Genomic DNA, 264,581 nt, shown 5'->3' with positions numbered 1-264,581 from the left:
GATGTCAAATGCAAATTTCTCGGTGGAGTTGTTCGATGGATCCGGTCATTTTGGCATGTGGCAAGGCGATGTGTTAGACGTTTTATTCCAACAAGGTCTAGACATCGCCATTGAGGAAGAAAAGCCCGAATATATGGAGGAGAAAGAATGGGGAACAATCAATCGTTTGGCGTGCATCACGATTCGATCTTGTCTTTCCAGGGAGCAGAAGTATGTCTACAAGAACGAGACTTCTGCAAGTAAGATGTGGAAAGCTTTGGAGGAAAAATTCTTGAAGAAAAGCTCTCAGAATCGTCTCATCATGAAGAAAAGATTGTTCAGATTTGATTATCAACCAGGCACCAGTCTGAATGAACACATCACTGCGTTCAATGAGCTAGTGGAAGACTTATTGGGCATGGATGAAACCTTCAAAGATGAAGATTTGGCTTTGATGTTTTTGTCATCTCTTCCAGATGAATTTGAGCACCTTGAGACAACGTTACTTCATGGTAAGGATAATGTTACCCTTAAAGATGTAACTGCTGCTTTGTATAGTTATGAACTCAGGAAGAAAACCAAGAAGGAGAGCAAATACGAAGCAGCGGAGACCATGGTGGCAAGAGGTCGCTCGAAAAGTCAAAAGCCAAAGTGGAGAGGGAGATCAAAGTCGAAGTCCAGACTGGGAAAAGATGAATGTGCCTTTTGTCATGAGAAAGACCATTGGAAGAAAGATTGTCCGAAGCTGAAGAAGAAAGGAAAAGCTGCTCCAGATGCATGTGTTGCAGAGCATGATGCACATGACTCTGACATATCATTGGTTGCTTCATCAACAACATTCCATTCCGATGAGTGGATATTATATTCGGGTTGCACCTATCATATGTCCCCTAATCGGGAGTGGTTCTCCGATTTAGTGGAACTAAATGCAGGAGTTGTTTATATGGGCAATGATAATGCCTGTAAAACTGTTGAGATAGGTTCAATTCGATTGAAGAATCAAGATGGATCAACCAGAGTTCTGGCGGATGTCCGATACGTGCTCAGTTTAAAGAAAAATCGTATATCGTTGGGAGCCTTAGAATCCAAAAGTTCAGTAGTCACTATGAGAGATGGAGTTTTAAAAGTCACATATGGCGCACTTGTGATGATGAAGGGCATCAGGAAAAATAATTTGTATTACTACCAAGGTAGTACAATTATTGGAGCAGTTGCAGCAGCTTCCGGAGGTGATGATTTAGACGCAACCCAGTTGTGGCATATGCGGTTGGGACATGCTGGAGAGAAATCCTTGCAAATTCTGGCAAAGAAAGGATTGTTGAAAGGTACAAAGGCTTGCAAATTGAACTTTTGCGAGCATTGTGTTTTGGGAAAGCAGAAGAAAGTGAAGTTTGGCACCACTATATATAATACAAAAGGTATTGTAGATTATATTCACTCAGATGTATGGGGTCTTTCAAAGACATCGTCTTTGGGAGGAAACCATTATTTTGTAACTTTTATAGATGACTTTTCCAGAAGAGTTTGGGTGTATCCGATGAAGTCTAAAGATGAAGTGCTTCAAGTTTTCCTGAAATGGAAAAATATGATCGAGAACCAGACTGGTAGAAAGATCAAACGTCTTAGGACGGACAATGCAGGAGAATATAAAAGTGACCCATTCTTTGACGTTTGCCATGAGTATGGTATTGTTCGACACTTCACTGTTAGACATACACCACAACAGAATGGGGTGGCAGAGCGTATGAATCGAACACTATTGGAGAAAGTTCGATGTATGTTGTCTAATGCTGGGTTAGGCAAGGCATTTTGGGCTGAGGCTGTGACATATGCTGGCCATCTCATTAATCGTCTGCCGTCATCAGCGATAGGAGGAAAAACACCATTTGAGGTATGGTTTGGAAAACCTGCTACTGATTATGATTCCTTACATATATTTGGATCCACTGCTTATTATCATGTGAAGGAATCCAACCTTGATCCGAGAGCAAAGAAGGCTCTCTTTATGGGAATCACCCATGGCGTGAAGGGATTCCGCCTTTGGTGTTTAGACACCAAGAAGATAATTTGTAGCAGAGATGTTACCTTTGATGAATCTGCCTTAGTAAAGAAGGTAACAAGTGAAGCTGTCCAGACAAGTAGTACTCCGCAGCAGGTGGAGCATACTCCAAAACAGGTGGAGTTTCAGCAGATGAAGATCCCAGAAGTTGATGCAGCTGATTCTTCAACTCCAATAGAAGAATCAGAAGATGAAGAGGTTCAAACCCAAGAACCATTGGAGACACCAGAAACACTTGCAGTTACAAGGCCAAGGAGATAAATTCGTAGACCTGCTCGATTTGTTGATATGGTGGCCTATGCTCTTCCAGTTGTTGATGATGATATCCCTATCACATACCAAGAAGCAATACAAAGCTTGAAAAGTGATAAGTGGAAAAGTGTCATGGATGAAGAAATGCAATCTCTCCAAAAGAACAACACTTGGAAACTGGCACAATTACCGAAAGGTAAAAGAGCCATTGGATGCAAGTGGGTATTTGTAAAGAAAGATGGATCTCATAACAAGAAAGATGTTCGCTACAAGGCACGGTTGGTAGCTAAAGGCTACGCTCAAAAGGAGGGAATCGACTACAATGAAGTATTTTCCCCTGTTATGAAGCATTCCTCCATTAGAATATTGTTGGCCTTGGTAGCACAGTTGAATTTGGAGCTAGCTCAACTTGATGTAAAGACGGCTTTCTTGCACGGTGATTTAGAAGAGGAGATCTATATGACTCAGCCAGAAGGATACAAAGATGGTGGTTGTGAGAAATGGGTTTGTAAGCTGAACAAATCGCTATATGGATTGAAGCAATCTCCGAGGCAGTGGTACAAGCGATTTGATAGCTTTATGAGGAGGCAAAAGTATACTAGAAGCAAATATGATCATTGTGTGTATTTGCAAAAGCTCAAAGATGGATCTTTCATTTATCTTCTCTTGTACGTTGACGATATGTTGATCGCTTCGAAGAGTCAAAAGGAGATAGACAAATTAAAGGCTCAGTTGAATCAAGAGTTTGAGATGAAAGATCTAGGTGAGGCCAAGAAGATTCTTGGTATAGAGATAAGCAGAGATAGACAGAGACGGAAGCTTTGTTTAACACAAAAACAGTATCTGAGAAAGGTATTACAATGTTTTGGCATGAATGAAAATACCAAACATGTAAGTATCCCTTTGGCTTCTCATTTGAAACTTAGTTCTCAATTATCTCCTAAAACTAACGAAGAACGAGTGTATATGGCAAAAGTTCCATATGCTAATGCAGTTGGGAGCTTGATGTATGCAATGATGTGTACGCGTCCTGACATTTCACAAGCAGTTGGAGTTGTGAGCAGGTACATGCATGATCCTGGAGAAGGACATTGGCAAGCTGTGAAATTGATTCTACGGTATCTCCAACAAACCGTGGATGTTGGTTTAGTTTTTAAACAGGATGAAGCACTTGGTCAGTGTATGGTTGGATATGTTGATTCCGATTATGCTGGTGATTTTGATAAGCGTCGATCAACTACTGGGTATTTGTTTACTCTTGCTAAAGCCCCAGTAAGTTGGAAGTCTACATTGCAATCTACGGTGGCCTTGTCTACTACAAAGGCATAATACATGGCAGTTTCAGAGGCTGTAAAGGAAGCAATTTGGCTTAACGGGTTGATGGAAGACTTGGGAGTTGTTCAAAGTCACATTAGTCTCTATTGTGACAGTCAGAGCGCTATTCACTTGGCGAAAAATCAAGTGTACCATTCAAGGACTAAGCATATCGACGTGAGGTATTACTTTGTGCGGGAGATCTTTGAAGAAGGAAAGATTCTACTTCAGAAAATTGCGACATCAGAAAATCCTGCAGATATGATGACCAAGGTGGTAACAGTAATCAAGTTCAATCATTGTTTGAACTTGATTAACATCCTGAAAGTATGAACACCTTCGGGTGTGTGGCGCTTGTGAGCGCAATTAGAGGCACTACAAATTTGGGGAGTTGAAGAAGTTGAGTAGGCTTGGTAATTTCAAGCCAAGGTGGAGATTTGTTAGATTTGTCTAGAAATTAAGTTGATAAGTTGGAAATTTCATCTTGGTTGGTGGCCAACTTATTGAAATTTCATCTTGGTTGGTGGCCAAACTTTGAACATGTGAATTTCATATTTGGTGGCTAACTTGTACACATTGGAAAATTCTTTGGTAGGTGGCCAAACTTTGAACATATTGTTCTTGAAACTCAACTATAAATAGGCCTAAGTATTTCCATTAGAAAGCATCTCAAAAACAAGTTCTCTCTTCCTCTTGTATTCTTCATTCTCTCACTTTGGGAATTCCAAAGAATTTCATTTGTTGTAATATTGGCGATATAGTGAAGTTATCATCCGGTGTGGTGCCCGAGGAGTAGACGATATTCTCGTCGAACCTCGTAAATTTGGTGTGTTCTCTCCTTTATTGTTTTTTATTCGTTTCTTTTCCATTGTGTTTCAATATTCAATAGTTTGACAGGTTTATCCGATGTGCAACCTTTGGTGGTTTTAATCTTGACATTTTAGATCAATTTTAAAACTACGTTCGTGTGGGAAATAACCCGTTTTCCCCAACAGAGACGTTGATGTAACTCGTGAGTCATGTTTTTTATTGTCGCTGGGAATTTACTATAGTCACACACAAGCCATGGATTTTACAGCAAGAAATAGGCTCGCTCGTTTTCAAGGGTCACTCATTTTTCCTCCGGGGGGAATTCCAAGTTTGAATCACCCCTCGACAAGGGTGATTCAACTTCAACATAATTTTCGCAAGTATTAACACTAATATCGTATTTAGTTCCTATAGTTTAATAAAACATCTAATATGATACATGTTCTTTGCTAAAATAGCAAACATAATACTTTAATAAAACGTTTAATGTGATATATGTACTTACATAAAGTAAATGACCTACTAAGAGATTTGTTATTATTTCTTGAAGTTTCATGTTCAAGAACGAGCTATACAAGGATATGATCATTCCTATAATTGGAAATATCACAACTGGTCCAACCTTATTCAACCCATCAACTACAGGCCCAACAACCTGGCAGTCTAGATTGCAGGGGCCGTCGAACCTATTGCAGGTCCAATATAATCTTACAACATCATACGTTTTAAATCAGTCTTAAGCTCTTAAAAGATGTTTTACTAGTTGCATAGTTATTCAAGTAATTTCTATGTGTGCTGACTTTTGATTATTTTCACTCTCATACTATTTTAATTATTTTGTTTCTTATGGTCAATTCATCATTTCATTATACGAGGCATTGTAAAAAATTCAGTCCACAAGGTATTTTTGATAATTTTATGTACCAATATTTGTTTAAAATTAACAATGCTTTAGGATTTAACATTATTTTTATGATAATTCATATTATTCAAATTTTAAATTTACATAGTTATAATTTATACAATCAAGCAATTTTGAATTATTAACATATAATTATATTATAATAAAAAAACATATGGAAATGGAAGGAAAAAAAGGTAATTTCTTATGTGTCAATAGAATTGCCTCCAAATCGATAATATAATGATTTCTTTGTACATTTTTTACCACGATCCTACTGACCTCATGTTTACCGTATTTAATTATGAACACGTTATATTTTTTTATATATATCATCATTTCTCGTTAGATTACATTATCATATTACATTGAGAAATTTAAATTTATGTTTATTTTTTTTAATAATGTTGGTTTATCAAACGTCTAATATAAACCATAAATTTAATTATTACCTAATTTCTCGGTGGGCCTTTATCCCACTACATATAAAAAGAAACAGAAAGGGGAATTGATTCGAAATTACTCACAAGATTAAAGCCTATCAACCATATTTCATTAATTTTCTTAATAATAATTCTTCCAAAAACACATGTAATCAAGCAATTAACACTAGGAGTCTTGGAAGACTATGATCATGTTGACTTAGAACTTGCCGACAATACCTTAACTTATATATACTTAATTTATACTGTCCATGTATGACCACCTATTTAGACCTTAAAGTTAACAACTGATCTATAGGTCTTTCCGGGCTCCCATCCCGCCGGAATGACACTGGTTGCCACGATGGTATTGCCAGAGTCGAGCGACGTTAGCCTGATCGAGAACGGAGCCCGCAACCTGGAACCGGCGTCAAGTTTCCATACGGCACCCCAGGATTGTTTCATTGGTTGCCAGGAGTCAGTGTCAAGCGCCTGTTTCAGGTCAACCGAAGCGAGTTCACCGTCACCATCTTCATACTCAATCAGGGTGGCGAAATAGCTGGGGTTGGAACCCGAATCAATGTGGAATGCAATTGTCGTTCCAGGATAGTTACATTCAACTCTGCAAATAATTAGAAAAATTGAAGTGTTTTTTTATACAGAAAAAAAAGACATTTGGTTAAGGCTTTAGTTTTTTTTTTCTTACTTTCTATATTGAATTTGCAAGACTCCAGCGTCACGGAGATTCTCAGCCTGGCCTGACTTTGCCATGGCACCAAAAGAAGTACCACTTAAATCGAAATGAGTCGACTCAGAAACACAGCCGGGGCATTCATCGGTGATTACTACGGTCGCAGGTTTTCCCGAACAGGCTGAATTACTCGTGCATTTTACCTGCAATTCAACCACATACATATTAGCTTGTATGTGTATGCACAGCTGTAGAATATGTAAAGAAATTTCGAGCACCTCATAACAGGCTCCACATCCTTTACCGGATTTGTACAGAGAAGGGCCTCCGGCGGATACCAATGAAGAAAACGGGGCTCGTGCCACGCCATCTCCATAGCCACAAGAGCCACCTAAGTAGACAAAAAATGTTAAATTTCAATACATGGCTAAACGGTCTCAATTATTCTCCGTGCTGGTCATTACCATCGCTTCCGGCCCCTGTGGGGCTGCCGTACCACGTTGCTCCGGCAGGGGACCAACCATACTCGGATGCCGCCAATGAGGCATTAATGAGCTTAGGGTAGAATCCATGGCAGCTGTTGAGTAACACTGAAAACGTGGCAGCAAAAGTTAAAAGGAAGAACGTGCTTTGAAGGGTTGTAAAAGCCATCGAAGCCAACTTTTAGCAGTCGAGCGGAGCAGTTTAAGCTGAGTTTTTGGTGATGGATTTAGCAGACGACGGACTGGGTATTTATGGAGGAAAGGCCAGTGCATGGTTTTCTAATGCAACCAGTTGGTAGATGCCACGTGTACGTATGATGGGATCGTTTAGGCATTATTTTCTTCAGGAGCAAGTCAAAAAAGGAAGATCCTTGAGATACGAAGTAATTAGACTTATTGTAAAATGGTTTAGTATCTGATATGGTATAAAAGATTTTCTCCACATTAGCTAGAAAAGGGGGGGAGCCTTTGCTCTTACTAAGATTAAAATGGACTTAATTAATAATAAACAAAGATCAGAATTACGTATGATGTTGACAAGTTGTAAATTAACTTGAAAGGTCTGTTTGAGAATGTGAAGTTTTAGGGATTTTACATGTATTTTTAATTTCTATGTATGTTTATGTATAAACGGTGCATCACGGAAGCAATGCTCCGTTCTCTCTGGAATCTTTCCATCTTCAGTTTTCAGTCAAATGAAATTTCTTTAAGAACGGCAAGTTTTATTTCTAGTACACTCTATCGTTTAAGCTTTCTTTCAATGAAATAAAAATTATTACGTCAATATAAATCGATGTTGTCCATTGTTGACGGTTTATATCTTTTGATTTGAATAGAAAGTCGTGACGGAGAGACACAAATTTATAGAGAAATGAAGAATATGAAAGTGGAAAAAATGCCATGAAATCTCTATTCTCAGTCGTAGATGATGGATATTTACAGTGACATTAATCATATGATTATTATGATTATTTGTAAGTCAGCATGTTAAATAGATCGAATCGTTGTAATCTTAAATTTTATTACGATGGATTATGTAGATTTATCAAAAATCGTTGATTGTACCCTATAAATAACGCCATCAATGATTTAGTAATGGATATATTCCTGAATTTTGAAGCTTATAAATAAGTAGCTTTATAGATTAGAGAATAGGATTATCAATTAGGGTACAATAAAGGATCCCAAAAAATATAGAAATGTCTCTTCCAATCAACGAAAAAATCATTCTATTCCTTATTTTTAAAAATTAATCCATCGATAACTCTTCACGTAAATCATAAAAGGTGAATTATAAATTATCCTCTTCATTATTTTCTTTCGTATCCTCTAAATCATCACTAACTATCATCACACTTGTTGTACATTGATATGTCTGCTTTAATTTAAAATTAAAACGTTTCAATGAAATAATATGGAAAACAAAGATCATTTTTACAATTTTCATCTCATTTTTATTTTTTAGTTATGTTATCCTTCAAAATTTACATTCATCAAACAATATATCAAGTATTTAATTTTTAAAAAAAAAATCCAAACATATTTACAATTTAAATTCAACACCTAACTTTTAATATTTTAACACGTAAACTTTCAACATTATTATTTTTAACTTATCAAACAACTAATTTTAACATAGTCGTGTGTTGACGAAAACGGGTAAAGAAAACGAAAGAACACGAGAATTTTACGAGGTTCGGCAATGTGCTTACGTCCTCGGTGCCTAGGCGGCGCTAGAATTTTATTCAATGATATTTTAGGTCTAGGTTACATCTCTATTTATAATAGAAAAACCCTGGTACATAATTACAAAATCAACCCTGTACCGTACCGCGGGGGGCTACGCCCCCGCACCCTCAACCCACATAATTTGTAACCCCACAACGAGACTTTCTTTGTAAGGACAGTTGATGTTCGCTGCGTTCTCTTCGCTCACTCCGCTCCATCTCCTGTCCTCTTTACTGGTATATTTATGAGCCATACCTAACAAATCTCCACCTTGGCGAATATCCTGCCCCTTGGAAACTTCAATGTGGGTTGGGTTACCTTGTTTCTTTAACAACTCGAAACATTCAACAAGTCCAAGCAATGCTTGAACTTGTCTGTCGTAACTGGCTTGGTGAACATATCAGCGGCATTCTCATCAGTATGTACCTTCTGAAACAAAACCTCTCCAGATGCAACCAACTCTCTGATCTTGTGGAACCTTACATCAATATGTTTAGTTCTAGCACGATACACCTGATTCTTAGCCAAGTGAATAGCACTTTGATTATCACAAAGCAACTGAACTCCACCTTGTTGAACACCCAACTCCTTCACTAAACCAGTAAGCCATAAAGCTTCTTTTGCAGCTTCAGCCGCTGCCATGTATTCAGCTTCAGTTGTAGATAGTGCCACGACAGATTGAACAGTAGACTTCCAGCAAATAGGCCCTCCACCAAGAGTAAACACATACCCTGTCGTAGATCTTCTATTATCCAAGTCACCTGCATAATCTGAATCCACATATCCTACAACCAAAGGATTATCCCGCTGACTCCCAAAAACAATTCCATGTCCCACAGTACCCTTTAAGTATCGAAAGATCCACTTGACTTCATCCCAATGTTGCTTACCAGGTTTAGACATGTACTTACAAACTTGACTAACATCATGAGCTAAATCAGGACGAGTACATACCATCGCATACATCAAGCAGCCAACAGCATTAGAATACGGAACCTTTGTCATATTTTCAGCTTCCTTATCTGTCTTAGGGCACTGTTCTGATGAGAGCTTAAAGTGATTCGCCAATGGAGTGCTAACTGGTTTCGCGCTGCTCATCGCAAACCTTTCTAGCATTTTCTCAACATAACCCCGTTGAGATAGCCGCAGTTTCCTTGAGTCTCTGTCCCTGCAAATTTCCATTCCAAGAATTTTCTTTGCAGCACCTAAATCTTTCATATCAAATTCCTGACTCAATAAAGTTTTCAAACCGATAACATCATCCATGTTCTTCGCAGCAATCAACATATCATCAACATACAGTAATAGAAAAATAAAAGAACCATCATCAAGGCTCTTAACATAGACACAACAATCATACTCACATCGGTTGTAGCCAATCTTGATCATATAGGAGTCAAACCGTTTATACCACTGTCTCGGAGACTGTTTTAACCGTACAAAGATTTCTTCAATCTGCAAACTAAATGCTCGTTTCCAGGTTGAGTGAAACCTTCAGGTTGCCGCATGTAGATCTGCTCCTCTAAATCACCATGCAAAAAAGCAGTTTTAACATCCATCTGCTCTAAATGCAAATCCCAACTAGCCACCAATGCAAGTACTGCTCGGATTGAAGTGTGCCTGACCACAGGAGAAAAGATTTCATCATAATCAACTCCTTTCTGCTGTGAAAAACCCTTCGCTACCAAACGAGCCTTGAACTTCTCCCCCTCTTTTTCTGTTACTGCTGGTTTCTTCTTATACACCCATTTGCAACCAATCGGCTTCTTACCCTCAGGAAGGGGAACTAACTCCCATGTGTGATTGTGATTCAAAGACTCCATCTCCTCAACCATGGCTGCCATCCACTTGTCGTTTTCCTGACTAGTAACGGCATCATGAAAAGTAACTGGATCATCACTGCTAACAGTAAGTGCAAAAGATACAAAGTCTTCAAAACCCAATCTGTTCGGAGGCTTTATATTCGTCCGTCTCACCCTGTCTCTGGCGAGACAATAATCCTGCAAATCATCCGTAGTGGAACCACCAGAAGTCGGTTGAGAAGTTTCTGGTTTCTCAACTGGAAACTGCTCGAAATCTACCACTGTCGTGTCTTGCTTCTGCTGCAACATAGACTGTTCATCAAAAACGACATCTCTACTAATCACAACTTTCTTCGCAACGGGATCCCAGAACTTGAATCCTTTTACACCTTTCTTATAACCCAGAAAAATGCACTCCTTCGATTTTGCATCAAGTTTGGATCTCTCATCAGCAGGTACATGTACATAAGCAGGACAACCAAAAATCCGTAAGTTATCAAAACTAACATCATGACCAGTCCATACCTCTTCTGCAACTTTCCCAGCCAGCGATGCCCTTGGCGATCTGTTGATAAGGTAACACGCCATGTTAACAGCCTCAGCCCAGAAGTGTTTGGGAAGCCCCGCATTCAACCGCAGACATCTGGCTCTTTCATTCAACGACATGTTCATTCGTTCCGCAACACCATTCTGTTGTGGTGTCTTGCGCACTGTAAAATGCCTCTGAATCCCATGCTCCTTACAGAATTGTAGGAACTGTGAATCTGTGTACTCCGTACCATTGTCAGACCGCAAACACTTGAGTTTTCGTCCTGTTTGGTTTTCTACCTCAGCTTTCCACAGCTTGAACTTCTCAAAAACTTCAGATTTCTGTTTCAAAAAATACACCCAAACTTTCCGTGAAAAATCATCAATAAAAGTAACATAGTACCTAGATCCACCCAAAGACGATGTCGTGGAAGGCCCCCATACATCAGAATGCACATAATCAAGAATCCCTTGAGTTGTGTGCTTCGCAGTCTTGAAACGGACTTTAGTCTGTTTACCAAGAACACAATACTTGCAAAAATCGAGCTTACAGCTTTTGACACCATGCAACAAGTTTCTCTTGGGTAATTCTGCCATACCACGTTCACTAAGATGAGCAAGGCGCATATGCCACAATTTTGTCGTATCATCACAGGACTCAACAGAGTGAACTCCACCTGCAACGGTACTCCCTAACAATCTATAGATATTCCCTGCAGTCATCTTGCCTTTCATCACAGTCAATGCTCCTTTAACAATCCGAATGGTTTCCCTATCCTCGTCAGCCTTAGGGATAAAACCATTCTTGTGCAAAGTGCCCAAGGAAATCAAATTCTTCTTCAAGTCTGGGATATGTCGAACACCACTCAATGTCCGAACGGAGCCATCGTGCATCTTAATTCTGACATCACCAATACCAACAATATTGCAACATCGATCATCACCCAAATAAACCGAACCAGAATTAACCGGCCTGTATGTCGAAAACCATTCCCTATTTGGCGTGATGTGATAAGAACATCCAGAATCAAGAATCCAAGCATCCGTCAATTGTGTCGTTGAAATAGAAAGCATATCACCCTCACTGCAATCAGAAGTATCATCCTCGACCACGTTCACAGACTTGGATGAGCCATCACGCTTCTCATCAGTCTGCTTTTTCAACTTCGGACAGTCTCGCTTTATATGTCCCGCCTCCTTGCACTTGTAACAGTGAATCGTCTTCTTATCCCTGGATTTGGATCTGGAATTCCGCTTCCGGACCCTACCTTCTCTGGCTTCCGTCCACGATCTCGATTACCCTTGACATATAAGCTATCGGCTTGAGAGCTTTCCCCTGCATTCTGCTTCCGCTGGTTGTGAGCCAACAAGGCTGCAGTAATCTCCTCAACGTTGATAGTCTCTTTTCCATATGTAAGAGTAGTCACCATGTGTTCGTAAGAGGAAGGCAACGAACACAACAGAATCATCGCTCTGTCTTCATCCTCAATTTTCACATCAAGCCGAGCCAGATCAGAAACGATTTGATTGAAGACATTCACGTGTTGCGCCAAATCGTGATCGTCCTGCATCTTCAGCCCATACAGCCGCTGCTTCAGATACAGTTTTGTCGTTAAGGATTTGGACATAAACTGACTTTCCAACTTCCTCCAAATTTCATCTGGAGACGATAGATGCATGACGTGATACATGACCTCGTCCGCCAAGCATAATCGTATGGTTCCTGCCGCTCGCTGCTGCAATTCTTCCCAATCTTCCTCATCCATCGACGCCGGCTTTATAGGTCGCAAAGCCTTCAAGATCCCTTGCTGCGCCAATAGATCCTTCACCCTCGTTTGCCATAATCCGAAGTTACCCTGACCATCGAATTTCGCGACTTCGAATTTTGCTCCTGACATCTGATACCAATTGTTGACGAAAACGGGTAAAGAAAACGAAAGAACACGAGAATTTTACGAGGTTCGGCAATGTGCTTACGTCCTCGGTGCCTAGGCGGCGCTAGAATTTTATTCAATGATATTTTAGGTCTAGGTTACATCTCTATTTATAATAGAAAAACCCTGGTACATAATTACAAAATCAACCCTGTACCGTACCGCAGGGGCTACGCCCCCGCACCCTCAACCCACATAATTTGTAACCCCACAACGAGACTTTCTTTGTAAGGACAGTTGATGTTCGCTGCGTTCGCTTCGCTCACTCCGCTCCATCTCCTGTCCTCTTTACTGGTATATTTATGAGCCATACCTAACATCGTGGAATGGGGTTACATCAATTAGACTTGCTTGTTTCCAGGCATATTGTTGTGTAAGAAACCACCACCTGATTTATATATTGACAGCGATAAAGGACACATATTTTTATATTAAAAAGTGAATTTATAAAATTTTATAAATCTATTTAAAAGATAAAAATATATCATCGATAAAAATATAAAACAAAATCTAAATTATATAAAAAATTAAAATTATTGAAAAAACAATTGTTCTCGATCTCCCTTTTCCGTCCATCCTAAGGGTGATAATAGAGAGTGCATTATCAGTTAGAAATATTTTGATTTTTTTTTTGTGAATATGAGTATTACAAAATGTAAATAATATTTACTATTGATTTTGGAGAAGTATATAAGTATTATATATATATAAAATTATATATTAAAAAAATCCCAGGCGGTTACGTTTCGATATGTGGGGGTCCACTGGGGCGGTTAACGTCGGATAGAGACGGGTCCGATTCAGAAATTTGGTATCTCGCGTTTCTAATCGTGAGCCTTTGTCCCTCAATTAAAGGGATACGCTTAATTAACTTCGAATTAATTAGTCTCAACGCACACAAGATTTGCGGCTTACAAAGGCGGTCGTTAATTTTGCCGTTGATGGTGGTTATGAGCCGTTGAATCATCCCGATCCAGCGGTTCATGGTCTTTCAAATACCACCGCACGTAATACTCCAAGTTTACTTTCTTCTTAAATTAAATTTTACTATTCAATTTTAACCTTAACTTTGTTTTGGTCGTTAAATTTTTTAAAAATTTCAATATAATAACTTAATTTGAAAGATCGATTAAAGCTTCTATTTGAAGGTCTCAACGGTTAAGATGCCCCTCTTATGACAAGGAGCAACACATTTATATTTGGATTTTATCCAAACGACAGACGATGGAGACCAGAGATATAGAAATCTAAGCATTCAACATTAGATTCGTGGAGTTTAAGATATTTTCCAATTAAACAGACACTGGGATCATGTTTATGAGGGCGAAACGAGTTTGATAATAAATTTTTAGATTCATCGGTTATCATAGAAGATGACTAACTGTGGTTGAAATAATAGTCAATGATGGTTAGAATCTGGGTTGGTTCGGGAGAAGAAGAGAAAATGAGAAAATAAATATGATTTTTTTTTAATATGGATCCAAAATGATTTTGTGGTGTAAATGTAGCTTTTTGTAGGGATTCAAAAGGATGTCATTTCGACGTAAATTGCCATATTATCGTAGCAGTTGTGATTTATTGATGGAGTGAATAAAGATCAACCTTTAAAGTTAAGTGATCAAATTAAAACTTTTCAGAATCTAAAAATCAAAATGAGAGTAAGATTAAAATTGAGTGGTGAAACTTATCATTTATCTTTTAAAAGGAAAAAAGGGTGGTGACAATGAATGCTTTTGATTTTTGATCCAATACTTTGTTTTACATGGAAAATAATAGGATTGATATCTTAAAGAAATGTATTTATACTTTTATATTTTGTCAAATGGTTAGCCAATGACGAGTTTAATTTAATAATGGGATGTATATTGAACAAATAGTTTATTTTTTTTATTAAAAATATAGTTTGAGTTAATTAAGCTGAGACGGCTCACATGGTGAGCCCTTAATTACGAACAAGCAAGGTGACCGATACTGCACGTGGCCATCACTTTCATGCTGAAGAACATACTCCAACTGCAACAAATTTGGGTTTAAAAAGAACAAATCAAAATGTGTATATACTTATTCTAGGGACTCGACACAATTTTCAGCTGATGAAGTAATGGTTTGAGATTTAGGGTTTAGGGTTTTGTATTTCATGCATATTAATGGTTATATTTTATTTTATTAATCTGTGGTAAGTAGATGCAGTATCTGTTTAAACATAATTCTCAGCCTTTTGATATTAAAAGCTCACACCACTAACATTTATGGTACTTGAACCTGAAACGAAACAACAACAATTCTTTTATTATCGAGATCGTTTGATTAGTAATTTTGAAGAATGGCAGTTTATCTTTCTCTTTCTCCCTGACGTAAATGTGGGTCTCATTTCAATACTCAGTATTTTTCATTTCAATTCATTTAGTCCTTTCGCCTTACCTATTGCGAGTAGATCCCGGAAAATTATTAATTATTGAAGAATTGCACATGCATGGTTGAAAATAAATTCGTATTACTTGCTAGATTAATCACAAAAACAGGATATGATTACGTTTTTTGACGTTGAAATGCACACATTTAGCAAATCAATTAGACATGATTAATAAAAAACGGCTAACGCTGAAAAAAGAAACGGAATAGAAAATTAGAAGCTTGCATATGAATATAGATAGGTTTATTATCAGGTATATTGATAGTGAATTTCTTAAAAAATTAGGGATGGACATGGGTCGGGTCGGGTAGAGTCAATTTTTGGTCCACCCAACCCGGTCCGAAAATTATACATCCTCTATTACATCCGAACTCGACCTGAAAAATATACACCTTTCGTTTGACTCGAATTTGACCTATCTTTTTTAGTTAAAGTTCAAACTCGACCCAACATGAAATCATATATTTATTAAAAATATATTACTTTTATTCGATAAAAATAGGGATTTATTGAAAAATAATATATATTGAGGAATATTTTGCAATTATCCCTAAATATATAAGGTAAATATATATATTTTTGGGTCGGTTGAGTATTTTTCAACCTAAATCCGACTGACCCGACCCAAACATAACCTCTAAAAAATCCAATCCGACCCGAACCTAAAATCTTTTTTAAAAAATCCAACTCATCAATCAGGTCTAGTCAAGCTAGAACCCTTCGGATTCGGATCCCATGCCCTTCCCTAGTTAAGATAGTAACAAGTGTTTATGCTTTGTTGGTTTAATTCGGAAATTGCTATTGAAGGTTGGGTCTATTTGGGTGGCTTGGGTGCATGCGTACATTGTGAAGCAGAATTCTTTATGTCTTGCTCCCAGGGAAGTAGCTGGACTTGGAGATGTCTTCTACAGCTTCGAGCTAGAGCAGGTATGATTCATGGCTTGTCGGGGACTTCTTTTTCTTCCTACGTTTGATTTGGGATGAGCTGAGGGTGCATCGTGTGAAAATTCCTTGGGGTAGGCTTGTATGGCATTCGGGTCACGTCCTTAAATTTTCTGTGATAGCTTTGATGGCGGTTCTTGATGGGCTGACGACTAAGGCTCGGCTTTTGTCTTTCGGGTTGCAGATTGACGGACTGTGTGAGTTTTGTTCTAAAGTGTTGGAGTCGAGGGACCACTTGTTTTTTACTTCTTGTTTAACAAAAGTTGTTTGGGCTGGTGTCTTGGGGCTGTGCAATCAGTCGATAGTTGTTCTTGATTGGAATGAGGAGTTTCTTTGGGCTTGTCGGCAGCTGAAAGGCAGGTCTTTATTATCTGCTTTGCTTCGTCTTGCTTGGAATTATTACATCACGATGATTTGGAGGGAGCGGAATAATAGACACTTCGAGGGGTCGCGGCTTCTGTGGATAGCTTGGTGGATCGGATTAGGGAGGCAGTTCGGTTGCCATTTAGTGGGTTAAAAGTTAATTCCGGTGGTCCTGTAAATAGTGCTTGGTGTACAGGGTGGGGATTGATTGTTTAAATTGTCCTGTTCTTTTTTATTGTTTGGTTTTTTCATGGGTGTATAGGGGCTGTTTTGCTTAGGATGTTTGTTGTTCTGTGGTTGAGTTTGGAATATAAAGCAAATTCATCCAAATATATATGTATGTGTGTGTGTGATTTTTTAAACTAATGAAAATTAATTTTATTTAATAAAAAATATGTAATACAATAAAATTTCAATCCCATAAACTAAAAATATATAAAAACTAAAATAGACTAATTATATTAACCATCCATTTCTACTAAAATCATCAAAGAACATAATTTAGTCATTAAATAATAAAAATATGATCATATATGAAAAAGATTAAAAAATTGGATCAAACTAAAAAAAATAAAAGATATGAACAAATACCATTGTTGACGGTGAAGGATAAGTACCATCAACACTAAGGATGCATTTAGTTCACGGAATGTATGATAACTTTTGGGGGCGTTTGGATGGGAGAATGTGGGATTCCCATAAGAATGGAATTCACATTCTCCCGTTCCGGGAATGAAATTCCCGGTAATGTAAGATTACCAATAGTGGATTTTTTTGGGTATATTACCGGGAATGTCATTACCTCCATTTCCTTATGTATTGTTGGATTACCAGCGTTTTAGACTAAAATGCCCTTAATTTTTTTTCAAAAATATCATTCTTCTGTCATTGAATAATAAAAATTCTACGAATGTTAAATTACAAATTTATCCTTAAACTATTTTAGATTTACAAAAAAAAAGTCTATAATTAAAATTTTATATGAAGTTCAGGGGTTAAAATAAAAATTTACCCTTTCATTAAACCTTTTTAGATTTTCAATTTTATAAAAAAAATTATATAAATTTTATAAATTTAAATTTTTTAAAGAAAATATATAAATATTTCCCAACTTGTTAAAAAAAACAAATATATAATAAGGATAATTTGGTCAAATATACATTCCAATAATCTTTTATTCCTTTAACCAAACACGGTAATATTATATTCCTGCTAAACCAACCAAACACAAAATACAACATTCCCAGTAATCATATTCCCTGGTAGTCTTACATTCCCACTTGTAATCTTACATTTTCACTGGTAATCTTACATTCCGTGAACCAAACGCACCCTGGGAATAAGATTATCGGAATGTAACATTACTTTGGGAATGTTGTATTACCATGTTTGGTTTGCTTAGCAGGAATGTAAGATTACAGTGTTTAGTTGGAGGAATATAAGATTACTTGGATGCATATTTTTACCAAATTATCCTTGTGATATATATTTTTAACAAGTAAAACTTTAATATTAAATTGCAAATATTTGAATAAAAATCTATAAAAATATTTTAATTATTACACTATCTTTTTTTTAATTAAGCTAAGGTGATTACAAATAGTATATGTTCTAAATATACTCTCAACCATTTGACAATGAACGTTCAATCACTCTGCTACAGTCGTTGGTGCTCGAACTCATGACCTATCGAAACAACAATAATTCCTTTAACCGCTGAGGTAAGTTAGTTTGTGCAATTATTACGCTATCTAAGTTTAAAGAAAAATACATTTAAATTATAATTAGTATATTAGTACATTAAACTTATAACTTTAAATAATTTTTATAAGTATCATATTTATTTATATAAAATATAATATAATATAAAAAACAATATTGTAATCTCGAGTGGACACATATATTATTTTTTAATGTATAAAATCTATTTTTAATAACTCAAAATTAAATATTATTTAAATAATTATATTTTTACAATAATAATATTTTCACCTCATGAAATTATAAAATAATTAATATACTAAGTATTAAAAATATAAAACAATTTTAACTACTCAAATTTATTAATATTTATTAAATTAAACTCTTTGTATATTATTATTATTAAGTTTATAATTTTGAGTAAAACACGGAGAATAAGAATTGAGAATGATCCATATGAAAAAAAATTATTATTTCAGGGATATTTATGTCCAAAGTGGTGGGAATTGTTCATTACCTAAGAATTTGAAGGTAATGGCATTCCCACCATTTTAACAAAAAAATGCTACTATTGGTAATAAGTTATTAGTTGATAATGATATTTTTCATGAACCAAACATGAAAATAAAATTCCGGAAAAGATCATCCCCGAAACAAACACCCCCTAATATGAAAACAAGTACAACCACAATTATATGTTACAAACTGACTTTATCACAACTTAAACGTAGCATATTGTGATGATTACAGATATCTATCAATGTGAGATAATTGAATCGATGGTCTAAATTAGAGGTATGTCAACAAGATAACTAAATAAATGAGATGGTGACAAATTTAATCTTGAAAAAGAGAGAAAACCATGATTCAAGAGGATAAAAGAACCCAACAACATTTATTAGAGAATGGAAATATATATTAAACAAAATAACAACAAAAAATAAAAATTAAAGAGATAAAAGGAAAAAAGAGAGAAGAAGAAACGAATATGAATGACAACATAACCAGAGTTATGTGAAAAATATAAGGAACCAAAATTTAATTTACATTTTTAAAACGAATAGTTAATTAAAAATAAATGAATCTAAAAAGTTATAAATCAATATATTTGAATTATTTAGGATTTAAATCAAATAAAATATAAAACAAAAATTATCCTAAGACTTACTTTTAGTATTCACGAGACTCAAATTCAAAATTTGATTTAAAAAGACACTGGACCCAACCGGCATCTTTATGTATCTGTTGAATGTTTTGGGTTGAGACCCCATTGTAGGGCTCGGAAGGTCCAGAGCCCTTCAGCTTGGTATCTAATGTAAAGGGCTTCATTCTTCTGCTTCTTTATCTTCTTCTTTTTTGTCTTAATTATAAAATAAGTGTCCAAACTATAGCCTTTTTCATGAATTAGTGTCTAAACTATATTTTGAATGATCTTGGTGCCTAAAGTTACAAACGTTATCATTTTAGGTGTTTGAACCGTCAATGGCGTTATTTTCCTCCATTAAGTGACACATATCACATTATGATTATTTTAAACATTTTATTTAAAAATAAAATTATATTTAAAAAACAAAGAAATTTTGAAATAACACAAAAACTTTAAAAACCTTCATTTCAACCCCTAAACTCATGTTGGTCGCTGCCCTTTGCGTTGCCAAAGTTCCACCCGACCTCACCTTCCTCTGAATACCAAAACCCCTATGAAATTCCAACTGATCGACAACGAATCGGCGTTTGTAACGGAGAAAATTGATGTCGTTCACGGTCCTGACACCTAAAGTGGTAACGTTTGTAACTTTAGGCATTGAGATCATTCAAAAAATAGTTTAGACACCTATTCATGAAAAAACAGTATAATTTAGACACTTAGTTTATAATTAAGCCAATTTTAATAGATAAAGGCTTCATTCTTGTTGTATTGGGGTAGTTCTGCGGTGCGGCGCCTAAAAAACGGCTAATATACGACGTGACCGGTTAAAATTTAGACCGGTTATGTTATATTATTTAACCGGAAATATTATAAAGTACAATAACATACTAAGTAGCGCTTATATAATGTAATAGGTAGGCTTATATTTACCTATTTTATAAGTAAACCGGTATATTTATACCGATAGCATTGCAAATTTACCTATTACATTATAATATGTTGAAAGTGTCCATACTTTTTATAAAAATGATCGATAATTTTTTTAAAGTTATGTAATTTATGTTTCAATTTTTTTTAATAGTGTTTCATGTTTTCCACCTACAATATTAATTTAATAATTTCATTTACATAAAAAATTATTTGATTGTTTTGATATTTTATAAAATAATATTTAGAATTTAAATTTAACAATATTAACCAAAGATAATAATAAATATGTAATATATATATTTATTGTTTTTAATTTAATAATAATATATATCGTAACGTAAAAAATAAATCATTAGATGCCTATAATTACTAAATTAATATCTTAAAACTCACTCAAAAGATAAGCTTAAATTAATGTTTTCCACAGTGAAAAAAGTATGGACACTTTTATAAAAAGGATAGATACTTTACAAATACCTATTACATTATATAAACGATACCTATTACATTATATAAGCGCTACCTATTACATCATATTTTTACTTATTATATTGAAAGTGTACATACTTTTTATAAAAATGATCGATACTTTTTTTAAAGTTATGTAATTTATGTTTCAATTTTTTTTAATAGTGTTTCAGTTTTCCACCTACAATATTAATTAATAATTTCATTTACACAAAAATTATTTGATTGTTTTGATATTTTATAAAATAATATTTAGAATTTAAATTTAACAATATTAACCAAAGATAATAATAAATATGTAATATATATGTTTATTGTTTTTAATTTAATAATAATATATATCTTAACGTAAAAAATAAATCATTAGACGCCTATAATTACTAAATTAATATCTTAAAACTCACTCAAAAGATAACCTTAAATTAATGTTTTCCACAGTGAAAAAAGTATGGACACTTTTATAAAAAGGATAGACACTTTACAATATAATCACTACCTATTACATTATATAAACGATACCTATTACATTATATAAGCGCTACCTATTACATCATATTTTTACTTATTATATTGAAAGTGTCCATACTTTTTATAAAAATGATCGATACTTTTTTTAAAGTTATGTAATTTATGTTTCAATTTTTTTTAATAGTGTTTCATGTTTTCCACCTACAATATTAATTTAATAATTTCATTTACATAAAAAATTATTTGATTGTTTTGATATTTTATAAAATAATATTTAGAATTTAAATTTAACAATATTAACCAAAGATAATAATAAATATGTAATATATATGTTTATTGTTTTTAATTTAATAATAATATATATCGTAACGTAAAAAATAAATCATTAGTCGCATATAATTACTAAATTAATATTTTAAAACTCACTCAAAAGATAACCTTAAATTAATGTTTTCCACAGTGAAAAAAGTATGGACACTTTTATAAAAATGATAGATACTTTATAACTACCTATTACATTATATAAACGATACATATTACATTATATAAGCGCTACCTATTACATCATATTTTTACCTATTATATTGAAAGTGTCCATACTTTTTATAAAAAGGATCGATACTTTTTTTAAAGTTATGTAATTTATGTTTCAATTTTTTTAATAGTGTTTCATGTTTTCCACCTACAATATTAATGTAATAATTTCATTTACACAAAAAATTATTTGATTGTTTTGATATTTTATAAAATAATATTTAGAATTTAAATTTAACAATATTAACCAAAGATAATAATAAATATATTTTCACAGTGAAATAAGTATGGACACTTTTATAAAAAAAAATAGATACTTTACAATATAACTGGTAAAAATATGACAAAACCAGATTCATTATGACAAAACCGGTAAAATTTACTTGATATGTTAAAAGTATGGACACTTTTATAAAAAGAATAGATACTTACCGATAACCAAAGTTTACCGGTTACCAAATTTTTTAATAGTTTTTCATATTTTCTACCTAAAACATTATTAGTTGTCAACATAATAGGTACCGCTAAACCGAATTTATTAAATACATTTTAATGTATCCGGTACTGCCGTATATTAGCCGTATATTAACCCGCCTTTCCAGAGACAAACCCGTTGTATTGTTAGCGGCCAATGGGCCAACTGATATGCAATAAGTGATATTATTGTATAAGTAAAACGTAACTCACTCGACTCAACTTGATCGAACACTCATAATTGATTATAGTTTAACGTCAATGCGAGCTCGGAGTAATAACCTTTTTCTCATGAGCTCCAAGCCACACAACTTGTGTTTACGATAACAATGCAATCGAGTTAAGATTCCATCAAATTCATACTTGTTTAGTGGTAGCAAAATAACATGTATTTGCCATGTGCAGAGAGGATGAACTCACAATCCATGGCAGAACAGGTTGAAGAAAAAGGTGACATTGCAGCCTTCCTTTTTAACTGATGTCTCTGTCGTTTTTCTACTAACCCAACCTCCCGACCTACCTTTTGTCTATCTCTAATCTCCTGCTCGTGATACATTATATTATTGATAATTTCGGAAAGAATAAAGCTTTCTTTTTATATGCAAAATGGCCACCATTTGTTTTGTCTTAAGGCCGAACCCTACCACCCAACAATATTAAAAAGAAAAAAGATATCTTTTTTCTTTCTGGGGAAATTAAGGCCGTACATCACCATCGTTAGTGGAATAACTCTTCTCACCTACTGCAGCATCTCAATGATTAATGGTTAAGCATTATTTGCCTCTTGTTTATATGCTGAACAAGTTTTAGTTGCAGTTTATGGTGGTGGCCTTTACCATTTGCTTTAAATAAAGAGAATAACTTTGTTACATAAATTGAATGTTCTTCATCCAAGTTTCAACTAACTGCATTTCATTACGTCAATGGACATGTCATTACTCAGAAGTTGACAGCTACACATATTTATTGTACTCGTAACTAATCTTTAGCACAACTTCGGACGGACCAACAAATATACATCAAATCTTTACCAAAAAAAAAAAACCCAGAGAAACAGAGAAAGACTAGTCTGCAGGTCATAACAGCATAGCAAAATGATAATGGGAAGAATGGAAATTCCCTGAATGATGTAATTATTACAACAAAATACGAGCAATGGAGTTGTGTCTTGTTTCTTTAACCTGTTTTGATTTGATTTCTTCAGCACATCTTAGAGTCTTCTCGATGTGGTATCCCCCTCCAATGCTCACTTCCCTCTCTAAGTGACTGCAGTAGCTCTCGAATACACTCACGTTCACATGCAACTTGAAATCCATCAAGAACAAAAACTCAACCTCCAATTCATTCAGTTCCTTCGTTGTCAATCCCCCTACTCGTGCAAAGTAGGAATTCCTGTAGTTCCTGCTCCATACGAAACACCAACACCATTACAGCATTGTGTACTGTAAAAAGATATAATACTGGCAAGAGAAGAGGAGGGAAAAAAGATACTCACGTGTCTTCAACATACTTGGAAGCGACCATAATGATAGTTATGAGAAGCCTGTGTACGTTTCTCGCATCGACACGGAACCATGGATTTGCCTGGCAGAAGCGATCGATATACACGTATGCGACCACATAAATGGATGGTCCGGCTTTGGTGTACTTGAAGATCCTTTCTAGGTAGGACTGAATTGTCATGTCCGGTGTCTCGTGGCAATCGAAAACTCTGCTTCTGAAATCTTTTGTGAAGAACGTCCATTCACAGTTGTTGGCGATCCTTTGGTTTCTGGCCATCGTTCTCTCGATGAGAGAAGCTAAGACTGAGATCACCAATGGGGTGTCTGCATCGTTCTGGTAGGAGTAGGAGTAGAGATCGGATCGAAGCTTTCTTGGAGAGATTGTAAGGGAAGATGCGGCCATTTGTTTGAGTTCAGGCGAAAGATACAGGCTGTGAGGTTTATTGAGGGGGATTATATAGTGGGATTGATTTAGTTGGTAATGTAAAGAAAGATGGGACAGTGAATAAAGAAAGAGAGATGAAATTAGCCAACATTATACATATAATTAGAGTTAAAGGTTCCACCACAGTTGAGATTAAAGAGAAAGCAGATAAGGTTGATTGATTTGTGTAGGGTTGTTTAAAAATATCCGATCTGATTGATTTAGTTTGTTGATCCCTCGACCAGAATCTAAAAAATCGGATAATTTTCTAAAAAGATTATCTGACCGGACTGGATATCCAACCTATGATTTTTACCTGGTAGTTGGGTTGGGTTTGGTGCAAAAAAAAATTATAATCAGGTACCCGAGCCGATCCAATAATTTTAATTTTATATATATATAATACTAACTTCAAATCAATAAGTTTTGTGTATGGATCATATATTATGAACTTTTAAATTTTCATGTATTATGTATTTTTTTTAAATTAAATTAAAAAGTTATATATATATGAACTAGGTATATGTGACCAAAAAATGTGAATATCTGAATTTTACGAGTATCTAGATTTAACGGGCTAGATTATGAGTCGAACAAATATACTATCCGAAGAATTAGATATATGGTATTTCGAGTAACCGAAACTGCAGGTACCCGATTTTAAACCCCTAGTTTTGTGTACCTCAAACCATATCCTTTGGTTAAATAACGTAGAGGTAAGTGACCGACAGAGGGATGAAGGCAAAGGATGGGCAGTGAACAGAAAGACGCAGCTTCGTGCTGTCAAGATTTGGACCCATAAAAACAAGACGCCCTTAGGATTAGGGAGATGTGTTCTATTGCAATTCTGCTAGTTATTGTTGGCCATTTTTCTCAAGGTTGCATTGCTCTTTAGAGTTTCGAGCTTCTTGTCCTTTTTTTTCATTGGAACAGTTTCAGTAAGTGTGGCTTTCCATGATTTAGGGATAGTCTTCGTTCAAGTTTTAGTAGCGGGTGTTGTTTAGTTGATGTGTTGGGTTGGAGTTTGGTTTGTACGATGTTACAGTTTTGTGTGTTTTTTTTATTATTACCACCTCAATGCACATTATTTTTTCCTTTATTTAGAGTTAAAAAATCAAAGGTTTTGCAGTTTTAGACTTTAGGACTTTTTGGTGTTTTAAAAAATCAAAGATTTTTTAGTTTTAAAAATTATAAAGAAAATTGGAAATCAAATTATATGTCGTGTATTTTTTTTTTATAGAAAGTCACTAGTTTTATTAAAAATAAAAAATATTCAAAATTACAATGAAGATTTATAAACATATTCATAAATATAAAATATAATTATGATATTTTTTTTTATTACCATTTAGACAATAACTAGCCACCTAAATTATATAAGGGCCAAAGAAAGAAAAAGTTAAAATAAAAATACGAACAATCTGACTGCATCGGTAAACGAACCACAAAAGGAGATGAAGTTGTTTGAAAGATCACCAATAAATCGTAAATCAGAGTCAAGCGACATGAGAAAACTATCCTCGAACGCAAAACACGTATCCAACTCAATCATAGAGTCCAAAGATGGGAATATCATCATGATAAGAAATAAGCGACATCTTGATCAGTCGTGACATGTCAAATCCAACCTTGAGAAAAAATAAACAAAAACAACACAAAAAATCGTAGGCTACAAAAAGACAGAGAAAAACATGCCATAAAGACAGAGATAAACGTATCATAAAGGCATAGAACATGTCACAAAGATATAATTATTCTTATTGAAAATTTAAAAGAAAATAAAGAAAAATAACCAACATTAAAACTGGTGTCGCAGTCGGTTAAATAAAATTAAAAGAAGAAAAAGTTAGATTGATCAATAAATTTAATAGAAAAATTTGTAAAGAAGAAAAAGAAAAGAAAAGGGAGGAGGAAGAAAGTGATCGTATGTTCTTATATGTCAAGTATTTCTTAAATAATAGATTTTTATTTTATTAGTATTAATATGCAACTTTAAAATAATAACGAAACAAAATTTTATATATTTATTTTAATAAAAAATCTTAGTGATATAAAGTAAAATATAAATATAATATAGACATATTTTGCATGTTACTTGAAGCACACCGACACTAAATTCACCTTATCTCTCGGTTGGTATATTTATTAAAAATATGAATGTATTTTAGAAATTAAAAGTGTATTTTAGAATAATAAGTGTAGTAAGGAAATACAACCATTACGTATTATTATACCAATTCAATACTATATAAAGAAAACATATTATTTTATACATTTGCAAGCGGCCAAACCCTAAAATATTGGAATCATCATAAATCACTATTGATTAAATTCTCACCATCAAAATCAAAATTATAAAATTGAAGTAACGAAAGAAAACGATTTTAAGATAATATCAAATCAAATCTTAAAATTTCGAAAACCATACGAAAGTGTTCATATCTCAATGTCAATCTTTAACAATAGACGCACATACCAAGCAATATCTGTGATAAATAAATTATTATTATTCTTTGAAGTCCTGAGTTTGGATACTAGAAATGTTAGGAATTTTTTTTATATAACTACCAATATCTGTTCTATTGATCGACTTATCCGGATCGGGTATTGCAGAGGCAAGAACGATCCTCCCAACCTAGTTTACTCAATTCACAATCGCCTGGATTCGAACCCCTAACTTTGCTTAAGGGATCTAGTACTTCATCCTACTACATTAATTGGTTGTTGGTAAAACCATAAATTTATCAATATAAAATATAGAATTTCAACCTAAAATCAATATAAGAAAACTGAGGTTAAATAAGACTAAACATCATAAACTGTTTAATAATATTTTAAAAACCGAACTGAATGCAGCGTTAAGGTTAAGCGTGTTCATTATAAATATCCAATAATTTTTAGGGTAAATTACGCATTTAGTATCTAAGCTATCAGTTTTGATCCGTTTTAGTATCTAAATTAAAAAAAGTCAACGTTAAATTTTGAACAGATGTACTAAAATGAAACAAAAGCTATAAATTTTAATGGTGGAATTCTACAATGAAACAAAAACTAAACTTTATGTATTGTTTTGAAAAAAAACTAAAAGTTTAAATACTAAAATGAAAAAAAACTAATAGTTTAGGTACCAAACGTATAGTTATCCTAAATTTTAATTGGGTTAATAGAATAAATAATTCAGATCAAGTATTTTTTGAACACCTCTAATTAAGATTCACTTGAATGAAATTGGCAAAATTGGCCCAATAGCCAATAGGCTATGTTGGTAAAAAAATTGGTCCATTAGGCCATCTTCAAAATTAATTTGAGATATATGACATTTGGTACAGTGACTTGGAACTTATCACGTCAACATGTCAAGTTTCAATAAAATATATATATTTTTTATTAAAATTCGTTACTCGAATAAAAAATATTACTCGGGCAAACTCGTCATGCCGGTACTATAACATTTATCGTAGATCCCTAAAATAAAATCTGAGTTAGACTAATGGGCTATTTTTTTACCCGCTTGGCTTATTGGGTCAATTTTGTCAATGAAATTTGCACCAACTGAGCCCGGTAGAACTTGGTTAGCTTGGCCCAACTGTACAAACATTGGCCCAACATCACCAGCCGTACAAATTAGCAGAACATGTATGTGCATGGATGAAAGTTGTGCTTTCTTGGCAAACAAACACCATCTCAACAACCTTAACCCAATAGTTTTTCAAATATTTTCCTTTTAACGTCAAATCACATGCTGAAACTGGGAAAACCCACAAAAATTTCAAAGCTTATTTTCTTTGTATTTGTCCATGGGGAATAAATGGTGCATTCTTTTTTGATAATAAAAGCATTTTCATATAACAAATAGGAATGGCAACAGGTCGGGTTCGGGGTGGGTTTTACTCGTTTCGTATCCGAACTCGAAATGAATCCCTGACCCTGACCCGATTCCCGACGGATTTTTTATCGGGGTGCTCCATCGGGGATTTTTTTTGCCCCGTTCCCGAATCCGACCCAAAATATTATACCTAAACCCGAACCCGAAAATATTTTATATATAATTAATATAAAATATATACAATATTCTATATATAATTAATATAAAATATATAAAATATTATATATATATATATATATATATATATATATAATCGGGGCGGGGCGGAGATACCTTGCCCCGAACCCGACTCGAAAAAATCTCCGAAAAAAATTCCCGAACCCGACCTGACCCGAACTTAATCGGATTTCAGATTTTTCCGTCAGGTTTGGGTCATACTGCCATCCCTAATAACAAATCCAAGTGCTTCCTACTCTTACACGTATTTCCGGAATATTGCACGGTTTTCACCAAAAAGTCTGCAACATAATTCGCTGCACGGGAAACATGCTGGATTTGAGTTTGCCGATTATGATTGTCTTAGCTCAAGTTGGAAACTTTGCTTGAGCTCTTCAACTTCAACTATGGGTTGCGGAAAACACCGTACAAGGGATTCAAATTGTAATTGCTGTCGTATATTCGGTATTATCACATTTATTGTAATCGATGATATAACATATATTAATATGTCGATTGCAGATGTCGAAGTCATACAATAACGGTCGCAAATGACACTATTATTGTCATATCGTGGACCGTACCTTTTTGTTTTTGTGTTGTTACCTCTAAGATTGGTAAAGCCACATGTAAAAGCTGCGAGTTATACCTACTGACGTAGTTGCATGGGTTTGGTTTTGGCCACGGTATTACTTGATTTTAAAGCAGAAGCAGTCATGTTGCTTGGGTTTTAATGAACTTGTCCATAAATTGCAACTTAAAAGGATAAAGAAATTCCAACTCTCAATTGCAGGACATAATAAGCAACATCCATTTAAATGCAGATGCTTAACATGAAACCTCGCGTTAAAAAATTAACGGAATTCAAAGATTCAATTATCAAAATAAGACATGTCGAAAATAAAATTGAAAAAGATGTAATTTTTTAAAATTGGTGATTAAAATCAAACAAATCGAATCAATGTTGTTTATCCTTTAAAGAATTTTGGGAGTTAAGTTGCTGGCAAAGGGAAAAGCAGCAAGCTTCAAAGGTTGAAAAAGAAAATCTTATCCCACACATAAAGATGGGTTACTTATGAATCACAGGTTTCAAGCGACAACAGCTTTTAAAGTACACCACCAAATTATTATGGCAATAATTACAAAATTACAAAAATGAAACCAAGTGTTTCTCAAGATTAATTAGCTTTAGAATTTTGTATTAGATTTTTCAAAATTTTGTTCTGACCTCAGAATCCACCAAATCCACACAAGACAAACCCTAGTTCTAGCTTCATCTACCCTCATTATCATAAGATCTTCAACTTAAAGCCAAGAGCACACCAATTTGCTTAATAAGTTGTTCAAACATTTTAGTTTCAGAGACCGGACACTAGAGCATGTTATTTACAAGCCAAGATGCAGCAATATTTCCACCGTCCTCTCACCGCCGCCGCCGCCCCATCAACTTCGCCGCCATCGGAGCCTGATTTAACATCTTTCCAGCCACTTTCCTTGGACCCCACCGCACCGGATTACACCTCCCTCCTCTCCGACGAACTCTTACTCAACGTTTTCTCCAAGCTTCCCATCTCTCAACATGTCTCCAATTCCTTGGTCTGCAAACGCTGGTTGTACCTCCACGGCCGGTTGGTGCAGTCCCTTAAAGTTACAGATTGGTCGTTTCTTACTTCGGGTCGGGTATTTAACCGGTTCCCCAATCTAACCGATTTAGACTTGGTCCGTTCGTGTATTGGGGTGTCAAAGTGTTCCGGCACTATATTAACCCACAAAACTATGTCGGTTCATGTCGATACTGGTTTTACTCTCGGCGGATTTCTCGAGAAAACGGCGTTGTTGCCGTCAAATGAGGTCGACGAAGGGCTTACGACGATAGCCGAAAAGTACCCGAATTTACAGAGATTATTGGCGATTGGTGCCAGCGAGCGAGGGTTGTTAAGAATAGCCGAGGAGTGTTCCACGTTGCAGGAATTGGAGCTACATCGTGGAGGGGATTTGGCTTTGAAGGCCCTTTCGGGGATTAAAAATTTACAGGTAGTGAAACTGATTGGGTTCATTGATGTGTTGTACAACTCGACGATTTCAGATATTGGGTTAACGCTGTTGGCTCAAGGGTGTAGAAGATTAGTTAAGCTCGAGCTCTGTGGGTGTGAAGGGAGCTATGATGGGGTTAAGGCGATTGGGCAGTGTTGTCAAATGCTCGAAGAGTTGACCCTTTCTGAACATAGAATGGATGGTGGGTGGTTAGCTGGGCTCTCGTTTTGTGGGAACTTGAAGACCCTGAGGCTTCGGTTTTGTAAAAGTATTGATAAGTGGCCAGGCGCAGATGAGCATTTGGGGTCTTGTTTGACTCTCCAAGAGTTGCACTTGCAGGGCTGTCAAATTCGGGAGACGCAGAGTGTTAAAGCTTTGTTCTTGGTTTGCCAGAATGTTAGGGATATTGTTTTACATGATTGTTTTGGCTTGGAGGATGATGTGTTTGGCCTCGCAAGCATTTGTAGGTACGAGTCTCCTTTTCCATTTTCAATAGGATCATTTCTTTTACTTTGATTGCTGTGATTCATGTGTAGTTTCGGATGCTTAACTAAAGCTAGCTGCCAACCTTTGATTCATAGAGAGTACTTGTTTTATGTTTCATAATGCATTGTTAGTTTGTAGGAAACTAGTGATCTTATTAGAGAATATGACTTTGATAGTTGATTTAGGGCCAGTTTGTAGGAAACCGGTAATATTTTCGGTAATAACATAGCAATGAATTTGTGGAAAGTTCACAATCCAAATGACCAAGTGGACATTTCCTTGCTCTTGATGCTTAATAGTTTGAAATGTCTCAGTGATCTGTTCATGGTGTGGCTTCGAAATCAGTTTACAACCATTTTCTGCTCTCCCTATTCGAAATCTGACGGCGGGTATGCATTGTTATTTTCTGTAACTTTATAGGAGAGTGAAGCTTCTTTCTTTGAAAGGATGCTCGTTGCTAACTATAAAAGGTTTGGAATCGGTAGTGATTTCATGGAAAGAGCTTCAACGATTGAGAGTGATGTCGTGTCGTAATATAAAGGATACTGAAATCACACCCGAATTGGCAACCTTGTTTTCTACATTGAAAGAGCTGAAATGGAGACCGGATTCCCGGTCTCTGCTATCGTCGAGTCTTGCAGGGACTGGAATGGGGAAGAAAGGGGACAGATTCTTCAAGAGATGGAAGGATTGACCGTGCTGCTCGATTCCACACAATCTGGTTTTGAAGCAGCTGCAAAAAGAGATGTGAAAAGAAACAAGTGTAAACACCGTAGGATTCAACAATCACAATCCATGTTCCCGAACTTGATGCGTTCATGATGATGATAACGGGGGAGGAACTGCCATTCTTACACTCATGTAGCCAGCTTATCAGAGTTTGTCATATGAATTGTTTGATGGAGTCGTTCCTGTATAGCCCTGTGTGCCAACATCTAACAATAGTTACTTTGTTAAATGTATTTTAGTGGCAGTGGTCATTTTTTTCTAGTTTCGTTAACAAGTAATCATCTGACTTGTTAGTTGATGTAAACGGAAGGGTTAATAATGTAGTTCATTGTTCTTACGCTCTTTGTTCGAAGTTCAAACTCACTGAAGTGAGGTTTTAATGGGTTAATTATTTTGCCCCAATTCGTGCCGTTGGATATGAGGACGCGTGGCGGAAATTGATTTGTAACTGCTGCGTGGAAATACCCAGCTACTCCGCCCATAGAAAACCTAAGGTGAAAAGCCCACAACTTGCCAATAATAAAATACAGGAGACAGGACTAGTACGTGTCAAAGATATTAAACAGACATCCTAAAGCTTGCGCATCCGAATCCCGAGTCGACTCAGGCGAGTTTCTCCTCTCCCTCTCTTTCTTTGACATTCTACTAGATTTGCTGTTTATCGTACAGACGATGGATTTTTCTCCTACTCACATCTGATTTGGTTAAGATCGATCCACTGCATTCTTTACATCGTTTTTATCATTCGTTACTTAAGATCCTCTAAGATTAGGATTTTTCGAAAGCGTTCAGATATGATTATCGTAGGATTGATTTAGTAAATGCGTATACCTCTTATATTGAAATATGTTTTGATTCGATCGAATCTTAAAATTTGGTTGTTTGAATTCTATGATTTTATCTCTTTTGGTGTTTCAATTAGGGCACTAAGATTTCAGATCAAATTTTGGTTGTTTTGAATTGATCATATGTTGTATATCTTCTACACAATTTCTTTATTTATATCATCTGGTATTTTTTGAAACTTTCTTGTGTTCCTTGAAAAAAAATTCTATTTGCTGAATTCAGAAACAATATTTCTCTATATGTTTATCTAGCATTGAGAATTGAAGTTGGTTGTTACAGAAATGGCAACCGGAACAGCACCGCCAAGAGGAAGTTCAGCAGCCGCTGCGAACATGAGGAGGAGGAGAACGACGAGCGGTGCTGGTGCCTCGGGAGGAGCTGCCGGCACAATGCTTCAGTTTTACACGGATGATGCTCCGGGACTCAAGATCTCCCCAAATGTGGTGCTTGTCATGAGCATTGGTTTCATTGCTTTCGTTGCCATTCTCCATGTCATGGGCAAGTTGTACTTTGTTCGTAAGGAGTGAGACACGCCTTCTTCAATGCCTTCCTGAAATAACAGTACCAAACCGAGTTAAATGTTGTGTTCTTTCAATTTTGCTTCATAAATGGATTTTCATTTGATTTCACTAATATACTCGCACTAGATCTCAGTACCTAATTCCCTTCCTTGACTTTCTTAATTTCTAATTGTAGTTTGTCAGCAAAGTTGTTTCTTTTCTTTCTCTGCAAATTTTCTAAGAGAGTTAAACAAGCAAAAAAAACACATATGAAGCAAAATTCATGAAGATGAACAACAAACTAAGCATACAAATGCAAAGAAAACAGAGAAATTTACAAGGAAAAAAAATCCATTTCTCGAATTTTTTTTTTCCCTTCATGTTAATCTATGCAGTATTATGGTTTATGTGTAACCCATTTTACTGTTCTGATTCAAATGGATATAGGATATTTGGTCAGGTTCCTAAAACCTAGTTGAACTGGTTCATGTCCCACTGAGCAAGGCCTGTACAACTACAAGAAAAGAGAGCAACGAATAAGGGTTGAAGCTGAATTGGTTCAGGTCATACTGAGAATTTCTTTAAGGGACAACCTTTAAGTATTCAAAGTGACAAATGACAGTCATTAGAGTCTGAATTAGCAACACAAATACCTTAAGTTTTGGTTGTCAAGTACCTCTTTCAGCATGTCGAATACAGCTCAAGAGTGATCTTTCAGTTCAATTTCATTCCTCAATGCCCTGCCAAAATCCAATTCATCCTTCAGTATTTGGTGCTTCAATTCTGGTAACAAATTAGGACGTTATCACCGATGACTGCAAAATGTTTAGCATATCTTGTGTAGTTGTGTACGAATACCAGATCGAATATCGGCATGCATAAAAGTATACCTTGTAGCCAAGGGCGGATCCAGCCAGAAATTTTTTCTAGGGAGGGCACATATACGTTAAATATATAAAATTTTTGAACGAGGTAGGCATAAATAAAATTTCAAGATAGACATTGTTAATAATATATCTCATAATTGAAGAAAATTCAAATTTTAAGATGGGAATAATAATTTTTTAAAGTGAACAGTATTAATAAAATAGATGATTAATCAAAGAAAATTCGAATTTTAGAAATGTACGTTCGCCTCCTCAGCCCTTAATTTGATAATTAAAGCAGGACACTTTTTGCTTGTCAAAACCCAAAAGTTTTCCACAATCTTTCTCGTTCACCGACCGTGATATCTCCAGGGAAATTATTTAATCAATGATTCCATAACCCATTTCTAAAGAAATCATCTTTAAACAGATTACACTCACAAAACGAAGATCTCCTTTAAACAACTCACCGCTCAAGAGACTTGGAAAGACCAAACCCAGATTTGTAATTCGATGGAATCAGACCTGTAAAACTTCAGGGGGGAAAACATAAAAAAATATTTAAACCATTTCTTGATTTATGCATGTCATCCTTGCGCAGAGGCCATGTTAATCTTCTATGTATCGTTCCAATTTTATCAAATGTCCCTGACGAGACAAGCGGAGGTGGTTGGTTGATTCTCATAAACTGTTGGTTTTCTTCTTCCCTGTATAATGTGGGATATTTAGTCGGCTCCCAACTAAATCCTGAACTAGACTCATCTCAACGTTACGATTTCCGAACATTAGGGCTGGCCTAGACATGGGCGTCCCACAAAACAAAAGCCATGGGCTTGTAGATGTAGTTGAAGAATAAACTGGTCCAGAAGTAATATAAAATCAGATGAACTTTGAACCGGATAAAATAGCCCAAGAGTCTATTATTATTATAATAATAACAATAATTGTTATTATTAATAAACGTAACAGTACAACAACAACAAAACCCTAACCCTATTCTCATATACAATGAAAGTAAGGGGGAGGTAGGATAATAGGCTACCCCCAACGTCAGGTTGAGAGCAGTTTCCGTGAGAGACCTCTGGTAGTCAGAAAATTAAAAATAAAGATAAAATGTAATGCATGTATATATAAATAAATAATTACATAGTTGAACAGTCTCCATATGCAGTCTACATATGCGCGTCTGTAATGGGAAGTAATCCCTGCAAGTAACTCCCTGCGTAAAAAGCTCTGCATATAAATAGAAACGTAAGATCCGACTAAAATTAAAAAGATGAAACATGAAGAAAATGATACACAGAAGTCAACGAGAACAAGCAACGTGAAGGAATATAGTCAAAAGGGTTAAAACCTAAACCAAGACAACACTACTCCGCTACCCTAGTTCTAAGCCTTCATAAATTCCAATGATAGAAACGTATAAAAAGTGGAAGTCATGGAATTACTACGAAGACATTAAAAGAAGACAAAGATGATTCACCGTATGGATATGACCCGCACTACTCGGCTACCTTGGTCTTAAGTCTCCATATTTTCCTACCAGAGGTTATGTACTCGGTAAGGGCTAAATCCTTCAAATCATATCTTAATCAGTATTCCCACTTCCGCCTTGGTCGTCCTCTCCTTCTGACACCGTCGACTATAATCGACTCTAGTAGGTCTAAAAGTTTATGTCGGTATCCATTCATAATAAGACTTCATTTAAGACACTTTAAATTATTTTAGTAGGTCTTTTATTTAAAATACGACTTTTAAAAGCTTTTACAAATTTTATTACGTTAATATTACCTTATTAATGTAGGGTTTACAAACTTCTAGGGGCTTTTAATTTCCTTTTAGATGTCAACAGTACCACCTGAATGAATGGAAGTAGGGGTGTAAACGAGTCGAGTTGAGTTCAAGTATTGTTGAATTCGATTCGACTTAAAAACTCTGAAATGGAGTTTGACTCGAAAACTCGTAAGTCTAAAATTTTCAAGCTCGACTCGAACTCGAAATCATGAACTGGAGCTCGTTAAAGCTCGACATGAAAAAAAGATCTTAAACTTAATTTGATTGAAGTCTCAAACTCGAATTCGAACTCGAACCTGAACCTTAAATAAATACAAATCTTATATTGCATTTAAAAAAAACTAACAAGTAACACATAAATATAAATATTATTAATAATTTATTTTTTTTTAAAAAATCTTAATATATATTATATTTTCGAGTTGTTCACGAGCTTTTCAAATCGAATATCAAATCTCAAATCAAACTCAAACTCGAATCAAATATTTATCAAACTTTGACAGAATAAATTTAGTAACTCTCGATTTGTGTGGTCTCACCACCCTAAACGAAAGTGCGGCTATCAATCATACTCTTTATTTAACTGGACACTTTTCTGAAGTTACACGTGAAGAGTGAAAACCCAATTTCCGGGGCGGGGGGTCCGTTTCAGCTGTCGATGCGTTGCGGTGCGTCACGTGGAAAGTCACTCTCATCACTCGTAACCTTTTCATTTTCAACGAGAGTTAAAGCTGCTGGTAGCTCAACTGAAACCCAAGCTAAATATTTAATGACTTTTACTTGTTTTATGAAAACAAAATTCCTACAAAAAAAAAAAACCCTCGAAACGCTGCTACCCCATCGAACGTGATTACAATAACTTTCGCACGTCAGCACACCTCGAAGTCACGTTGTTTACGGTGGTGCTGACGACACACCTGCTGCTCCTTCTGCCTCCGCAGCTCCATCACCTTCCGGTGGGAGTTCGAGTGTTGACTCAGCACAAATGTTGGACTCGCTGCGGGTCGGTATTCCGGTACAAGCCGACCCGATTTATAACGAACCCCACACGCGTTGCACAATGTCTTTGGTCCTAATGGCCCCGTCCGCCACTGCGGTGTCTTCTCCGACGAGCAGTGCGAGCACCGTCTCACCCCTCCCTCTGCCGCTGGGCATGTCTGACGTTGTTGGATTTCCCTTTTTGTCTTTGACGACTTTCCCGTTAAAGTAGCTGCCGTCGCCGCTTCCGACATGTCCGTCTTCCAGTTTGTTCCGTTTAGTGTTGCTGTTGTTACCGCTCTCGACCGCTTGCTTCGAGCTTTGCTTAAAAACGAGGAGTGATGATCATTTTTGGGGTTAAAGATTCCGGGGAGCGTGCACGATGGGAAGTCGGTGAAGGAATCCTCTACGAACTGCGACAACCACTCCAGCTCAGCCACATCATCATCACTCTGTAAACAAACAAACAAAATGAACACCACAATTTAATCTTGTAACTGAAAACAAAACAAAACAAAACCTAAATGGTATTAACCGGGAGCAAAGTTCTTACGGGAAGGCAAAGCCCGTGGGTAAAGTCCATAGAGAAAGTGGGAGCAACGGTGCAAGCGGAGGAGGAGGAGGAGGAAGCGATTTCAGAAGGAGGGAATTGATCATTGTTGGTGGAATCGGAAGCGGAGGGGAAAAGCTCATCGTTGGACAAATCCAAAAGATCATCAACATCTATTTGTTCCGAAGTTGGAAGCCCGTACACATCCATCTCTTCTTCTCTCAATCACACTATACACTGATGCCTGAATCCTTTTACCCTTAAAAGAAATGCCCAGAGAGGGTGAGTGATTATTATATGAAATGCATGGGAAGAGGGGGCAGAGGAACGTGCGAGAAGAGTATTTGTTTTCTTTTTAATGGGATCTGTAATCTATTTATTATAAAAATAGATTAAAAAAAGATTGATGTTGTAAATGCAGCCCTTCATGCATGCATGTGTAGTTTTATAATATAATATAATATATACTGTGGTAGAAGTAAAATAATTAATTAATGCTAGTAGTAAATAAGAACAAATGCATGGATGGTTGGGTTGATGGAGAAATGGGTGGCATCCCCACTTGTTGCTACTACTGGACATGCGCTGGGCATAAATTAAACCTACACTCACCATTGTTTTCTAAATGTTATATATATTATATTATGTCTTAGATTATTTCACTGATTACCTAATACAAGAAGGTTATTGTTGATGAAAGAAATGGAGTTGTAGCAGTTTTAAGCGGTTCATTTTTTTTATTTGATTGAAGAGTTGTGACCGTTGATTTTCTAAATGTAAAAGAGAAATATAAATAAACAAGAGAAAATGATGAATAATGGTATTAGAAATGAGAGTTTTTTTTTTCAGAAAGAGAGATAGACTCTAGTTTTAATTTTGGATGGAATTTATATACGGATATTTAAAGCTTGTGTTAGACTTAGGGTATTGATGGTTATTTTTGTAGGTCGATAAGGTGAGTATATAAGGAGGTCGTGTAATATTAGATTTAGCGACGATGAGACCGAAAACAGTTATTAAGTCAAAAGACTATAGTTATGTAAAAGATATGAAACTATGAAGATTTTTAGAAATTTCGAAAGTAGGAAGATTGACATCAAAGTTACAATAAACATAAGAGATACAACAATTGTCTCAATACTAATTGAAGTATTAATAATTTTTTACACGGCCAAACTCATAATTTGACTTAATAATTTATTAAATTAAATAATTAAATCATATACATGATGTGTACAATTAAACTAATACGTGAATTCATTAGATAAAAAACTAACAACAGCAATTAACTGCAAATAAAGTAGACCTAAACCCAGTTATCCTAGTTATCCCGGCGTTTACCTTTTCGTTTAGGTTATAAAACAAACATTGTATTACTAACATTTACTAAAACACATGGTCCTTTCAACGTCATTCTGCCACTACTCTGAATTTTTTAAGCTTTTAAATGTAGACAAAGCAATGGGAGAGAAAGAAAAAAGAGTTGGTGCAACTTGGTGTATGTATATTTACATGAAAACTAAGATAGTAAATGGCTTGCTTCATGTTCAAGAGATATATATGCATGGAGGCTGGCAGGCATGCATGGTGCTGCAATCAGTGGTGGATCCACATAGTGGACACGTGATTACTTTAAAATTCAATTTTTTTCTATTAGTTACTTATTTTACTGATAGTGCTAACTCTTAAACGGACGATGCACACCTAAAAATTTTATTTATACCATGAATCTGTCCATGACTGTAATCAAGATGAAAGGGACCACTTTTCTTTTATTACCTAATGGAAAAAGAAAAAGAAAATATTAGAGAAGAGAGAGACGGGATGTGTTCACGTTGACTGTGATTTTATCATGCCCCACACCATTTTTAAATACCGGAGGGAGAAGAAGAGTTTTTTTTTAACCCAAATACTTTCACCGACAACTGCCATTTTCTTCATCTTACTGCCTCTTTTATTTGTTTTAAACTTAAAAAAAATAGGTTAATTAATTTATAAGAAGCTGGAAAATTGGTAACTAGTACTTAATAGAAGGAATAAAACAAATTTTAGTCCACATTGAACTTTAAACTTAATTTTTCACCTTCTTTTTAGTCTTTTTTACTGATATAATGTACCGCTGAAATAGCACATCATCGAATTTAAAATCAGTATAAATTAAAATAAATTTTGATTAAATTAAATAATGTCAAGTTTAGAGGAGTAACCTGGGGAATAAAAATTGGTTTATCCCAATAATAGAATAAAGGATTAAGGGCATCTATATAGGGTAGACAGATGAGCAAAAGGGATCAGAGAAAATGATGAGTTGAGTTAGTGATGTAAGATCAGGTAATCGATCAAGTCGGGTCCTGTCAAGATAGGTCAAATCAGATATAGGTCGTATCAGGTTCGGATCAAGTCGGGTACAGGTTAAATCAGTTCGAGTCATTTTCAGGTTGATTTTATCATTATATTTGGTTCGGGTTCGGATCGAGTTAATTTAAGTTCGGATTGATGTCAGTTCATGTCAAAACAATTTAAGTCCGAATTAGTTAAATTCCATGTTAATTTAGGTTCGGATGGACTTCAGGTCGGATCTAGTTCAGATCGGGTCACATCATTATTAGACAAAATTCAGGTAGGATCTTACCAGGTACGGATTAACTTTAGGTCGGGTCATTTTTGGGTTAATTATTTTTCGTATTTCATGAACAATGAATTGTAATTTTAATTTGTATATGATTTTGAGTAAATTAAAAAAATTATATAAATAATTAAGGGACAATTTTGATAAAAATATATTTTAACTGAATAAATTGAACAAGCATAAAATAAAAAACAAAAATTTAAATAAACTAAACAATACACATGGATGAGAGATCAAATTGTAATAATTATAAAATACGAAGTTGAAATTAATATAAAAACGGATGAGGGATCAAATCAAAAATTATTACAAAAACATAAATAAGTATGAACCAATTTTAGGTATAAATAAAATTTTAAGGACTAAATTGAATAAATATAAAATTATAAATTTAAATTTAAATAAATTAAACAAGACAGAGGGATTAAATTAAAATAATAGTAAATGTAAGGAAAAATTATAAAATAAAATGAATTGCATTCATTTCAAAGGTTGAATGTTATGATAATATAATGCATGACATGTATACATATATTATAATGTATATTATACTTATGCACGCATTATAAGTATATACTTATATAAGTACACATTATATTTATAATGTATATATATATATATAATATGTATAATGAATGTCATGATAATATAATTCATGTATATATAATGTATATTATACATTTATATTTATGCATTCATTATGTTTATATACTTATATAAGTATAATGTACACTTTTATATATATAAAGTAATTATGCACATTAAAGAAGGAAGGGAAAATTAAAAATAGTTAGAATGTATATAGGATTAAATTGCATTGAATTGAAAATTAAAGGAGAGATTCATAATTAAATCATGACTGAAATAAATGAAAGCAAAAACAGATTACAAAATAGTAAAACTCTAATTGTTGAAGGAGCACAAGCTTAATTAAGTCAAAATATTTTTTTGGACATAAAGTCTCGCCGTTCCTGCTTCAAAATTCAAAAAAACAAAAACAAAATTTCCCTAAAAAACAAGTACCAATTTTTCTTTTAAAAAATTCTCGTATACTCATGTCATGTGAATATATATATATATATATATATATATTATTTTAAATTAATGTTTAAATTTGAAAATTTTAAATTTTCAACCTCAAGTAAATTTGTCTTTTGTATATATTTTAAAATTTTAAGCTAAATTATATTTAAATTATTAATTAATTATTACATAAAAATAAGTTAAACTTATAAATATTTAAATTAATTTTATATAATCTAATAAAATCATGTTCAATAAATAAATTATTTAATGAAATTAATTTAATGATTATAATTAAGATTTATAATATAAGAATTATAATTAATATAAAAAGTAAATTTATTAATTTAATTATCATAACTAATAATTTGTTTTAATTTTTTAAAAGTAATCATATTAATTATCATAGTTTATTATAAATTCAAAATCTCACAACTTTATCAAAATCTCATAATTTTATCAATTGTAACTTATAAGTCAGATAAATATCAGATCAGTTCAATAATAAGTCGGATCATTTACAGGTTGAGTCAATTACATATCATATTTATAACAGGTCGTGTAATATCAGTTATTTACCTGATTAATCTCGGGTTCGAGTTTATATCATGTCGGATGTAGGTCGGGTTCAATCATCACATTATCAGGTCGTTCTCAGGTCGAGTGCAGATCATGTACAGGTCGTAAATTTCCAAATCCAACTTGGATTCAGATGAACGCCAGTTCAAACTTAAATCAATTTCGTATCATCACCACCTCAAATTAAAAACAATTTTAATTTAAATCGATTTCAATCAATTTTACAGATCAAATCAATTTTTTACATCCCTCCGTTGAGTGGCTAGATGTTTTGGCATTGGTGTAAGAACTACGGCGGAATCACGTGACACAAACGTTGGTGATCCCAAAGCAACGGCACGTGCATAGCCATGTGGCTATAACAACAAAAAAAATATAGTACTAAATAATAGTAGTGCTGATAGCATAAAATAATATCTTTGATAAACAAAAATATAGCATAAAATAATATACTCCCATGTTATGGTATGACGAAGTAATAAATAACGTACGTGATTAATAGAGTTGTAAACATAGTTAAAGGCCTTTCCACTAAGAATCAAAGAAGATTAGAGCTTGTTTAAAGAACCTCTCCACTGGCATTAAAGACTCCAACGGAGGTAACATAAGATTTGATACGAAATAAATATGATATTATTTGTATATTTTTTAATCCACATGAAATTATTTTATTGGTGTCTACAAAATTAGATTTTTAGATCCACCCCAGAATTGAGGGGTGTGTGGGTTGCTGACATGGGTCTTGAGTAAGAAATGGGTTCGGGTCCAATTTGATTTAGGCTCAGGTTTTCTCAATTTTTTTTGGGACAAAACCGGTGTCTATAGATCCGTCAGAAATTTGGACAATGACCTCACGATGCCAGGCAGGTATTACATCGTCTCTAAAATTATTTTAGGATTTATGGTATTTCTTACATTAATTTGAAATTCATCACGTTGACGTGATGAATTTACCATGTACTTACAGCATTTGCCGCACATTCCGAAATAAAATTCGGGTTAATTTAATGGATTATTTTTTTTACGTGCTTGACTTACTGGGTGAATTTCACCCCTCACAAGCTCTATTCCTAGCTCTCTTATTAGCCAGCACGAATGTTGTATCACACAAAAGAATCAGAAAGCATGTGTAGGAATTAATTGTTGATTTAGCGACCCTTTATGCATTTATTTTTCAATCGGAGGGTCTGCTTGGACTTTATTTCCAACAATAGTTGATGTATAAACGAGTTTACATAATGATTAAGTACAACCGACAACCCTTGCTTAGCTATAACTTAAATTTCGTGAATCCGAGGCCAAATCTTCAAAGAAAAGAAATCAAATTAAGGTCGAGTTAGTTAGGAATAAAAAAGGACAAATAGTAGTGGTTTATTAGATGTGAGTGATTAATATAATCTAATTAAACTTGCCTAATTTTAAAAGCATGCGCGGTTGCTTTGCCAACCCTGCTCTAACCCTTTACTTAATTAGCCTCTGGCTATAGGATCATCCTCGTTTATTTTCAAACTGACTCTTCTTACTCAATTTGACCCCTTGAATCCCATCGAAGTCTCCCGCTGTCAACCACTGCAAACCACTATCGTCGGTTATCGTCGATCATTTTTATCAATAACCGTCGGATACTAAACTTTTTAGTACACTCTTTTTTAGTCTCCTAACACGAATTCAATGTTCGTTTCAATAGAAATATCTCGAGTATAGAACTCTTTGAATTCTTTTATAACTAAACCATAATAATAAAGTTACCATTAATATTCCTTTAAAAATAAGGACACTACAAAGTTTAAATCAATATTATAATCAAATCCATAAATATTTTATTTATAATATTATTCTTTTGTTTACTTATTTTTGTTGTCTTATTTTCTACGTAATTTGAGAGTAACAAGTAGAAAGAGAAACAAAGGAGAAAATTTAAAGAAAATTATTAGTATATTTAAAATTATATTTATTATAACTATAATTAAGATATAAGTAAAATATTAACAATTGTTGGATTTGGTCCAGTGATTGGGCGCGCTCCTTAACCCCGACAATCTTAGGTTCAAATCCTCACCGTCTGATTGGAAATTATTTTAAATTTTTTAATTAAAATTATAATTAAATTAATAAATTTTAAATATTGACTATTAAATTTATTATTATTATTTAATTAAAATTAGATTGATTGAGTGCGTAAATATGAAGTACCAAATATGAAAATATATAAATTTACTTAACTAACACATCAATATTTCTGATAAAAAGTTTACTATCAATGGTTTGATTGATACCATTTTAATAATTAAGTTATTTGATCAAAAAAAATTAATAGTTTGATGATCAAAATAGAATTAATTCTTTAATCTTGTGATTATACATGTAATTTAACCATTATATTGTTCAGTATGTCTTGAATTTTGATATAAAAACTGAAATTACAATTGATTTAAATACTTTTACATATGCTTTAAGAAATATTTATTTGGAAGTTGGGACTTCATATTAAAAAGAGTTCGCTTAATTTAGGAGTCTTAAAGAGGCGAATGTAACGAACCCTCAAAAGATCAATGAGCTGATTCAAGTGATGAGTAACTTGATATCGTTTAAGTAATGTTTCGGATTCAAATTTTTGTGTATACAAAAAATCTACACTGAGAGACTCACCCATCAAAGTCAGATGTGATACGTGAATCGATCCGGATTAATCAAGATTAAACCTTAAAACCGGGAGAGTAACAAAAAAAAAACATGAACACAAAAGATTTTTCATGCATATTTTTCCACTAAGAAATCAAGGAATGTGGACGTGCCACAATCAGGGTGCGATATATAAAACAATGAACACGATAATTTGAGTGTCGCACATTTCGGATATCATATGTTGTGTGCTATGGTTAAAATTTGATTTTAATACTTTGAGAGTATTGTGGTTCTGTGGATAAAAAAAATATTATGTAAAATATAGTATTTTATATTGTGAAAAAAATAAACACTATTTTGAGTGATCTAGAAAAATTTTGGGCATGGCATGTTGAATGTCGTGCATAAACTTTAGGCACAATATGTTAAATGTTGTGAACAAAATATTCAACACGACACATTAATTATTATTGTTGATAAAATATTAGACGCAATTCATCAAATGTCGTAAAAATCAAATATATTGCATTAAAAATATAGCGAATAAAATATTAAATGTATCATATTAAAAACATTGGTAAAAAAAACACATTAAAAACTAATAGATAAAATGTTAAACACAAATTTCACGTTAAAAGAAATCGTAAAACGACAGTTGGAAAATGACCTATAAATCATAACTATTTCTTACATGTATAACATGATTTAAAGGTTCAAAATACAATATTATAAAGAAGTTTTGTTTCTTAACTTTTTCTTAGGGGGTGTTTGGTTCAAGGATTATGGGATTCCCATGGGATGGGAATCCAACATTCTCATGTTTAGTTGGCCGGGAATCTCATTCCCGGTAATGTTTTATTACTAATAGTAGATTTTTTTGTGTATATTACCGGGAATGTCATTACCTCCATTCCCTTAGGTATTATAACATTACCGACGTTTTGGACTAAAATGCACTTAAATTTTTATTTTTTTTTCAAAAATATTATTCTTCTGTCATTGAATAATAAAAATTCTACAAAGGTTAAATTACAAATTTATCCTTAAATTATTTTAGATTTACAAAAAAAATATATAATTAAAATTTTATATGAAGTTCAGGGGTTAAAATTTTTTTTACCCTTTCATTAAACTTTTTTTATATTTTTAATTTTGTAAAAAAATTATATAAATATTATGAATTTAATTTTTTAAAGAAAATATATAAATATTTTACAATTTGTAATATTATACAAATATATAATAAGGACAATTTGGTTAAATATACATTTCAATAATCTTTTATTCCTTTAACCAAACACGGTAATCTTACATACCTGCTAAAACAACCAAACACAAAATACAACATTCCTAGTAATCCTATTCCCTGATAATCTTTTATTCTCAGTGATAATCTTACATTCCGTGAACCAAACGCACCGTTAGTGTACAAATGTTTTCCCTCTCTGATCAAACACGAGGCATACTCATATTATCACGAGTTAGAGTTTCGATTAGGTCATCTGTATAATCCTGCATTTAATTAACGACCTACATCGACGATTGAAATTAAAATTTATCTATAAAATTAGAGTAATCTAATACTATAAAACTTGTTTTTGTGATGACGGTGGCCGGAGAGAGGAGGACAAAAAATGGGGAGAAAAGAATAGGTGAATTCCGGCCCACACAGGTCATAACTGTCATTTTAAGGTTTGAATACGAAGGTTAACATCTCTCTGCAACTGAAAACGACTGCAAGCAACTTGTGGTCTACCTCTGAAAGATAATAGTAATTTATTATCTCTATATAAAAGAAGAAAAATGTGTTCATACACTGGCTCTGAAATTGAATCCATGATATATAGTTATGCTTCTCTCCTAGTTATCTCTCTTTCTTTCTTGTTCCTTTTTCTCTCTTCAGCCAAAATCTTGTGCCTTTCTTCGTCGTTGTGATCATCAGAATTCAACGCCGTCAATAATGGTGGATCTTCAACCTGTTTGCTGCATGTGCGGCGACGTCGGTTTCCCTGACAAACTCTTCCGCTGCATCAAATGCCTCCACCGATTTCAACACTCGTATGGATCTTTCTCTTTTTCAGCATCTCCATAATATACGTATGTCTAAACACATATGGATTTATCACATGATGATGATGATGATGGGGAATGATAGCTAGCTACTCTTTGTTCGTCTTATCATCATCATCACAGGTAGATAACACCCATCTCCACCGAGCACCACCCAATAACAACCACCACCACCAAACATAATGGTTTTGTTAGTGTATATGAATGTATTCATCATACTCATAAATGTTTCCCCCCCTCCTTGTATTTCATGGGTTGAAACTCGAACGATTTCTTGATTCTGCAGGTATTGCAGTAACTACTACAGCGATTTGGCGGAACCGGTTGAACTGTGTGATTGGTGCCAGAGCGAAGAAAGAAACCCAAAGCAAGGAAGCTCTTCAAAGAAATCATCGGCCGGTAACGAAGCCGGAGCTATGAACCGATCCGAGTATTCCGGTGACAAATTCAAGCAAGAGAGTGGCGATCACAAAGGAAAGAGCAGTGGAACCCCTTCTCCAAGGCCCACGACACGCAGGTACAAGCTTCTCAAGGATGTCATGTGTTGAAAACACTTGAAAAACAATTCAAATAAAGGGTTTATGTTAGCAAGACCTGTTTATAAGTTGCGTTTTCCTTTCAGTGTCAAGGATGATGAATGAATTTGTTGGCAGTATACGGTTTTCACTTTTTCAGTATGTTTTGCTAATAAAATAATGTAATTTTGATCGAACTGGATCCTTGGCACAGGCTTTTAAGCTTTTCTCTTCTATCCGTTTGTTCCCAGTGCTTAAGGCTAGAGTTTGTAACATTGTGTATGCATGAATGGTGAGAGAGAGGTTTTTCGTGCATGAAAATGTTGGATCAGCTAATTATAATATAGGCTGAATGCTCACGCCAGTCTGATTATTTATCTAGATAATCTAGCTAGGGTTTATTTCAAGGCAATAACCTCCATCCCTGTCTCTTATGGAGAATTGAATGCGCTTAAATGGTCGCCTCTTGGCCAAAGAATTCATGGTACCTAAAGCTGCAAAAGTTCTACAAATTCATTGAAAGACTTCAATGGCTAGACCCTCCATTATTATGGGTACCTAAAGCTAGCTGGGACAGGAAAAGGACAGTGAGAGTTTATTTGAGCAAATTGTAGCTCCTAGGGCCCTTCATTTAAGTCATTTGGTGTTTATATTTCTTACTATTTGTATTGTACTGCAGTGTTGTAGTATCAAATCTCCCTCGAGCACAAAACAAAATTAAGCTGATAAGGGTCCTTGCAGTGTATTATGAGAAACCTATAAACAAACCCATATTTTCTTTTCTTCTTTGTACTTTCTCTTCCATGAGGTTTTGGTCTGACTCTCGTCATGTGAGTTCCTGTTTTGAAGAAGGAAAAGTTACCATTAATGAAACAATAATGACTGGATTATTCTATTGTGGATTTTACTCCTTTTTTTTCTTTCTTTCTTTCAAAACAATCAATCATTAATTGTAACCACATGGTCGCAGCTGCTTTCACTGGCTCTCTCTCCCACCTTCCATTGTCCTACTTACAAGCAAGCCGTTGCAATTCTGGAACTTTGAATCGAAGATAAACATGCAACTGTCAAATCTTGATGGTTATGTGGCTTACCTTAAAAAATGGATGTAATACTCTACATCAGTACGACATATAATCGACCGATAAAAGTGCTACACGAAATCATCAGAGTGATTAACCAAAAATTTTATTTGACATACTCAATGGAAAAACATTTATTTGAAACTGCTTTAAATAATATAAACATCAACATTTATACAAATCAGTTTACCTGCTACACCTCCCAATAATAATAAAACAAAATATACAAACCATCTCTTAAATAAATCATGACTCAAATATACAAAATAGGGAATTTAGCTATACATGCCCTCTAAGAATTCAAGACGTACTCTACTCTGAATCTGGTTTAGGTCACTTTTGGTCAAAAGGCTTCTCTACTGCTTTTCACCTAATCTGCGTAAGGAAACAAATTTCAAACACTGAGTTAATTAACCCAGTGCCACGCTAACAACTAAAACATACAAGGGGTACAATAACATGCTCATACAACTGATAAAAAGGTATAATGAGTCTATCAAATCTCAGTCATTAGTGAGTATCCTTTCCATACTCACTCTCTACTCTATGGTAGACATCATGGTGCGGCTGAGGGATCTCTGTATCTCGGAGCTCACACACCCCTCTAGTCTACCGAGGATGTGATCCCCGGAATATCTGCATCAGATATCGCACCTTGACTATCCCACCCCTTGCGAGTATTGGACCTTGCACCCTAGCTAGTCAGTTTACAGTGTCTTGCGCATTCCCTAAGAATATCCGGATTGATTCTATACTTTAAAACCCTGAACGAAAGAAACTCGGGTGTCTGAATCGTTTCCCAAGCATCAAACAAGTCTAGTCTTATGCCGCCCTAATTATTATCGTTTCTACGTTTGACTAAGTGTTATTATTGTTCCCACTTGTAGTCTTATTTGAGAGTAATTATAGAGTTCTTGGGAACCTCATTTCCTTATTACATACCCCTAAAAATAATTAACTTAAAATGTACGCTGGTATTGATACTGGCCTTTCAGTATCGGTACTGACCTTTTAGTATCAATACTTTACCATATGTATCGATACTTTACTCTAATTTCAGAAGCTTTAAAAGGAAATAGTATCAATACTCATCGTCTAGTATCGATACTTCTAAGCTAAGGTAATGATACTAAATGGGGTATTAATACCAAATTTTGATTCGATGTTTTGAAAATAATCTCAGTATCGATACTGCTATGGGGAGTATCGATACTTTTACCCTGGGTATCGATACTTCCATGAATACCGATACCAAATTTAACTTTGATGTTTTCAAAAATTCCCTAATATCGATACCCCTTGAAGGAGTATCGATACTCCTGTTAAAACTAAACCAATTTTTACTCTTCTTGAAGAACAATATCGGTACTGTTTTTACAGTACCGATACCCTTGCTCGAAAATGACTTACTTAGGCTCGAATTTCACATTCAATCTCACCCACATGGCTACAATGAGGTTCTCAATTGTTATAAATGCCTTATGTGATTAATATGGGATATTAATAAGGCTTTATAACATATTAAAAACAAAAACATAGCATCTACCATGATCATGTCCATCAAGCTTTAATCTGAATCTTTATGCTACCAAGGACTACATATGACCCACTAAAGAGTATGGCAAAGTTGCAAGTGTAGTTACCTTGTATTCTTGGTTAAATGCAAAGCCCAACTCACTCCATAGGAGCTTTCTCTTTTCCCTTGGCCTTTGAGCTTTCACCCACTTCTTTCACTAATCAAGGATAAGAAAAAGGAGTTTCTAAATTAACTATGTAATGGAAATAAGGAGTAGAGCACTTCTTAGAACCGGAATCTAACAAAAACAGCCTAGAATCCTTGGTTCTAATAAACCTCCAAAAAACTCATTTTTAAAACCATGGTGAAAATCTTGCAAAATGGAGCTTGAATTGAAGCTAGAAGGATGTATTCAAAATCTTACCTTGGTTTAACCAAACTAGAATTGGATATGAGCTGTTGTGTTGATGTTGAGATTAGACTTTGAACCTGTTTTTGAGATCTATGACCCACTGATCACTGGTATCTTACAGAGAATGGTGAACCTCTTCTTGCCCACCTGACCCTAGAGAAGATGTTGAAGAATTCACATCTCCCTCAAACATCTTCAATTCATTTTATTCTGGTGGAACTTCTGAAAAAGAGTTGCGCCCGAGAACAGGGTTTAAAATAGCGGGATGAAAACGCAATAGTGTCCGCTATTTCGCGGTAGCGCCATCATCCGAAATCGAAATCCGGGAAAATCACGGTGGATAGCAAATTCACGCCAAAACCTGTCGATCACGTTCGCAATCTAACGGGTAACGGTGAATAGCGCCGATAACGGGACGCTATTACCGTTATCTACCGTTAATAACGGTGGCCGACGATCGAGAGGCTTGGAGCCTCCATAGTGAGCGACGTTCGTGAGATGGAGATGGAGTTGCGTTCATGAGATGGAGAGGGAGAGAAATAGAAGAGATGAAGTACAGACATGGGTATTGTTTTAGGTTTTATTAATTTATTTTTGGATTAATTTCATTTAAGTCTCCCATCTTTAGTCGCATATTTGTATTTTTTTCATTGAATTTGGACTATTGTGAATTTTATTCTGGATCATATGGTCTGATCATGAAAATTTACCTTACGTTTTGCTTAAGTGTTTATTAAGAAGTTTTAGGATTAATCCTTCTTAGGTCCTTAACATTTATGCACCTTTTTATGAAATAGTCACCCCTTCCTCATTTTTTTAATTATTTTGAATATAATGCTCTAGTTTCATTAGTTTTATTTTAATCACTCATTTATATATTTTTTATTTCGAAATTAGCTATGATATTTTTATTTTCTTTTATTTTGGTCACTGTTTTATTTATAATCTACTCAATGTTATTATTTTATTTTGATCTCTATGCTTTACTTTATTATATTTTAGTCATTTAATTCTATATTTTAATATTCTGAATTATTTTATTTTAGGCCTTATATTATGATAATTTAAAATAAATAAATACCCTACTTAGAAAAGCCTAAAAAATCAAATAATTTACATTGTTTACGTTTTTGTTTTGTTTTCTTTGTTAAACTATATTATATATATGTCAATTTCGCTTAGAAAATATTTTAAAAATCATTAAAATGATTCATTATAATTATAATTATTTTTATTATGCTTTAATATAAGTTGTACAAAATAAAAAAAAATTCACGACCGCGACACCCGCAGTGAACGCGATGGCATCCGTTATGTCTGCAACCGCGATAAACGCGACACGACCGAAAACGTGACCACGAACGTTATTTAAAACCCTGCCCGAGAAACATCCAGTTTGGTAACTCTGATGTTGGACAAAAGAATTAGACTGAATATCATTCTCTCGACAGAGACTGTAAAGTTGCTGTTTTCTAGACGGATGCAGGATAAAGCTTTTCAAGTTCTTGTATTACTATATGATAACGGCTATATGGTTGATATGGAAGACTTGGTTTATTTCCTTTGCCAGAGCAAAATGCTTTTAGAGGCGTGCAAGATGATGCAATTTAGTTTGGAAAAGCACCAAACTGTTGATATTGGAATGTGCTGCACAGTCATATAAGGTCTTTGTAATAACAGGAGACTGTCAGAAGCATTTGGTTTGTACTATGAACTGGTGGAGATGCCTTGAAAATTTGAAAATGGCATTAGAAGCAGGAGGAAGGTTAGATGAAGCTGAGTTTGTATCAATGAGAATGCCGAATCAGTTGCAGGTTAACGAAGCTTCAAAATTCAGCACCAGGATGCCAAAATTTCGGCAGCAATGATTCTGTTGGAACTTTTTTATAATTTGGTTCATTTTCCAAAGTGTCAAACAGGTCCAAGTATCTTAACCAAAGGAGTTTTTTAGGTTCATCTGAAGTATTGACTTTGAAATAGGTGGATCCTTCAAGATAGGATTCACTTAGTTCTTCAACACTCTAATATTTGATGTCATGTCTCATAAGGTGGGATGATACCCTAATCCCTTGTTTCAACGAGATGATGAACTGTTTAAGATGCTGTGTTGTTTTTGTAAGAATGACCTATGTTTCACTCACAGGGTCCTGCTGCCTGGGCTCGTTTCTTTTTCCCAATATTTTGCAGAGACAATTAAGAAATTTCATAGATAAATATCCCAGTAACTCCTGTTATACATTTTTTGGTGAACTTGTTATATTCATCATAAATTTCATCCATAAATATAATCTAGGAGAATCAAGTTGCAGGAAGTCAGGCATATCATTTAAGCCAACCACGAAACAGTGGCGTATAGCTGAAGTCTTAAATAAATCCACTTATTATGAGGGTCTATTCTTCTGCAGCATTCCAGACACAAAGAAGGATAGGATTCTGAAAAGTGGCCAAGTCTTCCGACTTCAAGGGCTAAAATTCAAGGCTACTGGTGGTTTATTTATTTTATTGTGCAAGTAAGTATCCGATCCCAAGATACTTCATTTGAGAATACTAAAAAAGAGAAAAATGAGAGGGATGTGGATAAGGAGATTTTTCCAAATTTTCATTTTGTTCTTTTATTCATCCGAAGAGGATGAAGAAGGGTTTCCTTACATTTAAGTTGTAAATCCTATATTAGTTAGGTGGATCTAAAGAAGTAAAAGACTGCTGTCTTGAGAGCTTTCAGACCTGTAACAACTTTTGCCCAAAATATTAGAAAGCCACCTTTTCATGATAGGCTTTCTTGAAACCAAACTCTCTCCAAGAACAGCCCAACCTTTCCTTTATATTCTTTGCTCCTGAAAATACTTACATTATTAAACTTTTTCAAAAGATAGGTATCTTCTTTCCAGCGCTGCTGAAGATGTCAAAGACTGACAATAACGATGCTCCATGGCACCGTCTCGAGCGCGATTCCACTCCAGGGAAGGCAGCAGTGCTTGCCATTGGCAAGGCCTTTCCGGGTCAACTCATTCCTCAAGAATACTTGGTGCAGGGCTACATACGTGATACAAAATGCCAAGATGTCACCATCAAAGAGAAACTGGAACGTTTATGTAAGCAAAACTCTGTTTCACGCCTCAGTAACTACGAGCATTTATTAACCCTACTCGTTTGAAAATGATATAATGTGTTTCATTTTTGTAGGTAAAACGACTACAGTGAAGACTAGGTACACAGTGATGTGCAAGGAGGTTTTAGATGAATACCCGGAATTGGCAACCGAGGGTTCACCAACAATCAAACAAAGGCTTGAAATAGCAAACCCGGCAGTTGTTGAGATGGCATTGCAAGCAAGCCTAGCTTGCATAAAGGAATGGGGGAGGCCTGCTACTGATATCACCCATGTCATATATGTTTCTTCCAGTGAAATACGTTTACCCGGGGGTGATCTTTACCTTGCTAGCGAACTTGGCTTAAGAAATGATGTTAATCGGGTAATGCTTTACTTTCTTGGTTGTTACGGTGGTGCCACTGGCCTTCGAGTAGCTAAAGACATAGCTGAAAACAATCCAGGAAGTCGGATTCTACTAACTACCTCAGAAACTACCATCCTTGGTTTTCGACCTCCAAACAAAGCACGGCCTTATGATCTTGTGGGTGCAGCACTTTTTGGGGATGGAGCAGCAGCAGTGATCATCGGAACCAATCCAGTAACGGGCAAAGAATCTCCTTTCATGGAACTCAGCTATGCAGTCCAACAGTTTCTGCCAGGGACACAACACGTTGTTGATGGGTGCCTTACTGAAGAAGGCATAAACTTCAAACTTGGCAGAGACCTTCCGCAAAAGATCGAAGACAACATCGAGGCATTCTGCAGGAGACTCATGTCAAAGGCTAGTTTGACAGAATTCAATGACTTGTTTTGGGCAGTTCATCCTGGAGGACCGGCAATACTTAACCGATTGGAGAACACTCTGAAACTGAAAGAGGGGAAACTAGAATGTAGCAGGAGAGCATTGAAGGACTATGGAAATGTGAGCAGCAATACCATATTCTATGTCATGGAATACATGAGGGAAGAGTTGAAGAGAGAGGGAAGGGAAGAATGGGGCCTTGCCTTGGCATTTGGTCCTGGAATTACATTTGAAGGCATTCTTCTTCGCAGCCTGTAATACACATGCCATTCATATTGAGAAGTTTGCCTTTGTTTTCTAATTTTTATAATGCCAACAGAAACTTATTAACTCTCTCTCTCTCTCTCTCTATATATATATATATATATCCATGTATTTTTTTTTCATATTTATATATATATATATATATAAGTATATGTTGATTTCTTGTCAAGTTTCAATTTACTTTTCAGCTAGTGTTTATTTCTTCTTTATATATATATATATATATTGGGGGGGGGGGGTAAACTTCAACAGGGTAATCCAGCAAAAGGTTATAAATTGAATCTCCAATTCTCATTCGTCTGTTGCTTTTCTATATATCAGGTTGATATTAATCCAATACATCAGGGTAATACATTGCTTTATATAATATATATATAGTTTTTGTTAAAAAATTAAAAGATGTCAATTATCATTAAGAAGAAGAAAAAGGAAGCGAAGTCAACAAAAGATGGGGAGAGGGACAAGAGGCGGAGATGGAGAAGAGGTTGGGCGGATATAAAGGGAGAAAATGATGGTATGGGATGGGTGAAAGGAGAACATGGGGAGTGTAAAAGAGGGGAAAAAAAGAGAAAAAAAAACACAAATGAAGAAGGGAGACGCCGGCGGTCATTAACCAACCTGAAGGCTGGAACCGTCATCAGCAGGCCTGATATCTTTGGTTTTGGCTTTTATGAAAAAGCAATGATCTGTAAAGATTAATTTATATTTACAGTCATACATTCCAACCATCTGAGTCATAGATTTGATGAAATTATTGATGTCTTCGTCACGTTCACAGGTGCGGTCAATAAAATAAATTCCAAATATATGGTATCTTGCTAATTCACAATTCCAGAATAAGTTTGACGGGTACAATCAACTCAATGATATCAAATACTTTTTGTGGCACAAACAATATTCCCAATAACAATGATGAAAACAAAGTTCTGTTCCAGTCTGTCTGATACCACTAGAGGTTGTATTTACAAGGGCGGTGGCACTGAGTAGGGTATACGAACAAACTATAATGCAAACATCATCAGAACCTGTAGTTCAGTCGAGTAAAGAATACGACGAAGGGTTATTACCATGCACTAGGTACACATTTACAAGCAGTGGCTTCCGCATTACAGGTATACCAGATAATGTACCAGCTGCAAGTTAAATATATTCCAAAAAAAGCGATTCAACTGAGTCAGGTAGCAAGAATGAGGAACATATATAGTACAGACACAAAGATACTTCATAAAAAATTTAGGTTTAAAGTCTCAAGACCCCATAGGTACTGCTGGACTTCCAAAATTTTGAACATTGCAGAATTAAGTGCAGGGGTCACCGATATAATTCCTTGCTTGGATAATACAAAGCAGGTTTCAGGTGGTACAAAGACCGAAAAAGAAAGAAATGAAGGTTTAGCCATACTCATTTGTTGGAATTCCAGAGGCTACAAATTTCAAGAACAATAAATTGGATCTAAAGCTAAGAAAGCCTTCAGTTATTGGATCTAAAGCCAAGCCTTCAGTTATTGATGGTTTACCTCTAATTAAGTGCTGGTGCTGCCAAGATCAAAGTCCATGGTGTAGTCATACTCAATTGTTGGAATTACAGAGGCTACAAATTTCAAGAACAAGAAAAGATACCTGCAATAATTGAATTGAAAATTCATGAGGAAAATGTCACAGCATGTCAAAACTGAGAGAATTGCTATACAACAACAATTGAAGTAGTTGCACTAATCCTTCCAAAAGTACAAGCGTACCACATTTCTAAGAGGGTAAGAGAAAAATATTTTGACTGCATAGATGTTTTCTAAAGAAAGAAGGGTCAATTGAAAGCAATTTAGTATTAAATGAGGGGCCAGAAGTCTTACTTATCAACTTCAGGTTCTACTCCTCGTGACATAAGCACATCAATGATCTTTTTCATCACGGCACCATGTCTGCATGGATGCACAGATGCATGCTTCCCAGGTAGATGAGGATGGTCCTCAATAGTAACCTGAACCCGGGTAATTGAGGATAAAGTAAAAGACATTTTCAAAGTTCATTAAGGAGTGTGCGGATAAAATAATGAGATGAGAACACTGAAATCCATATTCCTGCCCATTAACAATTAATGAGAGAGAATCTAAATTAATAAATATGACATACCGTTTTGTGTGCATGATCCTGACTAACATCCTCCAGAACAAGCTCTGGTTGTAAAAGCATCCTCGACTATTATCAAATTCAGAAGAGGACAATTATTTGCAGCTAAATGAATAAATTTGATACTTGATTAAACAAATATAAATAATTACAAATAGGAATTATCCAAATCCAACACCTACCTCATCATACCCAGTAAGCCATACACGAGGAGTTTGATAGTATTTATCATACCTAAAAATGATAATGTCCGGCAAGTTTGAGTTTTCATAAGAACATGCATATTCTGAAAATAAATCTTAAGCAAGTTTGCAGGCACCAGAATTTCCTTACGTGATGCTGACATCATATGTTCGGGTCCGTAAAATATTGTCATCATCAGGTTCTTGAGCAACAAGATATGTCGGTTGTAAAGTTGCCTACATTGATCAGACACACATTATCTCAGAACACAAACATTAGAACCACTAAGAAGGAAATAAGAAATTAGAATTGATATCCACAAGGACAGGTTTGTTAAGCATAAAATTATATCCCTGCACCTAATCGCAACATAATCTTTCCTTTCCTTTCTGTCTCTCTATTTTCCCCCACCCACCCTCACCCATATTGAACAAGATATGTAATATTAAGATAGTACAGGAAACTGGTTGATAAGCTTAGAACTTCAATACAAGGCTAATCTACATCAATTGGTTACAAAATGGAAAAGGAGAAACAAAATAAAAACCAGTTGCTCAGATAGTTTTTGCGTCTCAGAAATCAAATAAATTTCTAAACACTTACTGCATCAGTCTCAACAAGATTGTCAGCTTCTTCATAATCAGCCATGTCGGGTATATCATCTTCATCTTCCCCACCCCCAAAACATGAAGGTATTGATCTTACAGTTTCATTCTGTCTGATTCCTAGGGTCTCCATCGAAGGCAGGTTTTCCTCCACGTCACTTCTATCTGCTAGGAAGATGAGTTGTGTAAAGCCCAGATTTCCATATTAGAATCCAAACAAGTACAATCTCAGAGGAATATAATACCTTTGGGTTTCCCATGAGTCGCCAACCAACCATCATTGTCTTCATTGTCAAGAAGAACCTCTCCTCCAGCAGCCTCATATTCTTCTTCCACTGATGCAGCCCTCCTTAGGCAAGGGACTAACCGCGAAATGATCAAATAGTATTAGTGTATTACTATTACTAATCATGATTTACAATTCAAAGGGAAAGCAATAGACCAGACAAGAAAAGAAAAAAAAAAATGGTAGTCAATTTACCATTTCTTGTAATCAAGTACTGCTTTTCAGCTGGCAAATAGGCCTTCCTCTTGCCTGGCTCTCCTGATTCCCTAACATTCATAACAATCTACTGAATCAAATTGTTATACCATGACTCAAGAAGCTAAACTACACTTTTACCCCAAAATACTAATCCATTGATATCGATATACGACAAGAAAATAAAGATTGATTCAGATAAATCTAAAACCATCAAAACAAAGTTACAAACTTAAAAATAAAGCACGTATATTGATAGCATGGAGAAGATACCAAGACCAGGTAGGGCATTTGGAGACGAGATTATCACCGGCCAGGATGAACTCGGACACACTCAGAACTCCTTTCTCCTTAAAAGCAGAGACGGTTCGGGGGACTGTAATTCTCTCCACAGTTCCTTTGAATGCTTCATGAATCCTCTGAGAAAGTACCATATTTTTCGATTTTCGTAATTCAATTCAATATACGACCAGAGGAGAGACGATAATCAAAGCCCTAGCGATTCGATCGAAGTCGAAGATCGAAACCCCAAAGATCCGTACGGACGTTGTATCGAGAGAGAATCGAATGGTTATGCCTGGGTTGGAAAAAAGAATACGCTGTGGCGTGTGATTTCTCCTATCCGTGAGACCATTGGCCCACATCCCTAGTTTTCAAACCAATGGTCTGTCAATCGGACGGCTCTGGTTGATTGGGTGTAAGTGTTGGTTACGGCTCTCGATTAAAACCTTGTCAAGCCTTAATTGAAATAAAAAAGAAATCTTATCCCCAAAATAAAGCAAAAATAGAAAAATAGTATTTTTTTGTGTGTGCAAAAATCATCGTTAAAAACTATGGATTATGAATATAATAAATGCTCAAGAGGTCCTTGTACTATAAGATTAAGAGTGAATTAGTCCTATCGCAACGTCCCGAAAAATTGAGAGTTTTATTTTAGGGGTTCGTTTCGACTAAAAATCATAATGATTCAAAGGAGTCGCCATCAATATTTGTTTAGGATGTAATTGGATCACCCAAAAAAAATTATCTTAATAAAATTTAAATTTTAAAATTATTAAAATAACGTCTTGATCTACTTTCGAGAACAATAGGTTACACAGTATTTTGGAACTGAGCTTTCCAACATCAGGGGTTACAACAAAGAAACTATGAACCTCCCCTCGCAAAGCAAGGATTCTCCACAACCCCCAGCTCACATAATTACTAGCCTCAAAGCTCCAAAAATCGGAGCTACCCATAAGTGAACATTAGTATATAACTCATTTGAAATTATTTCACATTACACTTATGGCAATTAACAATATCAAATTTTTATTTTCAATTCCATAAAATTTGTCTACATGGTACCATGATCAACACACATTTAAACACCAAATTCATGGTTAAAACACATATAACATCTTTTAAATTTTCATTTTAGTCGAAGTTCAGTTTTAACTGATTTTCATAATTATGCATGTTTTAAACAAATTACCTACACATATGACATTTACACAATAATATATTTACCCAATCTGAACTTATAATATGCATTGAATTATCGATAATTATGTTACTTTCTCTTTCTCCTTGACTTTAGAAGTTGTTACCACTTATTGAACTTTAAATACACATTTAAACAAGTTAATCCAACACTAATTTCATAATCAAATCTGAACTTATAATATGCATTGAATTATCGATAATTATGTTACTTTCTCATTCTCCCTGACTTTAGAAGTTGTTACCACTTATTGAACGTTAATTACAAACTATCTAGAAATGGCTCACAATTAATGAAACGTACGCCAAACTGTCACTACACGTGCCCATGTCACTGCTTTAAAATTTTCAACGTGTAAACAGGGGAACAAGTGACGTTTTTATTTTTACTCGACCAATAATACCGTCACTAATAAAAGTTTTTACGGTTGAAAGCTCAAGCTGTGTTTTCAGTGTCCCTTCCTATGACTCATTAAAGAACAAATGAGTGTCCTTTTTCTCATATATATATATATATATATATATATATATATATGGGGTAAGGGGAGGTAAGATAGTAAACTATCTCCAACACCAGGTTAAGAGCAGCTTCCGTAAGAGATCTCTGAATTATAAAATGCCCTCCGTGAGACTCGATCGCACGACCTCAAGATTAAGAACCTTGTGCTTTACCAACTGAGCTGGATGATCATTTCATTATGACTCAGAACAAATTGTGTTTATCTATTTAATTTAAAAAAAATGTAATACGTTAATTAATTATATTTTATGAATATTAGTGTTAAAAAAATTCTTCCTCGGGAGTCGTGAGATTCCAATGTGGTTAACTTCTATATTGTTGTCTTTTGGTGGCGTTGCATTTTCTTTGAAACGTTATCTATGATTAAGAAAGAGCGAACCCAGTTCCCAATAATTCTACCTAAAGACAAAAATTTAACCCACATTATTAGGTACCTGGTGGGTCTATTAGTTTATGACACTGTTTACTCTATATTTCGTCTCTTCTGCCCCAATTTTGGCTTAATTATATCCTAATTATGTGATGGGAAATAGAATATAAGGAGATAATGACGCTGATGTCATTTTCCACTAACAAAGAGTCTTTTCTTTTGGGGTATAGTTGCCCTACTTTGCCACAATAACACACTCTTTGTCTTTGCCAATTTTCAATATTTCACCCAGAATAAGATTTTTTTAATATTTTTACTTATTATAAGATAATATGTGTTTAAGAATTTTTAATTTATTGATAATGTAAACATCCTTTATAGACGTTGTTGTTTAAATTTAAAACTTGAGATCAACATTCTCTTTTACTATTTAAGTCATTTGATGGGTTTAATCTGATTTTTTATTAACTACTTAGATTTTGATTTTATTATTTAAGTGTGTAACTCTATCAAAAGATTAAAAATTAAATTCAAAAAACAGTCCTAATAGTAAAAAAATATTGATCTCCTTATATCATTCGAGTTCGAATAATTTTATCTACTCTATCAAAGTAATAAAATGGAGGATATTTTTTAACTTTGAGAATAACATTAGCTAGATTATGCTTTCACTTTGTTTGGGAATCTCCCTTTGGTTTCTTTTAGATAAATGCATGATGGAAAGAAAAAGAGATGATGTTGGGCAACACCATCACCGTCTCTCTAATTCCATTTAAGAGAAAGAACATGATTTTGCCTGGATATTATTCACCCTACGTTGAATTTGAGTTTGGATTTTTTTTTCCAACCTATAGACAGACATGTTATCTTTTTCTTTTCTGTTCTGTTCAGACAAATAATTTTAGTTAATCACTTTAGTCTTTAAAGCCAGTTGAGTGGAAAGTTCCATTGCGATAAGGCATTGTTGTTGTTAATTTTTAATGAGGTATCTGCTGCAGTAAAGTTGGAAAGTAGAATTTATCGTTTCTGGTAAACAATTAGAACAAAGAACAAAATCTGGGTTGAAGTATACAATTAATTTCATATATATTACAGATGAGATTTAACCTTTTTTTTAACTGTCTGAAGTCTGAACTAAAGTGGAAAAGACAAAACTTGACAATTCAAAAGCGAGGTGGAATATTATTTGTGTGGAGAGATGAATGATTTTCAAAGTTGGAGATATTGACCATGAAAATGATTACATTTACTGAGATGGTGTGAATGTGATCTTCCTAGTAATAATACCAGGAGAATGGCTCCTCCATCCGGAACCCAGAATCGACTTCTACTTGCCATGCTGATGAAGAATAAGAGCAGAACCCATCGCTTCGGTCCATGGCATCGGTCATGAGATCGGGCAGATCAAACAACGAATCGTCGTCCTTAATGGAGGGTGAACTTGATGACTCGAGTACGTTGTTGGATAAATGTGAAACAGTGAGTTCTTCTCGTCTTAGACCAGCTTCGGTTTTGGTCTCGAGGAATGTCGCGGCGGCTGCTTCAGACGCGGCTACTTGGATGTCCTTGGGAGACGTACTGGCGGGGCGTGGGAGCTCCTTTTCAAGTTCAGGGAAATTAAGGTAAGCCGAGCTTCCCTTAATGGCAAGTGCAGCCACATCATGAGCACGAGCAGCCATTTCGGCAGTCGGGTATGTCCCAAGCCATATCCTCGATTTCTTCCTCGGTTCTCGAATTTCAGACACCCATGTACCCCAGCTCCGCATACGCACCCCACGGTACGTCGCATGCTTGCTATCATTGTTACCACCACTCCTTTGTCTTTTCCTGTTCTCCTTATCATTTTCCATGTCTCCAGCTTTCTTGGACCTTTTACCAGCTACACGCGAGAATGTTGTGGAAGCGGAAGAGGAGGAGGAGGAGGAAGAAGAAGTGGCGATGGTAGAGACGACGGAAGAAGAGCTGAGCAAGTTGTTAGAACTACGAGAAGCATCATTCTCGATGTTGATATCTCTGTCCAATTCCATCAGAGGTTATAGGCCTAGTTGCAAGTAAAGTAAAAGACTTAAAAAGAGAGAATTTCAGAGTGAAATGGCATATACAATAGTGGTCTCTAGAGGTATTTTATGATTCTTAATTCCTCATAATCATGTAAGGAAAGCAAGAATTAAAGAAGGCGGGGGCCCCATGGCATATATATCAATATTACAAAGTCATTACAGCTCAGCTACTTTGTTTCCCATGTGGCACATTAAAATAGGATTACCAATCCAAGAAAATTTTATGTTGACAACATAAATTTTTAAATAGGATGGGTATAAATAAAATTTTATGTTGGGCATCATCCATAAAATAAGTAACTAATCGAAGAAAATTCAGATTTCAAGATAGACATAAAAAATTTTAGAATAAACACCATCAATAAAATAAATAACTAATCTAAAAAAATTCGAATTACCAACCTTTCGTTACGCTACTGCCTACCTATCAATTTCATTTTGTTTATTTCAAAGGGTCACCTCTTTTGTTGAACACCGCACATTAAAAATCTGGTGGTTTGATTAAACAAAACCGGCCAATGGAAATCTTACCATTGTGATAGAATCTGCAGCATTATGTACATATAACATAAACAAACACCAGATTGTCAAACTGGTTTCAAAACCAGACATGGAAAGCGAACACGTGGGTCGTGTTACAAAGGAAGAGAACATCTGATCTGATGCATATATGAACAGTGATTAACGAATCCCCCGTATTGATTAACTCGCTAATCATCATTTGAAGAAGGTATCAAGGGAGAGGAAATATGCCCTTTTTTTTCTTATGGTTACTGTTCATTACAATTGAACACACATGACACATGCCTGTGGGGTCCTCGTAAGCAATATGATTCCAGATTTCCTGTTAGTTCTAACGACTCAACTGGGCAGAAAAAATATCCCATTTTTCTATTTTTCTGTCAAATTACAACCTGTGTTGAGATAGAAAGATGGAGACAAGATGATTCCAATTTGCTCATACTTTTCCCCTCCCTTTGGCCGTTCAACCGTATGCATGTTAAATATGAACTCATCCAATACTTTTAATCCTAATCGAGTAATATAGATATAGAAACGTGATATTTTAATGTTGTTATCTTCGCCTCTGTGTCTTGTCTGTTCTTCATTCTGCAATATTTGGGCTGTAAATTGACCAACAACCATCTGTCTATCATCTCAGGGCTGTAATTTTTGTAATATTTGAATAATCATACAGAGAAATCTTGTGGGAGGCCTTTGTCTTCGTAGTGCACTTTATTTCTCCACACAATCTTAAGCATTAATGATGAAAATTCTGAAGAGATACAGCAGCCCAGTTAAGGACACCCGGACCACCCTAATTGTTCCTTGTTTTAAGGAGTCCGAATAGACTGCATGTTTCATGCTTTCCTTCCCCTACGTTGCCTGGTCCAAACCACCCTAATTGATGTTTGCATGTTTTATAATGAGCATTAACAGGCTAGTTAAGTCTAATCAAGTTAATTTGTTCTGCATGCTAATTATAGATATTTCAACAGATGATCTAAAGATACTCTTAACTCTTCAGTAGCTGAAGTTCACTGCAAATTAACATGCAGATGATCTGGTTGCTTCTTCTTCCTTTCTTAATTCATAACAAATAATTCCCCCCCTTTTGTTGCTCTTTTTCTTCTTTTGGCTACTTGGTGGAAAAGATGATTCATAATTTCTGCAAAAAAAAAATCTTTGATTTCATATTATTTTCCTTGTTTGTCTTTAGAAAAAGATAGTCCCACACACAAATATCAAATAAACTAAAGTAAACCGCCATGAAAGTAAACCAAAGCAGGGATGGGCTATCCATGTCCACCATGGGATGCATAGGATTTTATCGAGGCACCTGACAAAAGAAGGAATATATATTTCTTTTTCAATCGAAAAAGCAAATAAATATCAATCTGAAATTAAAAAAAATTGTTGAAAATGGGTAATCATTATCAAAGCTTTAAAGGTGGCTCCGCCTTTACGAATTCCAATCAATACACAATCGATCACGTGTTTCAGAACATACATAGGCACTTGTATTTGACCGACTCTTTTTCTTAAGATCATCTTTTTATTCCGTCCCTCATTTTTTTAAAGAGAAGTGAAGAAATAAGTACGCGTTTGGTTTGCCGGAATCCCTTAGAATTAGAGGGAATTAGAATTCAATTCTATCACTTTTCTATGTTTGGTTCAAGTTTTCAAAATGGGGAAATGGAATTAAATTCTATCAAAGGAGGGAAAGTAAATTTAATCCATAACATGATGAATGAAATTGAAATCCTTTGGAGGAGAGAATATGAAATTTGATCATACTACCCTCATCAATTTTTTGGTATTCGGGTCGGGTTTTTTTAAGTTTAATATTCGGGTCGGGTTTTTTTAAGTTTGATAATCGTGTCGGGCTTTTTTAAGTGTAATATTCGGGTCGGGTTTAGGATGAAAAAATACCCGACCCGACCCGAAAAATATATAATTTTGCCTTATATATTTAGAAATAATTACAATAATACCCCTCTCTATATAATTTTTTTCAATTAAGTCACTGTTTCTATTGAATAAAAATAATTTTATTATTATTTCGGGGCGGGACGGGTTTCTAATTCATATATTCGGGTGGGTCGGGTGAAACTTTATTTTGGTCTGGTCAGGTCGGATCTCTGGTGAAGGTTCCCTTGTTCTCAGGTTGGGTCGGGTGGACCAAAAACCCAACCTATGACCATCCCTAATTGAGATAATTTTAACTTATGATGTTTATTAGTATGATTTTTATAATTTATTGAAATGAATAATCAATCAATAAAATGAAAATTTAATCTTTTTTTATTTTTTTATAATATATTACTACATGTAAGTTATAAAACAAACTAAAATTAAGCAAAAAAAAATAAGAAGGGCAATTCTGTCATTTTATATTATTGAGATCAAATTCATCTGACATGTCTGTGAACCAAACAGAATATGAAATTGGATTCTAATTCAATTTTCTGCCAACCAAACATGTTTCAGATTCAAATTCCAATTCTTACATATTCTAATTCCTTCACATATTTCAATTCCCTTATAAACATTCCAGTGAACCAAACGTCACCTAAGAGTTCTAAATGCTCCTACACAACACAGAGCCCTTCGATATGCAGAACATCGGAAACAGGCTCAGGTGGTTCCTGAAACACATGAAGACCAGAGCTAACGGCGCCACGCAATCCGCCATCTTATTCCTTTCCCTAATAACAAACACAATCGCCATGCTCCAATTTCGACGCATAAATTCAATGATATGCGGAGTCATCATCCACACATATCTCGTTATATTTTTATTTTGATTACTTAATTATCCTTTTTAACGTTATATTTTATTTTTATTTTTATCGTTTGTAATTAATTTTGACGGCTTACCTAATCGAGATAATGATATGGCATATTGTAATGATAATTTTAATTCAAAAATAATTCAAGAAATTTATTTAATTTTGGGTTTAGTACTTAAATTATCATTTTTAGTTCGTTTTATTATCTAATTTTTCAATTTTCTCAAAATTATACCTAATGTTTAGTTTTTGTTTCATTTTAATACATCGCCGTTAAAAACTTAACGCATTAGTATGTAACCTATAGTTTTTGGTTCGTTTAGTACCTAACTTTCAATATTTTCAAAACTTAACATTAAATTTTGATCGGGTGTACTAAAATGAAACAAAAGCTGAACTTTAGGTATAGTTTTAAAAAAATTTGAAAATTTAGGTACTAAAACTTATAGTTTAGATACTAAATACATAATTTACCCTTAATTTTATTTAACCTCAAATTTCTTCCATTTTTCATCCTCCTAACCTGCCGAAGAAACAACACAGCAAATTGAATTAACAAATCGAAATAAATGTTGACCTTTTGTGATGAATGAAAAAGTAAAAATCAAATCCAATGGGAACATAACAAGTTTTATAGTCTTTGTCTATCAAGAAATTCAAAATTAAATTAGACCCATTTTCATGAGAAAACAATTGAATTTCTTGTTAGAAATAGAGGATAAATTATGGTGTGTGTGTGTGTGTTTTTTCTTTGGATTGATTCTAAATTGGAAAATCGTCATTGTTTTGAATGACAAGCGTTTTCCCAGAAAAAAAAATATGCCAAAAATGCTTTTACAAGATAGAGAAAGGTCTAAAAGATTGAGTCAATACATGTTTGGATGCTGAGAAAATGCATTGAAACAAATCAGAAAGTTATGATTTTTTTAGTAGATTCAATACAAACGGAGTAAGAAGAAAAAGAATTGGACGAGAAATCCAAGGAAATGTGTTTTAAATCAAAATTAAAAACCTACTCTACTAAACATAGAACAGAAACTTAGAATTGGAATAATGAGATTCCTTATATCTCTATAAAAGCAAATAACATAAATTTCAAAAGAAAAATGTAAAAAAAAAACAACAATTAACAATAATATTCCTTGATTTCAAATCAAAATGACATGAACCTAAAATTAATACAAATCATAGATAATCTATAAAAGTATTGATCTTCTTCCAGAATTCATACTATTTGTGGTACTTCAGCGATGATGTGTTGCTTCTTCTTTTTCAGTCTAAAAATGTCATTTTTTAATAATACGTAGAATTATAAGGTAACATATGTTTATAATATTTCTTAATTATTGATAATATGTATACACTCGCAAACATAAATGTTTGAACCAAAACCCCCACAGAGAACAAAATATGTTTAATCAATAAAATCACTTAAAGTGTTCAAAAAATACTAATTTTATTTGATTTCAAGTACCAAACACTTGATATGTGACTTTGCAACTTCAGCACATGAATGGAACAGCAAATAAAATACAAGAAACAAGTCAGCACTGTAATTGCAGAAACGTTAAACAAAAGTCAAATATCCTTTGCCCTAGCTAGGATTAATGTGATGGACTAGGCAGCGGCTCCATTTGATCAAACATGTCAGCTGGGAAATCATCGAAGAAGGCATCCGGGGTCATGGGGTTCTCAGTTTCTTCCTTTGAACCAAACCCACCGCTTGTCACCGGTTCAAGAAATGTCTGCTCCACGTTTAAATTTCCACCGTCAAGTTCATCCATAGGAGCAAACACTTGAGAAAAGTAAGGGTCCTCGAATTTAGCCAAAAGGTCCTGGCTTTCCAGTGGTAATGTGATGTACGGTTGGGGCTGCTGGATTTGATGGAAGAAGGCCTGAGCTTGAGCCTCGGCATATGGGATTTTCCTTCGAGACATAAGCTCAAGCTGAGCAATGTTTGCATCCAGTTTAATAGTCGGCTGAGAGTTGTCAAGGTAGGATGATGAGCAAGATTGTCCTTGGAGTATGATAATTCCTCCATTGATGAGCTCAACTTCGGAGCCTTGAATTCGACCCAAAAAAACAACATAACCATAACAAAAGGATTAAACTTTAACATCTAAACCACTCAAGATTCTCTGTTGTTACAGAAGAAACCATGACGAATTGACGACACTCATTAGTGTAAGTGAACAGAATTTTCCTAAGAAAGATTACAGAGTTTTCTTTGAGTCAACTAATCAAACGCATTGTATGGAATATTAATCAGCAAATGACAAAGGGATTTAGATAATCCTAGAAACCCTGGAAATTGAAGAGATTGGAGTAGGTTTACCTCCATACAGGAACATCATGAACGCCAATAATTTCCTTTTTTACTTTGAGTGACCTGGAGGAGGAAGAAGAGATTGTCCCCGAATTCTGCAAAATCCTAACCAGTTTCTTCTGCCTACTGCTCCAAAAATTATTGACGTCATTATCAGTCCTCTCAGACAAAAACGTAGCAATTTTAGCCCATTTGTTCCCAAACTATGCCTGCAATTCTATCACCACCCTTTCTTCGTCTGCTGTGAACTTACACCCACTAAAAATATTCAAACAAAGAATTGCACGCGAATTACAAATAAGTAGTGGAAAATTAAAGTAAGAGAGGGTAGTAGGGGTTTACTAACTTCTTCAAGTTAGGTCTAAGTTTGTTAACCCAACGAAGACGACAAGATTTGCCGGTTCGTTGCAGAAAGCCTTTGGATCGAATGGAGCTCCAGTCTCGGGGGCCGTATTTCCTGACATGATTGATTAGTACCTGGTCTTCTTCGGCCTTCCATGGCCCTTTCCTTATCTGACTCATCTCTACTCGCTTCCCTTCCATTGCCCTAATGAAACTGCACGAGGGAAAGGCGCCTTCTCTTCTCTGTTTGAAGGATTTTGGTCTGATGTTTTTTATCTGAAAATCTGACTCGTGTCATCTTTGTTTTTATGTTCTCCTCCTTTAGGTAATGACGGTTACTACCACTATCCTCCGCCAATCTCCCCACGTTCCCATTTTTTTCCACTCGTTCAAAAATGGCAATATTATATTAGGATAACTGAAGTCTTCAATTTGTTTTGGGAAGGCAATGTGGTGACGATGCGACGACTGTATATGTAGAAATTGATTCATCTCCGGACGAAGAATAAGTAAATTTATTTTCGAAAGATCAAGAGCTCTAACGATTCGAAGTTCTTCATCCCTTGATTCGCACCCATAACAAACTAAAATAAGGCTATAAACATATATGGAGAGGGTGTAACCTCCATCGACCGCTTGCTTCAATAAATGTAGATCGAAGTTTAAATTTGTTCCACTAAAAAAATTAAACATACCTTCTCTATATAAAACTTGAGGGTTGTTAGCATGAAGGCATCTCTGGTGAATCATCTTTTCGGGTTGAAAATACGGCATGATGCTAATAATTTTCATGAAAACATTCTAAAAAATGTAATCCTGATCGGCAGTTCTATAAAAACTCTTGCAACTCAACTGTGCGTTGACGAAATCAAGGACGAAGTTAGAAGCAACATGAAGTAGAATCTTTGTTAACATTTCTATCGGAAATTCGGCAATATTAAAAAACATTTTTTTCATTTTGCTTTGAAAGTGGTTTAGGAAACTTTGCAAAATGGGTGGGGATTTATAAGAAGCCTCGCACCCGTACCGAAGCTTTTCACATCATGGACCTCGCTTTTCCCAGGATTGAAAAGGCACGACGCTTTAAATCGAATAAAATCCCACGATTCAGATGGAACTCGCGTTCCACAGGACGCGAGGTACTAATTAATGTAAAAAAACCCCATAAAATCAATAAATTTGTACCAAATATGGAGTTATTGTTATTTTAAAAACCCTGAAGCCTAAAAAATGGATTGATAGAAATTTTCGTTGAGTAATCTGAGATGTTAAACGAAACATTTGTGAAAAATTTTGAGATTACAAGCGTAGTTTTGCAACTTATATTTCGAAACTGATGTGAACACATATGAGAAACTGCAAACATGGTACGATTTATGTAAATAACTTAAGAGGTTTTTACATTTTAATTTCAACGCACAGTAGGGGAAATGAGAAATAGATGTTGCCTTCCATAATAAATGGATACCGCCGCGCCAGAGAAACGCAAAGGAAAACGTGGTCTTCTTTCTTCGTATAATCGGTATTAAGCATAAATGAAAAAGCGCATAACGGTTTCTCAAAAGGTGTTCGCGTGGACCCAATTCTTGAATAAAGAGCTCAGAAAGCCCAAACGAAAATTTAAATGCCACCAGAAGAGGATGCCTTAGCACTGTTCTTGGTACATTCGGTACAAAATGCAAAGGAAAAAAATGCAGCACTATTTCGAGAAGTATGCAAAGGAAATTAAAATCCCACCAAAAAGAGGATGCATTTTTCAAACCGTCACTTGAAGCATGAGTGTTCGATCATTAGTTGTTTGGGTGGTCGTGTGCCATTAGGATTTTAATTGATTGGTGGCGATCTATGATGATAAGAGGATTGAAATTATGATTTTTTGAGATTTTTTAAAAAAAAAATGGGTTTAAAAAAATAATTTTAAGTATTTTTAGAAAAAAAAATACAATTTTATATGTCAAACTCGTGCAAATAATGATTGTTACTATATATACACCTAAATGTATAACGTCGTAAATATTAAATACCTATTTTTAATAATAAAAGTCTATCTAAAAATTTAAATCATTAACTTAATTTTCTCTTTCAATATTCTGATGTTGTCTTCTTTTCTTCTTTTGTTTTTTATTTAGCCGACGGTGGCACCAATCTTAATATTGGTTGCCAATAGTTGGTGATTTTTATTTTTCTTGTTCTTTTTCATATTATGTCTTTGTTTTTTTTTCTTGAGTCTTTTTCACTTTTAAAATAAAATATGTCATTGTGATACATTTTCGCTGTTCTTCTGGCACACTTTTTTCTCTGCTCTTGTGGCACGTTCCTTATGGTTTTCGACAAGTTTTCCGCATACTTATGCGGTCGTGTTGGTGTTTCTACAAATATCCCCACGGCATTTGTTTTGCTTGGCTTGTCGATAATCACGTATTGTCAGATCCCCTCTTTTGCAAATGGTCGTCTGTCTATACAATCAGAATTGTATAGCGAGCAGTCTGCCAAACTGTTTCATTCGCTCACTGTTCTTTTATTACATCGTAAAACGTCTCGCTCGACAGAGATAAGGAGTTTTATGAAGGTTACTGGATTGTTTTGATGTTTGGAATATTTAATTCTCTTCGTATCTTTGAGCTTAATTTTTCAATTTTATGTATGAGTTTTTTGTGACTACTGCTCCAATTTTCCCTTTAGATGTGTTGTAATTTTTATCCCTTCATTTTTATTAATGAAATTCAATTGCCATTATTCAAAACAAATAAAAAAAATGTTAGATATGTAAAATTAACTTAATGTATTGTTTCAACACTTATTTTTACACTAAGCCAACTTGAAAGCCTGTAATTAGACCTAGGGTGAGTTTTCTGGGTCAGTAGTCGGGCCCGGTCAAGGTTTGGATTTAAATTTTTTCTGCCGGGCGACTTGGGCCAGTTAGATAATTTAAATGTATTTTATATAATTTAATATTATATTTTTTTTAAATTAAAAAATGAGTATTATGAGTTGGTCGGGTACGGACCTGAGAAAAATTCTATAATTGGAGTTGAAGAGAAGTTTAGAGATCTTACAAAAAAAATTTTTGATTTTTTTAATCATTAATATCAAATTAATTAATTAATTAATTAAAATCGAATATTATATATCTTAATTTATAAGAATAATGTATTAATATAATTTATTATATTTTTAAATTCAAATTCAAATTTTTAATTTTATTTTAAAAATGTAATAATATTATCATTAAACTAACCAAATGTTAGTGGTCATCTTCTTCTTTAATGTAGCCAACAAAACGTAGTGTCTGGTTTTGCAGATAAAATGAAGTCAAGAATTACATTATAATAAATCGTATGATTGATTTAAGTGGTAAACAGTTTGATATCGTTTAAGTAAGTTTTCGAGTTTGAATTATTATGTATACAAAAAATATCCTATTGAGAGACTCACTCACCAAAGTTAAATATACGATGCGTTCGACCTAAATTTATCAAAACAAAATCTTAAAATCGAGAGGATAAAAAAATCCATTATAGTCAGTGTGTTGTACCATGGGCTTTTTGAGTCATCGTATTCATATTCTACTTGGATCTCCCTCTTCTCACGTATCTACTAATGATTGAAGCTTAGCAGCCATTGTTGAGCTTTGAGGATTCTATAACAATTAAATACACAAACATGTTATAATTAAAATGTGACAAAAAAAATATCCCATCATTACTGATGTTACCTTAAGCTGGCATCGGCAGGCTCCAAATTTTACTTTTATCTTCCCTTCATTACAAATTATATTATTATTATTATTTGTGAACCAAAATGCTACCAAGTTGGAGCTTAAACATTATGAATGATTGTTTGCTCGACAGATTTTGGTCTTAATTATATTCCTTTTTTAACACGTGACTTTAAATGGCTCGCATTATTAATTATTCCTTTTTTATTATATGTATCTTTTCAAATTTTAGAATTGTTACATTTAAAATATTTTATTACAGCAAATAACAATATTTATATTTATATTTTGGTTTTTATATGTTTCTTTTATACTTATTAAAATAAATCAGTTAATTTTATTAATTATTTTAAAAAATATATATATTATTTTTCTTAATCAAATATATCTTCTAAAATTACATATTAATATAATATATAACTTATAATACGGAAGTGTATTTAAAAGATCATATAATTCAATTTAACAATGATTTTAATTATTAAATAATAAAACAATGGAAATGGTTGAATGGTAATTTATAGGGTTAAGGGTACCCCAATGATTGAGGTGTCTCGTGGGAATGGAACGAGTTGACAGTTCTCAATAACAAAAGCATGACCACGTGTCATGCCCAACATCCTTCACACGTGGCGGACTGCACATGCCTCTGCATTTTTATATTATTTATAAAGTTAATCATATCTCTTCCTCCATTTAAACACTATAAGCGTGCGTTTAATTCATAGAATATAGTATTATCTTCGGTAATAGGATTATCGAAATGTAACATTATTTTATACATTATTGAGAATGTTGCATTGTTGTGTTTGGTTTGTTTAGCATGAATGTAAGATTATAGTATTTGGTTAAATGAATAAAAGATTATTAGAATGTATATTTTATCATATTGTCCTTATTATATATTTTTTTAACGAGTTGAATTCTAAATATTCAAATAAATATATCATAGAAAATAAAATTTTACTATTTTTTAAATATATTTCTTTATAAAATTTAAATTCATTAAATTTATATAATTTTTTATAAAATTTAAAAGATAAACATGTTTAATGAAAGGGTTTAATTTTATTTTAACCCCTGAACTTCATATAAAATTCTAATTGTAGACTTTTTTGTAAATCTAAAATAATTTAAGGATAAATTTACAATTTAACCTTCATATAAAATATTTTTATTCAACGACAGAAATGTTGGGGTTCTACAAAAATTGTTTTAAGAGTATTTTAGTCTAAAATAATTTAAGGATAAATTTACAATTTAACCTTCATAATAATTTAAGGATAAATTTACAATTTAACCTTCATATAAAATTGTTTTGTAGACTTCATTTATTGTTGGCTATACTTAAAATGTTGGGGTTTTACTAGGCATGTAAATGAATTGATTGGACACGAATGAGGGTATGTTTATGTTTGTTCGTTTAACTTTAACCGAACAAGCGAACATACATAAACAACTAAACGAATGAATTTTTTTGTTTGTGTTCGTTCATTAAGAAATTTAACTTGTTCATATTCGTTCGTTTAAATGATAACGAACATAAATGAACGAACGCAACAAACGAACGTAAACGAACATAAACAAACGAACATAAAATTAATTGAGTTTATATTTGAGAATATATTTTTTTCTTTTCAAATGATTTTAGGATTAATATTTTCTTTAATTGATTTGAGCACTCTTTACTTGGGTTTACAATTAATTGAGTTCAAAATACTAATGAATTTAAGGTTAATTAAGTCTTTATATTTCGAACGGGTCTGGAGAATATAAATGAACATAATATCGAACGTTCACGAATGTAAATAAATAAACAAGCCTTTTGTTCGTGTTCGTTTGTTTAATTAAACGAACATAAAATCTTATTCATGCTTATTCGTTTAATAAATAAACAAATTTCCCACTAAACGGTGGACAAACAATTCACTTAACCTTCGATGTAATTTATTTTTTGAAAAAGATTTTTCAATTACTTGTTGAGCTCAATTAAATACAAAAGAATGTGAAGGGTTTAATTTTTTTTTTAAATATTGTGAAATTGGTGATGAAGTTCTTGAATATGGTATATGTTGTGCTTAGTGATGATAACAATAACCGAAACAACGTCTAAAGGAAAATATGTATAGATAATTAGTGACTAATATGTCACTAATATGTCACATCAATATTGATTAACGGCATGTAAAGATAACGATTGTTAACGAATTAAAAATTTAATGATTATATTATAATTTTTAAAAGTTCAATAGTCAAAATGCAAACATGCTAAAAAAACAGTGACTATATATTTATACAGTATACCCTTAAAATTTTCAAATAATTAGTGGAATTTTTAACCTTAACAGGAAAATATGTATAAAACAGAAAAAACTTTTGCATTACGTGCCCAAAGAGGAAGAATCTTAATCATGATGATATAATGCTAAGAAGAACAGGTGAAAAGGATAAAAGTAGAAATTTGAATGTCTTCATCATTGCCTATATGCTGCTAACAAACATAATAATTGCCATGCCCTCACCACTGAGTTTCGAGAATTATAATGATCTTTGAACCGGCACCAACAGCCCTGGCCCAGGAGAAAATATATATAGTCGTATTAAATTTTAAGTGTTGATTAACTAGTCTAATGATATATTTAAGCATGTTTAATGATGTGACGGTGAATCCAGGAGATTGTTAAGGATTAGAGTTGGGACGAAATCACGTGGAGGGACCCCGCCGGGACGGTGCACGGTGGGGAAGTGTCGGCTGGTGGTGGAATCCACGGTGGCCAGGAAACACACGTGGAACAGCTATAGCTTGCACACGTGAGGTAAACTTAATCATATAAACGACAATCTCCCTCATTCTCGAATCATTGTGCTAAGTTCCCCTCCCCCACAACTTGAGCTCATCTCATTATCGACCACCTTATATTATATCCCATAATCATGTAATAAAGATTTCATTATTTAACGCATGTATATTTTATAAATATAATTATTCGGATCTAAAATATCTAAAAATTATACCTTAATATAATGTAACAACGACAAATTTCCGTTTACTCTCAATGTATATTTCGACGTCTTAATATTGTTTAGTCATTCAAATTCATTAGCAATCCTTTTAAATTTTGTCTGAAAAACCCAAGCACATACACATTTTAAATATCGGACGATATTTCCATTTACAGTTTAGAAACATGAGAAAAATCACACATAAAGAATATACACATATAATACGCGTCAAAAACGCCTACACATGAAATGATCGTCCATAGTAACACATGTATGCAACAGACTTGTCCTATACCGTTCAACATAGAAGATAATAAAAAACTTAAATAGGTGTCCTAAGTGGTTAACGCGGGTATGAGTGTGAAATATTAATAAGTTGAAAAAATTTAAACATATACTACCTTGTAATTAAGGGCGGACCGAGAAAGCGGGTAGGCTAGTCGTCCCCTTGAAATTTTAAATCATCATGTATTTTTTATTTTTATATGTATTTTCTTTTAAAAATTTCTTTTTTGGCATACTAAAATTTTATAAATTCGTCATTTCTTAAGATTTTAAAAGTTCGTCCCTAATATAAAATCATATGTTCATCCCTACTTGTAATTACCCCATATTATCAAAAAGAAGTTTTACACTTTCATACACCAATAGAATCAAAATTTGATATCAATTACAGTTTCATTATAGTAAAAGTTATATTGACATTAATTTATAAGTCAATTAATTACTTTCAAGTTTCATCTGGTAGGAGTATTATTTTTCAACAAATTATAAATGATTTGGTTAAAAATATTTTATTTATTTTAATAATAAATTATAAATGATTTGTTTAAATATATTTTATTTATTTTAGAATCTAATATTCACTAAAATCTACAATCCACGTTATTAATTTCAAATCTAAATTTACACATATTCTTTTATATATCGGGACTAACTGATGTATCTAAATCTCTATTTATCAGTAGAAGTTGATTTAAGTGGTATATAATTTGATATTGTTTAAACGTCTTTTGAGTTTTTTTGTATACAAAAATTTATTTTTAAGAGATTAAATCATCAAAATTAAATGTACATGTTAGTAGATTCAGATTAATTAAGACAAAACATTTAAATTGTTGGAAAAAATCTCTGATTTGCTGAGCTCGGGAGAGCTGGGAATGAGAATGGCGCGTGAAGTATCGAAAGCTGAGTTGGAGAAACATAAAATCCCGGAAAGAGAGAGGTATCCAATGACTGTAGTGGACAAGTGGGTGTCTGGTCTGGTCGTGTAGAGGCAAAAGTGACACGCACGAGAGCCATCTTGGGACCACGTATCGCCACGTGGCTAGATACCCACATGGCCATGCACGTGAACTCATGTGTGCCTCCCACGTGACTCAAAACCCACCCCCAATCTTATCCTTCTTTTCAATCCCTTTCGGCATTCTCTAACCCCAAACTCACTCAAAGTTTACCCTATGCCAAGCCAGCGCTAAAAAAAAAATTAAACGAAGCTTCCACATTATCAAATAACAAGCTTTCATGGCAAAGTTTAAGATTTTGTTAAAGTAGTTATAAGCTAATATTAATTCAAAATATTTTTTAATTATTGATAATTTATATACATCTCACAAATGTAACTGATTAGTGGAAGTTGGAGGGATCCTCTTTCGATGAGAATCAAGGCTTGCAAGGGATTCAAAAAGAAGCCAACCCTGCATGTGATGGCACACATGTTTCAGATTTTTTACAAGATTCGTTAGGTGCTGGACTTTGGGACTAACATCACATTACACACTGAAAATCAATCTTCAACTTGATAATACTACTTTTAAAAAAATACTAAACATTTCTGCAGATTGAAACATAAGTTCTGCATAGTGTTTCTCATAGTTTTGGTTTTTTCGGGTGATACGATCAATGGTAACAGTTTATACAAACCTCAAGAAATTAGCCCTAAACGGGGTACTTGATTGCATTCAAAGGTTGAGGACATTGCCTCGCAAATGATTACCTTAATGATCTGGTTATTTATTTATTTAACGCGTGTGGCTCCAGCGTGTGGGGGTTTGTAGAAGCTTTACCTGTCCAATTAGTCAACGGTCGACGAGCGAAAAAGCCGCTTTTTAAAGGACGCCTGAATAGTAATAATGAACAGAGAAGAAAAAATAGAAAAACCCTCCGGACAAAAACTTAACCGCGGTTAAAAGGACTTAACATTAATAAAAATATCTCTGTTACAGCTTACAGGTACTTTTTTACCCTTTTGTAACGGTTAAATCTGAACCATGGTAACCAAGGTTGAGTTCAGTCATGCAAGTGGAAGGAAGAGAAAAGCCATATATAATGATGATTGAGCCAATACGGTCACTGACACAAGTCATGATTGAATCTATACCCATCTGTCTCTTTCCCTGGCTCTGTTATATCTCTACATAAAGTCCCATCCTTACAGTGTTCTGCTGCCCCAAAACCAAAAGGCTGTTGTTAAAGACCACCTCTAGCTGCTAAAGCTCAAGTCATTTTCTACCCTTCTTTTCTTACGTTTTGCGTTTTCTCATAATCCAAACACAGAAGCAAAAGAAGGGGGGGGGGGAGGAGGTTAAAAAGGTTAGAACTTTGATTGGTTTTACTCAGGAAAGTTGAGTTTTTTGTTTTTATTTTTTTGTTGCTTTTGAAAGAAGGAGAGATATGGGTGATAAAGATGACGGTTTGGGGTTGAGCTTGAGCTTGGGATGTGCTCAAAATCAGCCTTCTTTGAAGTTAAATCTCATGCCTTTAGATTCACCACGCATGCAAAATCTTCAGCCCAGGAACACTTGGAATGAGCTGTTTCCGTCTTATGGTATCTCCTTGTACCTTTACACCTTCGTGTTTGTAAAACGGTCGACTTTGAAGGAAACACTATTTGAAACAGTTTGCTACTGTTTATGACATGGTTTTATGACCAAAGTTTTTACATTTTCCCCAGCTTTTAGAAACATTAAATCATAAATCTCGTATTCAGATCTGACGTTTGTAATGCCTTACCATCTTTACGTTGCACGTCCTTTGCATATTCACAAGTAAACTTTGAACTTCAATACTAGACAGCGTTTTGTGGTTGATGAAATGAATATTATTATGACTCATGAATATGCATGCAGATCGACACTTGTATACGAGGTCATTTCTTCGAGGAATTGATGTAAACCGGGCTGTCAGAACTGTCGATTGCGAGGAGGAGGGCGTCGTGTCGTCGCCGAACAGCACCATTTCTAGCATAAGTGGAAAGAGGAACGAAAGAGATGACGTGGGTGATGAAACCGAGGCCGAGAGACCATCTTGCTCCCAGGCTAGCGATGATGAAAATGGTGCCGCCGGGGATGCTTCCAGAAAGAAACTCAGGCTTTGCAAGGAACAGTCCTTGTTGCTCGAAGAGACCTTCAAGGAACACAGCACCCTTAATCCGGTCAGTGGCTTCTTTTCAATAGAATTTCTTTTTAGGGGTTGTTTCGTACTTTGGTCTTGATGGGGAAAATGTTGATCTTGTGTAGAAACAAAAGTTGGCACTGGCAAAAGAATTGAATCTCAGGCCTAGGCAAGTGGAGGTTTGGTTCCAGAACAGAAGGGCCAGGTGAGTCGTCAAGGGTATTTTGGGGATATTGTGAAAGTGCAGTTAACCATTTTTGAATCCTTGATAGACCCCTCTATTAATGGCTTTGATTAGGAGGTGTCCTTTTCGGCTCAAGAAAAACTTTTTAAGGGATTCTGCTGTTGCTTTAAGTGTTATACGTTTAACTCATCTCTTAGATTTAATGGCTAAGTGATTAATGAGCAACTTAAAGGCTAAAGCTATCTACAAAAGTAAATCTTTAGATTCAGTAGGCTCTGAGTTTGGTCATTAAATGTAAATAACAGAGATCCCTGCAATTCTAGAGAACTGGTTTAAGCAAAGAAAATGGCAAAAATATTTGCTGGGTTATTGTTATCTGGTGTTACTTTTTGTGGTTGTTTTGGTATGTAAATAGATGTCTATAGGGAGAGCTAGGGGACCCCCATGAAACAAAATCTGGAATAAAATCTCTCAAATGCATGGAATTCAATTGGTGCAGGACAAAGTTGAAGCAGACGGAAGTTGACTGTGACGATCTCAAGAGATGTTGCGAGAATCTGACCGAGGACAATAGGAGATTGCAGAAGGAAGTGCAAGATCTTAGAGCATTAAAATTATCCCCACAGCTCTACATGCACATGAACCCTCCCACTACCCTCACTATGTGCCCGTCTTGTGAGCGCGTGGCAGTTTCTTCTTGGTCGCCGATGTCATCCTCTACCGTAGCGGCCTCCTCCACCCCAGCCCCCTCTTCGGCCGTTCCGAACCAACAACAGCCGTTGCCTGTTAGTCCTTGGGCAGCAATGCAGATTAGGGTACCCTTTAATCCTGCCTCTGCATCTAGATCATAGTCACATCTATGAACAATGCTGGTGGGTACTGATTAGGGTACCATTTTTATTAAAGTCCTGTTTCTTTTTGGACTATGAAAAGGGGATGCAAAGGGTGGAGTAGTGATAGATGCTTATGTTTATCGGTAAGCAGGGGAAGAAGATAAGGAAGTAGGAGATAAGAATCTGAATCTCTTTCGGTTAATATTATTGTGATGTGTTTTCTTGAAAGACAGGTGAGAAGCAGAAATGGAAGGATGGGGTTAACATCAACAGATTCTAATGAAGGAATAATAAAGATATGGAAGGATAAGATTTTGTTTTATTAACCCTTTTATGAACTTATTGGTAAGCTTTTTCCATGTGAATTGTTGTCCAATGAAACTTTGGTCAGATTCTCATTTCCAGCTGCTTTCTATGGTTCTGTCAACTCTTTTTGGCAACAACAAAGACCGCAAGGGTTTTGGTTTAGTTAAACCTCAAAGGACTCAAATCAAATCCAACTAATTTCCAAAATGATTTTTTAATCCTGTCGTATAATGCATTCAACAGTTTTCTGGGAAAATGATGCTATCGGCATCAATCATCATTGAACTTTAAATAGAAATGAAATGATGGTATCTACCACTAAATGAGTACTGTGCATCACTGCCTTTTGATTTTGGTCTTGTTTCATGCAAACAAGTTTTGACATTCGAAAGAGAGAGTTTAAGAGTACCCAGCAAACGAAATGATTCACACGGCCAGAAAATATAATATCAGAAGTACTCCTTTAAGCCCCAAAATTGAACACTTCGGGCTCTTCTGTGAGATGTTACCCTGAAAAGGTAAGATCCCATTTGAGCCCACAAGTATAAACAGAATAACACTTTGACAGCAGAAGTTTCCAATAGGCTCAAACACAGCAACATAAGGATTTCAAGTCCCTCAGGAAGCTGTTTTTCTTGCAAGTTCATTACAATCAATGAGTAACAAGATCTATATACTTGTTAATTTATTATAAATTATAGTCTCTCTAATCATTCTTCAATTTGATCAGGCTTTAAAACTGGAGTGACAATTGCAGGCATGGAACAAAATTTGTTTCTCAGACGTGCAGTCATGAGGAGAAAATGCCAAGGGAAGAAGTGCCAATTGGAGTCAAACTGTATTCACAGTGTCTGCAAGAGAACGAAGTATGCATCCAAAACCAACTTTTTCTGTCAGCTTCTCATGAATCTTAAGGCATCTATCACAGGTTGCGGGATCTCCGGTTGACAAGCCTCTATATACGTACCTTGAAGAACATAACAATCATCGTCGTTATCGATTCACGAATGTGCAAACTAAAGAGGAGGTGCCTGTAAGGAAAGCAAATATTTTCCCAGAGCTAGAACAATTCATCAGACAATATTCAACTATAGGAAGAATCTAGTACTATATCTGTTGAATCAATCAGAAAGCAAGTCTGTCATTTGCATCATCCTTTACAAACTAACATGGTTTACGATCAAACTGTTAATCAGTATACATAGTAAAAGAGGAAAATCACATGACAACATAATCCAATGGAGGATTAATTCAACGTATAAAAGTGATCTGCAAAAGAGAGACTCACTTCATAAGAATATCGTAGTACTTGGGATCTAAAGAAAGGAGCATTCCTTCAACATCTTTTACAGCCATTAACGCTTTATGCACAACTGTCCAATTCGCAGACTGCAAATGCCAAAATCCAAAACCAAAAGTTTAACTACTCCTATAATTAAATAAAAGAAATTGAAAAAAAATGTTTTCCTTTTTGGTACCGAACCTTGCAGCGCTCGTCTTGGGGAGGAGAGTCCTCGAGTGCAGTTTGAAGAGCTTCAGCGGGTTTAAACCTGAGATAGGATCAAATCAATCCTACACAATTGGGGTTATATCTATTCATTTTCCAAATTTTAAACGGGACACTTGATTTCGGATTAGAAATTCTTACTGTTTAATTAGGTTCTCGATCTTCCCAGATTTATTCTCGATTTTCGTTAGTATGTTCTCTGCGCTTCCAGGTTCCACAGGCTTCTCTGCTTCAGCCATAATCGCTAATTCACTTACTCCTCTGATCAATAAATCTCACCAAACAAAAAAAAAATCCCGGGAAAGTCCTTTTCCATCTATACGGCGACGTTTAAGGTCTTTTTGACCAAGAAAAGCAACGGTTTTGATTTTTTCCACCCATTGTGGAGCGAAAATGGAGAGGTCAGTTTGATCGTTTACTACAACGGACAAGGGCAATTATTACAAGGGTAAACCACATATATCATCACTCAACTCTCTTTCCACTCCTATTTTGGTCACCTAAATTTAAAACATTTTAATTTAATAATAGAACTTTATAAAAATAGCTTGTTTAGTCCTTAATAAAATCATAAATATAAATTGAATTAAAAATATTTTTTTAGAAAATTACTTTGAACTAAAATGAAATTAAAAGTTGAATATTTAATAGCTTGATTAAAATATTCGATTCAAAGAAGATGAATAGCTCAAATAAAACGAACAACCAAACATGAAAAAATAAAAAAAGATTTTTTTTTTAAAATAATAACACAAAAAATAGATGTTAAATATTTTAATAAATGATATTTATGTGAGTTTCAAATTCTAAAGTAGTATGTATATTTTTTGGGTAACCAAATTTACTAGCTTATTATACACATGTTCTGAGGGGACCGAATTAGAAATTTTTATATTTGAGTGACTAAAATAGGTGCAAGAAAAACGATAAATGATAAACCATATAGTTTACCCTTATTACAATAATCATACTTTTGAAATCTGCTCCCTCTCTCTAACTTTACTCTCTTTGTAAACCAAACTATTTTCCTTGGTTTCAAAGTCTTCCTTTCTTCAATCAATCAATATTGTTTTTATTTTTCATTTTTTTAATCATTCAATTTCCCCCATTTTTAACTCCAAAATGGGAAACGAAACCCTAACGACGACAAAGAAAGCAGAAGTAAAGAAGGTGAGGAACATCTGTTCTTCATCAATGGCAGATTCGCATCCTCGCTTTACAACTAGACCCTCCACAAAAATGGCTAACAGCAGCATGTGCAGGAACAATTACAGCAATAACTACGTACGTTTTGCTGGTAAGATGTTGTTTTTCGCTTTCTTTCTCATTGCAATCCCATCGTTCCCTTCCCAAGCTCCAGATTTCGTGAACCAAACAATATTCAACAAGTTTTGGGAGCTTCTTCACCTTATGTTCATCGGCATTGCTGTTTCTTATGGTCTGTTTTGTCGTAGAAGTGTTGATAATGGTAATCTTGATGATACCCAGTCGTATGTTTCTGGGATGTTCCATGTTTCATCTGTTTTTGAAGACGGTTTTAGTAATTCGATGTACTATAGTGGACAGTGTAATGCTGGGGATTTTAATGTTAAAAACGGTGGCTTTGAAAACTCTTACGAGGAAAATGTTGTTCAAGCTTGGAGTTCTAAGTATTTTCAAGGGGAACCCACGGTTGTGTTGGCTCAACCAAATTGTGGTCTTGAAAAGTATGGTGAGTCAAGTTCTTCTGTAGATTATAAACCTTTGGGGTTGCCTGTTAGGAGTTTAAGATCCAGGGTTGCAAGGCGGGCTAATCCTGAATTTGGGAATGGATCAAGCAAACCTTCTGGTTCACATATGAAGGATTCGTCACAAGGTTCTAATGAGTGTAGAGATAGGGGATTTAGTGGTTTTGCTTCTGAAAATTTGAATGGGAAGTTAAATGAGTGTGATGTTTTACATTTCCCGATTACTCGGACGCCGAGATCTGGAAGGAGGGGTGAGAGAGTTCATAGTAATGTCACGTATCAAGGATCCTACAATTGCTCAAGTGAATCTTCTGGTTCTCAAATGAATGATTCGTCAGCTAGTTCCAATAAGAGTAGAGGTAAGGGATTATATGATTTGGGCTCGGAAAATTTGGAGATATCTAATGAGGCTGATGTTTTAGGTTCCTCAAATTCTCAGCGTTTGAGATCTGGAAGAACGAGAGTGAGAGTTCACAGTAATGTCACATATGAAGGATATAGCCATGGATCAAGTGAATCTTCAGGTTCACAAATGAAGGATTCGTCGGATAGTTCTAATAAGAGTGGAGGTAGAGGATTTGGTAATTTGGGTTCTGAAAATTTGGAGAAGTTTAATGAGAGTGATGTTTTAGGTTCCTCAATCCCTCAGCGCTCAAGATATGTAAGAATGAAAGAGAGAGTTCATCGTAATGTCACATATGAAGGATTTGACAATGGATCAAGTGAATCTTCTGGTTCTAATAAGAGTAGAGGTAGGGCATTTGGTGATTTAGGTTCTGAAAATTTGGAGAAATTTGATGAGAGTGATGTTTTAGGTTCCCTGGTTCCTCCGTGTTCAAGATCAGGGAGAATGAGAGAGGGAGTTCATAGTAATGTCACCTATGAAGGATATGACAATGGATCAAGTGAATCGTTTGGTTCACAAATGAAGGATTGGCCTGATAGTTCTAATAAGAATATAGGTAGAGAATTTGGGGATTTCGGTTCTGAAAATTCAAAGGGGGAGTCTAATAAGAGTGATATATTAGGTTCCCCGATTCCTTGGCGTTCGAGATCTGGAAGAATGAGAGAGAGAATTCATTGTAATGTCACTCGCCCTTCTCATTTCAGGCCTCTATCAGTTGATGAAACACAATTTGAATCTCTCAAATCACGGTCTCTACGATCCACAGTTTCGTTCTCTTCCCAAGTTAGTTCACAGTCGCAGTCACCAAGTAACCTGTCTCCCTCACATTCCAGTTCTTCAGAATCACCAAAGTCCAAAATGAGTGAATTGGTGAAGGAAAGGAGTCCCCATCAGTCTCTTCCGCCTACTTCACCATCGGTACTGAAACCAATGAGTAATAAAGCTTCAGTGAATGCATCATATTCTCGGCAGTATGGTGATGGCTCGATGTTGGGGACCCCTGCAAAGAAATGCTTCAAGGATGAATTGAAGGAATTATGTAACAGAAAAAAGGACGAGTCATTAGGTAGTAGAGAGCAGATTTCTGGTTCCTTAAACTTTGATGCAAAGCCTGCAGCACCCTCTAAAGCATCCTCGAGAGGAAAGTCAGTTCGGACCTTTAGGACTTCCAGAGCTAGTGTCTATACCACTTGTGCAAAGGATGTGGAGGAAAGGCAAGAAGATTATACAAAGGGAAAGTCGAGAATGGGTTCCGATGAAAACAAAGAGGCTTACACAGGTGAAAGTGAGCCAAAAATTGAAGGCCGTAATAATTTCACCATTGGGTTAAACAGGCAGAACCTTGGAGGTGAATCTCATATGCCTAAGCTTATATCCACTGAAAACCAAAAAAAAGAAATACATCTTCCAGAGAATCCCGCTGCAGAGCCAGGAGAAGACTCGGAGAGAGAGAGTGACGATTTTCAAGTAAACTCAGATGAAGAAACCATGTCCGGGATTTTCAGTATAGCGGGATCTGAGGTCGATAGGAAGGCCGGTGAGTTCATAGCCAAGTTCAGAGAGCAGATTAGGCTTCAGAGAGCAACATCAGTGGATACACCAAGAGGGCTCAACATCACTGGTAACTATTTCAGGTGAAAGTAGCTGTAAATTTCTGAGAAGAGGGTAATCGCTATACTGAAATTGAGGATTCTTTATTTTCTTATCTACTTGAATTCAGGTTTCTGCAGAACCTTGTTCAATGGTTATAGAACATGCTTTGGATAGTTCATTTAAAAGCTGGATTTAGCTTTTTACTTTTTCAGCCTTTTGAATTTCCTTTGATTTGATGGATTGGTTTGAGGCAGATATATAGCCCTAAACATGTATCGATCAACATGCTTTGGGTTGGAAAGTTAAACTTTCCAGTATTTGCTTGGAATTGGAAGGGATGGATGTGTGGCAAACTCGGCGATGCTTGCCACCTGTGTCTGTATTTCTTTGGATGAACAGTTTGCATTTGAAAAAAACTGTCATTTATTGTCATCCTAACTAGGCAAAGTAGTTCTTTATTGTCAAGATGTTATTTGGAAAAAAGTTTGCCTTGAAATGATCAACAAATTAATCCCGAACCATTACGAAAACGACACCTCGTGGAGAGGCAGTCTAGTTTATAAGAAATTAAGAATTAACTGCGGATTAAGACCATGTAGATACATATTCTCTATTTATTAGACTGCAAAGATGCCAACAATGTCTAATATAATTCTCTATCGACTAGCACAAATAGATTTATATGCAGGCACTGGCATAAAAGAAAGATAAACTACAAGCCCTACCAAGGATCACAGGTGCCTAATGCGTATCTTCTGCAGGTGCCATATGATAAATGATTGTCTCGTCTGAACTTGGATTTGCATGATACTGTCCGTAAAATGCATAAATAGCAACAGATATTAAGCTGAGGATGACGAATCTAATCCATGCTTCATAGTGCAACTGTGCCAAGAAGAAAAAATAAAGGCTAATTAACACTGGCCAACTTTGATCCATAATTTCTTCGAATTTCAACTCCTTTATCGATTGGTTACATGAATTCAATGCACTAATTCCAAAGGAGTGTAGTCAGGGCATACCTGTGCAAACAGGAAGATGTTGAAAAAGATGCAAACAGAGGGCACAATAGGAACCCATGGACAGGAAAACCCCGGAGCTTCTGAATAATCCTGAGACAAGTACATTAATGGGTTCAAAAAATCTTATTAAGAGGTTTACGATATTCAGCTGACCATTTTAAACACGCAGAAAGTAAAAGTGTGCACTGTGAAAAGCCAAAACTGCAACCAATCTAAACTTGGAACCCATTAACACAAATATATACCAATAAAAGGCTCCATTCTTACTGGCATTGGAAAGCAAAAGTATAAAAACAAAAATATGCATAGAGATAAGTTCATTCACCTGACGGCAATAAAGAGCAGCACAAGCCAATATGGCTATCACCAATGCAACAATCATATAAATAAAGGAAGCACCGACACGATAAAGAACTCCAGTAGCAAAACCACAGCATGCCAGTATGGCAATCCATATGACACCTTCACACCAGGTTGCCATGCATTTTGAAGAATCTTGATTTTCTGTCCTCTTCTTCCAGCGAAGAGTCACAACACATGCAGCAACAACAGAATAGCCAGTCTGAAACAAATCAAAGCATAAAATGAGGTGCAAGTACTTCACAATTTCTCCTTCAAAAAATCAACTTAGTTTATGCAAAAGTACTTCCCTTTGACCCCACAACCATCCAACACAAGCACTTCAATACATTACTTCATGTTGACAAAAACCAACCAATGCACTTTTTAGTTAAAAATTTAGTAGAAAAGAGATAAGTTCTGCAGATACACATCCAGTTCCATCCAAAGCTGAAACATACTACTCCAATAACCTACACATGATACTATGAAATATAGCATATGCTGAAGCAGGTTACACCTAAATTTCTGAGCAATGTAGGTTCAGTATCAATCCTTTTCAAAGTAAAAGGCACGTTAATTTAAGAACATAAATGACCATATACAATTAAGCAAGTACTGGACAAAAACTACTCAAAAAAGAAAAAGAAATGGGCATACCAGTGAGCCAACTGAAAGAATGTGTGATAGGATATGCACATTAAATAGCCCTCCCAAAACAGCAGCAATAATACCAACCCAGACTTGAGAATGAACAGGTGTGTGACGTTTCGGATGCACTTTAGCAAATATTGAAGGCAGTAAACCATCCCTTCCAAGCCCAAGATATAATCGAGACTGCTCAGAGAAACACTATATCAAGCATTTCATCATGTGCACTTAGGAACATGCTACTCAAGAATGATATCATCACATAACAAAAACATAGAAATTCCAAATTAGTTCACCTGAACATATAGACCAACTAGAAGGGTTGTCGTAAGCCCAGCAACAGCTCCAATGCTGATTAAAATAGAAACATATTTCAAACCCTTGGATGTAAAAGCTTCAGCTAAAGGAGCATCTTCTCCCAGCATGTTGTATGGTACCATCCCAGTGATCACCAAGCAAACAGCAATGTATAAAATAATACATACAAGCAGACTTCCCAATATTCCTATCGGTAAATCCCGCTGAAATATCAAAACCAAAACAGGGAAAATATAAAGACTGAAACTACAAATTTCATGCAGACACTATATAGGAATTCGATACAAGATAAACATTATCAACATAAATTACAAAACAATGAAGCATAAGACTTTGTGTTGCTCTCGAAGTAAGAATACCTGAGGTCTCTTTGATTCTTCAGCAGAATTAGCAACCGCATCAAATCCGACGTATGCAAAGAATACCACAGTAGCACCCGTCAATATTTCTTTAAAACCATTGGGAGCAAAAGGAGACCAATTATCTACATCAACTTTGAAAGATCCGACAATGATGACAAAAATAACAATGACAACCTGCAACATGGTTAACACGGAAAACAGTTACCGGCATATTACTAAATTTCGGCCGCAACCCAGTGCAACGGCCTCATTGTAACATTTTTTAAGGTGAACGAGACATCGCAACCATATCCTCAACATAAAATCATAGTTATATTTAGGAAATAAATCAAGTCGTAACTTCTGCAACCTTAATACCGTTACCACTTACCCCCAGTTCACCTTTTCTTTTTCGTCTTTGTTCCTTTCATTATTTATAATATTCCGAAAAGTTCTCTATTATGTTTTTAGTTGATACACACAAAGGGCAAACGTTGATCTTTAAATATTCACAAATCTCATTGGCTTTAGTATCCGAGCACCATTTTTGTCTCTTTTATTAAAAAACTTTCAGAAAGGAAAAACAGATATCATCAGTCGTAAAGAAAGAGAGTACCTTGGTTGTAGTCATGAAAGAATTAACAGCAGAAGACTCCTTAACACCCTGACAGAGAATTATAGTCAAAAGGGCAAGAAGAATCGGAGCCAGAATATTGATAGACAATGTTCCTCCAAATAATTCCTGACCACCATGACCAACCCAGGGAGGTATCTTTCCTTTCAAAGCAGGGATGAGCTCGAAGATGGTAGCCACGTAGCTCGCTAAGCTCCGCGCAATACTAGCAGCCCCAATATGATAATCCAACATCAATTGCATAAACACAAGAAAAGCAGTAATTTCATTGAAGGCCGTATACGCGTACAAGTACGCGCCTCCGACCACGGCGGGGAACCGTGACGCTAACTCAGCATAGCACAGCGCGTTCAACACACAAGATGCTCCCGCGAGTATGAAACTAATAGTCACTCCTGCGACAGATTTGAAATCACCCCATAAGTCAAATTGGGAAATGAAATCCGCGATCCGGTAAAATAAAAGGGAGAGAATTCAGAATCGGTACAGACCAGGACCGGCATCGCGAGCCACGGTTCCGGTAACAACGAATATACCAGCACCGATAGATGCGCCGACGCCGAGTAGGAGGAGATCGAAGACGCTGAGTCTGCGGATAAGGCCATCGCCAGAAGCATCGGCGGAGGGTTTGAGGGTTTTGGCTCTAAGCGCTGATGAGCAAAACTGAGAGAAACAAGAAGTAGAAGATGAGGAGGGAGTGGCGTCTTTATGTGAAGTATCCATAGGTAAGATTCTGTGCCCGCTTTGGTCTTTGATCTTATTTATAATCCGAAAATTCATTGATTAGGTAGAGATAAAACAGCTCGAAATTAGCCATTCATTTTTGCTCTTATATATCTCCATTTTCAACACCAATCAGATATTCTCTCTCCTTCCAAACTACCGTGGGAAAATGAATGAATGAACTGCACAAATGGTCACTAATTTTTTAGTAAATTTTTATTTTCTTCATTGAAGTTTCAAAAATAATACATTGATCACTAACATTATTGATTTGTAACAAATCGGTCATTCATCGGTAACAGCAGTTAATGTGTGTGAAGGAAAATTTATGTGGCTATTAACCTCTTACATGAAAACGTTGACACTGGAAAGTTGTTCTTCACAATGGCATTTGAGGTTAACGACTTTTCAACGTGGAGTTCAACGTTTTCAGGTAAGAGGTTAACGAAAACATAAGTTTTCCGTCACGCACTTTAACTTCTTTTAACTTTGAGTGAACGATTTGTTACAAATCGATAATATTAGTGACCAAATTATTACTTTTGAAACTTCAATTGGGAAAACTAAAATTTATTTAAATATTAGTGACCATTATTATAGTTTACCCAAAAAATACCGCCAGACAACTCCAGTAGCCAGTGGATTTATGAATTTAGTTTAACTTTTGAATTCATTAGATTATTAAATTGATATTATTATATTTAATATCTTAATATATTTTTATATTTTATATGATAATAAAAATAGTATTAATGAAAAAAAAATTAATTATATAAAATTATTGTGATAATGAAATCGATTTAATATTATTAAATTAATTCCAAACTTATGACTATGTAGGATCAACTCTCAAATTAAAATCCTAACTTCCAATCACGTTCAATGTAATCCTTAATTCTATAAAACCTTCTTATTAAGAAACTAGATTTAAATTTCATTCAATTTAATCCTTTAAATTTTAGTCTTTAATTCAATTAAATCCCTTCAACTTGCATTTATTCCAATTAAGTATAAAATTTAAAATTGAGCTAACTTCTAGATCCAATTTTCCTCGGTACTTTCATAGTGAGTTTGATTTACGATTCATCTTTTCTGGTATGGGTAGTAAGTTACGGATAAAAAGTGATTTTTATCTATATGTCTGTCCACATTTTGTTCTATGTTTTTTCTTTTTCTATTTATAAATCTCTTCTCTCGAGACTTATAATTATTCTAGGATCAACTCTTGGATTAAACTGCAAACTTTCACTCACATTCAATATAATCCTTAATTTTATAAAATATACTTGTTAAGCAACCAAATTTAAATTTCATTCAATTTAATCCTTTAAACTTTAGTCTTTAATACAATTAGATCTCGTCAACTTGCATTTATTCCAATTAAGTCTAAAATTTAGCATTGAGCTAACTTCAAGGTCTATTTTATTTGGCCAATACTTTCAGATCGAAACTCAAGATGTGACATAGACTACGAAATCAGCAGAAAAGTGCTATAATCTTGTGAAAGGCCCAGGTTAGTCGTCTACTGTGATAAGCTCGCATCCTGAAACTCGAGGTAAGCTTGGCACCCTTGATTGAATTGGTCGGCTTGTTTCTCATAGAGACCTCATCGTGGGACTAGTTGGCTACGAGTGTGATCACTTGAAGACCTTTACATGTCTTTCGTCGTGCCATTGGGCGAATCCTAGTCTAAATGTCAGTTTTTGTGTACTACATTACATGTTTGGTCCACGATCATTACATCAGTATCGATGAACAACGAGTGAAGTGGCGGTTTACTGTGACTGTGGTTGTGCGTTTGGGGTTTCCCATTTTATGCCTATATTTCCCCATCCATACTTTCATTATTCTTTGGCTAATTTTCGGACTTTTTATTACTAAGCTCAGGTATACAGTACATCATCTTTTTCTCTTTCTTTTTCATTTAGGATCAAAATTATTTAAATCCTTTAAATTCGAGTAGTTATATCATGGGATCAAATTCCATTCAAGAAATAATCAGAAATAATGATTTTTTAAATAAATTTAAAATTAAATATTATAACCTATTTAGCATCTCATTTATCTACGTGCTTGTATTTTAATTATTCAACCATTTCTTTTAAATCATATATAACGTTTTTACTTTTGTATAATGTTGTTAAGCTTGATCGTTGACTAACTAAAAATGATGATGTGATATGGTATAACAATAATTTTAGTCTTCAAGATTTTCACATTCTATCGATTTTGGCCATAATTTAAAATAGTTTGTTAGGTTTGACTCATAAATATACCGGTAAAGAGGATAGGGGATGGAGCGGAGTGAGCGAAGGTACAAGGGTTAATTTTGTAATTATGTACCAAGTTTATCTATTATAAATAGAGATGTAACCTAAATCTATGAGACATTGAATAAAACTTCTAACGCCGCCTAGACACCGAGGATGTAAGCACATTGCTGAACCTCGTTAAAATTATTATGTTCTTTCGTTTTTCTTTACCCGAACATCAACATAGTTTAATAGATCCGCAATAGTTAAAAAAATCTTAACAATTTGATCTTCATTTTATTTTGAAATAATTTAATAATATTTTTTAAATATTGACAATTTATTGAATTATTTGAAATTAAGAAAAAAATAATAAAATGCATAAATAGTATGAGTAAAACTATTATTATACTATGCTACATAATCATTTTTGTTAAGTTAATGATCAAAGTTAACGATGATATATCAAAATAGTAATAAAACATAAAATTAAGTATAATTTCAAAAAATAGTTATATGAATAAAACATAAATATAAAAACAAATCGAATATCAAATAAATAACTTAACATAAACTTTATAAAATATCATAAATATATTCATAAAAAAATCATATACTTAAGAAAACTTAAAATCAAAATAAAATCTCACCAACAAGAGTTGGTTCAAGTGGTAATCAACTTGATATCGCTTAAATACAGTCTAGAGTTAGAGTAGAAAATTATTATTGGGAGACTCAATCACCAAAACTAGGTGTGCGACGTGGGTTAATCCAGATTACTCAAAATAAAACCATGAAATCGGAAGAAAAAAAAAATTAAAATAAAATATCAAAACAACAATAAAATAAAAGCTGCACCCAATGTATTTGAAATGATAATAGAATTACATTTAGTACAATATTACAATCAGTTTTAATGTACTGAATGTAATTATTGTTTTTTTAGGAATTCTCCTGCTATAAAACTCGATTGCCTTGATTACATTTAATGCTTTGAAAAATGAAAGCAAATTAATCAGATGAAATTAAATGATATAGCGCCATTGGATTTACATCGCCCACCAAGCCATTAGATATTAATTCACTTATTTATTGGAATCGGTGTCGTCGAGCTACTGCCATCCACATCGGAAAATGATAAAAAAAGACGACGGCTCAGGCGGTGAGCGACGCCGTGCCACTCTAACGGGTTCCATGCCACCTGAGCCGATCAAGTGAGGGAAATTGAGATTAGCTTTTGATCCACGGATCTTGAAAGCGGCTTTATCGTAAGCCAAAGCTGCATCTTCAGCCGTTTCGTAAGTTCCTAGCCAAACCCTCAACCCATTCTTCTCGGGATCCCTTATCTCCGCCGCGTACTTTCCCCACGGTCTCCTCCTCGCTCCCCTGTATTAATTGCACCCTTTTTTCACTCGCCTCCCGCGGCGGCGGATCCACTATTCCGGACGGAGGACACGCAAAGCTAAATTCTTTGTCAAGGTGAAGGCCGGTGAAGCTGGAAGTAGACCCCCCGTGTAAAGGTGGCCGGTCGAAGGAGACGACGTCGTCTAAACAAGTGAAAGAAGATTCAAAATCATCAGCCAGAATATGGTGGCTAATGGAGTCCAAGAGAGCGAGATCTCCGGATACTGAACTACTCTCAGGCTGATCCCCCGACATTCTTTTCATCAACAGTAAGAAACCAAGGGAATTAAACAAGCAAGCGATCTGTTTAACGGGAAGCTGAAGAAGAAGAGTTGTCGTTTGTTGACATTTATCGCCCCTGAACCTAAAGCTGGGAAAAGTTTGTATAATGTGAAATATCCGTTTCTTCGAAGTTTCGATTTAAATATCAATTGTTATTCCAGCACATGCTTATTATTGTATAATTCGTTGGCATATAAAATTGAGCTACCAACGACGAAGCCAGGCCGAAGGGGGCCACTGCCAAGTTCATGAACACCTGGAGACCAGTTTAGGACTTTCTAGTTACTTGAACAGTCCAGCCAATTTTATTTTGATCCAAATAAGATCGGTAGAGAGATTTTATTAAGAACTTTGTGAGATTTAAACTATAATTTTATCATTTTTTGGTTAAGTACGCCGACCTTTGAATGTTGTTATTTCTATAACTCATCAAGTAATTTCAGTGATAGAAAGAATAATCGTCTTTCCTAATGATCTTAGGTTGAAGCAGTTATATTTATAAAGTGTGTACACAACGTTCATAACTAAAAAATATTATAAAATGATACTATCTTATAATTACCTTGTATCATTTAAGAAAATACCATATATTCGTATAAATAATGATATTTTAATAATTATCACGTATATTACACATATATATACATAATGTTATCGTTTTTTTGTCCTTTAACCCTAAAATAAACCATTTACCTTTTAATTTCATAGAAAAGTATGTAAATAAAAATTAATTTTAAAAAGAAAAAGTGTATTTAACCATCAAATATTTATATTTTTGGCCATCTCTAATAAAAAATTCCTCACTTTATCTATGAATCATCCCTTGTAAGACGATAAACCCTAACCCTAAAGCTGACAAAAGTTTATTGCGGTTAAAACTTGAAAATGGGTTGTCTGGCACTTAATCTGACTCTTCTAAGTTTCAATATTTATTTATAATATGTTAATTGGCTATTCAAACATGTGTTGAAACTGTGAAATTTATTAAGATGTTAAAGTACAAAAGCTACCACACCATTGCTTTCTTTTCTTCTTCTTGATATCAAGTCATCATTGTAATCCTACTTTGTAATTTGGTTAGTAAAATTACAAATATAATTATAACTAAGCGTTAGATAACTAATTTATCTATTTATAATTTCAAGAATTATTGTTGAGAAACAAAATGCAACCCATTTTATAGTTAACGATAGAAAACTAGACAGCTTTCCTGATGAAACTTGCATATCCTAACGAAATTTATAGACCTTCATCCAAGTAAAATTCATGTAAAAGTACTTGTTAATCAAGTTAGGTCAATAAATACCTAATAAACTTTGTTAAAAGGATTAATTATTCTAAAAATTCATGCAATTAATCACTGATATAATCAATACTCAATAGTGAATCACTTGTTTTGCTGAAGTTTATGTTTACTCTATAGATTTTTAGTTTACTTATTACGTTGTCATTAGTTCTGAAATTCGATATTTTTTTGTTACACTGAAATCCGAATTTAAATATATATATTTTTGAGTTAATAAAGAAAATATTTAAAATATATTTTAAATAAATAAAACAGCATGGTTTCCACATGTTTTATAAAAACAAAAGCAAACAATTAGATATTATTATAAAATTCTAAATAGAATCAACTTTTGTGGAAAATTTTACATTCAAATCTTCTGTACAAGCAAGTAGACTTTACCAGTTTATTAGCACAAGTGTCATTATTATTATTTTTAATAATTTAAGGTGATTATAAGGTAGTATTTATTTAGATTTTTTAGTCTATTAATTTAAATTCTATTAGTTTAAATTTAAATAAAATTAGATTTTAATATTTTTAATATTGTAGGTTTGTTTGCTATTCATAAATAGACTGTTTTTTTATAAATTTATAAATAGATGTTTAATTATTCCCAAATTTGTTCGGGTTCAAGAACATATTAGTGACATATTAATTTAATCTTCATAAATATTAAACAAATAAATAAAAATATATAATTTTAAATAGAAAACATATATAATTAGTTCCTTTAAAAGAATAAAAATCAAATACGGACTTAAAAATAAATAGGAGTACGACGCGTGCATTGATCAGGAATTAATGCAAAAAGCAAATGAAACAAAACTATTTTTTTTAATAAAAAGAACAAACGTGGGCACGTTATGGAGCATCGGTGCTTTATTTTATGGAACAAAATACAGCATGTGCTTAATTAAAAATTTCCTTCCCCCACTTCAAAATGTAATTAGTTTAATAATTACGACCGAACGCCGATGGAACATTCAGAGAAATAGATGTCAAATTGTTTCTTTCTTCCTATATAAACCCACAGTACCATTCCCCTGCGCCATGTCTTCACTAAATCACTATCACAAAGCTTGTCGAAATGGACATGGAGATTTTGTCTGAATCAGATTTCAACATCCTTGAATCTTTCCAACGTTTCTTCGATAGTTCTGACGAATCTATACTACCTCCGCCGCCGCCAACGACAACAGTTTCGACCTGCAATAATATCGTTCTTAAACCTTCATATAACCGGAGTTCAAGTTTCAGTGGTGTCTTTTTGAATGAGAGCTGGGGTGATTTGCCTTTAAAGATTGATGATTCCGAAGACATGCTGCTTTACACTACTTTACGCGATGCGGCGAACTCTGGGTGGAGTCCTTTGAACGGCGTTGGTTTGAAAACGGTGACTGAAGCGGTTGAACAAGAGTCATCCAGCGAAGAGAAGGAGAAGATCAACGTGGCGCCTTCGAGGGGGGCGAGTTTTAAAGGGGTGAGGAGAAGGCCGTGGGGGAAGTACGCGGCGGAGATAAGGGATCCTAAGAGGAACGGTTCGAGGATTTGGCTGGGGACTTACGAGACGCCTGAGGATGCTGCATTGGCTTACGATAGAGCCGCTTTCGAAATGCGTGGGGCTAAGGCTAAACTGAACTTCCCTCACTTGATTGGCTGTAGTGATCGGCAGCCACTCAGAGTGGGCTCAAGGCGTCGCTCAATGCAACCTTCAGCTTCCACAATGTCGCAGTCCAAGAGAAGGAAGAGTACAGGTTCAAGTAACTCCACAACTACAGTCGAGCTGCCGGAGAATACAACCTTAGCTGCACCAATGGAGGTGATTCAAATGAGTTCATGGACACCAGCAGACCAGTTTTGGAATTTCTAGTTACTTAAACAGTCCACCGGATCGGACCAGTGCCTAATCCTTGAGTTTCAATATTCTCTTCGAGTATCACTATTATCTCTAGATTGGATAGTTTTAATTTTTCATAAATTCTACTTGACGATTCCGATTTCTTGAATATCACACTCAACTTAAATGTCAACGCTAAAACAATTTTCATGTCTTTAAACCTCCATTGGCTTCGGCATTAGATTTACATTATTTAATCACTAAGCCATTTCTATTTATTGGCTTCTGGCATAGTTAAGCAGCTGCTAATGGGGCTAATGGCTCTGGTTGTGAGCGACGCCGTGGCCCCACTTGATCAGGTTTTATATTAATGCCCAAATTATATATTTTGTGTCTAATAAGTACCGATATTCTTTTTTGTGTTATTCGGGTGCGTAACGTTACAAACGTTAGTACTTTAAGTGTCTAATCTGCCAACGGTGTTAGTTTTTCTTGTTAATTGACACATGTCATTACCTGACAATTTTAAAAAAATTATATAAATTAAAAAAATAAATTATATATATTTTTAAATAGAAAACAAATAAATTTCAAAATAACCTCTAAACTTTAGAAACCTTCATTTCTATCTCTAAACCTACATCGACCGCCACCCTTTGTCTTTGAAGAAGCTCCACCTGACCTCCCCTCCCCCTGTGACCAAAACCCCTATGAAATCGTGATCGGTTGACTACAAATCAACGTTTTAAATCCCGCGAATCCTAGGTTGAAAATCACGATCTCACACGATTCCGATGGTGAATCGGTAACAACTACTGCGACGTATAACTATGATGATGGCAAGAACTACGTCGGCAGTGGTGGTCGTGGCCAGCAGAGAGGGCGGTGATGGTGAATTAAGGTTAGAGTTTGAGATTTTAGGGTTGTTTTATAATATAAAAAAGTTAAGATTTTTTTTATAAATATAATAATTAAAAAAAATCAAAATTATCAGGTTGTGACACGTGTCATTTAATGGGGAAAACTAACTCCGTTGACGGCTCGGACACCTAAAGTACTCACGTTTGTAACGTTATACACCGGATGGGCTAATAAAAATATAGGTACTTATTTGACACAAAATGTATAGTTTGGGCACTTATTTAGGCATTAAGCCTAAATTCTAACCCTAAGATGGACAAAAAGTTATTGCTATCAAAACGAGAATCTAAATGGTACGACAACTTAATTTAAGGTTAGGAAACGACATAGAAAAGACGTAGTCAAAAATATTATAAAAAATATAACATTTTTTGTTGAGAGTAACTTAAAATGTTAATTTTTTTCTTAATATTTTTTGTTGCAAACCTTTTTAGAAACCTTTTTGGTTTATCTTCTTTATAATATTTTCTGCTTAACTAAAAATATTAATCTTTTAACTTTTTAAGTTACACTCAATCGAAAATATTATATTTTTTTATAATAATTTTAGTTACATCTATTATATATATCATTCTTTAGTCCTAAATTAGATTATTGTTGAACAAAATTTATCAGTTAAAACATGAAAAAGGGTTACCTGGCACTTTACGTGATTCTACGAAGTTTCGATCTTTTTTTTTTGTTGAGAAAATCGCCTCAGTGACCAAAAATGCCTTATAATATACGATTTTAACCAACTTTTTTTGGATTTGCCAAAATGACCAACAAAATCGCAACGCGAAATAAAAATCGCAACGCGATCCCCAGAATCGCAAATCAGTTTCCAAAACCGCAACGCGATTCTTGAAAATCGCAATGCGATAGTACAAATTCGCATTGCGATTTTCCAGAATCGCAACGCGAATATGAAAATCGCAACGCGAACACATAAATCGCAACGCGTATCCGTAAACCGCAACGTGTATCCGTAAATAGCAACGCGTATCCGTAAATCGCAATGCGTATCCGTATATCGCAACGCGTATCCGTAAATCGCAACGATAATTCGTAAATCGCAACGAGAATCTGTAAATCGCAACGATAATCCGTAAATCGCAACGAGAATCTGTAAATCACAACACTAAAATTTTGGGTATATAACTACGCAACAGCAGCAAATCATAAACTAAATCCCTAAATCGCAACTCATTCCATCTCCATCTATCACTCTCTCCGGCGACATCCGTTCCTATATCCAACGACATCCTTCCCAATCCGGCAACAGGTTTTAGTTTCGCAGCTCGTCTGTTTAGTAAATTAATTTACAACCATGAAATCATCTAATGTTGATCATGTTTGGATAGATTTGTGTTTTGGAGGGTCATGGGATAATGTTCATGGTGTTTTACAATATATGCCTTTACCCATGAATCTTCAACTAAAATTGTCTTTACAAAAGTTAACTTATGAAACTCTAATGCTACGTGTTTCAAATAAATTGAATTTAGAGCCCCTAAGTGGATTTAGGCTATCTTATCAGAGAAATGGTAAAGTTTATTTGTTAACCGACAATGAAGATGTTGAACGATTCATTGCTTACATTAGTGTTTCACAAGATGATGTTACATTGTATGTTGTTGAACCTAGAGTAGTATTGTTGGGTCAGTAGCGGGTAGTAATCAACTAAGTTTTTCTCAAAACCCACAACCTTTCTCTAATCCAAATCCCAATCAACTTTCAGCACCAAATTTCGGTTTTCGTATTGACCAGTTAGACGATGATGAGCCAACAGAAAAAATTGTGAGTACTAGTCAGTATTCGAAATTTGGTCTTGGTCAATATCCGGACTTTGATATTGGTCAATACATGGATTTTGATGATGTTTCAGAAGAAGAAACAGACCCTGCGTGTAATGATTTTGATATTGGTCAATACCCGAATTTTGATGATGAAACAGCCGTTGCCGAAGAAGGTATTGTTGATGATAATGAGGAGGAAGTTACGACTGTGAATGAACATGTTGAACATCCATTCTGTAATTCATATAATCCTGAAGAAGAAAAGAAGAAGAAAAAGTCCCCGAAGAAAAGAAAATGCCACGGACGTATAACTGGAATATGCCAGAATTACTTCAGATACCGGAAGAAGAGTTGGTAAAGAAAGCAGTTGATTGTTACACAAAAGTTATTCGTATCAAGAAAGATGATTGTTTTGATACAAGGAAGACTTGAAGATAGCTTTGTATACGAAATGTGTGGAAGATGGCTATCAACTAAAAGTTAACAAATCAAGCAAAGATCGTTTCGAAACAAGGTGTATGATTGACAAAAACTGTACGTGGCGTATGATTGCAAAGAGAATAAAAGATTGCGAAATGTTTCAAGTTAGGACTTTTATTGATAAACATACATGTTCAAGAACCCAAGTTTTTCCTCACCATAGACAGGCAAACAAAAGGTGTTGGGTGGTTTTCTGGCTGAGTTAATGTTTTTGAATGGCAGGGTATATCGGGGACATGAAATTATGACTGACATGAATGCTCGGTTCAAGATTAGTATATCATATTCTCAAGCTTGGAGAGCCAAATGTTATGTCTTGGAATTATTGAGGGGGTCGCCAGAAGCATCGTTTGCCCAACTGCCGGCTTATTGTCACAATTTAAAGCTGAAAAATCTTGGTCGGTAACTCATATCAAAACAGATAGATGGACACTTTGAGTTGCTGTTTATCGCCATTGGTGCTACGGTTAGTAAATCAATATAATTTTGTTGACTCATTTTTGTTAGTTACATGCATTTCACATTTAAATGATTATAATTCTTGTGTATATTATTTTGTAGATTCGTTCGTTTATTACTTGCATGCGCCCAGTTATTATAGTTGACGGAGCACATTTGAAAGGTCGATACCTTGGAGTAAACTTATTAGCAGTAGCCATGGATGCTAACAATGAGATATTGCCAATAGCTTACGGGGTTGGCAAATCTGAAACCTCTGATTCATGGACATGGTTTATGGGGCATCTTAGGGATTGCATAGGTCCTATTAGCAATCTGACAATCATATCCGATAGGGCAAACTCAATTGACAACGCTGTTAGAAGGTGTTTCCCAGATGCTTTTCATGGACTTTGTGGTGTTCATTTGTATAGAAATCTAAAATCAAGGTCTGTTGGTATAAAAAAGCACAAATGGACATACTGGAAGGCTGTAAAAGCTTATCGGGAAGTGGATTTCAATAAGCATATAAATTATTTAAGACGTGTTTTGCCTCAGTGTGCTCAAACACTAGAAGATGTCGGGTTTGAAAGATGGTCAAGAGTACATCAACTTGGAGCAAGATATGGTTTCATGACGTCTAATAGTGCAGAATCAATCAACGCTCTAAGTCGTCATTCCCGGAAATTACCCATTACTATGTTAATGGAGTTTTTTCGAGCCTCTATTCAACAGTGGTACTACAAGAAAAGAAACCATGCAGGTATTATTTCTTTGAATTCGTAACTATCATATTTATATATTTTACTAAGTATTGTTTATTTAAATTTACAGGAACATTGGAACATCGTGTTACACCATGGACTGAAAAAAAGATAACGAAACGTGTTGTGAAGTCAACGTCATGGAGAGTTGAACCATGTTCAAACACTTTGTTTCAAGTACTGGATAATAACTTAAATGGGCTAGTCGATCTAAATGCAAAGACGTGTAGTTGTATGAAATGACAAACATCTGGTTATCCGTGTGGCCATGTTATAAAAGTTGCTCTTCATTTAAACCAAGATGATTCAAGCGCATACGCTATGGATTGCTACACTACAGAAGTTTATCGACAGACTTATGCCGAGATTGTCTACCCTATTCCACATCCTTCTGAGTGGACATACCAGATGACTTACAAACAGTTTTGCCACCAGCCATGGACAGAAGGCTACCTGGCCGACCAAAAAGTCACGATCGTATACCGTCTAAGGGTGAAGAGAAAGAGATCGACATGTAGTCGTGCAAGGAAAGTGGTCATACAAGGTTGACATGTGGATCACCAGTGCCATCACAATCATCTTTTCCTCTACCAAAATATGGATCCTCATCAAAATCCAAAGCTCATATGGTGTCAAGCAAAAGGCAATCATCTTTAAAATCTCAATCACAATTGGCTTCACCTTTTGGGACTGTTAACTTAGGTGATTTTTAAATGCAAACGTTGTATTATGTGGATTTTATGTATGAACTTTTAACATTTTCAGTTGAATTAATGACTCAGGCCAACCATTTTGACTTAACCAACTCTTGTTATTCAGTTGTTATCACTTATTAGGCATGCATTTGACTATCGCAACACGGAAATTACAATCGCAACGAGAGAATCGCAATGCGAAATGAAAATCCCAACATGAAAATCGCAATGCGGAAATGAAAATCGCAATGCGAAATGAAAATCGCAATGCGAAATGAAAATCGCAACGAGAGAATCGCAATGCGGAAATGAAAATCGCAATGCGAAATGAAAATCGCAACGAGAGAATCGCAATGCGGAAATGAAAATCGCAATGCGAAATGAAAATCGCAACGAGAGAATCGCAATGCGGAAATGAAAATCGCAATGCGAAATGAAAATCGCAACGAGAGAATCGCAATGCGGAAATGAAAATCGCAATGCGAAATGAAAATCGCATTACGATTCTCTCGTTGCGATTTTCATTATGCATTGCGATTTTCATTTCGCATTGCGATTCTCTCGTTGCGATTTTCATTTCGCATTGCGATTTTCATTTCGCATTGCGATAGTCATTTTTGCCTTCAACATAATGCAGATTGAAATCAACAAAATCAACCATTACATTTCAATCAATTAAACAAGCACAAATAAGAATTATGTTCGCATCAATTACACAAATCAACTTTTACAAATCATCTTTTACAAATCAATTAAACAATCAAAAATAAGCAATAATTCTTATTTCCAATCATCTACTATTGAATCAACTTTTACAAATCAATTAAACAATCAAAAAACAATCAATTAAACTATTGAATCAACTTTTGCAGCCATACATCATTTTCACGCAGTTCACTTCTGAGATTAACCTGCAGAAACCAAACATTTGCTCAAACAACACTTTCTACACATCTAAAACCTACAAACACAAATTATGAATTCTAGGTACTTAACCAAACATTTTCAAACCAAAAGTCTATAAACTTACCAATTGTTTATGGACATTTTTATAACGCGGATGCAGGTAGGCAGCGTCTCGTATATATCGATTTAGCCATATAATTAAGCACATATAACGCTGCTGACCACAAGCTCTGGCTCCTTCCGTTTGTTGTGGCGCGGTCTCGTCTCTAATAACTGTAATATTGAGCTTCTTTGGCTTCTTGTTTCCAGAACGAGTCCAATAATTGATCGCATCCAAGAATTTAGCCAAATGAGAGCTCCATCCCTTAATAATATCTCTTAAATCAGCCAATGATATGTAATTTATCATGCTGTCATACACTATTGTCTTAAGGGATGGGAGCTGAAGCTCGACGAGAGTACCGATCTCCTCACGCAAGGCATTGACCTCATCACGTAACTCATCCCGTGGAGGTGGAGAACAAGGAGATAAATGTCGTGAACTCTTTACCGTCGCCTATCATGAGATGATGGTGGAGAAGAGGCTCGATGATGTGACGGGATAGGTGATGGCTCTCGTTCTAGAGGTGTATAGTCGGGTCGATCGGCTCTGGGTAGGTGATGGCTCTCGAATTGGAGGAAGTGGATGCTGCTCATCATCCGTGCCATCAAAAAAACTCTGACTAGCTTGCCACAATCAGTGGCAAGCTCTTCCTCCGGGGTGTCAGTCTTTGTAATGGAATGTTGGCCTCCTAACAATATAAAAACTCAAACAAAGTTAAACGTTCTATTAATAACTGTGTATATATTATATGAAAGTATTGTGGTTAACTACATTTATTGTCGCATGGTATTAAGTCTTCCCAATCCAACAGATTTTCCTCTTCCAGGAAATAGCCTGGGAATATCATTTGACGTTTTTATTGCATATGTACGCACGGTCATCAAAGGCAGTAGACAACTAGTCCAGTAGCTTTCCATATATACGAACCCCACGGAAACAGATTCATGCATTCAGGTCCTCTACCAATATTATTAGCTCCCGAGGAATAGGTTGTCTGGCCTCTCTGCCTAAAAAGCCGGCATACACAAGTAGTAGAAGGCATACTCGGACAACATCGACGTCATCCATCCGAGTGAAACCATCTTTCTTATTAAACAATTTCTTCAGGTCGTCGACGTGTAGGTTCGGCTTCTCCATTGACTCATCCGGAAAAAAAACCGGGATAACCATGATGGGCGGCGATATGACGTAGTTGTACCGGCCTACATCATCGTGTCCGAATCGTAGACCAGTGATAAGCAGAACTCCTTCCGCCCAAAACAAGTATACACTGGTGGAAAATGAAACCATATCTCTTCCTCACCACGTTGTATACTGTCGGGTAGATTTGATGTCATGGTCTGAAGCCACAAATGGGTCAAATTAGCATCTCCACCCGGATGTTGTACTCTCAGCCATGGCCCGAAGAGGTTTCCTCAAACAATTGTCTTTGTGCAGGTGAAAGCTTCGAAGCAATTGTAGTGGCTAGGCTAACTTTATTCCTTAATGTCAATGAAGCCGAAAAAATTTCTACAAAAACAATAAACATACCAAGTTAGATACCAAAAACTACACTGTGAAGATATACCAAAAACAATAAACATAAAAGTAGTAGTTTATTCTTGAAACTAAAATTTGCAACACTGTTTTGTCTTTTGGTTGAAATGAAAATCGCAACGAGAGAATGACTGTCGCAACGAGAGAAATGAAAAATCGCAACGCGAAATGAAAATCGCAACGAGAGAATCGCAACGCGAAATGAAAATCGCAATGCGATTTTGGTTTCGCGTTGCGATTCTCTCGTTTGCGATTTTCATTTCGCGTTGCGATTTTCATTTTTCGTTGCAGATAGTCATTTTCACGTTGCGATTTTCATTTCTCTCGTTGCGACTCTTCTGCAAATTGAAACTTGAATGGATTGCATTACTTCAACCAAAAGACAGAACAAAGACAAAGACAAATACTAACTTGAAAACGCAACGAGAATAGCAACGCGAAATGAAATCGCAACGAGAGAATCGTAACGCGAAATGAAATCTAAGTGAAATGGTTATATTATTGAAATGACCAGTAAACTTATCATCAGTTTCAATATGAAAAACCTACAATAATGTAAAAATTTCAAAATAAAAATAATTAAAAAAACTAACCCTCGGAGGTGATTTTCCATTTCTGAATATTGTGAGGGATTTCTGACCGTGAATGGTTGTGAGGGATTTCGCCGGAGATGGGGACGGAAATCTTCGGAGATGGGGACGGATTTCGCCGTAGAGAGTGAGATGAGATGGGACTGGAGTTGTGATTTAGGTTTTAGGTTATGAGTTGCGATTACGGGATTTTGTCTTAATATTCGTTTTTGTAATTTGAAAATAAAATACGCGTAGCGATTATAATGGCGCTTTAAAAATCGCGTTGCGATTTACGGATACGCGTTGCGATTTTACGTATTGTCGTTGCGATTTACGGATACGCGTTGCGATATACGGATACACATTGCGATTTACAGATACGCGTTGCGATTTACGGATACACGTTGCGATTTACGGATACGCGTTGCGATTTATGTGTTCGCGTTTGCGATTTCATATTCGCGTTGCGATTCTGGGAAAATCGCAATGCGAATTTGTACTATCGCATTGCGATTTTCAAGAATCGCGTTGCGATTTTGGAAACTGATTTACGATTCTGGGGATCGCGTTGCGATTTTTATTTCGCGTTGCGATTTTGTTGGTCATTTTGGCAAATCCAAAAAAAGTTGGTTAAAATCGTATATTAGAAGGCATTTTTGGTCACTGAGGCGATTTTTTTTTATGATAACAGCAACAAAACGTGCAAAAATTTAATCAGCTATCAGAGCCTCCCCATGCAAAATCGCGGCAACCTCAACAGGCGGTTCCGTGAACGTCATATAACCAACAGGGCCACCTCGTCCCATAGCAGCTAACCTATCAGCAAGACGATTCTGATCACGACAGACATGCTCAACTCTTACTTCCCAATCTCTGGTTCGGAACTCCTGAAAAGCGGTAACCAAACTATGGCCAATTAAGGCGCCTGAATTATTGTTGAAGATTCGAACAACCTCACTATCATCCGTCTCGAGCTTCTCGAGCTGTCGAAATCCTAACCGAATCCTAACCGCCAGGCTGGGATAGAAGATCATGAGCTGCCCAAAGTTCAGCTACTAAAACCGAGCACCTACCTAAACTCCTTAAGAAGCCGAAAATCCAACCTCCCTCGTGATTCCAGATTACACCTCCAGCAGCAGCCCTCTGATCATTTGGATTAACAGCCCCATCTGATTTGGCCTTAACCCAGCCAAAACGAGGACGAGTCCACGAACCTTAAGGACGGAAGCCCCTCGTCCTTGGTCCTGCAGTCTCTTCATTCGCGCGAATAACCTCATCAACAAACCTTTGACATCGAATCAAGAAGCTATCCTTCTCAACATGACAAGGATAAAAAATAATACTACACCTATTCTTCCATAATAACCAACAATAGATAGCAAGTGAATGGGCCAATTGCCATCATCGCTACCAAACCTCCCTGCCGGAGATTCTCCTCTAGCCACTCACGAAAAGGCAGCGAATCGAAGCTGTTAAGATGCGTTCAATTTACAACCCTTAGCCAAAGTCCGGAAGCTACATTACAACGCCTTAGAACATGGCCCATGTTCTCCGCTGCTCTACCACACACCATACAAGTATCCACTAAGGAGAGATGAGGCCTTACCCTTTCGGCATTAGTTAGAAGACGGTCATGAACTACTAGCCAAAGAAACGTTTTAACACTGAACGTGGACAAGGTATTAGATAGATTTTTAAAAAGGACATAAACAAGAAAAAATAGGATTTTTTTTGGCACAATAGGGTAACTCTATTTTTTTTTGGGGTTAAAATAGGGCACACTCTATTTTTTTTGGGGTTAAAATAAGGCAAAAACACTTTTATTTTATGATCTATGAAATTTTCGATAGTGTTTATGGAACTCGTCAGCTCAACGTGACGAATTCTAATAAATTTTTTAATATAAATTTATTATGTCGATGTGACGAATTCCAATAAAATATATATTTGTATTAAATTTTAACACATCAAAATAAAAAAATAAAAAAAAATATTCGAGGTGATAAGTTCTAATCTACTATAACAAATACCGTAAATCTCAAAATAAATTTTCACATGCTCTATTGAGCTAATTTTGTTTTTTGGTTTTAGATTATTGGGAAAAAAAAATATAAATAGTAGTAGTTTAAAGCCCAAAAAGCATGGTATAGTATCAAAACAAAAACTCAGGTTTTAATAGCCCAAAATAGACGGGAAACTTTTTCCCAATAAAGAAGGAACTTCACCGACGGGATGTTTTACTCCGGCACGTGGTAGAGTCCACCGGAGAACTGTGCGGTTGTCTCTTCTATCCACATCAAAATAATACGCCGCGTGTAAGTACTCAACGTCTCTCCTTGAAAGACTTAGCGTGGCAGTGAAATAGACTGCAAGCTTGTGTCGGCTTCATCTTTCAGAATCATTCCCTGTTCGTCAAACGACGTAGTTTCCCAACTACCCCTCAAAAAACACTGAAAACTCAGATCTCCGCCATCTCTATCGGCTCTTCCCTCTGCTATGGCGGAGACCTCTGCTGCCGCAGAGAGGATCGACCTTCCGAGGTCTTCTATGGATAGTCTGCTTTCTAAATCATCATCCGGCGACGTTTCTGATTCTTTAGCTTTGCCAAACGATGTGTCTACCACCGACACTCCCGATCGCAATGATCCTTCCAATTCTTCGCCCAACCCCAGCTACAAAGATGTTGAAATTCAGGTTGCTTTTCCTTTCACTCCCTAATAGCTTAACTCATTTCTTCTTTCCCTTTACAATTGTCCTGAGAAGAAGGCGAGTAAGTAGATTAGGATTATGTTTTGAATCCAATTGTGCTAATTCTTGATTATTATGCCCACTTCCAAAGTAACTACACCATTATTTAGTGCTATTTACTTTCACAGAACTTTTTTCTTTGAAGGTTGCTAATACTAAACTTTCTTTTTTTCTTTTTAGAAATCTATTTAAGCGCTTTTGTTCTCATGGTCAAATTCGTTAACCAGCCACTGAGAAATATGTCTTGCAACTAAAATCCAATAAGAGATAGAAAAGACGATGGTTGATCAATGTTGTTGAACTTGGACTGATCAGATAATGTTGAGAATTTAGTTTTAGAGGATTGAAGACTTCTAGCCCTATGGCTAAATCTGATTCTTTTGAATTTCAGTCACAGTCAGCATTGAGGAGTGAAGAATACCGCCAACTGTTTAGGCTTCCACCCGAAGAGGTGAGAGACTCTAATAAGTTACAATCACTAGCTGTTAGCAATTCTCCTTTGTATTTTGTTTTTGACATTCTTTGGCTTGTAATTACGAAAAATGATTCTTGAGATTGTGTGAAAAGATACTGCCATTTTTTCTATTTTAAATGCTTGTTCATACTTTCTGTTCTACTTTAGGTCTAAATGGTATCTATTGCCATCTTTAAACTTCTTTAAAGTCCCAAAATAAATGATTCTTGTCTTTAGTCTATTCATGATTAGCCTGGGTCAGCAGATCTGGTAGTCTTCTTCTTGTTTGAAGTCTTTGTTCTGTAAGTGCATGCATTCTTTCTCATGATCAGTGTGACAGAAACAATAACACATTGCATGCAAGTAATGCTTAATACCTAAACATTCATATAGCACGGCTGTTATATCCAATCTTTTTAAGTTTACTTTGCTGATAGGTTTGGAAATACTTTCTAATTGAATTGCTTTTATTTGAAATTTCTCACCATCTTGCATTTTTAGAATTCTATCAAAAAAGTAGTTTTTAAACATTTTCTTTTGTCCTCTGCTGCAGTTCCTTGTTCAGGATTTCAACTGTGCGTTCCAGGAGAGTATTCTTCTTCAGGTAATCTACATCTTTACAATGACCTTTACTTCCTTGAAGTTGCATGCTTTAGATGATTTCTATACTCTGCTGCAGGGTCATATGTACCTGTTTGTTCGTTACGTTTGCTTTTATTCCAATATATTTGGATTTGAAACAAAGGTATTCCTCAGAAGTTGGTTTTTATTCTTAGTTTGTTTTCTAGCTTCTTATTTCCCTGGAAACTCTTTTAACGCTAATGTAACAATGATATGATCTTGGAATATCTTATGAGTTCCTTCTGCAGAAAGTCATTGCCTTCAATGAAATTACAAGTGTTAACAGAGCAAAGACTGCCGGAATCTTTCCTAATGCAATAGAAATTTTTGCTGGAGGAAGGAGGGTACTAGTACTTGCCATTCATTTTCTTGTATGTGATTGTTAAGTGTGCAGGCATTAATTCTTCTATATAACTCAACTTTTTGATTTGGCAGTACTTTTTTGCATCATTCATATCTCGTGATGATGCTTTCAAGCTCATTAACGATGGATGGGTGCAGTATGGTAATGGAGCCCAAGAAATTACTGAACAGCAGGTATCTTATATTTCACAGCTTGTCTATTGAAAAAAAATTACTGCTTAGGGTTACTGGTGAAGAGGATTTTTCTGCTTCTTACACTAAAAAATTCATAGGTTATGCAGTAAATGTTAACCAAATCATTTAATACCCCCTTTTGATACAGTACACATGCACATCTTAAATGTGAACAACTGATTTTTCACTGCTTGTTCTTCTTTTGGAGGCAGTTTGTATTGTATGCTAATTTTGTACTCTTGTTCTTTATCTGTATGAAAGGATTTCAGTGAAAATTTTCATTTCATTAAATAAAATTTAAGACATTTTTCTTTAATGTTGTGAATACTTTGAGTTTCATAGGTTAGTAATGGATTGTGTATTTATTCCCACTGGTTATTTTCTAATTCTTTTTATTTTTAGGAATCCATGTCCAAGTCCAGCGCCCAAGAGAATGGCTTTGTTGCAATTGAAAATACTAATAGCTCTAAAAACCTAGTAAATGACAGGGAATCTGCAGACAGGTAGTCTTTATGAACAGAATGGTTTGGGAACCTTCTTGTGAATTCCTTGGAGGATTTTATTTTATGGATGTAAACCTGTGAATTTTTTTATATATGCTCATTTTTCCATACAGGAATGAGGACATTCCCACATTTAGTGGCTCTAAGGTTCCATCCACTTCTGAAACTAATGCAGAAGTAAGTCCTGAATCAGTTATAAATGCTGGGGTTTCAGCATCTGGAGATACTAATTCATGGAAGCCAGAGGATTATGATGCACCGAAGGGTTAGTTTCTGCAATTCTGAATTGTAACTTTCACATGTTCTACATATTATCTCATTTTGAGCTCATCCTTTCTAGTTGTGGTTGTCTAGTTTCTAAAATTATATTGAGCTATCTTAACTACTGGACCTGAAGGAATGATTCTAGTGATAGGCGAACTGGGTTCAATTGAGTCTTCTAACTGATCCTGACCACCTGAAAGCAGGAACTCAACTTCTCTTAATCCCAGCCCAGCGTACTCCCCTTTAAATGTTCCCCTAATATCATGGAAGTGGAAGTCTGTCTCCTCCCCATTAATACCTTCATTCTCTATGCCCTGCAGAAATGATTTCATTCTCTATGCCCTGCAGAAATGATTGCTGCAAAACAGCCTCCTCGATGCCAACTGTTCTTCCCTCTTCAAGCCATGTGTCCCCCTGTTTAGATAATCCTCGAGTGACTGTTCATTTTCATTTCACACATCATCCGGTCACCGTCCTGGTCCTCCGACGATGAATTCTCATTCCAACCATCCTCTAAATCCCCTTCCGATGTCTTCTCCAAAGAATCGCTTGGCTTCTTAAAAACTGAACCCAATTTAATCCTTACCTTGAATGATATCTCATATGAGCCTAATGAAATCATACTCGAAACGTCGAATGGACTTGCCACTCTCACTAACAATCTCGCCGCCGACATATCCTCTCTATTCTTGGTTGACTCCTGAATGCAAACCAGCGATCCCCACCTTCCAGCAAGGCTCTCAAGGAACGCCTCGTGCCAACATAACAGTGGAACTCCATATAGTTCAATCATGCAGTACGCCATTGGAACTCTATCTTCATTCAGAAGAGGTGCCAGCCAATCAAACCAGAATAACAATTCATCTTTCTTATTGTTCCACGTCTCTGATAGCGCTTTAGCCGACTTGAAGGTGATAATACAAGGGTTCCATACATAACCCCTCCTAGCCACCTTCGCTTCGATTCCATCACCAAGTAATACTTTTTGCACCAGTTCCATCTCAAAGGAAGTTTTAATGATCCCTGTTAAAGAACATTTCATCCAACTCGACTCTTCTGGAGGGATACTCTTCTGGAGGGATACGCATCACCCATACATTCCTCATCCCTGTTGCAGCATACATATTACTACTTCTATTCTCCAGGGATCCAAGTTCATCCTTCAACCTCTTATTCGAGACCACTAGTTCCTTATAGGATCTATCATCCCTTAAACTCCTTGAAGACTCGATTCCCTCTCTGATCATCCTCTTCCCATCTCCTGATGACTGTTTAGCTTCCAACTGTACTTTACCTACAGCGACCATTCCCTTTCGAGCCTTCTGATATTTAGCAATCCCCACTGAGACTCTCCTCTCATTGATCCACGATCCACTGACATTCGCAATAGCAGTTTTCAGAGCCGACTCATTTGCAAATTGCACTAAGGCGAAAGTAGAAGCTTTGTACTTTGGTTTGTTCAATACGCTCGGGATAAAGACCCCAATGATTGGACCCTGGTAATGGAATAGTTCCCTTAACGCTCTCCTTGTGACTCTCTTACTCAGATTATCCACGAAGACTGTCCATTCCTCACCAGAGGAAGATTTTCTTTTTGGATTCTCTCTCGCTCTCAGTTATATCTATCTTATATTTTATTTAATTATTGAATAAGAAACCAGTGGTCTGATCGGTTCTAGTCTGGTTCTTACAACATTGATTACAACTTAATTTTTTATGACCTAAATAAGCCCGATATAATTGCAAAATACTGAATATAACCTTAAATCTGAAAGATGGTTTCAAATCAACCTATTAGAAGGCTAAGGGAACTAGGGAAGTCACAACTTAACTGGTTCTGAAGGTATAGAAGTAAACCTAATGGACAGATTATGGAAGCTCATCATTTCTTGTAGAAATGGGCAGAATCATCATCTTTCTGTTGTCAAATGAGGGTATATGTGGCAATAGAGGTAGATGTGTTTAGTTTTGTACCATGAAGGCTTATTTAAAAGCATTTGTGGGCTTTGGTCATAGAAATTTTCAAGTGTTGGAGGAAATAAACTTACATTCTTATTCAGATACAGACATGAGGCCATAAATTCACCGCTTTCTTCCAATGTGCTGAAGGATGATATATTGCATCTAGTTAGTCTCATTTTTATATATGATACTACACTTTCGTTTTTGTAAATGTCATTGCAATCTATGCCTTTTTTGTTATGCAGTTGCTGAATGTTTTACCAAAGTTGCTGAAACCAAGTTCCCGGTAATAAATTGTGAACTCAGTTTCCTAAAGTTCTACCATATTGCAAAATATTTGTAACATTGGTATGTTCTTTTTTAGTCTGAAGTAATGTTTCTTGGGCTGCAGATTAAGGTAGAGGAGTTCTTCAATTTGTTTGTTTCAGATAATGCTGTTAATTTCATTGAATCTTTTCATAGAAGGTGTGGAGATAAAGGTATTCTGCTCTGAATTTTCAAGAATTATATAGTTTCCAAATATGCATTTTATTTATGTTCGTGGAATCACTGTTAATTTTTTATTATATCATATCATACAAGTGATCACTTATTGCAAATAAGCCTTTATGCTTAATAAATGGTTACTTTTACAGAATTTAAGTGCTCTTCATGGCGCCCTCATGATGAATTTGGACATGTCCGTGATGTGTCATTTCAACATCCAATAAAATTATATTTTGGTATTAGTCTTCTTTTATGCCATCCTTTTGTCCTGGAATTATTATTCATGCTGAGATTAGCATCATTTCTTCTAATTGTTGTAATTGTCACAAAGATTTTTTTCTTTTGACTGATTGTGTACTGGTTTAAGTTTCAAGTCAGCTTAATGTTTGCCTTCTTTCAGTGTTAACGGCTTTTGTTTTGTTCAAGGTGCAAAATTTGGTAGCTGCCAGGAGGCCCAGAAATTTCGAATTTACAGAAACAGGTTGATTATATTTTGTGGTGCCTTATATGCTATTTATATTGTTGAAGATGCTGTTTATTTGTTATTCTTATTTCTCTGAAAGGATGCATCATTGGAATGGATTTTTTTTCTCTTGAAATGTTTGATAGTCCAAAACAACTTATAAAATAGTATATGAAATATTATTTCTCTGAAGGTGCGAGTATATTCCAAAACTAGAGCCATTAGTCTGTCTATAGTTTTAGTTAATGCCCAATATTATTGAAGTTGCAGTTGTTGATACACCGAATGATTAAAATATTGTTGTTTCTGGTTGTTATGCTAAAACCAAAATTTTGTCCTAGTATTTTTCTACCCTTTCATTTCACTAAGTAGTTTATTCTTCCATGCATTTAAACACAATGCTCAAACCGGGAATAGGCATCAACTTTTCATCTGTTGATTGGCCGCCTTGACTTTTTTTCCCTTTAGATGTTTTATATTCTTTTTATCCTTGTATAACAATATCACTTTTACTTTGGACAGTCATTTGGTTTTGGAGACATCACAAGAGATCAGTGATGTACCATATGGAGATTATTTCCGTGTAGAGGTACAAGCTAGACCGAATCTCCCTTAAACATGCTTTAATGTGTGAAGTGTTCTACTGCTCTCCATTCCCTAGTTTGTCACTTTTAGGCATAAATTATCCTGTTATTTCTTTAGAAGATTATGGGGTTAGAGTTTTCGGACAGGAAAATTGTACTCTAGCCCTTCAAATTGAGAACTCAAAAACAAAAAGCATGATGATGTGTTTACATCTTATTGGTCTACTTTTATGCAATATATATTGCAGACAAATCTGTGCATTGCATTTCAAGATGTTTAGGTTGGTAATCTTTCTTGATCCAACTCTTTTCTTGCCCCGGTATGGTCAAGGTGGTAAATTATATAATGGTATTAATTATATCGGAACTTGGCGTGTAAGATTTTGAGCTAATTTAAATGGGCATTTTTTTAAAAAAATAATCTGCTTTAGAATTCTTCATATTTGAGTATATTATATATTATGGAGAGTGGAAGAGAGGGTATATGAGCTCCGCTTTCTATGTTTGTGTTTATGTAACAATAAAACTTGTGAAGATGCTGAATGTGAACACTTCTAAGCCGTGGAAAAAGGTAGTCAACAACAGTTATGCTTTTAGTTGTTGTGAAAGATTCCTTGTTTTGTGCATAATCTGTTTCTGTTTTGTTTGTGACACTTTTAGCTCAGTCAAAAATGTGCTTGAAATCATCCTGTATTCAACAGGGGCTTTGGGATGTTGAAAGAGACTGTGATGGCCCACAAGAAGGCTGCGTTTTATGGGTTTATGTTAATGTGGCTTTTAGTAAGAGAACTGTTTGGAAAGGTTTGCCTCTGCTGAGTGATGATGAATCTCTTGTTTATGGGGTGTTTATATGGTTATGCATTTCTTGTCTCATATTTTATTTTCCAAGTTTCTATTGTTCTGACTCCAGTTATAAAGACTTGCATTTACATGTCTCATATTTTAATTGTCTGAAATTTTATTGCAGAAGTGCCAAAATGATATTTCCCTTTAGATTGAACTAGATTATTTATGGTTTGTGGTGGAAGGAATTATTTGACCGGAAATAGGGAAAGAATTTTCGGTAGTTGCAAAACATGTGTCACTTCTAGAATGTTTTGAACTTGTGAATTTGGCAGGCTTTTTGTTCTTAGAAGATGTGCTCCAAGTGATTTATTGCGTTCTTTTTCTTGAACAGCTTAAGTAGTGGACCTTTTGATTTTATATTAATGAATAATGATTATATTTCTTGTTCGTTTCCTCCATCTGATGCCATGCACATGGTACAGGGAAAATAGTGCAGTCTACTTTGGAAGAGTGTCGAGAAGCTTATGCTACATGGATAGACATGGTATTATATTTCTCCTGTATTTTTTGTTTATTTTTAAAGTTTGTTTGAACATTGATCAAAGATTTTTTTATCATTGATGTTTCAGGCACATGAATTGTTGAAGCAGAACACCAATAAACAAGGAGGTTTGAACTCTGAAAATCGGATTTTTTTTTTTTGAAGAATTTCAAGTAGTGAAGTTTATGATCTGGGCAAGTGATATGCAGATATCAGAATTACTGACCATAGCTCCTTTGTTTCAAAACAGGGGTAGATCCTTCTGGAAGCTCAACTGAAAATGGTGAAGTCCAAGTCGAAAGGCAAGTGTCTACCACGGAACCTTCAGAAAGATCTCATAATACAAGTGGTCCAGTAGGGACATTGCAGATGTCTGATTCTCAGGATGTAAACCAACAAATTGGGAATCTTTTGCAAGAAAGTTTGACTAGCGCTTCATCCATCGCGTCGTTGTTAAGAGAGTTTGTGAGTAAATCCTACTCATTCTTGAAACGCCAAGGCTATATTTCACTAGTCTTAGCCGTTGCCTTTGCTGTGATCTTCTTGATGCAGGTTCGTGGTTCCCATTTAACTTATTATCTTAGTTTTAATTCATCGGTTAAGTGATTTCTGTAGTTGCACTCCATAGCTTGTCCATTATAACATGTCAGTCGTACACAGATTTTATCATTCTCTCATCGTATTGTTGGATCCCTTATGACTCGCTTTCCTCTTTTTGGTTTCTAACTGCAGGTAAGCATTGTTCTGCTATTAAACCGACCACAACACTTACATGTGAGTTACCCAGTAGAGTACACGGGTAGCATGATGGGTGGCGGCGGTGGTAGAGAAAGCAGAGCTGAGGCATTGGCTTGGTTGGAGAAGCGGATGCATCACCTTAAAGAAGAGATGACAATGGTCGAAGCTCAGTTAGAGAGGATGCAACATGAGCATTCTGCTTTAAAAGCACTGTTAAAAGAGATGGAGTATCCTAAGAAGCATAATAGATAAAACCTTATTTGTATAGAGTTTTTTCACGGCGAAAAATTTCACATAATCAGTATATGTCTGTAATAGAAATCACGTGATAAACAGCTAGTGCTAATGAAGGACACGGGCATTGAAATTTAATGGCAATTATGTTTTTAATTTTTTGGGTCAAATTTAGGCTTTATTTTCAATCGTAGTTTTGTTTTTGATTCTTAGTTTCCCTCAAAAAAACTAGAAGATAATTTTCTCCCAGAGAAGGATGGTGTGTTCACCCTTACCTGCCATGAGATGAAGCCAAAATGTGGAAGGCTTTTAATTGCGTCTAATTATGTGAAGGAAGAAGAAAAATCTGGTGTAAAAGTTTGAATGTGAACAAAATCGGAGCTTGGAACTGAATTGACTTGAACAATACTTACTGTTAACGGGAAAATTGGCTCAATAGGTCAGATGGGTGAAAAAAATTAGCCATTAGACCATTTTAAAAATTAATTTGGGACATATGGCCAATGTTATAGTGTAGGGTAAACTCGTTAAGGCGAGTGAAAAAATTAGCTATTAGACCATTTCAAAAATTAATTTGGGACTTACGGAAAATGCTACAGGACAGGGTAAACTCATCACGTCCACATGACAAGTTTGCTTAAATGATATTCTTTTATTTAAACTAATCACGCCGAAGTGACGAGTTCTAATAAAATATATTTTTTATTAGATTTTGATGCAACATAGTGACAAGTTTTAATAAAAAATATTTTTTTATTAAAATTCATCAGGTGTCATATTCTAAGTCATTATAGCAAATGCAGCAGTTCTCAAAATAAAAAGAATATGGTGTCATATTAGGTTAAATAATTAACCCGTCTACATTATTGGGCCAAAATTGCCTCTTGTTAACTGATTCAAGCCCATATTTGAAGAGCGTATTGTATTTGATCATCCATTATCCAAATTTTAAAGGCCCATTTTAGTCCCCAAAACGAAATGACTGATGACCTGTGAACTTTTATGTATCGTCTCTCTCCGATTCAGTTTTCACTATTATCAGCCTCTCTCTCTCTCCCTTGCGTGTCGTCTCAATCTGTGATTTTTGGATTTTTCCCTCTTTATTTGCCTCCCTTGTTTCTATCTTCTCACCGCTGACTTTTTGGGTCAATCGGTGCTATATCTCAGTGGTCCAACGCCGAATTTTCATTCGGATTCCGGCGACCCCATTCTCTCTTCAACTCACTATGAATCCTGAATAGTATGTTCTCTCTTTATTTGTATGCCATGCTGTTCAGATTAAGCCTTAATCTATTTATTCGTTAAAAGGCCTAAATTTTGTGTGTATAGGTAATAGTCGGTGTTAAAAGTATAGTGGGACTCTGCTGGACAAGAACGGTTTAGGACACTGCTGGACAAGAACGTTAAAAGCCTCTCTTTATTTTTCCAGTTAGTTTACTGTTTGGTTGAATGTATAGTGGGACACTGCTGGACAAGAACGGTTTAGGACAATCACTAGTAGCTACTACCGTGGGGCTCATGGCATAATCGTGGGTGATCTTTTCATTTTCAACTCACTATGAATCCTGAATAGTATGTTCTCTCTTTATTTGTATGCCATGCTGTTCAGATTAAGCCTTAATCTATTTATTCGTTAAAAGGCCTAAATTTTGTGTGTATAGTAATAGTCGGTGTTAATAGTATAGTGGGACTCTGCTGGACAAGAACGGTTTAGGACACTGCTGGACAAGAACGTTAAAGGCCTCTCTTTATTTTTCCAGTTAGTTTACTGTTTGGTTGAATGTATAGTGGGACACTGCTGGACAAGAACGGTTTAGGACAATCACTAGTAGCTACTACCGTGGGGCTCATGGCATAATCGTGGGTGATCTTTTCATTTTCAACTCACTATGAATCCTGAATAGTATGTTCTCTCTTTATTTGTATGCCATGCTGTTCAGATTAAGCCTTAATCTATTTATTCGTTAAAAGGCCTAAATTTTGTGTGTATAGGTAATAGTCGGTGTTAAAAGTATAGTGGGACTCTGCTGGACAAGAACGGTTTAGGACACTGCTGGACAAGAACGTTAAAGGCCTCTCTTTATTTTTCCAGTTAGTTTACTGTTTGGTTGAATGTATAGTGGGACACTGCTGGACAAGAACGGTTTAGGACAATCACTAGTAGCTACTACCGTGGGGCTCATGGCATAATCGTGGGTGATCTTTTCATTTTCAACTCACTATGAATCCTGAATAGTATGTTCTCTCTTTATTTGTATGCCATGCTGTTCAGATTAAGCCTTAATCTATTTATTCGTTAAAAGGCCTAAATTTTGTGTGTATAGGTAATAGTCGGTGTTAAAAGTATAGTGGGACTCTGCTGGACAAGAACGGTTTAGGACACTGCTGGACAAGAACGTTAAAGGCCTCTCTTTATTTTTCCAGTTAGTTTACTGTTTGGTTGAATGTATAGTGGGACACTGCTGGACAAGAACGGTTTAGGACAATCACTAGTAGCTACTACCGTGGGGCTCATGGCATAATCGTGGGTGATCTTTTCATTTATAGTGTTTGTCCTTTTTTTTTGTAGTTTCATTTCTATTTATGATTGAAAAACTTTAAAATAAGAAAAGTTGTTTAAAAAAATATTTTATCGAAAAGAATTTACAGTGAAAGAATAGACCCTGTCGGCTGTATTATTATCTGTTTTGCGCCTAGGGTTTTGTACACTCTTTCTATATCCTTTTTTAACTTCATTTTGTTTGGTTTCATAATTTAAAATTCTAGTAGAAGTCCTGTTGGAATAAGGTTTTGTGGTTACTAGAAAAGAAAGATAATTTGGAGAAAAAGGGGTTTGGGGGGTGGTTAGTGTCGATTTTTCATTCGAAAAGAAATGAGTAGCTTGAACCCTTTTGATTTGTTGGGAGATGATGATACTGGGGAACTCTCGTTGCTGATCGCTGCTCAGCAAAAGGCTGTCGCAGCCGCCACCGTCACCTCCACAGCTGCTGCCCCAAAGAAAGGCCTGGCAAAGTCTCAAGCTAAGCCGCAGCCTCCTGCTCAGGCTAAGCTTCCCTCCAAGCCTCTCCCTCCTGCACAGGCTGGTAAGTTTTCTCTATGAAAGTTGCTCCCTTTTTTTCAGCTCTGTATCGGGTCTCGATTTTTATGGATTGTGTTAGGTTGAAGTTACCTCTGACGGGTTTTTTAGTGTGTTTAAGTTTATTATGCTTAGGTTTCGTTTTTGGTAAGTCAATGTTGGACTCCGGTTGTTAGAATACCAGTTGTGAGTCATTTTCTAGGTATATAACCATGGAAAGTTTCTTATCTTTATTCAATTATTTCTTAAGAATTAGCAGAGCAAAAGATTCTGAAAAGCATATTGGTTTGCTATTGCTGTCAAGGTGTACTCAACCTGCTGGAATCCTTATATTCCCTTAAAAGCTAAAAGTACTTTCCCGATAAGGCGCATTATGCATGTATATGTTTTTTATTTGTACATCTACATCTACATACATATATGTATAATATAAGCCTCTGATGTATGATAATGATAGTAAACTCCGAAGATTGATCCGCCTTATTATCATACAGAATGTGGACTATTATTATTTTTTGTTGGCTATGATCTCATGTCTGTTGTTGAATAGTCAAGCATTTGGGAGTACAGTGTTGATAGTATCCCTTTCTTCTTAATAAAGGTGCAATTAATGAAACAAACAAAAAAGGAAATTAAAAAGAAGTTCACTCAGATGCCTATCATCTTTTGAAAAAGTGCTAGCAGATGCATCACCTAATGTGCAAGAGGTCCTGAGGGATTTTTGTAGTTTGATGCTAAGGCACAACACCTAAAGTGCATGCCTTAACCATACAAATGAAATCCGAAGGCAGCGGGGAACCTTTGCTTTTATATTATTTGAAAGTGTAAATTGACATTCCATCAGTCCTGTGTTTTGTTTACAAAGTGTTTATGCTTTCAAGGAATGCTGATAATGATAGATTCAATCTCATCTCATGGTTATTCCAGTTACTCAACATGGAATTATAAGTTATAACTAATATTCTAATAGTCAATTATAGTTCTCCTCTATAGTATAAACCATGCATGGCTGAAAGTTCAGTTTTTGAAGATTTCCTGTTCTGTTTCTTGAGCTGTGTTCAAATCGATGCTATTAGATTTCTTGGGCTTATCGTTGATGTCTGTGCGTTTTCTTCTTCATTTTAAGTGAGGGAGGCAAAGAATGAAGGTACTCGTGGTGGAGGCCGTGGTGGACATGGATATGGCCATGGGCGTGGTGGTGGATATAAACGCGATATTTCTAATGATGAGAATTCGTTCAGCAACAGTGTTGTACCTGAAGATGGAGAGACTGGAAAACCCTCTGAAAGGCGTGGCTATGGGGGTCCTAGACCTTATCGTGGTGGTCGCCGTGGTGGTTTCAATAAGGGCGAGGCTGCAGATGGGGAGCGACCTCACAGGTTGTATGAACGCCATAGTGGGACTGGATGCGGGTAAAACAACTTTTGGTTGACACTGGCGTTGATATATTCTGCATATCAGTTTTTTAGCCGAGTCCATAAACTGATGGGTTTTTCTTTTTGTTCATGTCTGCAGAAATGAACTCAAACGGGAAGGCTCTGGTCGTGGAAATTGGGGAACTCAGACTGATGAATTTACTCAGTAAGTTATTTTTAGCGGTTACATATCACTTATTAGTTTCATTCTTCATTCCTCATTGTAATCATAAAATGAAATGACTGCATTGTATTTTTGTTGTTCAGGGTGACTGAAGAAGTTGCCAACGAAGGAGAGAGGAATTTAGGTGATGAAAAGCAAGCAAAAGAGGACGAGGCGGGTGATGCTACAAACGAACCTGGAGAAAAAGAGCCCGAGCCTGAGGACAAGGTAAATGGTTATTTGACGTCTGCAACCTTTGTTAATTATATATGAAAGCTACTAATTTGGCTATTCTTTGAGCCATTCTTTATTTTATGTTTTTATAGGAAATGACTCTTGAGGAGTATGAGAAGGTGCTGGAAGAGAAGAGGAAGGCTCTGCTGGCTCTAAAGACCGAGGAAAGGAAAGTAGATGACAAGGAGTTCGACTCTATGCAGCAGCTTTCAAATAAGAAGAGTAATGATGAGGTCTTCATCAAATTGGTATGACCTTTTGAGAAATCCATCATTAATGACCATACCATATTTTTGGAAAACATTTCTTAATTCCTTATAATTGCCTTCTACAGGGATCTGATAAAGATAAGAGAAAAGAGGCTTATGAGAAGGAAGAGAGAGCAAAAAAGGTATGTTTACTTCTTTCTGTTGACCTATGTTATAACTTGCTTTCTTTTTCCAGTTTCTCCGAGAGACTGCTGGAATTATTTGGTCCGCGATACATTTCTACATCTTAATTGTGCAAATATTCTAAATCAAACTTCCTTGATTTAAGATTTCCTGGTAGTCTTTCTCTTCCATGATTATAAAGCATTTGCACATGTTTTCCTTTCTCTTTTTACTGTTTTGCAAATTTATCCGTAGTTTGCATAATGTCCTTCTGGCATGTACTGATGGTCCATATCCGTATGGTGGTTGTAGTCTGTCAGCATTAATGAATTTCTGAAGCCGGCTGAAGGGGAGAGGTACTATAATCCAAGTGGAAGAGGGCGTGGCCGTGGACGTGGTTCAAGAGGGTTCGGTTGTGACGGTGAAATAAGAAATGTGGGAACACCATCCCTCGAAGACCATGGGCAGTTCCCAATCTTGGGGGGCAAGTGAGATTTCTATTTCTTTGGAACCCCAATCGTGAACTGCATACTTATGTTCTGGAATAGACGGAACTATTTTGCAACTTGTTTTCTTCCAAAAACGATGACCATTGTTGTTCCCTTTTATCTGGAATCAGAGATGCATAGCAGCAGCAACGATTCCTATCATTAATCTCTTTCTTCCTCATTGATGCTCGATCCGTACTTCCACAGTTCGTTGTCTCGACTCTTATGAAGCCGAATCGCCAAAGGCTTTTAATACCTTTAGATTATCTTGGGATGGTAAGGGGCTGCTTGATATTCAAGCAGCAACATCTGAGTTTGGAATTGATTATGATTGAATTTACTTAAAAAAAAATCAGTTTTGTTAACAAATGCAAACCCATGTTTCATTTCAGGGGAACCACAAGAGAGTATTTGATTGTCATTGATAAAATTGATTTCAGTGACACAAACAAATGTAAATCCGTTTTTTTTTTGAATTAATCACTAGTATTTGATCTATTAACCTATTTATCTAGATAGAATATTGCAAAAGCGAGGGAGATGCTCTCAACCCAATTTACTCCATTTGCAAGTATTGGGATTCGAATCTCTAACATTGCTTAAGAAATCTAGTGTTTCATCCTTGAGTTTAGTTAAAAACAGTTGTTTTAGTAAATATGATCCTTGCTCCAAGGGCTCACATTTCGTTTATATCGTGGAGGGGTTTGGTCTAGGGGTACTTATCGAACGAGTCGATAGCGAGTAAGGTAATGCTCGACTCGTGCTCGTTAAAAGATTTTGTTGTTCAACTTGTGCTCATTAAAAAAACTTGTTGTTCGATTTGTGCTCGTTAAGCTCGTTACTCACCTCGTTGCTTATCTCGTTACTCGTAAAGCTTACCAAAATTTTTATCTTATTTTTTTTAATTATATGTAAAATCTATTAATACTATATAAAGCTTAATATAAACGTAAATTGATAAATTTAACAAAAAAAAGTTATCAAAAGAGTGTATAAAACAAATTCAAAATCTAAACTCCAAAATAAAAATTCACAAATATATTAAAACAATACTTAGGGTTTAGTTTTTGTGTGTAGTAAAATAATAATTATTAATTAATATTTTAATATTTTTATTAGAAAATTAATAGATTATTCATTTATCATCTATTAGCAAATTAATGAAATATTTTTTAAGATGACTAGTAAAAAATTATAAAAAAAATAATGAGATGCTCGCGAACTTATCGAGTCGAGTTGGACTTTGCTCGACTCAACTTGTTAAGGTCTCAAACCGAGTTCGAGTTCGAATTGAGTCAGCCCAAATCAAACTTCTATCGAATTTTGATCGAGTCAAATTCGAACAGCTCACGAGCTGCTCAACTTATTAAGCACCCTTAGTTTGATCAACATAAATCTGATTCATCATCCGAATTTAAAGGGCCTATTTTAAGTGATTAATTATGGGATTATGATAGATTTTATATTTTATTTTAATTAAATATGGTATCTATAGTTTTAAAATGTCCAATATAATATATACTCTATCAAAATATTTGGTATGATTATTTTCTTTGTTAAGATGTCTAATATGATAATATATTTTTAAAATGTAAAATATATAATATATTATTTGAGCTATTTAGATTATAATAAGTGTGCTGTTTTTGAATCTTTATTATGTATATTATTATGGTATTTTTATCTCAAAAATATTTTAATAAAATTAGGCAAATAATACAAATGAAATAATTAATTAGTAAAATAACACAAACATAATATTTTAACGTTTTTGTCACATATGCTTGATGAATTTTACGTACACTGTAACAAATGACTTAAATTTCAAAATAAATTTAAGGGGCCCTATTTTACTAATTAGTTATTTCACGTGTATTATTTCCTTAATTTTGCCACATTATTTTATATTATTTTGTTTTAAAGTAAAATGTTAAATCAAAATACCCTAAAAATATAAAATAAATGAATATTTAACTAAATGCTAAAAATAGTTTTTAATAGGATAAATTATGCCTTTCGTATTTAGACTATTAGTTTTAATTTATTTTAGTACTTAAATTTTCAATTTTTTTTAAAATCATACATAACATTTAGTTTTTGTTTCATTTTAATACTTTTTCCGTTAAAAACTTAACGCATTCAATAACTAAACTATCGGTTTTGGTCCGTTTTAATACCTTAAAATGATAACGAGGTAAGAAAAAGAATTGACATCATGTGCTCAAACTGGGGTCTTTTTTCAGGCCCAGGTCCACTACCAAACCCGACTCAAAATCCAGTCAACCAACTATACAAAATTTTTCACGAATCTAACAGAGTACATTCTCCCTTACTCCTTGATTAAATACTCACCTCTCTTTTCCTAAACATCTCAACTACTCATGCTGATTATGGGTGAGTATTGTTCTCTTTTTGAGGTCTATAATTCGAAATGTTATGTCTATAAAGTATATATTAGCTGACTATATTCTCATATGTAATGGGATAAGGGGGAGGTAGGATAGTAAGATGGCCCCCAAAGTCAGAGCAGCTTTCGTGGGAGACCTCCAGTATGAATTGCCTACCGTGGGACTCGATCCCACGACCACAAGATTAAGAGCCTCGCGCTCTACCAATTGTGCTATATAAAGTATATGTGTTATTAATAATAGCTTGCCGGTCCGCATTAACGTTGTAAATTCTTTAGAATTATAGTGGGCAAGGTAGAAAATCGGCCGAACCCACAGCCCACCATCATTGACATTGCTCAAAGTAACCGTGACGGCAAATTTGCTAACAAAATACATTTAAAAGTTTAAATTACCAAATAATTATTGATGGATTAATACATAGAAAGTTATTAGGAGTATGTGTTTAAATTCTAAACAATGGTTTTTATTTATTTTATTTGAAAATAAGTACTAATTTATAATCACTCTAAATTATTTTACAAAAATCATATCAATTTATTAAGTTGAAAAAACTTTTTTTTAACATTTTCAATATTGGAAAAAAAATTAAGAGGAAAAAGTTTATAATAATATATTTTATTATTTTTTATTTTAGAATTTTTAACTAAATAAAATTTTTATTGTTTTAAAAAAATAATAATATAAAAAGTAGTTTGTGAATGTTTATGAAATTGTATTTGACCTAAAATTATGTTTGAAATGTAAAAATATTCTCAAACAATTCATTTTCAACTAAAAATTTATTTTTTTCAAAAACTCAAATCAAGAAGCTAGAAAAATGATGCTTTTATGTTGAAAAAACACGTTTGGAGAAGCATTTTAAAAAAGCTTTATAATAATTTTCATTTTATTTTAAAATAATATTTTATTTTTATAATTTAATTTTAAAAATATAAATATTTTAATAAACAATACTCTCATTTTGGCCTACAATAAATAATATTATTTTAAAACATTATTTTCACATATGACGCGAGATTATAGTTAAAATTAAAATGATGTAAAAAAAAGGGGGTAATCTGGTAAATGCTCACATCAGCACTTTGAGACAAAAATACCCCGAATCTAGGGTTTAGGGATGTGGATATTCTATTGCAAGCGCCGTTGAACTAGGGTTGCGGCCGCGTAGCACGATCCTATATAAACCCCTTAAACTCTCTTCTTTATCGCATAAGCATTGAGCACCGAGGCGGCCATCATTGAGTCGGAAAAGAAAGAGAAGATATGGAGCAAACATTCATCATGATCAAGCCTGATGGCGTCCAAAGGGGTTTGGTAAATACTTCTACTTCCGCTCTTTCAGTTTTTATTTCTTTCATCTTTACTTTCGAAAAAAAAATATTTGTTCTCTAACTTTATCCGATTGTTTGAATTCCTTCAACTGCTACAAATTAAGAAAAGGAAAGATAATACCCCCGGTGTCTGATTTTTTATTTTTCTAAGTAGGACAACTCATTTTCGATTTTCAGCTGCGTGGAAATTAATGAACTTGTTAAGTTCGTAGATCTCTTGGCTAATCTTCTGTACTGGGTAGCATACGAATGCTGTTTTAGTTTTATTTCAAACTTTTTTGCATGTTAAGGCCATGGAATCAAGAACCCTGAGAAATGAATTCCTGAACTATGAAAAATTCACCTGTTTTTCTATTGTAGCATGTTAATTGTTCGACTGTTGGTTAAACAGTGAGATAAACCGTATTTCTTATCAGGATTATTATGCATTTCAGGTTGGTGAGATCATTGGCAGATTTGAGAAGAAAGGCTTCTATTTGAAAGGTAAAACAATCAACTTTCTGATAATTTCCTTTGTTTTTCTTTGTGTTGATTCCCGAGTATTGTTATAATTGATTCTAAAGTACCTTGGAGATTATTGAATGTTCACAACAACACTTCAGTAACATACAAAATCGATGCTTTTCTCTCTCTGTATTGAAATTATTAGAACTATATGCTTTTGGGTGGAATGTTACTTATTTCACTTTGGATCTGCGTAATTTAGGCTTGAAACTCATCACTGTGGATCAATCGTTTGCTGAGAAGCACTATGCAGACCTTTCTGCAAAGCCCTTTTTTAATGGACTTGTGGAGTATATTATCTCTGGTCCCGTTGTTGCCATGATTTGGGAGGGTAAGAATGTTGTTACCACGGGTCGCAAGATTATCGGAGCCACAAACCCTGCTGAGTCTGCTCCTGGAACAATCCGTGGTGACTTTGCAATCGACATTGGCAGGTATTGATAGTTCTTTTATCCTTCCATTTATCAGAATGCTTCTTCTGTTTTGTTATTTACCCTTGATGTGACTATAATTCATGTCAATCCGTTGGTTTTGGTCATCTTTTTTTTTTCCAGGAATGTGATTCATGGAAGTGATTCAGTCGAGAGCGCAAGGAAGGAAATTGCATTGTGGTTCCCAGAAAGCCCTGTTAACTGGCAGAGCAGTGCCCACCCCTGGATCTATGAGTAGATTTTTAGACTAACCGTTGCAGATCATGGTATCATCATGCTTGCCTCTTGTTAGCAAACCTTTTTATGAACTTTTTACCAAGTTGATTATCTTTGGTTATCATATAAGATGGTATTGTTGTGCTCTAGCAGTAACATGATTGAATTGAATTCGGTTTGTATGAATAGAATTTCACTTGGTGACATGTTTGAATTTTATGGTTAGTGGCTTCTATATGTTTGTGGCAGTTCACCTCGAGATTTATGCAACTTATTTGTAAAGAAAAGGGTGGTTCACTCGATTCATTCACCGGATATTTTAGGGTCATGCCGGCTCGATAAATGTTGAGTTTTGATCTTTGCTCGTGCAAGGTGTTAGAGTATTAGAAGTGGGGCAGTGGTTTTATTGCTTTCTTTTCTCTCAATGATTTCTTGTTCTTGACCTTGATCATTTCCCATGGGTTCATAAGATTTAATCTATTTGTGGAGTGTTAGCCGCCAATATGTCCTAAAAGGATCAAGCTATTAAGATTGTGTGGTTTCCATCCTTACTAAAAGGCTTAAACTAAAAAAAGTCCCTAAACTATACTCCTTTTTGCTCTAAGTCCATAAACTATTTTTTTTATCAAAATTAGTCCTTAAATTATTATATGTAACCACTTTAAGTAAGGGTGTAAATGAAACGAGATTGATCGTGAGTTAAGTGAGATCAACTCGTTCAAAGCTTGCTAAATGCTCTACTTGAATGGACTCGACTTGAACTCGAGCTTGATTCGAGTTTTTAACGAGCCGAAACGAGCTTCAATTCATGATTTCAAGTTGAGCTATTACGAGTTAAGTTTAAGACTTTAAGGATTTAAAGTGAACAAATAATAGTTTAGGAGCATAAAGTAAAAAGATTGTATAATTTAGGCTTAATACTAAAATAAATACTTAAATTATAACGTTTTTTACGAATAGATGTTTAATTATTTTTTGACTCATACATGTTATCGTTACAAATATTACTACCTTGGGTATCTCATAAAATTTTGTTACGTAACACGTTATAATCTTAAAATCTTGAAATTTTTATTTTTCTTAAAATATTTAAAAAATAGAAACAACCCCGTGCATTCCCCTCTCCCTCCCCTTTTGTGATTTCAGTTTCATCTTTTTGGAATGATTTGTTCTCATTTTGAAGTTTATTTTCTTGGATTAAATATGTTTTTGTTCTTACCACTTTGATCTATAGATCTTATCAAGCTGAGTTCAAATAGTGGCTTTCGTTCTTAGCACTTCAATCTATACATCTTCTTGAGCCGAGTTCGAATATTTGTGGTTTCTAAATTTAGAGTATGGTACTCGATTTGGGTATGATTAAACATCAATTTTTAAGTTTCGGGATCAACTCAAGCTGTAATTGAGTGCTCTAAGCTTGTGTTAGATTAAATATGTTTATCAATATTTATAGTAAAGCTCAAAGCCGATCTCTATGTCAACAAACCCCACTTTCCCCCTCCCCTTCTCCTCCACCCCCGCCTTTATCTCCCCCTTTTCCTCCCTCCCACCTCCAACTCCCCCTTTTCTGATCCTTCGCCAAAGCGCACGTTGATCTTATTTTTATCTTAACCTAATCGGAAGTCTTGAGATTTTTTTAAATCCATGTCGAATTCGTCTTCTCCCTCTCCTGACCAGGGTCTGCAATCAAACGCATCGCCTTCACCGCCGCCTGAAGTATTGTGGTCTCTCCCGGCGCCTCCACCATCCAGATCTACTCTGGCGGAGACTGCCGCCGTCACTCCCAACCCGAGGCGGCTCCCGCCACCTTGTTGGTCGTACGATGAAACCGTTGCATTGATCGATGCCTACCGCGACAAATGGTACACGCTACGCCGTGGGAATCTCAAGGCCAGCCACTGGCAAGAAGTGACGGAAATCTAATTACAACTCGGATAGTCCGGATGATGAAAACGGTGAAGACGAAGAAGATGGTCAGGAACAAGAATTTTACGACGATGTGTATAAGAACGGAACCCTAAACACGAGAAGCGTGCAAAAATTGTACAGGAATGGGGTTGGAAAAAACGGTGGGAGTGTCAGCGGCAGTGGAGGCGGTGAGGGTAATAGCGGTGGGTTTAGGATTAAGATCCCAACTGGAGTTAGTATAGCACAGCCAGGGCCAAGATATTATGGGAAAATAGATCAGAAGTACGCTGCAAACCCTAATCCCAACCCTAGCCTTAACACGAATTCTCACACTAGTAAGGTTAATTTTGGTGGATCGGGTTCCAGATCAGCTTACGGGACTAGGATTTTAAGAGGGTTTGATGATATGCCTGAGAAAATGGCAGTCTCAGGGAAGAGGGAGAGGGAGAAAGATGCAGTTACTGAGATGGTGTCAGCTATAAAGGTCTTGGGAGATGGGTTTGTAAGGATGGGGCAAATGAAGATGGAAATGGCTAGGGAGATCGAGACGATGCAGATGGAGATGAAGAGAACCGAGGTGATATTGGAGTCGCAGCAGAGAATTGTGGAAGCTTTCGCCAAGGCGGTTTCGGAGAGGAAGAAGGAGCCTAAAAGAATGGCCTCACCTCAGTCTTGATGAATAGTGTTTTCTACCCTTTTGACTACGGACTTGCAAGTTCAAGTTGGTGGAATGTTTACGGTTTTACTTAAATTTCCTGTTTCTTTGTTGATTATTGAGTGATAGGATTACTGTCCAATCTGATCTGCTGTAGCTTTTACATCTTCTTGTGGAACTAATGTAGCTTTTTTGTACTAAACTTTGCACCTAATTATAGTTTTTGTGATTGTAATCTTCATTTAGGCATAAGAACATTGGTCATTTGATTACTCGGTGCATTTTGTTCTTTGATTGCTGTGCTCTGCCATCAAGATCAAATCTTGTAGATGACATGGGAACTTTTTATCTTCAACAAAGCGCTTGGTCTAGGTTTAGGAATCAGCTGGAGGAAATGTGATCAAATTTCATTTTGGGATCAAGAAAGTTGTTCCCAGTTGTTAATAGTCACCGAAGCAGGTGTTTCGGCTTGTATGCATCATTCATTAAACAGCCAATAGGTTACATGGTAGAGTCATTTCATTTTCATAGTGTTATTTAAAACCATTGTGGAACACAATTTTGGTATTGCTTTGTGGATGGCATCAGTATTGGTGGAAGATCAAAGTCTGATGATTCTCTTTCACATTTGCTAAAAGCTTAGTTCTGGAAATAGAGAGATAGATTCATTGAATATCATAAGAAGCCGATTTACAGAACCCAAATTGTTGAAGATATTAGTACATCCCAAATGTGGTTTTCACACTCGATAAAACCAACATAAAAGAATGTAATTAACAAGATGGAGAATGCACATAAGAGGAGAATCAACTTCACACTGCTTTTGCACTTGGAATTTGTTTAGAGAACACGGCATATACTTGCTCTCTTCTTCTGTTTCCTTTGCTTCGCAGGCTGAAAAACCACCTTGATAGCAGCGTCGAATACAGCTTTAACATTCTGCAATTTCCATCACACACACCTAAATGTTAAATGAATGTAAACGTAAAGCAAGAAGATATCATGGAAGCGTTTATAACGGATTGATATTAGAACCTGTTGTGTCTTTGAGCTGCACTCTATGTATGCCACTGCTCCTATTTGCTTCTTTAGTTCAAGACCCTGACATCAAAAGTTAAGATATTGAATACTGGGCTGCAATACAAGTTTAAGATAAGCTATCTGCTACCTCACATGGATTCTTACTCTACATCTTGCTCACTAAATGATGATAAAAATAAGGTTGTGAAACAATGGACTGAACTTTCATTAAAATGTTGGAACCCATCCACTGATTTACGGCCAATACACAGGTTTTATCATTGTCTGTTGCATGTAGCAACCAACGGTGCTACAGACAATAAGAGAATGAAGAGGTACCTGTTCGGTAGAAATAGTACACGCCGCAGGGTAATCCAAGTGGAATTGTCTGTCGTCTCTTAGATCTGCACCGTAATTAAATTTATTAACAGGAGAAGAGCATGCAAACCTTGTCCATGCGTGATAAATATTCAAATGGAGCTTGTAGCTGGAAAATCAAGCGCAATTGAAACCCGGCCACTTGTGTAACTATGTGCATTGATTTCTTTTGTTGCATTTTGTTTATGCTGTTCATATCCAATTACTCGAGAACACACATTGGATTACGATGATGACTTTACGGAGGAAACAAATGGTTGAAAAGAAACAAAAGAAGCCATTTCTATGAATGTAAGAAGTGGAGAAAAGAACAGGACAGAGAGCTTCATGATCTTCAGCTCTAGTTTCTTTTACAGACATCGCTTAATTATTCGGAGCATCTTGAATCTTGATTGATAAGTAATGACATGGATATGGAAGCATCCATTTTCATAAGCGATACAACGAGGAGGAGAGAATCCATCACCTAGTTTGGTTCCCACAAGAACAATGGGCACCGCCCGGGCATAGTGTCTCAGCTCTGGCACCCACTTCTCGAACAAGACCAAGGATCATAAAAGACATGTAAAGGAATCAGAAAACTAGCAGCAAACACATTTCATAAGCCAAGCATAAGGCAAAGAGAACTCCATCAGTATTCAAACTTAAAATAAGTAATGAGATAAAGGAACATACTTTTTTGGATACGTTCTCATAGCTAGGCCTACTTATGAGGGAGAAAGCCAGAAGAAACACGTCGGCTCCTCTGTAACTTAGAGGTCTTAATCTGTTATAGTCTTCCTGACCTAAACATATTATATACAAAATCAACATTATGAAATCCGCTCTGTCCTACATATAAATCAAGTCGCTAAATGAATTTAACTACAAAGTCCACTATTCATTTCATGATGCATGCTTTCACTAATAATTAACATCAAACGGCCATTGAAACATCTTGAACAAGATAAGTACGGATGTAAAAAAAAACGATTTCATGATCCATTGGTGTGTTATAAATTTCGATGTGTATGAAACAACAACAAAAACAAGTTTTTGTTTCAAAGTAGAGCCAAATCGGCCTTATATCTTTTGGCAATTTCAAATTTTGAAACAGCTGGACTAGCATCATTAAGCACACCACAATGGACAATTAGAACTACGGAATTTAGTATGAGAGAAGCAAAGAAGAATATACCAGCAGTATCCCAGAGACCCAAATTGACAGTCTGCCCATCAACCATTACATTGGCGCTAAAGTTATCAAAAACAGTAGGAACATAATCCTGTGAATCATAACACAAGTACCCCAAAACCCCATCACTACAATTTAACAAACAGATTCAGTGCAGAGGAAACAAAAAGAGAGATGAATAATGCAGGGATCAGATTCTCAGAAGATAAAGAAGAGAATGTCATAACACACAGTTGGAAAAGTGTTGCTTGTATAAGATATAAGGAGACAAGTCTTTCCCACAGCTCCATCCCCAACTGTCACGCATTTTATGAATTTTGTTTGCGTTGTAGCAGCTGCCGCCGCCGCTGTTGAAGCTGTTGCAGTACTCATTGTATGAACATAAAACTTGAACTCTAATCAAGCCTGAGTGGTTTCTGGGTTTCTTTTATTCTCCTTTTTCTGCGCCATGATTTGATCAAATGTTAAAATATAGGAGGAGAGAGTCAAGAAAAGTAACAAAAGTGTCTATGAGCTTTCTGAGGAAAGAAAAATAAAGTAAAAATGGTGGATCACTTTAATTTGAGCTGTCAGAGAGGCAAAAGGAGAAAAAAGAAGGCAAAACAAATACTCCAATGTCTAATTTGCTTTCATTTCCACGCGATTTTCGGTTCATGTGAACGTTGGCTCCATTGAATTGATTCCACTTTTGTTTCTTCTTCCTTGTTGTTCATCATACTGGAATTTAGATCTCACCTGTAACACTGATTAGTGTTAAGCACGAGAAGCGACAGCGCGTGGCTCTCTAGAGCTTAAAGATGATAGTGGAATAATTGTCGAGTTTGGACCAACTAAAGGTCAACTTTATGGAATAAACATAAACATTAAAACACTCAATGACGATCGTCACGCGCTTAAACGATTGAAGTTTTTTATAAAACCGGAGAGAATATAATGAGCTATTCGAGTTTAATTTGATTAAAATATATTCAATTCAAGTTTGAATTTAACTTAAAATTTTTAATAAATTAAAACGGATTACTTTAAACCCGGCTCGAAAAACTTATGAATAACTCGAAAAATATAGTGTATTACATTTTTAGTTTTTTGAATTAAATTATTAATAATATTAACATTTATATGTTGTTTGTTAAATGTAATACAAGGTTTTTATATTTAAGGTTTACATTCGACTTCTAGCTTCAATCGAACTAAGTATGTGAATATTTCGAATATAAGATTTTTTGAGCTCGAGTCGAACTTTCATTTTTTATTTTGAGTCTGACTCGAGTTTAATAGTTTTAAGCTCGTAAATTTCGAATTGAGTCAACTTTAGATTTGAATTTTTCTTGTTGAGGATTCGATTTATTTACGACCCTAACTCTTTAGATTTTATCATGAGTTCAACATTTTTTTATTAAACTAAAATAATTATAAAGTAATATTTATTTTAAATACTCTCAACTATTCGATAATAAATATTCAATCACTTTATTATAATTATTGATACTCGAACTCATAATATATATCAACAATTTTAGTTTTGCTTTTTTGAAGAATCCTTTATATATATATATATATATATATTTGCTATTAATAAAAGAAATAAAAGCTGTTTCTTTTTGTTAAAGGTTTCCATTAGATTTATTGACTTTGTGCGCCGCACATGCTACTTTCTTCTCCAACCTCTATTTCCTAATCTATTTATCCAGTTACTGACTTACTGTGGAAGTGAAGACTTTTTTTACCGAGAGTGACGACAGCCTTTGCATAACATGACATAAACAAGACATGTCGCATAGTGTTCCCTTGCCATTCAATATCTTTTAATTAAGTTTATGCAATTATAAAATAATATATATTTCAAATATTTTTAATTATTAACAACAAACATTCAATTATTCTCATAGTCGTTATCACTCATACATATAATTTTTAAAAATAATAATAATTCTTTTAATTATCGAGTAAATTTTTTAGCTCTTTGTACATTTCCCTTTAAATAAACAGAAATCCACCAACACTAATAAAATATACTCTCAATCATTATGAAGTATTAACTCACAAGCATGCTAATCCTTGATTTATGCGTGGTGTATTTGTTTAGTCATTACTAAGTTTGTTTAATCACAGTAGTATATGTTCTAAATACTCTCAATCATTTGGCAATGAACGTTTAATCACTTTGCTGTAGTTGTTGATGCTCGAATATGTGACCTCTAGGAACAACAACGATTCTTTTAACCACTTAGTTAAATTAGTTCGCTTAATGTTTGTTTTGATTTTTTTTTCAAGATTTCGATTTTCGTACAATGTTTAGAATTACTTTTTAAGATTATAAGTTAAATTCAATATATTTTTAGTGTAACCCTTTTTAGTTAAACTCTTACAATGATGACTATCCATACAAGTGGTTCTATATACGTTGTGTAGCATTTTAAGCCACATTTTACAAAAAGTTAGTGATTTGTATAAATTATATTAAACATGCTTTATCTACTATGTTTTTATTTACGAAGTTCTTATTATGTTTTGACGATATTCACGTTAAGTAATAAACACGACGGACGCAAGATTTTATGTTGGGATGAACTTGAATTTTTAAAATTTTAGGGGACAAACTTAAACTTATAAAATTTTAGGGGAGGCGAAAACATATTTTCAATAGAAACACATATAGAAAAATCTAAAATATATAGTAATTTTATATTTTTAAGGGGACGACTGCCCCACCCATCCCCGCTTGGATCCATCTCTGATAGTACGTGTTTGAGTCGTGTCATACTTTATAGAAAAATAGGTTTAGTTTTGTTTATAATACTAGGTATACTTGTGAAGTCATTATGATCTTTATATGTCTTAAATTTTATTTTGGCATTTTTTAATTGTAGTTGATGATTGTTAATGTTTGAGGCATGTTTGTAATGAATTAGAACATTTTAAAAGTTTCTTTATAATTTGATTTGATGATTATGATATCCACATTACTCAATTGATATTGATACTAATCAAAGAGTATCGGTACTTTAAGCAAGTTTTAAAAGATAATATGTTATTTTGGTATTCATACTGTTAACGAGTATCTGTATTATTCTTTTAGTATCGATATCAGTTGTTTGGTATTGATACCGACAATTTGAAATTGTAAAATTATTTTAAAGCTATTTTACTTTGATATGCTTTGCAATGTGACCTCTATGATTGTATGAATTGCAATTCAGTCCTTTGTTTATGAATCGCCGTGAACCATCCTCTCCCCAGTTCAATTCAATGAATGTCTTGAAAATGGCCCCTTGGAGCATGGCCAATGCTATACTTAATTTCCTAGCAGAGGTTTTCGTTTTCAATTCATTTTCTTTTGGCCAAAAAAAGAATCTTGTAAGTGGCACATGCATTATTTAATAACAATCTAGAGGTTAAGCTTGGTTCTCTATGGGGCCTGAGACTTGAGCCTGTCCATGGGAATCCAATAAATTAAAATGAAAACAAAATATCCTAAAACAAGAACTGGATAATAAGAAATCCTTGTTCTGTCTCTCTCTGTATCCCCCCATATTGTCTCCCTTTCCATCTTCATCCACTCTTCCTTCAACCACGAACCTGTTTTTGTTTTTTTGTTCACAAATAGAAGCCGTTTATGCGCCATCCCACCCTGCAAAAACCCTTATTTTCTAATTTCTGGGGATTCTTTTCGGTCTTACATTCATCCAAAAAAGCTTCAATCTTTGTCCCGGCGTTGATATAGGGAAAAAAGTCGGGAGCTTTTGGAATTTGGGGTTCTGGAAATATTATGCATGATAATAACGAGCGAGGAGGAGGGGGAGGACCGTTGGATCGGAAGCGCGTAAACGATGCCCTCGACAAGCATCTAGACAAGTCTACCCCATCCACTTCGAGGGGATTAAGGAATGGCAAAGACAAAGGCGGACACTCTGTTCCTTCAACTTCCGCCGGTAGATCCCACCTTTCTCATCGCGAGTCGCGTTCCAAAGCCGATGGTCAGTTACTTTTCAGTCACTTTCCTTTGTTTCTGTTCCGTCGAATGCATTGGCTTGTTCAATTTGATATGATAGGATAATGACGTTTAGATATATCTGTATTTCCATGTTTGGAAGTTTGAAAATTTTGTATGTTACACCCTTCCATTGAAGTTTTATGTTATCTTTGCTTTATTTGATATAAAAAATTTCAAGTTTTACTTGCCATGTTTAGCTAGGATGTTTTTTTTTCCCATTTATATGGTAAATCTTACATTTGTTTTTCTTATGATGTTTCTATTGAGAAACTCGTATCATTAGTCATTATTGATAGAAACAGGTAGCATAAAATGTGATGTTCTTTTCTATTACTTGTTAATTCCTGCCCTTGATTGCAGAGGAATCTGAAACTGACAGCGAAGAGTCCGATATCAGTGCTTCCGATGGTGATGACGTGTCTTGGATCTCGTGGTTTTGTGGTTTGCGAGGCAATGAGTTTTTTTGTGAAGTTGATGAAGAATACATCCAAGATGACTTTAATCTTTGCGGGTTGAGCGGTCAAGTTCCATATTATGAATACGCTCTTGATTTGATGTTGAATGTTGAATCTTCACATAGTAAGCATTTCACTGACTTTTTTGTGTATAAATTTTGGATGATTTGATATCTATTTGAGGAGTTGCTATTGAATTCCGAAACTTAGGCCGATGTTTGGTAGATGTTTTTGCCTCCTACGCCCATAAATCTTCTCTTTGGTGAGGGGTTAAAGTTCGATAGTTTTTGCTTTTGGACCTTCATGAGGATTCTGGCCTGGAAAGAATTTAGAAGAGTAGATAAAAAAATTATGGGAGATAAGGTGCAAGACAGCCTACTTAATTTTGTTTGTTCGGTTAATTGGGACCCCCCACGTAGACGACTCATCACTGACTCAATAACTCACTGGATGACGATCTGATCATGTTGCAGTTGCCAAACTAGTTATGTACCTTCCTTTTGTAGTGATTGAGTCTTGTTCATTTATCTTGCCGATTCACAATGCTGAACTGCTGTCTTATCTATCAGCCATTAACACGGAACTACTCTTGCTTGAGACAATGCTTGGTTGTTTTGAAGAATATTTTCTCTTTACTTTTGAGTTTTTAGTTTTGCAGATGAATGTTAACATAAGAAATTTGACACCTAGTGAATTGAGGAACTATGTTGTGGCAATTGTTTTAAACCTTGCTTTTTATGGCATTTTTGACCTTATAGTTTGCGGTCATAATGTCGGTATCTAATTACCTACTTTTATCGTGCTTTTAAAAATGCTCTGTATAATATCTCTCGTGTCTTCCTGTACGTGCTTCGAATGTCAAGTTTTTTCTTCTATTAAATACGGTGTCTACTTCTGTGATACTCAAGTAAATCAACAGAAATCAATGGCCATTTGTTCTTGCTATTAAGTAGAAGTCTTTTGGATTTTACAGGCGACATGTTCACCGAAGAACAGAATGAATTGATTGAATCGGCTGCTGAGATGTTATATGGTCTTATACACGTACGTTACATATTAACTAGCAAGGGAATGTCTGCTATGGTAAATATTGCTGTCATTTGTTTTCTCTTTGCTTTACGTTGACTTTGTCGTATATCGTTCTCAAAGTTGTGTACTCGTAACCTCTATCTCAGTTGGAGAAATACAGAAACTACGATTTTGGAAGATTCCCTAGAGTTTATTGCTGTGGACAATCTTGCCTTCCAGTTGGTCAATCCGATATTCCCCGTTCGAGTACTGTGAAAATCTATTGTCCAAAGTGTGAAGATATATATTACCCTAGATCCAAATATCAAGGCAGTATCCTTTATATGTCATGGACTATTTTTCTGTGTTCTGCACTCCCTCTTTTCCCTTGCATATTAAGTTATCCCTACCATGTCTTATATGATTACTTAATTCTTTGAAAAGATAATCATTAGTATCTCTTAGATCATATCGGAACTTGCATCGATTATAAATGTTTTATCCTAGAGGATCAACACGGTGATTCGAATTCCCTTTTATTTTTTACCATAACAATCAGAATTGTCATTATTTGGTTGTACTTATTTCACGACATACGCTCCCGAGTTGGTTTTCGACTTTTTTTTTAATCACATTCTTCACCCAATATAAGATGATGGGTTTGGTGGGTCAAGTCTGCATATACTTTAGTGGGAGGCATGCTATCCTTTTCCCTTGTCTTTGCATTGTAAATATATGCCCATGGTCCCTCCAAAAGATTATGATATCGAAATAATTTTAATATATACATACGCAGTGTCTTTCGGCATGTAAGAGGTATTGCATGTCTTATTAGTTCATATTTCATGTTAGAAAACCATGGTTGTATTACTTTGATTCACAGCTTCGTTTCCTCTGACGTATTTAACAAGATAACGATGGAGCTTACTTTGGGACGACATTTCCGCATCTATTCCAGATGACTTATCTGCACCTAAAGCCACAAAAGCCGATGCAAAAATACGTCCCCAGAGTTTTCGGCTTCAAGATCCACAAGCCCTGAACCGATGTATATCAAGAGTTCATCTTTCATATTGCTGGTTTGCAGAGGCAAATGACTTGAGCTTTGGTGCTTCTTACAAATGCAATGGGATGCCCTGCGGTGTGAGGTGAAGCGGGGTTCCAACTGCGACGGTTGTCACGATAGACATGCTGATATAAAAACGACCTATTTCGAAATACGACTTGTTAGTTGCTGAGCACAAACGCGCGCGCATATATATATATATATATATCTAGAGTTTTATGAAATGTAATTTGATTATATTAATGTATGTTTCTGCGATTTAAATACAACCAACATATATTTTGCTTAACCGCGTGTGGTGACTAACTTCGTTTCCCGAGCCATAACTTGTTGAAGAACCATTGCTCGCTGCCGTCTGCCTCAAAAGGTGTTTCGAGTTTCGACATTAACCCACACGCAAGGGTTGCCCCATGGCTAAATCTATCCAACCAAATTAAGAAAAAGAGACCGACCATCTTCCCAACATGTCATGTTCTGTGATGCGTTCCATGCAGCAGCACATGTCACCATCCTCGGTACTATGTGGCACTTGCCTATCAACATCAAGAGGTTCCCTTTCTTGTCAAAGTCAAAGTAGCTTAAATTATTTTTTTATAAAAAAAATCATTTTTATACAAGTAGGTTCATTATCTCTTATACGTCATCTAAATTTGGCATGTCATTTTCGTTATCGACTTATATAGGTTTCTCAGATTCTTTTTAAAGTGCATGAACTGCCAAAACTAGCTTTGGTATTAACATTTTGATCCCCACCTAAAGATCAATTATCTCTTTTTTATTTGTTTGAAAATCCCAAAATGAGTTGACAAGTTAAAGTTTTCTCTTAATTAATTCGAATCGACTTGAATCGTACATTTAATTTTAGTAAGTGAGTCTTTTAAGTTTTAACAGAAATTTTTATATCTACAATGATTAGAACTTGAGATATACTTATTACTGTTGAAGTTAAAATCCCTACATCCATATAGCCATAAATATTTTCACAAAAACTCACATGTAATCATAAATTATATAAATTTTATTTGTAAATGATGATTAAATTTATATCGAAGAATAATTAATGGATGAAAAAAAATAATACAAGTAACATAACAAGTGAATAATTATATTGAATGACTATGATGAAGGCGGCAGAAAAAGGGAAAATGATTGGTGGGTGGTGGGAGCAATTGGGTAAACCCAAAAATTGTTTGATTGAAGTCATAGGGTCATTATTTTTAGGTATAGAAAAGGGTAAATTATACCTTTTTTCATAGAATTTTTAATCTCTCCTATTTTACTCACCTTACTTTAATTTTTCTACTTTACTCACTGAACTTTATAGATTGAATCATTTTGCTCACTCTGTTGTTAACTTTTTAACGGTGTTATGATATGACACAAGAATCAAAATGAATTATTTTTGAAAAAATCAAATATACACCAAAATGACGTCGTTTCAAATCCTCTTCTTTATAGTTGAGTGAGCAAAATAGGAGAGAGAATAAAGTTCAATGAGGAATAGTATAATTTATACTTTATATTTTCAATTATTTTATATTAAATAATAAAAATAACACATCATCACAACATTAGAGAGTTAATGGCAGAGTGAGCAAAATGATTCAATATGTAAAGTTCAGTGATCAAATTAGAAAAATTGAAAGTATAGTGAGTAAAATATGAGATAGAGTAAAGTTTACTGATGAATGATGAATTTACCCATAAAAATGAAATTGAGGGAATGGCGTTAAAGTAATTTTGATACGAGGAGAGACGGCGCCGACTTAACGAGATCTGAAAAGCGGCGACGAATGCATGTGATAAGAACTACGTGGCCGCATCCCACTGGTAGCTTATAGCAGCCACTTTTTAACAACTCCCGACCGCAACTAAATCTAGATGGGAAGAAAATTTAAAGGGTTTAATTCCGATTTTTACCCATCCAATTCGTAAGAAATTATAATTTAATCCCTTTGTTTTGATTTTCATCCATCCACTTTGTAAAAAAAAAATAAGAATGTAATCCCTTTGCTGCTGTAATTTATCCGATAGAAATGAAGACTATGGCTATAAATAAGTCGAGAAAGATAGCGAGTTCGATTCATCAAAGTTAAGTTAACATTCCAATTGAATTCTCTTAACTCAAACTCAAATTTAACTAGAGTTCTTAAAGAGCCGAAAAAAACTATTTAATACCTGCTTCGAAAAGTTCATGAGCAATAAAAAACAATATATTACAATTTTAAATTAAACTAAATTATTAATAATATAAACATTTATATGTTTTTTTAAATATAATATAAGATTTTTATGCTTTTTAAAGTTTTAGTTTTAATCAAGTTAAGTATGAGAATATTTCAAGTTCAAATCGAACTTGATAGTTTTAAACTTGTGAATTTTTAATGTATACATATATTCAAGAGCTTTCGTGTCGAGTCTAACTTCAAATTTCTACTTTAAATTCAAATTAAGTTTAATAATTTGAAGTTCAGAAAGTTACTATTCAAATTAAACTGAACTTTAAACTTTTTAAATTGAAGCTGCCCGACTCATTTAAAGCACTAACAAAATGTTTATGGTTGTGGATTTTAAAAAATAGGTAAATTATACTATTCTTTACTGACCTATACTATATTTTCTATTTTACTCATTGTATTTGTAATTATTTTAATTTATTCACTGAACTTTCAAATTATTTTTTTTAACACTTCAAATTATTTTATTATTATTTTCATATGTTTTATTATTATTTAATATAAAATAAAAACAAAAGGTGATCGGATGCCACCGACGGTCGTTGTCGACCACTTTAGATGGTGGTTGTTCGGTCCCAAATTTCATGAGTCACTTCTCCTCGATATTGTGAGCCCAAATCCAACCTCTATTTTGTCATAACTTACTCCGAGTTCCACAAATTAGAAATTGAAAGCGGGGAAATCACACGTTTCAGTTGAGATTCACGGGTTTTGAGACATTTTCTGGTGAAACAATAACCATATTCAGACTCAGGGATCGAGATGAACCGACCCATAAAATTTGCGACCAAACGCCCAACGTTTACAGTGGTCGAGGGTGGTCGGAAGTGGTGTTCGACCACTTTTTATTTTATATTTTTAATTATTTTATATTAAATAATAAAAATATCATGTGATATCAAAATAATAATAAAATAATTCAGAGTGATAAAAACAGGAATAATTCGAAAGTTTAATGAGTAAATTAGAAAAATTCAAAGTAAGGTGATAAAAATAAGGAAGAGAGTATAGCTCAGTGAATAATTGTGTAATTTAGCGGAAAAAATTAAATAGATGATGAATTCCACCCTCGCCCTCTTTCTTCTTGTTAGCTTGGACAGTTTTGGAGTGAAGAAGAAGAGAAAATGTCTCCTCTACACACAAATGTAAAGGAAGGAAAATAACCACACACACACACACACAAAACCCAAATTTCCATTCTATTCGAAGCAAAGGGTACGAAGGAAAAGAGTGAATTGTTTCCCACGTATGTAATGCATCAGAAGAAATCCGAAATTCAGATCGGAAAAGAAAGCAGTGGCGTCTCTTCCGGTTTTAATCCCCAACCTTCCACCTTTCCCCGCCACCATCTCCCACTCCACCACCTACAGCATTTCAATTACCACCAGCTATCCGGCCCAACTGCCACGCCCACCACCACCGATACGTCGTCTCCGGTTTACGTTTTCCCTCAGATAGTTACTCAGAGCCCGTCTGAAAATGAAGCCACCACGCCTCCTCCGCCTTCGGCTTCCTCTTCTCCGACCCCTTACAAGAGGTCCCTTCTGACCCAAACGCCATCTCTCACCAAATCCCCAACTTTGTACCGTTTTACCACGCCTCCGCAGTTCAATTCCCGGAATACGGCGCCCTTCTTTTCCTTGTCCGTTGCTGCTAAATCATCCCTTTACGGAATCATCCACCGTTTCAAACACCTGCGTCGTTTTCGAGTTTACATACGCTTAATCCTCCCTCTGTCTCTCTCCTTCTTGTTCTTCTTTGTTTCACCTTCAACCCACTCTTTTCTACTGGATTTCCTAACGGCTTTCGCTTTCTCCGCTGCCCTTGTTTTCTCTCTTAACCTTGCCCTTCCTCGTCTCCCTTCTATTCGGTTGTTCTTAGCCCGTTCGTTTCCAATTAAGCTCAAGCCTTCTTATTCACTATCAAGGTCGCACTTGCCGGTGTTCTGGTCAATTGGGTCTCGGCCGAAATCCGAGAAGGGAGCGAATTCGGGGTGTTGGGTTCAAGTTTATAGCAACGGAGACGTTTACGAAGGGGAATTCCATAAAGGGAAGTGTTCGGGGAGCGGGGTTTATTACTATTATTTGAGTGGACGATACGAGGGGGATTGGATAGACGGTAAGTATGACGGCTATGGGGTCGAAACATGGGCGAGAGGAAGCCGGTATCGAGGGCAGTTTAGGCAGGGCCTTAGGCATGGATTTGGAGTTTATTGGTTCTACACTGGGGATGTTTATGCCGGTGAGTGGTCTAATGGGCAGAGCCATGGCTGTGGAATCCATACCTGCGAGGATGGAAGTCGATATGTTGGCGAATTCAAACGCGGTGTCAAGCATGGATTTGGACATTACCATTTCAGGTAAATTAATATGAATTCTGGGTTTCTCATTGGTGCTTTAAGTGTCAGCTGGTTGTACCATTGTACCTTTCTAGGTCTCATTCTAGGTTTGCCAAGATTCTTGGTGTCCTAATGAATATGCTTAGTAGTTGTTTAGGTTGTAGATTTTGCCCTGTTTTTTTTTTTACATGTATTAGCTTGAATAGCAGACACGTTTCATTCAAGTGCAGCTCAAGCAATGTAGGGAAAGTTCGGTTGTATGTTTGTAAGTACATTTTTGCAGCTGTGAGGGTGGCCTTTTCATTCAAAAGAAATTACTGGATATCTACTTTTGTAAGTGTAGATTTACGGATCTTTTGGTTTAGGAACGGAGATACTTATGCCGGTGAATATTTTGCGGACAAGATGCATGGATTTGGTGTCTATAGCTTCGCAAACGGTCATCGGTACGAGGGTGCTTGGCATGAGGGCAGACGACAAGGGCTTGGAATGTACACGTTTAGAAGTGGGGAAACACAGTCTGGCCATTGGCAAAATGGAATTCTCGACGTCCCGAGCACGCAGAGTTTTACATATCCTGTATCCCCTGTAGCTGTCTACCATTCTAAAGTACTTAACGCCGTTCAGGTACTTTTTGGTGCAGTTGGCTGTATTAATTTTCCCGTCATTAATTTAAATGGTCCCATCTTAGTCACCTGAGCCATTTAATTTCGTGTGGTAGGAAAATAATTGCTGGACCTGATGGCTAACTTTATATGATTCGAATGTATAAAAATGTGAATACCAGGTGTAAATCTAGTTGCATGTACCTCATTCGGCGTAAATAATGTCGAGTAGCCAAATTTCACCAGCATGTCATACAAAATGTTTAGAGGCATGCCTAAATACTTGCATGACTTATTTTGTGGTTAAGAATATCCTTGCAATCTTCATCGTCTTTTCTTCTTCTTCTTTTCTGTCGTATTACATATAATGCAGCAATGTGAAACCGGGGCATGTTAGATTGTTTTGTGTCATATGCAGGAGGCTCGAAGGGCAGCTGAGAAAGCCTACGATGTGGCCAAGGTAGATGAGAGGGTGAACAAGGCGGTAGCTGCAGCTAATAAAGCGGCCAATGCAGCGAGAGCAATAGCGGTTAAAGCAGTCCAAAAGCAGATGGGTCACAACAACTACAAAGACAACACTCCTATTGTGTAAGACTTTTGGCAACACCCTATTAACATTCGAAAATACAATGAGATAGCGGCAAGAAGATGGTAGCTAATGTGGCTTTGTTTTTGAGAGGCCGTGAAGGAAGACGGTTGAAGAGTAGTCAATACTTTTTAACATAAAAAAAAAGCATAGAAGAAGGGGTGGCGAGAGATAGGCACCATTTTCTAGTTAATTTTAGATATCCTTTGTACAGTTCAGTAAAGATGAGCTATATGTGTTATAAAAAGCTGATGATGGAAGCTCATCCAGTCAATGTTGTTGAACTTTAACTGCTCTCTGCAATGAAAAAAAAAACCATACATAACAGTTCCTTATTCTTCCTCAACTTACCTCGGTGGTTAAAAGAATTATTGTTATTTCCAGAGGTCACGAGTTCGAGCACCAACGTCTATAGAGGGTAATTGAGCGTTCATTATCAAATGTTTGGTATTGTATTTAAAACATATACTACTTTGTATTCACATTAGCTTAATCATCTTAGTGTTTAGCCTCGGCCGTTAGAAGTTGAAAGATAAACTACAAAAAAAAAATCTGGAAAATAGAAATCGAAAGTCGAAAGAGAAGAAATGACTAGTGAAATATGCAAATAATCCAACAATTTAAAAAAAACATTATTTACCGACAATCAATTGGTTTAGTGAGATGAGACATTATATATTTTAAGCATGTTTAGGGGTTTAGATTCTATCGTTTACAAATGAAGTAAATTGAGTTTGAAAGATCGTCATAGTCTTTGCAATATCTAATTCAGATTAATTAATTAATAAATGACTTATATCACAAATAAGTACCTAAAGTATTTTAATTTTTTATATAAGTACTTAAAGTATTTTCTGATAAAAATAAATATTTAAAAGTTATGTTTTTAGTCAAAATAGGTACCTAAAGTATTTTATGTCAAGATATGTACCTAAACTATCCAAACCTTTTCATTTAAGTTCTAAAAAAAATTTACACGTGACATTAATTAAAGAATACTTTAAGTACTTGGATAAAAAATTGAATACTTTAAGTATCTATTTTGACAAAAAATATTTTAGGTACTTAAATAAAAAAGATAATACATTTTATGTACTTATTTATTATATAAGCCTTAACGAATTGAATATTGATGGTTATACAACAAAATAAAATGTTAATTTTTAGAATTAAAATAAAGTGTAACGCTAAAGTGATAAATATTATTATGTTAGTTTTATTAATTATCATATGGTGTACATAAATTATAAAATTCAAATTTTATAATAAAATTATTAATTTATTATTTTTTACATTAAATAAATAATGTATATTTATTTATAATTTAAAGAGTTAACAAAAGTCATCTTTTAATTAAATTATTATTTACATATTTTACAAAAAAAATATTAATTTTAAAAATTTTTTATTTTTTACTAAAAATATTTTATTTTTTTAAAATTTAAAAATATTATAAATTCAAATCCACCTCTAAAATTTTAAAAATTGAAATTAACTATTATATTTAAAAAGAAGAAGAAGAGAGAATATTCCAATAAAATGTCGAAAGGAAACTAAATAATTTTTAGAAAGGTTGAATGAAGGCACGACACCCGAAATAACGAAAGTCAATATGAATCATCGAAAACGCGATTTTAATTTTAATTTTTATTTTTTCAACAAAATATACATACGCTCTTCTTTTATTCTATTCCCCTCTTCCAATCAACGCTGATCTCTTCTTCTTTATAAATTCATCCTTTTTCCCCAAATTTGGAAGTGATTTTTAGAATTTGCCTTGTGATTTTGAGGATTGTATCCGCCGCCAGGACCAGGCATGTACCACAATTACCCTCCGCCGATGCTGGTCGACTGTTCCGGATGCCGCACCCCTTTACAGCTCCCGCACGGCGCCCGATCCATACGTTGCGCCATCTGCAAAGCCGTTACCAACATCGCCGACCCCCGATCCGTCCCTCCTCCCTCTCAGCAACCTGCTACTTCCGCCCACGCTCCTCCTCTGCCTTCTTCTTCCCCTCCTTCCCCCTACAACCACGCGCCTCCAGGTGCCCCTCCCCACGCGAACGGTCGGAAAAGGGCGGTGATCTGTGGGATATCGTATAGATATTCAAGGCACGAGCTCAAGGGTTGCGTTAACGACGCAAAGTGCATGCGTTACCTTCTTGTCAATAGGTTTAAGTTTCCCGAATCTTCCATTCTCATGCTCACCGGTAATTTTTTTCTTTATTTATCATTAGATTTCGCATCTTTGAACTGGAATCAATTCTATTGAGCAATATCTGAATAGGCAGTAAATTCTAAGGTTTAAAGATCGAATTTTGACCATTAAGGTGATAGCTACCTCAGAGAATCTTTCGTTTCTGTTTAATGCATTTATTTTATGGTTTTGACTCAACTTTTCTTAATTGTTAATGTGAATCTTACTCGAGATTTCTTAATTCTGTATTAGAGTTAAATTATTAAAAGTGTTAACCTTTTTTTTTTCCTTACGCAGAAGAAGAAACTGATCCCTACAGGCTTCCAACTAAGCATAATATGAGGATGGCTTTATATTGGCTAGTTCAAGGATGTCAACCTGGTGATTCTCTGGTGTTTCACTACTCTGGTCATGGTTCCCGGCAACGGAATTACAATGGTGATGAAGTTGACGGCTATGATGAGACCCTTTGCCCTTTGGATTTCGAAACTCAAGGGATGATTGTTGATGATGAGATAAATGCAACAATTGTTCGACCACTAACTCAGGGGGTTAAGCTTCATGCGATCATTGATGCTTGCCATAGTGGAACTGTATTGGATTTACCATTCCTTTGCAGAATGAACAGGTTTGCTGCTTCCGAACATACTTACGTACCATTAACTTTTTAATTGAGATTCCCTACTTATTTTGTTAGAAACAGAATACCTATTCCATAGAGAATAAATTTAGTTTGCATGTCAGGAAGAAAAGTGTGTTTCATGTTATGCATGTTAGCTGAAGGGAAAAGGTGCTCGAAAGGACCTATTTATGGTTTAGGGTTGACCAGACTTTTCATACCCTTTGGCATTTTAGTTTATGGTTAATTATGCTGTTTTATATTCTTAATTTGAAGACTTGAAGTTGATGCCTTGTTTGATCTAGGGTTGGACAGTATGTATGGGAGGATCATCGTCCTGCATCAGGTTTATGGAAGGGAACAAGTGGTGGTGAAGTAATCTCCTTCAGTGGTTGTGATGATGATCAAACCTCTGCTGATACATCTGTAAGATTCCTGAAAACTGATTGCATGTCTAGAAACTTTAGTTCCGATGACATTTTAGACTTCAAAACTAAAAAAAATGTTGCAATGCTTTGGAGAGCAGGCTCTATCAAAGATTACATCAACTGGTGCCATGACATTCTGCTTCATCCAAGCCTTCGAGCGGGGGCATGGGGCTACATATGGGAGCATTCTCACTGCAATGCGCAATGCTATTCGAAGTGTGGGCGGCGGTGGTGGCGACCTTGTTGGTGGTGCTGTTACATCCCTCGTCACCATGCTTTTGACAGGAGGTAGTACTACCGGACTTGGTGGTGGGCTGAAGCAGGTAATATTTTGATGTTTAATTTAAGTAATGAAAACCTTTCTGCTTCTCTGACTTGTCTGTTTATTTTCCATTCCTATAATACAAAGTGCTTTGATTGTATAGTAGAGCATCTCAAACATGCCATATATCCTGCCAATTAACGTTGTTTGGAACTAACTTTGGTAAAATCTTTGTCGTTAAAACAACCGATACTTTGATCCGATGGCACCTGTACTGTTTTATAATATCAAGTCTTAAGCTAAGTTCATTTTAGAATTTGGAATTTGGCATTGTGAGAAGGCTTGTTTGAGTTTTCAAACCTGGAATATTACAGTGAAACAAAAATTGGCTTCCAGGGACAGGTGAAAAAGCTAAAATGAAGATAATATTTGTTGGTAGTTTCTGACCTTTTTTTGTATTTTTTTCTGTCAACAGGAGCCCCAACTGACAGCATGTCAGCCGTTTGATGTGTATACTAAACCTTTCGTCCTTTGATTTTCTTTTTCTATAAACGTTTATATTGCGCTGTTCGTTAATTGAATGTGTTTGTATCTCTAGATAAGGGTTTGGATTTCATTTGTATTCTGAAAACATATTGGTTGAGCAAGAACTTCCTGGGTTATCCCATCACATTTCCTAGCTATGATTAATAAATCCACGTTTCTCTATGTCTTCAACTTTTAGTTGCTTTGTCCCAATTCTGGAACTGGCTTTCCAGTTAAAAAGTGAATGCATAAAACATATTGGTGAAGTCATTATGCTCGATTTCTCAAATTTTGTGACATTTGAGTAATTTTAATGTTATACGGTTTAGATTTCCATTTTAAGAGTACATGTCCAACACGTTGTACACTTGAGTTGTTTTGTTAGTCAGATTTGTCGAAACCATTTTTGGTTGAAAACGGGAGCCGCCATCAATGGTTTTGGGTTAGGTATGACTTGAGTACCTTTTAATTGGGTCTGAGTTTAAAACTAGATAAAAAAGAGTTGGGGGTCAATTACGTGTGGGAAAGGTTAAAGCACCCTACGACGTCCAAAAATTTGTACCTTTTAAAAATACACGATGTTAATTTTTAAAAGAATTGTGACTACAAATTTAGCCTAATTTTAACCTCACATATGAATGTATTTTTTAAAGAAATATAGTGAATCTCGTTTGGAATCAACAATTTATGTTTGCACCCATTTGAAAAAGAGGTTCACATCATTTAAAGAGGATGTCACCTTGTTATATACAACTAAAAGGTCACAATTCAGCCACTTAGGACACAACCTTTTTTTAGCCGACTTAACAAAATAACATTGCCTCAATTTTCATGGAATGTATTTTTTAAAATGATCAAGCACGAAAATCACACATACCCAATTTCAACAATATGCATCAAAATTATTATTCAAATTCTTAATTAAGGCCAAAAAAAGATAATTATTGAATCACCAAATTATTTCCCTAGACTCTAATTATGAATAAGGATAATTAATGATAGTGTCTAGGCATCAAAACAAAGGACAATTAAAACCAATTAATAAATAATGTGAGTTTAATGACACTAATTATTTAACTTAAATCCAATTATCCATCAATAAATAATTTTAAAAAAACTGGTCGATCATGGTAATCAAAACCCTAATTAAAAGATACATGCCAATTACACCAAATTGAATCGATTTATGCTTTAATTTCAAATTAAAAACTTAGAGATTGTTTGTTTACTTCATAATAATTAAGCGCTGAATGATTCAAATACTGAATAATTCAGAAGCTCTGAATGGTTTGGCTCTGAATGTGACATGTTGTTTGATAACTGGCTCTGAATGATTAAGAATGTACTTCTGTGCTGAACCATTCAACACTGCTTTATTGAATCAATCAGCACTGAATCATTCAGAGGTGTGAAACAAACGCGTTGAATGCTAAACGGTTCAATATTCAGAGCTGAATAGTTCCATTAAGAGTCAAATAAACATCCCCTTATACTCAAAATAAGGGTCAAAACGTGAAATTCCAAAGCCATTAATGGTAGCTTCTATTCCATGCAAATCAACTATGGAAGTCAAAATTACAAAGTACGTACCGAGTATAATTCAACTAATCAAAAGTAATCTTTAACAAAGTCATTGAAATTTGATGACCAATTATGCACAGTAGCCATGTTAAACTCCAGTCGGATAAGCAAGGAAGTAAATCATTAAGCCACGCGTTTCAAAATCAAATTGAAAGCATTAAAGAAACAATCATGTAATTGAAGGCATAGTCGATTTGATCGATATCATCATTCAAATGTCAGATCGGAACAAAGATCTTGACTAAACTAATCGAGCGATTAAAGCCACGAGTATTACCTTCTCCTAGACTGGAAATTCGTCGTTGAACATTAGTTCGCCTGAGATTTGAAGGTTCGCTTGTCATTTTGATGTTTTGGCTTTTTACTTCTCTTAATTCACGGAGCTTTTTTCGTTCTCTTTTCGCATATTCCTCTTCTCAAAGATTTGTACAACATTTGCTACTGTAAATATTTTTTTTTCTATTGAAAATTTAATTTCGCTACCTAAAATGGAATCTTTCCGATATTAACATTTATAGTAGAAAAAATAATATTTTAGGTAATATCCGATATTAATATTTTCGATAGAAAAAATAACATTTTAGGTAGCGCTCTACTGGAAATGTTAAAAAAAATATTAACATTTTCGATAGTGCATTTTCTTAGTCTTGTATTAGGCTGCCTTTCCTTAGACATCTCTAATTTTTCATCCCAATTTTTTATCCTTTTTACAAGGTGTGAAAATGAGTTTAAATAGAGATGTATGAGAGCTGACGGTGAGAGTCCAAATTTTATTGGACTATTGGGAAAGTTGAATTGTAGTGGGATATTAGATTTCATGGGATAAGGTTGTTGTTAGTTTAAAAGATGAGGTGGTGGAAGAGTCCTCCTAATAGAAGAACCCTTGTTAATTTTTTTTCTTCTATTTTTTTGAAAAAAATTAAAAAACAAATGAGCAAGGTTTCCTTTTGATTTTGGGTTGTGTAATATATATGGGTCTAAGTATTAAGCCCGGACAAAATTTATGATTAGAAGATTGTTTAAGATTTTAATTCATGTTTGATCCATATTCTCTTTTAAGGGGTATAACATCTTATTAGAGATTAAGATTGTTTAACATTTTGTGCAAAAATAATTCAAGAGTCACATTAATTTTTTAAAAAAAGCACAAGAACCTCAAATACCATTTTATCTTTTTAAAATATATAGTTTTTCAAATTGATCAATGTAACACACGGCACCACCACTGTTATTAATTTTGAAATGTTTGTTGACATGGACCACTAAAGTGATGACATGTTTCATACTAATTAATTTGGAGCAATTATATATATATATATATTATTCAACTGTATAAATGAGTCTTTTAATTATTCAATTACAAATATATTTGAAAATAAATAATTTATTTTTACGTTAAATAATATAATATAATATTGGTAGTGCTTTATGAAAATTAAATTAAATCAAAATATAAAAGATCTCATATTCCACTAGAACCAAAAGTATGTGCAATTTTAACCCTTGTCCCATTTTGAATAGGTCACGATAATTAGTAGTAGTAGATTAGTAGTAAGGGAGTTAGATATTTTAAAGTGCAAAAAGAAGGAAAAAAAGGCCAATATTTTGGTTGTAAGGGATAGTCCTAAGGATGGAACAAACATACCGTAAATCCTTGGCAAGTACACGACATGCAATACCAATAATTTTAAGAGTAAAATACACAAATGATCCCTTGACCACAAATGCATTGTTTAATTAAATCCTTTTACTATTAAAAATTATATAATGATCTATCAACTATAGCATGTTACTTTGTTGAATCCCTCGACTATTAAAAGTTACGGAATAGCCATCCAATTATTCATATGTTACAAACTCATCATTTTACATTAAAAAATTAATGATCGTTTAAATTGGACGTTAACCTGCTGACTGCAACATGATAAAATATGATCACAAAACCATTTGAGTTGAATATTATTTTTGAGATTCTGAGATCAAATTCTACCATATCTCAGTCAACAGGTTGACATCTAACTCAAAAAATTACAATTTTTAATGAAAAAATGACGAGCTTAAAACATATGAATACTCTAATGACTATTTTATAACTTTTAAACGTCATGAAACTCAACAAAACATCTTATAGTAAGGTGAACATTTGTGTACTATAATACCCTAATTTTAACTACACTGCATTATCTATTTGCCATTTAAACCGTGGAATTTTGCATTATATATAAAACATCTAACATTCATGAATCAGTTGTTTCCGCCACTGCAAACCTGGTGAAACCCATTGAAGATTATTTCATATTGGGTAAACGTGCAAACATAGAAATAGAAGGAAAGAACAACATACTGAGAACAATATCTGGAACCATGAGATAAATCTATGCATCAATGGTGCAGGTTTAAGGAAGAGAAATCGGACAAACAACTAATCAACAAACGTAGTGGCATATGACACTAGCCTGTGAGGGCAGAGTTGAGTGCACTATGCACATCAACTCCAATTTGGGTTTCAGCTTTCTCCAAGTCGGTTGTGGCAGAGCTCAGCTTCGAGGTGAACTCTGCCAGCCCTTTCTGAACAAGATTTGCATCAAGTCGATCAAGTGGCACGGCCTCCACAGCTATTATATCAGCAAAGGAGTTGGCATGGATGAAAACAAAACCACTACTGACGAAATACTTTGTCACTTCATTTCCTTCGTGCACTGATAAAACACCGGGTTTCAGTTCTGCAATTGTTGCTACATGTCCCGGAAGAACACCCATCTGCCCAGTTGTGGCTGGTACTATAACCATGTCAATCTGGGAAACCGATAATTTATTAGGCAAGAATCCAGATAATTTGCAAGAGTTTGTCTATGAGTTTTGCCATTAGCCCATTACTTTCCTTCAAATATTCACTGTTTTTCTAGACCAAGCTTATGGCAAAGGCACCATGAAGATCTGCATTTCTATTTCTATTTTCATTGGCTTAAAATTCAATGGAACAACTTATCATCTCCCGCCGAACCCACACCAAAACCAAAAACGAGTAGAACATAAATAACACCATTCCTCATACCTCTCTCTCTTACTCTCTGTTTCCATTTATCTCTCAAGTGGTCCCGTGGGTCAAGGGCAGTACACTGAATTGTTAATTCATTATTTCACCATTGCTCAAACTTCAATAAGAATAATCACCTAATTCTATGCGCAAAAAGGTAGTATCTATACAAGAAAATTAATAGTAAATTTTGTTGCTTGAGTGACTCAAGTTTAAAAGAAGGGCTAGATATGACCAGATTTACTTTTTGAGAATAATATTCACTGGTGGGTTGTAGTGTTGGAACCTACTGAACGGAATAAAGATGGAATGGAAGAAAAATGTTCGGAATACTGAAATCAAATCACAGCAAGGATTAGCAAAGTTGATCAAGTATCAGCATTAGCACAAAAATGAATGATAGAAACGCAGTTGTTCTTGTAGTTAGGAGCAGTCCTTTAGAATTGCACTTCCCACACTAACCGATCAATATTTATTAGCTGAAATCAATTGTCTTTGGTGCAATTTATGAAAGGTTCCATTCAATGAACAAAATTCAGAGCAAGGCAAATGCTTATGAAAATAAAATATTTATAGCATAATAAGGAACAGTCGAACAGAAAATGTCAACGGATAGGCATTATCATTATCATAGAGTAATAGTAACTGAAATTCATCTGTTACTGTTTTCGCTGAATTACCAGCAACAATCTGACTAAAAGCAAATCCGGCTTTCCAATCACAAATGTTCTATGTATGAGTGGAAACCTAGAAATATCTTAACGAAAAAGAGTGGAAATGCACGAGTTAAAGAATAAAGCATATGCTAACAAAAAGAAAACCATTCACTCTCTATTTGTTTACTCAAGGATTTGAGGACAACAGACTTATCAATGTCGCTGCACTTCTAAGTGCCATTTCTATCGATATCACAATCAATTAAGTCTGATATGATCATTATCTTCTTTATAGAAAAGCAGTAGCGAAACCAGCAAGAACAAGAGACAACAGATACGAAAAAAAATCTCAAACGTTTCTTTTGGGATTTAGTGACGCAGCTAATAAAAGCCTAGAAGACATCCTATTCTCAGTTTCTGAAAACTAAATGAAAATCAACAAAGGCAATATGAATACACTCTAAATGGCAGTGCTATACTACAATTGTCTGTCTTCTAGGGATTTCAATTTTTCCTCAGAATCAGTAACCCGATGAAAAGATGCATTAACATAAAGATTTGACCTTCGCCTTTAATCAGAGAATAGCATAAAATATTCATTCCCGCACTCCTAATCCCAGAAAACAGAATCCAAAACAAAACCCAAAAATCTACCTCTTTGGTGGCCAACTCAGAAGCATAAGGAAGGACGAAATTGACAGTGAGCTTGGAAGGAATGGAGGAAGGAGTAGGGGGACGAGGCTGCATGAAAGACAGAGGAGTTTTGGGAGGGTCCATATTGGGGATCACTTTATTCCACGCATCCGCGAACGCGGCATCAGCTGTCTGATCAGCCGCTGACAGATCGGTAGAGAAGGCTCGAGTCCTCGCCGCTAAAATGGGCCGACGGGCCAATAGTCTCGATGCTTGACGCAACATTGTCGGATTGGTTTGGGGGTGATCGCTCGGCTCTCGCAGGGTCGGAGACGGTGTGGGAGAATTAGGTCTTTCAGTCTCTTTCTTCGTATTTCTGATGCGAAAAAAAAGTTGTACGATCATCTCTTAGGTAAAATATCCGAACCGTTGCGTATCGGCCGATCCCATGGTTTGTAAAATACACGATTGGTCCTTCAGTTATTATTATATCTCTATTTTGAGTCACAAAACCATTTTTATTTAGGATAAAATATACAAATGATCCCTCAACTATATGATGTTACTTTGTTGAGTCCTCCGACTATCAAAAGTTTCAATATACTCCTCCAATTGTTATTTTGTTGAGTTTTTCAATTATTAAAAGTTACAAATGGTCACATGACTATTTATATTCATCATTTTTCGTTAAAATATTGACTACAATCTATTTTGACGTTAATATACTATCTGAGATATGATAAATTTGATCCCAGAATCTCAAACGATTGTTGCATCTCATACAATATATTAACATTCAGATCATATTGTCGATAATTTTTAACATAAAATGACGAGTTTGGAAAATAATGAATACTTAGGTGACGGTTTTATAACTTTTAATAATCAAAAGGATTCAACAAAGCGTCATCCGATAGTCAAAGGATCATTTTGTAACTTTTAATAGTCAAAAGGCTTAATAAAGTAGTATCCTATAGTTAAGGGATCATTTGTGTAATTTACGCTTTTATTTAATTTCTAATATTTACACAACAACATGGGTTATGGAATGCTATAATTAAGAGCGAGCAAGTTCGGTTCAAATTAAAAACTTGATTTTTATTTTCTATTCGAATTGAATTACTTTGATTAATGACTTATAAATTCGATTAGGTTTTAAATATTTTTAAATTCGAATAACTCAACAATTTTTTTTGTAATTAATATATTGATTATTAGATTTACGTCAAATCTCTCAATTATATATATATATATATATTACATATGAAAATATACGAAGAAATAAATATTATTATATATAAACTCTTATTTAGTTCAATACTTAATATATCAATGGACCTTTTTTCCATTTTCTTAAGTTTTTTAATTTTATTCATGTTCAAAAAAAATTTAAAATAATATCTAATAATGGCGTAGTATTTTAACAATTAACAATACGGCATTCACATAATAAAATATTGCCAATGTTATGCACCACAATATAGTGTTAATTACTTAATCATAATTTAATTAATTATAAATTGAAATACCATGTAAATTTCAGATCACAGTGATAAAAAGAACTAAATAATCAAACTAAAAAAAGTATCTAAATTGAGAATAAATATATTAAATTTTAATTCAATTTAAAATCTTTATAATAATACTAAAACCATTCTTTAATATTCGGTAACCATTCTTTAATATTAAATTTCTGATGAGGACGGTTCATCGGACGAGTCCCGATGATAATGAACACTACGATCCGAATTAAACTTCTCGGATCTCGATCTGAAAAGATCCGAAAGGAACGAGAACCTGTTTTTCTTTTTGTAAGACCTGACAGCTTCAAAATCGCCTCTGGCTCCGGTGCCGTGGGTAGGCCCCACCTGAGGAGTGCTGTAAAACCGCTGGTGGTGGATCCAGTCGGCACCGTCGTCTTCAGATTTCCGTCTACTAACGTAAGGAGAAACAGACCGAGGTAAAATCAGCGGCGGTACGTCAGGTTTCCGAAGACTCTCGGCAGCGCGTGCTAATTGAGCTTGGGCGGCGAGGACCGCAAGAAGACGCTGCCGGAGACAAGTGGCGCAGACGCCGACACTGCTGCTAAGGTCAGTCAAAAGATCCTTGCACCTCATTTACTTCAAAAAAAAATTTACACACGCATAAATATATATTATGTACTAAAAAAAGAGAAAAAAACCTTTGGTTTTTATGCAAGTATAAACAGAGTGTACGTAGTCTTAGTATGAATGGCTATGACATGAGCGGGTTTTATGGGAAGAGACCGGATGAAGAAATAAAAAAATGGAATAGTGTGTCCTTTTTTCCAAGTGTTGGGAGAAGACAGAGTGTTTGGGGTTTATCTGTTGGGCTCCTCTTGATTCAGTAGGGAAAATGGAATTATGGAAGTTGTTGCCAAATGTACGGAGGGTCCTCTCCCAGCTGCAATTTAGTAATTAATCCGCCTATAATATTGGGCCAATTTTGCCGATGCTGGTTAGCTCGGGCCAAGCAAATGCTGTCCAGCATACTTTGGGCAAGCCGGTTAGTAATTCAATGGATCATATTACTAAATAGTGCAGAATTAAGACATTAGGAGAATTGAAGTAAAGAGAAGCCTATGTTGTTGTTTCCATACGAAATTGGGTTTCAATAATCTCTTTAACATTAACCCACTCTTTTTGATTTCGTCTATGTTCTTCGTAATAGTTAAATTTTAGAATGAATACCCACAATAACAGTAAGTCAAATAGATCATTCAAATGGATTAAAGTAGCTAGGGGTATTTATGAACCAAGTTTAAACAAACAAAGTTATATTCATGTTTGTTTGTTTATTTTTTAAGGTGTTCGTATTCGATTTGCGTTTGTTTGTCAATTTTTTTAAGGACTTCGTGTTCATGTTCGATTCGTGTTTGTTTAAATATTTAGTATAGTCTTCTTGCTCGTTTATTTATTTTTGAAGGTGTTCATGTTCATTTATTTATTGTTTACGAACATGTTCGCTTAATGTTCGTGAACGTGCTAATTTAACGTTCACAAACATGTTTGTTTATATATTCAATTTTTAGTTTTACCCTTTCATGCTAAAGAAAAACGGCACAATTACGTCATTAGTGTTTAAATTCTTTAAAATTCACAGTTTAAATTTTTAATTTTTATCATATGTTCAATTTAGTCACTACTATCGCCAATATTTAAAATGTGAAAAAAGGGAAAATAAAAATTGGATAAACGAACTTGTTCATGAACATAAATAAACGAGTCGATAAATGAGCTCATAAACGAGCTTGTTCATCGACATAAACGAACAAAACACACACCTGTTCGTGTTCGTTTGTTTATTAAATGAACATAAAAAAATTTATTCATACTCGTTTATTTAGTTTAACAAACTAACGTTATACGAACAATTAATCGAATAATATGTTAATTTATACCCCAAGTAGCTGCACAAAATTATTTCATTAAAAAGTATAGAAATCTTTATAGTCGTCGCCGGTATCTGCACCGCATCGTCCACCACCGACAAGATGCCGGTGAGCCATAGGGTCGTCGGAGGCGTCAAAAGTCCAAATCTATTGGTGGAGACAAGACAAGAACCACGGTTCATCCTACTTTTCAGAGTGGGCCAAGACGGCACAAGTTTGGACAGCGCAACGTTTGAAACGTGCAAGACTTGCCTAGTTTGCCCATTATGTATCCTACCTTTCTTTAATTTTAATTATTCTGGTTGAAATCCATGAAAAATACACAAATCTAAATGCGAATGGAAGTTTGAAAATATAACGTTGGAAGTTGATATTTATTGGGTTTTTTTAAGAAGGAGAAGCTTTGAAGCAACCTAATTTCCTGAATTTTCTTTATAGCTTCTCCTCTCTTCTTGGAAAAAGATTGTTACTCTTTTTTTTAAACACACTTGCAAAGCCCAATGATAATTATCTTCCAGAGTTAGAGGTATAAACACTTGCCTCTTCTTCCTTTTATTATTATTTTAAGAACAAACAAATATTTTTGCTGCGTCTGTTTCGTTAGTAACTTCGGAAGCTCTCTTTTTTTATTGAAGAGGAAATTATTCCCAGAAAAACTTGGCTTTTGGTTCTGTTTTGTTGCCATTTATTTAATGATTTTGAGCTCCTAGGTTATAGATCACTGTTTTGATTGTTATTTCTCTTATAGTAAAGTTAGCTTTTTTCTTGGAATAATCACAGAGCCAAGTTTCTAACCATGCAAGCCATCTCATACAATTCTCCCCCATGCTGTAATTTGAATCGGAGATTACTAGCAAAGAAAAGCTCAAGTAGACAGAAATTAAAGACCCCTTTGTGTAGAAAGCACAGAGTTTTATGCACTAGGGCTCTATCTAGAAGTGGCTCACTGGGATTATCCGATAAAGATCAGCTTTTTTCGAAGAATGTTTACAACGGGAAAGCTTCGAGGCCTTTCGAGGCTCTTGAAGGGGTTTACAATGTTGATTCAAAGGTTTTGAGCGGGAATTATGATGGTTATGTGATTGGTGGTGAAGACGAGGTTGGGGGGATGTCGAAAACCGGGGAGCCGGTGACCAAGGTTTTGATTCCGGGGCTGCCCGACGAGTCCAACGGCGAACGCGGTGCTCGAATAAGCAGTTGTTTCTGGGAGTGGAAACCCAAATTCAATGTGCATTATGAGAAATCGGGTTCCGAAAATTCGAATTCCCCGCCGGTGCTCTTCCTTCCCGGTTTCGGTGTCGGTTCTTTTCATTACGAGAATCAATTGAAGGATCTAGGTCGTGATTATCGGGTTTGGGCGATCGACTTTCTCGGGCAAGGCATGTCATTGCCTTTTGAAGACCCCACTTCCTCTTCTAAGGAGGAGGGTATTACTGAAGGGAAGGATTCGATGTGGGGATTTGGGGATAAAGCTGAACCATGGGCGACCGGTCTGGTTTATTCGATAGATTTATGGCAGGATCAGGTTCGACATTTCGTAGAAGAGGTACAATCACATATCAACTCTAATTCACACGTTTGCATACATGTTTATTCATGTTAGGGAAGTCATGTTCATATGTGAAAACTTGTTTCATCTCAATGTAGTTTTAATTTGTGCTGTCGCTAATCATTCCTGCATAATATTGTTTTTAATCTAGTGCTCTAGCTAACATGGCTTCAGGATTTTGTAATCGTATAACTCGTTAGTTTCAGATAAATTAAATGTAACGGAATCGATAAAAACCTAAGCTCTTTCTCTCGCAGGTCATCGGGGAACCAGTTTACATTGTAGGGAACTCGCTCGGAGGATTTGTTGCTCTATACATTGCAGCTCGCAATCCTGAATTAGTGAAGGGTGTTACACTACTTAATGCTACTCCATTTTGGGGATTTTTTCCAAATCCAATAAAATCTCCGAGGTTAGCGAGGATATTTTCGTGGTCAGGAATGTTTCCTCTACCGGAAAACGTTAGGAAGCTGACAGAATTTGTGTAAGTTCTTTTTCCTCCTTATTTCATGATATGGCCTTCTCACCATGTAAATTAACAGTCCATGACCGTGAAATGTTGTGTTTTTTTAAACACATAAATGTCACATACTAATAATTACCGTATTGCGGTTTCTACTCGGGAAAGAGATGAAGTGATCGTGCAATCGTTTTCTTCGCTTTCTTTACTTTAAATCTCTTCTTGCTCGTTCTTAACTTCTTTTTCCGCCATTTGATTTCAGTTGGCAAAAAATAAGTGATCCTGAAAGTATTGCGGACGTACTTAGACAGGTTTATGCAGATCATTCTATAAATGTTGACAAAGTCTTTTCTTGTATTCTCGAGACAACGCAACACCCTGCTGCTGCTGCATCGTTTGCTTCAATTATGCTTGCTCCTCAAGGAGAGCTGTCTTTCAAGGAGGCTTTATCGAGGTGGGTGGTATGAAATAGCTTGTATGGCCAAATCCATGCCTTCTATGAGGAAGACATACCTATCTGCTTTAAGTTATCGACTTCGTGCTTTTTTTTTTTTTTACTTTCAGGTGTCATATGAACGGTGTGCCTATTTGTCTCGTGTATGGAAAAGAAGACCCCTGGGTAACGCCTGTTTGGGGTCTTCAGGTGAAAAGGCAAGTTCCCGAAGTTCCGTACTATCAGATCAGCCCAGCCGGTCACTGCCCTCATGATGAAGTTCCTGAGGTATGTTATCACTGATAGGCTTGCTTTTCACATCTTACACCGACAACCATTCCTTTTGGCACATAAGAAATCGGTTACGAATTTGTCTTACTAGGATCCTGTAGTATTGTAACTTGTTTTTAAGTTTGTAAAGACAATATGACTGCAAATGTTAACGAAACCGTCGGGTTCGGAGATTAATTTTCTAATGCTTGTTATACTATGTTGCGGTATGCATGCAGGTGGTGAATTATTTGCTACGAGGGTGGATCAGGAATCTGGAATCGAAGGGTGCTGTTGCGTTGCCTATGCTCGATGACTCGGAAATGGAAAGCATACAGAGTAGCATCAGCAAGGACATGGAATTTGTGAGGGAAGGATCAAAAAAATCAGTGAAGGTGCGGTTTTTAGGATCCAAATTCTCACTCTGGAACTTGATAAGATCTTACTTTAAATCTGGGTTTGGGTTTGGCAAGCTAGAAACCAAATCAGCATAGCAGATGATGCAAATTTCAGCGTGTTTATAGTGACATGGTTGAATCGATGTATGATTAATTATTTGATATGTGATGATGGTTTGATAAAATCTTACCCCTTGCTCGGCTTGCATGCACAAAACGTGCGTTGAGAACGGCTGTCTGAAGGAACATCTCATTTTCGATACCACTTTCAATCCACAATTATCGCGTTGGAGAAATCGTGGTCTAATCCGACAGTAATTTCGACATGTTCTTCAACTGAACTCACATCATTAATGTTTTCCATTCACACACCTGACACCACCACCATACAAGAACCATGAAAAAAAAGGCTTCATTGTCTTGGTACGTAAAAAAATAATCAAAACGAAAATGAAATTAACGTAAAATGAGAGTTAAGAAGTAGCATGTGAAAACACAGCTAAATGTTATCGAACATGTCAAGTGAAGCATACGCAATCCATGGCATAATTACTGCTTAAAATATCTTGGGATTCCAATTTGGCGGGATTCTTTCTCCATCAAACATTTACCTCCCTTTCCAATCCCTTTTCTCCCCCGATGTTCACCGTCTACTTTTGCCCTTCAAGCCTTCCCAGATCTGTTCATGAAATGATTAAAGTCTCGAGTCTTGAGGTTTGAGGTAATTACTTGCGAAATCTGTCAAAATTTTGATTTCCAGCTTCGCAAGAAATCGCTTCAAGAATCGAGAGTCGGAAAAAAATACATTTTTTTTGATGGGGTACCTTTCTTGCAAAGCAGAATCTGCAGTCTCTGTAATCTCGGCCTCCAAAACCACCCAGAATTCATCTTCGAAAGCCGACACAAACAAGCATGAAAAACCCATCAAGATCCAACAGTTCGATTACTGTGACCTTGAAGCCGCCACCAATGGATTCTCCGACCGAAGACTTCTAGGCAAAGGTAGCCATGGCGCCGTCTACAAGGCTGTTCTCAAGGGACGCCACGTTGCCATCAAGAGACCGTCTTCGAGGAACCAAGAAACCGGTCACGAAACCGATAACGAGATCGAAATCTTGTCGAAGATTCGGAGTCCCAGATTGGTTAATCTCCTTGGCTTCTCTAATGACGCTAGAGATCGATTATTGGTTGTCGAGTTCATGAGTAACGGCACATTATATGATGTTCTTCACTACAATTCTTCAAGGCCTTTGAATTGGGGTCGAAGAATTCGATTGGCTTTGCAAGTTGCCAAAGCCTTAGAGACGCTGCACTCACAAAAGCCTCCGATCATCCATAGAGATGTTAAATCTGCAAACGTGTTAATCGATGGCAATTTCAATGCAAAGTTGGGTGATTTCGGGTTGGCACTCAGGTGTGTTGTCGATGATTATAAGCTTAGATCAACACCACCAGCTGGTACTATGGGGTATATTGATCCATGTTATGTGACACCTGATAATTTGAGTACAAAAACTGATGTTTTCAGCTTTGGGATCTTGTTGTTAGAGATTATAAGTGGTAGAAAAGCTATCGATGTTGCGCATTCGCCGCCTTCCATCAATGACTGGGCGATTCCTCTTGTGAAGAAAGGGAATATTGTTGCTGTTTATGATCGGAGGATTTCACCTCCCAAGGATCCTATAGTTAGGAAGCAGTTGGCCGTCATTGCGGCTAAATGTGTGAGATCCTATAGGGAGCGTCGGCCGACGATGAACGAGGTGGTTGGTTGGTTAACCGGGATAAGCAAGTTGGTTCCTTTGCATACATGGAATGGTTTCAACAATCCTTGTATGATGGTGGAAACTATGGGGCGTCCGGTTGAATCTAGAAACGTTAAAGAGAGTTCGGATGCAGTCGACGGTACATACGCCGCCAAGGACTCTCGCAGAGTCTATTCCGATTTAGGGTTTAGGAGCAACTTGATGGAACTTATGGGCATCACTAGTATTGATGAGGCTGAGGCTGATGCATCCTGTACTCATAGGTTCGATAACAAAAGATATGGTAACCAACCGAGAGGTCAACATAAGAACATCGGAAACGAGAATTCCGTTTTCGGTTTGAGGAGGAATCATTCAGCCGGGGAAGGTCGTGAGCCCTTTTCGGGGGAAGGCGATGTGTTCTCTCGATCATGCTCCACTTCTCAGGCTGTAGGTGACATTTAGTTCATTATGAAAAATGTTTTACATATATGATTGGCAATGGAGAGTAAAACGCGACACTGTATGTGAGGTTTGTTTTGATGATTTCAACCGGTCCACAATTTCAAGGTTGTTTAAAATTATTAATACGTTGGTGTTCATTTTTCAATGCAAATGCTTGATTCGGACAATGCTAGTGTCCATTTTATAGGTTTTTAATCCAAGGCATATATTCATTCATACACGAGTATCCAAAAACTCATCAGTCGAATCTGCTGTTACAAGAATCGAATAATTGCCAGAGTGGTCCTTTTACTTTTCCCGGAATCTTCAACCAAGTAGTGGTCATCTTCAAGGCTTCCAATCTGCAAACGGAAGCAAGGGATTGTTGTGTGAATGAATGCATGATGATGGGTTTTAGTTTTAAAATCCGAAAATAGTACATACTTTGATGAACCTGTTCTTTGTGCATTCCTGAAATAGTCATGATATTATATAATTCTTTTTGCGGAAAAGCAAAAGATCCCTCATCTTCATGGAGGGGAAAAGTAAACAAAAATGTTTCTGCATTTTGAATATGAAAACTGGAAAATTCACCTTACCTACTTTAGAATGGTCGACTCTCACGGGTTTCTTTATCATTTTTTAGTTGCCTATCTGAAGTTGTTCTAAATATTATTCCCTTGTCACCGATCATTACGTTTTCCAAAAAATACATTTTATTATCTTTTTGGAGGAAGGATGAGTATACAGTGTCCACTACTTTAAGCATCCATATGATCACCAGCACAATGAAAATGCGAAGTCAGAAGATGGGTAAAATATCAACTTCCGAAATGTGAATAACACGAAATAGGTGGAGTTGCTGTTGTATTGAATTTTGGCTGTCCGAGAAAGAGATAGTACAGGCACCCAAGTTGGCTACTCGGGTCCATTCTGTTGAGAGTCATCGACCCCTTATTTTTGAGCTGACAATTTTTTTTTTTTTAAAAAAAGACAATCCCAGCATTAAGACAAGTAGAAAACGATGACCCAGAGCAAAAATTGTTTCAAAAGGTGCAGATGTGGAGAGTTGAGAGGGAATGTGTTCTTCTACCAAATATCGAAAGGGCTTTACAGCTCGGGCAGAGTAGCTTTTTCAAGTAGATATCATCAACACTGTTGAATGAGCCCACCTCTGCCTAATTGTTGGGTGAAGTTTTATCGGGGCACTAGAAAGCCAACCATCACAATGGTCCATGGAAAACCAAATGTCTATTCCATTCATAAAAGCGGAATTTGATCTGGGTTATTCTTTTCATATTTTTTTCTTCAATGACTTGCAACTATTTGCAATAATTAGAGGTGGAATATTTGAAACTAGGCACGAACCAATCTATTAAAGTGGTTAAAGAAATCGTTTTTATTTTTAAAGGTCATGTTTCAAGCATTAGCTACTAGTAGTGGTTAAAGGAATCATTTTTATTTTTAAAGGTCATGTTTCAAGCATCAGTTGATTAAACGTTCATTATTAAACAATTACAAATATTTAAAAATATAATACTTTGTAATCACCTTAGCTTAATAAAAAAATACTTGAAATTAGACCCTAATTAATTAATTCCCCATCAAGACCCAAAAAAAAAGTAACTTGTGAGGAATTGGTTTCTTTTTTGTTTCTTCCCAATTTGTGGAAAATGTGAAACACAAACAAAAGGACCACTTTTGAAGACTCGAGAGCTGAGGTTCAAGAATGGTCTTCGTCCCAACGAATTGAATGCTTTTACTTCAAGACAATTCCGAATAAAGCCAAAAGTTTCACCACCGTCACAAATGGATTTATTTTACAGTCAAATATCATAACTGCACCCTGAGTTTCCCTGGAGCATTCTACAGATCAATTCCGAATCCTCGTGAATGATGTACCAGTGGATAATTCTAAAATACAGCTCAAAAAGAAACTGATGATGATGGAATGGACACAAACAATCAACTCAAATCACAAGAGCATCTTATAAAAAAAAACATTCTGTTTCCATATTAATTGATAAAAAAAATGGAAAGCCATATGGTTGTACAGGTAGGTAATAATGGTCCACGCAGAAACCAAACAATGCAACAACAGCATGTCACTCCAATTTGCTCACTAATGGAAATTCTGGTCCAATAAATGGGGGGTGAAAGTGAAAACTAAGGGAGCCAACCCTACTTTCTCAATACTACAAAATGTCTAACGAGAAAACAATCAAAACATTATGTCCTGACAACTATTTCCACTAACTGCTTTGAAAAAGAGAGAAGAAAAAAGAGTATTAATGTGAAAGGCAAGCATTTTAGCAGCAAGCATGTAATGGACCAAAAGAACCAAAATCCTGCAGAGAGAAGCCATTCTTGTGCACATCAAATGATTTATCAGTGCCCAAGTGCGAGACCGCATGAGGAAAGAAAATTAAGGACTTCGGATTCCATCCTCGGGGATTCCGTGCATTGTCATAGCTTATCTTACGTTCTGCCTTGTCTTTATCATCCGCTTCAGAGTTGCAAGCCAAAAGTTGCACTCATCCCACTCACTCGTAGTAAGAAGAACCTGTTTCAGGGAAGAGATAAAAAGTGAACAAAAATTGAAGCACTTGTAGTTGCCGACATCATGAAGAAATCAGAATAAAAATTCATTCCCCACCATACCTGGATTTGCAGAGCTGTACCAAAATCATTGTTGTCCAATGCCTGGCAGAGCTGAATAAGTTTGTCAGAAGCATTTTTTGAAATGTCTCCACCGTTGAGTTTGGCGAATAAGGCACCAATTTTCTTTGAATTGTCTTCTATTTCACGCTTCTTTGCCGGGTTTGCACGGGCACCTTCCAGTGCTTGGGATGTCTCATTAAAAAGTCTAGTTATGGTAGTGATTACAGGTTTTTGGTGAGCTGAGAGTAGCAAACAAGGTAAAGTCGTTCCCAAAAGTATTTATATCAGCACATACAAATATATATATATATATATATATTCATTTGCTGGCTTGCTGACATCCTTGAACAGATTTGATTGATTTGGGGAGTTCAAAGCCACAGATTAGAGTGGACTATGCAAAAACATGAGGAATAACTATGCAAAGAATATAAAAGAAATTCACAGTTACAATTTTGTGACAATCTATTATATTTCGTAAACATTCTACTAAGGGGTAACAAATTAAAGATAAATATTACTTGTTTTTTTGGATAGTAAAGCACTCGTTCTGGAGTAATTACCAGGTACATTTGATGTATCAGCGGTCTGCACTGTTGGAGCAGCTGCAGGTGCTGCAGCTGGTTGTGTAGGTGCTGGCTGTGCACTGCTGGCTGGTTGCATTGGGCCCATACCAGGTCTTTGAACAGGTGTGTTAGTAACTGGCATAAATCCCCTAGGTGCTGGGTGGGAGCTACAACGTGTGGCATTTTGGGCCAGGACCCGATCCCATTGGTGATGGGACAGGTGTGAATGAACCAGCCCCAGGGGGAGCAGGATAAGTAGGATCAGCAGCACCCTGAAAGCCATGCAAAAGAAATTCAGTATACCAGTACTGAAATAATAACTATGGTATTGACCATAAATTATATGTAAAGATACACACAGGATATAACTGAGAACCCAAGGTAGTTGGCTGTTGGTATTGATCTGCATTTCTTAGAACAGGAGGGTTTGAAGGAACAAATGGCCTAACAGTAGGCTGCGTGGTCTCAGGTGGAGAAGAAAATGTTGTCTGGAAGAACAATAAACTTTTAGTCAAGCATCAAGCTGTATATACTAAATTCAAAAAAAAATCAAGCATTAAGATAAAATAAAAGCTAGAAATAGCTACTAAGCCAGAGTCCAGAGATATAGTGCTCATTTTGAATAGAAAAGAGCATTTTCAATGCAATAGCTAATCTTCTTTCTGTAAATACTCAAGTCATTTCTTCAAAACAGAATATGCAAAATATCAAATCCAAACAAACATATGATGCTGGTTTGGTTCAGATTTTTTATTTTTCCAGTTTTATCCTAAACTAGAGGATCTCAGAGAAAACCAGACTTTAGACATTGGCAATAAAAGCAGTTTCTCGGTAGAAAAACTATCAAGTCAATCAAGATCAAAAGCATTTAGCTGGAAACATTTGCAAACATATAATTGTCCAACGCTAGTTTTAGCCTGGCCTTGCTGTCCTAATTAAATCCAATCTTTCAGTCAAACAACCTCTACTTCTTAGGCAACTACTACCTGAGAATACATCCAAATGGATGGTATGATTCATAGAAAGTGAATGAACATATCCATTAAGCTAATCTGTAACTAAGTGCTGAGATAGCATTCCAGGTCAAAAGTAAAACCAGAAGAAAACAAAAAATATTATTACAACTAAGTCACTGGTTAGAGTCAGCCATCAAATAGAGTTCTGTGCACAAAACGAAATCAAATACAGTATACCTGAGAAATATGAGGAGCTTGGGTTGGAACAAACATGTTGGCAGGCGGTGCTTGAGGCATATACGAGGGAGGAGCATATCCTCCATATGGAGAAAAAGAACGCTGATAACTTTCATTATAAGCACTACCAGGAACACTAGGCTGAATTTGCGAAGCAGCTGAATCCTAAGCAATGATGAAAAGCAACCCCCAAAAAAGCCATCGACAGTATCAGAACAGATTATCAAGGAGTACTCAATCAAAAACAGACCATATTAAAGAAAAGTGCAAGATAAAGCACCGGATATAAATGTTGTGAAGGCTCAAAGGCTGGTCCACCTGTTGGACGAGAGTTCTCAAAAAAAGCAGTTTTAGTTTCTTCCACTGCAAGATAAAAATAGATATCTTCAACAATAATATATTAATGGACACAAAACTTGGCTCACATCAGTAAGCTAATTTCATGTCTTAAAAACATTGCTAGTCAGTAGTCATGAGAAAACGAGTAAAATAGAACGAAAGAACCTTGGACACCAGAAACATGCATCTAATAGCGACTTAATCTAGAGCATCAATGCTTAGCACTCAATAATTTTCTACCAAGTCAACATATTTTGACATGTCACTAGCACAAGCATTTTCACGAGTTATTTGAATAAAATAAATTAGCATGAGTAGATCAAAAACCCATATGCAAAACCATTAAAGCATAAACCATTGTCCTTCATCTAAAGCACATACCATGTTCAGTAGAAAGTGCTATACGATCTTTTAAGATCACTAGTTCGGGTGACAGTTCATCAGAACCCAATAATTCTAAGTATCCCATTGCTGTTGTTAAAAGTCCTTGACTTGCCAAAATTTCAGCATATTTCTCAACGAGCTTGCACAGGGATGCACTAAATCGCTTCTGGCCAGTTGCCAATGCAAGGACAATGGCCTTTTCCATCAAATCCTAGAAGACAATCATCAATTGTCAGATTTCTTCCCAGATTGTTGTTTTCTAGACATTGCTAACTTACCTGGAGAAGATCGACATAAGATTTCCCATCATGTGCAGTTGACAGGCGCCTTGACCAAATCTCTATTGTCTTATCAATATTTCCTGCACACATGTAACAGAAAGTTGCTGCCAGAGTATTCCCATTGACCATTAGTTTTGAAGCAAGCGTATCACAGAGTACAGTCCACTCCTCTCTCTGTGCAAACTGCTCATCGAATATGATTAATAAGTCCGTAATAATAGCAATAACAAGTTATATCATATGTTAATAAAGCACTATACATCATCTAAAATAGAAACTTACTGTACAGAGGAGCGCTAATGTTTCTTTCCAGAATTTCGAAGGCCTGGTGTTGACAAGGCTCATAAGATCATTGTTCACCATTGCAGAGACAACCTAAAGCAGCAGAGTTAACATGATTTCCAAACATACAAAAAAAAGAAAAGCAAATTCGCAGCCAATGTAAAATATAACTCAATAAATGATTAGAACCAGAATTCCTATTTATACAAAGATACATATGATTAAACCATTCACTGCCAAGTAAATATAAAAAGTTAGTTCACCTTCACGTATGGTGAATGGCTCATCTTAAGATACTGATCACGTGTGCTCTCCCATAAGGAGGGACCACCAACATGAGCAATAACTAACGCATCAGCCATTTTATTTGAAGCAATGCAGTAAGAAACTGCTCCCTTATAGTCACCCATCACCAACGCACGTTGTACAGCATCATCAAATGATGGATCTGAGCTTTCCTCCAGTCCGTCTGATTCTTGAGGTATTAAATCTGTGCTAGAAACTGTGCTCTCAACAGCAAAATTATTTTCAGAAGTTGAAACGGGGGTATCAGCTTTGGGACTTGGAAGATTGTTGAAGAAATCTTCCCCATTATCCACTGCAAATGGGGCAGCCTCTTTCTCACCCTCATAGCCCGCCTTGTCTGCCACTTTATCCTCAAGTGTAACATCATTTACAGACTTAGAGAGGTCATCTTTTACAGTATCCTTTTCTTCAGGTGGATTAAAACCAAGATGCATGAGCAACTTTGTCCTGGCTGTCCCATCATCTTCAAACATCACCTTCAAGAAGCCCCAAGTTTCTCGATCATCAGCAGATCTGTATAGAATTCCAAATGAACCACCAAAAGTATTAACTGGTAGAAGCAACAAATTGTTTGACAAAAGAAGAGAACAAAATAACTACAATTCAGATGACATACTCAGACTCTTGAGCTTTCTTTTCGCATAAAACCCTTAATGAAGATCTCTCCGCATTCTGTATCACTGATTCAAATTCAGATGAAGGGCTGACCAGACTTCCTTCAGCATCTAAGTTATGCAAAAACACCTGAAAATAACATATAGGACAATAAATTCCAAAAAAGATGTCAGTACTCGGTGGCATTTAAATATAATATTTTTTTTTTTGGGGGGGGGGGAGGGGAATATTTACCTCAGATGACGCAGGACTACCTAAACCAGATAAGCCGAGGGCGAAATGATACAACTTTTCCTCCAAAACCAAAAGATGCCCCAACAGGACGTTTATACCATTTTGGAGCTCTCAAAGACACTGCAAAAAAGGAAATACCAATGAAAATATATATTCATATTATCTTAGAAACAGAAGTTGTGTTAACAGAGATCAAGAATAATGACTAGAGAGCAGAGTAGACTCATATCCACCAATCTTCCCTACTTATATTGGCAGTCACCCATTTGTTTCTCCTTGACTACCAAAGCTTAATGGAGTAAGGTCAAATATTGATAAAGATGCAATATATACAATCATACATGGAGAACAAACCAGAATCAAATTGAAGGCTGCCAAACAGTTCAAACCAACTCGGCAGTCAAAAATAAAAATATCAGAAATAAAAAAATGAATTACCTGGACCAAAATCGCCCTCCCCAACACCATATCGGCTACAACCCTGCAGACCCAAAAGTGTTAAATCTAGGGTTCAAGGTGGAAAGAGGTCTGAGAGGCATAATTGTTGGTACTGGACAAGTACTGTTTTCTAAAAAAATACCATCAAGAACAATAAGCTTAAAAGAATTTGCCACCTTAAATTACAAAAGAACTAGTCCCAATAAGATACATAACATGCCATCCCTAAACACGTGTATGATAATGACAAGCAAATTGCAGTTGATGTGTCATACAAATGTCCAACTGCTAAGAAATCTTGTTCAACAAAAAAGGTAATTATGATAGAAAAGATAACTTAAACAAGGTCACACCTCAATATTGTAAATGCCAATTTTTCCGTCAAATGATGATGCTGATATTATTCCCGGTATCTTTGGATACCAGTGCACATCAAAGTTCCAGTTGGTACTGGCAGGCAATTCACAGACAACCTATTATCCAAAAGAAAAAAAAATCACAATTCAGAACATTCTTGTCTGATAAAAGAACCGAAAGATCTTCAGAAGAAAAGCCTAAAGCACATATCAACAATTAGCTCATTCACCCACCTCCCCAGTAGCTGTATCCCAACAAATAGTCCGATTGTCTTTGGCACATGTGAGTAAATAAGAGCTGTCAGAGGGACACCATGCCATTGCAATTACACCTGGAACCAAAAATAAAACAATTCCTATTTAACTGCAGACCACAAAAGAGCTAGAAATTAATGCATAAATAGAATAGGGAGATGGATAACTATAAAAAAAATGCATATACAAGCAAATAGACAATATCCTAATTTATCATGGATCATCCAACTACGAAACCTATTCAGTCTTAATATAATTATCAGTCAAACTTTAGGAAGCTAATTACGTACATTTCATATTCTATGGCCAGCAAGCAGCTTAAAAGAAAACAGATAATAAAAAAAATTAGCCCTTCCATTGTAATTGCAATTCTAATTGAAAAAAAAAATAGGTAACTGCTTTTAAAATTCAAGAGAGTGTGAAAAGCAAAATAGAAAATACTCAATAGCATAATTCTTGTATCAAACACAGAAACAAACATCGTAAGCAAAGAAGGTAACAATATCACCAAGTTTAAAACAATGCACTAACTTGTCAAGCACCATTACCTTTTGTGTGCCCTACAAACTCCTTCACTGGTGACATAATATTCCGCATGTCCCAAAGCTGTTTGCAAAAATGCCATAAATTAACAAAATTCCCAACAAATAGGAATCCTCAACAGAAGCAATACCATAAACAAGACCATTACCCTAAGAGCTGGAAAGCCATCTTCATCAGATGCAACAACAAGTTGAGTGGCAACATCAGGATGCCACTGCAAAACAGAACATCGTCTTCTTATGGAATCTGCAAAACTGTAATTAAAAAGGGGAAAAACAGATTAGGTCAAACGATGTGCCATGTCAAAACAGAAGATTTGCTTGGTAGAACATGAAATTTACCTTATCACTGGTTTTTGCTTCTTCAAGTCCCAAACAACTGGAAAGATAAAACAATAAATATTATCTTCCTGGATAAGGCTTAAATAACAAGACAAAAAATCTCTTGTTCATTCATTTACTCACCGGTTGTTCCATTATATGAAGTTGATGCCAATATATGCTGAACCTTGCTATTCCAAGAAAGAAATGAGATTTCACCTTGAGTGGCTGAACCGCTACCCTGTATGATCACCAAAAAACTTTCAGATGCCTCCAGGCGTTTTTCCCTTTCCTTTTTTTTCTTTTCCTTTTCCTTTTTTTTTGGGGGGAGAGTAGACTGATATCCAGAAGAAGAAATAGTATACCTAAAAGGCATGGAACGAATACACAGAAGGAGACACATACCCTAAGAGGAGGAAAATGAGAGGGTTGTGCAGGTGCTACCAAATCCCATATGCAGATTTCACCATCATCTGCCCCAGATGCTAATAAGTTTGGAGCAATTGCATTGAACTCAAGGCCACGAACCTGATACATGGGAAAGGGAAATAGTAAACATACCATGCAATCTTCAAATGCTTGAGAAAAATATCACGTATTTGAATCAAGTGTTTATTACAGAAAATAGAAACTCACAGGCCCTTTGTGCCTTGAAAGATGACTAACAAGAGCTTGTTGTTTTGCCTCGGACCTGGGGAAATGAAGCAAGAACAAATTACTACTTTAATTATATATAGAACCCAAAAGAAAATCTAGTAGTAAATTAGCAAAAAGCTTCTGAAAAGAAAAATATGAAAGTAATCAAGTCCAGATATGTCGAACACAAAGACCCTAAACGACCAGGTAAAAAAGTTGCCACTGCCATAAGGAAGTGTCCCAATAAAAACCAGCTAATTTGGGGAAAAAACCTCCAGAAAGATGAAGTAAATATTTTACTTTCTGACTGTTAGACCCTGACAAAATACAGCATGGTTCTAACATAACCAGATACCAGGAAATAAAAATGTTTACTTCTCTTTAACCAGATTCTATAACTCATTCAGTCATAACCCTGGACACTATAATCTGTCCAAGTTACAATTCAAATACTGAACAAACACAGAAACATAACAAAACAAATATGCCAACATCAGTATTTGGTTCTAAACTACGAACCTCCAATTATCTTTAACCACCATTCCTAATTCCTAACAGCCCAAGAATAACATTGACACACGAGAGAAATGCAAATCATGGCTGTAGCCTACACAAACGGAAATGCAGAAAAGACATAGAACAACAAACCAACATCCATTTTATCCACCTTACTCCAGCTCCACAAACAAACAAAGCACAAAATTTTAACATAGAAGTATATTTCAAATAATAATTCATCCAGAGTAAATTCAAGTTTCAACCAACAATTCATCAAAAAACAGTTACAATAAGTAATCTAAAACTCACAAATCGTGGGCACATTATTACAAAATGAAACCTGAAAAGCCGTAGCCTTGAAATAGCTACAAAATTAGAGAAATCCCGCACCAGAAATAAATCAATGCCGATTAAACAACAGAACAATTTAATCTCAATTAGCTCCAAAGGCACAACATAGTCCCTTCACACAATGTTTTACACTTAAAACCTACAATATATCCAGTTAACTTATAGAACTAAAAAAATACACAGTTAATTGCAAACATTTCCAATTGAATCGAATTCAAAGTTAGATAAATGAAATGTAAGCACAAGAAAATCCGATTTACCGGATCAGGTTTAAGGGATTCCAAAGATCGATGCCGCCATCAACAAGGCCACCAGCAATGAGCCCAAGCGAAAACTCATCGGAACCGGATCCGTTCTTGCCCCAAGCCACGCGGTTAAACCGCTCTGAGCTTGGGCACTCGCCTACGAGGGGAAGCTCGCGATCTTCACTCTGGAAATCAAACTTGAAGATCTCGAGATTCGCCGATGAACTGAAGGACAGATCCACCGCCCCAGCCATCGTCCCTGCCGCCATGTACGGCGCATCCGGCGCCAGTGCCACTGACGCCGATCTACTCACCCCTTTTATACACGCCATTGGATTAAACGAAAGTTTCACGGTTTCCTACCCCCCAAAACGCCTATCAATTTTCTGTAGATACGGTGACAAATAACCAAATAACGAATAACAATTACAAATTATCAGCGCGAATTAATATAAGATCCGGTTCGGAAGAAAACGATGAGATTTTGGACAATTAGGATTTGATCTGATTTTGGAAATTCAGAAAGAGAAGAGGGGATCAACGAGGCAAGAAGATCTTATGAGCGGAACACAGTGTGTTGTTCCCCCCCCCCCTTTTTTCTTTGCGAAGATTTTATATTTCTCTTTCTTAATCTCTTTCTTCTTTGGTCAAATTATGATTTTGGTCTCTTTACTATACTGATTTAGTCTCTATTCTTCGCTTAATTTGATCTCTAAATGTATACTGCGATTAGTTATTCAAAATAATTAATAATTCCAGATAAAATAATGATACATCTGTTTCTTAAAAACAACCCCACGGATCATACTAACATAACTTCTTTCATGTTGGAATAAATATATTTTATAAAATAATCTATTTTAGTATTTTAATCGAAGTAATTACTTGTATTAATTGTTAATTAACATTTAAAAGCGTAGGATTAGATTAGATTAGATTAATAATAGTCAAGTTTCTATTTTGACCATAGCAAAGGACCAAAACATAATTTAAATTGTTATTTCTTGGGTTGAATTTTTACAATAATAAGGTTGGAGAAAAAATTTTTAAATTATTTTTTATTATTATTTAAAATAAAATAGTTGAAAATATAAAGGGTAAATTACATTGTTCATCGTTGAACTTTAATTTATCTCCTATTTTGCTTACCCAACTATAAAATAAAAACATAATGTGGTTGGATGCCACTGTTAGCTACCGTCGACTGCTGTAGATGGTGGTAATTCGGTCTCAAATTTTATGGGTCGCTTCTCCTAGACACCTTGAGTTTGAATTCAACATCTATTTTGTCGGAACTTGCTCTGAAATCCACATATAGGAGATTGAAAGGGCAAAACTTTCGAGATAATGTTCTGAAAAAAATTAATTCACGAGATAAAGCACTCCCAAGATTAATTGCTCAAATAAGGTGAAATCCACAGTGTTGTCGTAGGTCGCCATGCCTTCCGGGCGACCTACTAGGTCGCCATGTCTTCCCGGCGAGCTACAAGAGATTGCATGTGCCATGCACGTCCCAACACGCTGGGCATCCGAGGCCATCCGACCGAGGCCATCCGAACGAACTATGCGAGGGCATCCGAGGGCAACCGAGCGAGCTATGCGAGGGAATCCGAGGGAAGCCGAGCGAGGGTAGGTCGCCCGGAGTGCATGGCGACCTACAAGGTCGCCCGGAGGGCATGACGACCTGCAAGGTCGCCCGGAGGGCATGCCGACCTATGTGTTGGGACGTTCATGTGCCATGCAACACGTTCATTCTCTCTGTTTGAACGTTCATTCTCTCTGTTTGAGCACTCTCTGTTTGAGCAAGGTTAGGTCGCCCGGAGTGCATGGCGACCTACGGCCAACACTGTGGATTTCACCCTATTTGAGCAATTAATCTTGAGAGTGCATTAGCTCGTGAATTAATTTCTTTCAGAACATTATCTCGAAAGTTTCGCCGATTGAAAGTGAGGAAGTTAAATTGTTTTCATAGATATTTACGAATATTGTGATATTTTCATGTGAAACAACCACCATATTCGAACTCAGGGGTTCGAGACAAACTGACCCATGAATTTTGAGTCTGAACGACCACCATCAACAACGATAGACAATGCTCGACGACTGTAATGAGGGGAAAGAAGAAGATTCAAAAAGACGTCGTTTTAGTATATATTTGAGCTTTTTAAAATGACGTCGCTTTGATGTTTGTGTCATTTCATAACACCGTTAAAAAGTTAGCGACTGAGTGAGCAAAATGTTTTAATATGTAAAATTCAGTTAGCAAATTAGAAACTAGAAGTTTAGTGAGCAAAATAGGAGAGAGACTAAAATTTTGTGAGGAACGATATAATCTACTCTAATTTTAATTTGATACGCAATTTGATATAAATATATATGAACAACTCCTCTCTCTTCCATTTTTTTTCTTTACAATTTGTGTCAATTTTATTGATCAATTTAACTTTTTATTCTTTAATTTTATTTAACCGACTGTGACATCGATGTCATGACTGATGAAGATGATGCTTATTTGTTATAATTGTGATATTCATTGCTTTGGACTCTCATATTCATTTAGATAAGCGTTTTTGGGTTATAGCTTTCTCACGTCTCTTAACTCTGATTTGCGATTTGTTGGGAAAACTGTTCTTAGCATGATATTAAGCAAGCTCGTCTTCCTCTTCGATCGGATCTCTCCCAAAGCAACAGACGAAAATCGCATCCAGGGCCTTTTCAGCTCAAATCTACATAGGAAGATTTGGGGAACCCGCATTCAACTTTGCTCGTCTCTGTAACAAGTATATCAGTAACAGTACATACATACATTCGAAAGAATCTGAAATGAACAATATAAAATTGGAAACACAAACAAGCATGAGATACTAGGAACAAGATGAACTGACCTCTCTTGCTTCATTCATCATTGCAATAAAAGTCTGCTCTTCAAATTCAATATCATTCGATATCCGAAGCCTCGCCACCCCTCCAATATCTCCTCGGATTTAAGAAGACCGACACCGATAGCTGCTAGCCAACAACACAGCAGAACATATAAAGGATCCCCTCCTGTCCAAAAAAAAAACACAAAACCCCATCCGAAAATCTTCATTAATTTCATGGTAGAACATAAGAAACTCCAATACTAAGTTACAACAATGTAAAAATAACACAAAACAGAGCATGATTCCATCACTTAGATCCACCAGAAAATACCCAAAACACAACGTTATTAACATAATATTAGTGTAAAAGAGTTCAAAAGGTGAAGAAAATTATGTTGAAAGTCAGCATGCAGTTCGGTGCACATGCACCAAAAGTGTGAAATAAAAAAAATGCAGCCTCAATTGTTGACAAAATGAAAGGGCAAATTACAAACTTTAGTCACTAAAGTTTAGGGTATTTACAAATTGAACCTTAAAGCTTCAACTATAAATACCATAGCTCATTTAGCTTCAAAACCATCCCAAAGCATTCTAGCTTTCTTCCAATACTAGAGAGATTTTAAAGAGTTTCTTGAGAGTTGTTTTCTCCTTTTTATCTAGAGAGAATTATAATTGTTTTCTCCTTGGTAGATCGAGAGAGGTTGTAATTATTATTTTCTCATAGTGAAATTCTTCTACCGTTGTCCGTGGTTTTTACCCTAAATTTTTAGGGGGTTTCCACGTAAATTTTACGTCTCTTTTATCTTCATTTTTATTTTCTCAAATTATCAGTTGCAATTTTGCTCTATCCGATAGCAGTCTTCCGCAACAATTGGTATCCGAGCCAGATTTGAGTGTGTAATATCTGCTTATTGTCTTTGTGGTTGCCACTAAAATGTGGATCCTCCAACATAAGAAAATAAGAAGTTATTACCCATTCTTTGAAGGTTCCAGAGAACTATTCACGATAGTGAAATAGTGGGAGCTATCAATAATAGAAGCTATGGCAACAAAATTTGATATTGAAAATTCAATGGGAGAAATTTCTCATTGTGGAAATTGAAGATGAAGGCCATCATGAGGAAAGACAGTTGTCTAGCAACTATCAGTGAAAGGCCAGTGGATTTCACAGATGACAACAAATGGATCGAAATGGACGGGAATGCTATGGCAAACTTTCATCTAGCATTAGCAGATGAAGTATTGTCAAGCATCGAGGAGAAGAAGACAGCTAAGGAGATATGAGACCATCTCACCAAATTGTACAAGGCCACATCGCTGCACAATAAAATTTTCCTTAAGAGAAAATTCTACACTCTCCGTATGCCATAATCTACTTCAGTGACGGAGCACTTAAGTACACTGAATACTTTATTTTCTCAGCTTACATCCTTAAGCTGTAAAATAAGAGAACAAGAACGTGTTGAACTTCTACTTCAAAGTCTACCGGATTCGTATGATCAACTCATCATCAACTTGACAAACAGTAATGTCACTAGTCTAGTCTTTGATGATGTTGCAGCTGCTGTTCTACAAGAAGAAAATCGGCGCAAGAACAAGGAAGACAGACAAGTAAATCTGCAACAAGCAGAAGCGTTGACAACGATGACAACGATGAGAGGGAGATCAACAGAACGTGGCCAAAGCAGCAGTCACAAACATGGTAGATCGAAGTCGAGGAGCAAGAAGAATTTAAAGTGTTACAACTGTAGAAAGAAGGGTCATTTGAAGAAGGATTGTTGGAGTATAAATAAAAACTCCAATCCACAAAGCAATACCACAAACACTTCAGATGATGGAGATGTTCTATGCTGTGAAGCGTCAACCACCGTGGAAGGAAAACGATTTGCAGATATAGGCTCATTGATTCGGGAGCAACATATCACATGACCTCAAGAAGAGAATGGTTCATCATTATAAACCTGTCTCAGGAGGATCTGTTTATAGTTGCAATGATCATGCCTTAGAGATCGTTGGCGTTGGGAACCATCAAATTGAAGATGTATGACGGAACAATTAAAGTTGTTCGAGATGTGCGGCACGTGAAAGGCCTGAAAAAAATTTATTATCGCTGAAAGGCGAAAAAATAGCTGCAAACTTGTACATGCTGAAGGGAGAGACTTTGGTAGAAGCAGAAGCCTCTGTTACCTCATGTAGTTCAGATTCGGCAATGCTATGGCATCAGAAACTTGGACACATGTCAGAACAAGGAATGAAAGTCCTTGTGGCGCAAAAGCTACTTTCAGGCTTAACAAATGTATCACTTCCTTTGTGTGAGCATTGCATAACAAGTAAGCAGCACCGGTTGAAATTCAACACATCAAATTCTAGAGGCAAAAGTGTTCTAGAATTGGTTCACTCTGACGTATGGCAAGCACCAGTAACGTCCCTAGGTGGAGTAAAATACTTTGTCTCATTTATTGATGACTACTCCAGGAGATGTTGGGTGCACCCTATTAAGAAGAAGTCAGACGTGTTTTCAACTTTCAAAAACTTCAAAGCGCGGGTGGAACTTGATTCTGAAAATAAGATCAAGTGTTTCAGAACAGATAATGGAGGAGAATACACAAGCGAAGAATTTGATGATTTTTGTAGGAAAGAATGCATCAAAAGACAGTTCACAGTGGCGAACACTCCTCAATAAAATGGAGTGGCAGAGCGGATGAACAGAAGAACAAGAGCAAGTTGAGGGATGCAGGCCCAGAAAATCATTCTGGGCAGAGTCAATACTTTTTAATTTTTTTCTTTTTTTGTCCTTATGTGATCTATGTGGTTAGTTTTTATGTCAATAGTTATAGAGAAATGTCATAATTATAATTTAATTTATGGTTATACATGTAAATATTTATTATAATTCTATATATTTTTTATTTTTAATAAAACTAACAACTTTCTGTTTAAAAAAAAGGTTATAGTAAGAACAACAGACACCTTCGTATATTTCCCATAGTTATTCTTTCAAGCATTGTGCATGGTTCTATGTTTCTTTCACAGCCTCATTTCCACGTTCTTTTGTTGTCTCGGATTACACCTCTGCACAGGGGCGGATGCATATGCCTCATAATAGCCAAATGCATACTATCATTTTAGATTAGATATTAAATATAGTTTAATATATTAAAGAAATAAGAAAGAATTTTTTTACATATCCATTATATTAAAAAAAGAGTAATAAAATTTTTGAACCCCAATTCTCGATTTTTGGATCCACCACTGTCACTGCCACTGTCACTGCCCTCTACAACTTGCCTGACCTGACCTGAGAGAGTGCATCGTGCTCCATCGGAGTTGAGCTTGCACCGGCATGGACCAGGTGCTATCTATTTTATTGTGATTTTGCTTCTATACATTCGTTTGTTGTTGTACAATATTTTTTAGGACTCTATTCACCCAGGACCGGTCCAACGAGTTTTAATACTCTGGGCGAGATAATAATTTTATGTCCCTATACTTGTACGGTACAAAAAAACCACCAATTTCTAACCATCCAAGTGCTGTTTGAAGAAACTAACATGCACCATTTGCCATTAAGATCAGTAGTTTCATGTCTTTTTGTCGGGTCGTGGTCGTGGTAATACGTGTCTTCGACACGTCCGCGCGAATACTATCTTTTTAGAGAAAATTCTTAAGAAACAAATGCAATAACGTCGTTGCGATTTTGGACTATCGCAACGAACTTGGAATAAATCGCAACGCGAACTTCGACTATCGCAACGAATTTGTAATAAATCGCAACGCGAACTTCGACTAAATAAATCTTGGAATAAATCGCAACGCGAACTTCGACTAAATAAATCGCAACGCGAACTTCGACTATCACAACGAACTTGGAATAAATCGCAACACGAACTTGGACTATCGTAATGCGAATATGTAAATCGTAATGCGATATTCGAAGTTCGCGTTGCGAATCTGGAAACTGATTTGCGATACCGGAGATCGCGTTGCGAATTATCGATCGCATTGCGATTTAGTTGGTCATTTTGGCAAATCAAAAAAAAGTTGGTTAAAATCGTATATTATAAGTCATTTTTGATCACTGAGGTTATTTTCTCTATTTTTTAGGACTCTATTTACCCAGGACTGGTCCAACGAGTTTTAATGCTCTGTACGAGATAATAATTTTATGTCTCTATACTTTACGGTACAAAAAAAAAACCACCAATTTCTAACCATCCAAGTGCTGTTCGAAGAAACTAACAGGCACCATTTGCCATTAAGATCAGTAGTTTCATGTCTTTTTGTTTTGTTTAAGGAATTCAAGGTCTTCCATTTGCATTTGTACAGCTTCCTTCGACAATGGCTTTAGTTCCGGAACAATGTCTACATCATCACCGCCTTCTGCTACTTTGATTGCCTTGTCCTTGATGAGTTTTTGAATCCTGGATTGCTCAACGGTTGGGAAAACTGTTCTTAGCATGATATTAAGCAAGCTCGTCTTCCTCTTCGATCGGGTATCTCCCAAAGCAACAGACGAAAATCGCATCCAGGGCCTTTCTGTAACAAGTATATCAGCAACAGAACATACATACATTCGAAAGAATCTGAAATGAACAACATAAAATTGGAAACACAAACAAGCATGAGATAATAGGAACAAGATGAACTGACCTCTCTTGCTTCATTCATCATTGCAATAAAAGTCTGCTCTTCAAATTCAATATCATTCTATATCCGAAGCCTCGCCACCCCTCCAATATCTCCTCGGATTTAAGAAGACCGACACCGACAGCTGCTAGCCAACAACACAGCAGAACATACAAAGGATCCCCTCCTGTCCAAAAAAAAAACACAAAACCCCATCCGAAAATCTTCATTAATTTCATGGTAGAACATAAGAAACTCCAATACCAAGTTACAACAATATCAAAATAACACAAAACAGAGCATGATTCCATCACTTACATCCACCAGAAAATACCCAAAACACAACGTTATTAACATAATATTAGTGCAAAAGAGTTCAAAAGGTGAAGAAAATTACTCGGCCTCTCCTCTCTTGGAACTCATACAAGGCTCTGGAATCAGTAACAGTACATTTCTTGCCGACCCTTCTAAATTCGGTGAAATCGTGATATCTCCACCGACTCTGATGCCCCTCAAACATGTTGCCTGAGCTAAGACCCATCTGACACATATATTGGGCCGACCTTGTATTTATCTTTTGCGTAAATCTTTTTCTTCTTTCTGATATTAATTCTCTCTTGATTTCTTCAAGTTCGAAGATTCTCTTATTAATAATATTATTTTCTTTAAATCTCAATACCGAATAAAAACAAAATTATTACATTAGTGTCACATTTAAATAAAATTATAGCGAGAATTATATTAAAAATGAAACTATTAAAACAATGTACTATAAAAACTTTAAACCATTAAAAAATACGATACATGTAATTTTTATTAAACAGATAATGTCATAAATAATCCATGAGTTTCCCAGTAATAAAAATATTGTTATGGGTTCAGTCACTCTAATGTTGTGATCACCTTGACCGTAGAAGATCGTTCTCAGCTTTGCTTACTCTAATGTTGTGGTCACCTTCTTTTACTTGAAACAAAAACAAACGTTCAAACGATGTGAATATTATAGAAATTCATGAAAAATGTCAAATTTTATTAACGTCCTTCAACCTCGTCCCATAATATTCGGGCAATTCATTTATACTTGATATTCTTAATACATATTTTATTCAAATTAAATAATTTTTAACATATCTATATTACTATATAAGGAGTTCATTTTGTCTTAAAAAATTATATTGATATTTATGTAATAAAGATGTGAATATAATTTAAAATAATCCGATTCTAAATTCTAAACCATAAAACTTCATCTCAAAATATATTTAAAAACACAAAAAGAAATGGCTCGTCGGTCACACTTTTATTTTAATTAGTTTGTTAATCGATTGGGTCACGTAGGACAAAGTTCATCTTATCATATGAATTTTTTAAAGATACGATTAATAGAACACATATTTATCTCTAGAGTTAACTATTTGGATGATCATTTATGTTTATATTTTATATATTTTTGGTCATCGATTTAAAAATATATAAGATATACTCACTTTCATTTTTTATTTAATTAAGATATGGTCACCACATGTCAACGTCGTTAACAATTAACAGATTAAGTGACATGATATATTGATATAATCACACATTTGATCTTTATTGTCACCGATATCTGATCTATTGATCGATTAATTCGGATCGGGTACTGCAGAGGAAAGGATGACCCTCTCGACCAGTTTGCTCCATTCGCAATCGCCAAGATTTAAACCCCTAACCTTGCTTAAGTGATATAGTATCTTATCTCACCAGACCAATTGGTTGTTAGTTAATTTATTCTAATTTAATACATTTATTTCCCACTAATTTGTTTTGTTTTACTTTGTTAAATTAAAATGAAATAAATTAAAATAAAGTAAGTTTTCTAATTGAATGGTGATACACGACACGACACTTGGTACCAATGACAGTGACATCTTTCGATTGTAGGATCAAATTTATTAAAAGCACAACTACATCGAGAGAATATGTAAATAACATGGACCAAATACATTATTATACCAAAATATTTAACGATAATTAACTCGTGGTGACCGCATCTTAATTGAATAAGAACGAAAGTGACCATATCTTATATATTTTGAAACCAATGATAAAAATAGATAAAACACAAACATAAATAATTATCCACGTAAATAACCCTATCCGGTACGATATGTTCGTTAGCAAATATGTGTTACTTTAAAAATTACTATAAAATGTAATTACTAGAATGAGAAATATTTTTTTGAGATATTTATTTAAAATTCCTTTGGTGGATGAAAGAAGGAAATATTCCAAATATGGGAAATATTATAACTTTGACACTCCGCTCCAAATCTGGTAAAAGATTCCACCAAATCCATATATATATATATATCTGGTGCTGCAAGTTACCATTTTTGAACACAAATCCGAAGATGCATTTGTATCACCTTCTCAAAAAATGATCAAAAAATCACATTATATATAGCAACCAAGATTCAACAGAGTTTAAACAAATCAAGCAAATTTAACCCATTAATTGATAATTTTTTTTCACTCTTTTTTAAGAGGGGACCACAGAAAAAGAAGGTGGGGTCCAGCATCAGAGACCCAAGACCTGAAAAATGTAAACCTCTCCAAATGTGGCAAAGGAATATATAATGCAAGCACACTGTAAATAGAATTGCAGAGAGCCATGCAGGGAACATGTCGTTTCCAGTTTGAAAACGCCTTGCCTTATTAATTTTTTCCCCATCTTCCCCCGTTCTCTAATTTTGGCAATCCTTTTCTTTCTCTTACTCCCCAAATTAAGCTTTCTCTTCTCTTAGTAATCAAAGCAGGATATTTAAATTCAAACCCAGAAGCGGTTGGTCATTTTTTTTTCAGATTGAAATAATCGTTTTTTTTTTCTGGGTTTTTTGAGAAGAAAGTGAAACAGAGCAGAGAAGAGAAAAATGGGTAGGGGGAAAATAGAGATAAAGAGAATAGAGAATGCTAATAGCAGGCAAGTTACATTCTCCAAGCGGCGTGCGGGTTTGCTTAAGAAGGCTAAGGAACTCGCCATTCTCTGTGATGCCGAGGTTGCTGTCATAATTTTCTCCAATACTGGCAAAATTTTCGAGTATTCCAGCTCTGGGTATGCGTTACATATAAAAAATGAAGATTCTTTCTTTTTATCATTGCATGAGTGTTTTTTTTGGGGATAATATCAGACCGGTGTTTAACAGGGGTCACCGATTGAGAAGTTTAGTGGGTTTTGGGAATTTTAATCTGTTTAAATTCTTGCATGTTCGTTTAGATTTGTTTCTGCTGATAGTTTTGACTTCCTATTATTTTCCATCAATCTCTTTATGAACTTCAATTCTACCTTTTCTTCCCTGTTTTCAGAAGTGTTGCATTTTATGATAGACGGTAACTTTATTATCATTTTAGCATTTTAGCTGGGAAAATGTTTTTTTTTTAGGAAGAAATGACTTTTTGTGAAATTGTGTGTTACCTTGTTATTTCTTGATTGTTGCATTGCATGTGATTTTTGGATTGGAAGTTTAAATGCAAATTTGAAATTTTCACTTTTGGGGGGCTTTTTGTAAATGACATGTTTTCTTGTGAGACACATTAGAGGTTTTGTTTTGAATTGCAAGCATAGAATCGTAATGAGATTTTCAATTTCTCTTTGCTTGCTTGCTTTTATACCTACATCAAGTGAAAAGTTGCATCCCTTTCATATCCCAACTGAGAGTTTCTGATTGAAATTTCAATGGAAACTTGGTATGCCGAACGATTGAGTTTATTGAAATTTTAGATGGTACCTTCTTTGAAGGAGTGGGACATGTTAATCTATGTCGGTTTCTACATGTTAGCTTCGATGATCGCAGATTAGTGAGATAGTGGAAGCATCCGGCTATAGGAGATCATAAAGTGCTTTGCTTTCTTAAGCATTGTTTGTTTCATTGTGTAGATTGGGTTCATAGTTTAATCATTTGTTCATTTGTGCAGCATGAAGAAAACATTTTCCAGGTACAACAAGTGTGTGCAAGGTTCTCCGGAGATACCTCTAATGGAACATAAAGCAGAGGTAATCTGCATTTTATGCTTACAAATACAAACCCTTTTGTCTCGGAACAACATATTTCAACATCATCATCTGTATGTCCTTGTTGTATCTCAAGATGATAATTGGAAGTTAGAATCTAAGACTTAATTGTGTATGGCATGTGGTTACTACCAGTCGAAATAAGTTGACTAAATTTTGTTTTCCAACATGTTTCTGTTTCATTCATATTTATCTTACAATAGTTGTATATGCTGAAAATATTCATTCTGATGATTTCGAGTATACACTTGCTGCAGAAGCAAGACTCTAAGGAGACAGAAAATCTGAAAGATGAAGTTGCAAAGCTGCAAATGAAACAATTGTATGTCGTCTTAAATATCTGTTTGTGTTAACTTTTATATTTTTCTTCTATACAGAGATAGTACTTTCCCTTAAGCTAATTACTTTTCTGACTTTATAGACATCTGTTGGGTAAGAACTTGACCAGCATGAGCTTGAAAGAGCTTGACGTCCTGGAGCAGCAGCTTAGTGAAGGGTTGTCATCTGTGAAGGAGAAGAAGGTTGTATGACATTTTCTCCAAATTCATCAGATCTATTAGGTTTGTTACATATTTCTAGAAACAATCTGTTAACTCGAGAGGCCTTAATACTATATCTACCATTTCAGGAACAAGTGCTTATGGAACAGCTAGAGCAATCGAGAACACAAGTATGTCGGATCCCACTCTGCATGTCTTTGTATTGTCTGAAAACCATGTTTTTGAACAATAAAAAATGGATTCTACGCCTATGGTTATCTCCAACTATAGGCTCATTTTGAAAAGAAAATTTGATATTCACAAGGAGAATGCTTGATCATAGTTGTGCGGAGGCAAGGTCTCATGGAACTTGCAAAACATTTGCTATAAAAACTCGAAGTTACTCTAAACCGAGAATAATAAGGATGGTAGTACGCAAATGGTGGGAACCAGAAGGATGGGAGGAAAGTGGATAGTGGAAAATTTAATGAAAGTAATTTAATTTGTGAAATAACACACTGAAAAGGGCTAAAACATACAGTTCCATGCATCTTTCCTGTTGTATATCTGTCAATGAAGTGGATTAATATATATATATATATATATATATATTTATATTTAAGATTAATTTTTTTTTTAAAAAGTTTAAAATCCCTTCCAGTTAATTAGTTCATCTGAATTTCTGTTTCCAGGAGCAGCGGGCATTGCTTGAGAATGAAACTTTACGCAGACAGGCAAGTCATATTTCTATTGATGAAACCGAAAACCATTCATTATGGGTTGGTATACTCGTAACCTGTTTTTTCTTGTGCCTACTGATGCAGGTTGAGGAGCTAAAAGGTTTCTTTGCATCAGCTGATCACCTGGCCCAATCCTATTTCGAATACTATCCTGTCGAAGGGAAAAATTCTCTCATGAGTCATATTATTCCCAGTCCAGATGGCACCTGTGCTTGCACTGTTGAAAAGGGAGATTCAGACACTACCTTGCATTTAGGGTATATATATCTTATATTTGGGTAGTTTGTTCTCGAGATTAACTCTAACAATGAAGTCATTACTTCATTCCATTCTATTGTGTTGCCCAAGTGTTCCTTGATTGTTTGATATAGGTTGTACTTGCTGACCAAAATGAAGTTGTTGCCCTTTTCACCACTATTGTCCGTTCTCCTAGACTAACTATGTCTGTCTCTGCAATATCAGGTTGCCAAGTGACTATCCCAAAAGAAAGAAACTGGAACGAAAAAGCTGTTCTAATGACTCAGAGAGCCACTTGGGGCCAGCATGATTCTTCCCGAAATGCCGTCCCCTTGGCCCCTAACAGAGATGACAAAAGTTAGATATGGGCATGGTACAATTGAGTCTAGTTCGGTAGTTCTTTTAAAGAACCCTTTGTTCGAATCGAAATTGTCCATCACAGTGAAGTTATAGACGTTTCATATTAGTATATTGGATGTACTTTTAGTACCAACAGTTATTGGGGAAAAAGATATTATATTCGCAAATAGGCTTTCCTTTTTGTATCAAAATGGACTTAGTTTTTTGTTTTTGTTCTACTTCCAGAGTTCTCAATCTTCCCTGCAAGTACAAGTTGCAAGAAAACTGTTCCATTTCCATTAATAATTTTGAAGATAACATATATAAAAAAAGGAGAACAAATGTATGAATGTTTATTTTTTCTATTTACACAAGAAATTGTTAATTCGACGTCATTGCTTGAGTTGACTGACACCGTGAAGCAGTTCATTTCTGGTTGCCAATGCCTTGGAAAACAAGGCATCCACTTGCTTTTCCAATACTTCAATCTCCTCCTCGAAAACACTCAATTTCCCCTCCAAATCCATGGCGGCATCGCTTGTTTTCCCAGAGACAATTGCTGATACAAGTGAACCTGCTGCGCTGTTAAGCTCCTTGACCTCTTTCAACGTCTCACCTTTCTCCACTATAACATCAAACACACATGAATCCATTACATCAATCAATGAAGAAGCTTTATTGAAGCCTGAAATCACTTGTTTCATCTCCAAGTATGGTCTGGTCTCACCCGACAAGGAAGCCAAAACAACCCCAAATACCCAGAACCCAATGCTCTTTATCTCCATCATAGCTTCATTGATTACCCTTTCCTTGCAAGAACCAAACTTCCCCTCGCAATCTTCCTCGTTTAACAATCCCTTGATGTCCTTGCTTGAACTTTGTGGCTGGATTGGCTTGAGATGCTTTATAGCCATGGAAGGTGAATTCTCCACGAGGTTGAGGCCGTGTGCGATTGAAAGCCGAGCATGCGACAGGTGAGAAAGAGAGGAACTGACGGAATTTAGAAGGTCCAGCAAATGCAAGCCGTGGCTGAGATACTCGTCGAGAGAAGCAGCTTCCCAGCTGGTCATTGGGTAGTCCATGTCATCCACTAGCTTTATAAACGCCTTGTTGATCATAGGAAGGAGCTCCAAACATCGTTTGATCCATGAAAATGACAAGATTTTTGATCTGGGTTCCGGATTAAACCACAACAACTGGTTCATGTAATTCGAAACATCGGACCTGAAAGCCTGTAAAGAAGCCGACAAAACATCAACCTCTGCTCGGTGGCGGCGGTGGTGATTTTCCAGCTTGGAGTAGAATTTGCTGAGCTTTTGTACCAAGAGCACCATTGACAACAAAAGAGAAGCTTTTTGGGTTTAGTTTTGATGAAGTTTTTAGTTTGTGTTATGGGTAAGATGCGTTGAAATCTGGGGTTATATATATATATATATATATATATCTTGGAGAGAAGGAAAGTGAAGATGAAGCTGTTGCTTGAGCTCAACAAATACAGGAACAAAAGTTGTAAAACAATAGGCCACTTTTGGACAAATGGTCTTATCCTGTTCTTTTTTGGTGCATTCGGAACACGGTTTTGTAAGGACAATTGGGCGTCTTGAGAGTAATTTGCAAGTAAAGACTGTGTCCTGCCGTTGGATTTTGGAGACCGGGAAACCAGATTACATGTCCTGTAATTAACCTTCAAATGGTTCAGATAATCAATTTTCAGTTCAATCAGTTTGATTAAAAATCTAGTTAAACCGTCCTTTTTTACTGTTTTGAGCTTTTGATCATTATAATAAATATCGAATAAATTTATGTAATTAATAACAATGATTGATTTAAGTGATAAATAATTTGATATCACTTAATTAATTAAGTCTTGAATTTAAGTCATTATATATGTAAAAAATTTCTTTTAAAAAATTTATTCAACAAAGTTAAGTATATAACTCATGTCTTTTTAAATTAGTCAAGGTGATGTCTTGAAATCAGAAGTATATATATATATATATATATATATATATATATATATATATATATATATGTGTGTGTGTGTGAGAGAGAGAGAGAGAGAGATTAAGGTTTTTTGGCACATGAAATGATTAAAAAGTAGCGTGTGGGATGGGAACTAATATTGTCCAGTTATAAACTCGAGTAAAGAACAAATGGGGCTTAGCTGTATGTGCTTGTTCCTACTTCCTACACGTGAAGCAAAGCCATGGGGTTCAACAGCCTGATGCTGCATTGACCAACATCAGAAGCTTCCTACTCACTGGCCGATTACGTGTATATTTTAAAATTTAATTTTTCGATTACTTTATAAAATATTTAATGTCGTATTGAACTAAATAGTTAGTCAGCCTACGATATTGAATGAATTTTGCCCACAAACTTGTAGGGGTGTTTAATCGTACGGGTGTTCAATCAAGGTTCGGTCAACAAATCGAACCGAATTTTTAAAATTTCATTAATCGAATATTTTTAGTTTTAACCGTTAATCGAATAAAAAAAATTTGAAAATAATTAACCGAATCGAACAAAGTTCTGTTAATCGGTCAGTTAACTGAATTAATCAAAATTTTAAATAATATATATTATATTAAATATTTAATTTTTTTGACTAATTCGGTTAATTCGATCAATTAATTTAGTTAAAACCGAAATTTAAATACTACTAAAGTTATTAATATATAAATAATATTTTAAATATTTTAAAATTTTATGTTAATTCGGTTAATTAACTGATTTCAAACTGTATTAACAGTTAACTAAACTTTGAAAAAATCATTAATATTATCCGATTGAATTTAAAATTAAACGACTGATTAACCGAAAATATTTCAATTCAATCGGTTTAACCGATTAACCGAAATTTTTAACACCCCTGCAAACTCGTGCGTTGGATCAGTTCCACACATTTTAGAAAATGATTTCCTAAAACTGTCCCTTTCTTTTCATCCTATTGAAATCTCCTACACGTCTTGGTGGGAAGCAATAGGAAAAATGGCTATTGCTATTAAATTCGATAATTAAAAGTCAAAGGATTACATTTATAATGTTATTTATAAATTTAAATTGATTCTATAATTACTTAGTGTTGTTAAAATGATGACATATACTATAAAAAAGATGACATATAAAGTTTATATTATAAAAATGAATAAATAGTTTAATTCAAATTTTATTGAGCATAATAGAATATTTAAATCATTTTTTGTCCTTTGGTTCTAAAGAATAATCGAGATTAATTGTGTCGTACATCTGATTTTAATAGATGAATCTCTCAATAAATATTTTTGTACATACTCTAAACTCGAAATATTATTTAAACAATGTAAATCTACCTACAACTTGAACTAAACCACTAAATTATTTTTTTTAATGAAAGAAAAATGAATGGTCAATCGCAGACAAAAATCAAGTTAGAAAGGAAAACTGAAGCCGAAATTGACAGTTCTAAAATGGACCGCTCTACAGGATAAGACTGTTAGACGTTTTCTTAGAACTTTATAGAATTAAACGCTGAAATTTCAATGCAACATCTTTAAATAAGAATTAAACCTTTTTTTTATAATAATAAATTAGCTTAAGGGTCATTTTTATCTTTGTAGTTGATTTAATTTATCACTTTCGCCCCTATTATGTTTTTGCATCAATTTAATTTTTGAAGTTAATCGTATCATTTTATATCCTATCACAAACTTAAAACCCTAAATTATAAACCCTGAGTCGTGATTTAGGATTTGTTGTTTTGAGGTTTTGAAGTTATGATTTAGGGTTTAAGTTTTATAATTTAGATTTTAAGTTAGGGTATGGTATAAAACGATGTGATTGAGCAATTTTAAGAGTTAAATTGATGTAGAAACACGATAAGAGTAAAAACGATAAATTGAATGTATTAGTGGGGTGACTTGTCCTCATCTCTGTTTGGTCATAGTTGAGGATACTCTGGGACTCAACTGGATGCCCCAGAGGTTGACATCTGTCAAGCTTGGCGATACAATCAGCTAATTTATCAGCTTCGCGAGGGATCGGTTTAACCTTGATCGTCCACTCACGGATAAGGTAATGTCTAATTCTTCTCATGATCGAAAACTCATGCGGGGAGGATGGAGATCCGAGGCATCTCACTACTGTCGAGTTCAACCGTAATCTAACTCCGAGGGACCAACCTAACTCGAGTCCATCCAAGACTCCCCACAACTCCGCTTGGAGAACTGGACATTGGCCAATATTCCTATAGAGTCCCGAGATCAAGTCGCCATTGTTATTACGGATTGCTCAACACACGCCGCTTCATTCGTTACAGGATCCATAGCTCCGTTTGCTTTTAGCGTAAAGCTATTCGTATCGGGCGCTTTCGAAGGACCAGAATAGCTTGTGCGAGAGCATTTAATCAGCTGAGCCCAGGTTTTGGCAGAGTGAATGGTTGCCGTAGAGGACCAGACTTGCCCTACGAAAATGAAAAAAATTCCTCTTTTTCCACAAGCGCTAAATAATGATGCCAAAGAGTTGCTTCTACTCATACAGTAGTGTCCAATCTTGTAGCATTAGAGAGATTGTAATGTAACCAGTCCAAAAGGGGAAGAGAGAAATACCGTGCCTTTGTTATTAGGAATAACTTGCGTCCAGATCTAGCGCGCCACATGACAATCCCTAAGGACATGGATAATGGATTCACCGCTAGTTCCACACGTCGGACGTTGATCGGAATCTGAGATTCCACGTCTCTTCCGCTCATCATTTGTTATAAGCCAACGTCGGAGTACTAGCAAAATGAAACTCTTGATTCTTTGAGGGCCATTGAACTCCCAATCTAGTTTCCACTTGTTCTCGGCCTCATCCCACCCATCTTGGTTAAGCACTTCAAAAGCTGAACTGACCGTGTAGCCGCCATCATGGGTCCACCGCCAAATGGTACAATCGTGGCCTACATCATCATATATCGTTCTTTAACTAACAAAAATTAACATTAATTGTTATAGTGTTGACATGAGTCGTGATAATTAAATATAATAATATGATGATTTATAGTATTAATTGGACTGAAATTTTAATAATTTTTTACAAAGATTGAAGATGCAATTAATTTATTTAATCTTAAAAGGCAAAAATTATTGAAAATTTTAAATATTATAAAAATTAAATAAAAATTATTGTTTTAAATAGGATGAATAATAATTCATTTATCACCGAAATTATTTGGTTCGTGCGGCTTTACCAATTTTAAATAGTGGGAGAAAATCTAATAAGTCATTGTGGTTGTAATACAATGTCGAGAAACACTAGAATATTTACTCAACCAAAAGCATTTAATTTTTTTAATATTTTAGTTTTATTTTGTTTTTTTATAATTTTTATTTATTTATTTATAAATAAATAAACCTTCAAACTTTTTTTAAAAAAATATTAAGATCTTCATTTAAAAAAAAAAATAATTAAACTCATTTAACACGTTATCATTCATATATAAATCTTCATGTGAGCATTACAATTAAATACCACAAGAACATTGTAATACTTAACGACGCTTTACTGGATAAGGGACAAATATAATAACGGATAAATTACAAATTTAGTAATTTTATTATTTTCTCTCTCCTATTTTATTCATTGTTTTATAATTCTTTTAGTTTACTCATTGAACTTTATTCATTGAATTTTTTTCACTCTATGATGATGTGAATTATTTTATTATTATTTACATATGATAAGGAAATTTTTTATTAATATTTTAATATTATATAGGATATAATAAAAAATAAGCTTAAAAATACTAAATTATACCTTAAAGTTTATATTAAACCCTAGTTCCTATTCCCCAAATCATTTTTAAACCCAATCCCTCCCAACCTTTTTTTGTTCCTTGAATCAGCCGTTCTATCTAGCGTAAGTAAAACTCGACTCGACTTGAAAAACTAATTTTTTCGACTAGACTCGGCTCGAAAAAATTTGCAGTTCAAATCGAGTTGTAAAATATAACTCGAATAACTCAAAATTTTTAGTAATTAGTAGATTGTTTTTTAAGTTTGAGTTGAGTCCTTTGACTTTGTATGATATATGTAAATTAGATATGAAAAAAATACGAAAAAATATATATGTATTGTATATGATTATAAAGTACCATTTAAATTAAAATCAAATAATGTCATAATATTGTAAATATTTACAATTCAATTTAAATAGAAACTCAAAAATTTGAGTCGACTCGAAAAAATTTCAAATCAACTCCGATTTATAAAATAAGACTCTTCAACTCGAATAACTCAAAATTTTTTAACTCGACTCAATCGAAACGCTCACCCCTAGTTCTACCATTTCGAACAAAAGAATTATGTTCTCTCTTCAAAACCCGAAAAATATCCACTTTAATTCTTCACTTGTTGTTTGCACTAAACTACAAAAAGTAACACAAAATCAGCCAATTTGAACCAAAATTTTTCCATTTTCTCTTTAAAGTCACTAAAAATTCCCATTTAGTTGTGTTTTTTCCCCAAAATCAGTGAATACTCACTTTAGCTTTCTTCATTCTTGACTTGTTTATGCACATAATCATTATCCAATGTGAAAGAAAATTACAGAACAAGGCAGCAACATGGAAGAAGAAGAAGACATCGAGGAAAATGGGTTGAAGAAGAAGTTGGTTAAGGAAGGTGGAGGGTTGGATGAAACTGGAACCAAAAAGGGTGGGGGATTGGGGGTTGGAATTTAGGTGTTTTAGATATTTTAATTTTTATTATTTTAAATTATATTTAAAATTAAATATTAATAAATTTTCCACGTCATAATAAAAAATAATAAAATAATCCATGTCATCAAAGTGAAAAAAATTCAATATATAGAGGTTAAATAAGTAAATTAAAAAAAATTAAAAGTACGATGAATAAAATAAGAGAGATAAGATAGTTCATTTACTAAATATATAATTTACCTTATAATAATTTAGGTGGGTAAAAATATGACTTTAGGCCTAATATTTATATATTTTTATCAACTTTCTTACTTATTGGCTAATTTAGCCTTTGAGGATTTGGTTGGCCCCGTAGGTATTCGGCTTCTACCGCAGTCGTTCAGGGCGGCAGGCAGTCCCCTACCGTCGCTACTGTCTTACCGGCGGCTACTCTCATCAAATTTACCATTTTCATAAACAGAATCAAAGCTGCCCATCTTTTCAATTCTTTAACTTCAACTAAACCAAATTCATTAGAAGATTTTAGTGATAAAAAAAATATTTTTTAATAAAATTTTAAATTAGAATAGTTATATTTATAAAGTATATATATTATCAAATATCAAATATGAATTAATGATTGATTATTCCAGTGATCTGGACAAGCCATCCATATTTATTATTATTATTTTTCAGCTTCACCTACTCCACTACTTGTTCAAAATCTGGAAAAAGAAAGTTCTCTTGTTCCAGTTCCATATGATTTTGTTACCTTTGCACACCAAAATGCTCATATTATATTATACTACTGTATAACATGTTCTTTGTACATGCATGGTCGGCTTTCATCTGCATTTTGTCTCCTCCATATTCTTCTTCTACATTAATTATTCCTTTATATTCTTGACGAATTTGATATAAAACAAACTCACTTTTGGATCCAAAAAAAAACCCATCTTTCTCCCTTCTCTTTCTCTCTTGTCCCACAGAAAAACACAATGGACAGATACCCTTTTCTCCATCTTACATTCTTCTTCTTCTTCATTGTTTCATCCATGGTGGCTGCCCCAGTTCATTGCCAGAAGCAAACACAAGCTCTAACCCATCTCTACAGGAACAAGATGAAGGCGAATTCTGGAATCGACAAGTCTCGTTTCAAGCCAATTCATCACATAAAAAAGACCAGTGTACATCCACAGCATGAAATGATGGAAAAAGACAGGATTCGGATGTTGCCCGGACAGCCTCGTGTCTCGTTCGAACAGTACGGTGGCTATATGACTGTGGATAAATCGGCGGGTCGTGCACTTTACTATTATTTCGTGGAGGCTCAGCATTATTCTAAGGAGTCCTTGCCTCTTCTTCTTTGGCTTAATGGAGGTACTTTTGAATGATTGATTGTTCTCTTTTCATTGATACAAATTCTGTTTTTTTTTTTTGGTTTTGTACGATGAAGATGATCCTTCAAGTCACAGGATTCTTATCTGCCTGTATACTTCTGTGTCACTCTCTTTCCTATAATGAGGCCATATTTCTTAATATGACATACGGTCTAAAATTTTATAAATTTATCCTTCAATAAAAAAAATCTAAAGTCCATTGCTAATTTTTTTTATAAACTGTCACACTTTGACTTTATTCCCAATGCACCTAAGTAACTGTTTTTTTTTTATGAAATGCCACAGTGAAAATAGTGATTTGATGGTATGGTTTTGTGACCAGGGCCTGGGTGTTCATCTCTAGCCTATGGAGCAATGGAAGAGCTTGGACCCTTCAGGGTTCATAGCAATGGGAAAACACTTTACAGAAACAGATACTCATGGAACTATGGTAACATTATATTTATAACCACGTGTATCTTATCCGAACCGGATACCGCATAATTTCGTCTCGGAAACCTGAACAACTCTTATTTGAATTGCAGCTGCAAATGTTCTGTTTGTGGAGTCTCCTGCTGGGGTAGGATTTTCATACTCCAACACAACATCAGATTATGACAAGAGTGGTGATAGTAAAACAGCTGTTGACAATTATGTCTTCCTGTTGAACTGGTTGGAGAGATTTCCTGAATACAAGAACAGGGAATTTTACATCGCTGGAGAAAGCTACGAGGGGCATTATGTTCCTCAACTTGCTCACACCATTCTCCAACACAACATCAAAGCTAAGCAAACCCTCATCAATCTCAAAGGAATTCTAGTATTTCTCTCTCTGTCTCTCTATGTTCTGTCTTTTGACCAATAATTCTGTTTTTCCCCCCAACATGAAGACATGATTGAAGCTTAGGACATTATGGTACAGCTGCCATTGTTTGACCTTATTCTTGATGAAAAATGTTGCAGATTGGGAATGCTGTGATCAATGATGAAACTGATAACAAAGGAATGTATGATTACATGGAGAGCCATGCCCTCATTTCAGATGAAACTGCACATGGGATAAACAAATATTGCAGTTTTTCGTCCGAGGAGAGCTTGGAGATCGGAACCAAGTGCCAATCAGCCATGGATGAGATAAGTAGGGATACTTACTACCTTGATATTTACAATATCTATGCCCCTTTATGCCACAATTCCAGTCTCACAGTCATTCCCAAGAAGCCTTCCGTAAGTTAAAACAGCAGTTAAACATCGAACATTCGAACGGTGATGAGTCCGGTAATCTGATTCTTTGATGTTCCATGTAGGTGGTAAGTTTCGACCCGTGCAGCGATGATTACGTACATGCTTATCTAAACAGCGTTGATGTTCAAGAGGCCATGCATGCCAATGTAACGAAGCTCGACCATGATTGGGAACCCTGCAGCGATATCATCAGCAGATGGGGAGATAGCCCATCCACAATCATTCCCCTTCTACAAGAATTAATGGCGAATGGAATAAGAGTGTGGGTTTTCAGGTACTAAAACCATTGCCCTAAACTTAATTTTTATACGTATCATCATTGCGTGTGTAGACGTGGTATGTATTTTATACGATGCAATGTAGCGGCGATACTGATGGGAGAGTACCAGTTACTTCAACCAAGTACACCATTAAGAAGATGAACCTTCCGGTTAAAACTAAGTGGCACCCATGGTACCTTGATGGGGAGGTAAGACTTTTGGGTTAGTTTCAGTTCAAGTCATGTCGGATTATTTTAGATATCGATCGAACATTATCTGTGTGGCAGGTTGGAGGTTTTACCGAGGTGTATGACGGAGACTTAACATTTGCCACCGTAAGGGGAGCGGGGCACCAAGTGCCAAGCTTCCAACCAAAGAGGGCACTTTCATTGATCTGGCATTTTCTCGCCGGAAAACCTCTCCCGGAGACCTCACGTTACGAGTGATTTCCTCTTCTACGTTTCCGATTTCTTTCATTGTTTTAATTGTCTTCAATAGATATCGATTCCGGGAAAATTGTATATCATATCATATCTCCATTTTCTTCTCTCATTGGAATTATTGGACAGGGGAAATACATATACATATAGTGATAATAAATTAGTTTAAGGATCATTTTTATTTTTGTAGTAGATTTAATTTATCACTTTCGCCCCTATTATGTTTTTGCATCAATTTAATTTTTGAAGTTAATCGTATCATTTTATATCCTATCACAAACTTAAAACCCTAAATTATAAACCCTAAGTCGTGATTTAAGATTTATTGTTTTGAGGTTTTGAAGTTGTGATTTAAGGTTTAAGTTTTATAATTTAGATTTTAAGTTAGGGTATGATATAAAACGACGTGATTAAGCAATTTTAAGAGTTAAATTGATGTAGAAACACGATAAGAGTAAAAGCGATAAATTGAATGTATTAGTGGGGTAATTTATCCTCATCTCTGTTTGGTCATAGTTGAGGATACTCTGGGACTCAACTGGATGCCCCAGAGGTTGACATCTGTCAAGCTTGGCGATACAATCAGCTAATTTATCAGCTTCGCGAGGGATCGGTTTAACCTTGATCGTCCACTCACGGCTAAGGTAATGTCTAATTCTTCTCATGATCGAAAACTCATGCGGGGAGGATGGAGATCGGAGGCATCTCACTACTGTCGAGTTCAACCGTAATCTAACTCCGAGGGACCAACCTAACTCGAGTCCATCCAAGACTCCCCACAACTCCGCTTGGAGAACTGGACATTGGCCAATATTCCTATAGAGTCCCGAGATCAAGTCGCCATTGTTATTACGGATTGCTCAACACATGCCGCTTCATTCGTTACAGGATCCATAGCTCCGTTTGCTTTTAGCGTAAAGCTATTCGTATCGGGCGCTTTCGAAGGACCAGAATAGCTTGTGCGAGAGCATTTAATCAGCTGAGCCCAGGTTTTGGCAGAGTGAATGGTTGCCGTAGAGGACCAGACTTGCCCTACGAAAATGAAAAAAATTCCTCTTTTTCCACAAGCGCTAAATAATGATGCCAAAGAGTTGCTTCTACTCATACAGTAGTGTCCAATCTTGTAGCATTAGAGAGATTGTAATGTAACCAGTCCAAAAGGGGAAGAGAGAAATACCGTGCCTTTGTTATTAGGAATAACTTGCGTCCAGATCTAGCGCGCCACATGACAATCCCTAAGGACATGGATAATGGATTCACCGCTAGTTCCACACGTCGGACGTTGATCGGAATCTGAGATTCCACGTCTCTTCCGCTCATCGTTTGTTATAAGCCAACGTCGGAGTACTAGCAAAATGAAACTCTTGATTCTTTGATGGCCATTGAACTCCCAAGCTAGTTTCCACTTGTTCTCGGCCTCATCCCACCCATCTTGGTTAAGCACTTCAAAAGCTGAACTGACCGTGTAGCCGCCATCATGGGTCCACCGCCAAATGGTACAATCGTGGCCTACATCATCATATATCATTCTTTAACTAACAAAAATTAACATTAATTGTTATAGTGTTGACATGAGTCGTGATAATTAAATATAATAATATGGTGATTTATAGTATTAATTGGACTGAAATTTTAATAATTTTTTACAAAGATTGAAGATGCAATTAATTTATTTAATCTTAAAAGGCAAAAATTATTGAAAATTTTAAATATTATAAAAATTAAATAAAAATTATTGTTTTAAATAGGAGGAATAATAATTCATTTACCACCGAAATTATTTGGTTCGTGCGGCTTTACCAATTTTAAATAGTGGGAGAAAATCTAATAAGTCATTGTGGTTGTAATACAATGTCGAGAAACACTAGAATATTTACTCAACCAAAAGCATTTAAATTTTTTAATATTTTAGTTTTATTTTGTTTTTTATAATTTTTATTTATTTATTTATAAATAAATAAACCTTCAAACTTTTTTTAAAAAAATATTAAGATCTTCATTTTTAAAAAAATTAATTAAGCTCATTTAACACGTTATCATTCATATATAAATCTTCATGTGAGCATTACAATTTACAATTAAATACCACAAGAACATTGTAATACTTAACGACGCTTTACTGGATAAGGGACAATATAATAACAGATAAATTACAAATTTAGTAATTTAATTATTTTCTCTCTCCTATTTTATTCATTGTATTTATAATTCTTTTAGTTTACTCCTTGGACTTTATTCATTGAATTTTTTTCACTCTATGATGATGTGAATTATTTTATTATTATTTACATATGATAAGGAAAATTTTTATTAATATTTTAATATTATATAAATTAGATATGAAAAAAATACGAAAAAATATATATGTATTGTATATGATTATAAAGTACCATTTAAATTAAAATCAAATAATGTCATAATATTGTAAATATTTACAATTCAATTTAAATAGAAACTCAAAAATTTGAGTCGACTCGAAAAAATTTCAAATCAACTCCGATTTATAAAATAGGACACTTCAACTCGAATAACTCAAAATTTTTTAACTCGACTCAATCGAAACGCTCACCCCTAGTTCTACCATTTCGAACAAAAAAGAATTATGTTCTCTCTTCAAAACCCGAAAAATATCCACTTTAATTCTTCACTTGTTGTTTGCACTAAACTACAAAAAGTAACACAAAATCAGCCAATTTGAACCAAAATTTTTCCATTTTCTCTTTAAAGTCACTAAAAATTCCCATTTAGTTGTGTTTTTTCCCCAAAATCAGTGAATACTCACTTTAGCTTTCTTCATTCTTGACTTGTTTATGCACATAATCATTATCCAATGTGAAAGAAAATTACAGAACAAGGCAGCAACATGGAAGAAGAAGAAGACATCGAGGAAAATGGGTTGAAGAAGAAGTTGGTTAAGGAAGGTGGAGGGTTGGATGAAACTGGAACCAAAAAGGGTGGGGGATTGGGGGTTGGAATTTAGGTGTTTTAGATATTTTAATTTTTATTATTTTAAATTATATTTAAAATTAAATATTAATAAATTTTCCTCGTCATAATAAAAAATAATAAAATAATCCATGTCATCAAAGTGAAAAATTCAATATATAGAGGTTAAATAAGTAAATTAAAAAAAATTAAAAGTACGATGAATAAAATAAGAGAGATAAGATAGTTCATTTACTAAATATAATTTACCTTATAATAATTTAGGTGGGTAAAAATATGACTTTAGGCCTAATATTTATATATTTTTATCAACTTTCTTACTTATTGGCTAATTTAGCCTTTGAGGATTTGGTTGGCCCCGTAGGTATTCGGCTTCTACCGCAGTCGTTCAGGGCGGCAGGCAGTCCCCTACCGTCGCTACTGTCTTACCGGCGGCTACTCTCATCAAATTTACCATTTTCCTAAACAGAATCAAAGCTGCCCATCTTTTCAATTCTTTAACTTCAACTAAACCAAATTCATTAGAAGATTTTAATGATAAAAAAAATATTTTTTAATAAAATTTTAAATTAGAATAGTTATATTTATAAAGTATATATATTATCAAATATCAAATATGAATTAATGATTGATTATTCCAGTGATCTGGACAAGCCATCCATATTTATTATTATTATTTTTCAGCTTCACCTACTCCACTACTTGTTCAAAATCTGGAAAAAGAAAGTTCTCTTGTTCCAGTTCCATATGATTTTGTTACCTTTGCACACCAAAATGCTCATATTATATTATACTACTGTATAACATGTTCTTTGTACATGCATGGTCGGCTTTCATCTGCATTTTGTCTCCTCCATATTCTTCTTCTACATTAATTATTCCTTTATATTCTTGACGAATTTGATATAAAACAAACTCACTTTTGGATCCAAAAAAAAACCCATCTTTCTCCCTTCTCTTTCTCTCTTGTCCCACAGAAAAACACAATGGACAGATACCCTTTTCTCCTTCTTACATTCTTCTTCTTCTTCATTGTTTCATCCATGGTGGCTGCCCCAGTTCATTGCCAGAAGCAAACACAAGCTCTAACCCATCTCTACAGGAACAAGATGAAGGCGAATTCTGGATTCGACAAGTCTCGTTTCAAGCCAATTCATCACATAAAAAAGAGCAGTGTACATCCACAGCGTGAAATGAAGGAAAAAGACAGGATTCGGATGTTGCCCGGACAGCCTCGTGCCTCGTTCGAACAGTACGGTGGCTATATGACTGTGGATAAATCGGCGGGTCGTGCACTTTACTATTATTTCGTGGAGGCTCAGCATTATTCTAAGGAGTCCTTGCCTCTTCTTCTTTGGCTTAATGGAGGTACTTTTGAATGATTGATTGTTCTCTTTTCATTGATACAAATTCTGTTTTTTTTTTGGTTTTGTACGATGACGATGATCCTTCAAGTCACAGGATTCTTATCTGGCTGTATACTTCTGTGTCACTCTCTTTCCTATAATGAGGCCATATTTCTTAATACGACATACGGTCTAAAATTTTATAAATTTATCCTTTAATAAAAAAAAATCTAATGTCCATTGCTAATTTTTTTTATAAACTGTCACACTTTGACTTTATTCCCAATGCACCTAAGTAACTGTTTTTTTTTATGAAATGCCACAGTGAAAATAGTGAGTTGATGGTATGGTTTTGTGACCAGGGCCTGGGTGTTCATCTCTAGCCTATGGAGCAATGGAAGAGCTTGGACCCTTCAGGGTTCATAGCAATGGGAAAACACTTTACAGAAACAGATACTCATGGAACTATGGTAACATTATATTTATAACCACGTGTATCTTATCCGTTTGTTGAATAACCCGAACCGGATACCGCAGAATTTCGTCTCGGAAACCTGAACAACTCTTTTTTGAATTGCAGCTGCAAATGTTCTGTTTGTGGAGTCTCCTGCTGGGGTAGGATTTTCATACTCCAACGCAACATCAGATTATGAGAAGAGTGGTGATAGTAAAACAGCTGTTGACAATTATGTCTTCCTGTTGAACTGGTTGGTGAGATTTCCTGAATACAAGAACAGGGAATTTTACATCGCTGGAGAAAGCTACGCGGGGCATTATGTTCCTCAACTTGCTCACACCATTCTCCAACACAACATCAAAGCTAATCAAACCCTCATCAATCTCAAAGGAATTCTAGTATTTCTCTCTCTGTCTCTCTATGTTCTGTCTTTTGACCAATAATTCTGTTTTTTTCCACCAACATGAAGACATGATTGAAGCTTAGGACATTATGGTACAGCTGCCATTGTTTGACCTTATTCTTGATGAAAAATGTTGCAGATTGGGAATGCTGTGATCAATGATGAAACTGATAACAAAGGAATGTATGATTAAATGGAGAGCCATGCCCTCATTTCAGATGAAACTGCACATGGGATAAACAAATATTGCAGTTTTTCGTCCGAGGAGAGCTTGGAGATCGGAACCAAGTGCCAATCAGCCATGGATGAGATAAGTAGGGATACTTACTACCTTGATATTTACAATATCTATGCCCCTTTATGCCACAATTCCAGTCTCACAGTCATTCCCAGGAAGCCTTCCGTAAGTTAAAACAGCGGTTAAACATCGAACATTCGAACGGTGATGAGTCCAGTAATCTGATTCTTTGATGTTCCATGTAGGTGGTAAGTTTCGACCCGTGCAGCGATGATTACGTACATGCTTATCTAAACAGGGTTGATGTTCAAGAGGCCATGCATGCCAATGTAACGAAACTCGACCATGATTGGGAACCCTGCAGCGATATCATCAGCAGATGGGGAGATAGCCCATCCACAATCATCCCCCTTCTACAAGAATTAATGGCGAATGGAATAAGAGTGTGGGTTTTCAGGTACTAAAACCATTGCCCTAAACTTAATTTTTATACGTATCATCATTGCGTGTGTAGACGTGGTATGTATTTTATACGATGCAATGTAGCGGCGATACTGATGGGAGAGTACCAGTTACTTCAACCAAGTACACCATTAAGAAGATGAACCTTCCGGTTAAAACTAAGTGGCACCCATGGTACCTTGATGGGGAGGTAAGACTTTTGGGTTAGTTTCAGTTCAAGTCATGTCGGATTATTTTAGATATCGATCGAACATTATCTGTGTGGCAGGTTGGAGGTTTTACCGAGGTGTATGACGGAGACTTAACATTTGCCACCGTAAGGGGAGCGGGGCACCAAGTGCCAAGCTTCCAACCAAAGAGGGCACTTTCATTGATCTGGCATTTTCTCGCCGGAAAACCTCTCCCGGAGACCTCACGTTACGAGTGATTTCCTCTTCTACGTTTCCGATTTCTTTCATTGTTTTAATTGTCTTCAATAGATATCGATTCCGGGAAAATTGTATATCATATCATATCTCCATTTTCTTCTCTCATTGGAATTATTGGACAGGGGAAATACATATACATATAGTGATCCTAAATTATTCAATAAAATGTATTTGGTTTCATTAATTATGTCTACATAGTTAATAAACTTCTCCCAGTCATAATCACCATAATTGAAACAAGAAAAAGAATTTTTCTGAGATATTTCTGAAGAGTGGTCAAGAGTTGCTCGTTCCCATGTTCTTGGAAGGGCCACACACAACTGGCAGTCCAATAACTCAGCAACAGCAGCAAGAAAAGGCTGAAAATTTAATAATACCAGTGTCCCAGTGAAGTTTAACAAGGACTGGTCACCATTTTTAACTCAAAAACTTGTAAAGGGAAAAAAGAAATCAGAGGAAACAAATCTTTGTATTCATCAAGGTAGGTTAATCTCTCAGCTGAAATTTTCTGCAAACACAAATACTTGAACTCGAGACATTGCTCAATCAATAACAAGCTTCTTACCACTTGAATCAAATCCCATTGGTAATACTTTAGATATTCTTATTAATAAAAGTTTTAATTATTTTATTAAAATTGAAAAAGTAAATCAAGAGCCAATTTATAGGAGAAAGCCAAAGTTTAGGGGGAAATTATACCAAAAAAAGTCGGTGGCCAAAAAGCATATCGAAACTGAAGTTAGGGATCAAATTAAAGATCGAAGCTAAATTCAAAAGTTAATTGTATAAAATAAAAAGTCAGGAGATAAATTTCAGCCCATAATTAAAATTAGGGGTCAAATTAAAAATCGGTGCAAATCAGGCTTAAAATATACATTAACCCTTACATTTTACAGTAGGTGTTGCTCTCGTGGATTCCACTTTCGGTGGACGCTATACACTTATCTATTGTACGAATCCAAAGGAGCCATTAAAATCTTGATTTTTTCCGCTTAAGCGTGATATTATTTTTGTTGTTTTGGAAACGGACAACGGTTCTTAATAAAAAAAAATAGCTGCTTCTTGTTCCCATATGTAATAGAGTAAGGGGGAAATAAGATAGTAGGTTGCCCCCAACACTAGGTTGAGAGTAGCTTCCGTAGGACACCTCCGAATTATAAAATACCCTCCATAAGACTCGATCCCACGACCTCAAAATTAAAAACCTTATGCTCTACCAACTAAGCTGAATGGTCATTTCAACTGTTCTTAATAAACATGTTGATAAATTTGGAGTAAATATTCTAATAACTTTTTTCGAGGTTATTTATATAAGGGTTTAATTTTTTTATAGGGAGCCCATAGTTTTATTTAAAAAAGAAAATATCTAAAAGTACAATAAAACTTTTCTAGTATAATCGTAAACGTAAACTAAATTATAATTAAGATATTTTCATATGACCATTAACACAAAAACTAGATACTTAGAGCACACAAGTATCATAAAAGAAAAATGTTCTAACCAATATTCGAATAAAATAAATATACAAATAAATATGACTGCATCGGTAAATGAACCATAAAAGTTGATGAATCTATTGAAATACCATCGAAAATCGCAAATCAAAGTCAAGCGACTTAAGAAAACTATCCACGAGCGCAAAACGCGTATCCAAATCAATCTGAGGGTCAAAAGCAAGGAAGATCAGTAGGATAACAAATAAGCGTTATCTTGATCAGTCGTGACGATATTAAATACAATCATGTGAAAAAAGATAAACGAAAAAAAGGGAAAAAAACCGTAAGCTACAGAAAGACAAAGAAAAACGTATTATAAAGACAGAGAACATGTCGTAATGACATAATTATTCTTATTAAAAAACTAAAAAAAAAATAACCGACGGGCGACAACTAACACCAAAACCAATGCAACTACCGATTAAATAAAATTTAAGGGTTTAATTTTTTAAAATAATAGAATAAAAGTTTAATATATTAAATCCATTTAAATAGAATTTATTCTTTCATTCAATCAAATAAAATGATTAAGATTTTTTCATAAAGGGTCTAACTCTTTCAACTCTACTCAAATAATTAATGGTTTAATTCAAATTGACAATTGATATTATTTTCCAGCATAATAACAACTCTAATATCTAATATTTACCGTTTTATGACTTTAATCCCAATTCTTTTAATCACTTTTACCTCAACCTTTAAAAATTATTAAAATGTTGGACATTAACGTTAAATTTTTTACAACTTCAATGTCAATTCGATACTGTAAACTACATGTTTATCTTTCATCATTAATGACTATTTTTTTCTTTTGGTTGTACTCTCGTTTCCAAAGTTTTACCTTAATTAATCTGAATAGATTCGGGTTACACACCTAATTTTAATGGGAAGTCATCCAACGGAAATTTTGTGCGTACACAAGAACTCGAACTCGAAGCCTATTTAAATAATATCGAGCGGCTTACAATTTAAACCAACCCGTTGTTCATCTTCAATGATTCTTTGATCATAGCTTTTCATCATTTTTTATGCTTGTTTGTCATTCGATTATTAACTTCTAAATCTGAAACATAACTTCTTAAGTGAAGCTAATAGTAGAGTATTAACTCCTTAGAATATCATTAATCTCTAGCATATATTTACATAAAAATAATCTAAAAACAGAAAGCACAGGCGCTTCAATCTATATGAAGGCAAGGGATGTCGCAAATGAGGGACCAGTACTCTCCTTTCTCTTTTCTGCACCTGTCTCGTAAAACCGGACAGCCTGAGATGCGTAACCGTCCCAGTGAGGCCGGTAGTGCCGTCTTCGGCAGAAGCCAGAGCTTACGGCACCCTTCAATCTGCAATTCTTGTAGATCTACGAGGTTCTCCAGCTCCCTGGACAGATATTCCAAGTTCTCGAGTCGTTCCAGGCAAAGACTGGTTAATGTCGAAGGAAGTATTACACCCTCGTACGGAAACGAAACAAAATCTGTAGCAGGACATGTACCGATAATTTTGAGTTCCGTAAGAAAATTGAGTTTGTCCAGGCCCCACTCCGACATTGGCTGCTTCAGATTTACCCAGTTGCTCAACTCGAGCGAAGTTATGTTGGGCGGAAAACCACCCTCTGGAATCGATCTCAGAGCCACACAGTCTGACAAACTCAGTTCTCGGAGGGAGATGAGGTTCCACATGGGGTTAGGCAGTGCACTGAGATTCATACAAGCAGATATTCTAAGAACTTGGAGATTGAGCACTATTCCATCGGGAAGACACCGTAGATTTATGCAGTTTTCGATCCTCAAGCTCTTGAGTGTTGAGAGCAACTTGCCTTCGGGGAAGGACACGAGAGAAGGGCATCCCATAATCTTTAACTCTTCAAGATTGCAGCCATTCATGTCTTGTAGTGACCCCATAGCCTTGCAGTCAAGGATTGTGAGGCACTTCATCGTACAAGGCAACCCTTTTTCTGTCAATGACTCAAACTTTTGGCACCTATCGATACGGAGATCCGTAAGAGACGACAGGCAGCATAGTCCTCGCCCGTGCTCGTCTCCAACCAAGGATACAAGCTTGGGACATTTCGTTACTGCCACACTCTTTAGCCGATGCAGGTTTTGCAATTCGGCTCCGTTCCGCCACAAACATGTTAATTCACTGCAACTTTCAATTTCTAGGACTTCCAGTTTCGTTAAGGCCTTCGGTAGCTCCTTGATTATGCAGGTAAGATCTGATATTCCCTTGAGTTTCAAGCTGGTGATGTTTTGACCAACTATACTCCTAAGAATCATGCTGCTACTGTCCTCCATGGTTAATTCGCCTAAGAATGGGAAGCTTAAAGGTGAATTTGTTAACCGTGGGCAGTTTTGAACAACTAGTTTTACCAGAGAACTAAGGGTTCTTGGTAACGTTCCTGCTAATCTAGGACAGTTGTGCAGTATTAGCTCGCGAAGTCGGGGGAAACCGTCGATGTTGCCAACAGAATGAATCCATTCTTCCCATTCCGACATGTTCTCAAACCTCAATATCTCCAAAGATCGAAACCCATTGCCGAAAAATTCAGGGCCCAACTTTGTCACTGCATGCATGCCTCTTACGTTTAAGCTTCTGAGTGACGGTAGATGCCCGAGTGATGGAAATGATTTGCAATTTATACAGTCCAAGAGGTCTAGCTGCTCTATTTTAGCAAAAGAAGGATTCTCTACCAAAGACGGGAACTTGGTAGCTCCGTAACATGAAATCGACAGCCGTTGGAGATCTTTCGGAGGTTGCAGTGACCCACCAAAAGTTTGGGGACAAATTGGAACATATAAAAGATTAAAGACTAATTTAGAATAAGTCATTGTTTGGGGATGAAATTGGAATATCCAAAAGTTTGATTATCAATTTGACCCACCAAATCACTTTGATATACAGTTTGCCCCTTAACATAATTTTAATAAAAATTTATCCTTAATTTATTATTTGAGTTTGTATTAAATTAATATTAGAAATATATTTCTTGATTCTTTTAGACATTTTTTTGATTGCCCTCCTAGTTCTAAGGCTTTGGCTTGACTGATCCGCATCAACTCTCGTCGTACACCTGACTTTGGTAGATGAGTCTCTTAGCTAAAATTTTCTGCGTACACAAAGACTCAAACTCGAGACCTTGCTTAAGTAATATAAATCTTCTTACCACTTGAATCAACTCCCATTGGTAATGCTTTAGATATTTTTATTAATAATAGTTTTAATTATTATATTAAAATTGAAAAAAAAAATCAAGAGCCAATTTATAGGTGAAAGCCAAAGTTTAGGGGGAAATTATACCCAAAAAAAGTCGCTGGCCAAAAAGCATAACGAAACTGGAGTTAGTGATCAAATTAAAGATCAAAGCTAAATTCAAAAGTTAAATTGTATAAAATAAAAAGTCAGGAGATAAATTTCAGCCCAGAATTAAAATTAGGGGTCAAATTAAAAATCGGTGCAAATCAGGCTTAAAAATATACATTAACCCTTACATTTTACATTAGGTGTTGCTCTTGTCGATTCCACTTTCGGTGGACGCTACACGCTAGACACTTATCTATTGTACGAATCCAAAGGAGCCATTAAAATACTTGCTTTTTTCCGCTTAAGCGTGATATTATTTTTGTTGTTTTGCAAACAGACAACTGTTCGGGTATTTTTGTTATACGATAATTTTAACATACGAGAAAAGAAATGTCATATCGAAAATATTAATATTTTTTTAATATTTTTAATAAAGTATTACTTAAAATATTATTTTTTATCGAAAATGTTAATTTTGTTAATTAATTTTTAGTAGAAAAAAAATATTTTAGGTATCGCTTTATCAGAAATGTTAAACATTTTAGGTAGCGTCCAATATTAACATTTCCTATAGAAAAAAATAATGTTTAGGTAACGCTTTACCGAAAATATTAAAAAAATATTAACATTTCCAATAACGTCTTTCCTTAACTGTATATTAAGATTATCATATATTAAACATCCCCGACTGTTATTAATTAAACATGTTGATAAATTTGGGGCTAAATGTTATAACTTTTTTTGAGGTTATTTATATAAGAGTTTAATTTTTTTTTTATAAAAATCCGTTAGTTTTATTAAAAATAAAAAATATCTAGAATTACAATGAAAAATTACAAGTATAGTCGTAAGCGTAAATTAAATTATAATTTCCTATAATCATTAACACAAAAACTAGCCACTTAAATCACTTAATGACCATAAAAGGAAAAGGTTAAAAAAACCTAACCAATGTTCGAATAAAATAAAGACACAGATAAATCTGACTGCATCGGCAAGTGAACTACAAAAAGGGATGAATCTATTGAAATATCACAAACAAATCGCAAATCAGAATCAAGCGATGAGAGAAAACTATCCACGAGCGCAAAACGCATATCCAAATCAATCTGATGGGTAAAGCAGGGAATATCAACAGGATAACAAATAAGCGTTATCTTGATCAGTCGTGGCGATGTCAAATCCAACCATGTGAAAAAAGATAAACGAAAAAAAAAAAGATAAAAAATTGTAAGCTACCAAAAGATAGAGAAAAACATGTCACAAATACTGAGATAAATGTACCATAAAGATAGAAAACATGTCATAAAAATATAATTAATCTTATTAAAAAGCTAAAAAAAATAACCGACCAGCGCCAAAACCGGTGCAACTGCAGGTTAAACAAAAAATTAAGAGTTTAATTTTTTTAAAAATAATAGCATAAAAGTTTAATATATTAAATCCATTTAAATAGAATTTAATATTTCATTCAATCAAATAAAATGATTAAAATTATTACATAAAGGGTCCAACTCTTTCAACTCTACTCAAATAATTAATGGTTTAATTCAAATTGACTATTGATATTATTTTCCAGCATAATAACAACTCTAATATCTAATATTTACCGTTTTATGACTTTAATCCTAATTCTTTTAATCACTTTTACCTCAACCTTTAAAAATTATTAAAATGTTGGACATTAACGTTAAATTTTTTACAACTTCAATGTCAATTCGATACTGTAAACTATGTTTATCTTTCATCTTTAATGACTATTTTTTTCTTTTGGTTGTACTATTGGTTTCTAAAGTTTTACCTTGATTAATCTGAACAGATTCGGGTTACACACCTAATTTTAATATGTGAGTCTCCCAACAAAAATTTTGTGCATACACAAGAATTCGAACTCGAGGTCTACTTAAACAATATCGAGCGGCTGACAATTTAAACCAAACCGTTGTTCATCTTCAATGATTCTTTGATCATAGCTTGTCATCATTTTTAATGCTTGTTTGTCATTCGATTATTAACTTCTAAATCTGAAACATAACTTCTTAAGTGAAGCTAATAGTAGAGTATTAACTCCTTAGAATATCATTAATCCCTAGCATATATTTACATAACAATAATCTAAAAACAGAAAGCACAGGCGCTTCAATCTATATGAAGGCAAGGGATGTCGCAAATGAGGGACCAGTACTCTCCTTTCTCTTTTCTGCACTTTTCTCGTAAAACCGGGCAGCCTGAGATGCGTAGCCATCCCAGTGAGACCGGTAGTCCCGTCTTCGGTAGAAACCAGAGCTTACGGCACCCTTCAATCTGCAATTCTTGTAGATCCACGAGGTTCTCCAGTTCCCTGGACAGATATTCCAAGTTCTCGAGTCGTTCCAGGCAAAGACTGGTTAATGTCGAAGGAAGTATTACACCCTCGTATGGAAACGAAACAAAATCTGTAGCAGGACATGTACCGATAATTTTGAGTTCCGTAAGAAAATTGAGTTTGTCCAGGCCCCACTCCGACATTGGCTGCTTCAGATTTACCCAGTTGCTCAACTCGAGCGAAGTTATGTTGGGCGGAAAACCACCCTCTGGAATCGATGTCAGAGCCACACAGTCTGACAAACTCAGTTCTCGGAGGGAGATGAGGTTCCACATGGGGTTAGGCAGTGCACTGAGATTCATACAAGCAGATATTCTAATAACTTGGAGATTGAGATTGAGCACTATTCCATCGGGAAGACACCGTAGATTTCTGCAGTTTTCGATCCTCAAGCTCTTGAGTGTTGAGGGCAACTTGCCTTTGGGGAAGGACACGAGAGAAGGGCATCCCATAATCTTTAACTGTTCAAGATTGCAGCCATTCATGTCTGGTAGTGACCCCATAGCCTTGCAGTCAAGGATTGTGAGGCACTTCATCGTACAAGGCAACCCTTTTTCTGTCAATGACTCAAACTTTTGGCACCTATCGATCCGGAGATCCGTAAGAGACGACAGGCAGCATAGTCCTCGCCCGTGCTCGTCTCCGACCAAGGATACAAGCTTGGGACATTTCGTTACTGCCACACTCTTTAGCCGATGCAGGTTTTGCAATTCGGCTCCGTTCCGCCACAAACATGTTAATTCACTGCAACTTTCAATTTCTAGGACTTCGAGTTTTGTTAAGGCCTTCGATAGCTCCTCGATTATGCTGGTAAGATCCGATATTCCCTTGAGTTTCAAGCTGGTGATGTTTTGACCAACTATACTCCTAAGAATCATGCTGCTACTGTCCTCCATGGTTAATTCGCCTAAGAATGGGAAGCTTAAAGGTGAATTTGTTAACCGTGGGCAGTTTTGAACATCTAGTTTTACCAGAGAACTAAGGGTTCTTGGTAACGTTCCAGCTAATCTAGGACAGTTGTGCAGTATAAGCTCGCGAAGACGGGGGAAACCGTCGATGTTGCCAACAGATGGAATCCATTCTTCCCATTCCGACATGCTCTCAAACCTCAATATCTCCAAAGATCGAAACCCATTGCCGAAAAATTCAGGGCCCAACTTTGTCACTGCATGCATGCCTCTTACATTTAAGCTTCTGAGTGACGGTAGATGCCCGAGTGATGGAAATGATTTGCAATTTATACAGTCCAAGAGGTCTAGCTGCTCTATTTTAGCAAAAGAAGGATTCTCTACCCAAGACGGGAACTTGGTAGCTCCGTAATATGAAATTGACAGCCGTTGGAGATCTTTTGGAGGTTGCAGTGACTCAAGGACCTGCATTTGGTTGTGTCTCGTTTTACAATCGTCGCTCCATTCGAGGGCTAACTCCTTCAGGCCGTGTTTTTGTCTTAGGTTGGCAATCCTTGAATCTTGAATATCCACCACGTTTTGCAGCCCTGTAATAGAGAGGTGACCTTGAAGAGATAAATCCTTTAACTCCCTTAATGAGGGTCCTCGAGCTTTCCCAATAATGAATTTGGGCAATATCCGGAGACCGGTCATGTTTCCGAGTCCCCGTGGCAGCTCTTGTAGCTTGGGAGTATCGCTGATGTCGAGACGACTCAATTTACGTAGTTCACAGATTTCAACAGGCAAAGCAGTTAGTTCTTTGCACTGGTTTAATATTAACATTTGTAACTGGTAAAGAGATCCGATTGACCGAGGCAGCAACCTTATTGCGGTTCTAGACAAATTAAGGGACCGCAAAAGCTTCAGTTCTCCAATCGAACTCGATAACTCTTCGATCAAATAGCCACTCAAGGACAACACTCTTAAGCATTTTAATTTTGGCAGCAATTCCTGTGATACCTTGCTACTTAAGTAGCAGTATTCTCTCTGGTGCGATGTTGGCAGGGCTAGGAAAGACCGCGCACGCTTCATATTGTTGAAGATTTCAAACCTTTTCGAGACATCGTATTGGTTGGTAACGAATGATACATGACGAACCATTTCGAAATAACGCTGGCCGTCGGTGATGTGCTCTCCATTCTCCATATTAAAGCAGAAGTCCCCGGCAACAGATTGAGCAAAATCTATGAATAGGTCATGCATTACAAACAGTGCTTTGTTATTGTTCGACTGCTGAAAAAATGACCTCGATAGCAGATCGGAGAAGTACTCACGACCCAAGTCTTCCGGTTGCTTGCTCCCCTTTGTTTGCACGAAACCTTCTGCTATCCATAAGAGAACCAACTCATCTCTATCGAATTCATAGCCCTTTGGAAACAAAGAGCAATAAGAAAAACACGGCTTCAAATGAGAAGAGAGGTGTTGGTAACTCAATTCTAGAGCTGCAACGATGACTCCTTTCTCTTCTCTTAGATCCCACAGCTTGCTCCTGGATACGGCTTCCCATTCTTCGTATGTCGGCTTGTTTCGCAAGACGCCTGCCAGAGCTTTTACTGCCAAAGGTAATCCTTTGCATTTCTTCGCTATATCATTGCCAATTCCTTTCAGATGTTGATGCCCATCAAAGTTTTTGATTCCCAAAGTATGACAGGCTAGAATCGACAAGCAATCATCGTCTGCCAACTCTTTTAATGGAAAAACAGGATATAAGAGTCCTGTTATTTGTGAAACGTTTCGACTCTGAGTGGTGACGATGATTTTGCATACCGAGTTATCGACTTCGAAAGGACTGATAAGGAGACTCCATTCATCGTAGTTTTGGCGCCATACGTCATCCAAGACAAGTAGAAATTTCTTCCCCGATAGTTCATCCTTCAGTTTGAGCTGAAGCAAATTCAAGTCATCTGTGTCACAAATTCTAGGATTGACAGCACTTAAAATGTCTTTTGTGATCTTTAAGACATCGAAATCTTCCGAGACATAGATCCATGCTCGCAAGTCGAAAAATCGTTCGACTTCTCGATCATTGTAAACCAGCCGAGCAAGTGTGGTCTTGCCAATTCCTGTCATGCCAGTTATGTTGATCACAGGGACTTGAGCACGGTCACTTGCTTGCTCGACAAGCAACAATTTAAGTATTTCTTCCTTCTCATCTCCCCTGCCGAAAACATTGGCTTCAGTGACTAAAGATGTTGTGGGCAGCCTTTTATAATCTCTTGCTTTGTAGTTCTTTCCTCCGATATTCTCACCGAGCCCGAGGTTGTTCTTTTCACTCGTAATCTCCTGCAGCCTTTTGGTGATCGCCGTCATCTTCGACCCCACCTTGGCATTAAACATCGCGCCACGCACACCATTCCATTTCAAACGTCTCCAACAATTCTTTTTGGCGGCGGACTTGGGCCGCGAATGTTCATAGGCAAACTCATCTAATATGTCCTCGACGTCATAAGCCGATTCCTTTAACTCTTTCAACCAGATTTTGATTCTTCTTTCCATCGCTTGCTTCTCCTCTGCATCGGCCAGAACCGCCTTGATACCCTGCAATATCTTCTCCCACTTCTTGAGTTCATTATAAACTTTCTTCTTCGGAACGAAGTTTATCAAGTCCGAAGCTTCTAACTTTTCGAGTATCGCCTCGAACACGGTGGAGAAAAAAGCTTCTCCGACTGCAGAAACGACCTCCATGATTAGTCCTTCGAAGGAAAAAAAACAAAGCAACTGATAGAGTTCGAAACTAAAGACAACATGTAGAGAATAATCATCCGAAACAGAACAAGACTGGAGATGAGTTCATATCATGACTCATGACACTGTATTAAGTCAAGTACTAAGTTTCCTACACCATTCCTTTTCCTTGCTGATTATTTACATATTGTCCATGAAAGCTCGAACGGTCAAGTCATTGCAACTTTGGAAGGAAATTTCGTCGATGACTAAAAGATTTTAGAAGTCTTTTTTCTATAACATTTGGTCGACATCGACGCAGGCTATGAGTTGCATTTAAGAAATGAGGGAGTGCGTCACTTAATGGACGACAAAAGAAAAACTCCATTGATTGGTTCTTCTTATTACTCTTTGTTTTTTCCACCCTTTGGTTTTATTATAGGACAAAAACCGGTAGCTTTCATGGTTACTGGTGAATAGCTATAATTAAAGCAAAAAGGACGGCCTCACCGTGTGGAAAAATGTATGGAAAGTTGGTATAGTTCAGTGCATGCACTTGCAGAATTTCCTTCTGTTTACAAGATATAGCAAAGAATTTTCAGTAGAGGAAAACGGGATGAAGTTCAGGATAGAGCCAAAAAAATTTAGATAATAATATTTTAATTTTTTTAATCTAAATATTAATTAAATAAGTTCTTCGCTTATCCTCCCTACTAATTTCAAGATATATATGCTTAATAAATCTTTGTTCTTTTGACTCAATCCTAAATTTGTATCAAATAATATAAATTGTTCTTCCAATCAAATTTCATCGATATAAAATGAAGGCTCATATGTTTGTGCATGGTAATGGGGTATCTTAAATTATATAGGATCAAACATTTTCTTTTGTGTTTGGTTGGAGATTGCTGCAATTTCCTGGCATTTTCCTATGTTTGCGAAACATCACGTCAAGTGCTAAGTCAGCTTAATTGATCGGTAAATAAAAGATATTTTTTTTAATTGAAGCCATGAAAGGGAAATCCCAAGGCAGAAGGAAGAGGACAACCTTGAGTTTTGGTGAGGGCATGCACGATATTTGTGTAGACACTCATTTTCGTCTGAGATATTAAAAATTTTTATTTCAGTATTTATATTATTATATAGTTTATAATATATATAAAATAATTTCAATATATATATAATATATAGTTTTTGAAAATATATATAATTTTTAAATATATATATAGTTTTGAAAACATATAATATATATAGCTTTTAAAAATAATTTAAAAAAAACATATATAATATATATAATTTTTAAAAATATGTTCTAGTTTTTGAAAACATATTATGTAGTTTTTGAAAATATAATATATGTTATATAGTTTTTTATTATATATTATCTATATTTATTATTTTATATTTATTATATTTAATTATATTATTATTTATGTATTTATTTAATTTTATTTTTAACATGTCCAAGTCCAAATTTAGGTCTAATACAGTCCAAAGTGCAGTCCAACCGAGCAAGCATGCCTGACTCAGCAAGCCAGCCCGGTTAGGGGATTTAACCCAACCCAAAAATAATAAATTAGGGTTATGTATCAAGCAAGGGCGTCGCAAGGGGAGCGTGCGTGGAGGCCACGCGCCTGAGTAGTTCGAGAGCTGGCCGGATTTCTCGGCCCCTTAACGTAAAATCAAAGCAAAATCCGAATAGCAACGACGTGCCAAAAGATCGACTACACCCGACGTCCCGAGATATTCGAGACCATAACGGCCGACCACAAGAGTATAAAAGCTCCTGCCAGGCACAACAACATGTGAACAAGAAAAATCATCACCAGAGCAACCAATATTGAAAAAATCCGATCAAACAACAAAATTACCGAAACAACCCAACAATATATGAAGATATCAGCAAAATATAAAAAAAAAACTATGAAAAGAGCATCAAAACACCGAAGCAAAGTAAAACAAAGCCTAAAAGCATATTGGTTTTGGTTCGAGAGGGAAAAAGTCATCGGAAGTCGAAAAAGGCTCATCGGAAAAAAGTTAAAAACCGATTGATTTTTCTTAAATCTACGCTATCTGGGGTTTATTTTGAGGATTCGAGACTCGAGTTTAATTTCAAGGTGTTGAGAGGAACATTTCGATATAGATTAGGTTTTTTTCGACAACCGAAGGCAGCGCCCGGAGTGGCATGAAAGCTCGAAAGGTCACATCATTGGAACTTTGGAAGGAAATTTCGTCGATGACTAAAAGATTTTAGAAGTCCTTTTCTATAACATGTGGTCGACATCGACGCAGGCTATGAGATGCAGTTAAGAAATGAGGGAGTGCGTCACTTAATGGACGACAAAAACAAAAGAAAAACTCCATTGATTGGTCCTTCTTATCACTCTTCGTTTTTCCACCCTTTGGTTTTATTATTGAAAAAGACTGGTAGCTTTCATGGTTACTGGAGAGTAGCTATAATTAAAGCAAAAAGGACGATCTCAACGTGTGGAAAATGAATGGAAAGTTGGTCTAGTTCAGTGCATGCACTTGCAGAATTTCCTTCTGCTTACAAGATATGGCAAAGAATTTTCAGTGGAAGAAAACGGAATGAAGCCATATATTCAGGATCAAGCCCAAAAAAATAGATAATAATATTTTATTTTATTTTATTTTATTTAAATATTAATTAAATAAGTTCTTCGCTTATCGTCCCTACTAATTCTAAGATATCTATGCTTAATAAATCTTTGTTCTTTTGACTCAATCCTAAATTTGTATAAAATAATATATATTATTCTTCCAATCAAATTTGATCAATATAAAATTAAGGTTCATATGTTTTTGCATGCTAATGGGGTATCTGCAGTTTCGATCTTAAATTATAGGATCAAACATTTTCTTTTGTGTTTGGTCGGAGATTGCTGCAATTTCCTGGCATTTTACTATGTTTGTGGAACTTAACTTCAAGTGCTAAGTCAGCGTAATTGATTGGTAAATAAAAGTTTACCGATTTCTTTAATGTTAAACCATGAAAGGGAAATCACAAGGCAGAAGGAAGAAGACAACCTTGAGTATTGATGAGGGCATGCACGACATTCAGACCCGTTCCAAAAAAATATGTGACGCTCTGCTATTTTTTAAAATGAGTTTTTAAAATATTTTATAATAAAATGGAATTATAAATATTAAAATTTAATATTATTAAAATTAGGATAGACATAAACAAGATTTTTTGTCCGTTAAACACAAAAAACTTAGGGTTTTTTTGAAAGAATTGATTACAATTGAATTCTTGAAAAAATAAGGGAAAATTAGAAATTTTTTTGTTAACTTTCGTCAAGAGAAAATAATTATTTATAGGTTATTGTTTTTCAAAGCATAGACCCCAAATTTTAGGATATTATGACGTATCACATGCTACACTTACCAATTGACGAGTTTGACAAATTGATAAGATTATATATAATGTAGATTTGGGAAATTTTGATAAGGTTTCATTATGACTTTTTATTATTCAAATATTCAATTATTATACTATTACTTTTTCCATGTTACATACTACGATCCATAAAATATGTTCTCTCTATCTTTTGACACGGTGGTGTTTTCAGTTTGGTATTCTCTTTGTTTTTCAAAGTTGTTTCAATGACGGATATCGATGATGAACCTAATTTGGAGTTGAAAATGGGGAAGGAGGAGATATTTGTTGCGGGGAATGAGGTGGAAAAAACATATATTTCTTATGATCTCTGTTTCGTGGGCACATTCTTAACATCCAGAGTGGTTAATTTTCAATCAATGCGTTTGACTTCAACAAACGTTTGACATCCGATGGGAGGTATCACAATCTCAGATCTAGGTAACAATAGGTTCCTATTCCGATTATTCCTTGAGATGGATGTGGATCAGATTGAGGAGGGGGTCCGAGGAATTTCAACTCTTATTTTCTGATATTGCACAGGATTCAAGAAGGGGAAGACCCTAAAATAATTCCTTTGATTGGATATTCATTTAGCGCAAAAAACCACATCACATATAAGATCTTGTCGGGTCGAAACCCGAATTAAGTCTCATGCCAATCCCCAAATCCAATACGTTTTGGAACTTGAGTTAAATTTTGTTTAAAAAAAACTTGAGTTTAATTGGAAAAAAAAACACCACATATAAAGATAATATTGAATGAAAACCAAAAATAACATATGAGGTTTCCTAAAAATGGAAATTTCACTTTGAGTCCCTTCAAGATTGAAAAGTTTTGCTTAAACTTAACGATGAAATTACTTTTTGGCCTAAAATGGTAAAACTTTAGTTTAGCCTCATTAAAAATTATAAAATTATGGGTAAATTACAAATTTGATAACTGAACTTTCATATGATTCCGATTTTACTCATCGTACTTTCAAAATTTTTAATTTGCTCACTCAACTTTATATATTGAATTTTTTTGTCACTCTGCCGTTAAACTTCTCACGCCGTTATGACGTGTCTTGGAGAAATAATCTTTTAGTCGTTAAAAGCCACAGATATTATGACAAGTCAGAAAAAATAAAAGGTAAATTACAAATTTGATAACTGAATTTTCATATAATTCATATTTTACTCACTCAACTTTATATATTGATTTTTTTGTCACTCTGTTGTTAAACTTTTCATCACCAATAATCGTCCACCGTTGCCCGTCGTTGATATTCGTCATTATTAGACGGTGACCATCACCGCCAATACCGGTGTGAGCATCAGGCCATCGCAATAAAAACCCCGGTAGTCGATTGTCAAGGCTTCCCGTCGTTCGTCGTATAGAAACCGTCGAAGGTTCGTCATGAAACCAAAGCTTCTTTAGGTTTTTGTCAATTTTCGGCCACCTGAGACGTCCGTTCGTCTCACTCCCACCACTGCCGAAGTCCTCTCCTCTTTCCGACCAAAACATAGTTATTTTACCCTCTCATCATCGTTGCCTCCGTCATCAGCCGTTGGGTAAATAGTTTGAACCTGTTTTTCAGTCACCCTGCATCCGTTAGTCTCACCCCTACTCACCTCGTCCAAAAACTCAATCTATAAAGTTAAGTGAGCAAATTGAAAATTTTGAATGTACAATGAGTAAAATATAAATTATATGAAAGTGTAGTTATGAAATTTGTAATTTACCCTTATTATTATTATTACCTGGAAATTCAATGTGGCATGTTTAGTATTAAAATATTTCACATCAACGAGCTGTTAGTGTTATAATGGTGGAGTGACAAAAAAAGTTCAATCCATAAAGTTGAGTGAAAAAATTGAAAATTTTGAAAGTATGGTGAGTAAAATAAGAATTATATAAAAGTTCAATTACCAAATTTGGAATTTACCCGAAAATTATAAACTACTGTAATGATAAAATTACTTTTTACTATCAACGGTTTCTGACGAGTCTTTTAGCGACAATGGGGATTAGTAAGGGAAGAATAAATAATTTGAGAATGAGAGACCATCGAGGGGAGGATGCGATGAAGGTTGTGAATTAGGACTAGCCGGTGTTGTAATTTGGAGATGAGGTTGTCGATGAGTCATCGTTTGCAGCGTTTCAAATTGAGGACTGAAAAATGCGAAAGCGGTCGTGATATTGTGGTAATGTTGTCGTCCAAAACCAATTTTCATGATTTTTGTGTTGAGTAACGGACTCACACCAATAACAGTATGTCGCATCCGCAATTTAACAGATAACGGTGGATTACGCTATAAGTGTTATTCCAACCGTGATTTCAACCACAATTTTTTCTTTGTTTCAAAAAATGAAAGGTCTGGGAGGAGGAAGGGGATGGGAGTTAAGAGTGAAAGCATAATTTTTTTCTACAATGAAATCGGGGGAGGAAGAGGGAGGGGAGAGTTGAGAGTAAAAGCATAAAGGTCGGGGAAGGGGGGAGGGGCGGTTTATTTCTTTTATTTTTTAAAATAATTTGTAAAATATAATTTTAAAGGATATATTAATTTGACATTCCTCCCACTTTTATAATTTATAATTTAATCCTTATTTTAAAATGTAAACTTTATTTTTTATTTAATTTAGTCATAATTTCAGTCATCTAAATTTCTGTAATTTAAATTTTATAATTTTATTTTAATTATATTTAATTTAGTCATTTTAAGGTAAGTTGTGCGACATTTAAAAAAAATTACGATCGCAATACCTACAATGACCGTAATGACATCCGTTATGTATACGACCGAAAACGTGACCGTAAACGCTATTCTAATCGTTTGTTGATGTAAAGGTGATGTCGTCGAGAATAAGGATGAAAGGTTGCAATTTAAGGTTTAGATTAAAAATTTGGGTTTGATTTTGGGTTAAGGATTTGAACGTGGGCTCTAGGGTATGATTTAGAGTTTCTAATTTTATTTTGGGTAAAGTAAACAAATGGTCCCCTAATTATGAGGATCTATTTTGTTGATTGCCTACTTATTAAAAGTTATAAAATAATCTTCAATAATAAGGTGTTACTTTGTTGAGTCCATCATTTATTAAAATATACAAAATAATCACTCGATCATTCATATGTTTTAAATTCATCATTTTTTGTTAAAATTTTGGCGGTCATTTGAGTTGAACATTAACTTGATTACTTAGATATAATAAAATCTGATCCTATAACCGTTTGAGTTGTATAGTCGTTTAAGATTATAGGATCAAATTTCATCATATCTCAATCAGTAGATTAACATCCAACACATAGGGTCATCAATTTTTCAACAAAAAATAACAAGTCTAGAATAAACGAATAATCAAGTCACCGTTTTATAATTTTTAATAGTTGAGCGACTCAGTAAAATAATACTCTATAATTGGGAGGCCTATTTGTGTACTTTACCCTTTTATTTTTTATGGGCAAAAATATTAATAAAATATATGACATCATAAAAAAGCGTTAGAATAAAATTTTTATGTAGTCACTCAACTATCATTTTGATTATGTTTTGGTCATTCAATTATTTTTTTTCAAAATCGTTACTAACTATACATTTTGGTCACCATTAAAAAATTAATAGAACTACTGACATGATATTTTTCAATGATGATGTGGTATACCTTATGATGATACGTCATCATCACTATTAAAATTTTAACGACAAGCGATCAAAATGAAACCAAAAATAACATTAATTATGATTTTAAAAAATATAGTTATGTGATAAAATGAAACTAAAATGATAGTTGCGGTTGGGCAACTAAATACATATTTTAACCAAAATATTAATAAAATAAGTTAAATTCAAAAGTTAAATGATTAAATTGACGATTTTTAAAATTAGTGACCCGAATATGAGTAAGAAGATATTTTAGTACTTAATGGAGTAGTTTTCCCAAAACGTGATAGAGATCAATATGCAAATCGAGTATAATTTAGGGACTATTTTTCTAACGAAACCTTAAAAAGGGTCATTCCTTCATTATCCCCTCGCGTCTTAGGGATTAAGCGAGGCAAAACTATGGAACACCGACCGTCGGGCGGTTTGACGGCGATGAGGAAGAGAGGCGGCGTGATAGGTGGGGCGAGGATTCAATGGCTCGAAGATGATATCCTTTGTACCATCTTCTCCTTCCTTCACGTCTTCGACCTCGTTCGCTGCACTGCCGTTTGCAAATCCTGGTACTCCCTCAATTTTATCACTTTCTTTTGTTATTCAAGGATTTACCTTATAATTGCTTCTTTTTTATTTACTTTTAATTAAGGAATGCAGTCATTAAGAAGTCTGAGTTACTGCAAGTGTTATATTTCAAGCTGCGGCGAGATTCTGCTGAGTCTAGTTCTTCTCGACAACTGAAATCATTAACCAAAAGTCGCTACTTATATTGTTACAAAAGATAGTTGAAACTGAGGCGTGGAGTGTTTCTAATCTTGCATTTTGTTAGGGTTGATCAGTGCCGGATGAAGACGGGCTTACTTCTCACTGGTGTAGGTGACAAGGTATACTTTTTGTTGCATTTGTCTTTGTATGTCAATTCTCTCCATTTAATCAAGCCTGCGTACCTTGCCTTCGTTGATTCATCAAAAGACCAGGCATTGTTCTCACCATTTTCATGTGCACAAGTTCATCCAATATGGGTGCTATGCTATCTATTCTACTCATATTTGAAAGATACTACCAGAAAGAGAATTCCCCATGCTTTTTTAAGTCAAATACAAATTTTGGGTAATTAACTGTGGATGGTGAATGGTCAGAATTTGATTATATTGGATATACTGGAAGCATATGGTTATGTACATGGAAGATGTGGAACGTCATCATCTTTTTTGGATTTTCCTTTATACTTTATATGCTATTAATAGTAATTAGATTCCCCAAACCCAAGTTATGCTTGGAAAGCCAATCTTGAGTTGAGAAAGGTTTAGTTTTCCATCTTAAGGCTGAATCAATGTCAATAAAATGTTAAATGCTCCTCCAAGATTTTCAGGAATCATGGATTCCTTTAATTTTGTAGTAAACTTCATCCTTCTTTTGTATGAAAGGTTTTTACTCTACCCTTAAGTCTTCTCATGCTTTTACATGGAAACTTAACCAGGTCATGCGCCTTTGGTCTTTGGACAGCTACAAATGTGAGGAAGAATATTACATTCCTGATACTTCCCACCTAGTTGACTTTGCTTTTGATGAGAGCAAGGTATCTTCATTCTCTTCTTAACAGTTAGTCATTAGCTGCTTAATCTCTCTACCAGTCTCTAATTCTCCTTGTTTGCTCATCACTAACCTCTCTTTTTCCACAACTGTGTCTCCTAGATCAGCATGCAAGTGGCCTTAAACATCTACCGCTCTATTAAGAATTTAATTAGGTTATATTGAAAGTTTTCAGAGGATTTAGTTATATAAATTCTTCTAAATAATTCTATGCTTGTTTTTCTTACAGATTGTTGGCTTGCTTGGTACCCGTGTAGGCATATGGAGACGAAATGGGAAAAGAAGTATATTTCCCTCGCGTGAAGGAACATTCTCAAAAGGTTTATGTATGCGGTATGAATAGATGCTTAGTTTATGTTGATTTACAGAATTGTCTGGCAACATATTCTAGTCTAAAATTCCACTCTTAAACCACATTAGGTACGTTGATCCAGAGGCTGTCATTGGATGTGAAGATGGAACTGCTCGTGTATTTGACATGTACAGCCGGATATGTTCACGAATTATCAAGTATGCAATCTGCTTGTTTAATGTTATATGTTTCGTGTGTGTGTGTGTGTTTTTCTCTCATCTGATGTTAGAAATAATCTGTTTAATGCCTGCTTATTGATCTCTCCATTGCAGGATGCATTCTGGCCCTGTAACATGCTTAGCTTTGAGTGATGATCAGTTGATTGTCAGCGGGAGCTCTCTTGGTAGTGTTTCGATATCCAGCCTCTCGTCTGATCAGCGGGTAGCTACACTGAGGTCAACTGACTCGGCAGGTTATATGATTAAAAACTTATGAACATCTGGCATTTAACACTTCTTTTTCAGTTTTCTTTTTTTGGTATTTTACATTTTAAACATTAACCTAATTTATTCTTATTCTTACAGGCATAAGGACCCTGTGTTTCAACCCTAGTTCTCATTTAGTGTTTGCTGGGACAACAGTGGGATATACGTACTGTTGGGACCTTAGGTATGTTAGTTAAGTGAGGATTTATTCTGCCTCTTCTTCCTTTTTTCCTTTATACATATAATTCTTTGTTGGTATTAGTTCAAGTTTCCTTCTTGTAAAGGAGTAATGAAACTGCAACTCTATTGTCCAAGGTAGAAAAGGTTGGATGGGATCTATCAATCTGTGTTAATATCTGGTCATAAAGACTGTTGACAAATGAGTGGCTAAATTACCTTGCTCTTGAATATGCAGGACCATGAAATCTTTGTGGGGGACACGCATAAGTTCAAATGTTGTGTATTCCTTGAATCATTTGCAGAGTGATAATTCAACGTTAGTTGTTGGTGGAATAGATGGTGTGCTTCGAGTTTTAAATCAGGACACGGGCAAAGTTCTTTCAAGATGTGTCATTGATGATGAGAGGCCGATCAGTTCCTCTAGAAATATGCATGCTTCCATCGAGAAAAAGAAAGGATTAAGGCTCTCGGATGATGCCGAAATTGACCAGATACCTAGAGCTTGTCGACCTCCCATAACATGCTTGGCAGTTGGGATGAAAAAAGTTGTCACCGCACATAATAGCAAGTACATTAGAATGTGGAAATTCAACATGTAACTGAGAGGTTGCTTTTATCGGCCATAATTGTATCTCTATATTATTCCATCAGGATCAAGATTGCTTTCATTTTAACCATGCAGCTCCTTTCTTATCTGGATGGATCTTACAACCCATGTGGAGTCAATGAGGATCGTGATGTGACCCACCGCCAGTCCTATTACAGAAACTACAGCAGCCTTGTGATGTCCTCGTGGGCCATGCCCAATGAATGGGCTAAGTTTTATTATGCTTCTTCCAGAAGAACTTGTTAGCCAAAATTGACTGTTAATGTTATGGCTCCTTAGTCTCCTTACCATACAAAATTGACTTAGAATCTACTGCTTTTGAGTTTGATGATGAACTTGCTCTTCCTTTACTTGATTATTTTCATAAAGAATTCTGTTTGGTCGGTAGGGGATTTGTATTATTCATTCGTAGTTAGGTACTTATTAAAAAGGTATCTGTACATGTGTTTGTAATTTCTTTCCCCATGAACGAATTTTAAGGAGATCAATAATACATGCATTTGTACTTGCTTTTTTTTTTGGTTTGATTTGCTAATCCTACATTATCAAACATATTCAACCCTAAACTGTTGAATAGGATTAGGTAGGAGTATTTATAATATAAGCTGTAGTACTCAGGCTATAGCACTAGTAGCAGTTGCAGGTGAGACCTATGGGACCAGATATTAATGGTAAACGCTAGGATCCTTTCATTGATATTCCTCTAAAAGGTATTCGAAGTAACAGTGTAATGTTAACATTTACTCTCAAGTCTTAACGTCTTTATTTATTTATTTATTTTTGCAGTGTTTTTTAATTTTTAATATTTCATTTTAAATTAAAATAATTTTTAAACAAAATTTTGGATAAATTATATGTTTAGTGCCTCAATTATCACTTTTGTTTCGTTTTGATCATCAAACTATTATTCCTTTTAAAATCATATCTGATTTTATGTTTTAATTTCATTTTGGTCACTCATTTTTAAAAAATTAATAAAAATATTGATGTAATATTTTTTTTTTAAATCAATGATGACGTGATATTATTCAAAGATAACTCAACCATTTGACATTAAAAACCCGCGTCCTTGATATTTCTAGTGCTCGAACTCGGTATTTCAAGGTATAAGAACTATTTTTTATCATTGATGCCGCTCGGTTCGTACATTTTTTTAAATTATTTTATGTGATTATGAAATAGTATTTATTCGTAATTTTTCTTGATCATTAATAACACATACATTTTAAACTCATGATCTCAAAAAAAATTCATCTAACCACTCAACGAATTCAACGATATCTTAATTTTAGTTGTACAGTATATCATATCATAATATAACTAAATCTCTAGTTTTACTTGATCTCTAAGGGAAGAGGATTTCATCCATTAAGCCTAGGTTTGATTATTTTTTAATTTTTGAATTTTAAATTAATATGATAATATCATGTTATTATTTGATTGATTATAATTAATTTAATTAAATATCTTTTTCAGAAATGACATTATGTTTAGATTATCACTTATTAACATGTGACCATGTCATGATAATATTTCAATTCATGTGAATCTATTACAAGAAATATTAATGATTGTTTTAATTTAAAATAAAAAAAAATTAAAGTGCTATAAAATATATAAATTAAAATAATTATCAGGTAAACAGTCGAAAATAAATTTTTAGCATTATGTTAACAATATTAATAATAACAATATAAATTACAGCATTGTCATGGTTGCATTGCTGATTGGAATGCAATCCAATAATAGTTAATCATTTTACATACAAAGTTGGCCTTATTTGAGTCTCTTCCATCACACCCCCATTGAAACTGACCAATGCCTGCTAAATTTCGGGATTTTCCTGCATTATTTCTGTATGTACATGCGTAGGAAAATCCCTATTCCCGTTTCTTTTTCCGACTCGCCGGCAGAAGCTATCTCGTAAATCGACGGGGCACACGTGGTGTTGCCATCACCACATCCCGACCGGTCTTTATCATCTCCAGGCGTTCCTTTATTGTTTTATCGAACAACCGGTTCTCGGGATTTTCGGCATAGCAGACATAGTAACAGCTCACACATGCATGCGGCAATGCCATGGCGATCCTCGTCTGTCAATGCCAATTTTATAATGCATTTTAAATTAGATCAATCATGGAGCTGCGTCGCATAACATATATAAAATCCAAGTCGATCACACAATCAGAATTTCTTCATTAAAAAAAAAAGGGGTATTCCAGTCCGAGAGGCTAACCATGAGGTATCCAATGAAGAAGGCCAGGAGGGAGATGGTGGCAGTGAAGGGTCGGTGGACTGTTGCAGTCCAAGCAGCCACAACAATAACACAAATCGAACCACTGCAAACGCCAGTGAGGAAGCAAAGCGCGCTTGTCATGTCGGAATCAACGATGGATACCATTTCTTCCCTCTCGAAAAGTGCCCAAGTATCCTGCGATGCCCTAACAAAACTTTTTCCATAGGCAGCTATCTGCAGTAACAGAATAATCCTTGTTCATGGACCTCAAGCAAAAACTAGAATCCAGAAGTTTATTGAACTGCAAGTAATTCAAAATATAACAATTGATCCAAGCATGTAACAAGCAGTTATGAAGGGAAGTTGACTACCTGTACGTATGCCCACCCATTCCCATATCTGAAGATGGACTGCATAACATTGAGACAGCAATGAGCACAAGAGAACATAAATTCATCTTCTCCTTCAAGTAAATTCAAGCCTCTGGCCACGATTCTCAAGGCTTCGATTGCTGGAACGAATAAAGAACCGAGACAAGCACTGCCAAGATTCCGGGACAAGGCTCTCTGGAAGCAGAACTGAGTGTTGGACTGCATTCCTCTGAGATAATACAGAGCAATCACTCTGCTAACAGTCAAATTAACTACATTCCTCATCACTTCAGTTGTCCAAGCCAAGCTCAAGACCAATGCAATTATAACCAATGGAGTGTAGTAGAAATTCAAGGCTCCAATGACAGCCAAGATCCACAGGGACATCCACAAGAACCCAGACCCAAGCATCCAATAAGCAGGTCCGTTCAAGTCGGGGAATTTGTCAACCGGTTCGAGTGCTTTGAGCAACACCTTGAAACAAAATCCGACTCGTTGAGAGACCCAACACGCATACAAGCCATTGCCGATGGCAAAAGCGATGAAGCAGACTCCAACGCCGTCCGTTGCAGGCTTTTGGAAGCAAATCAGAAGGATCCCGGCCGATAAAGACATGAAGAAAGTGCACCATATGATGAAGTAAACCATGATCCGAGGCCATTCCCGCAAAGCCTTTTGCCAAGCAAATGCCAGAGTGATGCTCAAAAGAGATGCAGCTTCAACTTGTGGCAAGAAATATTTAAGCACCCTCTCCTCTTTTCGTCTAGCGGGGTTCGATGCATCGATTAGCCCTTGAACTCCCTTGAATATAAGAAAACCAACAAGAGCAATAGCCGCAACCTTGTGCACCAAGTATAATAATAGGGTTATTTTATTGGTGAATCGTCTCGAGTTGAGTGTTGTCACTGATTGCTGGGGGAGGGGGAAACCAAGAAAATTTCAGTTGAATTTTAAGAAAAATTTTACTACAGAAGATGAAATTTGTTGAATTTCTCGTTTATGCAGTTGAAATTCTTACTTGTGGGGTTGGTGTAGAACGAGGAGGAGGAGCCTGAAACCTAGAAGACTGGGAAGGAGGAGGAGGAACCTGAAACCTAGAAGACTGGGAAGGAGGAGCAGGAACCTGAAACCTAGAAGACTGGGAAGGAGGAGGAGGAGCCACTCTGGTACCACCATTGACGACAATCCTTAAAGGGTTTGTTGGGTTCAATGTCTGCAACATAGAGATATGAAAATGATCTCTTTGGTCTTCATTTCTCTCTAAACTCTTGTCTTCAACAAAAGCCCCCACTTGTCCCTTCTCCAAGTCCACTTTCTCTTTCTCCTCCGCCGCTCCTTTTTCCTCCTCTCTCTTTTCTTCTTCACTTTCCCCTTCCACCACCACCACCTGCATCAAAAAAGCAGCCGCTGAGAAAAACTTGAAAAGTGATTATTAAGCAAACCGGAGCGGCCATCAAGAGAAAACAACAGCTTTACATGCTCGGTGGCACCCATGGCAGCGGAATCCTCCGTGTCGTTGGATTTTTGTTGGTATGATATATACACCTACAAGAAATGGTTGGTTGTTGGTTATGGCTTTTCTTTTGTATTTCTAGGTTTGATGATGTCGTTGTGAATGTGTTACTTTACTGTCATTGACGTTACTGCCTCTTCTCCCATTGTTTTTATTTGCACATGCTTCAATTGAGTCGTGCCCCACTGTCCCTCTTGCTTTTTGTTATACGTGTGTTGCACCGAGGTTAGTTTGACCGTTGTTATTTTTTACCTATTTTTTTAAGGGTGAATTACACATTTAGTATTTAAATATTAATTTTGATTCATTTTAATATCTAAAGTTTTATTTTTTTTAATTATATCTAATATTCAGTTTTTATTTTATTTTAGTATCCCGTCATTAAAAATTTAACGGACAGGCTCGTCGGTCGTCGTATTCACAGTGATCGACCATCACACTCGTCGACCGATGAAACTCAAACGTTTAAGTCCGTGCCCTTTCGACCCTCTGAACACGATTTCGGAGCGACGATGGATTCTTCGATTTCTGCATCCTTCGATCTCTATGGGCAACCATCCAATGGGCCTGAAACTGAACTATGTTGGTCGTCTCGCCATTCTCTCGCATTCGGATTAGTCATAAGTCCAATTATATCTAATTCAGTTTTTATTTTTATTTTAGTATCCCGTCATTAAAAATTTAACGGACAGGCTCGTCGGTCGTCGTATCACAGTGATCGACCATCACAACTCGTCGACCGATGAAACTCAAACGTTAAGTCCGTGCCCTTTCGACCCTCTGAACACGATTTCGGAGCGACGATGGATTCTTCGATTTCTGCATCCTTCGATCTCTATGGGCAACCATCCAATGGGCCTGAAACTGAACTATGTTGGTCGTCTCGCCATTCTCTCGCATTCGGATTAGTCATAAGTCCACTGAAACTATGTCACACTAGTCTATTCGTTAAGTTTTTAATGCGAGATAATAAAATGAAATAAAAATAAACATTAAATATGATTTTGAAAAAAACGAAAGTCTAGATATTAAAATATATTAAAATTGAAAGTTGAAGTAGAAAACCGCAATTTACCCATTTTTTAATTATTATGCTTTTTATATTATATTGAGATTGAAATATCACAATTTTATAAAAGGAAAACAGAAAACAATAAAAGTAGACAAGTGGCAATCGTGGTTTTAAGTTGACACGGCGTGCAAGAAAGAAGCAGATGTGCTTGCAGATAAGATAGATCCTTCACCGGATACTTGTTACCAATCAAAATATGAAGCTGAAAATATCTCATTGGTTTTTACATTTATGAGTCAAATTAATTGCTATGTTGGGTTGATTTTTCAAAATAATGGACGATGGTTCTGGTCAATAATATGGCATATTCATAAATATTTTTTAGGGTGGACACATATATGTTAATAATATAAAGTTTTTAAATGAGACGGGTGCAAATAAAATTTCAGGGTAAGCATCGTCCGTAAAATAAGTAATTAATCAAAGAAAACTTATATTTCAGGATGGGCACAAAAAATTTCAGGGTGGGTGTAACACCCCAAATTACTAGTTAGTAATTTCGGGTTTACCCGAAAGTTAAGTAGATTATGTGAAATTATAAATTAAGTTGTTGGGCTTAATTGGGTTGGTTTTGGGGCCCAAATAGCTATAAAATGTGACTTTTGAATATGAGACAAAATAGGAAGGACTAAAAGTGCAATTAGACCATTGAAAAATTTGGAAACTGAATTTAGGGTTTTATATTAAGTTTTCACGTGGGGTTCTTTATTTTATCTTATCTTCCTCATTTCTTATTTCTTTCTCTATTTTCTTCCTCCATAGCAAGTGCTTAGCTCAATGTGAGTGATTGAGGTTTCTTCATTACCTTATTAAGTTTCAAATATATTCCTAATCTTCATCATTTCCATCTTATGTTAAGAATATTTGTCTTCATTTTGGTTTGAGGAAAAATGGTGGAAAAATCAACCAAAGTAAAAAAAATGAGGGTGCTTGATAGAAAAATGAGCTTCATTTCGGGTTTCTAAATTCAATGTAGTATATTTCTAATCCTTTGGAGTATTAAAGTTTCATAAATTCTTGGTGTTTGCTAAGATTTGGATGATTGAGCATTTGAGGGTTCCTCTTTGATTTCTCAACCAAATCATGTTTTAGTTGTTAATAGCATGTTTTAATTATGCTTAATGACCCTAAATAACTTACTAAAGCTTTTAAATAAGTTTAGAAACAAACTCATGTCGTTTGGGGTGATTTTTGAGTGATTCCCGAGCTTAAGCAATTCATTCCTAGAAAAAGGATCGATCCCTCGACCAAAGGGATTGATCCCAAAGTTTCTATCCAGCAAATGATCTATCCATTTTCAAAAGGATCGATCATTTCTTTTGGAGAAAATGAGCGATCCCTCGAAAGAAATTACCGATCTCTTCTCTGTTTTGCTCGATGAACAAGGATGGATTTGCATTTATTAAAGGTCCTAAGTGTTGTTGAATGTTCTTTTGACCCGTTTAAGGTCTGTAAGATCTAAGGACGATCCGTAATAATAAGACTTAGTCCGTGAGGGACATAAATGACTCAGCATACCTAAAAAACACTCGTATGAGTAGGTTACATCTGGTGTAACCATATTAAATGTAATACATTAAAGTACCTTTAATCGATGACATATACGGATAGTTGGGATTGAGGATCAATACATAAGATGTCCGATAAGTTGTACGATAAACATGTCAGATTAAGTATCGATGAAGAGCGTGGTGTTTCGAAAACGTCAGTGAACCGAAAATGGATAAGTCATTCCAGTACTTCAAGAGGTATTGTGAGAATTAGGATAAAAGCGTTAGGAGTGTTATTACCTAGTAACGAGCCCGAGTCATGTATTGGGCTAACTAGTGAATCAGTCATTGTATTGTAAGCACCATAATCACCGGGAAATTGTGAAACGCTTAGAGACCTCTCCGGATGTAGAAATGAGTAAAATACCCCATAAGTATTAATACCCCCTCCCATAACGTCCTAGGCAAGATGATAAGCGGGATAGTCTCGAGTGAAGGGGATATGACCTCACCTAACTTCAATGAGTTCAGTAGCGAGTGATCAAGCTACTTCGCTTGCTGCAGTGTGGTATCAGTTGACATGTGTTAAGGCGTGGCTCTAGATGAGAGTCTTATAATAATAATGAGATAATAACATTAATTGTGCATAAAATCTTTATGATGTAAGATTCCATAAGACTTATACCTTTGTGTGTCGCTCGGGAAACGGTGAGGACACCCCAGTTACTTTAGCAGTAGGACGCTCGTCTTGTGTGCATAGAATATCTGAATATATCCAAGCAGTGCAAGATGCACTTTAGTCGCTAGTTGAATGTGGTACTGATGTTATGTGACCCATACACATTCCAACTACTCAAGATGGGTGGTATAGCCATGCAAGGTGTCGATGTTGTCTGACCCGGACCTAGCCTAAGGTATTGAGAGATGTTGATGCTACGTGACCTGGACCTCGCCTGAGATACTTGAAAGATGTTGATGTTGTGCGACCCAGATCTACCCAAGGTAACTCTATAAAGCAAATAGATGTGTGAGTTCCGTGATGCTATATGACCCCGAGCTACGCCACGATCATACTTATTGTTGAGTGATACCGTGTACCGTCATTGTATTTAGCATGATGATGCATTATAGGATGATAATGCAGTTAGAGACTTAGTACTTGTATACTCATGGCGGGGCCATTATTGAAGACTAAGGGAAGCATGAGATATTAGATTCGAGAGATAGAACTGGAGGACCTTATGTAGGTAGCTCTAATTGGAATCATGATTGTACCTGCTGCTTAGTACTATGTTTCTAGCATGCTTTAGTTTGTGGAATTCTTATACTGCTCTAGATTAGCTATTATATTGCAGAGCTTTGTAAGCTCAACCTTCGATGTTTTCCGTTGGCATTGTTCGTAGCTTGAGTAGTTTGTGGAGCACCATCGCCACAACACTTCCAGCATCTTCGACAGAGTAACGTACTGTAACTTTAGTGGGCATATGTATTCATAGAACCTTACTTATGTATTTGAGTTGTAAACTTTAAGATGTATTATTTTGATTTAAATAATGTGTCTCGGAGCTACGGTTTTGTAAAAGTATTTTTATAACAGTTGCTTATGTTTTATTATGATACCACTCAGTACATTTGAAAATAAAATGAACATGTTTTTAGGATCAAGGTTTCCTCGACAGCCCAATATGACACTTTAAGCCCAATCGAGTTTAGGGTGTTACAATGGTTACCATCAATAAAATAAGTACTTAATCGAAGAAAATTCAAATTTTAGAGTCAATATGTGCCTAACCTAAACAAGTCGTGGCTCTGCAGGATGGTTGTGGACCATCCGTCAGGAGGTAGGCAGCTTATTCAATTTCACATGCTACAAAGGAATTTCAGGTTAAATGTTTTTTTTAAATCTGGCATCATTAATATGTTTAAACAACGGTCTTAGTAATAAGAAAGATTATTATTATTTTTAAATAATTCAAAATCGAACAATATAATTTATATGTATACTTGAGTTTTATTGAGGGGAGTTTAAAATGTAATTTGTTAATAGAATACTAAAAAAAACAACATAAATAAGTTGTAGTAATTTCTTTTACCAAAAAGAGTGATCTTATATGTTAAACCGAGTAAAGTTCTAGGTTAAAATCGAAAATATTATATTTTTCATTTAAAAATCGTATATTTTTTTATGTTATAAGTTCTAAATCCACTATAATGTAACTTTTTCAATTATAATTGAAAATATTATAAATTGTATAATTTTTAAATTAAAAAAATAATATTTTAAGTTAAAATTATCCTCAATTAAACTGCAAAGTATAAAGAATTGATCTTTAATCAAATATAATTTTTTTCTAAAAAAAACTTCAATTTGTTAGCTCTCTTTGCAAGTACAAAGAATATAAACGAGCAGAGTAATAGTTTCCACTAAAGTTTTAACGGTTTGATTTAAGGTTAAAAATGATAAAAAGCAATATATGGTTAAAAAATTTATCAAAAAATATAAAATTTTATAATAAACGTAACTTAAAATGTTAAATTTTTATATAATATTTTTATTATAATCTAAAATATTATAACTAAGATAATATTTTTTTATTGTGAACTAAAATTATTACAAAGAAAATAATATTTTAAACATGCCCCGAAACATGCTGAAAACCGATATGGGCAACTTCCTCTCAGTTTTTGGTACTCCTTATGTCTGGTAATTCTCTCATCATTTTCTCCTGAAATTTCATGGCATTCCATAACCATTAGTTAGATGTTTCTTTTTAAACTCTCTCTCTCTCTCTCTCTCTCTCTCTCTGACAATCTTTTTCTTTTTCTTTTTCTTTAACGTGTAATTTGATGTTTGTATTATGGAATTCACTATCATTTTGAAAATATCTTTATCAGGCGTTTACTGCATAATTTTGGAGGAAATATTGAAATGCATGGAACACTGGATGCAATTTCTTCAAGTCCAGTGGATGCTTGCATCAGTAAAAATTCAACCATGGTACGCGAGTGTCTCCTTTTTGAATATTTTCTAATCATTGCTAGAAATGAACATTTTAAATATTTAAAGCTTTCGGGATTAGAATGAATTAGGATTTTTTTTTTCTGTAATGAAACCTGATGGAAAAGTTAAAAAGTCTTTTAACTTCTGTGTCTAAACTTTGTTTGTGATGCCATCCTTTCCCCATTCTTTTTAACTTACCTTTTGCATTCCATGGCCTTATATGACTTTTATGTGTGTGTGTGTATATATATGTGTGTGTGTGTGTGTGTGTACTTCCATGTTCTGACATATTACTTGTATAGAACAGTTTCAATCATCGAACTTGTTATGAAGTGTAGGTAGGTGTTGGCATGTGCATGGAAGGAATAGAGCAGAATCCGGTTGTTTATGAGTTGATGTCTGAAATGGCATATCGAAAGGAAAAAGTTCAAGTTCTGGTAATTCACCTGTTTTCACTTCTTTTCAATTGCCTGAAGGATGTATTATTTAATAACTCAGAACTGATGAAACATGCATTTCTTCCTCTTCCTTATTTTTGTTAAAGATAAAAGTCCATTATATTTCAAGTTACGAATGACACAGTGACTTGCGTGTAGGAAGGTGTTAATTCTATATTGTCAACCATCACTGCCACTTCTTGCTTTGTAGGAATGGCTGAAGTGCTACACCCACGGACGGTATGGTAAATCAATTCAACAAATTGAAGAAGCATGGGCAATATTGTATAACACAGTTCACAATTGTACAGATAGAACTGCTGTATGTTTCAATACACTGATGAATTGCTAATTCATTTTTCATATTACTTCCCTGTAAAATAAAGCCTTAATGGAAATGTATCTACCTGGAATGAATTTTCCAGCTGCTAAATTTAGCTTTTGAGTTTTGTATTTTAGGACATTCTATCATTTAAATAGGAGTTAATGTTGCATCTTCCTTTGTGGCAGGATCATAACACAGATTTCATAACCAAATTTCCGGATTGGGATCCATCAACCAGTTCTGGATCTCAACCATCAAAGCCAAACAACTTGCATACATACCGCTCGAAAACTAGAAGCAGAAGTTACTCATTTCAGGAAAGTAGCTCTGATCTACCTGAAGCACATTTGTGGTATTCTACTCGGAGGTCGCCAATGCTTTAAAGCTCTTCCTTGCTGCTGAAAATGATTTAGCTGGGAGCCTCACATATAGGTTACTCTTTTTTTTTCATATTTCAATATGTTATTATCAACAGCAAAAGATAAAAGCAGCTTCTAATAGAGGAAGTAAAATATGGAAAGGAGTTATATCCACTTATGCTGAGTTTTTTTTGACAGATATGATCTGGTTGACTTAACACGTCAAGTGTTGTCAAAGCTAGCAAACCAAGTGTCTTTGGATGCAGTGAAAGCTTTTCGAAGGAAGGAAGTTTATTCAACTAATAAAAGATATCATTGTACTACTTGCTTCTGATGACAATTTTCTACTTGGAACATGGCTTGAAAGTGCAAAAATGTTGGCAGAAAATCCAATTGAGATGAGACAGGAGTGTACAAAATATTTCCCTTACTTTAAAAGCTTGAACGATTCACGTAGATAATAGGATACCTTCTCATTGGTCACATAGCATAGCAGAGCCTTACCAATATTAATTTTAGGGTAATCTATTGATGTAGTCACCCACTTATTCTCACAATTCTGTTTTGTTTACTCAATTATTATTTTTAAATCATACCTAAGATTCTGTTTCGGTCATCCGCCGTTAAAAAATAAACAAAACTGCTTATGGGGCATTATCTTATAGTGACATGTCAGCATCACTGCTAATTCTTTAACAACAGGTGACGAAAACAGAACCACGGGAATAGATGAGCGACTAAATACGTAGTCTACCCTTAATTTTATAATGCATCCCCATCGATCTTACTGTTCTATTTTGGTTGGAATGCTATGAAGTTATATTCACTGTGTGTGGACAGTATGAATGGAATGCTAGAACGCAAGTGACAATGTGGTTCGATACCGCAGCAACAAAGCAAAGCAAACTTCATGATTATGGTAATGTTGAACGTAGTGCATCTTCTTAATAACAAATTGAAGCTTTATTACTGATCTAACATTGGATCTTTATGCGTTTGTTCCTTGATTAGCCAACAAAATTTGGAGTGGACTGTTGAAAGGGTACTATCTGCCCCGAGCTTCAAGCTATTTTAACTCTCTGTCAAAGGGGTTGGAGAAAAATGAGAGTTCCAAAAATGGTGGAATGGAGAAAACAATGGATTTCATTCTCAAATAGATGGCAAGCAGGGGTTGAGCTGTACCAAGTGAAGGCCAGAGGAGATTTTCTTGCTATTGCCAACGCATTATTCCAAAAATATGTAGGTTAGTCCTAATATTTTTTTCCATAAATCTTCAATTATTAATAAATTAGATTATTTAATGGAAAAAAAATTAAATCCATCCAGCTAGTCTAGTACATTTAGCCTGGTAGTCAGTTAAACATACTTTTATGTGCAGGTAAGAAGTAGGACAGGAAATTTAATCTTCAAATTAATCATAAATCTTAAATTTGTTAATAATTAAAGTTTAATGATGTGAAATTGGAGATTTATGATTAATTTGAAAATTAAATTCAAGTTCAATGATGTACAATATAAATTACCAGTTTTTTTTTATTACAAGTAGAATAGGCCATGTGATTTCATATTTCTATATCTCTCTTCCCATTCCTATCCATTGAACTGGTACAGATATGGTCGCTTGTCGCTAAAATCCTGAAGCCGTACGATATTTCACTTTCATTTCACCTCATGGATTTTGTTAAGGGGTTCTGATTCAAACCATCCTTCTCATTCTTTGTCCATGCAGTCATAATATCGCTTCGGGAATGCCGAGCTTGCCGCTGAGATACAATTGCGTCGGAACGTCACACTTATGGAGACTTGACACTGCATCCGCCTGAGTTAATGTTAGTGCTAGCAAGGGCTCTATCAAGAAATTTTGGCTCTGTTTTTCGTTACGTCTTTCATCCCTTCTTATTTCTTCCACGACAGTTTTGCCCGTCTCAAATACCTGTAACACTCGACATTTAAAATCGAGGACACATTACACAATGACGTCGATTCACCGAGCTCTCGAATCAGATCGAACCATCCTTACCTGCAAGGTGTCCACCATGCACATAGCCATTGAATCTTTCACTTGTGTGTTCACCGGTAAAGAATATGCATCCAACTGGGGCCTGAATGTAACAATTTATTTATAGAGAGTTAATCATGATTGAATAATCTAACGCTGCCTGCTTTATGAGATTCATGCTTACTAATAGAAAAATACTAGTATTTGACCTTGATATCGTTGATGACTTGGTCATTAGAGACCATAGGGTAGTTGCTGTAGCTGCAACGCTGGAACCTGTTATTCCACCAGCGGGGAACAAGTACATCGGTGGCATTCGGTATTTCCGGCCCAAACATGTCTCTAAGCACAACCATAGCTTCCTTCAACGTCTCTTCATCGGATTGAGATTCCACACGTTTTGATTCATCGTTCGTCAAAGTTACGACCAAAATATTCGAACCGGGGTATGCATTCTCCATTTGCTGATGACCAATAGACCAGGGGTAGTTAAAAAAATGAATGGATGATACAACCTCTCACGGATTTACATCAAAATATAATTTATAAGATAAAGACGGAGTATCCTCATATTTCAGTTTTCTTCAACGTCAAGCAAATATATTGATTAATATTTTTTTGGTAATCAAACTGATTATCAAAGGCATTTCATCCACACCACAAAGACATCAGAAAATAACTCAGGTGTTTCTTCTGGCGGTTACTATCAACAAGGAAAATAACTAATGTTTTCCAGAGTTTAGGTATGTGTATGATGTGTGTGTGTGTGTGTGTAAGATACTTATACATCTGATAGTAGAATTAGCCTTGTCATTTATTTAGCAGTGTCATATGTATGTAGTGTAATCCCCGTTAACTCAATCTATATATTATTCGTTAAATTTAGACCCATCACGTAGGCTTCTAGGTTATTAAATGTTAATTATAGCCCCTACCAGATAAAGTCAACCACCTTCATTAGAAACTAATAACATACCAATAATTATTGTATCTGCTTTTCGCAGCTGCTTAATCATTTAAGTAACGTAAGGTTTTTTTTCACTCCAGAAAACGGGGTTCTTTATTATTACATGGCAAATAGAGCAGCCTAGGATCAAGGACAGTACGCCACAGAAATATTTCAAGGTAGTAAAAGAATTGAAGATTGAATTTTTATAATACCAGATAGTGGCAAGAGGATTAGCCAGATAAAACATCAAAGTTAGCTGGCAACAATATTATAAAGGAAATAGCCATCAAACTAACCTGCCAAAACGTGTAATATCCTCTTCTCTCGTGAGCATATATGAAGAACTCCTTTCCAGGCCCACAAGGCCAGAACCTATACGGAAACTTGAGGAAGATCTTGGTATACACCATCACATCACATTTCTCAATGGCTTCTGTTTTCCACCTCTGTCATCATTAAACATTATCTTTAACTTAGTATTTAATCCATAAAATATGGATCATAATAAGAAAAGTCTTATTTCAATACATCTCTATGAAGCTTTTTATAATTCCATTATGAATAGAAGGGCAAGTGGGAGATTTTTCCTTAAATTTCTTTGTGCTTTGGTCTATCAAATAGCCCAATTACAAATTTGGTTGTAGCCACAACAGTGGAAACACCTGAAACCCTACATATCTAATGAAGACATGAACTTCATTCTAATCCTCACAAACATCATTAAGGCGAATGTATTATGTCACTGGCTTCCAAAGGCTAGATCTAAACATGACTTACCTGCTCAGAAAAATGCTTAAATCATGGCGTGGCCTATAGTCCCCATAAGTAACTAAGTTTTTAAGAAAGCAACTATGAAATCATAAGTGCCCGAGGAAAAGCATGTTAATTATAACATTGCTAAAGATTAACACGTTTACTAATAATTGGTAATCATAGCATCTGGCAGTACCACTTTTATATTCCTTTTCTTTTTTATCCAAAGAAACAAGAAATGCAGCTGTATGATGAAGAATATTTTATTTGAAATTTATTAACCCCACAAAGTACACGTGTTGCAGTAAAAGAAAAAATCTCAACGCCAGAAAAGAGCTAATCACAAGAGCCTATGGGTTACAAAAATGTCAAAATCTGTGGATCATCGTGCAACCCATGGTATTTGCATATAATAAAGGCTCCTTGAAAATATATATCCCTTTCATCACCCACCAGTTAACTCTATTTAATACAGCTAAGTGGGTAGAGCTATTCATTTTGACTGTTTATAACTTTATGATATTTAATATTGTGGCCCACACCTTAACAAAAGACCAGAAAACAATTTAGTAACTCGCATCTATGGGGACCTATAGCATAGGGTTCTCATCATATTGATTCAACGGTCAAGATCTTCATGAATCACATGATGTTGATGAATAAGTGTTTATGGAAATGCAAGAAAAAAGGACACTTACGGGCAAAGGTGGCCTGAAGAAAATGAGGTCGCTTTGGAGAACACCAATGCTAGCAGACAAAATCACATAGTCTGCTTCGTAAACGCAACCATCCTCTGTTTTCACCGTGACTCCGTTTCTCGAGTGCTGCAATTCCCTGACAACCTGCCCCAAGTCCATGCCCAAACAAATAAAACATATTCAGCATCTTAATATTACCCTCTTAATTGTATGATAGTCAACTGGAACAGATTACTGAACTGAATTTTTTTTATAAGAAAATTCTAGAGTAGGTGAACTCCAAGGCAAGAGCCAAAACGTCTTATGAGTCATGAGATTCTTAGAAGTCAAAGCAAGAGAAACCATGCAGTTCAGATACCAGAAGCGGTCTAGCAGAAAGGGAAAGATTTATTGAAGGGGCCAAGGAGGTCCAAGCATTCATTACCCACTTACAGGAGGTTTCTATAGACTGTAAGGCATTGTAAACAGCATGAAAGGAAAAAAATAAAAAGGTAATTGATGTCTGATTTAGAGCAACGATAGTGAATACACCAACATAATAAATGGAGAACTCTCTATTTGCATGTCCCTATGTAAGCTTGACAGGACATCTCTCAACTCCAGGGTGTTGTTCTCAGGTCATTGTGGACGGTGCAGATTGCAGAATACTGAAAATTGGAGAATTCGGGTCCCTACTAATGGATGGTCAGTATCACTTCAGTGAATCTAAAGTGCCTTTAATGTCATTAAAAAGAAATATAATTAGAATAAAAACTATAAGGTACTGTTTAAGCGTAACCCCGCTTTGTATCGAGATTGCTCATAGTTGGGAACAGGCCCAACATTTGAGGCTGACTTAACTATTTTCTTGCTATTGATAATGATCATTACAGTGATGGAAATGAAGCAGTGGTCAACGTCTCTCCAACCATGATGATGACATTAAGAAAAAGGAAAAAGAAAGAGGAGCAAAATAATTAATCAACAAAAGAAATTGGAAAAAAGAAAACAGTTGACCCTCCATGGTGAAACCGAAGAAAATGATTGTATCTAAATAATAATAATAACAAAAGGTTAAAATAACTTTTAGTAAACGTCATCTGCAAACTACCAAAAGTGACTCAATCAAGCTTAAAAACAAAAGGAAAACAGTGCATGCATATAAAACCGGGCTTCAGGTTTTCTTTTCCTTTGTTTTCATCCTATGATCCAGTAAAAAAAAAACATAACATTATGTCATAAAAGATATCAAAGGATTGGTTCATACCTTGTTGAGTTTGAGGCGATTGTCCAGGATTTGACCCTCCGAGGTAAATAAAAATTCCTCAGCCATTTTATACAGTAAATATTCAAAACCTCTTTCATCTGCCACCAAAAACTCCCTTTCCCCAAAATCTACGTATGTTGATATTGGCTCTACCTCTGTATGCTAAAACAGCAAGCATCAGCAAAAAAGAACTAAAAGACTCGTGCATTTCAATGTGATAGTGGTGAAAGGAATTTGTGTAACAGAAATTTCTAATGACAGATTTCTGGAGCATATTTTTCACCAAGTAAAAAACAAATCCAAAATTCCAAATGCATGAACGAAAAACAAAAATGCTTTCCTTAGCATCCAAGCAGGGGAAAGCAAAAATGAGTCGTGCAACTTGCCTGCCATCTCAAAATCGTGTAAGATAAAGTCAATTGCGAGCTCTATTGGTGCCTTCGGTGATCTAAAAAAATCCACAATTGAAAAGGAAAGATTAATCCAATGATTGCTAAAAAGTAAATTAATAATTATGATATTATCATATTTTCTTACAAAGAACAGTCGGTTCTATCGGTGGCATCTTCGACATTGTTTGACTCGAGGCCCTTTAGTTTCTGAAGTGCTGAGTCCACCGCTTTATTGTACGAGTCGGCGGCGATTCCACTCGGAAATATCCTCCCGCTGCAATTCATTCATAAAAAGAAAGTATTTGCTTTAATTCATCCAGATGCAGAATTTCATTTCATTTTTTCTTTCTTTCTCGAAAATCAGAGATTTAACAGAATTTAATCAAAACGCTCATGTGGCTTTCTTTTTCACATGTAGCAATATTTAAATCTCAACCATTCGCCACCAAAGAAAACACCTAAAAAATTCAGATTCGGACCTCCGATCGTAGATGTTATAGCGGGCATTGCTGTAGTCGGAGAAGCAGGTCCGGATGCCTAATTTCGAGGCTATCTCCCAAACCGGGTTGGATTCTTTGCCACCTACACCAGCAATCCAACCCGCACCGAGCTCCACCGAGACGTCTCCGAACTTCTCTTTCCGGATCCTACCGCCAATTCTATCAGACGCTTCAAAGATCAACAAATCCTCAATTCCATTCTCAGCCAAAACCTTCGCCGCCGATAAACCTGTCCAGAATTACAAAAAACCCTTCAATTATAAGAGAACAATCTCAATCTTCTTTTTTTCAAATTATTATCTCATAGTAACATGTAATATGCACATGTTTTTTCGTTTTAAAAAGAGAGTTAAATATATTGTCGGGTAGAATTGTATAATGTTACAGACCGGAGACGCCGGCGCCGATGATGATAACAGATGACCGGGGAGAGGATTCCATTAAAGAAAGAGAGTGGGGAAATAAAGTATAAGATACGAAGACAAGAAGGAGAAAGGAAATGAACGAAACTTTTGCGTTGCGAGCTTTGAGTAGTGTTGGTGAGAAAGGAGAAATAGCGGGAGTCCGTTTATAGAGGGGGTTTTTTCCAGCATTTTTTATATTTTATTTAAATTCCGAGTTTTAATAGAAATTCCGGTTTTTTTTAAAGCTTAATACAAAAATAAGTACATAAATTATACCTTAAAAAATATTTTTTATTCCATAAAAAATTCTTTGTAAAAAATAGGTGTTTAATATTTTCAACGTTAAGTACCCAGATATTAACCGCCATTAAAATCTTCGTTGAGTAACATGTGTGGTAATTTTGAGAATTTATTTAAAAAAAATTAAAATTAAAATATTTTTTATTTGAAAAAAACTCAAACAACACTCGTGCTTCCCCTCTTCGTTCCCTCTTCCCTCTTTCAACTGTCATCGGTCAGCCAGTCATGATCATCGTCGTCATAAATACCAGCGTCGACTCTCGATCAAACACTCGTTAGCATTTCATTATAGTCTGCCATTGTTTGTCGTGGAGAAGTGTTCAAATATTCATTGGATTTTAAGCAATCGTCGTTGTTCTTCGACGATTCTGGTGGATTCCAACGTTCATAAGTCATGTCACCACAATCATTCGAAGCACCGCACAATTCCGATCAAAATCCAACCATTCTACGATGATGATGATGATGATGTTCAGCGATGGTTAGTGATGGGTTGAAATGAAAATCTTTAGTTTTTTTAAAAAAAAAATTGGTAAAAATTGAGTTTTTTTTATAAAAAAATCTTTTTTTTAAATCTTTTTTAAAAATAATATTTTTATTGTTAAAAGTTAAAAAAATAACGATTGGCACGTAAAAATGTAACTGGGAAAACGTTAGTCACTTATTTTTAACGAAAAAATCTTTAGATACTAAAATATTTTTCGAGAGATACTTTATACACTTATTTTTATATTAAACATTTTTTAAATGCTATTGTGCCATTAAAGAATAACTAATTATTAGGAATATATTTTTTTAGTAAAGTTAATAAGTTGTTGATAAATTATGTTAAAAAATTTATGAGGATTGAAATTTTTAAAAAATTAAAATGAATATTATTTTTTTCTATTATAAAACGAATAAAATGTGATTAGTTGTCCTTAATTATTGTTATAGAAATGATATAGTGCATTAAATTGATGAGTAATGTTATATTTAATCCCTCGATCGTAATTAAGATTTTATTTTATTTTTTAAATATTTTAAATAATAATTTTAAGAAAATAGAAATATATAAAAATACAATTATTTTAAATATAGAAATAGTTTTATAATTTAAAGATTTAAAATTACATAACAAAAATAAATAATTTGAGAATTTAATTATAAAATAAAAAGTCATCACGTCGAGGTAACAAGTTTTAAAAAATCTATATTTTTTATTAAAATTTTATCACATCGGAGTGATAAGTTCTAATAAAAATATTTTTTTTTTAAAATTATCATCCCCACGTTACAAGTTTCAAGTCACTCTAACAATTGTCGTAGTCCCTAAAATAAGATATCTAATATCATAAATAATTAATCCGCCTACAATATTGAGTTACAAGTCACTGTAGCAAACGTCGTAGTTCTTAAAATAAAATATCTGATATCGTATTGACCTAAATAATTTGTTCGCCTACTATATTGGACCAATTTTACCGTTCTCAAGACGTCTAGTGGGACTGTCTACTAACCCAATATCTTGTGGGTTGGATTAGGGTAACAACCCAATAGCCATGTTGGCCAACTTTCCATGATGTGATTCGCATTCCTGCTTCAACGCTAGACTCGGATCCATGAACTACCCTTGCGTAATGTCAAGATTAGCTCAATGTTAGTTAATATAATCTTTTTGATTTATACCTTTTTAGAGTATTTTAATTTTGTTATGTTTCAATTTAGTCAAAATATTTCATGTTAGATAGAAATAATTAGTTGACTAATGGTTGACGCATGTTATTGAGGTAATATTTTTATATATTAAATTGTTGACATGCCATATGTTATCTAAGATGATAATGTGATTTGTGATACATCACCTAAGGTGATAACATGACACGTGACTCGAATAATAATGTCACATTAGTACTTAAACACATATAAAAATGACATATAAGTAATATGCGTTGATTGTTAGTTAGTTAATGATTTCTATCAAAGAATGATAATTTTAATTAAAAAAAATTAATTTATTAAAGGTTAAAACAGTCTAAAAATAGAAATTAAATGATAATTTAGGGAAATGTCGGGCCTGTTTTTTTTTTAATAGAAACGATTAAGCAAACATGTAAGAAGGTTAGCCTACATTTCCTGCCACTTTCCAGAGCGTCGATCATCGGACGAAATAGTCTGCAAGTTCAACAGCCTCAGGAGGGTAACAAAAAAAACATGCAAACTAGATGAGCAATGCCTTAATATTTTAAAAAAAATGCAAACGCCTGGGCTAATTTTTTATATTGTGCCCTTATATTTTTAAAAGTAAAAAGTAAACGAGTTAAATGAGTATTTTTAGATGGTTTATGGATCAAGTACTTATGTGATAAATGAATTATTTTTATTTTTTAAGGATCCATGTTCAAACACCATAAATATCAGGGGTGTGAGTATTCAATGTCAAAAGATTATGAGTTATCTTTTAACATATATTGTCTTGTATTTACCTCAGATTAATAAAAAAATGATTTGAGTGTGTCAAGGTTCATTTATTATTTCAAATTAAAATTTAGTCCATATACTTTATTTTTAAGACTATGAGTTCATGTATTATTTTATTTAAAAATTTGATTCCTTTCCTAATTCATATTTAAGTTTAGGGTAAACTAAATGTTAGATATTTTTTTTCATTGAATTCAAAAAACATAATATTTACTCAATTTTATTTTTATTTAATTAAGATTTGATCACTTTTGTTTTTATTTAATTAAGATATGTCTTTTTGATTTAATTGTCGTTGCACCTTTATTGGATAGTTGATGTGACATAGTGAATTTATAAATTAAAAAGGGTAAAGTAGACAAATGCCACTAATGTTTAAGTAAATTTTTGTTTTCCCCATTGAAGTTTCAACAATAACAAATTGGTCACTAAAACATCAAATAGGTCATTGAACTATGAATTTACATCTAATTTATTCCAAAAGCTTCCTAATTTTTTGTTTATCATTTGAAATATTCGATTGCTTCATGTAAAAAAAGTTAATTTTTAAGTTTTACTTTTTAAATATAAAAATATGCATGTATAAATTGGAAAAAGAAGAAGGAAAAACTAGAAAGCTTTTGGGTAAATTAGATATAATATTATTGTTCAAAGACCTATTTGATGTTTTGGTGAGCAATTTGTTACTTTCGAAATTTTAGTGCGGAAAACGAAAACTTACTCAAACATTAATTACAATTTGTGTAGTTTACCATTTTAAATTTTATAAATTCATTGTACACATAAGCAATCCGTTAAAGGTCTAACAACAGTTAACCCTTAGTGATCGCATCTTAATTAATAAAAACAAAAGTGACCAAATATTATGTTTTTTGAATTTCGTGAGGCAAAGTTTATAAAACTTAAACTAAAGATATAATCTTATAGTTTATCCTTAAGTTTATCATTAATTGTTAATTTGACAATTATAAAAAAAAGGAAACATTTTATAACTTCTTACGTTTACAATTTTATCAATTTAGCCCTTAATATTTCAAAAATAGAATTAAGAATTGAACAAATATAGTTTTTCAACTCTCTATTTTATAGATTTTTAGGGGGCAATTTGATAAAAAAAATTATAAACGTAAAAGATTATAAAAATTATCTTTTTTTAAGTTGTGGGTTCATCAAATAATAAAATTGAATAAAAATTAGGATATAGCCTTAGATTTTCAATTAAAAAAATAATATAGGGACTTAAGTTTGTAAAAGTAAAATATATGACTAATATTTAAATTTTAAAATAATACATAAACATTTGGCGTATTTAAACTTTTATAAACATATACTCAAAAAAATGTAATAAAGTTAGAAAACTCCATTAATGTTTTGATTTCATATTTTCTTTTACTATTGAATCATTATTAATCACAAGTTTACCCTTTTTGCATAAATTATAAAGTTAAACTTAATAGCTCTTAATTAATAGGGTATACATAGGTGAACACAAATACATTTAGTTTATAACATTAACTCATCCATAATTACAACTTGGTCTTATATTTTTTTTCTTTTACCGAAGTAAAAAGTTGAGTTTGAAAGTAGTTTATACTATTAACTCATCCATAATAACATTAACTCATCCGACGTTAATCATTTGGGGCGCCTGAAAATAGACTATGTTGTTAGGATTGATCCCGTCCACCGTAACTATGTGTTATTAGTCTATCCGTTAAATTTTTAACGACGTGATACTAAAATAAAATAAAATAAAACTAAACGAGAAGTAAATCCCATCAAATGAATCATCAAAAATAGCGTTAGCATCTTCAAACCCTTTTTAAAATCTATTATGTATCCATCATAGTGAGCAATGGCAACATATTTCTCCATGTATGGTTTACACAGCTTACGAAGAGCCTCGACAACAACTAAATATACAGTCATAAAACCAACCAACACTCTTACAAGACCCTTCAATTACACATTAAATGCCTGATGTGCTGATCTAGGCAATCGGGTAAACCCGAACTTCATCCAAAATAGGACCGCAGAGAGACCCGAAGTCATCGGTCTTGGTGTGGTAGTAAGAGCTGTAGAATGTAATCCTTGTCCTGGCCGAATCTGCTTTGAACGTCAAGCCTGCAGCCCTGAATTCGCCCTTCCCTCTAGACGTGAAGGGGACCTTGGCCGTATGCTTGGCTGCGAATGCCTCCACCATCATTTCCCCGTGGCAACCGTTCCGGGCGTCTCCAATGATGAACGTCATGTTGTATGTTTTGTTCGGGATGGTCCTCAGAATCTGAGCAATGGCGCTTTCTCTCCCAGCGACGAGCTCAACCGCCGTGTATCCGATGGGGACGTTGAAGTGTTTCGAATCGATGAACTTCACTGCTTTAAGTGATTCGATGATCCAGCCTGGGAGTGGGGACGTGAAATCCTCTTGTCGGGGAGGGAGCAAGACACCGTTTGAGGAATTTACAAGGCGATGAGGTCCCTCTTCAAAGCCATGGTTCTTTACCAAATTATCTGCAATGTTAGTGTTTGTTAGAGATTAAATATATAACTTTGCATTAATCAAACATATATATATATATATTGCAATAAAAAGCCTTCTTATTAAAGGTGTAATACTAAAATTAGTGCCCAATGTTTACTGAAATGAACATTTTGATCCATTTACATTTTATAATATTTTGGTCTTAATATTTAATTTTAAAGTAAAAAACCTCAACATTTAATGACATAATCACTTTAGTCTTAAACTGAAGAAATTGATAAATATTTATTAGAATATACATGTATATATTATCAGTACAACTTTTAAATAAAAAGAGCAAAATAAATTTTAGAACGAACATTATCAATAAAATAAGTAACTAACCTAAAAGATTCTGGTTTTCATGGTGAACATGTGTCGAGTATAACGTACATTTACTTTTATTCCTTTTTTTCAAAAACATTTTAACTATAAATATTTTATTTTAATGTAAAAAATCTTCTATTTTGAATAGTTATATATATTTTTTAACTAATAATTTACATCTAATTTTTTATCAAAATAACACGTTAGAATTAAAATGCTCTAAAAAATTGAAGTTATTATTTAATCAAATTTTAAAGTTATTTTCTTACTTTAAAATTTAGGATAAATTATGTATTTAATAATTAAATTATTAGTTTTGATATGTTCTAATACCTACACTTTTATTTTTTTCAAAAACACACCTAACCTTAGTTCTCATTTCATTCAAGTACCCACTATTAAAATCTTTAGTTTTTGTCTAATTTTCCTACCCAGATCAAAATTGATCGTTAAGTTTAAAAAAATATTAAAAGTTTACACACTAAAACATGTCAAAATTTATAGCAAGTTTAGATGCTAAAACTAATAGTTTATTAAGAAATGCATAGCTTATCCTAAAATGTGTACCTCTGGTAGGCCTTGGACGGACAAGCTCCTTAATAGCAACCGCATCCAACAATGGACCACAGGTGGGCTGTTCTTGGACGCCGGGATTGTGGAATACAACGGTGGCGTACTTGGTTTTGGGAATGAAACCCCAAGCATAAACATCGTCGCCGAAGCTGCTGTACAAGGTCTGCAACGGTATGTCCCCCGACTGCGTACCCACCGATACCCTCAACACCTCCTCTTGCGCACAGGTTCTCGATGCACCAAATGTCAGTGCGTACAGTACACCCGGTTTAACTGGTATTGTTTGCGAAATGGTGGCCTCGTTGCCGAGCTTCACGGCATGGACGCCATGAGCCACCGCATAATACATCCCGCCAGGTTGAGGCCCGCCCGAGATGTACTCCACTAACCCTTTGACGGTCCATTTGGGAAGCGCGTGTGGGCCTACAAGGACTGTTTTCTTTATGGATGTTGGTTTCGGCTGCTCTTCGAAGTTTCCATTTTCGAGGTACCCTGAAGCAGAACAAGAATGTATATTTGGGAAGGTTATTCAACAATATTGAACAAAGTCGAAACCTTCAAGCTGGTCTTGAAAAAGATGAAAAGAAATCTTACCTTCAAAGGGCTTAGAAGCGATTTTGGCATGAGCATAACGTCGAGCACCTCGTTTAGCTGAAACAAGAGTGTTGGGGCCAAAAGCACAACCAATGAGCAGCAGGGTAAATGCAAGCAATAAGGATGCTGATATCTTCATTCTTTTTACGGGGAAAATGAGAGAGAGAACAGAGGAGTGAAAGAGATGAGGGAGGGCTACGGAGGGTTTGGATGCATTTATAGCGAGAATTGAGAAATGTGTTGGAAAGAGAATTGGAAAAAAAAATTAGAAGAACTAAGTGTAAACCAACTATTTAGTAGCTAAAGAATTAGTTTTAATCTATTTCAGTATTTAAATTTTTAATATTTTTTAAAATCAAATGTAATAATTGGTTTTTATTTTATTTTAGTATCATATCGTTAAAAATTTAATGTGTTTTATATCTAAACTATCAAGTTTGGCCCGTTTAAGTACCTAAAATTAAAAAAAAATTAACGTTAAATTTTGAATAATTGTGTTAGAATAAAATAAAAACTAAACTTTAGATATGATTTTGAAAGAACTGAAGGTTTAAGTATTAAAACAGATAAAAACTAATAATTTATGTACTAACGTATAATTTACCCAATAATTAATTAGCATAAATGGCGTGTTAATCAAAGAAACAAAACTGATGCTTTACAGCAAGCAGACAGCAGCACATTAACGGATTCGGGTGTGGGAAATCTCAATTATTTCTAATTTTTCGGACCGACTTCTTCTCCATAATTAATGGCAAACACATTTCATTTCTCTTTTGCATATGATCATATTGTAGGCGTTTTTATCTAAAAATTATTCTAATAATAATTCAAATATTATCGATTTAATACTCTCTTTTTTGACATATGTACATAATGTGCAAATCAGGAAATGTACTTTATTGAGGTTTTATCTGAATTGACGTCACGGTAGAAAGACACGATTTATAAAACGTGCCTTCGCGAGGTTTTTTGACATGTCATGGAGGCACGAATCATGATATGCGCCTTCCATTATTACCCATGCTATTCTGGCCAATCACCCATCCCCTCCCCCTATAAATACTTCCCTGAATCCTAATATCAAGCCACAACAAAATTATTTTCACATTATTCCTTCTATCAATTCTCTCTATCAAGCTAAGTAGATTTTGTTATTGTTTTTAGAATGTAAAATTATTTTTATTATATTATATTTATTTCAAATTTAATAAGTTGATCAAATTTTATTGTATTAATTATTTTTTATTACTTTTACGGTTGTAAAATAGAATGTGTGATCATATCTCTAGACATTTTACCAATATGGTAACAATATTAAATTGTGATATTTAATTCTTGTGATTATTTTTTATTTTTTTAATATTAGTTTATATTTTAATTTGTATACTATTTATTTAAATAGGAGAATGACCGTGTATTAGAAAAAATTATTTGTTCATGAAGATATAAGACTCTTAATCTTTCAAACTCTCAAAATGAGGCGTATTTCAATTATTGTTTACTATGATGGATAAATTTGAAAAGATGAAACTAGCGTTGTCTTTGCATCAAATCATTATGTCACATTATCCTTCAAGAGAAACACCACTCTTGAGGAGATGATCACTCAAATTTCAAGGAAGATTCATGTTGGGAGTACTAGAAGATTGTCCTCACTTCAGTATAGATTTTCGACTTCACTATTTTCGTTAACTTATACAGCGTTCGTACTCTAAAATGATGACGATGTTGCTATGATGGTTAATGCTCAGAATCAAAATTCAGACGATGTTACACAAACATATGTCATATTTGTTAAAGTGTCTATGGTTCATGGTATGTTATTATGCTCTCACTATGTATTGACTCAACAAGTTGATCAAGTTGATATCCTAACTCAAGTAATGTGTAATAATTTTACCTTGTTAATAGAAAATTCATATTCTGGTACCATTCTATTAAGCTCAACGAAGAGGCATTCATCATCAACTTGTAACGATATGAACCGAAATGGCTAAACAAATAATTTGTATAGAAACATTGCTTCCAATTCAAGAGGAAGACATTCATCTGCCAATTTCTTTGACCTGAATATAGAGATTCCCTCAATACAACAATCTATTCAATACCCATTTGACACGATGCCTTCAAGTTCCAAGGGGAGACATTTAACTGCGAGCTTCTTCAACCTCAATGTGGAGATGTCTACGACACAACAGTCAATTCAAAACACATATGACATGATGCCTTCAAGTTCAAGAGGCAGGCATTACACTACCAGCTTGTTCGACCTAAATACCAGCATCACAGAGGAACCCTCATCTCCACCAGAAGAACCTTTTCGTGACCCAGGTGCGGATAGTGTTGAGACTTGACTATTTGTTGAGCCAAAATCACCGTAGTTAAACATAGATTCTGATAATGATGATGTAGATGAAGTTCCCATAAATACGGCACGCACCGAAACCGCAACACACATGTATGAAGTTGACTATGATGCAATGTAATGGCCATAATTTTTGGATATACATAATGTTGGTGTCTACGGATTTAACTCATCAGTCATTGATGGTGAGTTATATATATCATAATAGAGTTTTCATCCAAAGAAGAAATGATGATTGTAATTAATAATTACAAAATTTGTGATTATGTTAACTCCAGAGTCGACCGATCTACCACTAAAAAGTATGTCTACCATTGTGTCCAACGTGATAACAAATACAACTGGATGGTTAGTGTATAGAAGAGGAAGAGGAAAAACAACATATTAGAACTAAAAGTATATAACGGTCATCGCACATACTATATTTGAGGAATTAACTAGGATCATCCCAACTTGGACTCCGACATTATCTACCAAACCATCATGCCCATAGTAAAAGCAAACTCTCATATAGCTATTGTGGTGTTGATTGCAACTATACAATATCAATATGAGTACACCGTCTCTTATAGGAAAGCATGGAAGGGAAAGTATAATGCAATTAAAAAACTTCAAGACGAGTGATATTCATCTTATAATGAACTACCAAGTTGGTTTAACGTAGTACGCAAACTGAATCCTGAGACAGTAGTCAACTTTGAAACTTGTCATGTATACCGCAGTGATCAAGTGTTTCGTGATCGATGTCAATTCTATCGGCTTTTTTAGACTTGCCCATAGTGTATTAATGTAGTGAAATACTGTAAGCTCGTGGTCCAAATTGATAAAACATCATTGTATGGAAAATAAAAGCAAGTTTTACTATTGGTCATTGTCTAATATGGTAACCGTAACATTATTCCAGTTGTTTTTGCCCTTGTTGAAGGTGAAGATACATATTCTTAGGCTTTATCATAAACTTAATCTCATGTTATCACGAGGGAAAAAATATGCATTATTTCATATGGCGAAGCTAGAATCAAAGCAGCAATGGATTATTTGGGTCCAATGTGGCAACCGTCCCATGTCTAACATCGGTATTGTATCTGACATATTATTGTAAACTATCATGGAATTTTTTTAAAAAAATATGAATGTTAATTACTTATGTGTATGGGTATGTCACAATGTCTAATTTTATTTCTCAATCATTTTCATTTTTATGGGAACTTAACAATAAGTATTACATTTGACGAGCATATTACGAATTATTACCTCAAACGTTGGAGTCAATGCTTCAAGATTTGCGATGAAAAAATGAGCAATAATACAATTACATCATCATGAACAATAAATAAATGTGGACAAATGCATACGATGGCGGATTTCGATATAGACATATGATAATCAACTTAGCTGAGGCTATCAATTTGACCTTGAAGGGGAAACTCCATTTACTAGTAACAATTTTAGTTAAAACGACTTATTTTCGTTTAGAAGCGTTTTTTTCCAAACTCGGGCGGACAAACTTTAACTTGAATGCAAAACGATTTTGTTTATCCCCCAAGATTAGTTGCATATATATTAAAAAAATTGATGCATCAACTGGAATGTCTGTAACAAGTTTTTCTCGAACCCATGAATTATTTCATGTGAGTTTTTTCAAGCACTGAATTATCAATGCTCCCATGTCATAGCAACTTGCTCTTATACCCGTCAAGACTATAATCATTTTGTGGATCTCGTATATTAATTTTTAATCTTATTTAATGTATATGAATTAGAGTTCCCTCGATAGGCAATAAAAAAACCATACGAGGTTCAAAATTAACTTACGATTGTACTATATATGTCCTTATTAAGGGAGACATGTCATCCAAAATCCATTTGAATTCATTGTGATATAGATATTCGAGAGACGTCCAAAGAAAATAAAAGATGTGGGTGTTGTAGAAACCTAGGCTACAATAGGAAAAAATGTTTATCTCTTTTATCATCACGTAATCATTGAGCAACACCATGTAATTGTTGTTTCTGAAATCTCAGTTTGTGTTGTTTTTTTTTACTTTCAATTAATGTCATTTGAGCATTACCATATAAATAAAAACAATAAATACTCTAAGAAAATTAAATAAAAACATTACAAACTAAATAATAAAAATAATTAAATAGAAACATTAAAAACTAAACATTAAGAAACAAAATAAATAAAAAGTACATAATTTATTACATTTTATGATAAACAAAGAAAATTAAATAAAAACATTAAAAACTAAACAAGTTTATTGATGTTTGTGTCTTTAATGTGTTCTACAGGGCGGTAACTATATAATCTGATGAGGATCTCTTCGTATAACTTACTATTCCTCCTCATTCTCGTCATCATCAGCAGCAGCAACATATATATCTATATTTTGTTGATGAGGTACGAGTGATGATGTAGCATCCTCATAAAATAAAAACCATGTAGGTAGGTGACTAACCATCTCACTCATCATGGAGAATCATGAAAACTAAGAAAACATCGACATCAATGACTGCGATCCATACTGATCCAGAGGTTTCTATGTTTGTGGTGAAATATCACCCACCAAATAAGCAACATATGAAGCTCATGCTAGATCCATAAGCATCTTAGTATAATATTTTCCAAGAGGTGTCATAAAACTCTACGGTGGTGGTATATGAATTGGCTGTTGTGGCATTTGAAACAGTTTCGGTGTCATCTGAAATAATTGTGATGCCATCTGAATAGCGATGTACCAATGTACAGTGGCGGACTGAGAATGTAAAATCAACGTAGACAATGAATGTTGTGCTGGTTCTGGTGTTGTAGTTGAGGATGAGTAGAAGCGTATGCTCTCCGTCCACGAGTTGGGGGATGATGATGTTGTGATAGTGGACGTTTTTCTCAACGCTGATAAATGTTCTCGCTTCGTGCTTCCTCAAAAAAGTATGAATGACTTCCCATTCATATTAAACCATTGATAATAGTCAGTCGCAACCGAATAATGATACACATAAATCGACTCCCTACAGGAAATATGTCCACATCTATCATTCTATATCATTATCTATTCACTGTACTTGATTAGCCAATTGATATCCTTTTTATACCGTCTGTCGCAACCGTCTTTTCGGTTGGGCCCCGGAATTGGGCTTCGACTTGGATTAAACGAATTGGGAGTCGCCACCGACCACTTTAAAATGAATTTAGGTGGATCGGACACCATCTTACCTGATCTGCTTTGTACCAAAAACATGTCGGGTTCGGGAGTCGATTACGGTCAAGGAAGGATTAGCACCCTTGAACCGCCCTTTCGGTACCAATTAATTTATCGGTTGTCTTTAATTGCGAAAATTAGAAATTAAATTAAAATTAAAATTATTCGATCCGAATTACTTACCATTTGATCGGCTGAAATCACGACTGAAACAAAATATGTTAGATAAAAAGCGAAAACAAGATGCTAATAAATAAAAGGTATAAAAAATAATAATAATAATGAATGCAAGAAATAAATAAAAAATAATAATAATAAAAGGTTAAGTTAAAAAAAATATTTAAAAGTAAAATAAAAAAATAAAGATAAAACTTATGATCAAATTGGAACAAATTGAGCTTAATGAATTAGAAAATAGTGACCAAATTGATTAAATTGCAAATTCGAGGTCAAAATTACAAATAGTGACCAAAATGAAAACCGATCCAAAATACCAGGGACTGCGGAGAGGATTTAAAAATCTTCTATTTGCAGATCAATCCTTCGTAAAACGACGCCGTTTTGAATTTCGTATTTAAAGCCGAAAATAGGGTTTTGCTTTTTCATTTCTCTCATTTGGCCATTTTTCCTCTCTCTCTGCACTCTCTCTCGTCTCTCTCAATTCTCTCAGCGGGGGAGATGATCGGAACCGCTCCGGGGCTTGAACCGCCGTCCGCCGCCGCCCCGGCCGCCGGAAACAAAACCAAACCTTAGCAAGATATTCCCCTTAACCCCGTAAACACGAATCCAAGCCTAAAATCCCCAAAAACCCCACCTATCGGAGTAGATCTAAACAAAAAGTCTCGACCTTTTACCTTTCCGGCGACCTTTCCGCTTCTGTTCTCGCCGTGCCCGCTCTCGGTTTCTCTTGGCTTTGGCCTTTTTATGTATTCCTTTACTTGTGTTTGGGGTTTGGCTTCAGTGATGTTATTTTGGCTCTGTTTTCGTGTATTTTAGTACTGTTGATGCTGTGTTGATGTTGTGATGTTCTATGTTTTTGTTGTGTTGATGTGTTTTGACTGTGTGGTACTCGATGATGGTTTCTGGTCTTGGTTTCTTTGTTCTCTCGGTGTGCTGTGCCCGATTCTTGGGTTTTCTGTGGATGTTTTCTGACCCTGGCAGTGACTTGGCCGTGGGTTTTTATAACCCCCGCCGGCCGTTGAGAACCCCGGATATTGTGGAGTGCTCGGTTCGTGGTTGACCGACCATCCCGGGATGGGTCAGTCCCGGGATAACGGCCGGCCGTTTCGCCCATGACCCTTGAACTCCCGTGCGGCGCGATGACTAAACATGTTTTAGGGTTCCCAAACCCTAAACTCCAACAGGCTGGATCAGGCATGTCCTACGGGCTGGAGCCGTGCCTGTGTTGGATTAAAAAAAAATGGACCATGAACTTGGACCTGGAAAAGACCAAAACAATAAAATAAAATAAAAATAAAATAAATAATAATAATAAATAATATATATATACATAAATATTTTCAAAAACATATAATATATAAATTTCAAAATGTTTTTAAACTATATAATATATGAATTTTTTCAACATGTTTTCAAAAAAAGGATTATATAAAATATCCAAAAACGTTTTAAAAACTATATAATATATAAATGTTTTCAAAATGTTTTCAAAACTATAATATATATGTTTTCAAAAATGTTTTCAAAACCTATATATATATATAAGTTTTCAAAATGATTTTAAAAATTATATATTATATATATTTTCTAAAATGTTTTTTTTAAAACTATATATTATATAATTTTAAAAACTATTAAAAACTATATATTATATACGTAGTTTCAAAATATGTATATATATAAATATGTAGGTACATATAAAGGGGAAAAAAAATATGTCGACGAAAATTAGTGTCTACAGCTGCCCCTCTTTGTCCTTTTTCGTGGAACGAAAAATAGGACAAAGATAAAAAGACACAAATTTTCGTTCTGTGGAGTTGAAAAATAACTCCCTGTCGAATTGGGTTGCGGATGGCTCCTCCGTCGCGAAGTCGAGTCCATCTCGAAATAATATAGAATTGAAGCCGCAGTTCGGGATTTGAATCGGGATGTGACTTCTCGTTGTAGTCTGCCTCGGTCTTTTCCTCGGTTTAAAGATCTGGGTTGGAAAATTCGACTTGAAAGTAGTTTCTTGACTCCACCCTGTGGTTGATAGGCCCTCGAGCTGAATAAAATCGAACTCCGAAGGTCTTCGTTGACAAATAGTTTTTCTCGTCTTAAGCTATACTGCCGGAAAAACGGTTTATTGTCACTAAGGCACGGCTAACCCAAGTTTTCTTCTGGATATGAAAACCTTGATTGCAGCCAAACAGTAGTGTGATTGAGGTATCATCGAGCTGAATAGAGTCGAACTCGACAATTTTATTGACAAATAGCCCTTCTTGCCATGAGCTATGTTGTAAATGATATGACCTCGAAGTTGAGTGTAATCGAACTCGGGAGTCTTTGGCAGATAGCCCTTCTTGACTTAAGCTATGCTGCAAATGATATGCCTTGGAGCTGAGCGTAGTCGAACTCGAAGGTCTTTGATTGGCAGATAACCCTTCTTGACTTAAGTTATGCTGCAAATGATGCGCCCTCGAAGCTGAGCGTAATCGAACTCGGGGGTCTTTGGCAGATAGCCCTTCTCGACTTAAGCTATTCTGCAAATGATGTGCCTTGGAGCTGAGCGTAGTCGAACTCAAAGGTCTTTGCTAACAGATAACCCTTCTAGCCTTGAGTTATGCTGTAAATGTTATGCCCTTGAAGCTGAGTGTAATCGAACTTAAGGGTCTTTGGCAGATAGCTCTTCTCGACTTAAGCTATACTGCAAATGATGTGCCTTGGAGCTGAGCGTAGTCGAACTCAAAGGTTTTGGTGGCAGATAGCCCTTCTGGCCTTGAGCTAAGCTGCAAATAGTTTGTTTAAAAATGGCTTCCCTTTACGGGTCGAAAACGGTCATGATTCTTCCGGTGGTTCCCCTAAGCTGGTCTGGGAAAACCTACTGATAAATTCTGACAGCCGGATATCTTCCGTCATGGAATTGAAATCTGGCTTGAAAGTGTTAACTGAAAACATGTTGCTCCTGGTGAGTTTGAACTGAACTAGATTTGATCTGAATTGGTTCTCGAACCCATCTGAGATCTGTAGTTATGTAAAGTCGGTTGAGGTGTAGCTTCTTGCTGCTGAGTTACACCATCGTTCTTTAAAGGTGCTTGCAAGTCGAGTAACCTTCATCCTGAAGTCGAAGCTTGACTCTGAAAGCTGCAAAATTATGTATGCTAAAATGATGAATGTGATGCACCTAAGTATGTCTAAGATGCATGCAACATGAATAAATTATGTGTTATTTCTTGGATGGAGTCTCGTGCTTTGCCTGCCAATCTGGTCCATGGAGTCGATCGTGCCCTATTTGCTTATCGAGCTTGGGCTTTACAGACATTTCATATCTGAGATTGTTCTGTTTGAAAACGTTTTTCTCCTTTTTCTTGTTTCAGGAGAGAGAAATGTAAAGTATTGTTCGCAATTGAATCAAATTGTAAATGTGAGTTCAAAAATATCAAAGGAATCAAGAGCTCTTTTAATGCTTTCAGAGTTACAAATCTTTGACAAATGTTTAAAGGGACAAGTTGGCCTCCTTTCTAAGGTTTTTTTGGTAAAAAATGTCATTTTTTAAATATCGCCACATGCTTTGGCACTTTAATTGGGTGCGGACAAAATGACGCAACTAGCATGATCAATTACTAGACCTTTTATCTCAGTCCTCTGAAATTTTTCATTTGTTCAAGCTTTGTAGGCTCTTCCAACAAAGGCAGTGCAAAAAATATCGGTCTAAAAATGAAATTCTTGAGTGCTTGTGTGTAGTCAACTATAACAGGTGTTCCTTAACTCCCTTAGTCCATTTTACCGAAAATTTCTTGCTTAGATAAATTTGATTTAATTTGGCGTTATCTGACTAGCTGAATCCATAAAGCCGGGGCATTTAACCAATTGCTTTAGAGGGACAGCTTAATATTATAATCACTCTTATCGAGTTAACTGAAGGGTTCATCTCATCACGGAGTCTTCAGCCTGACAAGAGCAGTGGAGCAAACACCGAATTGCCAAGTGTCCGAGCAATGTCATGGTTTGAACGTAATCTACTCATAAGGCCAGGGCTTTCAAGTTTCCTCTATAACCAATTGCCTTAGCGGAATAGCTCAGTTTTTACGGATTTAATTTCCTAAGATTGTCAAGAAGAACCTGTTATAGCTTAGGTGTTTTTGAAAGTCAAGGAATCCCATCTTTAGAGCTCAATTTTCCAGCAACTGACCTAAACTGGATTCACCTACTCGACTCTTTCATTTGTAAATATCATCATCGTCATTGAACGTCTTAAATAAAAAACATAGTAATTGTCATATGCAAATGATGCCCCATGTTGTCCGCACCTTATGAAAGGAAAAGGGTATTTTGGTTAATTACAAGAGCGGGTATGGTGTTTGAGGGTATATTCTGGATAAGGTCAAAGTCCTTGTTATTAAATCATGTTACTTCGTCAAAGATTCATAACTTTGAATCGTTTACAGAGTTTCTTAATTCAAATGATATGCAAAGAATTACAAATTTGCAAATATGATCCATTGCTTAACATCTTTTAAAGTAACATAAATTTGATTAAAATGTTCTTACAAAAACTTTGAGAAAAAATGGAAGAAAAACAAAGTCAAACAGAATGCCTCAAATGATGAAATGATATTCCTCACTTGGATGTCCCCAAGTTGTTGAAGTCGATCCAGTTCTGGTTACGCATCTTTTGTACAACCCTCTTGAATGCGTAACAGTTCTCAATTGTGTGCCCTGGGACTCCGCCGTGATATTCACAATACGCATTCTCATCATACCACTTGGGGTATGGGGGCTTCATGGGTTCTACTGGATAGGGTGACACCACATGGGTGTCAAGAAGTTGCTGGTAAAGCTCTTTGTAGGTCATGGGAATTGGGTCGAAATGTTCCCTTTCCCTCCTGGAATCTTGTTTAGAAGTACCTAACGGTACAGCTGCAGTTGATTTTGGGCTGGAGATTGTAACACCTTTGCTGGAGTGTTTGATGTTATTAACCTCTCCATCCCTCTCCCTCATAGGAGGCTTCTTACTGGCTTCCCCATCCTTAATCTTGCATTGCTTTATGGCCGACTCAATCATTTCTCCGGCCATAACCAAGTCTGAAAAGCTTCCTGATGTGATCGCCACCAGATGCCCGAAGTATGGAGCCTTCAGAGTCTGCACGAAAAGTTTCCGAGTTTCCTTTTCATCTAACGGTGGATGAACTTGCACAGCCAAGTCCCTCCATTTTTGTGCGTACTGCCTGAAACTCTCGTTATGCTTCTTTTCCATGTTTTGTAGCATAACTCGATCTGGCCTTATATCATTGTTATGCTTGTATTGTTCCAGAAATGACTTGGCCAGGTCCTTCCAGGTCTTGATATTTGATCGGCTTAGCTGGTTGTACCACCGAATGGCTGAGCCCGACAGACTATCCTGAAAGCAGTGGATCAGGAGTTGGTCGTTTCCTCCATATTCTGTCATTTTTCGGCAGAACATGGTGATGTGAACGGATGGGCAACTATTCCCGTCAAACTTCTCGAACTCCGGGGACTTAAATTTCGGGGGAAGAACCAAGTCCGGGACTAGACTAAGTTCCGTTGCATCGATTTCATGGTAGTCACGGTCTCCTTTGACTATATTCATTTGGTCCTCCAATTGTTTGATTTTTTCCTCTATCTTCCTCGCTTTTTCCTCTTCATCCAAATCCGATACATGGTAATAACCTGGATTGTTCTTAGGGTTAAATACAGAGGACAAGGGCTTTGATTTTGCAGCAGAAGAGTCCCCTCGAAGTTCTGGTAAGATTTCAGGTGAGATAACCACTTGTGGGGTAGGTTGTATAGTTACCCCTTCCGATGAACCTGCCCCAGGCGCACTGGTCTGTTGTAGGCCAATTAACTTGGCAACAATCTGATCAACCAAGGACTCTTGGTTCTTTGTGATTGTTTCTAGAGTATTTCGACTGTTCTGGTTTATTTTGTCTTCTAGCTCCTTTTGTAGTTTTAACATATTCTCCTCGATTTGTGTAATTCTGGCTTCCATCCTCTTCTTCTTCAAACGAGTGTTATGTGGATGGGGTGTGTCCAATACTTGAGGCGGTGTATCCAGTATTTACTCATTTTGATGAGACATGTATATATTAGTTAATGTGAATGCAAAGAAAATAACAAAATGCAAAGAAAATAAGAAATGCAAAATGTCTAAATATGTGATGCATGAAATGTCCGAGGCATTGATCCAAAAAATGTGCCTGTTATTCTGAATAACCCTTATTGGTGATAAAAGTGTTACGTCTGAAGAGACAAAAAAAAAACTCTTTTGATGGTACAAATCTTGTACAGCTTCTGACAAGTTAATTCGTCTTTTTCACTAGTTGAATATCCTGTCGCACCATTCCGGCTCCTTTGGCTAAAATGTGCAAATAATGAGATGTTTGCCCCAAAAAAAAAAGATCTCGAAGGACTGCATCTTCGACTTTCACTTTCTACCGAGCTTGTTTCTAACGAAAGTGTCATTGGAGCCTTCCATCGAGAGAAATTATCCGAAGCTTGCCTCTTGAATTCGTCAGTAATGACATCCAGCTCAGCTAGTGTTTTACCATCTTGTTCTTGTAGTTTTCGAAAGGATCGACCGGGTCAGTGACCTTTTCCTCGTATTGCCCCTGTAACTTTGCCTTTGAGTATTCTTTGACCACGGTTGGACTTCTGAGTTTTTTTGTTTTTTATCTCTTTGTATTATAACCCATTCGTCCATTAATGCAGATTATTCATGTTTAACAAACACATTTTTGGTGGATCAACACATCGTTTTAAATGATGCAAACGATGAACACAAAATAAAATAGAACAAAAAATAAAAGGGTTAGTGAGGTAAATCAAAACAAAAAATGAAAAATCCTACCCCACATGATATCTACCCCTCATGCTTTAATTCCTACCCGGACATGATTTCTATTCCGCAGGCTAATTTTAAACAAATCCTAACCGCATATTTGTATAGTTCGCATGCTTTGAACAGAAAACAAAGCAGGAAACAAAGCATCCTAGGGTTTGGAATGAGGTTTTGGGGTGGGCTCTACTTCCCTGTACTCTCCCGGTTTAGGTTCTAAAAACGGTACTCGAGTTCTCCTTGCCGGTGCCCCCTTAGGCTTACCAGACCCTTAGTCCTAAACCCATCACAGGCTTGTGTGGACTAAGTTAAACTCTAGGGGACACATTCCCTTATGCCCGTACGGTGAATAAATTCACACGAAGACATAAGGTATATGAATCCCGAAGGCTACTTGCTAGGCATATGCGGTGAATAAATTCACACGAATGCGTCGCTTTCACCCCCACTTAAAAGGGTTCGGAGCTCGGGTTTAGAGCTTAGAGATGACAATTTTGAAAAAAATCTGAAATCATTAAAAAAACATCAGTACAACTATTTATTTGAAACAAAATAATCAAAGGTAAATAATTTGAATCGAATAAATAAATTAAAATTTAAATTTACCATTTTCGCATAAAAAGACAACCGAAAATTAATTCTGGCCTGACTCACTTACCTGTCCCCAGTGGAGTCGCCAAGCTGTCGCAACCGTCTTTCCGGTTGGGCCCCGGAATTGGGCTTCGACTTGGATTAAACGAATTGGGAGTCGCCACCGACCACTTTAAAACGAATTTAGGTGGATCGGACACCATCTTACCTGATCTGCTTTGTACCAAAAACATGTCGGGTTCGGGAGTCGATTACGGTCAAGGAAGGATTAGCACCCTTGAACCGCCCTTTCGGTACCAATTAATTTATCGGTTGTCTTTAATTGCGAAAATTAGAATTTAAATTAAAATTAAAATTAAAATTATTCGATCCGAATTACTTACCATTTGATCGGCTGAAATCACGACTGAAACAAAATATGTTAGATAAAAAGCGAAAACAAGATGCTAATAAATAAAAGGTATAAAAAAATAATAATAATAATGAATGCAAGAAATAAATAAAAAATAATAATAATAAAAGGTTAAGTTAAAAAAAAATATTTAAAAGTAAAATAAAAAAATAAAGATAAAACTTATGATCAAATTGGAACAAATTGAGCTTAATGAATTAGAAAATGAACTGCAAAAGAACAAATAAAAAGTTAGGGGACCAATTCACAGAATATTCAAAAAAATATAAATAGGGACCAAATTGATTAAATTGCAAATTCGGGGTCAAAATTACAAATAGTGACCAAAATGAAAACCGATCCAAAATACCAGGGACTGCGGAGAGGATTTAAAAATCTTCTATTTGCAGATCAATCCTTCGTAAAACGACGCCGTTTTGAATTTCGTATTTAAAGCCGAAAATAAGGTTTTGCTTTTTCATTTCTCTCATTTGGCCATTTTTCCTCTCTCTCTGCACTCTCTCTCGTCTCTCTCAATTCTCTCAGCGGGGGAGATGATCGGAACCGCTCCGGGGCTTGAACCGTCGTCCGCCGCCGCCCCGGCCGCCGGAAACAAAACCAAACCTTAGCAAGATGTTCCCCTTAACCCCGTAAACACGAATCCAAGCCTAAAATCCCAAAAAACCCCACCTATCGGAGTAGATCTAAACAAAAAGTCTCGACCTTTTACCTTTCCGGCGACCTTTCCGCTTCTGTTCTCGCCGTGCCCGCTCTCGGTTTCTCTTGGCTTTGGCCTTTTTATGTATTCCTTTACTTGTGTTTGGGGTTTGGCTTCAGTGATGTTATTTTGGCTCTGTTTTCGTGTATTTTAGTACTGTTGATGCTGTGTTGATGTTGTGATGTTCTATGTTTTTGTTGTGTTGATGTGTTTTGACTGTGTGGTACTCGATGATGGTTTCTGGTCTTGGTTTCTTTGTTCTCTCGGTGTGCTGTGCCCGATTCTTGGGTTTTCTGTGGATGTTTTCTGACCCTGGCAGTGACTTGGCCGTGGGTTTTTATAACCCCCGCCGGCCGTTGAGAACCCCGGATATTGTGGAGTGCTCGATTCGTGGTTGATCGACCATCCCGAGATGGGTCAGTCCCGGGATAACGGCCGGCCGTTTCGCCCATGACCCTTGGACTCCCGTGCGGCGCGGTGACTAAACATGTTTTAGGGTTCCCAAACCCTAAACTCCAACAGGCTGGATCAGGCCTGTCCTACGGGCTGGAGCCGTGCCTGTGTTGGATTAAAAAAAAATGGACCCTGAACTTGGACCTGGAAAAGACCAAAACAATAAAATAAAATAAAAATAAAATAAATAATAATTATAAATAATATATATATACATAAATATTTTCAAAAACATATAATATATAAATTTCAAAATGTTTTTAAACTATATAATATATGAATTTTTTCAACATGTTTTCAAAAAAAAGATTATATAAATTTTCCAAAAACGTTTTAAAAACTATATAATATATAAATGTTTTCAAAATGTTTTCAAAACTATAATATATATGTTTTCAAAAATGTTTTCAAAAACTATATATATATATAAGTTTTCAAAATGATTTTAAAAATTATATATTATATATATTTTCTAAAATGTTTTTTTTAAACTATATATTATATAATTTTAAAAACTATTAAAAACTATATATTATATACGTAGTTTCAAAATATGTATATATATAAATATGTAGGTACATATAAAGGGGGAAAAAATATGTCGACGAAAATTAGTGTCTACACCGTCTATCAAAGTTATGTATGTTGTCGAGATTCATAGGTGCTTCAAGAATATATTGTATGAATCTAAATAGGTGGAGCACCTGATCAGTAGGATACCACTCGACAATAGCATAACATATCAGATGGACCACCATCATCGATACATCTAATGAGTCACTCAAGTGAGGTGGGATGTAAAGCCTCTTTTTTTAGTAGAATAAGGAACCCATTGAAACTAAAATAAATATATATAATTCTTATAAAAATAATATTCTAATTATATAACGATAATTAAAGGTAAATAATAAAATTTAAATACATACATCTTTACCAGCTTTCTAATCAATGAGTAGCCGAATTTATCCCAATTCGTATAGTATATCTCGAATATTTTTCCTTGTACATGACCACCTATTCAATGTAAAAATAATATTTCATTATATACTCAAAAAAATTATTTATATACGAACTCATTATTGAAAGACCAAAGGGATATTTACGACCGGACATAAAAATGGCATGCGATACCACGCCCATTACTGGTGAAGAATAAGATATCCATTGATAGCATTTTTCTGATAACCAGTTGTTGACACATTTATCATACAGAGATGTCAAAACTACGGAGCCCCAATTCAGTGAGTCGACAACATGAAAATTTTCGAGGTGACACAACCACATACAATAAACTTGGTTGCGAGATTTTTCGGACATCAAGATCCCTCATATGAGATGTAATATGCAGGATCAGGAAAATATTTTAGTTGTTTCTCGGAACATTATTCACTCAAATGTTGAAAAATTGTAGCCAGCCATGATAATGATATTCAACCACCTTTGAAATTAGGCATGATACCTCCAAGATACTCCTCGCACAATGAATGCCAATCACCACCCGCCACACCAGAAATAACATAACCATCTATTGAAAGCCCCAAATGTACGAAAACATCCTCCAGCGTAATAGTGCACTCTCCACACAGAAGATGAAATGTGTATGTCTCTGGTCTCCACATCTCAATCAGTGCAGAAATAAGGTTGGGTTCAAGGTTACAGTGCCATTCATATTTCGCTATGTAACCGAATCCAGCCTTGACTAAATACGATAACACACGACTCAATATCTCTAACTTAGTCTTACGATTAAATAGATATAATATACGATCATTCCCCTAATTAAATAAATAGCATACAAATTAAAATATAAACTAATACTAAAAAATAAATAAAAATCGATAAAATGACTTGAGATATGATTCTCATTCAAACACACCAACCCGTATTCCATTTTATAACTGCAAAAAGAAAAAAATATAGTTAAGTAAAATATAATAAAATAATAAAATATTAAATGATTATAATATAATAATAAAAAAATACCTTCTAAAAATGATAATAAAACCTAGTTAAAGCTTGATAGAATGATTGATAAAAGAAATAATGAGAGTGTTTTTTGTGAGATTTGAGGGTTGTAAGAGGGGGTATTTATAGGGGAGAGTATGGATGATATTAAATGGTGTAGTTGATTATTAAAGGAAGGGACGGATGGTTGGGATGAAAGGTGTATCTCATGATCCGCACCTATTTAGCGTGTCAGAAAACTCCTATGAAGGCGTGCTTCGTGAGTCGTGTCTTTCCAACGTGACGTCAGCTCGGCTAAAACCCGAGAAAGGCGTGTTTCCTGATCCACGCCTTCTTTCCACTTGTCAGAAAAAGTGTTAGATCGATAATATTTGAAGAAACAGTGTCTGACAAATAATTATTTATTGTCAGGGTGATAGATGATGACAAAATATCAATGATTGCTAACTAAAAACAAGGTAAAACCTATTGTTTTGCAAATATCTTGGCATGAGACATGATTTAGTTTCCAAAATTTTTTGGTATAATTATTGATATTTAATCTATTAATCGATTAATTTGGATTGATTATTGTAAATACAAGAACGATCCTCCCAATCCAATTTACTCCATTAGTAATTGCTAAAATTTAAATTATTAATTTTATTTAAGGGATCAATTATCTTATCCTACTAGATAACTGATTGTTGGTGTTAGTTTTAGATTTTAATATAATGGTTTTCACCTTTTCATTAATATTTTCAGTAAATTACAAGGAAACTCTAATTAAATTTTAAAGGGGAATCTTCCAAGAAAAATAATAATAAAAGAAAAAAAAACAATAATTTTACTATAAAACATGATAGAATTATTATGCAGCTACCGAGAACATGGACAAAAAGTAAGTGCACTGTGGATAGGATCTATACTTCTATCCCCTAGCGAGCAGAAAATCGGGATTCGATATCATTTAACAAAATTATTAACTGTGCCCTTATCCAAGAATCAGGATCTGTGGTTGCGATCAAAATTGATAGGCTTTATCTGCCAAATCCAACAACTCTCCACTTGGTTTCAACCAAAGTTTAAATTACAGGTAACAATACAACAACAAAAGTTCCAACCAAAAGAAATAGAGTAGAGTTGTAAATTTTAAGGAAAAAATAAATTGGTTTAATATAAAAATAATTTCTTTAAATTATATATCGAAAAATATAATTTTTTATTAAAAT

The 264,581-nt window shown here is 35.2% G+C and overlaps 32 protein-coding genes, 2 long non-coding RNA genes, 1 other non-coding gene and 7 pseudogenes across 44 annotated transcripts; 22 read left to right on the top strand and 20 right to left on the bottom strand.

Annotated features, from left to right (window-relative positions):
- Positions 1 to 5,844: 5,844 nt before the first annotated feature.
- On the bottom strand, positions 5,845 to 7,116 carry LOC120199573 (putative expansin-B2). The gene is made up of 5 exons (XM_039200617.1): positions 6,893 to 7,116; positions 6,707 to 6,819; positions 6,444 to 6,631; positions 6,017 to 6,359; positions 5,845 to 5,985 (listed from the first exon to the last, which is right to left on the bottom strand). Exons 1-4 carry the CDS (start codon positions 7,077 to 7,079, stop codon positions 6,026 to 6,028), a joined length of 822 nt encoding a protein of 273 aa, XP_039056548.1. The 5' UTR covers positions 7,080 to 7,116; the 3' UTR covers positions 5,845 to 5,985; positions 6,017 to 6,025.
- A 9,268-nt stretch (positions 7,117 to 16,384) lies between these two features.
- On the top strand, positions 16,385 to 16,774 carry LOC120199441. Its single transcript, XM_039200518.1, has one exon. The coding sequence runs from the start codon at positions 16,385 to 16,387 to the stop codon at positions 16,772 to 16,774; it is 390 nt and encodes a 129-aa protein (XP_039056449.1).
- Positions 16,775 to 23,401: 6,627 nt separating this feature from the next.
- On the bottom strand, positions 23,402 to 24,275 carry LOC120199385 (cyclin-U2-1-like). Its single transcript, XM_039200482.1, has 2 exons — positions 23,841 to 24,275; positions 23,402 to 23,746 (listed from the first exon to the last, which is right to left on the bottom strand). The coding sequence occupies exons 1-2, from the start codon at positions 24,248 to 24,250 to the stop codon at positions 23,482 to 23,484; spliced, it is 675 nt and encodes a 224-aa protein (XP_039056413.1). The 5' UTR covers positions 24,251 to 24,275; the 3' UTR covers positions 23,402 to 23,481.
- A 5,268-nt stretch (positions 24,276 to 29,543) lies between these two features.
- LOC120199567 (protein transport protein Sec61 subunit beta-like) lies at positions 29,544 to 33,025 on the top strand. Of its 3 annotated transcripts, none has more exons than XM_039200607.1 (2): positions 29,544 to 30,814; positions 31,254 to 32,163. In XM_039200607.1, the coding sequence occupies exons 1-2, from the start codon at positions 29,712 to 29,714 to the stop codon at positions 31,525 to 31,527; spliced, it is 1,377 nt and encodes a 458-aa protein (XP_039056538.1). In that variant the 5' UTR covers positions 29,544 to 29,711; the 3' UTR covers positions 31,528 to 32,163. The 3 variants fall into 3 exon arrangements, with proteins under 3 accessions (XP_039056538.1, XP_039056539.1, XP_039056540.1); XM_039200608.1 differs by lacking the exon at positions 31,254 to 32,163 and adding an exon at positions 32,688 to 33,025 and having other exon boundaries at positions 30,727 to 30,814; XM_039200609.1 differs by lacking the exon at positions 29,544 to 30,814 and adding an exon at positions 32,688 to 33,025 and having other exon boundaries at positions 32,082 to 32,169.
- A 106-nt stretch (positions 33,026 to 33,131) lies between these two features.
- LOC120199569 (autophagy-related protein 3-like) lies at positions 33,132 to 57,680 on the bottom strand. Of its 3 annotated transcripts, XM_039200611.1 has the most exons (11): positions 57,373 to 57,679; positions 57,100 to 57,170; positions 56,864 to 56,980; positions 56,617 to 56,783; positions 56,164 to 56,249; positions 56,013 to 56,064; positions 55,834 to 55,899; positions 55,554 to 55,681; positions 55,221 to 55,323; positions 46,427 to 46,436; positions 33,132 to 33,145 (listed from the first exon to the last, which is right to left on the bottom strand). In XM_039200611.1, the coding sequence occupies exons 1-9, from the start codon at positions 57,531 to 57,533 to the stop codon at positions 55,227 to 55,229; spliced, it is 945 nt and encodes a 314-aa protein (XP_039056542.1). In that variant the 5' UTR covers positions 57,534 to 57,679; the 3' UTR covers positions 33,132 to 33,145; positions 46,427 to 46,436; positions 55,221 to 55,226. The 3 variants fall into 3 exon arrangements, with proteins under 3 accessions (XP_039056542.1, XP_039056544.1, XP_039056543.1); XM_039200613.1 differs by lacking the exons at positions 33,132 to 33,145; positions 46,427 to 46,436 and adding an exon at positions 54,516 to 54,837 and having other exon boundaries at positions 57,373 to 57,680; XM_039200612.1 differs by lacking the exons at positions 33,132 to 33,145; positions 46,427 to 46,436 and adding an exon at positions 55,024 to 55,034 and having other exon boundaries at positions 57,373 to 57,680.
- LOC120199659 lies at positions 34,330 to 34,432 on the bottom strand. The gene has a single exon (XR_005523474.1). It is a non-coding gene; the product is annotated as a U6 spliceosomal RNA (small nuclear RNA).
- Positions 36,434 to 37,306, bottom strand: LOC120199440 (GATA transcription factor 4-like). Its single transcript, XM_039200517.1, has 2 exons — positions 37,100 to 37,306; positions 36,434 to 37,007 (listed from the first exon to the last, which is right to left on the bottom strand). Exons 1-2 carry the CDS (start codon positions 37,304 to 37,306, stop codon positions 36,438 to 36,440), a joined length of 777 nt encoding a protein of 258 aa, XP_039056448.1. The 3' UTR covers positions 36,434 to 36,437.
- LOC120199572 lies at positions 45,788 to 46,573 on the top strand. The gene is made up of 2 exons (XM_039200616.1): positions 45,788 to 46,010; positions 46,309 to 46,573. Exons 1-2 carry the CDS (start codon positions 45,913 to 45,915, stop codon positions 46,568 to 46,570), a joined length of 360 nt encoding a protein of 119 aa, XP_039056547.1. The 5' UTR covers positions 45,788 to 45,912; the 3' UTR covers positions 46,571 to 46,573.
- LOC120199568 (type III polyketide synthase A-like) lies at positions 52,319 to 53,716 on the top strand. The gene is made up of 2 exons (XM_039200610.1): positions 52,319 to 52,639; positions 52,731 to 53,716. The coding sequence occupies exons 1-2, from the start codon at positions 52,447 to 52,449 to the stop codon at positions 53,696 to 53,698; spliced, it is 1,161 nt and encodes a 386-aa protein (XP_039056541.1). The 5' UTR covers positions 52,319 to 52,446; the 3' UTR covers positions 53,699 to 53,716.
- A 2,950-nt stretch (positions 57,681 to 60,630) lies between the features above and the next one.
- Positions 60,631 to 61,612, bottom strand: LOC120199571 (ethylene-responsive transcription factor ERF035-like). The gene has a single exon (XM_039200615.1). It carries the CDS (start codon positions 61,496 to 61,498, stop codon positions 60,746 to 60,748), a length of 753 nt encoding a protein of 250 aa, XP_039056546.1. The 5' UTR covers positions 61,499 to 61,612; the 3' UTR covers positions 60,631 to 60,745.
- Positions 61,613 to 66,418: 4,806 nt separating this feature from the next.
- LOC120199439 lies at positions 66,419 to 67,867 on the bottom strand (annotated as a pseudogene).
- An 8,863-nt stretch (positions 67,868 to 76,730) lies between these two features.
- Positions 76,731 to 78,779, top strand: LOC120199570 (homeobox-leucine zipper protein HAT3-like). Its single transcript, XM_039200614.1, has 4 exons — positions 76,731 to 77,040; positions 77,342 to 77,646; positions 77,732 to 77,811; positions 78,290 to 78,779. The coding sequence occupies exons 1-4, from the start codon at positions 76,887 to 76,889 to the stop codon at positions 78,639 to 78,641; spliced, it is 891 nt and encodes a 296-aa protein (XP_039056545.1). The 5' UTR covers positions 76,731 to 76,886; the 3' UTR covers positions 78,642 to 78,779.
- Positions 78,780 to 79,663: 884 nt separating this feature from the next.
- LOC120199408 (actin-related protein 2/3 complex subunit 5A-like) lies at positions 79,664 to 80,817 on the bottom strand. Its single transcript, XM_039200500.1, has 4 exons — positions 80,578 to 80,817; positions 80,413 to 80,479; positions 80,218 to 80,318; positions 79,664 to 79,896 (listed from the first exon to the last, which is right to left on the bottom strand). The coding sequence occupies exons 1-4, from the start codon at positions 80,673 to 80,675 to the stop codon at positions 79,761 to 79,763; spliced, it is 402 nt and encodes a 133-aa protein (XP_039056431.1). The 5' UTR covers positions 80,676 to 80,817; the 3' UTR covers positions 79,664 to 79,760.
- Positions 80,818 to 81,395: 578 nt separating this feature from the next.
- On the top strand, positions 81,396 to 84,279 carry LOC120199566. 2 transcript variants are annotated; one of them, XM_039200606.1, is made up of 3 exons: positions 81,396 to 82,732; positions 82,916 to 82,978; positions 83,192 to 84,279. In XM_039200606.1, the coding sequence occupies exons 1-3, from the start codon at positions 81,559 to 81,561 to the stop codon at positions 84,205 to 84,207; spliced, it is 2,253 nt and encodes a 750-aa protein (XP_039056537.1). In that variant the 5' UTR covers positions 81,396 to 81,558; the 3' UTR covers positions 84,208 to 84,279. The 2 variants fall into 2 exon arrangements, with proteins under 2 accessions (XP_039056537.1, XP_039056536.1); XM_039200605.1 differs by lacking the exon at positions 82,916 to 82,978 and having other exon boundaries at positions 81,397 to 82,795; positions 83,192 to 84,276.
- A 481-nt stretch (positions 84,280 to 84,760) lies between these two features.
- LOC120199565 (cationic amino acid transporter 9, chloroplastic-like) lies at positions 84,761 to 88,253 on the bottom strand. Its single transcript, XM_039200604.1, has 8 exons — positions 87,959 to 88,253; positions 87,450 to 87,862; positions 86,852 to 87,028; positions 86,471 to 86,695; positions 86,184 to 86,360; positions 85,510 to 85,746; positions 85,185 to 85,274; positions 84,761 to 85,047 (listed from the first exon to the last, which is right to left on the bottom strand). The coding sequence occupies exons 1-8, from the start codon at positions 88,245 to 88,247 to the stop codon at positions 84,904 to 84,906; spliced, it is 1,752 nt and encodes a 583-aa protein (XP_039056535.1). The 5' UTR covers positions 88,248 to 88,253; the 3' UTR covers positions 84,761 to 84,903.
- Positions 88,254 to 94,503: 6,250 nt separating this feature from the next.
- LOC120199438 (ethylene-responsive transcription factor 13-like) lies at positions 94,504 to 95,286 on the top strand. The gene has a single exon (XM_039200516.1). It carries the CDS (start codon positions 94,504 to 94,506, stop codon positions 95,284 to 95,286), a length of 783 nt encoding a protein of 260 aa, XP_039056447.1.
- Positions 95,287 to 105,714: 10,428 nt separating this feature from the next.
- Positions 105,715 to 114,387, top strand: LOC120199564 (protein VASCULAR ASSOCIATED DEATH 1, chloroplastic-like). 2 transcript variants are annotated; one of them, XM_039200602.1, is made up of 18 exons: positions 105,717 to 106,140; positions 106,586 to 106,645; positions 107,202 to 107,252; positions 107,328 to 107,393; positions 107,518 to 107,613; positions 107,705 to 107,806; positions 108,209 to 108,309; positions 108,423 to 108,574; positions 110,781 to 110,821; positions 110,927 to 111,014; positions 111,171 to 111,257; positions 111,448 to 111,502; positions 112,007 to 112,073; positions 112,770 to 112,869; positions 113,337 to 113,398; positions 113,484 to 113,523; positions 113,646 to 113,947; positions 114,128 to 114,387. In XM_039200602.1, exons 1-18 carry the CDS (start codon positions 105,943 to 105,945, stop codon positions 114,383 to 114,385), a joined length of 1,926 nt encoding a protein of 641 aa, XP_039056533.1. In that variant the 5' UTR covers positions 105,717 to 105,942; the 3' UTR covers positions 114,386 to 114,387. The 2 variants fall into 2 exon arrangements, with proteins under 2 accessions (XP_039056534.1, XP_039056533.1); XM_039200603.1 differs by lacking the exon at positions 106,586 to 106,645 and having other exon boundaries at positions 105,715 to 106,140.
- Positions 114,388 to 116,017: 1,630 nt separating this feature from the next.
- Positions 116,018 to 120,280, top strand: LOC120199384 (RGG repeats nuclear RNA binding protein A-like). Of its 3 annotated transcripts, none has more exons than XM_039200481.1 (9): positions 116,018 to 116,227; positions 116,360 to 116,602; positions 116,692 to 117,450; positions 118,570 to 118,855; positions 118,959 to 119,024; positions 119,126 to 119,249; positions 119,348 to 119,503; positions 119,590 to 119,646; positions 119,939 to 120,280. In XM_039200481.1, the coding sequence occupies exons 3-9, from the start codon at positions 117,240 to 117,242 to the stop codon at positions 120,116 to 120,118; spliced, it is 1,080 nt and encodes a 359-aa protein (XP_039056412.1). In that variant the 5' UTR covers positions 116,018 to 116,227; positions 116,360 to 116,602; positions 116,692 to 117,239; the 3' UTR covers positions 120,119 to 120,280. The 3 variants fall into 3 exon arrangements, with proteins under 3 accessions (XP_039056412.1, XP_039056411.1, XP_039056410.1); XM_039200480.1 differs by having other exon boundaries at positions 116,018 to 116,270; positions 116,360 to 116,559; XM_039200479.1 differs by having other exon boundaries at positions 116,018 to 116,270.
- Positions 120,281 to 123,701: 3,421 nt separating this feature from the next.
- LOC120199563 (nucleoside diphosphate kinase B) lies at positions 123,702 to 125,252 on the top strand. Its single transcript, XM_039200601.1, has 4 exons — positions 123,702 to 123,839; positions 124,291 to 124,339; positions 124,563 to 124,794; positions 124,915 to 125,252. Exons 1-4 carry the CDS (start codon positions 123,789 to 123,791, stop codon positions 125,027 to 125,029), a joined length of 447 nt encoding a protein of 148 aa, XP_039056532.1. The 5' UTR covers positions 123,702 to 123,788; the 3' UTR covers positions 125,030 to 125,252.
- A 1,120-nt stretch (positions 125,253 to 126,372) lies between these two features.
- Positions 126,373 to 127,870, top strand: LOC120199383 (annotated as a pseudogene).
- Positions 127,871 to 128,380: 510 nt separating this feature from the next.
- On the bottom strand, positions 128,381 to 130,569 carry LOC120199382 (rac-like GTP-binding protein 5). The gene is made up of 7 exons (XM_039200478.1): positions 130,374 to 130,569; positions 130,146 to 130,233; positions 129,644 to 129,753; positions 129,435 to 129,498; positions 128,930 to 128,994; positions 128,606 to 128,671; positions 128,381 to 128,509 (listed from the first exon to the last, which is right to left on the bottom strand). The coding sequence occupies exons 1-7, from the start codon at positions 130,512 to 130,514 to the stop codon at positions 128,411 to 128,413; spliced, it is 633 nt and encodes a 210-aa protein (XP_039056409.1). The 5' UTR covers positions 130,515 to 130,569; the 3' UTR covers positions 128,381 to 128,410.
- Positions 130,570 to 133,646: 3,077 nt separating this feature from the next.
- On the top strand, positions 133,647 to 136,844 carry LOC120199561 (putative casein kinase II subunit beta-4). Its single transcript, XM_039200599.1, has 5 exons — positions 133,647 to 134,119; positions 134,497 to 134,715; positions 135,565 to 135,674; positions 135,767 to 135,932; positions 136,511 to 136,844. The coding sequence occupies exons 1-5, from the start codon at positions 133,912 to 133,914 to the stop codon at positions 136,639 to 136,641; spliced, it is 834 nt and encodes a 277-aa protein (XP_039056530.1). The 5' UTR covers positions 133,647 to 133,911; the 3' UTR covers positions 136,642 to 136,844.
- Positions 136,845 to 140,015: 3,171 nt separating this feature from the next.
- LOC120199559 lies at positions 140,016 to 142,691 on the top strand. Its single transcript, XM_039200597.1, has 3 exons — positions 140,016 to 141,261; positions 141,606 to 141,867; positions 142,264 to 142,691. Exons 1-3 carry the CDS (start codon positions 140,156 to 140,158, stop codon positions 142,435 to 142,437), a joined length of 1,542 nt encoding a protein of 513 aa, XP_039056528.1. The 5' UTR covers positions 140,016 to 140,155; the 3' UTR covers positions 142,438 to 142,691.
- A 1,435-nt stretch (positions 142,692 to 144,126) lies between these two features.
- Positions 144,127 to 146,654, top strand: LOC120199560 (metacaspase-1-like). The gene is made up of 5 exons (XM_039200598.1): positions 144,127 to 144,641; positions 144,926 to 145,256; positions 145,553 to 145,673; positions 145,774 to 145,998; positions 146,413 to 146,654. Exons 1-5 carry the CDS (start codon positions 144,248 to 144,250, stop codon positions 146,470 to 146,472), a joined length of 1,131 nt encoding a protein of 376 aa, XP_039056529.1. The 5' UTR covers positions 144,127 to 144,247; the 3' UTR covers positions 146,473 to 146,654.
- Positions 146,655 to 150,387: 3,733 nt separating this feature from the next.
- LOC120199562 (ATP synthase subunit delta', mitochondrial-like) lies at positions 150,388 to 152,754 on the bottom strand. The gene is made up of 2 exons (XM_039200600.1): positions 152,391 to 152,754; positions 150,388 to 150,839 (listed from the first exon to the last, which is right to left on the bottom strand). The coding sequence occupies exons 1-2, from the start codon at positions 152,652 to 152,654 to the stop codon at positions 150,495 to 150,497; spliced, it is 609 nt and encodes a 202-aa protein (XP_039056531.1). The 5' UTR covers positions 152,655 to 152,754; the 3' UTR covers positions 150,388 to 150,494.
- Positions 152,755 to 154,054: 1,300 nt separating this feature from the next.
- Positions 154,055 to 154,576, bottom strand: LOC120199437. The gene has a single exon (XM_039200515.1). The coding sequence runs from the start codon at positions 154,484 to 154,486 to the stop codon at positions 154,055 to 154,057; it is 432 nt and encodes a 143-aa protein (XP_039056446.1). The 5' UTR covers positions 154,487 to 154,576.
- A 1,619-nt stretch (positions 154,577 to 156,195) lies between these two features.
- On the top strand, positions 156,196 to 159,055 carry LOC120199558 (pheophytinase, chloroplastic-like). Its single transcript, XM_039200596.1, has 6 exons — positions 156,196 to 156,307; positions 156,562 to 157,327; positions 157,588 to 157,814; positions 158,053 to 158,244; positions 158,355 to 158,511; positions 158,733 to 159,055. The coding sequence occupies exons 2-6, from the start codon at positions 156,578 to 156,580 to the stop codon at positions 158,985 to 158,987; spliced, it is 1,581 nt and encodes a 526-aa protein (XP_039056527.1). The 5' UTR covers positions 156,196 to 156,307; positions 156,562 to 156,577; the 3' UTR covers positions 158,988 to 159,055.
- A 494-nt stretch (positions 159,056 to 159,549) lies between these two features.
- On the top strand, positions 159,550 to 161,322 carry LOC120199557 (serine/threonine-protein kinase-like protein At3g51990). Its single transcript, XM_039200595.1, has one exon. It carries the CDS (start codon positions 159,707 to 159,709, stop codon positions 161,096 to 161,098), a length of 1,392 nt encoding a protein of 463 aa, XP_039056526.1. The 5' UTR covers positions 159,550 to 159,706; the 3' UTR covers positions 161,099 to 161,322.
- A 1,751-nt stretch (positions 161,323 to 163,073) lies between these two features.
- Positions 163,074 to 172,187, bottom strand: LOC120199554 (annotated as a pseudogene).
- On the top strand, positions 164,283 to 165,070 carry LOC120199556. The gene is made up of 3 exons (XR_005523468.1): positions 164,283 to 164,293; positions 164,472 to 164,478; positions 164,936 to 165,070. It is a non-coding gene; the product is annotated as an uncharacterized LOC120199556 (long non-coding RNA).
- Positions 172,188 to 178,714: 6,527 nt separating the features above from the next.
- On the bottom strand, positions 178,715 to 179,611 carry LOC120199436 (annotated as a pseudogene).
- A 3,771-nt stretch (positions 179,612 to 183,382) lies between these two features.
- On the top strand, positions 183,383 to 184,332 carry LOC120199553. Its single transcript, XR_005523467.1, has 4 exons — positions 183,383 to 183,440; positions 183,540 to 183,639; positions 183,747 to 183,788; positions 184,290 to 184,332. It is a non-coding gene; the product is annotated as an uncharacterized LOC120199553 (long non-coding RNA).
- Positions 184,333 to 185,305: 973 nt separating this feature from the next.
- On the bottom strand, positions 185,306 to 186,247 carry LOC120199435 (protein BPS1, chloroplastic-like). Its single transcript, XM_039200514.1, has one exon. It carries the CDS (start codon positions 186,245 to 186,247, stop codon positions 185,306 to 185,308), a length of 942 nt encoding a protein of 313 aa, XP_039056445.1.
- Positions 186,248 to 192,569: 6,322 nt separating this feature from the next.
- On the top strand, positions 192,570 to 194,916 carry LOC120199552 (serine carboxypeptidase-like 40). Its single transcript, XM_039200594.1, has 7 exons — positions 192,570 to 192,951; positions 193,294 to 193,401; positions 193,496 to 193,770; positions 193,914 to 194,177; positions 194,258 to 194,469; positions 194,559 to 194,664; positions 194,743 to 194,916. The coding sequence occupies exons 1-7, from the start codon at positions 192,570 to 192,572 to the stop codon at positions 194,899 to 194,901; spliced, it is 1,506 nt and encodes a 501-aa protein (XP_039056525.1). The 3' UTR covers positions 194,902 to 194,916.
- Positions 194,917 to 198,827: 3,911 nt separating this feature from the next.
- On the top strand, positions 198,828 to 201,333 carry LOC120199551 (annotated as a pseudogene).
- Positions 201,334 to 203,850: 2,517 nt separating this feature from the next.
- On the bottom strand, positions 203,851 to 205,500 carry LOC120199434 (putative disease resistance protein At3g14460). The gene has a single exon (XM_039200513.1). The coding sequence runs from the start codon at positions 205,498 to 205,500 to the stop codon at positions 203,851 to 203,853; it is 1,650 nt and encodes a 549-aa protein (XP_039056444.1).
- A 2,611-nt stretch (positions 205,501 to 208,111) lies between these two features.
- LOC120199433 (putative disease resistance RPP13-like protein 1) lies at positions 208,112 to 211,969 on the bottom strand. The gene has a single exon (XM_039200512.1). It carries the CDS (start codon positions 211,967 to 211,969, stop codon positions 208,112 to 208,114), a length of 3,858 nt encoding a protein of 1,285 aa, XP_039056443.1.
- A 7,396-nt stretch (positions 211,970 to 219,365) lies between these two features.
- Positions 219,366 to 222,649, top strand: LOC120199550 (annotated as a pseudogene).
- Positions 222,650 to 223,885: 1,236 nt separating this feature from the next.
- Positions 223,886 to 232,108, bottom strand: LOC120199548 (CTL-like protein DDB_G0274487). Of its 2 annotated transcripts, none has more exons than XM_039200593.1 (5): positions 232,103 to 232,108; positions 225,772 to 226,074; positions 224,754 to 225,665; positions 224,383 to 224,616; positions 223,886 to 224,239 (listed from the first exon to the last, which is right to left on the bottom strand). In XM_039200593.1, exons 1-5 carry the CDS (start codon positions 232,106 to 232,108, stop codon positions 224,063 to 224,065), a joined length of 1,632 nt encoding a protein of 543 aa, XP_039056524.1. In that variant the 3' UTR covers positions 223,886 to 224,062. The 2 variants fall into 2 exon arrangements, with proteins under 2 accessions (XP_039056524.1, XP_039056523.1); XM_039200592.1 differs by lacking the exon at positions 232,103 to 232,108 and adding an exon at positions 226,230 to 226,341 and having other exon boundaries at positions 225,772 to 226,140.
- On the top strand, positions 231,758 to 234,198 carry LOC120199549 (annotated as a pseudogene).
- Positions 234,199 to 234,664: 466 nt separating this feature from the next.
- On the bottom strand, positions 234,665 to 240,011 carry LOC120199547 (polyamine oxidase 1-like). The gene is made up of 10 exons (XM_039200591.1): positions 239,877 to 240,011; positions 239,467 to 239,716; positions 239,133 to 239,261; positions 238,982 to 239,043; positions 238,596 to 238,750; positions 237,350 to 237,493; positions 236,195 to 236,344; positions 235,159 to 235,413; positions 234,968 to 235,052; positions 234,665 to 234,879 (listed from the first exon to the last, which is right to left on the bottom strand). The coding sequence occupies exons 1-10, from the start codon at positions 239,926 to 239,928 to the stop codon at positions 234,680 to 234,682; spliced, it is 1,482 nt and encodes a 493-aa protein (XP_039056522.1). The 5' UTR covers positions 239,929 to 240,011; the 3' UTR covers positions 234,665 to 234,679.
- A 4,549-nt stretch (positions 240,012 to 244,560) lies between these two features.
- Positions 244,561 to 246,860, bottom strand: LOC120199381. Its single transcript, XM_039200477.1, has 3 exons — positions 246,667 to 246,860; positions 246,067 to 246,564; positions 244,561 to 245,162 (listed from the first exon to the last, which is right to left on the bottom strand). The coding sequence occupies exons 1-3, from the start codon at positions 246,803 to 246,805 to the stop codon at positions 244,642 to 244,644; spliced, it is 1,158 nt and encodes a 385-aa protein (XP_039056408.1). The 5' UTR covers positions 246,806 to 246,860; the 3' UTR covers positions 244,561 to 244,641.
- Positions 246,861 to 264,581: the final 17,721 nt, after the last annotated feature.

The sequence above is a fragment of the Hibiscus syriacus genome, unplaced genomic scaffold, assembly GCF_006381635.1.
Source record: "Hibiscus syriacus cultivar Baekdansim isolate YM2019G1 unplaced genomic scaffold, ASM638163v2 tig00005459_pilon, whole genome shotgun sequence".
Taxonomy (NCBI): domain Eukaryota; kingdom Viridiplantae; phylum Streptophyta; class Magnoliopsida; order Malvales; family Malvaceae; genus Hibiscus; species Hibiscus syriacus.
The sequence above is the reverse complement of the archived record's forward strand: the minus strand, read 5'-3'. Positions and strand labels throughout refer to the sequence as shown.

Bases quoted from the DNA above. Each gene is read 5' to 3' on its own strand.
- LOC120199573 (XM_039200617.1), bottom strand. From the start codon at position 7,079: ATGGCTTTTACAACCCTTCAAAGCACGTTCTTCCTTTTAACTTTTGCT. The intron at 6,820-6,892 runs GTAATGACCAGC...TTGTCTACTTAG, and splicing joins CACAGGGGCCGGAAGCGATG to GTGGCTCTTGTGGCTATGGA. The intron at 6,632-6,706 runs GTGCTCGAAATT...GTTGAATTGCAG, and splicing joins GATGTGGAGCCTGTTATGAG to GTAAAATGCACGAGTAATTC.
- LOC120199441 (XM_039200518.1), top strand. From the start codon at position 16,385: ATGGCGGTTCTTGATGGGCTGACGACTAAGGCTCGGCTTTTGTCTTTC.
- LOC120199385 (XM_039200482.1), bottom strand. From the start codon at position 24,250: ATGGCCGCATCTTCCCTTACAATCTCTCCAAGAAAGCTTCGATCCGAT. The intron at 23,747-23,840 runs GTGAGTATCTTT...CGTATGGAGCAG, and splicing joins TCCAAGTATGTTGAAGACAC to GAACTACAGGAATTCCTACT.
- LOC120199567 (XM_039200607.1), top strand. From the start codon at position 29,712: ATGCAGCAATATTTCCACCGTCCTCTCACCGCCGCCGCCGCCCCATCA. The intron at 30,815-31,253 runs GTACGAGTCTCC...GTAACTTTATAG, and splicing joins GGCCTCGCAAGCATTTGTAG to GAGAGTGAAGCTTCTTTCTT.
- LOC120199440 (XM_039200517.1), bottom strand. From the start codon at position 37,306: ATGGATGTGTACGGGCTTCCAACTTCGGAACAAATAGATGTTGATGAT. The intron at 37,008-37,099 runs GTAAGAACTTTG...ATTTTGTTTGTT, and splicing joins CCCACGGGCTTTGCCTTCCC to TGTTTACAGAGTGATGATGA.
- LOC120199572 (XM_039200616.1), top strand. From the start codon at position 45,913: ATGGTGGATCTTCAACCTGTTTGCTGCATGTGCGGCGACGTCGGTTTC. The intron at 46,011-46,308 runs GTATGGATCTTT...TTGATTCTGCAG, and splicing joins CTCCACCGATTTCAACACTC to GTATTGCAGTAACTACTACA.
- LOC120199568 (XM_039200610.1), top strand. From the start codon at position 52,447: ATGTCAAAGACTGACAATAACGATGCTCCATGGCACCGTCTCGAGCGC. The intron at 52,640-52,730 runs GTAAGCAAAACT...TCATTTTTGTAG, and splicing joins AGAGAAACTGGAACGTTTAT to GTAAAACGACTACAGTGAAG.
- LOC120199569 (XM_039200613.1), bottom strand. From the start codon at position 57,533: ATGGTACTTTCTCAGAGGATTCATGAAGCATTCAAAGGAACTGTGGAG. The intron at 57,171-57,372 runs GTATCTTCTCCA...TATGAATGTTAG, and splicing joins AAATGCCCTACCTGGTCTTG to GGAATCAGGAGAGCCAGGCA. The intron at 55,900-56,012 runs GTAGGTGTTGGA...ATTTGATAATAG, and splicing joins GGCTTACTGGGTATGATGAG to TCGAGGATGCTTTTACAACC.
- LOC120199571 (XM_039200615.1), bottom strand. From the start codon at position 61,498: ATGGAATTGGACAGAGATATCAACATCGAGAATGATGCTTCTCGTAGT.
- LOC120199570 (XM_039200614.1), top strand. From the start codon at position 76,887: ATGGGTGATAAAGATGACGGTTTGGGGTTGAGCTTGAGCTTGGGATGT. The intron at 77,647-77,731 runs GTCAGTGGCTTC...GATCTTGTGTAG, and splicing joins AACACAGCACCCTTAATCCG to AAACAAAAGTTGGCACTGGC. The intron at 77,812-78,289 runs GTGAGTCGTCAA...CAATTGGTGCAG, and splicing joins TTCCAGAACAGAAGGGCCAG to GACAAAGTTGAAGCAGACGG.
- LOC120199408 (XM_039200500.1), bottom strand. From the start codon at position 80,675: ATGGCTGAAGCAGAGAAGCCTGTGGAACCTGGAAGCGCAGAGAACATA. The intron at 80,319-80,412 runs GTTCGGTACCAA...TGGCATTTGCAG, and splicing joins CCCAAGACGAGCGCTGCAAG to TCTGCGAATTGGACAGTTGT. The intron at 79,897-80,217 runs GTGAGTCTCTCT...ATGTTCTTCAAG, and splicing joins TACTACGATATTCTTATGAA to GTACGTATATAGAGGCTTGT.
- LOC120199566 (XM_039200606.1), top strand. From the start codon at position 81,559: ATGGGAAACGAAACCCTAACGACGACAAAGAAAGCAGAAGTAAAGAAG. The intron at 82,733-82,915 runs GTAGAGGATTTG...ATAAGAGTAGAG, and splicing joins TAGTTCTAATAAGAGTGGAG to GTAGGGCATTTGGTGATTTA. The intron at 82,979-83,191 runs GTTCCCTGGTTC...GTGATATATTAG, and splicing joins TGATGAGAGTGATGTTTTAG to GTTCCCCGATTCCTTGGCGT.
- LOC120199565 (XM_039200604.1), bottom strand. From the start codon at position 88,247: ATGAATTTTCGGATTATAAATAAGATCAAAGACCAAAGCGGGCACAGA. The intron at 86,696-86,851 runs GTATTCTTACTT...TTGATATTTCAG, and splicing joins AAGAATCAAAGAGACCTCAG to CGGGATTTACCGATAGGAAT. The intron at 86,361-86,470 runs GTGAACTAATTT...TTCTCTGAGCAG, and splicing joins TAGTTGGTCTATATGTTCAG to TCTCGATTATATCTTGGGCT.
- LOC120199438 (XM_039200516.1), top strand. From the start codon at position 94,504: ATGGACATGGAGATTTTGTCTGAATCAGATTTCAACATCCTTGAATCT.
- LOC120199564 (XM_039200602.1), top strand. From the start codon at position 105,943: ATGGCGGAGACCTCTGCTGCCGCAGAGAGGATCGACCTTCCGAGGTCT. The intron at 111,015-111,170 runs GTATTCTGCTCT...TTACTTTTACAG, and splicing joins TAGAAGGTGTGGAGATAAAG to AATTTAAGTGCTCTTCATGG. The intron at 113,399-113,483 runs GTATTATATTTC...TTGATGTTTCAG, and splicing joins ATGCTACATGGATAGACATG to GCACATGAATTGTTGAAGCA.
- LOC120199384 (XM_039200481.1), top strand. From the start codon at position 117,240: ATGAGTAGCTTGAACCCTTTTGATTTGTTGGGAGATGATGATACTGGG. The intron at 119,025-119,125 runs GTAAGTTATTTT...TTTGTTGTTCAG, and splicing joins CAGACTGATGAATTTACTCA to GGTGACTGAAGAAGTTGCCA. The intron at 119,647-119,938 runs GTATGTTTACTT...TGGTGGTTGTAG, and splicing joins AGGAAGAGAGAGCAAAAAAG to TCTGTCAGCATTAATGAATT.
- LOC120199563 (XM_039200601.1), top strand. From the start codon at position 123,789: ATGGAGCAAACATTCATCATGATCAAGCCTGATGGCGTCCAAAGGGGT. The intron at 123,840-124,290 runs GTAAATACTTCT...TATGCATTTCAG, and splicing joins ATGGCGTCCAAAGGGGTTTG to GTTGGTGAGATCATTGGCAG. The intron at 124,795-124,914 runs GTATTGATAGTT...TTTTTTTTCCAG, and splicing joins TTTGCAATCGACATTGGCAG to GAATGTGATTCATGGAAGTG.
- LOC120199382 (XM_039200478.1), bottom strand. From the start codon at position 130,514: ATGAGTACTGCAACAGCTTCAACAGCGGCGGCGGCAGCTGCTACAACG. The intron at 130,234-130,373 runs GTGTGTTATGAC...TATGATTCACAG, and splicing joins CAAGCAACACTTTTCCAACT to GATTATGTTCCTACTGTTTT. The intron at 129,499-129,643 runs GTATGTTCCTTT...TTGTTCGAGAAG, and splicing joins ATGAGAACGTATCCAAAAAA to TGGGTGCCAGAGCTGAGACA.
- LOC120199561 (XM_039200599.1), top strand. From the start codon at position 133,912: ATGCATGATAATAACGAGCGAGGAGGAGGGGGAGGACCGTTGGATCGG. The intron at 134,716-135,564 runs GTAAGCATTTCA...TGGATTTTACAG, and splicing joins GAATGTTGAATCTTCACATA to GCGACATGTTCACCGAAGAA. The intron at 135,675-135,766 runs GTAAATATTGCT...CCTCTATCTCAG, and splicing joins GCAAGGGAATGTCTGCTATG to TTGGAGAAATACAGAAACTA.
- LOC120199559 (XM_039200597.1), top strand. From the start codon at position 140,156: ATGCATCAGAAGAAATCCGAAATTCAGATCGGAAAAGAAAGCAGTGGC. The intron at 141,262-141,605 runs GTAAATTAATAT...CTTTTGGTTTAG, and splicing joins TTTGGACATTACCATTTCAG to GAACGGAGATACTTATGCCG. The intron at 141,868-142,263 runs GTACTTTTTGGT...TGTCATATGCAG, and splicing joins AAGTACTTAACGCCGTTCAG to GAGGCTCGAAGGGCAGCTGA.
- LOC120199560 (XM_039200598.1), top strand. From the start codon at position 144,248: ATGTACCACAATTACCCTCCGCCGATGCTGGTCGACTGTTCCGGATGC. The intron at 145,257-145,552 runs GTTTGCTGCTTC...TGTTTGATCTAG, and splicing joins TTCCTTTGCAGAATGAACAG to GGTTGGACAGTATGTATGGG. The intron at 145,674-145,773 runs GTAAGATTCCTG...TTTGGAGAGCAG, and splicing joins AAACCTCTGCTGATACATCT to GCTCTATCAAAGATTACATC.
- LOC120199562 (XM_039200600.1), bottom strand. From the start codon at position 152,654: ATGTTGCGTCAAGCATCGAGACTATTGGCCCGTCGGCCCATTTTAGCG. The intron at 150,840-152,390 runs GTAGATTTTTGG...TCGGTTTCCCAG, and splicing joins CTGAGTTGGCCACCAAAGAG to ATTGACATGGTTATAGTACC.
- LOC120199437 (XM_039200515.1), bottom strand. From the start codon at position 154,486: ATGAGGTGCAAGGATCTTTTGACTGACCTTAGCAGCAGTGTCGGCGTC.
- LOC120199558 (XM_039200596.1), top strand. From the start codon at position 156,578: ATGCAAGCCATCTCATACAATTCTCCCCCATGCTGTAATTTGAATCGG. The intron at 158,245-158,354 runs GTGGGTGGTATG...TTTTACTTTCAG, and splicing joins TTCAAGGAGGCTTTATCGAG to GTGTCATATGAACGGTGTGC. The intron at 158,512-158,732 runs GTATGTTATCAC...GTATGCATGCAG, and splicing joins CTCATGATGAAGTTCCTGAG to GTGGTGAATTATTTGCTACG.
- LOC120199557 (XM_039200595.1), top strand. From the start codon at position 159,707: ATGGGGTACCTTTCTTGCAAAGCAGAATCTGCAGTCTCTGTAATCTCG.
- LOC120199435 (XM_039200514.1), bottom strand. From the start codon at position 186,247: ATGGTGCTCTTGGTACAAAAGCTCAGCAAATTCTACTCCAAGCTGGAA.
- LOC120199552 (XM_039200594.1), top strand. From the start codon at position 192,570: ATGGACAGATACCCTTTTCTCCATCTTACATTCTTCTTCTTCTTCATT. The intron at 194,178-194,257 runs GTAAGTTAAAAC...TGTTCCATGTAG, and splicing joins TCATTCCCAAGAAGCCTTCC to GTGGTAAGTTTCGACCCGTG. The intron at 194,470-194,558 runs GTACTAAAACCA...GATGCAATGTAG, and splicing joins ATAAGAGTGTGGGTTTTCAG to CGGCGATACTGATGGGAGAG.
- LOC120199434 (XM_039200513.1), bottom strand. From the start codon at position 205,500: ATGACTTATTCTAAATTAGTCTTTAATCTTTTATATGTTCCAATTTGT.
- LOC120199433 (XM_039200512.1), bottom strand. From the start codon at position 211,969: ATGGAGGTCGTTTCTGCAGTCGGAGAAGCTTTTTTCTCCACCGTGTTC.
- LOC120199548 (XM_039200592.1), bottom strand. The intron at 225,666-225,771 runs GTAAGAATTTCA...CCCCTCCCCCAG, and splicing joins GTTCTACACCAACCCCACAA to CAATCAGTGACAACACTCAA. The intron at 224,617-224,753 runs GTAGTCAACTTC...CTGTTACTGCAG, and splicing joins ATGGGTGGGCATACGTACAG to ATAGCTGCCTATGGAAAAAG.
- LOC120199547 (XM_039200591.1), bottom strand. From the start codon at position 239,928: ATGGAATCCTCTCCCCGGTCATCTGTTATCATCATCGGCGCCGGCGTC. The intron at 239,044-239,132 runs GTAAGAAAATAT...GGATTTTTTTAG, and splicing joins GATAGAACCGACTGTTCTTT to ATCACCGAAGGCACCAATAG. The intron at 237,494-238,595 runs GTATGAACCAAT...GACTTGGGGCAG, and splicing joins ATCGCCTCAAACTCAACAAG to GTTGTCAGGGAATTGCAGCA.
- LOC120199381 (XM_039200477.1), bottom strand. From the start codon at position 246,805: ATGAAGATATCAGCATCCTTATTGCTTGCATTTACCCTGCTGCTCATT. The intron at 246,565-246,666 runs GTAAGATTTCTT...GTTCTGCTTCAG, and splicing joins CGCTTCTAAGCCCTTTGAAG to GGTACCTCGAAAATGGAAAC. The intron at 245,163-246,066 runs GTACACATTTTA...CTAACATTGCAG, and splicing joins CCGTCCAAGGCCTACCAGAG to ATAATTTGGTAAAGAACCAT.